The 258,301-nt window shown below is 44.2% G+C and overlaps 1 protein-coding gene and 2 long non-coding RNA genes across 4 annotated transcripts; 1 reads left to right on the top strand and 2 right to left on the bottom strand.

Annotated features, from left to right (window-relative positions):
- Window positions 1-50,592: 50,592 nt before the first annotated feature.
- On the bottom strand, window positions 50,593-179,580 carry TRAPPC8 (trafficking protein particle complex subunit 8). 2 transcript variants are annotated; one of them, XM_077492613.1, is made up of 30 exons: window positions 179,269-179,580; window positions 169,554-169,748; window positions 151,198-151,281; window positions 147,023-147,112; window positions 141,539-141,713; window positions 139,374-139,527; window positions 137,262-137,352; window positions 131,833-132,083; window positions 130,624-130,739; window positions 122,629-122,779; window positions 122,326-122,426; window positions 115,211-115,316; window positions 112,994-113,125; window positions 106,307-106,531; window positions 104,752-104,860; window positions 95,831-96,025; window positions 89,707-89,867; window positions 89,075-89,149; window positions 88,782-88,905; window positions 87,007-87,164; window positions 76,989-77,431; window positions 70,980-71,127; window positions 69,012-69,108; window positions 64,619-64,690; window positions 64,449-64,507; window positions 63,514-63,687; window positions 56,792-56,893; window positions 56,532-56,677; window positions 53,637-53,726; window positions 50,593-51,483 (listed from the first exon to the last, which is right to left on the bottom strand). In XM_077492613.1, the coding sequence occupies exons 1-30, from the start codon at window positions 179,423-179,425 to the stop codon at window positions 51,249-51,251; spliced, it is 4,416 nt and encodes a 1,471-aa protein (XP_077348739.1). In that variant the 5' UTR covers window positions 179,426-179,580; the 3' UTR covers window positions 50,593-51,248. The 2 variants fall into 2 exon arrangements, with proteins under 2 accessions (XP_077348739.1, XP_077348740.1); XM_077492614.1 differs by lacking the exon at window positions 151,198-151,281 and having other exon boundaries at window positions 179,269-179,579.
- LOC143997154 (uncharacterized) lies at window positions 128,794-130,599 on the bottom strand. Its single transcript, XR_013277651.1, has 2 exons — window positions 129,925-130,599; window positions 128,794-129,775 (listed from the first exon to the last, which is right to left on the bottom strand). It is a non-coding gene; the product is annotated as an uncharacterized LOC143997154 (long non-coding RNA).
- A 15,090-nt stretch (window positions 179,581-194,670) lies between the features above and the next one.
- LOC143997155 (uncharacterized) lies at window positions 194,671-242,275 on the top strand. The gene is made up of 2 exons (XR_013277652.1): window positions 194,671-194,797; window positions 241,387-242,275. It is a non-coding gene; the product is annotated as an uncharacterized LOC143997155 (long non-coding RNA).
- The last annotated feature ends 16,026 nt before the right edge of the window (window positions 242,276-258,301 follow it).

Below are 258,301 nucleotides of genomic sequence, written 5' to 3' on the forward strand. Positions count from 1 at the left end.
GGAACAACCTCCAACACTACTGCACCTTGTCCTGCATCCTTCCCAGCTGCCAGAAGAGTGACCCAATGGGCCGTGAAAGACAGGTAACGTCCCTGTCCATGCCTGCTGGACCATGAGTCAGCGGTAATATGCACCTTACCGCTGACCGCCCTGTCCAGCGAGGCAAGGACATTGCCTTCCACATGCCGGTAGAGAGCCAGAATCGCCTTCCGTGAGAAAAAGTGGCGTTTGGGGACCTGCCATTGAGGAACCGCACATTGTACAAACTCACGGAAGGGGGCCGAGTCTACCAACTGAAAAGGCAGCAGTTGAAGTGCTAGCAATTTAGCCAAGCTAGCATTCAACCGCTGGGCATGTGGATGGCTGGGAGTGAACTTCTTCCGCTGGTCCAGCAGCTGGGGCAGGGACATTTGCCTGCTATAATCGGACGTGGGTGTACCGCTAGCAGAGTTCCCGGAAGCACTTGGCTGTGACACACCTAATTCTACACCTTCATTCCTCTCAGAGCAGGTTTCAAAGAGGACTGAAGGTCTAGTGGGGTTGGAGATGCCAGCTGATGAGGAGCAAGGAGAGGTCCCGCTTTGTTCTTTGGTGTGGGTCTTTGAGGTACGCTTGCCAACGAGCTGCATGGCAGGTCAACATATGTCTGGTCAAGCATGTGGTGCCCAAGCGGCTGATGTTTTGGCCACGTGAGATACGCTTGAGACATATGTTGCAAATAGCAGCGGTGCGATCTGATGCACTCGTCTCAAAAAAGGCCCACACCAAAGAACTTTTAGAATAACGCGCAGAGGCAGCGCTCTGCACAGGCGGAGCTCTGCGGTGTGATTCAGTCGGTGTGCTGCCCCTAAGCTGGCCCCCGGAGGGCATCCTGCCTCGTTGGACATGTGCCTCCTCCTCCTCCTCCTCCTCCTCCTCCTCTCTCCTTCCAGGCACCCACGTGGAGTCAGTACCCTCATCATCCCCTCCCTCTTCATCGCTGTAGCAAACCTGGCAGTATGCTGCAGCTTGTGGAACATGACTGCCAGATTGCTGTCCTTCTTGAGCATCCCCTCTCTCTGCGCTCACGCTACTGCCTTCCTCTAGCTGAGTGTCATCATCAGAGCCCACAAAACACTGGGCATCCTCCTGGAGCATGTACCCAACACTGTGCTCAAAGAGTTCAGGAGACTCCTCAGGAGGACGTGGTGGGTCTAGGGAAGGAGTCACTGATGATGACATTGAGAGGAGGGAAGACGATGCGTTGGCAGCTGCTTTGCTACTACCCTGAGACTGGGTGAGAGAGGATGAGGAGGATGAAGAGGGCTTGGTCATCCACTCTACCAAGTCGTTGGCATGTTGCGGTTCAACATGTCCAGCTGCCGAAAAGAAGGACAAGCATGTCCCATGGCCACGTGCTGATGACAATGCACCGCGTCCACGACCAGCACTGTTGTCTCTAGACACAGAGCCTGCTTGCCCTCTTTTATCGGCTCGCGCCTGTCTGCCTCTCCTTGCTGGCCTTCCAGACATGGTAATGGCCTGAAGGGAGTTGGGTAAAACAGCAGTTGGTAGTGTATATTGTGCTGGAGGCACACAACACCCATTAACTCCTGCAGATGCCTTTATTATAGAACACCAGAGATAAAGGGGTATATACAGATGTATACTGTGCTGTGCTGGAGGCACACACAACTTCCAATAACTCCTGCAGATGGCAAGTGGGCTCAAATAGAGAACAGCTATGTAGGTGGATATAGCGGTATGTACTGGGTACAGAGCACGCAGACAGCACGCACTATCTCCTAACACTACTGACTGCAAGCTCTATTATTAAAGATAGATCACTAGCTATATAGGTGAGGTGAATATAGCGGTGTATACTGCGTTCAGGGCATGCAGACAATAACCAGAAAACACCAGAGATAAAGGGGTATATACAGATGTATACTGTGCTGTGCTGGAGGCACACACAACTTCCAATAACTCCTGCATATGGCAAGTGGGCTCAAATAGAGAACAGCTATGTAGGTGGATATAGCGGTATGTACTGGGTACAGAGCATGCAGACAGCACGCACTATCTCCTAACACCACTGACTGCAAGTTCTATTATAAAAGATAGATCACTAGCTATATAGGTGAGGTGAATATAGCGGTGTATACTGTGGTCAGGGCACGCAGACAATAACCACTACACAACAGCAAGATAGAAAATCGGCCGAAAACGATCGGTGTGTACTGTGTTGAAGGTACACAGAACACCCACTGCTTCAGACGCCAACACACTACACGAGGCCGCCGCGATGGCGGCCTTATATAGTGTGGGGCGTGCACTACACAGCCTGAGCTATGATTGGCCACAGGCATCCTGCCTGTGGCCAATCATGGCTCTCCTCGCTGCTGGCGCTGCGATTGGCCAAGCATGCGGGGTCACAGTGCATGCTTGGCCAATCATGAGCCAGCAATGCACTGCGCCATCGCAGTGCATTGTGGTCCGTGAGCGCCACACGAATTTGACGTGAACGGACCAAAATGTTCGGATTTCGCCGAACGGACGAACAGCCAATGTTCGAGTCGAACGTACGTTCGACTCGAACACGAAGCTCATCCCTACTGCTGAGCAACAGAGCCAGCAAGTGTCCAGGACATTCTGGTCCATTTTGTGCAACACATAAGGGACCCAGTATTATCTGGACAAAATCGTATATTTTGTTATATACAGTATACTGCTGAAGAGGTTACCAAAGATTTCTCAGAAGCCCACCTAGCCAGTTGCCCCTGTATCCTGTTCCCTCACAACTACTATGGTCACCCTCTTCTATCCTATGCTCTCTTACTCACATCTTCGATCTCTCCCTCTCTACTGACACCCTCCCCTCACCTCTTCATCATTCACAGATCACCCTCATTCTTAAAAAGCTCTCACTGGACCCCACCAACCTGAACAACTTAAGACCTATCTTCTTGATCCTATTTACAGTGGGGGCAGAAAGTATTCAGACCCCCTTACATTTTTCACTCTTTGTTATATTGCAGCCATTTGCTAAAATAATTTAAGTTCATTTTTTTCCTCATTAATGTACATACAGCAGCCCCTATTGACAGAAAAAAAAACAGAATTGTTGACATTTTTGCAGATTTATTAAAGAAAAACTGAAATATCACATGGTCCTAAATATTCAGACCATTTGCTCAGTATTTAGTAGAAGCACCCTTTTGATCTAATACAGCCATGAGTCTTTTTGGGAAATATGCAACAAGTTTTTCACACCTGGATTTGGGGATCCTCTGCCATTCCTCCTTGCAGATCCTCTCCAGTTCTGTCAGGTTGGATGGTAAACGTTGGTGAACATCCATTTTTAGGTCTCTCCAGAGATGCTCAATTGGGTTTAAGTCAGGGCTTTGGCTGGGCCATTCAAGAACAGTCACTGAGTTGTTGTGAAGCCACTCCTTTGTTATTTTAGCTGTGTGATTAGGGTCATTGTCTTGTTGGAAGGTAAACCTTCGGCCCAGTCTGAGGTTCTGAGCACTCTGAAGAAAGTTTTCATCCAGGATATCCCTGTACTTGGCCACATTCATCTTTCCCTTGATTGCAGCCAGTCATCCTGTCCCTGCAGCTGAAAAACACCCCCACAGCATGATGCTGCCACCACCATTGTTCACTGTTGGGACTGTGTTGGATAGGTGATGAGCAGTGCCTGGTTTTCTCCACACATTCTGTTTAGAATTAAGGCCAAAAAATTCTATCTTGGTCTCATCAGACCAGAGAATCGTATTTCTCACCATCTTGGAGTCCTTCAGGTGTTTTTTTAGCAAACTCTATGCAGGCTTTCATGTGTCTTGCACTGAGGAGAGGCTTCCGTCGGGCCACTCTGCCATAAAACCCTGACTGGTGGAGGGCTGCAGTGATGGTTGACTTTCTACAACTTTCTCCCATCTCCCGACTGCATCTCTGGAGCTCAGCCATGGTGATCTTTGGGTTCTTCTTTACCTCTCTCAGCAAGGCTCTTCTCCCTCGATAGCTCAGTTTGGCTGGATGGCCAGCTCTAGGAAGGGTTCTGGTCATACCAAACGTCTTCCATTTAAGGATTATGGAGGCCACTGTGCTCTTAGGAACCTTAAGTGCAGCAGAAATGTTTTTCTAACCTTGGCCAGATCTGTGCCTTGCCACAATTCTGTCTCTGAGCTCTTCAGGCAGTTCCTTTGACCTCATGATTCTCATTTGCTCTGACATGCACTGACTGTGAGCTGTAAGTTCTTATATAGACAGGTGTGTGGCTTTCCTAATCAAGTCCAATCAGTGTAATCAAACACAGCTGGACTCAAATTAAGATGTAGAACCATCTCAAGGATGATCAGAAGAAATGGACAGCACCTGAGTTAAATATGAGTGTCACAGCAAAGGGTCTGAATACTTAGGACCATGTGATATTTCAGTTTTCCTTTTTTATCCACTTGAGCCCGGACCATTTTGCAGCTAAAGGACCAGGCCCCTTTTTGCGATTCGGCACTTTGTCATTTTAACTGACAATTGTGTGGTCATGAGTCGTGGCTCTCAAACAAAATTGGCATCCTTTTTTTCCCACAAATAGAGTTTTCTATTGGTGGTATTTGATCACCTCTGCTGTTTTTATTTTTTGCGTTATAAACAAAAATAGAGCGACAATTTTGAAAAAAATTCAATATTTTTTACTTTTTGCTATAATAAATATTCCTCGGTTTAGGCTGATACGTATTCTTCTACATATTTTTAGTAAAAAAATCGCAATAAGCGTTTATTGATTGGTTTGTGCAAAAGCTATAGCGTCTACAAAATAGATGATAGTTTTATGGCATTTTTATTAATATTTATTTTTTTACTAGTGATGGCGGCGATCCTCAATTTTTATTGTGACTGCGACATTATGGCGGACACATCGGACAATTTTGACACATTTTTGGGACCATTGGCATTAATACAGCGATCAGTGCGATTAAAAATGCATTGATTACTGCAAAAATTTCACTGGCAGTGAAGGGGTTAACACCAGGGGTTAAGTGTGACCTAATGTGTGTTTCTTACTGTAGGGGGGTGTGGCTTGGCGTGTGACATCACTGATGACAGGGAACAGACGATCAGTGACAGGCTCACTAGGAAGCACGGGGAGAGGTTTGTTTACACTTACTTCTCCCCATTCTTCAGCTCTATGACCCGATCGCGGGACACCGGCGGCAATCGGGTCCACCTGTCCAGCGGGCACGGTATCAGAGCTCAGGATCGGGTCGTGAGCCCCCCGGCAGTGGCGCACGTGCGACCCGCGGCTGGGATCTTAAAGGGCAATGTACCTGTAGGTGCTTGTGCCTAGCCGTGCCATTCTGCCACGGTATATCAGCGTGAGGCGGTCCTTAAGTGGTTAATAAATCTGAAAAAATTTCAACAATTCTGTGTTTTTCTGTCAATATGGGGTGCTGTGTGTACATTAATGAGGAAAAAAATTAACTTAAATGATTTTAGCAAATGGCTGCAATATAACAAAGAGTGAAAAATTTAAGGGTGTCTGAATACTTTCCGTTCCCACTGTACCTCTAAAATTTTTAAGCACTTACTCTACAACTGTATAAGCTCCAACCTCACTGAAAACAACCCTCTTGACCCCTTACAGTCTGGCTTTCACTTGCAGCACTCCACAGATATCCCCTACTAAAACTCACTAATGATTTACTTACTGCTAAAATGGCCACTACTGCATACACATATTACCAGACCAGGTATCAGTAAATGGCAGACCGCGGTCTGGACAAAGCCAATGTCCCATCCGGACCACTACAGTACTGCCATTTAGGAGCCCAGAGCTGTCACTACTGCCAATGTCATTCTTTTCTTTTTCAAATGTTTTTATTGAGTTAAGCCGCGTACACACGGGTGGACTGTCTGGCCTACTTAGTCCGCCCGTCCACTTTTGAAATGAGCGGACTTTTCCCGCCCGGAGAAAAGTCCGCTCATTTCGAGCGGGTATCCAGGCAGGCGGGGCCCGCGACGGAGACGTCGCTGGCCCCGCCGCCTGGTATGGACTTAAAGGGGAACCCCAACGCCGAAAAAAATCGGCGTGGGGTTCCCCCCAAGTCCACAACAGACCCTTGTCCGAGCACGCTACCCGGTCGGCCAGGAAAGGGGGGCGAGCGAGCGCCCCCCCTCCTGAGCCTTACCAGGCCGCGTGCCCTCAACATGGGGGGGTGCACGGCCCCCCCACCCCAAAGCACCTTGTCCCCATGTTGATGAGGACAAGGGCCTCTTCCCGACAACCCTGGCCTTTGGTTGTCGGGGTCTGCGGGCGGGGGGGCTTATCGGAATCCAGGAGCCCCCTTTAATAAGGGGGCCCCCGGATACCGGCCCCCCACCCTATGTGAATGAGTATGGGGTACAATGTACCCCTACCCATTCACCTGTGAAAAAAAGTACAAAAAAAACACAACACAGGGTTAAAATATTTTATTGCACAGCTCCGGGGGTCTTCCGTCTTCGGGGGTCTTCTCGCCGGACTCCTCCGCTATCTTCTTGTAGCTCTTTTGCTAGCGGAGGAGTCCGGCTTTCTTCCTCGCCGCCGGCCTCTTCACCCGACTTCGGGGGTCTTGTCCCCCTCTTCGGTTCTTCTGCCGGGCCACCGCGCCTTCTTATAGCTCTTTTACAGGCGGTGTTCTTCTGTCTTCTGTCGCTGCCGTCGCCGCCGCCTTCCGTTCTTCTTCTTCTTCTTCTTCTTCTCCAGGAGATGTTGCCTCGACGATCTCTCCGGCCGGAATGCCAGGGACGCACTGCGCGGCCACTTATATAGGGACAATGGGGCGGTGTCACATGGCTTTATGTCACCCATGTGACATAAAGCCATGTGACACCGCCCCATTGTCCCTATATAAGTGGCAGCGGAGCGCGTCCCTGGCATTCCGGCCGGAGAGAGCGTACCCCATACTCATTCACATAGGGTGGGGGGCCGGTATCCGGGGGCCCCCTTATTAAAGGGGGCTCCCGGATTCCGATAAGCCCCGCGCCCGCAGACCCCGACAACCAACGGCCAGGGTTGTTGGGAAGAGGCCCTTGTCCTCATCAACATGGGGACATGGTGCTTTGGGGTGGGGGGGCCGCGCGGCCCCCCCTTCCCCAAGACACCCCCCCATGTTGAGGGCACGCGGCCTGGTACGGCTCAGGAGGGGGGGCGCTCGCTCGCCCCCCTTTCCTGGCCGGCCGGGTAGCGTGCTCGGACAAGGGTCTGTTGTGGACTTTGGGGGGGACCCCCACGCCGATTTTTTTCGGCGTTGGGGTTCCCCTTTAAGTCCATACCAGGCGGCGGGGTCAGCGACGTCTCCTTCGCGAGCCCTACCTGGAGACGCGCTCGAAATGAGCGGACTTTCCTCCGCGTGTGTGGGCGAGTCCGTTCATTTCAAAAGTAGGGCGGATAGTATGGCGGACTTAGTCCGCCGTATTAGTCCGCTCAAAAAGTGCCGTGTGTGGGCAAGTCTGTTCATTCGAAAGTATGACGGACTGTCCGTCGGATTGTCTGACGGACTAAGTTGGCCAGACAGTCCGCCACGTGTGTACGCGGCTTTAATTACAACAAGGGTTACAAAAAAAAAAAATATATAGTAACAAAAGTAACATAACACGGTATAATGTAGTGACAGGGTTTTCTCAGCACAATATAGCATAGTAACAAATAGTCCACAATAAAGAATAAAGTAGTATTCCCAAGTATCTAATATTCATAGTCATAAAGGGACTCGAACAAGAGTAAGTCTCTTAGAACTTGTATAATAAAGTACGTAATATAATTATTGTAAGATTTATAAATAGCGATATGGATAACGGCCACTTCTGGACTCCAAGACACCCCCTACAGGGATCTATCTGTGTCCTGGAGTACCTAGGCCAACATCCTAAAGGAAATTCAAACACAGTAGTTATCTTTTATGAAGGAAAATAAAGATCTATTCTTACTCCGCAGCTCAATTCAGATAAACAGACATGTGATATATTTGTCACTTTGCTATGAAATTATTTTGAAAGCCATCCAAAAAATATTAAAACGCACAGGAGTTCTTTCTTCTATATGATTAAAGAATCAGCATTATCTAAATTGTGGAAGTATAATTTTTGTACCATATACTCCAAGGTTCCCATAGTTGTTGTTCCTTAATATATAGGGATTTGTCATTAGGAAATAACAATTCGTAGGAGTGGTGGAGTTGGGTTAATTCTATAACTTCTGTCATAGTAGGAAGAGAGTCAGTTTTCCATTTTCTAGTTATGGATAGTCTCGCAGCTAAAAGTATATGTGTTACTACTTTACGATATTGTTTGGGAATCGTATGTAAATTCATATTCAGAATGGCTAGTTCTGGTGAAAGTTGAAGGACAATACCTGTTACAGAAGTGAGTAAATGGGAGATTGCCTGCCAGTAGTTATGTAAGCTTGGGCAGTACCACATAATATGAAATAGGGTCCCCAATTGGGTACAATTTCTCCAGCAATTAGGTGACGAGTTCCCCTTGAATTTTGCTAGGATATGTGGAGTCAGGTATTGTCTTTGAACAATTTTTTGTGCCAATTCCCATAGTGTAACACATGCAGTGGCCCTATATATGCTTCGTAGGGAAGCCATCCATTGTTTAATTGAAAAGTCTTGCCCCAAATCTTGTTCCCATTTAAGGAAGGAAGGTAGTTTGCTGGGTATGTTTTTTTCCCCTAGAATTGGGTATATTGTAGCTACTCCTTTCTGTGAGGTGGCATGGTTATTGAGGAAAGACCATATTTTAACCGGGATTGAAGCTCTGAGTTGTGGATTGTGTAGCAGACACTTTTCTATTTAAATATATGTAGATCGCTCAGAATTCAGAAGCTGTAATTCATTACTTAACTGAGAAAAAGACTTTAGTGAGCCCTGTTGGAAGAAGGAACCAAGTTTGATATCCCGACCAAAATTCCAGTCGTGTATTTGTATGCCAGGAATTAATGTTGGTATGATTGTTAGAGGAGGGTTTAACACCGTGATTGGAGTTTTATCCCATTTGTATGTGATGATTCTCTGCCAAGAGTGTAGCGTCGCTTTCACCGTTGGTGGGTATTGAGCTGTAATTGTGGACTTAATTTTCCTACTAAGTAACCAGAATTGCATATTAGGCTGTTGCGTGATGTCTTTCTCAATTTGTCCCCATAAAGTTTTAGGAGTAGGCAAGAACCATTCTTGCAATTGGGTCAAAAGAGTTGCGTCATAATAATCCTGTAGATCAGGTACGGTCGCACCACCTATATTTCTATGTTTAATTAGTATATGGTATGCGCAACGGGATTTTTTGCCATTCCATAGATACTTTCCCAAACTGCTTTGTAAGGATTTAAAGTAGTATTTAGGGATACATATTGGAAGGGACCTGAGTTGATATAATAATTTTGGTAAGGTCATCATTTTGAAAGCTGCCAGGCGACCAGCCCATGTAAATTCGAATTTACTAAGTGTCGTCAGATCTGTTTCAAAATGTTTCTTAACCACTTTCAGACCGGACCAATTTGCTGGTCAAAGACCAGACCACTTTTTGCGATTCGGCACTGCGTCGCTTTAACTGACAATTGCGCGGTCGTGCGACGTGGCTCCCAAACAAAATTGACGTCCTTTTTTTCCCACAAATAGAGCTTTCTTTTGGTGGTATTTGATCACCCCTGCGGTTTTTATTTTTTGCGCTATAAACCAAAATAGAGCGACAATTTTGAAAAAAAACGCATTATTTTTTACTTTTTGTTATAATAAATATCCCCCAAAAATATATAAAAAAACATTTTTTTCCCTCAGTTTAGGCCGATACGTATTCTTCTACATATTTTTGGTAAAAAAAAATCGCAATAAGCGATTATTGATTGGTTTGCGCAAAAGTTATAACGTTTACAAAATAGGGATAGTTTTATAGCATTTTTATTAATATTTTTTTATTATTATTTTTTTTACTAGTAATGGCGGCGATCAGCAATTTTTATTGTGACTGCGACATTGTGGGGGACCCATCGGACATTTTTGACACATTTTTGGGACCATTGTCATTTATACAGTAATCACTGCTATATAAATGCAGTGATTCCTGTGTAAATGACACTGGCAGTGAAGGGGTTAACCAGTGGGTGGCAGTGTAGGGGTTAAGTGTTCCTAGGGGTGTGTTACTAACTGTGGGGGGGTTGGGCTTTCATTTAGTGAACACTGATCTCTGCTCCAATCACATGGAGCAGAGATCAGCGTCACTAGTTGCTAGGCAGAATGGAGAAATTCTGTTTACAACGGCATTTCTTCATTTGGCAGCTCCGTGAGACGATCGCGGGTATGCCCGCGGCGATCAAGTCCGCGGGTCCCGCGACCGGACTCACGGGGGTCCCGACCAGTGCGGGAGCGCGACCGGACTCACGGGGGTCCCGACCAGCGGGGAAGCGCGCCGGCGGCGGCGCGCTCCCGATGGCAGGGCGGCAAATTTAAAGGGACGTACATGTACGCCTATTTGCCTGCCCGTGCCATTCTGTCGACGTACATTGGCATGCGCTGGTCGGCAAGTGGTTAAATGGTAAAAAGTTTGTTTTAAATAACTGTTTTGTTTTGTTAGTGAGAGTGATTCCTAAGTAAGAAATCCCCTCATCTTTCCAGTGGTAGGGGTATTTATTAGACAATAACTGCCTGGTTGTGTTATCTAATCCTAGGTCTAAAATATGGGACTTGGTTGCATTGATTTTATAATATGATGCTGCTCCAAATGTCGTTAGTATATTTTGGAGATTCGGGAGAGATGAAATAGGATCAGACACTATAAGCACTATGTCATCTGCGAACAGACTTATTTTATTATCTATTTGCCCAATTTTTATACCAGATAGTTTTGTGTCAGATCGTATACGTTCTGCTAGAGGTTCCATGGCTAAATTAAATATTAAAGGAGATAAGGGGCAACCTTGTCGTGTTCCATTCGAGATGCCAAAGGGCCTAGACATCATATCATTTGTGTATACTCTCGCTGAGGGGCCCTTATACAGTGCAAAAATTGCAGATAAAATATTTCCATGAAAGCCGAATTTTAAAAGCACTGACTGTAAATAGCCCCAATGGACCCTATCAAATGCCTTCTCTGCATCCAAAGAAAGGAGCAGAGAAGGCGTTTGATGTCTCTCAGTGAAGTGTATAATATCAATCAGACGTCTTGTTGCATCTGAAGATTGTCGACCTTTAGTAAATCCAGATTGATCTTTGTGAATGAGGTCTGGTATGTAGTTCATCAGTCGATTCGCTATTGCTTTGGCGTATATTTTGATGTCAATGTTCAATAATGAAATCGGTTTGAAATTTTGGGGAGCGTTGGGATCTTTGCCTGGTTTCGGCAGTGTTATGATCAAGGCCTGAAGCATCTCAGCCGGAAATTCTGATTTGGATGCCGCTTCGTTAAAAAGTGAGCATAAGTGGGGAGCCAGTATATCTCGAAGTAATTTATAGTATTCTCCTATCATTACGTCTGGGCCCGGAGATTTATTGTTGGGCAGGGAGTCTATAGTTCTAGCAATTTCTTCCACTGAAAATGGGATGTTAAGATCAGAGATTTGATCAGTAGTTAATGATGGGAGACTAATAGTATCTAAGAAATCACTTATTATCTTTGGGGTAGGTGTGGGAGTTTGAGAATCATGCCAATGTCATTCTTGTTCCCACAGAGCTGACAGTGGATGGCGGGACAGCTCTAGATGGAGAGTGGGGCTGCACAAGTTAACAAGCAGGTAATTGATTGCTAGGATTCAGGGCGGTCCTAGCAGCCAATCACCAGCTTGCAGCTCCCGCCCTCTGACCAAACCTGCTGTGCCTCCCGTCCTCCTTCCTGTCTGTGTAAGATAGGACAGGAGTGGGGATGATGTGAAGGGGGTTTAGGACATTAATGGGATTGCTGAAAAAACTGTAGGGAGGGAAGTTAAGGGAGGAGCTCCTGACAGTTAAGGAGGTGCTAATGATAGTTAAGGGGTGAGCTCCAGACAGTTAAGGGGGAACTCAGGACAGTTAAGGGGAGACTCCGGACAGTTAGGGTGGAACTCAGGACAATAAGGGGGGCTCAGGACAGTTAATGGGGAGCTTAGGACAGTAATGGGGGACTAATGACAGTAATGGGGGGGGCTCAGAACAGTAATGGAGGGGCTCAGGACAGTAATGGGGGAGCTTAGGACAATAATGAGGTGGATTGAAAACAGTAATAGTGGGGCTGAGGACAGTTATGGTGGGAACTTAGGAAAGTAATGGAAGGGACAGTTAAGGGGGGCTCAGAAAAGTTTAGGAGGAGCTCAGAACAGTAAAGGGAGGGGCTCAGAACAGTAAAGGGGGAGCTCAGGACAGTTAAGGGGGGGCTCAGGACAGTTAAGGGCGGGAGTTCAGGACAGAAATGGGAGGGACTGAGGACAAAAATGGTGGGACTCAGGACAGTTAAGGGGGTAGCTCAGGACAGTAATGGGGGGTCAGGACAGTAATGGTGGGGCTTAAGACAGTAAAGTGGGGCTCAGGACAGTAATGAGGGACTGAGGACAGTAAAGGGGGGCTTAGGACATTAATGGGGTCGCTAAGGACATTATTGGGGTGCCTGGGGACTGTAATGGAGAGGTTGAGGATAGTAATGTGGGGGGGGGGGGGGTTGAGGACAGTAATGGTGGGCTAAAGACAGTAAAGAGAGGGGGGGGCTGAGGACAATAATGTGAAGGGGGGAATTTTGATGTGAAGGGGAGTGACTGTGATGTCAAGTGAGGATTGAGGATGCTGATGTAAAAACAGGATTGTGATATGAGGCTTAATTCAGATCTGTGCATATGCATTTGCATGCGCACATCGAGGGTAGGGCAGCTCATTCAATTTAATGTGCTGCCCTACCCATGAGAAATGTAGGGAAAGAAGTCCCAACCCTTTCAGATAAGATGCATGGTGCTGTGGTTTGGTATGCACCAAAATGTGCTGTTGAAGCTGATATGCAGGTGTGCCATTAAGAATTAATGGCACCCCATGACTCTGCTAAAGAGCAGCACATTTCTCTGCGGGTTGAGAATGCATGCAATTTTGCACAGCGATGTGAACCTAGCCTTAGAAGAGAGGGGCTGTGATGTGAAGGATCCGAGTCATCGCACAAACATGCGATTTGGACTCCTGCTGGAAGACAATTTCACTAACTGGACCTTGGTGAATTTTATTTCAATACCCTTGTACTTGACCCTTCTGAAGCTTTTGATACTGTTGAGCACCCGACCCTCCTCAATAAACTCCACTCCCTTGGCCTCCAAGTTTCTGCTCCTCCTATCTATCACAGTGCTCCTTCAGTGTTACTTACAACTATGTCTCCTCCTCTCTGCTTCCTCTTTCTGTAGGTGTTTCCCCAAGCTCTGTTCTTGGACCCCTTCTCTTTTCTATCTACACATCTTCTTTTGGTCACTCCCCACTGCCTCACCTCAATCCTTCATTCTCCTCTTGCATTACTAACTTACTAACTGACATATCAACATGGATATTGTACCACTTCCTCAAACTATATCTATCTGAAACCAAGCTTGTAATATTTATTTATTTTATTATCTATTCTATATAAACACTTCATCAATGTCTTATCAATGCACTGCAGGACAGTGTGAAATAATTGTTTTACTACTTTTGGCATATGTAATGCTTATGTAATTTTTACATCCAAAATATTTTTTTACCTAGTAAAAGGTTTCCTCAATCAGGTTTGAAGATCGATAAGAATGTGTGCCTTAATAATACAGGAAAATTTTCCCTAAAAAACGTCAGACATTAAAATACCTGAAACATATATTGCTGAATAGGACCTTATTATTGCACTTGCTAATAACACTTTTCGCATTCCCTGTGCATCATGTATTGGGCCCTTTGTTTGATAGGTAAGACAGCTGTTGATTGCAGAAGCATTGTTATAAATAGTCAGAAGAGCGGCAACAACAACAAAGGACAATGTGAAATAATTGTTTTCCTACTTTTGGCAGATGTAATGCTTATGTAATTTTTACATCCAAAATTATTTAATTTTTTTACCTGGTAAAAGGTTTCCTCAATCGGGTTTGAAGATCGATAGGAATGTGTGCCTTAATAATACATGAAAATTTTCCCTAAAAAAACTCCAGGCATTAAAATACCTGAAACATATATTCCTGAATATGATCTTATTATTGCACCTGCTAATAACACCTTTTGCATGCCCTGTGCTTCATGTATTGGGCCCTTTGTGTGATAGTTAAGACAGCTGCTGATTACAATAGCGTTGCTATAAATAGTCAGAAGAGCGGCAACAACAAAGTATGAACGATCGTTTTAGAAGGACACAGTTTCAAAACATTCATATGTGGAAAGGGGAGACCTACAGATGCAGAGACGTGCCTACCTACTGGCTATTGTCCCTGGCTGGTGCATGTTCCCTAGATTTCTTCAACAACAATAACACTTCTTTTGACGGTCCATACAATGGGCATCACCTTGAGAATCAGATCTTTTGGAATCCTAAGTGCAATGCTCTGAAAGCACTTATCTGTATGTGTGTGTGTGTGTGTGTGTGTGTGTATATATATATATATACATATATATATATATATATATATTTGTTTGTACATATAGAAATATTGGTTGCATGATCTGGGCTATTGCATATAGTGTAACTTAAAATGCATGTTGTAGATGCTGCACATCCCCTAGATATGTATCATTATTTTTGTAGATAAAAGCGATAATTAAAACTATTAGGTGTTTCTTAGCTTTATTGGGTGCTGTATTATAAACATCCTCTGCACTCAGAAATGAAATGCTACTGAACTGCTTGCTGAGTCTAATTAAATATGATGCTTACCTTAAAGTAAATGTTCTCATATGATGCTCCTAGGAATGTGTCACAGGTGAGATGGAGCACAGGTTGAAGCAGCTGGTGAAAAGAGCTGTGCAGGGGGGTCCTATGGTATGCTGTGCAGAGTGGTCTTATGTAGGGAATTCTGAAACATGCTCACTGCTATCTGTGCATATGAGCAGATACATCAGGACTGGCTGCTCTGCTTCAAGCGATGAGAGGAGGATGCTTTGTGCCTGTGTCTCAGCGACTTGTTGCGCTCTCCTACACTGTTAATTCACCCATGCAGAAATCAGAAGGATAAGATATCAAAAAACAATAAAGGGATGTTTAATCAGAGTCATGTAAAGGAAGGGAAAGAATTTTCAGTTTGTGTTCCTTTATTTTACTCTCTGGTAAAGTGAAGCTTCCAACCTTTTCACTAAAACACAAATTGGCATGCATCCTTGCAATTATTATGTGGCTGGCAGTGGGAAACTAGGATATCTGGCACTGATGGCTACTCGTTTTTTTAAATGAAAATGTTGGAAATTAATAAAATGGTCCAAGCTCATATCTGCCACGGTAAAGATCTTCTTTAACATTCACACAAATACCCCCTCCCAACCCCCATCCCCAGTACAGACCCCTAAGTAGAGACTGACCCCCCCCATACAACACACCAGCACAGACCCCTCAGTACAGACTGACCCCCCCATACAACACACCAGCACAGACCCCTCAGTACAGACTGACCCCCCCCCCATACAACACACCAGCACAGACCCCTCAGTACAGACTGACCCCCCCCCCATACAACACACCAGCACAGACCCCTCAGTACAGACTGACCCCTCCATACAACAAACCAGCACAGACCCCTCAGTACAGACTGACCCCCCCCCCCCCCCCATACAACACACCAGCACAGACCCCTCAGTACAGACTGAGCCCCCCATACAACACACCAGCACAGACCCCTCAGTACAGACTGACCCCTCCATACAACACACCAGCACAGACCCCTCAGTACAGACTGACCCCCCCCCCCATACAACACACCAGCACAGACCCCTCAGTACAGACTGAGCCCCCCATACAACACACCAGCACAGACCCCTCAGTACAGACTGACCCCCCCCATACAACACACCAGCACAGACCCCTCAGTACAGACTGACCCCTCCATACAACACACCAGCACAGACCCCTCAGTACAGACTGACCCCCCCCCCCCATACAACACACCAGCACAGACCCCTCAGTACAGACTGACCCCTCCATACAACACACCAGCACAGACCCCTCAGTACAGACTGACCCCCCCCCATACAACACACCAGCACAGACCCCTCAGTACAGACTGACCCCCCATACAACACACCAGCACAGACCCCTCAGTACAGACTGACCCCTCCATACAACAAACCAGCACAGACCCCTCAGTACAGATACCTCTTCCCAGTACATACCCCCAGTACAAACATCCCTTCCCAGCACAGACTTCTCAGTATAAACACCCCTTCCCACCACAGACCTACCAGTAGAGCTGCGTGATTCTGGAGAAAATGAGAATCACTATTTTTTTTGCTTAGAATAAAGATCACGATTCTGACAAACTTTTTTATTTTAAAGATTTATAACCCCTGAACATTAGGTTATCAAACAAGTTGGCAATAAAATATGACATAATACTCTTTGCTTCAATCAAACAAGATGGCAATACAATAAGACATAATGCTCTTTGCTTTAATTAAATTTAAAGAAAAATAATGTAATGTGTAAAGAAATAAAACATTTACCATTACGTTATATTAGGGTCTTTATTTTTAGTACTCGCCGACACCAATTACTGATACCTACTGCAACTTTTTTGTTTACACTTCAGCTGTCAGCAGTGGGACAAAGCGCTGAAATGTTTTTTTTACAAATGAAAAAAAAAATGTTTTTTTTTTTTTTATTTCGCACTTTTTTCGATGTGAATGGTGTAAATATATGTAAAAATATAAATGAACTAAGCAAAAAAAGTTTTAATTATTAATAGTTTTTAAAATAGAAGTAAATAAAAAAAATCATCAGGAAAATAATAATTAAATGGAGAAGGAGAAGAAGGCGTTAATAAAGCTGATTAGAGTAACTTAAGGATTAAAAAGGGGTTAAACAGAGGAACAATTTAATAAAAACTAAAAGAAAAAAAATTACAGAAACCCCTTCCCAGTACAGACCCCTCCATACAGACACCTTAGTAGACTTCACACCAACTAACCTGAATATACCAGTCTCCTCTACATGATGTGCCTGTGACTATCTCCTCTAGTACAACAAGCTGGTTGGCAACACAGCTTAAGCTGGGCATGCACTGTGCAAATTTTGGGCAATTCCTGAGTAACTGAAATTCCCTTAGTGGGTGGCCCTGCAGGCTCTGCTCTGTCCAGCTTTTGTGGAGAAACCTGCTGGAAAATTTTAAACCAAACAGTGGTTGCATCAAATCAGCTGGCAACACCACAGGGAAAATTCATTCATCGGCAGGTCGATCGAAAAACCTATTAGTGTGTGGTCACCCTAAAGCCAATATGAACCAGCCAAACTTTGATCCATCCATGGGCACCCTGTGTATACACAAGTAATCAGCTTGTCGGGTTTCACTAATCATTGTGTTCTACCAGTAGGGAAGGCTCTTCACTGGCAGAATGCAACAGCACTGTGGGAGGGATTCCTCCATCAACACTTACTGTGTTGATGGAGGAATTGAGTAATTTTCTTATCTTCCACCCTTGGTGGAAGGAAAGAAAATTGCACAATCTATGGCCTACCTAACAGTGAGCAGAATAAGGGAAGCTCATTAGGCATTATGGGAGGTAAGCTTGTGGGCAAGGCCTACCGCCCTGCACGTAGTGACACCATTCCTTGTGTATGCACTCACTAATGTCTGGGACCGGGGGGGGGGGGGGGGGGGGGTCGCAGTCGCTTGCACATCAACATTAAGGCAGAATCCTGGCTTAGAAGTGAGCCGTACACCTTGCACAGCTGTGTGACAACATAGAGATCCCTTCTGTGAAACACTCTGTCCCATGTCACTGCACACCTTGTCTTCTGAATGTAGCATTTAGAGGGGGACATCTTAGAGCTTGTGAACTGCTCCACCAGTCCAGACTGTTTCTGCTATCTCATTCCCAGTGACAGAATGAGGTCCCACTGTGCATTAAGCGCAGACCTCATGCCTGCACGTAATTAACTCCTACAGCTCTCCCGTATCATGTGGCTAGGTCCATGGGGTCTCCATACTGCAGGTTCGATCCTGATTGCTTTTGGGGAACCGAACGTTGTGGAGGGAGCCTGAGCACTGACCTCCTCATTAGCATCAATCCTGCCTGGTACAACTCTCTGTCTTTGCTATTTCATTCCCATCAGTTTATGGTTACTCGTAGCAACTCCACACTTCCTGCAAACTCCTGTACTGAGTTAACCCTTTGTGATGGCCTTTAGTTCCTACCTCTTCACCCTCATATGTGCTTATAAACCCTTTTGGAATAACTTCAGACCAGTCATTAAACTGAGTGTGGTCTTCCAGCCCTTCTTACTTCTACAGTTCAGGCTTGGTCTCTTGACCCCTTCCCATGCAAACGGCTCTCTGAGCTGAGCCTTCCCCATATTTATTGACAGCACAGGGTGGAGGGCAGAGCCCAGAAAAATAATGCCTGGGAAAATGCAAAGACTAATTTAACCCCTTCCCACCTGGAAAACCTGGGCAACCGATCTAACTTAGAAACAGCACTTGTACTCACCTACTTACAAGCTTTTTTCAGATAAGCTCAGCTATGACAAAGGAAAAAAGTAATTAGAACAAACACTTCCTATTTTAACTATTCCATATGAGCCTGCTACAGGCATGGGGAGCAAATTAAAGCAATTCTTTTGCCTCCCGAAAACTATGAACAGAAGCACATATCTGAGGAACAGGAAACAGGATAGGAACGCATTGATGCTCTTCCTTTTAGGCCTCATGTACACTGTTGCTGATAAACGGACGTTCAGAGGCAGTTGGCTGCTTTTTTCAGGTGCCCCTAAACTCATCCTATGATATCTTATGTGTACATGTACACAGGTTCATTTAATGTCGTTTTTAGGCAGTTGCCTTTAGAGGCTTTTCTTTGAAGGCAAAAAGATGAGTTCAGACACCGAAGTTTCCAACATTTCAGACGCTAAACGTGGCTAAATGAGGTACTGGCGTTTAGTCACGTTTCGTTTACAGGCATTTTTCATTTTTGCCTATTTAAAAAAAAAAAATTTTCAAACACTTCTATATGCAAACGCGGCAAAAAACTGCTAAACATGCCATGTAAACGCGGCAAAACAGACGTGGGTTTTTATCTGTCAAGTTAAATCGTTCAGGAGAGGTTGTAAAAATGTCCTGTGTACATTAAACCATACAGACAACTTTTCAGGCAAAATATTTTGGAAAAGTTTTAGGAAACGTATGACCAGAGAGTATGAAGCCTGCATTTGGCATCACTTTTTTAGAAATTGTTACTTGCCTGGCTATCATGCTGTTTAAGACCCCTTTCACACTGAGGCGCTCGAAAACTACCCATAAAACATCAGGCGTTTTTGCGGTGCTTTTGTGGCGTTAGTGGTGTACTTTTTTTAAGGTAACGTGTCTCAAAAAAAACAAAACATTTTGCATGTGCTTTTGAAGAGCTTCCTATTCATTTCAATGGGGAGTCACTTTTTTAAGTGCTCCAAACATGCTCCAAAGATGCTACTTGCAGGACTTTTTTCACTGGCCCGCCAGCACACCACCCCAGTGTGAAAGCATCCATTGAAATTAATGGGAAGCAGTTTCCAGGAGCTTTTCATCTGCTATTTTTAGCGTGAAAGCGCCTCAGCGTGAAAGGGGTCTCAGTGGCATTGACACACCTGAACAAAATGCAGACCGGGAGTTCTGACTTCATGATGACTTTTTAATCTTCAGTAGTTGCAGGTCATTGATTCTGAAAGTGCTAAAGCCAGAGACCACAAGTCAGATAGTATTGTAACAGAATGGTTAATGGGCTGAATGATCACACAGGGCATAATTATAACTTGCAGTTTAATAAAAAGGCGCACAGTTAGAATCAATATTGCAAAACAAGATCAGAATGGTAAAGAGCATGTATACACTGCAGAATAATACAATACAGATTCAAAACTGAACAAACATGGAATTTTAAGACATGCTGGTAGGTTAATTGGCTTCTGTCCAAAATTGGCCCTAGCATATGAATGTGAGTTAGGGACCTTAGATTGTAAGCTCCTTGAGCATAGGGACTGATGTGAATGTACAATGTATATGTAAAGCGCTGCATAAAATTGACGGCGCTATATAAGTACCATAAATAAAAAATAATAATGGTTTTATCAGGGTAACATGGCTGAAGGGCATAGTCCTTTTAAGACTCTGTAACAACAGAGAGTCAACTAAAAATCACTACTTCAGTAAAACAGTTCAGAACACAAACAGCATCCTACTCAGTGAAGTCAAGAGTAGCTTAGGTAACAGGCTGGAGGGATCTAAAACCCAAGGAAAGAGAGCCACCCCACTGAAATTGCATTACTCTGATATAATTTGGAGATGAGCTACATACAGTAGTTGGGTCTTCTGGAGAAGCTGCATGCTGTTAGGCTCCTACCTAGCTGCCCGCACATTGGTTCTAATATTGGAGGGCCTATCATCTGGCTACAGATCCTTTGCCTATCTACTTCATCAGGTGTTTTCCTTATGAGCTGCTGAGAGCTGCTGAGAAAGGAAGCAGAGAAACAAATTTGTATCTGAGCATGGTGAGTAAATAGGTAACTTGCTATATTTTTCTTTAAAGTTACACTAAAGGTTCAGGTTTTTAAAAAACAAAAAACAAATATATCATACTTACCTCCACTGTGCAGCTCGTTTTGCACAGAGTGGCCCGAACCTGTTCTTCAGGGGTCCCTTGGCGGCTCTCTCGGCTCCTCCCTACATCAGATAACCCCCTGGAAGAAGCGCTCTCCCGGGGGGTTACCTTGCAGGAGTGCTCCTGAGACCAGCATTCAGCCCTGCCCCCCCTCCCACGCATGTGTCATTGGATTTGATTGACAGAAGCGAGAGCCAATGGCTGCGCTTCTATCAATCTATCCAATCAACAGCGAGAACCCCGGGCAGAGAGACAGCGCGTTCCCATGGGACAAGTTCGAGGGTTCAGGTAAGCTAAATGGGGGGGGGGGGGGGGCCTGGGGGGCCGGTCATTGACAGATGTTTTTTCACCTTAATGCATAGGATGCATCAAGGTGAAAAAACATGAACCTTTACAACCCCTTTAAGGAGGAACAGCAGTCTACTCACATAGTTTGTAATAAAATCATCTTTGCCATTCTGAAGCTTCCCTCCAACCACTTTGCATATTATTTTATATATACTGTGATTCTGTACTTCCCAAATCCATTTTAACTTTAGGCAGCTGAAGCTACTGCCTGTTCATTTCCTGGATTTACACAAACACACAGAGGCACACCTCCAGCTCTGCAGCTCTCATTGGCCCTCTTAGGATTGATCCCCACTCCCTTCCTGGCAAACTCTCACAGTGAGAGAGATAGCTGTGCATGATGTCATAAGCCTAGGCTACTGACCAGACAAGAAACAAGAAGTGGGCTGTATAAGGTATTTACTGGCAGAAAAAAATGTTTTACTATCTAAAGTTAAAACAACAAGGGCAGAAGATTTAATAGATGGAAAGATGAAAAAATGACTGAACCAGCAGCGGCAGCCTTGTATTCTTCTTGAGACAGGCTTCCTTCTTGTATAAGTAAGGGAATTGATTAACTCATAGTCATTGAAACGTCTGTTGTTTTACTAATTGGCTGCACACTGGTTGCTACTTTAAGTGAACTAAAAATGTTCCTTTAGTTAATCATTACGAATTATTCTTTTTTATTTTATTTTTTTATTTTATGTGTATATGTAGGTGTTTCTTGAAGTGTCTCTTATTTAAGCTAATGTAGCTTTCACTACGTCAAGAGCATTTGGTGTTTTATTTTTTGTGGCATGTGACTTTACATTATTCTATACCGTCATTGACAAGATGAGAAACACATTGAATCATGTCAGCTGCTTACCATAATACATGAAGACTCTATCTGTGAACAGAATGAGCAATGACTGTGTAATGCAGAAAAAAAGAGTGTGATCTCAGCATTCACTTCACATATTCAGTGGAACCTGATGTACGGAGGCTGACAACAGCATTAGTTCTATTATCTCTAATCAGCCAGTGCTGACGACCACATAACAAATGGGCATTCTATAGCACACTCGTTGATTTTCCATCTTTAGCTGCTGATCTTGAAATCATAGCTTTAAATGAAATGATAGCAATGTTTATATTGCTCCTAATGTACATATTAGATACAAAAAATATGTTTTGATGCCTGCTTCTCGTGTTTGTGTGGCGATAAAGATGTATCAATTTGGATAATGATCATTAGGGATGATTATCTCCATGAAAATTATGCAAAAATCAGAAGACTTTTACCAGTTTCACCAAATGTATTGGAGTGAATAGGGTAGAGAAAAATAAAGCTAAATTCAGAGTTAAAATGTTAGAAAAAAACTTGCCCCACTCCAAAAAACTCTTGTTAAAAGTGTAAGCGATGAAACTGCTACACAAAAAAACAAGACAAAGCTGCTCCCCAATAGTGTAGGAGATACCTATACCATAAACCAATAAAAGCGTGAGGGGCACTAAAATACAAACACTAATCATATACTGTGGAACAAATGAAAAAAAAGTGCAATATGCCATTCAGTCCAAATAGTGAAAAGTCCTTAGAAATAAAGTTCATAATAAATCTTCTATGTCATTAGATACCTACCTTCTTCAACATGAAATATTGTTGTAAACCATCACCATATATTGCTTATTCACCCGGTAGTGCCCAACTGGATGTACACTCATCAAATAGCCATGACCTCTTTAACTAAAAAGAAGGTCTGAAATTGCCTGGATTGGTAAGTCTCCTTCAGGATCTTCTTACACCTGTTCGGGGTCCTAAGCTACTCTCCTCTTTTCCACCATAATGTGTAATGAAAAAAGGGAACCAATACAGTGTAACACTGTTTATTTCTCACAAATACAAGACAAAGGCTGCTTACATTGTAAAGTTCCCTCCTCGGCACCAGGATAACTTCATGGATTGTTATAAGGTAGTGGTCTCCAACCTATGGCCCTCCAGTTGTTCAGGAACTACAATTCCTATCAAGCTTTAGAGCTGGCATGCGTTCCACTCGTCGATTAGTGAAAAACCTGTAAGGCAGGGACCCGGAAGTGACGTAACCCATAATCTAAACCTTGGCATACGTTTCGTCGTCTGACATCATCGAGAAGTGCCAAAATGTCAGACAACGAAATGTTTGACGAGGCGTAAATTACCGTTCATGTCACTTCCGGGTCCCTGCCTTCCAGTTTTTCATGAATCGGCCAGTGGAACGCACACCGGCTCTACAGCGGCAGCGTTCCCTTACAACAATCCATGCAAGTTATCCTAGTGCTGGGGAGGGCACTTTACAATGTAAGCAGCCTTTTACTTGTTTTGTATTTGTGGGAAATAAACAGTATTACACTATGGGGGTTATTTACGAAAGGTAAATACACTTTGCACTGCAAGTGCACTCGGGAGTTTAGTCGCTCTAAATCTAAGGGGTAGTTCTGAAATGAGTGGAAGCTCTGCTGATTTTATCATCCAATCATGTGAAAGCTAAAATTCTGTTTTTTATTTTCCTTGCATGCCCCCCTTAGGTCTACAGCGACTTTACTTCCAATTGCACTTTCAGTGCACTTTCAAGTGCACTTGCAGCGCAAAGTGGACTTTCCTTTATTAAATAAACCCCTATATCGGTTCCCTTTTTCATTACACCATATTATGGTGGAGAGGAGGAGAATTGCTTAGGTCCGCCAACAGGTCTAAGAAGATCTTGAAGGAGACCCATTAATACAGGCGATTTCAGACCTTCTTTTTAGTTAAAGAGGTCATGGCTATTTGATGAGCGTACATCCAGTTGGGCACTACCTGGTGAATAGATGGTGATGGTTTACAACAGTGTTTCATTTTGAAGAATGAAGGAATCCGATGACATAGAAGACTTATTATGAACTTTATTTTTAAGGACTTTTCATATTGTCACTATTTGGACTGAATTGCTATTGCACTTTATTTTTCAATTGTTCCACAGTGTATATATACTGTATATATACATACATACATATATATATATACAGACAGCGCCTTGAGGCGATTCAGTTCGCATTGTGCGCTATACAAGTATTTCATTCATTCATATGATTAGTGTTTGTATTTTAGCACCCCCTCACACTTTTATTCATTTATAAATTCAGGGTTGTAACTCTTCCTAAGGAATTGCTGTATAAGGCTTACCATAGATGCCTGAGGGCTGATCGAAAAAAAAAAAAAGGAAATAGGTTCCCCCATCCACACAATTGAGGAGGATGGAGGAATCCTCCCTGCTGTGCTATGGTATTCTGACAGCGGGGAGACTGAATTTTTAGCTTGTGTGTACCCCGCTTTAGGCTGCTGTAGAGATGCAAGGCTCTTCAACTCATTGTTGAAAGAAAATGGTTGAAGTCCAACCCTAAAGTGGCACACCAATGAAAACTCTTGCCACCAACAGCCAGTGTAGATAGAGACACTCAGAAGTCACGACTGCTATAAAAAGGCTAGTTTTTTAAAGTTTTTTTGAGAGGCAAAGCAGTTTAACTGATTACGCTTTGGGTTTACATACTTTAAGTGGAACCTCTTTTCTCCCAGTCTTGGATTACAAATGACCACAAAAACTCCTGCTGATGTTACATTCTAAACTTTTAATTTTCATCAGCCACCACAAAAAAATTAAACATACCTGTCACCATTACCAGTTCCTGCCACTCTCTAAAAGTGACATGCAATACTTGTGCAGCAAGACCTCAGCTGCCACGTTTAAAATGTTTGCAGCAGGGTAAATCTTGTGCTGTGCCCCAAAGTTTGTGGCCTTTTTGGTGCATTAGCACGGTAAAAGTGTCCCACAATTGGGCTAATTTACAAAAGGCAAACAGACTATTTACTTTCAAGGAAATTACCCGGGTACACGATACAGCGCTAGTCACATGTCTTCCTCAGGGGGATCTCAGGAAGACACGTGATTAGCCCTGTGTGTTGTCACATGTAGGGGAGGGGCCAGGATGGTGGAGGAGCTCGGATACATGCTTGTTTGTATAAGCTTCTGACACATACAAGTTTGGAAGTCGTTTGGAGAGGAATCCTATGCTTAATGCTTTTATAGTTTGGTGCGCTGGAAGCACCTAAAATGTGTGAGTACCCTGATGTTATGTTTTCTAAATACATTTTTAAACTAGCGATAATGCACTATCCAGCCTCTTGTTTTAAAATTGAGGACAACTTCTCTGGATTTTCCCATGGGATCCTGCTGAGCCAGTTTCACTTAGAGCCTAGGAGTGGTTCAACTGCTTATGTGGACCAAACTTAAGTGTGCACACTGTTGGAGGTGAGCACATTCACACGGGGGCACCTGTGTGAAGTCACCCTCTTCTGATCAGGATTATCATCACTAGGGTCACTTTTTGGACAGCAATACCCCAATTTGCACTTTTGTCTCTTTGGATTGATGAAAATTGGGAGAAAAAATCTCTCTCTTATTTTGGACACTTTATATTAAGGAATAATACTACATTTTTTTTTCACTGTGATTTTGCTTGTTACACACAGAAAATATATTATTTTTTTCATAGTTACATTTTTTAGCAATATTGGTTTTCAGTGTTTTGGCACTATCTATGCATTTGTAAGGTTCAGTATCACATAGCGCTAAATTTTTTTGTCTTTTGTAAGTAAGTATAATATGTTTGATTTTTTTTTTTTAATTACCGTATTTTCCAGAGTATAAGACGACCTTTTATACTGAAAAAAATCCCAGAAAAACAGGGGTCGTCTTATACGCCGGTATAAAAGTCCGCCCTATGGATGTCAGCCCACTGGATGTGCGGTAATACTGTATATAGCTTTGGCTACATACAGTATACCACGCTGAGCCAATCACAGTGAGTGATGTATTCTATTAATGAATACAAAGCCTGATCAGGAACAACCTTTGCCAATCTGAGCAGGCTACATACAGTATACCTATCAACAACAAAACAACCTTCAGTGCTAAAAAAGACAGTTATAGGGAATCAATTTTCCTGTCAAAATTGAGGGTAAACTTCATCTGGAAACCAGTACAGCTGTATACTTCTGGAGGAAAGTTCACATAAAGTCTGTACATATAATAGCGCTCAATGGGACCAGACGAGAATACATTAATGTTAAAAAATGTATTTAATATAATGCAATGTACAGAAACATTCATAACAGTCTGACGAATGAATGTGGAAACAATAAACAGTCAGATGCAATTAAAACTCATCACAGGAATGCAGCAAGGTAATGATAGCAATACCGACTTGTGTGATGAAAGCAAGGGGTTAACCTTGATGTGTAACCGTAGCTAATCCCAATGTGGAGGCAGGGGGCTTGATGGTGCAGTGCGCTGTAACCAATGAAGGCAAAGGAGTGTCGCTGGCGATAGAACAGACGCTAATCTGATGGCCAGACAGATATCCACTGTGATTCAGGAGACGAGACAAAAGCCTCCAGTGCTGCCACACCTTCTAGATGATACCACTCGGCGTCCTGGGTAACCCTTCATGCAGACGTCGAAGAGAACCAGCGGGTCCCAGAAGACCATCAGCTACCAAACAGGAACATGATCGGGCGGTGCGCACGCTTAGTCAGTTGCCATGGTGACCGTGACTGACATGTTTCGTGCACCTGCACTTTGTCAAAGACCATACATACAGTATACCGCCTGCTTGGATTGGCCTTGAGAGTCAGAGAGGCGCGGGCTGATGATGGTACAGCCTCTGCCACACCGAGCAGGCTTTGTATTCATTAATAGAATACATCGCTCACCGTGATTGGCTTAGCACTGTATACTGTAATGAGTGTCACCGTTTTCTGCCCTGTACTTGCCAATGGAGGCCAGTAGATTGTGGACTTCAATTCCCAAAAGTGGCTGCACCTAGAGGAGGGAGTGTCACCGTTTTCTGGGCAAACTGAGCCAGGAGAGAGGAGAGTGCAGACCTAGAGATGGGGTCTGAGCTCTCAGCCTGCTGGGAACAGAGCCATCAGGAGAGAAGCTAAAAGGATATGCTGCGGTGCCTGCTCACCTCTACCGTGAAGTCTTGCAGAGCTGCCTTCAGAGAGTGTGCTTGGATCGGAGCTACCAGACTGCATTCCTATGTGAGGAAGGGTAGTCTTATACAGCGAGTATAGCCCAAAACCCGGCAAATACAGTATCCTTTAGGATCACTTTTAATGAAAAAGTTAAAAAATCTATTATACATTGAGAATTTTTTTTTTTTTTTTTTTAATTCGTTTTTATTGAAAGAAAGGGAAAATAACATGCATTGCATAGTATGCAGGTATTAGAACATACTTATAACAGAATAACAAGTATCAAAACATACAAAGTTAGAACATGTAGATGTCATAGCATGTCTTAGGCACATCAGTGATCAGGCAGGTAGCTCCAAGACCATTAATTTGTTTCTGGGTTATACATTGAGAATTTGATGTTCCAGGTGTTGTCTGTGAAAAGTTGTACTATTCTGCAACACCACATACAAGCGAAATACATCAACAAAGCATGCGGTTCAAAGGATTGGCATTTAATTGTGTTGCCCTCAAAGGCACATTAAAAGGACCCTCTCCCCACTGTGTGGAATTAAAAAAAATATTGTTTTGCTTTGTTAAATGTCCACCATGACAGTGCCCAGCTCCCCCTTTTTTGGCATTCATTTGTCCTTCGAAAATTTACAGAATTGATCAGCAAGATATTCTCTATAGACTGCATGGAGATAAAGAAATAAAACTCTTGCTTGAGACTTTGTTGCAGTCAAAAAAAGTGATGACGGTAAATATAAAACAGTACATTTTATTGATACAAAAAAATATATAAAAACCAAGTATACAAACTAGTCTCTATACAAAAGGAATGCACACTCACTCAAATAGGCATATGAAATATCAATACATGTCAAGCAAGTTTTTTTGTAACAAGCCACAGAAAAGCTTCCAGTGTGTTTCGACTTCATTGAGATTTGCTGCTAAGTTTGAGGTTCTCAAATTTTAGACAGGATTCAATCACAGGAAGATTCCCTCATCCCTACTTTACTGTCGAGCATAAAGAATGTTTAGTGCAATTATATGAATTGGTGTTGCTAAGTAACGATTTTCATTCTCAGGTCACCTTCTACTCTACAATTGAAGAAACGGACAAATTAGTAAACTGTGCCATAAGAACTAATGCTATTGTGGTTCTGTTTTGTCTAAAAATCTCTAAAATGATTTAAGCAAATTTAAACTCTAAACTGGGTAACATTACATTGGCAAAGCACAATTTCCCAGCTTTTTTAATAAGATAAGTTTTTAATCTTTGTTTTTTCTGAAGATCATTCATGGCATTTTATGTTCATGAAAGCTGCATTAAGATGTTAATTCCCAACACCAGTTCCATGTCTATTTTTGAAAAACCAACTCTGTATACAGTCCATACCGTAAATCCTGCAGTCTTCTGCCAGGTCACAGGTATTCTTCCTCCCCTGTAGGTGGGCTGTCCTGAATAATGCAGAGAATAGTGCCATGTGACATCACTGGCGAATGCACTCTGACGGTCCGGCATACCTTGCCGGAACGTGAGAGCTTTGTGCCGGAACCGAGGGCTCCCATGCGCATGCGTGGGAGTGACGTCATCGGGCCTCCAGCCAATCACAAGCTCGCAAAGCCAGAAGAAGGCCTCTCAGTGGTGACTTTGCAGCGCTAGAGGGCTTCGTTCCAAGGTGAGTATTTCGTAATATGTTAGCATGCGATGCATACTAGCACATTATGCCATTGCCTTGCAGGTTTTTTTTTTTTGCTTTTTTTTTGTTCCTTTTTAATTAACATCCGTGGTTTACAACCACTTTAACCTCTTTCTGTCTTCCAACTGTTTAGAGACAATGCATGCAGACATTTTACACTCCAGTCACAAACAATAAGAATAACACAAATAAAAACCTTTGCTGTACACACTGCAATTGACGATCCGTTTAACCTCACTGGCCTATAAGTGTCTCACAACATCTACAGGCCCCAACATTGCTAGAAGAAGACAACTTCTACCCTCAAACTGCAATTATCTACTACACAGGATTGTAAAACACAATCTCTCACGTTAAGGAAGCACTCTACCTTTATGTATCATTATTAAATCAGAAAATGTATTTCAGTTATAGCTAACAGTGTTTCAGAGGGAGCTGATGAGTTAAGTTTTTTTCCCCTTTCAACCAGCGTTGCATTCTTTAAATGGTTGCTCTTAGTTGCATTTAACTGTTTAGCTAGATATACACTGCTATCTTGGGTATTTGGTATTGTACTCAGAGTTCACAATTTTTATGCTATTTTTGAGACTGTGCACTGTATGTTGATTCAACAGTTAATTTGAGCATGTGCTTACCAGCTTACAATAGAATAGTGCCACTAAAGAATTATGTCTCTTGTTTTTGTTATCCTATAGAGAATGTTTGAACCTAGAGTATCAGAGAGGTCAAGAGGCTTGCACGGTCAGGGCAACAACTGGGGACAAGCATCATCTAGTGGCCCCTACAGGGTAACGCTACATTAATGATCTCTGGCTTCCTAATGTATCGGCCCAAGTTTAAACTGAACATTGTGGTAATGTGTGGAAATGCTACTTTTCCCGTCCCACGAAGGACACTGTATGAAATGTAGTATGAAATGAAGATAACATTTATGTCTTTGATACTATACACAGTATCGTTTATCTATTGCACCCAATCCCAGTTCATTGGAGTAGCCTCTTTATGAGATCTGGAATGGAGTCTCATGTTGTCACCATTCTGATTGTTCTACAAGAGCTCTTTCTAATATGAGATAAGTAAAATCAGAGGGGGATAAATGACTAGGAAATGTGTGCAAAACCTACTGGAGAGAATAATTTTAAAAGGTGTGGAAACTAAGGACTATTCGAAGAAAGCTTATGATAAAAAAAAAAAAAAAAACTAGCAAAGATTTACCCCTCTACATCCAATGCTTGTTGGAGGAACTGTAGCGATCCTGGAATGCCACTACACACTTGGTGGACTTGTCCTAAATTAACACTTTTCTGCCCCACTCTCACCAGATTTCTCTACTATTTTGTCTCTATCACTGTCTCTTTATCTCCTCAAGTGGTCCTCTTAGGTTTAGACGTTGACTTCTGGCCAACTATCATATCCCACATCTTTATTGTCACACATCTAGCTATTGCTAGAAATTGGAAATCCCAAACCCTCCTCTATTCCGTAAGTGATCCTAATTCTAAAAAAATCACTGTCTGATGGAATATATGTATGCCAAGGCCCAATTCCCGCATTCCTATAAAAAATTTAATCTTTCGCTTGCCCATCCTAAATGCTCACCTCTGCCTTGATTTAGCTTATTATCAATGTGCGTTTAACAATTATTTTGATGATCTGAATAAGCTTATATTTTGTTCTCTATTGTACCTGTTTGTACTCACTATCTGACTGCTTAAATTCATGGAAAAATATGTTAACTCTCGATTATCAGAAATCTTGAATAAAACTCAGTGCACCACCAACATATACATTTTCATTCTTTGAAGTGTGTTGCAGTAGGCAGACATAAACACATGAAAAAAATGGGTCCTGCTGCATTTGTTATAGCACAGTACACAGCCTGCATTGTGATATACTGTAAGGCAGTTGCATTCCAGGGATGTGTTAGGTAGCATTCAAAAAAATTGCTCCTGAATGCACTGGCATACGCAAGATATGCACATTGTGCTGATGTATTGCAAAATGCAAAATTGTGACAGGGCCCTAAGTGGAAACCATTTGTAGTAGATTGAGAGATAAAAAAAAAAAGTATGTGCCAATCTTGACTTTTCCTTTAAAGGTTCAGCTAGGCCCTTCCCCTTCATTCCTCCTGAACCCCCAATTGGCCCTTCAGCCCCCGTTCACACGGATATGATTTGTCATGTGATTTAACAGTTCCAAATCTCATGGAAATTCTCACCCCATTGTCGGCAATGGAACCGTTTAAATTGCCACGACTCATGTTTAACAAAGGTTCCTGCACTGCTATTTGCCAAATCAATTGTGACTTCTGTTGTGTGAAGTCGCATATTGCACTGATGTGAACTGTAGCCGCACTGACCAACAGAAAAAATTGAGAGGTAAGCACAATGCTCACATTTAAGGAAATTTGAGGTTTGCATGTTATTGCAGTTACTACCTATATCTCTGGGTATACTGATTACTTTCATATGTGATTTTTACTGACAAACCTAATATGTAAATCTCATATAAGCTTTTTCATGTAAATGTAATTTTAAAAAAGTATACTGGTGGTCTTGTCATAATGGGTCCTTGTTTAGCCCCTTCCTCTTATGGGAGGACAATGCTCTGTTCCACTGTGCAAGTTAGGCTCCTACAGAGTGACACTCTCTCCCAATGGGGGAATTGAGTAGTCATGCTGATATACTGTACATTGCTCAGATATATTCAACTTTTGTCACCACAAGGGAACCCATAAACTGCAACAGTTTTTTGAGTATTAGCATGTAGGCAAAAGTGACTGCAAAAGGCTGCAAAAGATCAGCATCACTGAGATACAACAGTGGATAAAAATGGTAAACAATATTTTTATAGAAAAAAAGACAATTATTTATGGTACACACACACACTTATTTTCACTCAGTTAGAATTTATATATATTATAACCATGGCCAAAGTGCTATTAAATCCCAAAGATGTCCAAACTAAAATATACACCTACATGTGCTAAACCATCTTCTTAGTGATGGTATATCAACTCTAAGAGAACACAAAGCTATTTCCTGTAGGCTGCTTCCAGCCATTTACCATTTAGTGAAGTGAATACAGTTTACACTTCCATACATCACATATGTATAAAGCAGAAGTAATGTGTGTGTCTCTAAGGTCATAAGAATCATGAATGTTAGCATGATTTGAAAGCAAGGTCAATGTTCCACAGCTATAAATTATCTAATGTATATTATACAATCATTTTTATGAATGTCCCCTATACATACTGGATGTAGCAAAAGGTTTTCTTTCATATGTTCTTGTTATGTAGTTTGAAGGAAATATGGGTACAGTGGGGGTGGGAAATAATTATTTGATCCCCTGCAGACTTTATAAGTTTGCCCACTTACAAAGAAATGAAGGGTCTATCATTTTTATCATAGGTGTATTTTAAATGATAGAGACAGAATATCGACCAAAAATCCAGAAAAAAAACACGATACAAATGTTATAAATTGAGTTGCAGATCAGTGAGTAAAATAAATATTTAATCCCCAAGCACAGATGCAAGACATGTCTCGTAGTTAGTGACCAGGATTGCACACATCTCAGGAGGGATTTTGGTCCAGTCTTTTTTACAGATCTTTAACCACTTAAGCCCCGGACCAATTGTCAGCCTTAAGCCTCATACACACGATAGGACTTTGTACAAACTTTCCCTTGGATTTTTGTACAAAGGGCGTCGGCCCTGAACTTGTATTGCATACACACAGCAGGACTTTTTCAGCCAACTTTCACCAAATCACGTGGTTTTTCGGCTCTTTACCGCCACCTTTGGTCAACTTCTGTATTGTTGTCTGATCTTTTGCATTGGTTCTGAGCATGCCCGTTTGTACTTTGTACAAAAGTCCTATGGTTTTCTGTACACACGATCAGACTTTGCTCCATCTGACTTTTGTTGCCAGAAAGTTTGTCCGTTCGCACAGCCAACAAAAGTCAGATGAAAACCAAAAAAGTTTGTCCGATGGAGCGTACACACGGTCGGATGTTGCTCCAAAACAGCTAATTTGCATGTTTGTTGTCAAAAAGTCTGATCGTGTGTATGGGCCTTAAGGACCAGAGGTCTTTTTACAATTTCGCAATGCAATGTTGTACCCAAAGGAAATTTGCGTCCTTTTCTTCCCACAAATAGAGCTTTCTTTTGATGGTATTTTATTTATTTATTTTTTACGATATAAAAGGAAAAAGACTGAAAAAAAAAAAAAAAAAAAAAAGATATTTTCTAGTTTTTGTTATAAGAAAAATCGAATAAACTAAATTTTAGTCATACATTTAGGCCAAAATGTATTCAGCCACATGTCTTTAGTAAAAAAAAAATGTCAATAAGCATATATTTATTGGTTTGCGCAAAAGTTATAGCGTCTACAAACTAGAGTACATTTTCTGGAATTTACATAGACAGTCATAAATTAAAAGCTATCTAATTTCTTGAGGTGCTAAAATGGCAGGGCAGTACAACCCCCCCCCCCAAATTACCCCATTTTGGAAAGTAGACACCCCAAGGAAATTACTGAGGGGCATGTTGAGCCCATTGAATTATTATTTTTTTTTTGTCCCAAGTGATTGAATAATGACACACAAAAAAAAAAAGTTTACAAAAAGTTGTCACTAAATGATATATTGCTCACACATGCCATAGTTATATGTGGAATTACACCCCAAAATATATTCTGCTGCTTCTCCTGAGTACGGGGATACCACATATGTGGGACTTTTTGGGAGCCTAGCCGCGTATGGCATCCTGAAAACCAATCACTGCCTTTAGGATTTCTAATGCCCCGTACACACGAGCGGACTTTTCAACATCCAAAGTCCGAAGGACCGAGTCCGTCAGACTATCCGATCGTGTGTGGGCTGCAACGGACTTTAGCTTCGCTAAAGTCTGACGGACTTTAGAAATGAAGCATGCTTCAAATTTTCCCGACGGAACTCCGCCGGACCCGGTCCCCTTCGAAAAATCCGCTCGTGTGTATGCTACTCCGACGGACTAAAACTGACGCTAGGGCAGCTATTGGCTACTGGCTATGAACTTCCTTAGTCGAATCCAGTCGTACGTCATCACGTTCGACTCCGTCGGAGTTTGGTGTGATGGTGTGTGTCCAAGTCCGTTCGGTCGAAAAGTCCGCCAGAACTCCGCCAGAACTCCGTCGGAACTCCGGCGGAACTCCTTTGGAGGTCTGTCGGACATAAGTCCTCTCGTGTGTACGCGGCATAAGGGTGCAAATTTTTGATTTAACTCCTCACTACCTATCACAGTTTCGAAGGCCATAAAATGCCAAAATAGCACAAAACCCCCCCAAATAACCCCATTTTGGAAAGTAAACACCCCAAGCTATTTACTGAGAGGCATGAAAGAGTCCATGAAATATTTTACATTTTGCCACAAGTTGCAGGAATATTACAATTTTATTTATTTTTTGCACAAAGTTGTCACTAAATGATATATTGCTCAAACATGCTATGGGCATAAGTGAAATTACAACCCCAAAATAAATTCTGCTGCTTCTCCCGAGTACGGGGATACCACATGTGGGGGACTTTTTGGGAGCCTAACCATGTACAGGACCCCAAAAACCAAGCACTGCCTTCAGGATTTAAATATAAAACGCTACCAAAAAAAACTGTTAGCAATTGCAAGGATCAGGCCTGACTCTGCGAACGCTGCAGTTATGTGTTTAGTGTTTTGTAAGTGACAGTGATCGATCGATACTGCACTTGGGTGGGCTGGGCGGAGGGGCAAAACGCAGGTGCTAGCAGGTATCTGGGCTGATCCCGCCAACAATGCATTTTTTGGAACCCTAAACTGCTGGATACCACTACGGGAGGTGTATGCTTTGCGTGTGGGTGTTAGCCGTACTGGCACTAACCTAGTGCTGCCTGGGGCGACACAGACCCTGACCCTAAAACCTAATTGATATCACCCGCCGGGTGATCAGGGGGTTAAACCTTTATTGGGTAATAAATGGTGGGTGCCCTGATGCTATAAAAAGCAAACTAACTAACCAGAGTCACCCGTAACACTTATACGGTGATCACTGGTGAAAGGGTTAACTAGGGGCAATCAGGGGGTTCAAATCTTTATTAGGTAGTATATGGGGGTCCCTGCGCTATATAAAAACCTGACGGGGAACCTAAATAACTAACTGGCTAACCAGTGTCACCAGTGACACTTATACGGTGATCGCTGGTAAAAGGGTTAACTCTAGGGGCAATCAGGGGATCAAAATCTTTATTAGGTAGTATATGGGGGTACCTAACGCTATAAAAACCTGGCGGTGAACATAAAAAATAACTAGCTACCTAGCGGCACCAGTGACACTAATGCAGCGATCAGAAAAACGATTGCTTAGTGACACTGGCAAAAGGAGGTGAAAGGGTTACCTGGGGGCAATCAGGGGGTTAAAACCTTTATTAGGTAGTATATGGAGGTCCCGGACGCTATATAAAAACCTGACGGGGAACCTAAATAACTAACAGGCTATCCAGCATCACCACTGACACCTATATGGTGATCGCTGGTGAAAGGGTTAACTCTAGGGGCAATCAGGGGGTTAAAACATTTATTGGGTAGTATATGGGGGGTACCTAATGCTATAAAAACCTGGCGGTGAACATAAAAAATAACTAGCTACCTAGTGACACCAGTGATACTAATGCAGCGATCAGAAAAACGATCGCTTAGTGACACTGGCAAAAGGGATGAAAGGGTTAACTAGGGGCAATCAGGGAGTTAAAACCTTTATTAGGTAGTATATGGGGGTTCCGGACGCTATATAAAAACCTGACGGGGAACCTAAATAACTAAATGGCGATCCAGCGTCACTTATACGGTGATCGCTGGTGAAAGGGTTAACTCTAGGGGCAATCAGGGGGTTAAAACCTTTATTGGGTAGTATATGGGGGTACCTAGCGCTATAAAAACCTGGCGGTAAACCTAAAAAAATAACTAGCTACCTAGCGGCACCAGTGACACTAATGCAGCGATCAGAAAAACGATCGCTTAGTGACACTGGCAAAAGGGGGTGAAGGGGTTAACTCTAGGGGCAATCAGGGGGTTAAACCTTTACTGGGGGGGTAGGGGGCTACCCTTGACCTAACACTAACTGTCCTGACACTTTTTACTGTCACAACTGACACTAAATGCAGTGATCAGTAAATAAATGATCACTGCAATCAGTGACACTGTGACTGGGAGGGGGCGATCGGGGGGTAAATTGTGTGCCTATGTGTACCTACATGTCAGTGTAGTGATTGGTGCTCTTACTATGCGTTCTCCTCACAGTCCGGTCAAAAACACCGCCCCGAGGAGAATGACATCACTTCCTCCCTGCCTGTGTTTACACTACACAGGTGGGGGGAAGCTTCTCATTCGCCAGGAGCGATCGAGAGAGGATGGACAGAAACCAACGGCCATTCCCTCTTACCGGATCGCTCCTGAAGCTAAATGGACCACCGCAGCCAGTGGGAGGGGGTCCAAATGGACCCCCCACCCACTGGAAGGCAAGCACGTACATGTACGTGCTTGTGCCTGTCGGTGCCATTGTGCCGACGTACATTGCCATGCGGCGGTCCTTAAGTGGTTGTATAGTCATTTTTTTTACTTTTACCTACAGGTAAGCCTATAATAAGGCTTACCTGTAGGTAAAAAAAATATCTCCTAAACCTGTCCGGTTTAGGAGATATTCCCCTCGCAATGCGCCGCTGACTGCAGCGGCGCATGCGCACAGGGGATTCTCGGTTGAAAGTCCGGCAAACGCCAGACCCTGCCGGAAAAAAATCCGCAAAATTGAAGATATCGCGGCTCCGGCCACTCACAGCGCCGGAGCCGTGATTCCCCGGAAGACACGCCGAGGGAACATGTCAGCTCCCTCGGCGTGGATCGGGCCAGATGTTGGGGACTCGTTCTAAGGTAAGCATTTCATAATGAGCTAGTATGCGGTGCATACTAGCTCATTATGCTTTTTCCTTTGCAAGGCAAAAAAAATAAAAAAACACTTCAGTGGGTTTACTCCCGCTTTAAATCCTTAAGTTTTCTTGGCTGTCGCTTGGCAATTCAAATTTTCAGCTCCCTCCATACATTTTTGATAGGATTAAGGCCTGGGGACTGTCTAGGCCATTCAATGACCTTAGGGTTCTTGAGCCACTCCTTTGTTGCCTTGGCGGTATGTTTTGGGTCATTGTCATGCTGAAAGACGGGTTATGGATGAGTCTTTCAGTATGACAATGACCCAAAACATGCCAAGACAACAAAGGAGTGGCTGTGCATGATGCCATAAGCCTAGGTTTATTACTAGACAAGAAACGGGAAGTGGGCTGTGTGCTGAAGGTCTTAGGCATTATAGACCAAGAAATAGTGCCTGTAAATTGCTTCCCATGCCGCCCGAGTGCTTTTACATGGGGGCGGAGCGATTGCGGTACGTTAGAAAAAGTCCTGCAAGCAGTATATTTTGGGTGGTTTGGAAGCGCTGTATACAGCGCTCACAAAACGTCCCTGCCTAGTGCAATGAATGGCCAGCGCTTCCGAAGCGCCACAACATGGGCATTTTTAACCTCTTCTTTGGAGTTAAAAGTGCCCCGCTAGAGCAAGCAGAGCTTTCCCGCTAACGCACGGGCAGCCCCAGTGTGAAAGGAGTCTAAAGGGGGAATGTTTGACTGAAACATTCCATTCGTTTCTCACTCCGTGAATGAAAAGACTTTGCAGCTTGAACCTTAGGCTTCTTCCTCTGAGGAAAAATAGGATTTTTATAACAGCTTACCTCTAAAATCCTTTTCTTGGAGTACATCAGGGGACACAGAGCCACAGTGATTACTGTATGGGTTATATGGCACCTTCAAGTGATGGACACTGGCACACCCTAGACAGAAAGTTCAATTCCCCATATAACCCCTCCCCTTAGGCCTGATTCACACCTATGCATTTTTTAGTGCATTTTTAATTTTGTGGAAACACACTACAGTCCATTTAACATGTTTTCCTATGGTTGTAGTTCACATCTGTTTTTTCGTTCCATAGACTTCAATGGATCAAAAGCATATATCGAAAAATGCAAAATGCACCTGCAATATGCAAACTAGGTGTGAATCAGGCCTTACTGGGAGTACCTCAGTTTTGTAGCAAAGCAATACACGTGTAACCAACAAGGGGAGGGACCTCTGTGTCGCATGATGTACTTCAAGAAAATGATTTTACAGGTAAGCTGTTATAAAAATACTATTTTCTTGACTGCAGTACACTGCGCCCAAAGGCAATATCCTCATGCCTTCTTACATCCACATGATAAAATCTGGTGAATGTATGTACTGAAGACCAAGTTGTGGCCTTGCAGATTTGCTCAAGGCCAGTTTCATCTCTAACCCCATCTGCCGAAAGGCAAGGATTCTACCTATGACATACTTTTTAGGATGCCAACCCCGTATTCACACCAAACATAAGCCTTCCAGACTATATAATAAATGACTCTTGTAGCTGGCTTCCTTGCATTAATCAAAGTAGATATCACTGAGCCTGAAAGCCCACGATTCTTCAGAATGTGGGTTTCAACAGCCAAACCATTACATTTAGCATTTGTAAAGTAGGATGGAACACTGGTCCCTGCGATAGCAGGTCTGGAAGTGGTGGTAGGGGCCATTTCCACATGCCAAGATCTTTTGGGCCATGCTGGAGCCACAAGAACTATCGACTTCTTTGCCTGCTTGATCCTGCGAGGTAGCAGCAGAATAAGAGGGAATGCATAAATCAGTGAGATTGTTGAACCTGGACGCAAACAGATCTACGTCCGGGATCCCCCATCTTTGGCATATAGCCAGGAAGATGTCGGGTGAAGGGATCATTCCCCCCCGGGAACAACTGCTGGCAACTAAGTAGTCCGCTTGCCAGTTCTCTACTCCCGGAATGAAGATTGCCGAAATGCTCAGCACATGCTTTTCTGCCCAGGTTAGGATCTGGTTTACCTCTCCCTGGGCTGCCTGACTTCTGGTGCCCCACTGGTGATTGATATCAGCCACTACCGTGGCATTCTCGGATTGAATCCTTCCGCAACCTGAATATCCAGGCCCTTAGGGCTAGGTACGCTGCCCGGATCTCTGAGACGTTGATGGGCAAAGTTCTTTGGTTCTGGACCATTTCCCTTGGACCGACGTCTCTTACAGGACTGCTCCCCAACCTGAAAGGCTGGCATCTGTTGTTATCACCTTCCAGGTAACTTGTAAGGATTTACCTTCTGCAGATTCTTGAGTATCCTCCACGCACTTTTGGCAACAAACGCATCGGAAAATCTAGTGCTTGGATCTTCTTATTCCAAGCAGTCAGGATACGAATGAAACTGAGCATAGGCAACTGCTTTGAATGAAGCCAACATCTTCCCCAACAACCTCATACAAAGGTGGATAGAAGGAACCTTCTCTGCCCTGACCACCTGAACCAGCTCCTTTATGGTACTGATTTTTTCCTGGGGTAAGAACACCCACTTCTGGGCTGTATCTATAATCAGACCCAAGTACTCTAATCTTCTTACTGGTTTTAAAGAAGATTTCTCTAGGTTGAGGACCCAACCTATGTATTCCAGGTAGTTGACTGTGGTGACCATGCTTTGGTCCTGGCGGGCTACCAACCGCTGTATCAAGAGCAGGTCGTCTAGGTATGCTATTATCGTTATACCTTGAGTCCTTAATCTGGCCAGAGGAAGGGCCAGAAGTTTTGTAAACACCCGAGGTGCAGTAGCTAGACCGAAAGGCAAAGCTACAAACTGAAAATTAAGTTTTACTACTTCGAAACGCAGATATTTCTGGTGAGCAGGGAAATAGGTACATTTCCATTTCCATGCCAGAAGTTCTCCTCCTTGTAGGACGGAGACTACTGACCGGATTGATTCCATACAAAAAGAGCAAATTTTCAGGAACCGATTTAGATCTTTCAGATCTGGAATGGCCCTGACATCTCCATTTGGTTTGGGCGCCATGAAAATGTTTGAACAAAACCCCAACCCCTGCTCTTCCATGGGGACCATCATGATCACTTTTTTGTGACAAAAGTCAGTCTAACGCTAGAAAGTAAGACTTCTCTGGATCTTTGGGGACACTTGACCTGAGAAAATGAGATGGGAATTCTCGAAACTCTAATTTGTAACTTAGAGCTATTGTGGAGACCATCCATCTGTCCTTGAGAACTGCAGAAGTCTTCCACCCTCGAACGAGCAGGGGCGCCCCTTCATAGAGAGGCTTTAGCATTTTGTCTTGTGGGTTTCCTCCCCCAGGATTTCTTTTGTCCCTGGGGTTGACTCCAAGGTTTATCTCTTGAACCTGACAGTGAAGGCCATCGCGACTGCCTGGAGGCTAATGCCCCTGGCAATGGAGAAAGAGCCCATTTAACTAGGGACGTTTACTCCTTTTCTTAACTGAAAAAGGGTACTTTTCTCACTTGATATTTTTTGGATAGCTTTGAATAATAGAATCTCTGATTGTGTCAATTGAAAAACACAAAGCTGCTGTCAGATCAGCTAACTCCTGGGCCTGCTGTTCAGGGAAAACTTTGAGCACCTGTTCAAATGGTCTCCCAAGGATTGACATACCCCAATTGTCACCACTGCAGGTTGAGCCACTGAACCTGTCAAGGAAAAAATATCTTTTAACAGAAATTCCAATCTCTTATCAGTTGGATCTGTAAACATTTGCGCATTGTCAATCGGACAAGTCAAATTTTTATTCACAGAGGATAGAGCAACAATTGCTGGTACACTCCACATCTTAGTGAATTTTTCCTCCATAGGATAAAGAGTTGAAAACTTTTTAGGAGAGAAAAATGCTTATCTGGGTGATCCCACTCAGAATATATAAGCTTTTCCAGCAATGAATATACAGGAAAGGCTCACAAGGCTTTAGTGAACCCAACAAGAAGTGAGCTCTTCAACCGACTCGGTTAAGGGTAGCTTAAATGTGGAGCAGACTATTTCAGTAAGAGAATGCACCAGCAACTTCTCAGCATGTGAAGCTGAAGAAGGTCCTTCCCCACTTGATCCCTCAGAAGAAGAGTCAGTCTCTCCATGGTCCCCTGAGGGGTATTCATTTTCCCCTCCCACTGTTCCTCTGTTTTAGGATCCTGGGTGGTAGAAGGGGACCTAATGCACTTTCTTCCCCTCTGTGAAGATGCGATTAAAGTCGCTAACTTTTCCTCTAATCCACTGATAGTTGAGAAAAATCCTCCTCAGTTACATAGAGAGGGGCTGAAGTGTCAGAAGCAATTGCAGCCCCTGATGACCCCGATGGCTCACTCTGACCAACCTCCCTAGATCTTTCAGGGGGGATCCTTCGGGCCTTAGGGTGACCCTTTTGTGCCCTTACCTTTTGCGGTATTTGTACGATTCCCTCTGGTTATGGTGCTGAGCACAAACACAGAGGTACAGCCAAGAAAATGCACCTACCACTGAGCAATAGTCCAGCAATTGCCACTGCTATCAGCCTGATGCAAAGTAAATGTGTTCAGGGAATGCCTGTGTCAACCAACACTCACATGCAACCCATCTGCTCTGTGTCCTTTCTTTAGCTGTATGCACCTGAAAAAAAGGTGCACTTTATAGCTACACAGCCCACAGCTAAGCCCCGCCTTTTCTCCAACCACCCACCGCGCCCCCCTCCCTCCTCTTTTTCAAAAATACAGCTTTTCCACATGAGTGGGCTCCGATCCGCCGGATCGTATATGGAGGAGGGCTGGGAAGGAGAGCCGTCACATGGAGGACCGTTGTAATGGCGGCGGGAGCGGCACAGCACACCGCCGACTGAGCCACGCTCCCTTTGCCTCCTGGGGTGAAGCTGTCTAGGTGGGGGAACATTCCCAAAAGGAAAAAAAAAACATTCCCCTGTATTTTACCTGGGGCTTGGGCTTTAGGAAGCATGCAGATTGACACAGAGGTGATACTGACAAGCATGAAATCAGGTACATGCTCTTGATAGCCCCCAATTGGTGACTATAGGCATGATAACATTTACTTTAAAGGAGAAATACCTACAAGAATTAGAAAAATTCCTTAGGGATCCCCCTTACCTTATCCAGCTACAGGGTTCTGTGGTAACAGACCCAATCTTCACCTCTCAAGGTGGGCTCCGTTAAACCTTCAGAGACTGGGGCCCCCTTTTTATCGGGGGATCCACAGCCCTGGGCCTGTAAAAAGCACCCCCCCCCCCTCGTGAATATGGCTGAAAAAAACAAATACTGGATCCCGGGGTCCAGCTCTCTAAAAAGAGAAGCGTTACAGGTAAAACCTTGTTTCTTTGGACACGAAGCCTGGGTACCACTCAGTTTGAATGGTTCTGGTTGCATGGCTTGCCCCAGGAAGGAATATTTCAGCGGAGCTCAGCACAGCACATCTTTACTCGTGCCCAACACCTAAGACACTGGCAGAAAAACTGAGGCACTCCCAGTAAGGGGAGGGGTTATATGGGGAATTGAATTTCCTGTCTAGGGTGTGCCAGTGTCCAACACCTGAAGGTGCTATATAACCCATACAGCAATTACTGTGGCTCTGTGATGTACGATAAAGAGTGATTTTGCCACCAGTTGTTTCTTAGATAAATAGAACTCCAGAATCAATCAGAAGACACTCAAAGCCAATGCGAAACAGCTGCTTATTCAAGAGCTTCACAGTCCAGAACTTTAACCCAGGTGCCCACACTTGTGTACTGACATGAGAGCCACACGAGAGCAAAAACTAGAAGCTTTTAGCAGACTGCCACATTTGACCCATGCATTCTATAATAAAGGCATTGCTCAGCAGTGGAGATGTCTTTAAAGAACATGTAAGCAACTAATCATGGGTTGACAGGGTACAGTGACAGCCAGGATGGAGCATTTCCAGTTTTTTTGTAAATTTAGTCACAGAATAAATTAGATTTTGTGGCATGCCTTTGTCTATAACAACCAAGGCAGCACCCACCAATTTCACTAATTGGTAGAGAGGACCAATTAAAAAAGAAAACTTCTATTGTTTAGGTGTATTAGCTAGACAGAAAGCAGTCTTACAGGATTCCTTCTTTTAGGGGGGGGGGGCATAACATCTACATCTGATAATGGATATGCATAAGGGTTCTGGCTGAACCAGAGAAGTTCAGCATGTATGTGTTGAATTCGGCAGAGGGAGGGGGCACGAATAAGCCGTTAGTTATCACCATCTGAGATATGAGCATCTCCATAAGGCAATCCCTGTACACAAGTACCAAGTTTACTTATGTATAGTAGTTTGTTTGCATACGTAGAACTCCTCTTCTACCTAAGAGAGTTGTGAAGGCCAAACGAAACAAAGCTGTGGTTTAAGATCCAAATCTAATGCCCCCAAAGTCCGGATGTACTACAGTACTAAATGCAATAGCTGTAGCAGTGCTCTGGCCAGTAATGTGCCCACAAAAAATACTACAGAGAAAAAGCTGGAAAGAAACTCCAAGTCTGGAGAACACTAGATCCTATACCTGCATCTCGGTTGGTGCTGCTGTTTACCAACAACCTCAAACATGACACCCAAAAACAGCCTTACTAGTTCAGCAAGAGCAGATTTTAGTGCTAAAGTATTTACCTGTCCACTAGACGGTATTCACCTCAGGGAAAACCATGAGATTGTGGTCTTTTCACTCAGGACTGAAGGTTTTGGCTGCCCTAGCAGACAGTCACCTCTCCCTGTGAAGCTTGTCCAGAGCTTCTCTATCTGCAATAATTCTGCTTTCCACATATTTTGTTCCTCAATGCCAGTCAGAGACTGTCTAAAGTCGACATAAACCAAAAAAAATAAAGAAGCAACAGGTGGAATGTTGGCACCCCAACTTGACACAGGAAGGTTGGAGATATGCTAATCTATGCTTTGGGTGTCCATATTCCTGTGCATGCTCTACTTTTGAGGGCTACATCACTAAATCCCCATCATAAAAACTATCAATAAATTGTGTATTATTACATGCTGTTCATACTCACTCTGTCACTAAGAGATTCATTTTCTGTAATCTGCAAAAGAAAAACGTGGACAATCCTGTTGCTCTCTATCTCCACCTCCTGTTCATGTCCCCAACTCAGGGATTTTGCAGGTTTGGTGGCAACTTTGCACATGCTCAGTTTTCAGGGAGCTTTCATGCTGATCATTTCCTCCCTATCACATCTGAGCAGCCCATGTAACTTATAGAGTCACACATGTGGGTGTATACAGAGTGGTAAATGACAGCCCACTCCCTCCTACATGCCCATTAACTAGCTAAACACAATGTGGGAGGGATATTACATGTAGATTGATGGTGGCTTCACCTCCCTCTTACTCTAAGACACAGGCTGAAGGAGCATGACACAGCTTGTGAGAGGCAGAAATCTGCCCACAGCATGCTATTTACACAAAATAATAATAGATTTGATTTCAAATATATATTTGTATGACTATTTAAGAGTTTGATAGTACTTATTTATGTTTACTCTGTATTCCAAAGGCTGTTTTTTTTTAACATGTGACCAGCAGCAGAAGACTAGAAGCTTCTCCTGCTTATGTTTCCCTGCCGTCAGGCTTGGAAATAGCTGGGTCATGTGACAGCTGTATATCGATTAGGGAAAAGGTACTTAGACAATTTGTTTTTAATTCAAATAATTACAGTGCCATCCTCCATATACAAAAAAAGAAGGGATAATGTAAATGAAACAGTGTGTGTTTAGTATTACTTTATGTGCAGCTAGAAGAGGGGTGGAGGGAGAAAATGAAAATTGTTTGGGCAAAACCAGAGCTTAGACTGGCCCAAAATCTACATCATAAAAACTTTTCCCTTGTATATCCTGAGCTGAAAATAAAGAGTAGGGTTGCTCCATATGGCCAACATGCAAATTTAAAAATATAAAGCTAGGCCAGTAGCAAAGGAAGAATTTTAACTTCACAAAATGGCCAGTCAGCTACAGTTTCTTCTGTAGCAAATGCCACCTTATGTACTAATAAACAGAGGAAAAACCTCAAAAAAGCATAAGCCTGCTAGGTACTCCCAGTAAGTGTTCAGAGATGGGGACAGGAATACTGCCACAGCACTGGCTCAATAATCCCAGATATACTGGCCTAACCTGAGGGGTGCATGATCCTATACAAACTGGACACATACAGGTAGGCACTGCCAACTGCAGGAACATCACAGGAAGAATACCAGTATACTTAATAAACTGGTAAATCTGCATTCCTTGTCAGAAAAAAAACTTCCAAAAACCCAGGACTGGGCCAAAGAGAGAACACCAGTATACTTAAAGTGGAACTCCTTAATACCTAATGCTCCTTTAACGGCCCTCACCAGCATTTTCCGGGTGCCGAGCTGTGGCTGTCTTCATTGGTCAGCGCAGGATGACAACACTTAGTATCTGGATCTGTACCAGAAACTGAGCTGTTTAATACACATTCTAAAGTAGACTGCAAGCAGGCCCTTTATTTTACTGCAGAATTACATTGCATGTTTCTTCTGCTGTAAACAGCCATCCTGCTCATAGTTTTTAAACAGGAGACCTTAGGTTTCATTTAATAAACTGAGAAAACCAACCTGACTGGAGAGACTTCCAGGATTTTAGCATCAGGCCTGAATCTAACAGCAGCTGTTGATAGTGGAAAAATCATAGCTGAAGAAAACACCTTCACTCTCCCGATACTAGTGAAAAACTGAAGCACGCTGGTAGTTGGCAGGGCTGTCCTTTGCTGGCCTACAGTTTGTTTGTCATTGTCCATTTCTCCTGTATTTACCGTAAAATCCATTTGTCCATTGAGAGACACAGTAAATCAGATAATTGGAGTATACTACCACCTACAGGAGAACTGGATACTGGAAAACGAGAGGGAAAAAAAAACCCAAAAAAAACCCAAAAAAACTGTATGCCAGTATAAACCCTCCTCTGTCGAGTATTTTAGTTCTTGTGGTAGCAGTACTAAGGGTGGGTTAACAAAGAGAGGAGCAGGACCCATGTCCCTCAATGGAACCCAAGAAATTGATTTTGCACTACTTACAAATATACAATATTCTTTCTCATTCAATGAGGGATACAGGAATTAGGACATGGTCAGGATGTTTAACCGCTTCAGCCCCGGAAAATTTTACCCCCTTCCTGACGAGAGCACTTTTTGCGATTCGGCACTGCGTCACTTTAACTGACAATTGCGCGGTCATGTGGCATTGTACCCAAACAATATTGACATCCTTTTTTTTCCCACAAATAGAGCTTTCTTTTGGTGGTATTTAATCATCTCTACGGTTTTTATTATTTGTGCTATAAAAAAGAAAGAATTTAGAAAAAACACAATATTTTTTCACTTTTTGCTATAATATCCCCATATTTAAAAAAATAAAAATAAATTCTCAGTTTAGGCCGATATGTATTCTTCTACAAATTTTTGGCAATAAAAATCGCAATAAGCGTGTACTGACTGGTTTGCGCAAAAGTTATAGCGTCTACAAAGTAGGGGATAGATTTATAGTATTTTTATTAATTTTTTTTTTTATTAGTTAAGGCAATGATCTGCGACTTTTATCGTGACTGTAACATTATGGCGGACACATCCGACAATTTTGACACATTTTTGGGACCACTGGCATTAAGTGATCAGTGCTATAAAAATGCATGGATTACTGTAAAAATGTCCCTGACAGTGAAGGGGTTGACACTAGGGGGCTGTCAAGGGGTTGTGTTCCCTAGTGTGTGTTTCGGGGGGGGGGACTGACTGACTAGGGGAGATGACAGATCGTTGTTCATACTTTGTACGATCTGTCACTTCTCCCCTCAGAGAACTGGGATCTCCGTTTACACACAGAGATTCCGGTTCTCGCCGTGTTACGAGCGACCGCCGGGCACTCATTTACTCCAGGGGCAAGCTGCGGGCGCATGCCCCCTAGTGGCCCCCAGAAAGAGTGACGTAACATGATGGCAATTCGCCTGCCCGTGCCATTCTGCCGCAGTACAACTGCGGCGGCTGGTTGGCAAGTGGTTACAAGCAGTGGTGGGCAACGCAGGAGAAACACTACAGGTCTCACTAGGAAGATTGAGACCCCCCAGTAGCTACCAAAGAGGACCAATGCTTGAATCTGAATAAGGCAAGTCCCCCTGCTAGATAAGGAAACCTGACAAGATGACAGAGGGGAAAGCTGGGAGAATAAAACCTGATGCACCAGACTAGGATGAAAGGGGTCACTGCCAAAGATGAATAAATGACTAAAAACATGGAAGGTATACCAAACCTAAGTGAGAAGCTGAACAACCAAAACCCATCAAAAACAGTTGGGCAAATAAACTCCCAATGTTATCAACAGAACCAAACCATGGGGACAATCCTCAGGGAGGAACGGGTTTTAAAAGAACCTTACACACAGACAGGTTTACCCCTTAGAGCCAAGGAGATGAAACTCTGTGGTTAGGAAAATTGCCTAGCCAGACAACCAAGTTTGCTACATAAGCTATACCAGAGAGTTTATGGTATAGTACAAACTAATAGCTCACAAGGTTATGCAGTGATGTCCCAGCCCACTAGAAAATGGTTCAATTCCAGTCCGTGTGACAAAATAAAGAAGTTGCCAGAAAGAGACTGCTACAAGGGTGGGCAAAAATGAAAAAAAAACTAAGCCTCAGCTCTAGTCAGGTTTGATGGCGACTGCCAAAGGACGCAGAAATTGAAAAGAAAGCTAATCATCATAACACCCCTTAGCAGACCCTGGGGCCTCCAGAAAAAATGCTGGAACCCCTGCCTATCCCTTAACCACATCCATGGTTTTCAGAAGCTCCACTAGGCCCAACAAAGCCTCAACAGCCTTGGAGTAATGATCCAGAATCTTGCCCGGAATGTTTAGAATATCTGGACAAGACCAGGGAAGTTATCTTGTGGTCTTTCTCCAGGAGGCTGCCAGGGAGGGAGGAACAAACCTGTAGTGAAGAGGTCTCATAAAGTCCTCTGGACAAAGTACACTTTCATCATTGAGTGCTGTGGCAGGGGGATAGGGTGCTCTGCCTGCTGTCAATCCAGGGAAACATTGGGCTTCCAAACGAAGATTTCCACATGCTGCAAAGTATCTGAGGAGTGGCTAGGTGCACAGGTCACTTCTCTTGGTGCAGATACTACTGGTTGAGGAGAGCCAGGTTTCAAAGAAACAGAGGGAAGGGATTGAATTCCTGCCTACAAAAAAGGGAGCAAAAGGGTACATCAGGTGTAGGCTCTTTCAGGGATGACTTGAGCTGAAACATCTAACCCACTAGATATAGGTGATTGTCAATGCTGAAGCTTGGCGAGGCCTGACCCAGCCGTATCTTACAGGACATACAAAGCAATAAGGGCAACAAGTACTAAGATGTTGGTGGAACGCAATCCCTTAAAACATATAGAAACCTAAAACCAAATTTTGCTTATGGGACCAGTGATTAAATGCCAAATACGGTTATTGACAAATTTCTTAAAAAGTACAAAATGTATTCCATATTGAGGTTAAACCAGTCAAATAGACAATACATGTGTCATAATAAAATGTATAGAATGCAAATGTATTGACATGAATTTGATATATACAATATTGAAAAACTAATCAAATGGATGTACATTAGGCTGAAATCAAATGTGGAACACACCCACTTCTTTGTCAGAAATAGAAAAAAATATATATAATATATAGTAAGCCTATGTATGTACTGTATATACATACACACACACACAGTCAGGTCCATAAATATTGCGACATCTACACAATTCTAATCTTTTTGGCGCTATACACCATCACAATGGATTTGAAATGAAACAAACAAGATGTGCTTTAACTGCAGACTTTCAGCTTTAACTGAATTTCATTTACATCCAATACAGGTGAATGGTGTAGGAATTACAACAGTTTGTATATGTGCCTCACACATTTTAAGGGACCAAAAGTAATGGGACAATTGGCTGCTCAGCTGTTTTATGGCCAGGTGTGTGTTATTCCCTCATTATCCCATTTACAAGGAGCAGATAAAAGGTCCAGAGTTCATTTCAAGTGTGCTATTTGCATTTGGAATCTGTTGCTGTCAACTCTCAATATGAGATCCAAAGAGCTGTCACTATCAGTGAAGCAAGCCATCATTAGGCTGAAAAAACAAAACAAACCCATCAGAGAGATAGCAAAAACATTAGGTGTGGCCAAATTAATTGTTTGTAACTTCCTTAAAAAGAAAGAACGCATTGGTGAGCTCAGCAACACCAAAAGACCCGGAAGTCCACGGAAAACAACTGTGGTGGATGACCTAAGAATTCTTTCCCTGGTGAAGAAAACACCCTTCACAACAGTTGGCCAGATCAAGAACACTCTCCAGGAGGTAGGTGTGTGTGTGTGTGAGCCAAAGTCAGCAATCAAGAGAAGACTTCAACAGAGTGAATACAGAGGGTTTAACACAAGATGTAAACCATTGGTGAGCCTCAAAAACCCCTGTGCCCCTGTTGAAGACTTCTGTAGTCGAAACACGCCATGTTGCTCACTTTTGCCCCCCACGTTGCTTTTATGTTATTGTTCATTTGCAATCACTTTTTTATACAACGATCTTGCTTATTATTGTAAGATTCTTTTATGCCCAATAAACCAAGCCTGGTTGATTTGCACCATATGGAGCACCTTTTTCTTTACTTTACACCTGTTACTGCTAAACATCCACTCACCATCCTTTGGTGGACACGTCCTGGATTCATCTGGGTGTTAGCTGTCATTTTAAAAACCTTCCGGTCCTGCGATTTGGGATTGCTTATCAATCAACGCATCCAGCGCGATATCTCCATAAGGATTCTAAGCTCGTTTGACCCACTGCCGTACGGTAAGTGGGTCCACCATAGCTGGTAAGAGTAGTGCATCTCTTCCATCTTCTTGTCTTGAAGTGTCTATAGTTGTATCATTGGCCTACCAGGACCTGCACATCAACTACTCTATGCGGAAATGGAGTTCGGAACTGTCCCATTCCCTATACATGCACTCATTATATGGACTATGTCCCATACCTTAATGTGTTTCCCTTTTTCCAATTAATGTTCACATTTGTCTTATATTTTCACAACATTTCACTGTTGTACATTGATTGTTACATCACTATTGTTAGATTAATTCTTAATTAAATAATTTGTTCTCAATTATATGCGCACTAGTTCTAGCGCTACACTTATTTCTTCACATTACGTTTGAACTTTATTTGGGTATCAGCTGCTTGTATTTTATTATTATTGAGCATTTTGGGTTTAGCACAGTATCCCCCCCTTTCAGGAAAAGATGTTAGACAAGGATGGTTGTGTTTGGTGTAGAAAAATGTGCATATGTACCCTGACCATTTCTGCTGTACCACACTAGCAAACAAATGATCAATGGCAGGGAAAAGCTCCTCCATTCCCACCCCTGGCTTAGCCCACATTGCCACTCCAGTTCTTTACCCAATGAGAGTCATAGATAAAGAGAGGCCAAATGCATCAACCCTACCAATCCTCACAGCACTGAACCTCCTTGAGGTTTCAAACACTACAAATGAAATGACAGAAGTGCCGATGAAGTGGACTTAACTTGTTCTGCTACTAACCCCCACAATCCTCTTTAAACAGATCACCATTGTTTCTAAAACAACACATGCATTAGAAGAAATAAGACAACATTTTTAAAAATATTACATTTGTTTACTCACAGACTTGTTAAAACTTTGAATGTTTTATATACATTATTTTATAGTGTTAACATAATTAAGCAACAATATATATTATGGCCCTTGATAACAGCCTATTATATGCAAGAAAAGTCTTTGAACAGCAAATATGGCGTATGTTTTATTCTATTTACAATACATTTGTTATAAATATAATACATCATTTATGGAAAAGGAGACTTTAAATCATACTGATGTAATTAACTGAAATTTGAAAGTTATGTAAGGGAATAACTCAACTTGAAAGACAATGTAATGGAAGTGTAAAATAGTGCATTCAGTACTGAGATGAATTAAACTGTTAACAAATGCAATACAAACGTCCATTAGATTTAGCTTTTGTCTACACACAGAGTGTATTTAAATTTTAAAACACTCCCAAATAAAGTCTAGCTACATCTCGAGGGGAAAAAAGCTGTGAAACCAAAAGTGCAAATGACGTTACTATCTTACATGAAGGTGTGCAAGGACACTACACAGTTTGAAAGCAAAGATAATGCTTAAAGCACATGGTAACCAAATTAAACATTTTAATTTAGTACAACGAACCTTTTATTTCCTTGGAAATATTTAAAATGAGTTAACTGTACAAAGCAGGAAAGTGATGTATCAGTTCCAAGTGTCTTGCATAAAGGAATATTAGTCAACAGTCTTCATGAATTTCCTATGGGATCTCTGGTGTAGTAGATACTGTAAAGAATGGCTAGACCCGAGCCATGGGAAATCTAATGGTACACTTCCTCCAATCCTTAGTTGTAGATCACTCAGACATTATTGATGACAATCAGTGCTGGCATCGAGTTCTGTTGATTGGTTTCAAAGAGTGTGACTTGGTTGGCCAGCTTTGCAAACACTCTTGGAGTCCCGAGATTGTAGATTCCAGAGTGCACAAAACACGCTTTCAGTTGCAGACTGAACACTTCGTGGCTTTTCAGCAGAAGTTTGTACTGGGTTTGCCCCAACCAGGTGAAAGATCCATGGATTTCTAATGCTTCGGGACTGTAAATAAAGTTAAAAATAATTAATAAGACTCTTCGATTTTTTTTACAACGTAAACTATAGTAAATAAAGTTTTTTTTTGTAGTGTATTCTAGTAAATCAAAGACAACTAAAAACACAAGACCCTTTTAACCCCTTCCCAACCAGCAGCCGCAGTTGTACTACAGCAGGTTGGCCCCCTGGGGCAAATCAATGTAGCTGTATGCATGTTCGTCTTTTGACCACTAGGGGGTGCCGTGCGCTCTGCCAGAGCCACGCGCCCGTGGCATGGTGGCGGAGCCAAGCACGCGACCGCCGGGCACCCGCGATCTCTCCACACAGAGACAGAATGGAGATCTGTCAATGTAAACAGACAGATCTCCATGCTGTCAGGGGTGGGGAGAGCTCACCTTGACTGCCCCCTAGTGTTAACCCCTTCCCTGCCTGTGACATTTACACGGTAATCAGTGCATTTTTATAGCACTGATCACTGTATAAATGCCAATGGTGTATAGACGAAGCCACTGCTCTATGTATTTTATGGAGGCATAGCACGGGACTCAGAAGCTTGGGAGCACCAGTGTCCCCATTTCAATGACTTGGTGCTGCATGTGCACAATATGGTATAGGAGTCTGGCCCCATTACTAAACAGAACACTGCTGTTTGTGTCCCAGCTTACTCAGTTTCAGGCAGAGTTTCTGCATCTGCGTTCTCCATCAGGGAGAAGGAGATTCCTGACAATTTAAAACAAATTTACACTACAAGGCAGGGGAAAGGAATTAAAATTCACAGAGGTCTGGTCAGCAAACTTTTCTTCCAGCAGAGGTCCGAACATCATGTCATTACCCATGGCACCTTTTTCACATGTGCCAAACCGCATGTTGCTGCCGCACTATTTTGGAGGTAACGCAGCCCATTAAAATGGGCTGACCTACCCACGACATGTGCACCTAATGCACATGTACTGATCTGAACCCATTCTTACATCAGCATCCTCAGTGCACATCAGAGTCCTCTCCCTCTTGAAGAGTGTCCTCAGGTCCTCCTTTATATCACCCCCCCCTCCACAGTAATGTTCTCACACTTCCTTGACACATAGCGCAGCCCCCCCCCCCCCCCACCAGTACTGTCCTTTGCTCCTATTAACATTATAATGTAATGTCCACATCTCCCCCATACATGACAGTCCGCTCAGCCCCCTTACCCTGATGTCTTCAGCCCATCACATCACAGTCCTCAACAACTCCACCTTAATGTCCTCAGCGAGTCAGTACACACTTTCCTCCATTTCAGACTAGTGTCCTCACTCCCTGTAACTTTGCCCTCTCCCACTTACCTTGCACAGACTGAAGATCGGAGGGAGGTACGGCATGTCTCGCATGGAGGGCTGGTGTTGCAAGATGGTGATTGGTTGACAAGCCCGCCCTTCCTCTTAGCAGCCAATCACCTGCTTGTTAAGGTCCGGCAGCTCTGCCCTCCATCCAGAACTGTCCCGCCTCACGCTGTTGGCTCTGCGTGAGGATTACAGACGGCACGGCAGAGGAAAGAAAAGGCTGATAAATGGCTGTACCGCAGGAGGCCGCATTGGAAAGCGAGGCGGTCCGCCATTTAGTGATGCCGGCTATAAGGCAATGGTTCACCAGGAACTAAACCTAGGTGTTTTATAAATATGTATTTGACTTCTTTTTTTCTTCAGTTAAAATGCAAAACCTAATAATACATTTCTGTTTTTTTGTTCCCATATTTACAATAGAGAAAAAAATTGTTTGAATTAATGCCGTCACTCTTCTATAGGTTAATTACTGCAAAAAAAAAAGAAGAAGCAGCAGATTCTGCAAAGTGCTGTCCTGTGCAGATTTATCTCAAGCAATGTTATCTGCCCAGCTTAGTTCAGTCTTAACACAATACCTGTTCTAGGGAGACAACACTGCCACTTCTATAGATACAGTACAGTGACCGAGTGTTGTCATACTAGGACAGGAAGTGTGTTACTGGCAGCATCAGGTAGTGAATATAAATTAAAGCCTTAAAAAGAAAACTAATGCAGCCACCAGATATAAAGTATGGGCAAAGTGCAGAATATTAAATTTTTCTTCTTGAGTTTAGACACTTTAACACACAATTATTTTAACCCTTCCTGAAAAGGCATTAAATAAAACAGTGAAACACTTACCTTGTGGTTTTGTGTCGAAGATCAATTATTACATCAACTTCTGCCTGAGAGCTATTGGTGAGCACAAGTGTGACTGGAACTAAACAAAGACTGTAGAGACAAACCAAAAATCCAGATGAATAAAATGTCACAAAGGCTTTGTGGTAAATATAATCTGTACCAATTAAAAAGCATTACATGTCTTTATACAGTGTTTTCATATAGGCGATCAATAAATTAGTGATATAATGCATACATTATAAAGCTGGCGCTGGTAACTGATGTGGAACAAACACAGGTTGCATGTGTATGCTCTTTGATCACCCATATCTTCTGACTGTTTAAAGCGGAACTACGCATTTAAAATTAATAAAATATGAGCAGGTAGGCTTTTCTATTGTGGGAAACATTACACGGCTGTAAAAAATGCATTTACAACAATTTTGAATCAATGGCTCTGAATGCAGCTGCATTGTTTTTAGTTGGACACATTCACACAGGTCCATAAACATGCACTGAATTCAGATCCTTTACAAAGAATCCAAAAGTTTGCATCTGAGGACATGCGTATACATGTATGCCATTGAAAAAAAAAAACATAAGATAATTTTTATGCATTTTATTTGCTGATTATTACACAGGAACTTTTGTTCCTGATCAGTCAATTTTCACGGCAGTGTTACAGCTCTGTTAAACAGGCCTTAAAATAAAATCAAGGCTATACTTGCCTGCTCTGTGCAACAGTATTGTACAGAGCAGCCCTTAAACTCATTTTCTATCCCCCATCAGCGCTTTCTGCTCCTCCTTCCTGCAGATGTCCCCTCAGCAAGCCAGGTGCTCAGGGGGCACCCATACGGGTTTGTTCCCAAGCTGGGCTGAGTGCATCCATATATATGCGCGCGCGCACACACACACACACACACACACACACACACAAAGCACTGGTAAGCCATGCTGCCCCTACCGCCTCAATTGAGTTTGTCCTGTTTACCATTATCATTAAAAGTGAAAGTAAAATGACCTGGGAGTCCCCAAGGAATTGACTTTATTTGCAGGGATTTGCTCAGACTTCCTGTTTGGTTATGGGAAGAAGTAAAGGGAAATGTCCACAATGGGACACAGATGGCAAAAATACATCTGACAGGGGTTATAACCCTGCCTTAGTCTATCCAAAACTAATAAAAAAAATAAAAAAATTAAAAAAATTAAAAAAAAAGTCTTGCCTATACAGTTCTACTTTAAAGTGGATGTAAACCCTCACATATACCCAGTGAAGTGAACAGCATCAGATGATACACAGAGATTAAACAAATCCTCATACATAAGTTGTACATGTATATCTGCTGTCTTCAGCTTTATATACTGTTTAGAAAGTGCATGTCCTGTTAGAATTCTTTCTTCCTGATTCACCTGTGGGTGTGGATTCTTGCCACACATTGTGAGACAGCTGACTGGGGGAAGGTACACATCCCCACTCCACATAGGCAGAAACTTGCAGAGCTGTGCTGTGAATAGACCAGCTCTCTGCTAATCGACGTATAGTACCCACCCTGACACAAAATTCAGGCTGGTTTTATCATAGTTGGACAACTTGACAGAAGTTATGCTGATAACAGAAGGGGGGAGCAGGAGAAAGCCATGGAACTTAGGGCTTTGAAGAGAGATAAGGAAACACTGCAGATATATGTACCCAGCTCAAATTTCATGAATTGGGTTTACATGCACTTTAAGAATGGGGTGTGTAGATTAGGTAGGAAGGGATTTTTTTTTAATCTTCACCAATTCAAAACTTCTCATACATGTAAAAAAATGCATTTTTTTTTGCTTGAAAATTACTTAGAACTTTATTGCTTTGAGATTCCTGCATCCACATCACTTATCAGTCATTTTTTTTCCGTTCAACTGCTGGTTGCGTGATAAAAAAAAACAAAAAAACAAACTGTACGTGTATACCCTGCTTAAGAAACAGATTTTAGTAATAGCAAATCCCATGCTCTAAATACTAAGCAACTGTAATGCTATTGTTGTGGTCAGAATTGATGGCTTGTTTTCCTGCACAACTCAGACACTGGCACACGTGTCATATAATTAATGCTCTAGATCAGCAACCTCGACACTCTAGCTGTAGATAAACTACAAATCCCATCATGCCTCTGCCTCTCAGAGTAATGCCTGCGGTTGTCAAGGTCTTGCAATGCCTCATGGGACTTGCAGTTTCACCACAGCTGAAGGGCTGAGGTTGCCTACCTCTGCTCTAGATGAACAGATTTGTTTTGACCAATGAAACAAAGGTCTAAGTGTCTTTTGAGATAATCTGCAAAAGTATTTGCAGAAAACATTTACAGTCATTCTGAATGATTTAAGTCCATAGAATTATCCAAAAGCAGTAGGATCTAGGATCCCAGAGTTTGAATTACAATACTTGCCTACGCTGTTGCAGGCATGGACTCTGGGTAGAGGTCACTCAGTGTTTGTTAAATATTGGCATAACATATAAAATCGTGACACAAGCCATTGTATGATACTTTGTTTTAAAGTCAAAAATGTGCCTCAAAACTTCTAATATGCCAGAATTGTGAAAAAAGAAAAAAGGTAAATATTGCTTATTTGTATCTATGACAACTAGGGCATGCACTTTTTCTGTACAGAACGCCCTCTAGAAATGTATTTTCCTGTTAATGTGATTGCCTCATTGTGTTTACAATCATTTCTATATTTTTTTTTACCACATCAAAAAACACAACTGACCCACAACAGACTGGCATTAAGTGCTCCAGAGAATTTAATGGTCATGCATTTTTCTTGCATCTTTGGTAAGGCAAAAAGGGAAGAAAAACACATGAGTGTGAAACAGCTTTAGGTGGTAAGAATTTCAAACTGTGGTGCCTAGGAAAGCAAAACAATTCTTTCACATACCTTTTTTGGTGGAACGGATGATTAAAAGATTCGGGGTAATGGAGGCTTGTTTTTATTAGATTGGAAAGCTGCTCTGGTGATGGACGCACTGATGCAGGTGTATTCTCAGACTTGATAAATTTTAACAGTGCCATCTCCGGCTGTTCCTACATTAACAGTTAGAAAAGAACAAAGATGGTATGTATTTCAGCTATAAAGGCTCAAAACTCAAAAAGAAATTTGAGGAAACAATAAGACCTAAGAAAGCATGAAAGAATCACCTGTTTTTGAGGGAAAGACAATGCTTCAGTTCCAACAGCATGCAAAGTCACATGATGTTGACCTTCCAAAATTAATTGCTTGTTATCTTCAATAACATATGCCTGAAAGATGAAATGAAGGCAAAAGATGTCATTTTTGTTGCTATGACCACAGGCAGGGTACCCTAGGCCAGGGCTTCTTAAAGGGTCAGCACATAGTAAAGTGAAAACCTGGGAAATACAAAACTATGAATACATGTAATCTACAGTTGTGCTCATAAGTTTACATACCCTGGCAGAATTTATGATTTCTTGGCAATTTTTCAGAGAATATGAATGATAACACAAAAACATTTCTTTCACTCGTGGTTAGTGTTTGGCTGAAGCCATTTATTATTAAACTGTGTTTACTCTTTTTAAATCATAATGGCAACAGAAACTACCCAAAAGTTTACATACCCCAGTTCTTAATATTGTGTATTGCCCCCTTTAATATCAATAAAGGCATGAAGTTTTTTGTGGTATTTGTGGATGAGGCTCTTTATCTTCTCAGATGGTAATGCTGCCCATTCCTCTTGGCAAAAAGCCTCAAGTTCCTGTAAATTCTTGGGCTATCTTGTGTGAACTGCACATTTGACATCTCCCCACAGTGGCTCAATGATATTGAGGTCAGGAAACTGAGATGGCCACTCCAGAACCTTCACTTTATTCTGCTGTAGCCAATGACAGGTCAACTTGGCCTTGTGTTTTGGATCGTTGTCATGTTGGAATGTCCAAGTATGTCCCATGCGTAGCTTCCTGACTGATGAATGCAAATTTTCATCCAGTATTTTTTGATAACATACTGCATTCATCTTGCCATCAATTTTGACCAAATTTCCTGTGCCTTTGTAGCTCACACATCCCCAAAACATCAGCGATCCACCTCCGTGCCTTTCATCATAGGCCTTGGTGACTCCTCTCCAAATGTAGCGTTTATGGTTGTGGCCAAAAAGCGAAATTTTGGTCTCATCACTCCAAATCACTTTGTGCTGTTTGGCGTATTGTAAGCGGGATACTTTGTGGCATTATGCATAGTAATGACTTTTTGGCGACTCAACCATACAGCCCATCTTTCTTCAAGTGCCTCCTAATTGTGCATCTTGAAACAGCCACACCACATGTTTTCAGAGAGTCCTGCATTTCACCTGAAATTATTTGTGAGTTTTTCTTTGTATACAGAAAATTTTTCCTGGCAGTTGTGGCTGAAATGTTAGTTGGTCTACCTGACCGTGGTTTGATTTCAACAGAACCCCTCATTTTCCACTTCTTGATTAGAGTTTGAACACTGCTGATGCTCATTCTGAATTCCTTGGATATCTTTTTATATCCCTTTCCTGTTTTATACAGTTCAACTACCTTTTGCCGCAGATCCTTTGACAATTCTTTTGCTTTCCCCATGACTCAGAATCCAGAAACGTCAGTGCAGCACTGGATGAAAGATGCAAGGGTCTCTCAGGAATCCAGAAGCTCATTGACCTTTTATAGACACACACTAATTACAAGCAAACAAGTGAGGTAACAAGGATGGTTACCTTTAATAGCAATTCAAACCCCTTTGTGTCAACTTGTGTGCATGTTATCAGGCCAAAATCGCTGGGATATGTAAACTTTTTATCACGGTCATTTAGGTAGTTTCTGTTGCCATTATGATTTAACCACTTAAGGACCGCCTCATGCCGATATACATTGGCAGAATGGCGCCGGCGGCGCACTCACGACCCGGTCCTGAGCTCTGTGACCATGGCCCCGATCGGGTCACAGAGCTGAAGAATGGGGAGAGGTAAGTGTAAACAAACTTCTCCAGTTTTTGATCTCGCTGATCCCCGTTATTACTAGTAAAAAAAAAAAATGTATTAATAAAAATGCCATAAAACTATCCCCTATTTTGTAGACGCTATAACTTTTGCGCAAACCAAAAATATGTATAAGAATATGTATCGGCCTAAACTGAGGAAAAAAAAAAGTTTTTAATATATTTTTTGGGGATATTTATTATAGCAAAAAGTAAAAAATATTGCATTTTTTTCAAAATTGTCGCTCTATTTTTGTTTAGAGCGCAAAAAATAAAAACCGCAAAGGTGATCAAATACCACCAAAAGAAAGCTCTATTTGTGGGGGAAAAAAAAGAATGCCGATTTTGTTTGGGAGCCACATTGCACGACCGCGCAATTGGCAGTTAAAGCGATGCAGTGCCGAATCGCAAAAAGGGGCCTGGTCCTTTAGCTGGAAAATAGTCCGGGGCTTAAGTGGTTAAAAAAGAGTAAACACCATTGATTGATAATAAATGGCTTCAGCCAAACACTAACCATGAGTGAAAGAAAAGTTTTTGTTTTCATATTCTCTGAAAAAAATAAAAGAAAAAAAATCATAAATTCTGCCAGGGTATGTAAATTTATGAGCCCAACTGTAGATAGAGGTTGATTCAATGAAAAGTGTTCAAAGCAAGCAATCTAAGGATACAGAAAGCAAAGTTAAAGCGTTTGTCCTGTCCCGCTTCCGGACCAGTAGTATAACTGCGGCAGGATGGAATTGCTATATGTCAGCTCTTTAAGACGCTTTAGCAGGCGCGCGTCCCCAGAGCCTCAAACGCGTGAACGCTCCTGACAGAGCGAGAACCAGGATCTGTGTGTGTACACACACAAATCCCAGTTCTCTCAGGGGACAGGAGACAGATCGTGTGTTCATACCAAGTATGAACACTGATCGGTCTCCTCCCCTAGTCAGTCCCATCCCCCCACATTTAGAACACACCTAGGGAACACAGTTAACCCCTTGATCGCCCCCTAGTGTTAACCCCCTCCCCTGCCAATGACATTTATACAGTAATCACTGGCTATTTTTAGCTCTGATCGCTGTATAAATGTCACTGGTCCCAAAAAAAAAGTGTCAAAAGTGTCCAATCTGTCCGCCACAATGTCGCAGTCAGGATAAAAATGGCTGATCAACGCCATTACTAGTAAAAAATAAATTACATGCCATAAATCTATCCCCTATTTTGTAGACGCTATAACTTTTGCGCAAACCAATGAATATTTATTGCGATTAAATAAAATAAAAAAAACGCAGAGGTGATCAAATACCACCAAAAGAAAGCTCTATTCGTGGTAAAAAAAAAAAAGAAGGACATCAATTTTGTTTGGGTACAATGTCACATGACTGCGCAGTTGCCAGTTAAAGTGACACAGTGCTGTATCGCAAAAAACGGCCTGGTCAGGAAGGGGGTAAATTCTTTTGGGGCTGAAGTGGTTAAAGCATGTTATACAGCACAGTGCTTGCGCTATCTCATTTGGCCCCCTGTACCACCTAAAAAAAAAACCTGGCTGATCCTGCCTGGCTATGCCCCGCCCCAAAATCACAGCTGCTGGGCCCTGACACCGTGGTCAGTTTACGTGCCTCCGTCATCCGCAGCCCTGCTCTGTCTTCCTCTGTCCTCTCCCCTCCCTGCCTGTCTGCTCGTATCAGCGCCCGCCCCCTCCGCTCCAGCTGCTTTCATAATGATTATAAAACGCTCCCATCGCCTCTGTATTATAACAATAAGTGCCATGTCTGTGTTATATAAAAAACATTCTCCTCTGTACCGATATCACACCAGCAACCATGTTACGCCTTGGCTCTCTTTCTCTCCTCTCTTCCCCAGCTGATGTCAGCGGCAGTGCTTGGCAACATCCGCTGGAGCCGTCAGCCAGCAGAGGAGAGAGCCGAGGAATCACCTGATCGCCCGGAGCCGCTGTGTTATAGGTACAGATAAACATATTGTTTATATTGACACAGGGGCACTTGTTGTTATTTTAAAGAGGGGATGGGAGCTTTTTATAGAAGCTTTTTATAGAAGTGGGTTAACAACCACTTTAACCACTTGCCACCTAGACCAATTCTGACATTTCTCTCTTACATATAAAAATCATATTTTTTTTGCTAGAAAATTACATAGAACCCCCAAACATTATATACGCTTTTATAGTCAAGACCCTAGAGAATACAATGTCGGTCGCTGCAACTTGTTATCTTGCATGGTATTTGTAAACACCTTTTTTTGGAAAACAAAACAAAATGAAAAACAGTAAAGTTAGCCCAATTTTATTTACATATTGTGAAAGATGAAGTTACTCCGAGTAAATAGATACCAAACATGTCATGCTTCAAAATTGCACGCGCTTGTGGGATGGCGACAAACGCCTGTACTTAAAAATCCCCATAGGCATTTTTTCAGGTTAGATGTTTTGAGTTACAGAGGAGCTCTAGGGCTAGAATTATTGCTCTCGCTCCAACGTTCATGGCGATACCTCACATGTGTAGTCTGAACACTGTTTTCATATGTAGGAGGGACTTATGTATGCGTTCGCTTCTGCATGCGAGCACACAGGGACAGGGGCACTTTCAATATTTTTTATTCTATTGTTAATTTTACTTTTTTTAGTTTGACACTTTTAAAAAAAAATTTTTTGGATCACTTTTATTCCTTTTACAAAGAATGTAAACAATGGCATGAGAAGTACTCTTTACCGTGAGATATGGGGTTAATAAGATCCCACATCTCACCTTTAGGCTGGGAATCCTGAAATAATAACAATAATAAAAAAAAACTATCTAGAACCAAGTAGAATGCAGAGGTTGGGCGCGAAGTCATAACATCGTGCCTGGCCTCCGAACGATCATATAGACTCTGGCAACCATCTGGTCCACCGGAAATCTCTATGGTAAACATCCAGGGCCGGCTGATCCTGTTTCCGACTCATTGATGGCAGCGGTGAGTCGGTAGAAGCACTGGAGGACGGCCAGAGGGGCGTCCCCTCTTGCCACACGTAAGAACGATCATTCTTATGGTGTAGGGCATGGGTCTTCAAACTATGGCCCTCCAGTTGTTCAGGAACTACAATTCCAATCATGCCTAGTCATGTCTGTGAATGTCAGAGTTTTACAATGCCTCATGGGATGTGTAGTTTCACAACAGCTGGAGGGCCGTAGTTTGAGGATCCCTGGTGTAGGGCATCTCCAGATGAAAAAGACGATATCTGAATGATGCCTGTAGCTGCAGGCATAATTCAGATATCCTCGCTCAAAGTCAAGGAAATCATATGACGGCCAGCGGGTGGGAAGTGGTTAATATATAAATATTGATTTTCAATAGTGTGCGTGTGTCAAACAAGGCTTTTAAAGTTTAAAACTCCAGATGGAGTTGAACCAGAGTTTTATAAATTGGCAGAATAATTGTCTTAGTTCTGATGTAAATTCCCTTTATAGTGCATGCTGACTTTGGTAGCTGCAGCTTGACATTGCATGCTATTGCTCAGTTTTTCTTCTACTAGGACTCCAAGATTATTCTCCATCATGGAATCCCCTAGGGATTCTCCCCTAAAGAGTAACTTGCATTTATATTTTTACCCCACAAGTGCATTATCTTACATTTTTCAATGTTAATCTTAATTTGCCAAGTAGTAAGCCACTCCATTAATTTATTATGGTCATCTTGTAAAGCTTCTATATCCTGCTGTGTTATTGCCCTGCATATTTTTTGTGTCATCAGCAAACACTGGGATCAAGCTAGCCATCCTCTATATCATTTATTAATAAATTAAACAGAATTGGTCCCAGGACAGAGCCCTGGGGAACCCCACTAACCACTCTAGACCATTCTGATTATGTTATTTATCACAACCATTTGGACACGCCCCATTTTTCTTTCCAGGTACATACCCTATGGTCCATGCCTACAGACCTCAGCTTGTAGATTAAAGTGTTTGTTAAGGTTAAAAAAATAATTCTACAGTTCCCTCTGATATGAACATTAAGCTTTGCAATGCATGTCATTTATAAAAATATGCAGCATAATAGCTTACTTCAGAGCATCGTTCGGTGCTCAGCTGACTGTTCGCTGGTCCTCCTCTCCCGATGCGACAGCTTCAGGGGGAGGTGCTGAAAAACCCCTGCTGACATCAGCCGAGGAGAGGAGGGGAGGAGACCAGCGGGCAATCACGAGAGTGCTGAACTGTGCCCAGACGTAAACTATTATACCGCATATTTTTATAAATGAGATGCACTGCAGAGCCTAATGTTCTATATCAGAGGGAACTATAGAAAAAAAAACTTTTTTAGAGCAGAAGGGGAGGATTAGGGAGCTGATAGGCAGAGAGAGGAGGGAGGGGACAAAGGGAGACACAGAAACAGGAGAGCAGGCTGAAATCAGCCTTGAGCTCTTTTCACGCAATCGGTCCGACCCAATCGGACCCTCCATTCACCTCTATGGAGCGAACCGCAAAAATCAAATCAAAAGGGGATCCATCGCCTTCCACCTGGGTGGATCAGATTGGAGGGCCCATAGGGTAGAGTAAGTTGTGCAGAGTGCACACGGACCTATCATCCACCCGCTCCGCTCATTGTGGCCCGTGACCAGTTACCAGGTCGCTTAAGTGTCCCTCACGCTTCAAAAGGTTTGGCACCTCTGCTCTAAAGCATGATGATGGCCAATGTATAAAATGTTAATGTTTCATGTTTGCTCACTTAACGGCTACTTAATATTCCAGTATGAAAATTTTTAAGGTGACTAAACACACTAAAATTTATGAAGGATTGTTTATACTTACATTTATAAGTTAGACATTTTATACCACATTTACTGACTAAAGTTGTACTAATTGTGCATGCATTGACAAGATCAGACGTACTTCTAAATTTCTCAAGAAGCCCTCCATTTTGTTGCTTACCTTCCACAAAACAATTAAATGGAGATTCACTTCACTGCACTTTTGTATCAACCTGACTGCTTCATCAGGGGTTGATTTTGAAGGCCCACCTGTATTTGAATGCTGTTTTTTCTTATATTGCAACAGGCAACTATGGAAAAAGAAGTCTGCGCATGGGGTGGTCGAACTAATTATCTGCAAAAACACAATTTCAATCAAGGTTTACATTTTACATTTCTTCAAAGGAATCAAAAACAAGATATCAAAATAGTAAGAAAAGCAGGTTGTTCGATGTTATTGACACAGCTGAGAAGAGAGTAACTTGCATTTATTGTAACACTGGTACAAATGCTAGCAGTGGCCTTAATCTTAAAGCAACATTAGCTTCTGTATACCATTCCAGTGCTTAGTACTCTGTACTGGAGCTTGTGGCCCCAAAAAAACAAGGAGAATAGTAATTAATATAAGCAGCCAGAGCTGACAATGCTAGTGAGGTGATTACAATAGCGAAGTCACAGTGAGATAACCGAAAAGGTGATTTAACCTGCCAACATTCACCAAAACATTAGCTCTAGGTGAGCATGGGGTGAGGTGATTTAAAAGAAATCTAAAAAATCTGCTTTTCTGGCACAGTAAATAGGACTTCAAAGCAGCACTGGTAATGTAGTTATAGTTCTCCATGTGAGCCACAGAATTTCAGCCATCAGATGCCAGACAGACAAATAATTTTAGCTATTTACAGAAGAAATGTACAACATGGAGGGACCCCAAGAAAACTGAATTTTTTATTGATTTTGGAAAAACCCCTTTAAGGTGGTGCCATTCCTTTTTAAACACAGACGGGCCACTCTTTTTTGAAAACTGCTAATTATCCATTTTATAACAGAAAGATACTGCATAATATTTATACTGTATACAATACAGACAAAGCAAGGAGTACAATAACCCAACCATACCTGTTCACCTCCAAAGACAATGTCCCCAAACGTGTATCTGTCTAATGATTTCTCGTCATCTAAAGTGATTGTATAGAGGCAAAAAAAGTTGTTAACTTTTATAATTGGTCAAAAACAGAGCTAATTATTTGCATCAACTAAGAGTATCCAAGTAGATTTGTAATCTTTACCTGGGGAGGATAATTTGCATCGAACGGCTTTGAAGCACATTTTGGCCCTTTCTCTGCTGGTTACTTTAGTGTCTAAAAAGGAAATTAAAATATTAAATTACTTTAGTTCGCATACAAAAAGTCATAGGGTTCAGTTATGTAATCTTCAAATCCAATCTATATTTATTCCAATCAAACCCTTTAGTTTAATTAGCACTAAGTATATGCAAAGTAAACCTTTTCCTCCTGCACTCTGCTGCAAGCTAGAGATGAGATACAATTTACAGCTGACCTTCAGGCAGATAACAAAAAGGACACCACTTAATGCTGTTATGTAGGCCAGAAAAAAAAAATCTACAACTGTATTTTTCCTTTTAAGTACATTAATCTCTACATATTAATTATAATTATTTACTCTTCTCTCAAGAACCTTTCACAAACTTTCAGAACAATGAAGAGAGGACTAATGCTGGCCATACACTATATGAAAAATCGGCCGAACCCATTTTTGAAAAATGAACGTCATCGTGGCCGTGAGAGCAAACGATAAGGTCATCATGTAATGACCAATAAATAGTTCAGTGGATATAAATGAATAAATTTTTTTTTTTTTTTTTTACATATACCTAGTGCAAACAGTTCGGATGGCAAACACATTAACCTTTCAATTTATCGTTCGTTAGAAAATTTCCAAACTGTTTCTTCGGCTCAAAAACATTGCAGCGATTTTATGCCCATTAACTGGCCGAAAAATCGACCAAACTGGCAGAAAAACCGACCAAACTGGCCAAATGAATGAATTTCGGGCCAATCTTTTTGTATAGTGCATGGCCAGCATTAGGCCTCATGCACAAAGGATGCTTGTAAAAGTGTCTAAAGCTTTTACATGCTTTTAGGAGCTTTTACAGCGTCAAGCTCTGGGGAGTTAAATCCTTTCATTGGCCAGAATAAATAATTTATTTTACCCATTACAATAAATGAATGCTTAAGCACTTGTTTTTAGGCACGTTTAGCTGCTTTTAGTAGCGTCAATCGTATTTTTCTGCCCAAACTCTGCTGCTCCTGGACACACTGGAAGTGTTGTTTTTTTAGTTCTGCCTCTAAAAACTCCTGATACTAAATGCTAATAAAAGCCTATGTGTGCATGGACAAGTAGAAAAAAAAAAAAAAAAGTCAGATGCCCCCAGAAGCAGCTGTAAAAACATCCAGTGTGCATGAGGCCTTAGCATTAGGGATAAGCTCAGGATTGGTTTGAATTTGGGTTCTGAACAGAACCAGGAAGAAAGCTGTCACTCTTGTCCACTGCCACCTAACCTACTGAGGCCAGGGCATTGTGTACCCTGTGGCTGTGCTTACACAAAGAGGCAGGGTTGCTCTTGACATCACTGGCCTAATATGGCAACATGGCCATAGTAAGTCAATAGCAAACAACAATGTTTCATATGGCTCTCCCTTATCCCATACATCTATGTGAATAATGTGAATAGCGTATATATGTACACACAAATACACTGTGTGTGTATAAAATATATACATACACACACATTATATATATATATATATATATATATATAAAAACACTTCTATATACGTGATACCACAATCTCTACATCCGTGCATATAACATCAAACGTCCAATATTTTCAGTTTATAAAAAGTCTCAAATTCTTTATATATCCAAACAATGTCTTCCTCTACTCCGCGTGCAATGATATTATCAATCAACACCTGCATGCAAGTGGCTCCCACCACCTAGGCCTTTATGTGCACACCTCCCCTAATAATAGACCTAATAAAGAAGTAATTTGGTCTAAATTAGCTTTTCCCTCATGGCAAAGAGACATGACAAATATGGTGCCCGCTTTCTTCCTGGAATCTCTCTCAGGTAGGTCTTTTCCACACCCGGTGTCTGTCTTTTTAAGAGACCACTGGTCTCCATCTTTGCTGACAATATAGAAAAAAATTGGTTTAACACAAACTACAAAACAAGTATCCCAAAAGGGAAGACCTACTTGAGAGAGATTCCAGGAGGCAAGCGGGCATCATATCTGTGTACTCCATGGGTGAAAAGCTAATTTAGCCCTAATTACTTATGCGAGATGGCTAGTATTTGTGGAATGGCATAACTGCTGAGCTTGCCTGGGAGCTGCCTAATGTGCTGTACTTTGCGCAGGATACCCAAGTATGGGTTCTGTGTAATAACAAAGGAAGTTGTGTTTGAATCTTTCCTATATATCTCTGGGCTGCATATAAAGATTACACCCTTTTTCATGAAGTTGGCTTTACTGGTTGCTGACCACTCCAATTAGAAAGTAAGTAGTAGTAGTAAGCCTTGTGTGAGAGTGACTGGTGTCAACTTAGCTATCCTAAGATTTTTATCTATCACGGCTTGTGGGAATTCATTTTGACTGTTCATACTGGTCACTTCTTTTCTCGGTCTTAGGACAATTTATGGACACTTTTTTGTTTTGTCTGTTTATTACGTCACAGTCTTTCACTGCACAAAACGTATTGCTCATTTTACATTAGAAACATTGTCACAATTATTTTAAATGAACATTGAAAAAAAACCATGCGCTCCCGGGCGTCACCAGAAAAATTATGTATAAACAAAAACAGTGACTAAAGCTGCCACTCCCCGTAGTGTCACCACATACCAAAACATGTAAAAATAGAAATATGAGGTATATATATATATATATATATATATACACACACACACACACACACACACACACAGATGATCAATAGTGAAAATCAACACTATATATAAAACAAAATGTGCAAACATCTATAACTAGATGATAAACAAATTCAACTTCTGATGCATAAAAGTCCAAAATATAAGAAAAAATAAAGAAAAAAATTTGATAAATCCAATATCCAGTGTAAAGATGGTGGTGAATCAAAGAAAAAGTCTTTATCAATATATTGTGATCCAAACAGTGCTCAATCATGAAAATACACCACTGCGTGCAGTGGCCGCTCACCTTATAATCAATAGTAATGCACTTTCAACAGGCCAGTCATCAACTGGTGCAGATCATCTCATGGCAGATGGAATTCAACTCGCACATGGAATAAAAATAAGGTGCTCCATAATGTAGCAAGTTAAAAACAATTTTATTAAAACAATGTAGTCATTTACATGTAAAATCATGGAAGTATATGTAGAATATCATGATCGAATGGTCAGGCAGCAAAAGAATGTAGAGAATTCCAAACTTTTGGTCATGGCAGTAAACCAGAAGTAACGACACCCAGCTCCTCCCGACACATTGCGTCACCGACACGTGACTTTATCAAGGGTTCTGGATTCTACATATACTTCCACGATTTTACATGCGAGTGACTACATTGTTTTAATAAAATTGGTTTCAACTTACTGCACTATGGAGGACCTTATTTGAATTCCATCTGCCACGAGATGATCTGTACCAGTTGACGACTAGCCTATTGAAAGCGCATTACTAACGATTAGAAGGAAAGCAGCCACTGCACACAGTGGTGGATTGTCATGATTGAGCACAGCTTGAATCACAATATATCGATAGATACGTTTTCTTTGATTCATCACCATCTTTACACTGGATATTGGATTTATCAAGTTTTTCCTTAATTATTTTTCCCTATTTTTTGGACTTTAAGCATCAATATCATATATAAAAATAACACACACACACACACACACACACACACACACACATACATACATACATACATATATATATAGAGAGAGAGAGAGTATATATGTTGATTTTCACTATTGTCACAAGCATCACTTCATTATATTGTCATTTTTTTTGCTGCTTCAAACTACATAGATGACAGTAGATGCGCTGCACTGAGTGGCTGACACTAATTTACTTATGTGTTAGGTCCATTATGTGAAATGAGGACATAAAAGCATAGGTGGTGGGAACCACTTGCATGCAGGTATGGATTGATAATATCATTGAGCACGGAGTAGAGGAAGATACTGTTTGGATAAAGAATCTATGGGACTTTATGCACTGAAAGCATTGGACAATTGATGATAAATGCACAAATGTAGGGATTTGTGTACATATATTTTGTACAGTATTCACATACACGTATGGGATAAGAAAGCACCACATGATACATTGTAGATTGCTAGATCTGTTGGATGTGGTTACACACAACAATGTGAGCAGCACCCGTGTAGTTCAAATTGCAATTTAGTAAATCAGATCCCCCAGGAGGGGATCACTTATATCACACAGTGGTTTAGTATTTTGCAGGGTTTTCACTGTATTCAGAAATATTTAGAGTGGTAACGCAAACTTTCACTGGCCTTACATATTAGGTCAATGATAATAGTTCTATTACGGTTTAAAAATAATGTACATATAAGATTAGCAAAACAAAAATGAGACTGACAAGAAAAAACAACCTTTATCTGCAGTGGGATTTACAGACTTCTGCAGTTTCCAGTTCTTACTGCTGCTTGACACTTGAACTATATGAAATTCTTTCACACCCGCTTCACTCTAGAATGAAAACAATAATTAATCAAGTAAACCTAATCTGCTTGCTTTTTGATCCCCGAAAACCCATTCCATCACCCAACAACTGTACTTTTACTTTCTCCATCAGATCAGAGTTGTTACCTTTTGCATCACTTGACCCTCCCTCCTATATTGTAAGCTCTAACGGAAAGGGCTATCCGATTCCTCCAGCAGTGAATTGTATTGTAACTGTAGTCTCTGCCTTCATGTTGTAAAGCGCTGTGCACACTGTTAGCGCTATATAAATCCTGAATAATAAACCAATGGTAGAACATACCTCCACATCTACAGTAGCCAGGCAGAACTGCAAATTGGCTTTGTGAATACCTACTTTCCTAAAGTGGCTATTTAAATATGAAGCAGGCAAGTCTTCTTCTGCTCCCTTTGAGCCAAGGAACAGGCTGCTCCGAGGATTTGTGGTGGCGTGTGAAAAAATAGCCACAAATGGACTAAACCTGTGTAGTTTGCAATGGACACAGAGAGCGCAGCTCAGGATTAAGCCCGCTTGAGTGCCCCCATTGTAAGTGGCTTGCTATTGTAGCATGGGGGGGGGGGGGGGGGGGGGGGGGGGTAGTCTAGATTTCTGGTGGGGAACCCCAGAAGAGGAGGGTCATCAGGGCTGCTTTGTTCAAAACTGTTGCATAGAGATAGTAAGTATAATAGGTTTGTTATTTTTTTTTAAAAGTAGTTTTCATTGACACACACAGTGCAGCTCAAGCCTGCTCACTGGCTGTGGTTGACAGCAACAGGAGCCAAGGAGAGAGAGAGCCATTGCTCTCGGGCACAGTTCTGGATCAAGATCGGGCTCAAGTAAGCATTAGGGGGGACTGGGGGGAGCTTCCTCCAGAAGATTTCTTTCCTTTATGATTTGAAATTTTGGATCTCATTTAAGGCAAATACAATGCTCATTTTGCAAGTGAATTTTTCCCTTAGTGAACCATCAATTTACATATTATACATGATGGAATTATGAAATTCAGAATAGCTTAAGCTCATTTACTAAGCTAAACACCTGCTTTTTTTGTTATATTTAGCATAACTAAAAATAAAAAATAAATAGAAATGACTGCTTATATTTTATTTGATCTTTTCTGAAAACTCCAAAATGGAGGTTTTTCTCTGCTATGAGAGTTAATGTTTACCATGATTAACCCTGCCTGTAGTATTCTGGGAGAAATTACCAGTTGTAAACCTCATTTGTACACGGTCTGTCCTACAAGTATATCAACTTTTTTTCGGGGATGAGCACAGAGAGTATTCAAACACACTCTTTTGAATTATATCTAAAAGTAGTTTCTGCATTACATGCTAAAGAGTGGAAACTGAGTATGCCCCCCTCAGTGGTGACAGGTTTAGTTCCCCCTCATCAGAAATTGTTCAGAGTAGCTCTGGCTGAGGCCTTCAGAAAACACCTAAAAAGGTGAGAAATGTATTTTCTTTTAGGAAAGCTGTTTAAATCGGAATTCAAACATATAGGGATTTTGATTTGATAGCAAAAATAGAAATACACTTTAAAATACCAGTATGTTCTGGCACTATATGGTGTTTTCTCTAAAGACGAGTTGTTTTTGTTTGGTGCAAAACATGTAAAGAAAGTGATGTAATTTTATAAAACGGCTAGTAGCATCACCATTGAAAAAAAGGAAGCAAAAGAATTTTCCAATATCCAAAATGTAATGTTTAATACAACACTAAACATTCACATAGAATTGTAATTCCTCCTTCCCTCACCCCTCAAACATAAGGAGATTTTTCAGAATCTTGGAGTCATACAATCGTCACATTTGATTTACAAACTTGGAACAAATTGGCAATAAAATCAAAAAGTTGGACCAATGTGTATAGCTGCTTACCATGTGCATGTTCTCCACATCTACAAATACAAGCATATTTCCAGATTTGCTTTCTTCATCTTCCAGTGCATTACTCCTAGAGACAGACGCCCGCACATTCAGTGACTTACTGGTACATATAACTGCAGTATGCCTTAAGACACGATGTCTTAAAAAAAAAAAAAAAAAACATAATGAATTAAAACAATTTCTAAGACTTTTGAAACCTCCCCTATTAGCAACTATTAATACTAAATTGGTTTAACAAAATCAAATAAACTATTCCTGTGAACATTAAAAGTAAACTATGACCCCCTAACTACTGGGTATTACAGCATGCAGATACTGCCCCACACTGTATTCAATTCCGATGTAAGGCAAATGAAAAACTGGCTTCAGCTCAGATCCCAGCCCATCGGTCATGCACCTCCGACATGTTTGACTCATAACGAGCTTAATTGTAGAGGTCTACTATTGGCTTACTAATCAGAATCTAATTTTTGATCTTTTGCTTTCTGAACTCCTCATAAAAAATAGCAGTGCAGTTTCCTGGTATATGAGTGTACCTTGGCACTCAGTTCAGTTCCTCTTTAAGAACTGTATAACATACTTGTAATCCTATGGAAATCCAGTCTGCAAAAGTACCCTAGAAACTCAGTGTGCCAGCCTTAAAGTGGTTCAAAAGGGAGTTTTTTACCCTAATGCAATCTCTGTATTAAGGAAAGAAATCTTCTGGAGGAAGCTCCCCCAGTCCACCTTAATGCTTACTTGAGCCCGATCTTGATCCAGAACTGTGACCGAGAGCAATGGCTCTCTCTCTCTCTCCTTGGCTCCTGTTGCTGTCAACCACAGCCAGTGAGCAGGCTTGAGGCGCACTGTGTGTGTCAATGGACACTTTTTTTTTTTTAATAAACCTATTATACTTACTATCTCTGCAACGGTTTTGAACAAAGCAGCCCTGATGACCCTTCTCTTCTGGGGTTCCCCACCAGAAATCTAGACTACCCCCCCCATCAGGATTAAGCCTGCTTGAGTGCCCCCATTGCAAGTGGCTTGCTAGATTTCTGGTGGGGAACCCCAGAAGGGTCACCAGGGCTGCTTTGTTCAAAACCGTTGCATAGAGATAGGAAGTATAATAGGTTTGTTATTTTAAAAAGTTTAGGTTTATAATCACTTTTAGGCCCACTGCGGTAGATGTGCCATTGTTGAAGCCATCTCTAACACATGTGAAACATCTGAATTTTACAAAATTTTACAAAAGAAAACCCTGTCTGAGCTCCTGCCCAAATACGTTACCCCCACTTAGCTCTTCTGTTTCCCATGCATTACATTTTTGCTTCATCATAGCTTGTAAGACTACATTGATACTGTTCCTTTGCCATTTACATTTTGGTAGCATTTGTACCATGCATCTAAAGATAGTGTAACTTTGGAAGTAGACAGGAGCTGTCATTAAGCAAAGTCTGACTTCCATATTTTCTACCAGCACAGCTTTGCATTACATTGCTGCCTGCCCTCTATAACACCAAGTGACATGAATACACTCAGGCTGCTCATACTTCCGATGATGTACAGTACATAACAGCTGTGAAGGCTAAGTTCCACTCCAGTTTGCAAACCAATGAGGCTGATTTAGTAAAACACTCGAGCATACTCACTTTGCAAAGCTAATTTTTGCTTTGATTCACAAAGCAAAGTTTTATTTTGCCAAGTGAACATGCTCTATTTTTACCAAGTCTGCCCCATTGCATGGCCAGAAACATGAGCTGTGTGACTGTATTCTTAAAAAACAGAGGACTCCCTGTACTGTGGGCTTTAATAAGGTATAGCCATAATGCAAAGCTGTCCATGGAAGTGGTAAATGCCACAAGGCTGCTCTCCCCACTCCTAAATGACAACTTTGAAGAAATATGCTAATAGCTGGTGACCCAGACTCATTTTCCAGGTTGCTATGGCAAGTGAATGAGTGGAATTCACCCAATACGCTCACAACACAAGGAATAAAAACCTAATATATCGTCTACTGAGAAAAACATTAGTGGAATTAGTGGAACAGAGGGTTCAGGAGTTGTACAAAATAGCCCGCAAGCCTTTAACCACTTGCTTACTGGGCACTTAAACCTCCCTCCTGCCCAGACCAATTTTCAGCTTTCAGCGCTGATGCACTTTGAATGACAATTGCGCGGCCATACAACACTGTGTACCCAAATTAAATTTTTATCATTTTTTTTCCCACAAATAGAGCTTTCTATTGGTGGTATTTAATTACAGCTGGGAGTTTTATTTTTTGCTAAACAAAAAAAGATGCAAAAAAAAAAAATCATGTTTAATGGTTTGTTATAACATTTTGCAAACAGGTCATTTTTCTCCTTCATTGAAATGCGCTGATGAGGTGGGCACTGATAGGCACTGATAGGCACAGTTAAGGCGACACTAATAGGCACAGATAAGGCAGTACTGATGGGCACAGATAAGGCGGCACTGATGGGCACAGATAAGATGGGCATGGATGGGTGGCACTGATAGGTACCACTGATAGATGGGACTGATGGGCACTGATGGGTGGCACTGATGGGCACTGGTAGATGACACTGATGGGCACGGATATGTGGCACTGAGGTGCAGCACTGTTGAGGAAGATTGTGGGCACTGATAGGTGGCATTGTGGGTACTGATGTATGGCACTAGGGGCACTGATGGGTGGCACTTTTATTAATAACTGGCTGGTACTGGCAGGGGGCAGGTGGGCACTGATAATTTGGGCATGATCGGGACTGATGTCCCGATCACGGCCGCCAGTGATCGGGTTTTTTTTTCTGTCAGCGCGAGGAGGAAAAATAGCTGATTACCGGCTCTGTTTTGTCACATGATCAGCTGTCATTGGCTGACAGCTGATCACGTGGTAAGGGGTCGGGATCGACCCCTTGCTCGGATCCATGATCTCAGGGGGCGCGCAGGCCGCTCGTGCACGGGACGACGTCAATAGACGTGGTCCCGGCAAAGCAGGCCCGCGCTGTAGCCATCATTCGGCTATAGCGCGGATCTCTAGTGGTTAAACAGTGCACCTTTTTAGAAAAACAACTCAGGTAAAGCTAGCCACACACATGGGGCTGAGTGAGAGAAATCAATCGATTTCCTCATCCATGCTAATCTGGGCAAATTTAAAGTGGAAGTAAACTCCCCTATCGTTTTCAGCCAAGGAAGCTGCCATCTTTGCCTCTGTTTAATCTTCAACTGCTATGGTGCTGCACATATGATTCGTTATGACACCAGCCATTGGATGGTTTGATAGTTTGGCTGAGCGCACAGCCAATGTGCAGTTAGCATTCCCGGCATGCCTTTTTTTTTTTTTTTTAACTGTTTAAATCGATGGGTTTACTTCCACTCTAAAAGGATTCAGTCACTGTTCAGCTGACAATTTTCCACCCAGCATCTCTGATTTTATTCAACTTTTGTTTCGACAGGTGGTGCCAGCTGGGCCACCCATGGTTTGTTTTTTGACCGATTTGAGCAGCCTCTATTTAAAGTTGCATTATTTAATTCGAGTCATTCGCCATTTCCCAACCGGCACACGCCGATGTACGTTGGCAGAATGGCACGGCTGGGCTTACCGGTCCTTTTAAATTTGCCACCATGCCATCGCGTGCGCGCTGCCCGGGACCCCCGTGAGTCGGGTCACGGGCCTCACAGACTATCGCCGCGGGGATACCCGCGATCAACTCACGGGGAGATGCGAATGTAAACAAGAATCTCCCCGTTCTGCCTTGTGACAGTGTCACTGATCTCTGCTCCCTGTGATTGGGAGCAGAGATCAGTGAGGTGTCACACCTAGCCATGCCCCCCAGTTAGAATTACTCCCCAGGACACACTTAACCCCTACACTGCCACCTAATAGTTAACCCCTTCACTGCCAGTGTCATTTACACAGAAATCCATGCATTTGTATAGCACAGATTGCTGTATGACAATGGTCCCAAAAATGTGTCAAATGTCCAATGTGTCCGCCATGTCGCAGTCACGATAAAAATCATTGATCGCCGCCATTACTAGTAAAAAAAAAAAAAAAAATTTATAAAAATGCCATAAAATTATCCCCTATTTTTTAAACGCTATAACTTTTGCGCAAACCAATCAAACACGTATTGCGAATTTTACCAAAAATATGTAGAAGTACTTATCGGCCTAAACTGAGGAAAAAACATTTTTTTTAATATATTTTTGGGGCATATTATAGCAAAATGTAAAAAATAATGTGTTTTTTTTTTTTAAATTGTCGCTCTTTTTTTGTTTATAGCGCAAAAAAAAAAAACGCAGGGGTGACCTAATACCACCAAAAGAAAGCTCTATTTGTGGGTAAAAAAAGAGGACATTTTGTTTGGTAGCCACATCGCACGACCGCGCAATTGTCAGTTAAAGTGACGCAGTGCCAAATCGCAAAAAGTGCTCTGGTCGGGAAGGGGGTAAAATCTTCCGGGGCTGAAGCGGTTAAAAGGTAGGGAAGTTAAATGTATTTAGATTCCCTTTCAACCACTTCGCATCCAGGTAAATTCTGGAACGTCTGTAAAAATCATAATTTTTTTTTCTAGAAAATTACTCAAAACCCCCAAACGGTGGTCGTTGCAACTTTTTATGTCACATGACATTTGTGCTGCAATTTTTAAAACGCTTTTTTTGGGGAACAAAAATTGTTTCATGAATAAAAAACAAAGCATTAAAGTTAGCCTAATTCTTTTAGTATAATGTGAAAGATGATGTTATGCCAAGTAAATAGATACCTAATATATCATTCTTTAAAATTGCACACGTTAGTGGAATGGCACAAAACTTTGGTACTTAAAAACCTCCATAGGCGATGCTTTAAATTTTTTTTACAGGTTACCTCCAAAGCGCTTCACCTACTGGCTGCAATGTAAATATCTCCTATATATGCAATAGTGTATATTTACAATACCTATAGGTAATTCTTATTATAGGCTTACCTATAGGTAAATGTCAGCAGAGGAAGTTTGCTTCCTCTTTAGGCTTTGACATAAAAACCTGGAAGCTGATTCATTTTTATGCAGAGCTGCACCAGATTTTGCACATTCCAACTTTAGTAAATCAACCTCAATAGCTCTATGGAAAAAAAAAATACTTTTTTACATTTATTTCAGAGAAGTATTAAATGTAAAATGTCGAGATTTCAAAATGAATTAAGACACATGTACAGAAAATATGTGTATGCGGCAGACTTAAGGCTCCATTCACACCTGAGCGCACTGGAATTGGCAGCAAAACAACGGACGCATTTGGACGCATATTTCGTAATGGCACCCCAAATGCGGTGCAATTTTGCCCGATTGTCGAGCGAAAAAACACACTAATTGAAATGAAAAATGCACCTGGCTCTATGCCAAAAATTGGTACATGAGCTGCTTTGATGAGTTTTTGGAGCGATTGAATGAATTATGCTGTTCCAGAAACACAGCATAAAAACACACAAAAATGTAAAAAACAAAACAAAAACAAAAAAGAAAAAAAACTCTGGTGCAGCAGTTGACGCTGCAGTACACTTTAGGTGTGAATGAAGCCTAACCGTATGAGATAAAATAAAGTTAACATGTAACTACTTTACAAGTGTTAGGCTGGCCATAGATCAAGCAATTTTCAATCTTCAACCATGAGGTCAATACAATGATCACTGCTGGTGCCTATACAAAAAAAAAACCTGCCTGACAGGCTGGTTGTAGTAAAGTCAATAGATAGACTTCACTACAACCAACCTGCCCATAGATGGATCGAAAATCAGCCATGTCCTACTAAACCAGCCGAATTTCAATCTGTCAATGGCTGGCTTTTAAGCAGCAGCAGGATCTGAAAATAGCTTGAGGAGGTTTACAAAATAGATGCCCTGCGTATGGAGGACCTCACACAAGATGCATAAACGTGCATGCTGGCACCAATTCACTAATTGCAGCTAGTTTAGCCTTTTTTTAAGGAATCAAATGGGTAACACAATATGGCTGATTACTTAGGGAATCTGGAACCTACCGCATTTTTGATTGTTTTTCTGTGCTTTCATAGTAGAACAAGAAATTTATCTCATGAACTCCTTCTTGATCAGGTCCTCTTAACCACAGCGGGAGCTGTACTGATGCACCAGGAGCTAAAACAGAGTCTGTGAGTGGAATTTCTACAACCCCCGGCTGTTTCCCACTAGCAAAACCAAAGTCCACTGGATTAATAGAGGATGTCAACACAGAGCACCCAGAGGTAGAGTCTGTAACAACAGTTTTATAGGCACTGCAGTTCACTGAGGCTGCAGGACTTAGTGGTGTCAGTGCTTCTGTATTGCTTCCAAATGTAAAGAACTCAGGCCTCTTAGACACAACCCTGAGCCCTGTCAGTGGGCACTTGCTCACATTCACAAATTCCACATGCGCTTTTCTGATTTCTCCACACAGTAGTCCGGTAGGGAAATTGATAAAAAACACCTGTAGGGGGGGGGGAAAAAAATACCTGTAAATGCCAACATTAACAATTGCAATACCATTAAAGTAAATATTCCTCCTAAAGCATAACTTCAAGCAAAACTTTTTCCCCAGATGTGGATAGATTGGTGAGAGGTTAGAAGCACTGACAGGTTTTTATTGAGGTTTGCATTTCCATTAGGGAGATTCAACTTTCTCTATTTGCCCTCATCACCAATGCCTCTGGGAGTGAAAGCAAGAGAAAAGCCAAAACATTTTGAGCTGCCACCAGAACAGGAATACAGTGAGGGAAAAAAGTATTTGAGCCCCTGCTGATTTTGTACGTTTACTCACTGACAAAGAAACAATCTGGTCTATAATTTTAAATGGTAGGTTTATTTTAACAGTGAGAGACAAAAATAACAAAAATATCCAGAAAAACGCATTTCAAAAAAGAAATAAACCGATTTGCAATTTAATACGTGAAATAAGTATTTGCTCCCCTATCAATTAGCAAGATTTCTGGCTCCCAGGTGTATTCTATACAGGGCAATGAGCTGAGATTAGGAGCACTCTCTTAAAGGGAGTGCTTCTAATCTCAGCTTGTTACCTGTAGAAAAGACACCTGTTCACAGAAGCAATCATATTCAAATCTTACCACCATGGCCAAGGGCTGTCCATGGATGTCAGGGACAAGATTGCAGTAGACCTACACGAGGCTGGAATGGGCTACAAGACCATCGCCAAGCAGCTTGGCGAAAGGGTGACAACAGTTGGTGGATTATCGCAAATGGAAGAAACACAAAATATCTGTCAGTCTCTGTTGGTCTAGGGCTCCATGCATGAACTCACCTCTCGAAGTTTCAAGGATCACGAGAACGGTGAGGAATCAGCCCAGAATTACATCTTGCCAATGATCTCAAGGCAGCTGGGACCATAGTCACCAAGAAAACAATTGGTAACATACTACGCTGTGAAGGACTGAAATCCTGCAGTGCCCGCAAGGTCCCCCTGCTCAAGAAAGCACATGTACAGCCCGTCTGAAATTTGCGAATTAACATCTGAATGATTCAGAGGAGAACTGGGTGAAAGTGTTGTGGTCAGATGAGACCAAAATCTAGCTTTTTGGCATCAACTTAACTCGCCATGTTTGGAGGAGGAGGAATATGGCCTATGATCCCAAGACAAATACAGCTGACCACGCTCAGAAGTTGGACTGAGAAACGATGCATGGTGGCTGTAATAAACCACATGTACTCTCAAATGAACTGGATAGCAAATAAATTCAAATAAGATTGAAGAAGATTAAAAACAGCATCTAATTCATAAATGTATGGTTGCAATGTTACCACGCTGGCTGTGGGGCTGGGTCAGGCATTGATGGATCACTGTGTTGGACTGTGGAAATCCAGGGAAAGGTGCCGACCATAAACGCCGCAAAACAAAACAGACTCCAGAGTGTTGAAAGCCAGACCCGACGGCCAATGTGGGTGGTGTAACTGGAGCTGAAAGGGCAGGGCCTGAGAGGAAGTTATAACCAGTTAACCCATCAGTGCCCTTACCATTTAAAAAAGGATATAAGCTGTTGTGTACATTTTATATAAAATAATAATATTAAGAGAGAAAAAAAGTCTATCTATATATACATACACACAGTATCTCTATGACCCTCAGACAAAAACTAGAACTTTCTAGTTCCACCCAAGGGGCGTTCCCTTAGGTAACAACCCCACAGCCTGCATTGCAGCTTTGGTACGTCAACAAGCAGTATAACAGAGAAAAATAGGAGGGGCGGGTGCTGTGTCAGTCGTGAACTACAGAGAAAAGGATTTTACAGTGAGTACAAAAAATCCTATTTTTTTACGTTTACTGACTGACACAGCTCCTCTCAGACTATTGGGATGTCCCCAAGCAGTGCCAAAACAAGGGGTGGGAAAACAGCATAAAAAACTTCACCCACCATGGCAAGTGGGAACTAGTATAGAACTTTACCCACAAACAACAGTATGTGGCAAACCAAAAACTTTACCCACAAAAAACAGAGTGCTCCTCATCTGGGAATCACTACCTCCAAACCACCTGCAGAACTGCGGTAACAAATGCAACAGTGCATTTACTTTAGGTACTGTGTTTTTACCAAAAAAACTGGAAAAATGTAAAAGTGTAATTGCAATTATACGGCCGCCTGCAAAACTTTGCAGCCAAAACAGGCATCAGCCAATGCACTGACATCTACCTTGTAGAATTTTGTAAAGGTGTGAACAGACGACCAAGTCGCCGCTTTACACACTTGAGCGACAGACGCTTGATGTTGGAAGGCCCAAGATGTTCCGATTGCCTTTGTGGAGTGGGCTGTGACCGGAAAGGGGGGCACCTGCCCCTTCAAGGCATAGGCCTGTACTACAATCTGCCTGATCCACCTGGAAATGGTGGCCGAGACCGCCATGTCTTTTTTCAGACCAGCCACCGAAACAAACTGACTTTCAGAGTCTGACTTCCGAAAGGGAGCCGTAGCAGACAAATACACCCTCAGAGCCTGAACCCCATCCAGGGAATGAAGGGCCACCTCCTTCAGCAGAAAAGAAGGTTGAGGACGCAACATCACCTTATCCTTGTGGATAACCAGATAGGGCGACTTGCAAGACAAGGCCGCCAGTTCCGAAACCTTCCTGGCCGAAGTATGGCCACTAGAAAGACCACTTTCTGAGGGATCTCTCTGATATTTTCAAATGGCGGTTTTTGAAGCGCCGATAACACGAGGTTCAGATCCCACGGGGGTAACGGTGGACGTACCGACCGGAGGAACTACATGTCGGACCCCTTGAACAAAGGTGCTCATTAGAGATTGAGACGCCAGGCGTCGCTGAAAAAAAAAAAAAAAAAAAAAAAGACAACCAAAGCTGATATTTGTCCCTTAATGGTTATCCTTTCTCCTCACACATGGAGATGTAGGCCTTCCAGGTACGATGATATATCTTCCGAAAAGATGATTTCTGTGCTCTCAGCATAGTTGGAATCACCGAGTCCGAAAGCCCCTGGTTCCTCAACACCTGGCTCTCAATAGCCATGCCATTAAAACCAGCGAAGGTAAAGCAGGATGGAGAATTGGACCTTGAGACAGAAGGACCCCCCGTAATGGCAGTCGCCATGGGGCGTCTGCCACCAGGCGCACTAGGTCTGCGTAGCAAGGATGCTGGGGCCAATCTGGGGCAATCAGTATTACTGGGATCCCCTCGGCCTCCACTCTGCGGGGCAGACGTGGTAACGGTTTCAGGGGAGGAAAGGCATAGATCAGCCGGTACTGATCCCATGGAGCCACCAGCGCAGCTGACGCGGCTGCCCGAGGATCTCTTATCCTTGACACGAATCTCGGCACCTTCCGATTGAAATGGGAGGCCAGAAGATCCACGTCTGGTGTGCCCCATCGCAGGCACCTCCGGATGCAACGTCCACTCTCCTGGGTCCAGCATCTGGCATCTTAGGTAGTCCGCCTGCCAGTTCTCCACTCCCGGGATGCAAATGACCGACAGGGCAGGTACATGTCACTCTGCCCACTGAAGAATGTGAGCGACCTCCTGTGCGTCGGCCGAGCTTCTTGTTCCTCCTTGGTGATTGACGTATGCCACCGCCGTGGCGTTGTCTGACTGGATCCTGATCGGGCACAATGGAAGTCTTATCGACCATGTGGAGAGGCATAGCCTGATCTCTCTCAGCTCGAGCAGATTTATCGGCAACTTGGATTCCTCCACTGACCAGAGGCCCTGGGTCGATTGAACTCCCATTACTCCACCCCAGCTGGTTAGGCTGGCGTCCGTTGTGATCACTGTCCATTTCAGAGGTAGGAACGACTTCCCAGACTGAAGTGCCAGGGACCTCAGCCACCAGAGCAGGGAGTCTATGACTAACTGGCTCATCTGAATCTGTCGATCCAGGGACAATGGAGATTTGTCCCATTTTGTCAAAATCTCCTTCTGCAGGACTCTGGCGTGAAACTGGGCATACGGTACTGCCTCGAAGGATGCCACAATGAGTCCCAGGACTCGCATGCAGAAGTGTAGCGATGACCACCTGCGGTTTAACAGTTTTACCGCGGCTCTGAGCGTCTGCAGCTTGTCTGAAGGGAAAAACACTCTCGCTTCCATGGAGTCCAGCAGTAAGCCTAGGTACTCCAAACGCTGAGTCGGTACAATCACCAACTTTTTAAGGTTCAAAAGCCACCCAAATTCCTGCAGGGACTGCATGGTGAACGCCACATCCTCCTCTAACTCTGAGGCGGAAGATGCTCTCAGGAGGCGATCGTCTAGGTATCCTACAATCGCTATCCCGCGTTGCTGCAGCAACGCCAAAACAGGAGCCAATACCTTGGTAAAGACTCAGGGGGCTGATGCCAAACCAAAGGGGAGAGCCACAAACTGGTAGTGGGCTTCCCCAACTGCAAATCGCAGAAACCTCTGATGCCGAAGACATATGGATATGTGCAGGTACGCATCCTGGATGTCCAAAGACGTCAGGGAGTCCCCTTGATGAAGTGCAGAGACTACTGAGCGAACCGATTCCATTCTGAACCTCTGTACTTTCACAAAGTAATTGAGGGCTTTCAGGTCCAATATTGGACGTACCCCTTCCTTTTTGGGGACTACAAACAGGTTTGAGTAGAACCCATGGAAACATTCCAATTCCGGAACAGGTAATATCACCCTGCGACTCAGCAGGTCCCTTACCGCCCCCAATAGGGCCTCCTAGCGAACCGGGAGTACGGGTATGCTGGAGGGGAAGAATCTGTTTTGCGGCCAAGCGAGGAACTCTATCTTGTAGCCTGAGGAAATTAGATCGCAGACCCATTGGTCAGAGAGCCAAGAGGCCCACCGGGCTGCAAACTCCCGAAGGCGACCCCCACCCACGTTACGGGCGGGGGGCAAACCTTCATGCGGTAGCACTTTTGCTCGCAGGCTTGTTAGGCTTGCGGTTCCAGGAACGCTTTTGTCCTTGGTCGAACCCCCGGGCAGACGAAAAAGCCGTTTGTGAGCAGAGAATGATGGCCCTTCCCTACAGCGTGCCTCCTTTGCCTTCCTGGCCTGTGGGAGTAGTGTACGCTTACCACCTGTGGCATTTTAAATAATGTCATCTAATGAGGCTCCAAAGAGCCAGTCGCAAAGGAAGGGAAGATCCGTCAGGGCTTTTTTGGATGCCTGGTCAGCAGACCAGCATTTTAGCCAAATCAGGCGCCTCAGCACCACTGCTGACACTGAAGCCCTGAACAACAGGGAGAGTATCCAGGACCATGTCACAAATGTACTTCAGGTCTTGCACTAGTTGGTCTGCTAGTTCCACGCAGACAGGAGAAGCCTGTTTCTCTCCCAATTCGCAGTGCAAAAGTTTTGCCCACTTGGTTAGTGTCTGAGACACAAGTGCGGATGCCAGTACTGGTTGCATAGTTGACCGCACAACCGTAAACAAGGAACGAGCCACTGCCTTGGCCTAACTGTCCGTGGAGTCCTTAAAAGCAGGAGTCCCCTCTACCAGGATTGTGGTTACATTGTTTAAACTCAATATTGGGGGGTCCACGACCGGAGAAGCCGACCACTTTTTGGCTCTCCTCAAAGGGGTAACGCACCGCCATTTATTTGGGTACCAAAAAGGTCCGTTGTGGTCAACCCCATTCCTTGTAAATTAACTTTTCAAAATAAGTCAGATACGGGAACATCTTAGGTGAACGGGCTGGCTTACAGGACCTAAAAGGGACTGCTACATCAGCAGTTGGATCTGCTGGCTCCTGAATCTTCAGGGTATCACGCACAGCTGTGATAAGTGCTCCAACAAGCGCTTTGTCGTGCACAGACCCGGACAGGGACTCATCCTCGCTGTCCGATCGGTCCTGGTCAGCGTCATCTGAAAACACAGAACAGGGGCCACCAACCAGCCTCAGGAAGGCCGGAGTCTGCATCAGAGCTCTCCCTGGAGGACGGGGGGACGGGGACGGCAGAGGCCATTTCTTACGACCTTTGTGCCCATGCACCGCCTCCATCTTGGATACGAACAAACTCAGGACCGTCGACAAAGCATCCAGAGGCACTGCACTGTCTGCAGGCGAACCGGCTGCAATTGCCTGGATTTCGGGTGAAAAAAAAAACACCAGTTTCTGAAGCCATGCTGACCCTACCCTGTCTGCCACCTGTTGGGGACTTAGGACAGTGAAGGTCCCACCCTCCTAACTGCTGCTGGATGAGGGGCTCTTTCCCGCAGGACTAGACAGAAAGAACGGTAACACCCCCAAAATTGGGGTCAGAGGGCGCTGATCACCCCTGGTATGTTATAAACAAAAAAAGAAAATGGTGTCCCCAGAGCGGGGCTTTTTACCAGCAAAGTTTAACCTGTGTAATATAAATAACATTGAAATGTAGAAAAGTAGACTAATATTGTAAATGTTTATTAATAAAAAAAAGAGGATAAAATAGGTCACGCAGTGGTCAAAGACTGAGCTCCACTAAATAGGTAAAAATGTATGGTATTACATGTATAAACAGAAATACACATATACATAGAATAGGTCCCGCAGGACTCACCACCCTGACTGGTTCTGCGCTGTCCAGCTAGCAGTGCCTGTGTCATCTCCCAGATGCATAGAAGACCACACCGCTGTGCAGAGCTGCTCTGACTGGTGCTGAAACTGACCAAAAAAGTGTTCAGGCTTCAAGAAAATGGCCACCAAGCGTCCAGTATACAGGACATAATCACAGGGAAAATGGCCGCCGAACTACAGGAAAATGGGCAGAGAGCATGCTGCTCCTTGCCCCACCAAAGATGGCCGCCAAGCACTGTAAACCATGAGGGACAGTGAAAAAAACAGGCAGATAAATGGCGGTGAAACAGCGATACAGCGATCAACAGACACAGCCTCCAGACACCTCCAGGGAGAGACCTACACACATCCAGGGCACAGCCAGCCAGCGCAGTCCCAGCCGGCTGTTGATAGCAGATCACAGGATATTTAATCATGTGCAAAAAGCAAAGCTTCTACAAAAAATCCACGGACCGATGGGCCCACAGGGTTCCTAGGTCCTTCTTCACTAGGCAGAAAAAAACTGAAGCTGCAATGCAGGCTGTAGGGTTGTTACCTAAGGGACCACCCCTTGGACAGAACTAAAAAGTTCTAGTTTTTATATTACATCTTAACATGCTATGCCTAGTTCTCTCCTGAAGGTGGCGTAACAACCCAATGGTCTAAGAGAGGAGCTGCGTCAGTCAGTGAACGTATGAGAAAGATTTTAGGGCTAGTAAAAACCCGAATATGTCTACTGCCCATTAAGGGACACAGCTTTCTAGTACGAAACCTAGGCACATCCAAACCCAGGCTAACCATTCCAATAAAATAAAAAATGAAGCTATGTGCATTAATTTGCTGCTTGCATAATGTGTTGACTAAGAAAACATCTGCAGAGGCAGCTACATCGACATTGTAGACCTTCGAGAACATTTGTACAGAAGACCAGGTCACAGTTTAGAGATCTGTGACAGACGTTGTGACAAAAAAGGCTATGAAACACTCACTGCCCTAGTGGGTTGAACATTATTGGAAAAAGAGACACTCATTTCACAGTCCATAAGCCTGTATAGCAACATATCTATTCTGCTTAAAAGTAGTTGCTCTAGAACAGGGGTCTCAAACTGGCGGCCCTCCAGCTGTTGCAAAACTACAAGTCCCATCATGCCTCTGCTTGTGGGAGTCAGGCTTGTAACTGCCAGCCTTGCAATGCCTCATGGGACTTGTAGTTTCGCAACAGCTGGAGGGCCACCAGTTTGAGACCCCTGCTCTAGAAGCTGAAGAACCTCTTTTAGAACCACCTGGAATAACAAAAAGGAAATCAGTCTGTGTAAAAGAAGCAGCTGCAGAAAGATAAAACCCGACAGCATTTACCACGTCCAGTCAATGAAGAGAGATCTTGCATTCCATTCACTACATCCAGGTCTTTAATGCAGTCAAGTCAGTAGGACAGGTGATGCTGCTAAACTGACAATGCAATTCTGCCAAGTTATCCAGTGGAAAAGCAGCTGAAAATGCCCTCAAATACACAGATTAAGTAAAGGGCATAGCCTTCTAACACAACCATTGTTACAATGCTTGCTTATGAGAATTAGCATTACAGTTTACGATTTTGCACTATATTGTTTGTTTTAATTATCTGCACAGCAGCAGCAGCTATTTTATTCACTTTATGAATTTATGGTAATGTGTTGTGCATTTTTTGAAAATAATTTATTTGCGTATAAAGAGTGTGGATATAGGGAAAGTGGGATTATTACAATGCCAGTTTGGATATAGAATTATATCATAGAATGACCAATGTCTCAAAAGTTTTAAATATTTTACATAGAAAGATTTTTATAAATACAACAAAGCTTTATTGAAAAAACAATAAAATATTCTGTGTAATACCAGATATTTCTACAAAAGATACCAGAATACATAGATAAAAATTCAATCCATTCAGTTTAAGTTGTTGGTCAAGAGAATCCAGACATGTTTCGCCATAGTCATGGCTTCTTCAGGGGAATAAATTCTTTGACCCAAAAGAGAATGAATAGCAGCCCTGGCTCATCCACAAGCCCACAGTTGGAGGAGCCCTCCCACAAAGGGGAGAGGAGAATGGAACAGCCAAGCCTTAGGCCCCACCCATAGTGGCAATTACAGGTTGGTGTAAGAAATTAGTATTGGGAGCGCTGAAAGTATTGCAGCAGATTTGACTAGGACTATGGCGAAACATGTCAGGATTCTCTTGACCAGCAACTTAAACTGAATGGATTGAATTTTTATCTATGTATTCTGGTATCTTTTGTAGAAATATCTGGTATTACACTGAATATTTTATTGTTTTTTCAATAAAGCTTTGTTGTATTTATAAAAAATCTTTCTATGTATAATATTTAAAACTTTTGAGACATTGGTCATTCTATGATATAATTCTATATCCAAACTGGCACCGTAATAATCCCACTTTCCCTATATCCACACTCTTCATCTGTAATTAGGGATGAGGTGCCCCACCCATTAAACCTTCTCGCCAAAACGTTCCTTTCTAAACAATTTATTTGCGTAGTTTGCACAGTAGCAGATTGCACAGCAGTTAAATAATCGCATGCACAGCAAATAATTTGTTTGCACAGTAGCATTTTGCACAGCAGCTAAATAATTGCATGCACAGCAGCAATTTGCATTAGGATTCACCATTAGTATTGATATAATTATTGATTTATTGCACTTTATCTATGAGGTAGAATACATATCAAACAAGGATTTTCCATCTTTGTAGTGATATTTGGTATATAGTTTGTGTTGATCACCTTTTTTATATGCGGTTTACAATTTTCTTCCTGAAGTAAATCTTCAGAAAGCTTGATTACAAATGTTTTTGGAATGGAAATTTGAACATACTATACTTCCCTGTGAGTCCTCAGATGAAAGCACATTATTTTTTCATAACTGCAGAAAAATAACCTTAAAGTTCTTATTCAGTTACCATCTTTCACAGAGATTTATTATTGATTGCCGAGATGAATCAGCACTTCAGCATTACCTTAGTTTCTGTCACTTCTAAACTCACCTCCAATAAAGGCATTTGTGGGACTAATATTGGATCTAAGCGACGATCAGGCCCATACTGAATGGAGGTTTTCTCTTCCTTTGTACCATTCAATCGAGGGCCTTGAATCTCTAAGTCCTGTCGTCCTCTCACTGACATTCCATTAGAAATAAATTTTCCTAAAAAGATAATAAAACACAATGCCACACTTGATATACTGATATTCTACAGCCATATAAAATATCTTCTCTACCTCCTGTGGTCCTGCATAACATTAAATGTTAATATATAGTGAAAGTAGAACCCTACTTAAAGCGGAGTTCCATCCAAAAGTGGAACTTCCGCTCATTTGTCTTCTCTCCCCCTCCGGTACCACAATTGGCACCTTTCGGAGGGTTACAGGATACCTGTCCTTGACAGGTATCCTGTTTCCACTTCTGGGAATCCGGGCCACGGCCCGTGCCATCACCGTGGGGCTCCCTCCTCCTCCTCTCCCTGAGCATGTGGGAGAGAGGAGAAGGGCCTCGCGCATGTGCAGTAGGGTTCACAGCATGAAGCCGCAAAGCTACACTGCCGGGTACCCTTACCCACAAATGGCGGTGGCAGCACCCGACAGCTGATGGAAACATCAGCTGCGGTGACGACATCACCGGACTCCAAGACAGGTAAGGGTCCTATTGTTAAAAGCCAGCAGCTGTAGTATGTGTAGCTGTAATCACTGTGTTCTCCGCCAGGAGAACATAACAGCTCCGTAGGAGGGATTACCCTCAATCAAGCGATATTCTTTCCAGCCTGGTGGTTGCAGGAACAAAAAATCGCTCCATCTATGGCTGGCTTTAGTTTAGCCAATAACCTAATTTTTTTTAATGGTCCCCCAGCAGGAGTTCAAAACAACAAGGCAGTTCTGGCTGCAATACTCATTTGGTGCATTCCCCTACAGCTATTCAGCTTTGAGTGCAGGGTGTCATGGACATGATTTCTGAGGGGGCGTAGAGCACTCAACGCAATATGGAGTCATTAAGGCAGATTGGCTTTGTTGCTCGAGTATCCTCCATTGTGGTTACCGGTCTTGGATCATCCTTCATGGCAGTGCTTCGCCCCCATTTTGGAATTATTCGGTTATTATCCCTGATCTACTTACATTAGCAGATTTGGTAATTTCCATCTAGCTGTACACATACCATAGGAAGTGATCCCCCCCTTTCGGGAATATATAATTGAATATCCTTTCTGTTTGGATGCCTGCATACAAGGTTTAGTTCCCTGAAAGACAGTGAGATTCGTTCTCTCCTTTGCTTTCTTTGAAACCTTGATTGTGTCCTGAAGAAGCCCAACGGTGAAACGTGTTGACCCACAATGGCTCACTGAATACACCGTGTCATTATATATGATTTTTAACTTTATGAATTTTCTAGTCATGTATTGTATTAGTTTAATAAACATGTTATTTCTTTATACTTCACTATTGTTTCATATGCCTAAAAAGTCTGTCCTAGGGATAACCAGCTAGTATCCCTTTTTCTTTTGTGTTTCCCTTCAAATTTACGGATGTGGCTGAGTGTCTTGTTCTTTATTTTATAATTGTACAAGATAGTAGTGGGGTACTGGTACAAAGCGTCATTCAAATAATTTCCTTATGTGAAGAGATGATCACATTACACAAATTTGGCTAAAAGGCAAAAAAAAATAAAAAATCGAATCTGTGAAAGAATTTGCCAAGTTTAGGAATCACCAGTAACCACAAAACTAACATCCTAATTCTTACGACATAACAGATTAGGAAAAAATATGCTCACCAGCCGGTACACTGTTCAGAGGGTTGACACCATCCAAGTTCGCACTTTGTATGGTGCTCAGATTGTAAACAATCCCAAGAATATGCAGCTCCCCAGTTTGAAGAGGAAACAATTTTAGTCGAGCCTATGAAGGGAAACAATTCCAAGAAGTAAACAATTAAATATGTGGCCAATATTTATCATACAGTACATATTGCACATACTTTGCGTGGAATTCTGCCTTATCCATTGAATTCCTATTACATTTGTTTGCTATGCATGTTAAATTCACCAATCTATAACATTATACTCACAATTTTAGTTTCTTCGGTGTTGATTAAAAATTCACTTATCTCTTCTGTGCCAATGACATCACTGAAATGTTTTCCCTAAAATACAAAGATCATTACATTTGAGAATAAAGATTGACATAAACAACACCCACCAAAAAGCCACTGAATGCCAGTCATGCGAAAGTACGACTATCAATGTGGGCACAGCAACTACACTGGGGTAACACAATGACATTTATTTTTCAGTACAGCTGTGCTGATAAATTAATATTGCTACTGAGAGCTAGAAAATTGCTTCCAATGAGGCATTGGAAACTGAATGCTTTGGATCTTGGGCTTGAACCATTCAGGCCACCTGTGTTTTAGAAGTTGATCCCTGAATGCACAGAGCCCTAAACTCTAGTACTTCCTTCACAGTCTGCCTGCAGGAGGGCTGGACATTGCACCTGTCCCTCCCAGGCATACTAGAGCATCAGGTGGGACACATTGCAGCTGGAGGACCCTGTGTAAAAGGGGCTGAACAAAGCTGAAATTTTAATGTGTTCCTGCAAAAGTTTAAGCTACAAATGGCGCCTTGTCTAAAATTAATATTCCCAACAAAAAAATGACAATTATAACTCAGTGTAACTGAGAAAAAAACTAAAAAGTAATACCTTTGATAGCAGATCTTTGTCATTGCAGAGTGCCTCTTTTAGTTCCTCATTTTTATCATCACTAAAGTCTTTTGGCTGAAATTTCCACAGTAGAGATAAATCAGTCAATAAAAGGGGAACCTTCAGAGGGTTCTTGAAAGACACTTCCACAGTTATTGGCTCTGTTAGGACAGAAATGAGTATCATTAGATGTCACCTGAGAAGTGGAACTAAATATCAGATATTGTCACCACTACAGCTTAAATTTCCAAACCCAACAATACTTTTTAAACTATCGTGCATGCCTGGAAACATTTTATACTATGTATACATCATTTGTCTTTTTTCCTAAGGACATAACATATATACAAAGCTCTAAATGTAGTATTGGCACTAAAATATTAAAAAGTGTTACTAAACCCAGTAATATGAAAATAGTTAATCTGCGCCCCGCCCCCCCCCCCCCCCCCCAAATTTTGGCTGATCTGTATACCACAGTCAAATGATAAACTGCAGAGTTTGTCCAGAGCTGTGTGTTCAGGTAGGCAGAGATTTCCACTGCAGCCTGTATACACGCCCACATGTGTGATGTCAATATCATGTGACCTGGCTAGCTCTGAGAACAAGGAAATGTTCTCTCCAGCATAAAAGACACAACCGAACATGGACCAAGAATTGTTTGTAATTCAGCTGAACTTGAAGAGAATTCCATGAGAGATAAAAAACGCCCTTGCATGGAACTTCTCCAAAAGGCAGGAAAAGAAGAGGTCTCACTCATATACTGCTTTTAAAAACCAGCAAAATTCTCATGCCACTCTGCACTGATTGGAGGGCGGGGCGTTCCTTTAAAGAATAACTGCATGTTATGCCCGGCAGGCTGGGCTGCATCTAGAAATTACAGCTCTAGAAGTGTTGTTTAAAAGAAGTGCAGGAATCAAAACACAAACCTACATACACACCTAGATGGCTGCAGCATCAATCCAAGTTGCAGCAGTACCATCGGCTCTACACCGGGAACTGAGTGATCAGACTACCGATTGCTCAGTTATCGGTCTTCAGTGAGCAGGTAGCTGGTGACAGCCCTGCCAGATTGTGGAGGGGATGGGAGTGGCTGGCTCAAGCTCTCAGCGGCGCACTAAGATGCTGAGTAAGCTGGCAGTCAAGCATCTGGACACATCCCAACATTTTTGTTGTGACCTGTGCAAAGCCTGGACCAGCTCTGCTGAATCTGGGTCACAGGAGTGCAAAACTACGTGCACTCCTGTGACCCACAGAAGTATTACCAAAAGAGATTTGGCCAGACTTCTGCCAAAGCTGCATTTTTTTCCTAGAAAATTACTTACAACCCTCAAATTATATATATATATATATATATATATATATATATATATATATATATATATATATATATATATATATATATATATATATATATATATATATATATATATATATATATTTTTTTTTTTTTTTAAGCAGAGGCCCTGGAGAATAAAATAGTGGGTTTTGCCTTCCACTGCTCGTAAAAGTGATCACATGGGCAAATCGGATAATTGCTGTGTCAGTTGGTGAATTACAGAGATAAGGATTTTACGGCGAGCACAAAAAATCCAATTTTCTCTTATATTCACCAACTGACAAATCCTCCCTTTAGACCATTGGGACGTCCCCAAGAAGTGCCAAAACGAAGGGTCGGGAAAAACAGCATAAAACTTCATCCACTATGGCATGTGGGAACTAGTATACACTTTACCCCCAAAAAACGACAGTGTGTGGGAAACTAAACCTTTTTTACCCACAAAAAACCAGGGTGCTCCTCAACAGAGAGGCACTACCCTCAAACCGCACCAGAACTGCGGTAACAAATGCAACAGTGCATTTACTTAAAAAGGACTGAGTTTTACCCCCCTCAAAAAAAAAAAACAGGAAAAAAAAAGTAAGTGCAATTGCAATTATACGGCCGCCTGCAAAACTTTGCGTCCAAAACAGGCATCAGCCGATGCACCGACATCTACCTTGTATAATTTTGTAAAAGTGTGAACAGACGATCAAGACGCCGCTTTACACACTTGAGCGACAGACGATTGATGCCGGAAGGCACAAGCCGTTCCGGACTGCCCTCGTGGAGTGGGCCATGACCGGAAAGGGGGGCACTTGCCCCTCCAAGGCGTTGGCCTGTACTACAATCTGTCTGATCCACCTAGAAATGGTGGTCGACGAGACCGCCATGCCTTTATTCGGACCAGCCACCAAAACAAACAAGGAGTCTGACTTCCGAAAGGGAGCCGTTGCAGACAAATACACCCTCAGAGCCCGAACCACGTCCAGAGCATGAAGGGCCACCTCCTTAGGATGTGTCGGCTTAGGACACAGAGATGGTAACACGTCTTCATTGATGTGGAACACCAAAACCACCTTCAGCAGAAAAGGTTGCGGACGCAATACCACCTTATCCTTGGAGATAACCAGATAAGGTGACTTGCAAGACAAGGCCGCCAGTTCTGAAACCCTCCTGGCCAATGGAATGGCCACTAGAAAGACCACTTTCTGGGAAAGAGTCAACAGGGGAATCTCTCGATTTTCAAATGGCGGTTTTTGAAGCGCTGGTAACACCAGGTTCAGATCCCACAGGGGTAACCGTGGACGCACCGGAAGAACTACATGTTGGACCCCTTGAACAAAAGTGCACACTAGAGAGAGTGTGACGCCAGGGGTCGCTGAAAAAAAAAAAAAAAAAAAGACAGCCAATGCTGATATTTGTCATTTAATGGTGCTAAAAGCCAGTTTCTGGTCTACTCCTTGCTGTAGAAAAAGCAGGATCCTGGATATAGAAAAGGAGTGCGGACGCCCTCCTTTCTCCTCACACATGGAGATGTAGGCCTTCTAGGTACGATGATATATCTTCCGAGAAGAAGATTTCTGTGTTATCAGCATAGTTGGGATCACCAAGTCCGAAAGACCCTGGTTCCTCAACACCTGGCTCTCAATAGCCATGTCGTTAAAACCAGTGATGGTAAAGCAGGATGGGGAATCGGACCTTAAAGACAGAAGGTCTTCTCGTAACGGCAGTCACCAAGGGGTGTCTGCATATCAGGGACGCTGGGGCCAATCTGGGGCAATCAGTATTACTGGGATCCCCTCAGCCTCCACTCTGCGGAGCAGACGTGGTAACAGTTTCAGCGGAGGAAAGGCATAGATCAGCTGGTACTGATCCCACGGAGCCACCAGCGTGGCTGACGCGTTTGTCCAAGGATCTCTTGTCCTGGTCACGAATCTCGGCACCTTTCGATTGAGAAGGGAGGCCAGAAGATCCACGTCTGGTGTGTCCCATCACAGGCACAGTAGCCTGAACACCTCCGGGTTGAAATGTCCATTCTCCTGGGTCCAGCATCTGGCGATTTAGATAGTCCGCCTGCCAGTTCTCCACTCCCGGGAGTAAATGGCCGACAGGGCCGGTACATGTCGCTCTGCCCACTGAAGGATGTGAGCGACCTCCCATGCGGCGGCCGAGCTTCTTGTTCCTCCTTAGTGATTGACATAAGCCACCACCGTGGCGTTGTCTGACTCGATCCTGATCGGACGCCCTCAAAGTCTTATCGACCATGTGGAGAGGCATAGCCTGATCGCTCTAAGCTCGAGCAGATTGATCTGCAACTTGGATTCCTCCACCGACCAGAGGCCCTGGGTCGACTGAACTCCCATTACTCCACCCCAGCCAGTTAGGCGGGCGTCCGTTGTGATCACTGTCCATTTCAGAGGTAGGAACGACTTCCCGGACCGAAGTGCCAGCGATCTCAGCCACCAGATCAGGGAATCCCTGACTAACTGGCTCACCTGAATCTGCAGATCCAGGGACAACAGAGATTTGTCCCATTTTGTCAATCTCCTTCTGCAGGACTCTGGTGTGAAACTGGGCATACGGTACTGCCTCGAAGGAGGCCACCATGAGTCCCAGGACTCCCATGCAGAGGGAGCGACGACCACCTGCGGTTCATCAACAGTTTTACCGCGAGTCTGCAGCTTGTCTGAAGGAAGAAAAACCCTTGCTTCCATGGAGTCCGGCAGCGAGCAAGGAACGAGCCACTGCCTCTGCCTTCCTGTCCATGGGGTCCTTAAAAGCAGGAGTCCCCCCATTCGTGGTTACTTTGTTTAACCTGGATACTGGGGGGTCCATGAGCGGAGGAGCTGACCATTTTTTTAAGAAGGTTCTCCTTAAAGGGGTAGTGCACCGCCATGTATTTGGGGACCAAAAAGGTCCGTTGCGGTCAACCACATTCCTTGTAAATGAACTTATGACTTTGAAATAAGTCAGATACGGTAACATGTTAGGTGAACAGACTGGCTTACAGGACCCAAAAAAGGGACCGCTACATCAGCAGAGGGATCTGCTGGCTCCTGAATTTTCTGGGTATCACGCACAGCTGTGATAAGTGCTCCAACCAGCTCTTTGTCGAGCACGGACCCGGACTCACCCTCACTGTCTGATCGGTCCTGGTCAGCGTCATCTGAAATGACAGAGCAGGGGTCACCAGCCTCAGCAGGGCCCGAGTTTGCGTCAGAGCTCTCCCCGGAGGATGGGGGGGGGGCAGGGGCCACTTTTTACCAACTTGCGCCCACGCATCGCCTCCATCTTGGCAACGAACGAATTGAGGACTGCCGACAAAGCGTCCAAAGGCACTGCACAGTCTGAAATTGCCTGGATTTCGGGGGAAGAAACACCAGTTTCTGAAGCCATGCTGACCCTACGCTGTCTTCCACCTGATGGTGACTTAGGACGACGACGGTCCCACCCTCATAACTGCTGCTGGCTGATAGGCTCATTCCTGCAGGACTCACCACCCTGACTGGCTCTGCACTGTCCAGCTAGTAGTGTCTGTATCCCTTGTCAGCTCCCAGGTGCATAGGAGATAACACTGCGCTGTCCAGAGCTGCTGCAATTGGCACTGAAACTGACCAAAACTGTGTTCAGGCTTCAAGAAAATGGCAGCGGAGCGTCCAGTATAAAGGACATCAACACAGGGAAAATGGCAGCCGAGCTACAGGAAAGCATGCTGCTCCTTGCCCCACCAAAGATGGCTGCCAGACACAGTATACCATGAGGGACAGTGAAACAAAACAGGCAGATAAATGGCGGTAAACAGCGCTACATCGATCGACAGGTACAGCCTCCAGACACACCCAGGGAGAGATCCACACACATGCAGGGCACAGCCAGCCAGCGCAGTCCCCCCCCCCCCCCAGTTAAGAGCCCCTGCATATGACACACACACACCACTTAGCAGCCTCATGCAGCATCGACCTCCCAGGGAATGCCCAGCTGCTCAGCCCAGCTGAAGCAGGGAGAGCTGTACTTACCAGTCCTGCAGAGCTGGGAGACATTCCATCACACACCCACTCTCCGATCAGTATGGTGTGGCTCCTGGCCCGGCACACTGTGACACAGACATCAGTATCCCGGTCATGTGTGTGCCCTGGAGCATTAACGCTCACCGACCACCTCTAGAGCTGAGTCCTGTTGTGGCTGACCCAGCACAGAGCTCTGGCCTGCACACGCTTGCTGGCCAGGCTGGGGAGACTACAAGGATAAGGGTATCCAGCCTGTCACCCAGCCGGCTGTTGATAGGAAATCACAGGATCTTTAAACTTGCAGAAAAAACATGGACCGATGGGCCCGCAGGGTTCCTAGATCCTTCTCCTTCACTAGGCAAAATAAAACCGAGGCTGCAGTAGCAAACTGAGGGGTTGTTACCTAAGGGACCACCCCTTGGGCAGAACTAGAAAGTTCTAGTTTTATTATCACGTTAACATGTTATGCCTAGTCCTCTCCTGAAGGTGGCGTAACAACACAATGGTTTAAAAAGAGGAGCTGTGTCAGTCGGTGAATAAAAGAGAAATTAAAGCTAGCCACAAATAAAATTAAAAAAAAGCTATACAATTTTCTTTAGATTTGCCAACTGCAATATAGTGCAAGGGTCTACCCTGAGTGGATAACAACCAGATAGTTTAAATACGCTCTTACATTGCATAGTTGTGGGTATATCAAGAGTGTACAGAAAATAACTGATTGCAGCATACGTAGTAAACTTTACGGGGGGAAAAAAAAACGAACAAAAAAAAGCTTCATAATACACAAGTCTGAAGTTACCTTGTACAACAGCCAAAGGGAATTTGGAGTTATCTGAATTGCTACTTAAACAATACTGTGTTGGTTGGAAGTTAGGCGGGGGGACACCTCTATTGATAACAGCTACCACTTGTTCCTCTAGCTCCTTCCATTGCTGTGAGGACTCGCTGTCATACTCTTGGTCAAGACTCACATGAGTGGCAGCTTGTTTTTCACCTATGAACAATAGAAATATCAACCAAAAGCACAACAAATCTTAAACTACACCAGTTGTTATTATCATTTACATTTCAAGTCTCAACATGTTTGGGTCTTCGATGACCTACCACAGTGGTGTTTATAAACTGCTTCACTCAAATTGTAGGTATGTTCACTATGAATATCCAATCATGTGCAGATGAAATGAACAATAATTGTACTTATCACACGATTAGATGGTTGGGTAAATGAAGTGAATCTTATTTTCTTTATTAAATCAGCTTCATTAGGACATTGTGTTAATATGGAAAAGCATGCTCATATAAAAACACAAAATGTTATCACATTAAGCCTCTAAGTACAGTTCCTCATGCATTATTTTCAGGTATTCATATAGTGGCATCACTATACATAACGTACATTTATATAATTTCTTGCCCTCAAGGAGCTTAAAAGAGTAGGGGTGCTTTCTTTTTTTTTTTTGCACATACTTAGCTAGGTGGAAGCAGCATGAGTCCAATGCTGCAACTGTCCCCTGGAGCCTCTGCACTGAGAGCCAAGTGATCGAACATTGCCAAAGGCTCGGTTCTCACAGCTCCCAGAGTGAAGAGCTGCTGACTGTCAATCAGCAGCTCTCTGTTCTGCTCCTCCCCGCTCACTTGAAAGCTGAGCTGTGGCGGGGTGGGGAGCGGCCATCTCAGGCTCTCATTGCAGCTTGCTGAAAGGCTAAGATGGGCATCAGTCCAGGCACCTGGCAGATCAAGACTTTGTCGTGATGACATGGTGCCTGGACTTATTCCTGTGACAACCACAGAGAGCGGGCTTCAGTCCACTCTCTGCTGAGAAAGGGTCACAGGAGTGCAAAACCTAAAATTGCACTCCTGTGATCCATAGGAAAAGACCAGCCAAACGAGCATAGGCTGGACTTCTCCATTACTATCTAAAGTCTCTATCTCACATGTGCACACATACTAGGGTCAATTAACCTACCAGCATGTCTGCGGAGTGTAGGAGGATACCTACACAAGCGCGGGGAGAATATGTTAACTCCATGCAGACACTGTTCTGATCAGGATACAAACTGGGGACTCCAGTGCTGTAAGGCAATAGTGCTAACCCCTAAGCCCCTATTCTTTAAAAAAAAATATTCCTATTTATGCTTAAAAGACGTCCATAATGTTTAAGCCCATGAGTACAAATGTTATCTATCTGGAGGAAGTTTTCACACCCTTAGGAGCTCTCAATAGGTCATGTTGTGGGGGTTTCGAGCAAGGATAAGAGCAGTGGTCACTAAAAGGACATTACAATCCCCCAGAGCAAGTTGAAGAAATATAAAAAAAAAACAAAAACAAAAAAAAAACACTTGACTGTTGGGGGAACTCGACAACTACATTTGAGAAACCCTGCCCTAAGTAAAAAATGGCCGCCCTTATAAACTCTTTATGAATAAACTGTTAATATAAAGTGATAAATATGTGAGGGGGGAGAGAACAATCTTCCAATACACCATTCATTTTAACCAGCAATTCTACTGGAATAAATATCACAAGCAACAAGCAGAACTAGTTATACGTTCTGTTTTCTAAAAGAGTATCTCCACCTTTGTTGAGGAAAAAAAAAATCCATTCTAGATGATAAATGTATATCAAGGATTTTAACAAACTTTGTAGCAGATTCCTACCCATTTTTGTTTTTAGGAAAAAGCTGCATGTTCCAATATGTCCTTGGAAATTTAGTTTCTGATTGGGAATATCTGTGTTCAATCTAATCAGCTGATGTACTTGCAGTCTTCCAATGAGAAAAGTTGCACCTGTCTACATCCCTTTAGAAGTATATAACCCACATGAAGAATCTCAGCAAAAATCTAATTCCTATGGCAAAGGATGCATAAAATTTAACTTGCATCTTAGTGCAGACTACTGGAAAAATCAGTTACACAAGCAGGAATTGTCTACAGAAGGCTTCCAGATTGCCATGTTGCATTTAATTTTACAGAAAAGGCCATATGCTGCAGTATGTAGGAAAGATAATTTTAATAATATGAAAGTACAATATTGCTTGCGTACATACTGTATACGCTAATTTGTTTTTATTTGTACCATTTAAGCACCCCTCATTGCAAACAAGCTCTTTTGCCAGGATGGAGGTGGTCTGACAAGGACCTATTTATTAAAAATGACAAACGTTCAAATCTCAGTCTAGACAGAGGATGGTCTAATATGCCAGCTTGATCCAGTTATATCAGGTCAGCAATTAGAACATGTTATCAAAATGGCCTAATCAATGTACAGAGTTATTATGCAACAACCATCTACCTCGCCCCACAGATAAGAGACCAAAAATGTCCAGACTTTGCAACAGTCATGTGTATGAGGGCTGTCTGAGGTAGATTTAGCAGCAGAGTCAGAGATTTGAGAGCAGATTTTTAGAGACAGCCATGAAGTAAATTAGGGCTGCAACTAACGATTATTTTCATAATCGATTAGTTGGCCGATTATTGTTTCGATTAGTCGATTAATCTGTTAACATATAAAAAAAAAGTGGGTCAAATTGACGTTCACAGTGACAGGAAAATTTGGAAATAGAAAACTTTAGTCAAATTAATTTTCAGACAGTGTATGTGGTTTTCGTTCAGAAATGACATTCATTTTAAAAACAGAATGTTAAAAACAAGTGAAAATTTCAAACAAAATTCTTTCATTCAGCGAATGTACAAATGTTTTTCTCCTGAATATTCTCATCTGAAAATTGATCCGTGTGACCAGCATAAGGCTCGGTACACACCTATGCAGTTTGCTTTTGATCTGTTTCTGCAGTGCCTTTTGCTGTGCGTTTTGATTTTGTACACGTGATTTTACTGCAATTTGCATTTTTGCATTTTTTTTTGGACAGATTAAAAAACACAAATTGCTGCAAAAACACATTACATGCTTTTCTGCAGCTTCGCCATTGAAGTATACGGAACCAATAAAGAACCATTTTGCATTAAAAGTCCCTGACCCTTTCAGATGTGAACGTGTCCCATAGGAAACCACATACTGTATTTATCGGCGTATAACACACACTTTTTCCCCCTTAAAATCGGGGGAAAGTCGTGGGTGTGCGTTATACGCTGATCCCCACTGTCTGTGAGCTGAAAAGAGCCGAAAAAGACCGAGCGCCGCCGAAAAAGACCGAGCCGACTGCTCGGCTTCGCTCGCAGTCCAGCCTCCGTGCTGTTTCTGGAGTGAGCGCTGCCGAAAAAGACAGAGCCGACTGTACTGTGTACTCGGCTCGGCTCGCAGTCCCGCCCAGACTGGCATTAGACTGGGCGGGACTGCGAGCCGAGCCGAGTACACAGTACAGTCGGCTCGGTCTTTTTCGGCGGCGCTCGCACGGTCTGTCTTGGCGGAGGGAAATTTAAACGTGGGCAAGGCTGAAAATGGCGCTGTGCAAGCTGAAAATGACACTGGGCAAGCCTGTAAACCACGCTGGGAGAGGTGCAAATGATGCTGGGCAAGCTGCAAATGACAATGATCATTCTGCAATGATGGACAAGGCTGCAGATGCACACTGATAAGGCTGCATTGATGGGCATTTAAATGTAAGGTTTTTTTTCCCTTAAACTTCCCTCCTAAAACTTTTTTTCCTTAAAATGCCCTCCTAAACTTGGGGTGCGTGTTATACTCCGATAAATACGGTAAATGAAATGTAGTGTATTTCTGAAAAAAGCACCAATAAACATATAGATGTGAACCAGGCCCAAGACATTTAGTAACATAATGGGGTTAAAAAAAACAAAAATAAGGCCTTTATAGTAGAAAAACAGATGATCACTACTGTAAGGGGTTCATTTTTATTTTACTGTTGAACAGTGAGAGTAATATTTATAGTAGAGATTATTTGTTCTTTTTGTACTATAAAGGGCTCCTTTTAGTTTTTTTTTAACCCCATTAGGTTACTGGCCGATTAATCGATTATGAAAATAATGAATCGATCATTAAATTAATTGATTACTATCGATTAATCGATTGGTTGTTTCAGCCCTAAAGTAAATATGTCATGATAGAACATTCTAGGTTGCCATCACTGACCTCGCTTTCGAAAATTCGAATTGCTTGATTGTCATGCTAAAACTTTGGCTTTAACACTTTTTGTGCCATATAGACCCCTATCACATGGGCATGTCAGTGAAAAAAATTCATGGTTGAGGAGCGTTTTAAAATACACCTCAACTGCCGGTCAAAACCCAGCAATGCCTGCCAGCAGGGCCCATCCATATTGCTGTCGTTACGATTCTGTGCTTTGCAGTGGAGTAAAAAAGTAGGGCTATACTGCCTGCCAATGCCCCCCACAAAAGTCGCTGTGGCCAGTCTCCAACTGTGTCCAATGAATCCAATTGTGGTTCAATAAAGCAGGATTCCAGTTTGAAATCCCTCTTCAAACAGGCATTTTAGGGGGCAGCATATCCCCTCCCGATTGCCCGTTAAAGACTGGTCAGCTGTAGCTGACAATGCGATCCACCATGGATTGCGATTCACAGCTATGCCAATTTGAAAGGACCCCAATTCAGAACAAATGCGAAGAAACATTCTATCACATATGTATCTCATATTTCTCATCACAGGTGTACTATATTTTTTATTAAGGAAAACATCCACGCATATTGAACTGTTATAGTACGACTAGCCACTGCTTTTCATTTATGTTACTTGGGTAAAGGGAATGTGATCGTTTGTTAGACTTCACGCTGCATTTCTGCTTTGCTAGTTGCACTCTTAAAGTGTATAAAGGTGTCCATTTATGAAACTGTGAACAGCAGTGATCCCAAAAGATCACGGCTGATCTCAGCTCATAAACGGTTTATGAAATAGAGATGATTGGGGAGAACATGTTCTCCGCCAATGATCTCTGCACACAGAGAATGCGTCACTGTCTGACACAGAAACAGCCAGTTTATGAAGCTGCGATCTCAGCGCTTCACTAACGATCTGTGTCAGAATCCACACTCTCTTAGTCACCAGCTCAGAGCTGGTGAATCGGGAAGTGAAGAGAGAATCCTGGGAGAAGGAGGAAGATTACTAACTTCCTTTCAACCTCGATCAGACCCCCCCCCCCCCCAAGACAGTAACCATTTTCACTTGGCATATTTATGTGTGCGCGCACACACACACACACACACACACACACACACACACACACACACACACACACACACACACTCTATCTCACAAAAGTGAGTACACCTCTCACATTTTTGTAAATATTTTATTATATCTTTTGATGTGACAACACTGAAGAAATGACACTTTGCTACAATGTAAAGTAGTGAGTGTACAGCTTGTATAACAGTGTAAAGACCCTGGAATTCAGCTGCAGCACAGTGGCCAAGACCACACAGAGGTTTAACAGGACAGGTTCCACACAGTACAGGCCTCACCATGGTCGACCAAAGAAGTTGAGTGCACATGCTCAGCATCACATCCAGAGGATGTCTTTGGGAAATAGAGGTATGAGTGCTGCCAGCATTGCCGCAGAGATTAAAGGGGTAGGGGGTCAGCCTGTCAGTGCACAAACCATACGCTGCACACTGCATCGAATTGGTCTGCATGGCTGTCATCCCAGAAGGAAGCCTCTTCTAAAGATGATGCACAAGAAAGCCCGCAAACAGTTTGCCAACATGTACTGTAACATACTGAAGCAAAGCATTATGCCCTTCGTTAGAAGACTGGGCCGCAGGGCAGTATTCCAACATAACGATCACAAGCACACCTCCAAGAGGACCACTGCTTAGCTAAAGAAGCTGAGGGTAAAGGTGATGGACTGGCCAAGCATGTCTCCAGACCTAAACCCTATTGAGCATCTGTGGGGCATCCTCAAAGGGAAGGTGGAGGAGTGCAAGGTCTTTAACATCCACCAGCTCCATGGTGTCATCATGGAGAGTGGAAGAGGCCTCCAGTGGCAACCTATGCAGCTCAGGTGAACTCCATAATGGTGGCCAAACGAAATATTGATACTTTGGGCCGAAGTTGGACATTTCACTTAGGGATGTACTCACTGTTGTTGCCACCGGTTAGACATTAATGGCTGTGTGTTGAGTTATACTTTACATTGTAGTAAAGTGTAATTTCTTCAGTGTTGTCACGTGACAATATATAATAAGATATTTGCAAAAAAAAAAAAAGGGGTGTACTCATTTTTGTGAAATACTGTATATAATATATAGATATATATATATTTTTATGTAGGGGGACTATTTATTTTATTATGTAGGTGAACTATTTCTTTTTTTTTTAACATGAGGTGGGACATCTGTCATGTACTGAGCAGTGATAATTTATCACTGCTTAATAAAAAAAATGGACACCTCTGTTTCGGTGAATTTCTGGTACTGTAATCACGTTATGCCCAAGAGATTACAGTAACAGGGGGGCGTTCTCTTTGTAGATCACTTCACTTCATAAAAGGAGAAGCGATCTACACCGCTTCATAAGCTGATCTCCTCTATGAATGCCAGAGAATGGAGCAGTGGATATTTTCCACTGCCTCATAAAATGGACACCAAAGTGTTTTGCAGAAATTTATAAAATAACATTTACAATATACTGTATGTATGTATGTATATATATATATATATATATATATATATATATATATATATATATATATATATATATATATATATATATATATATATATATATATGCACAAAAGAAACAGGTCAACCTTTTGTTACTTTGTCTCTCCGTAAAGAATTCCAGTGATGTACATGGAGAAAAATATAACGCCTACGCACGTTATGCTTTTCATTATGCAATCTTCACAAAATGAATTACCAAATTACTGCATCCTTGACACACAAGTATTAGAACATGTAGCAGAATGAATGATGGACATATGGCTACATTGTGATGCTAATGGTGCAAAGGCATACATGAACATTTTTCACACAAGGTGGTATACCGTATGATTAGTTTCTACCTTCTGTAAAAAAAATTCTGACACTGTAGTAAACAAAGTAATAAAAATGAAGAATAAGAAAACCCAAAAAAAAAACAAAAAAACACATCATTACTTTATTTATTTATATATATATATATATATATATATATATATATATATATATAAAAAAGTCAGTAAGGCAAGCCATTAACCATTTTTTTCCCTTCAACCACAGAGATTGATGGGGGAATCCCCCCAGCTGTGCTATTGTATTCGGACAGCGAAAGGTTCCCCATCTAACAGAAAACACCTGACAGGCTGGTTGTACTGAAGTTGATTGGTGGATCGAGCATGGTACAACCAGCCTGCCTATACATGCTGAATCGGCAGACCGATGTATGGTTTTGACCACTGATCATGGTTGCAATGCTAAGCCAAAGTCCTCTGGGGACCTGTGAACCTGACCATGCACTATACAGTAAAAAGATCTCCCCAAATCTCAAGCTGTCATTGTTCCTTTGCTCTGTGGCTAGCCAGGTGTAAAGTCCAGGAAGGAACCTATTCCAGCTCCATGTAGATACTCCACTTTAAACAATGCACTGCACCATGATGTCAAAAAGCCAACAAGTTTATTGATGGTCAACACATACTGCACCCTTCTGACTTAGGCCTGCCCCTCTCCCCCTACGGTGGATGGATGCAGTATGTGCTTTGTAACAATAAACCTGTCGAATTCATGTGACATCATTGGTGTGCAGCCCATTGTTTGAAGCTGAATGCACTATACACAGTCAACGATAACGCACATCCCTTATATAAAAATTAAAGAAGTGTCCTATTACTGAAGTCATTATTTTGCATTTGTGTGCACCAATTTCTTAAAACTTTTGAGGCTCGTTTACTTTTCTTTTTTTTCCCCTCTTTTCTTTTTGTTATGTTGTGCATTTTTTTGTGAAAAACCCAATAAATATACCTTTAAAAAAATAAATAAAATTAAAGCATGCCCAATTCCAATCCTAAAGTCAATCTATGCATATATTCAACATGTACTATTTCCAGCAGCACTTTGTTTATGGGTAAGGGCGAGTCCATTCAATTCAAAAGTATGGCGGATAGTCCGGCGGACTTAGTACGCCATATTAGTCCGCTGAAAAAGTGCAGTGTGTGGGCAGTAGCTCGTTTGGAAAGTCCGGCGGACAGTCCGCCAGACTAAGTCCGCCGGATAGTCTGCTACGTGTGTACGCGGCATTAGAGAACCCTTTGTTTCTATATTTCCCAACTGTTTACAGCAGACATTTAAAACTCTTTCTAATGCTTTGCTTGAGCTTGCAATTGTAAGGGAATGTGACAGAATATATTCACATTAGAGACAAGCATCTTAAATGCGTTGATTTTCATCACTGTGCTACAAAAGACAAGGGTAATGCTTCCAATATGTCTATACAGCATATTGGAAGCATTTTAGGAGGACTTAATTTTGCTCTTCTTTGAATCAGGAAATGGTTAAAATGGCCATCTACAGTTACAAAAAAAGCCTGTCAATCACTTGATAAAATCAATCACAAACCTGAGTCAACACTTGACAAGCGCAAGCAAGTGCTAATACCACCTACACCTACTGTGTGCATGAACAAATAAAACGAATCTACTAAATTACTGATGCCATGCTTTCAATAGGTTAGATATTGACAAAGTAGGGGGTGCCTGTATACTGAGATATTTTTAAAGTACTGAATGATTTCATTGCCTTTTAATAGATTTGTCTCCACAGTGACTCATTGTCTTCCTCAAAGAGATGTCCTTCAGCATCAGTATATACTAACCTTCAGCAGGCCGCCTATCGTGACCAAAAAAAACACGCGTGTCAGAGCTATTGATATATGGCAGCGGGAGTTGGGGTAAAGGACTTTCAGGAGATTGTTGACATACATTCTGGAAAAAAAAAAAAAAAAAAAAAAAACACAAATCATACATCAGAAAAAGAAACCTACAAAAAAAATACTACAATACAAACATTTCTGGTAAAACACTTTCAAAGACATCAAGGCCTTATGCACACGGGATGTTTTTTTCAGCAGCTCCTAGGAGCGTCTGGATGTTCTTTTTCTTTTTGCCTCTAAACGCCCCGGACGTGTGTTCATGCACATAAAGGCTTTTAGAGGAGTTTACTGGCAGAGTCATTTAGAGGCAGAAAAACGCATGTTAACGCTAGGCACGTTTAGCACTTGAGAATGAACTAATTTCAGTGGCCAGAATAATTATGGGCAATGAAATCAACACCCAAGCACTTGACACCTGTAAATGCTCCTAACGCATTACACTTTTCCCAGTATCAGGCTGCTGCCAGGAGGAAAGACTTTTAGGAGCGTTTGAAAACATCCTGTTCGCACGAGGCCTTAAATAGACACTTTCAGCTTGCCCATGTAAGGCAAAACAGCATAACCTTAAAAATGGCAGAAATTATTTTATGAAGATAAGTCACAATCAACAGGTCTCTTGCACAATGCAGCTTGAAAAAGCTCAGTACAGCTTTTTTTTCTTCTACAGATCTAAAATGCAGCCCATCATTTGCAATGTGCGTGTACACACAGGCGCATAAACAAGCACTGCGTATTCTTGAGTAAAAAAATAAAAATAAAAAAAAATAGAAAGCATTCCAAGGCAGTATTTTAATCAAATACAAGAAAATGTGCGCATATGGACATAAATATTAATTAACTGTGCCTAGGTATGTATTGTGCACGTGAATGTGCAAATATGTTCATAAATATGTGCAAATACATGTAAAACAAATGCCTAAAATGACATCCAGAAATGCTGAACATCAGTACCGTGTGCAAGAAGACAGTTTTTTTTTTTTTTGCCCCTCAAACTTTCACTTCTGTTGCTGTATTTTTACAAGGAAATTATTTAAAAGGATAGCTAAAGCCAAAAACAAAAATGTAATATTTTGCAACTTACACATCCTTAAACGTGGTGGCTGCTTTGGTTTTCAATTTAAGTAAACTTTTTGCAAGTACAGAAAAATACCCGTTGACCTTGCCAGATATTGACTATGCTTGTAAATTCCTGTGCACTGAACTGATGTCCATACAAATTACTTGTGTTTCCAGCTATCTTCTGAGATCTAAAAAACACCTCATCTCTATGCAATGAAAAGTGAGAGTGGCTACAATAACATCATTCCAGCTGCATTGATAGAGTGCAGTGAGAGTGTTGTCCACTCAGAAAATAAGAAATGTTACTGGCAGGGTAACCAGGTAAATATAATTTAAAAAATCCTGAAAAACATAAAACGAATGCAGCCACCACATTAAAGGACTAATAAGCTACAATATATTACGATTTTGAAAAATAAAAAATAAAACTGGCATTTACCTTATACACATACAGATACTCCCGAAGAAAAGCCCCTTGTTGCAATGCGGGCTGCTTGCTATCATTAATCAAAATATGCCTGAAAGCAGAGACTGCATTGTCCAACTGGCGCAGTGTGACCGACTGACGACCAATGGTAAAGTTGATGTGGTCCTCCGCTAACGACCAACCTTTCCCTTTGTACACTTGCATTGCCTGACAATAACATCGCAGGGCGTGCTTTTTCTAAAGGAAAGCAGTAATGCCTATTTTACTCCAAACAGCAGAATATATACATATGCATGTAAAGAAACACAAATACAATTCCTTCATAGAACAAGAGGAAACCAAATAAGAACAAAAAGGTGCAAATAGAATAAGTCTGAAGCGTAAAAAAAAACGATGCTCCTCATTGCAATTGCTGTATTCCTTTTATATAAGGATTTTTTTTACATTTTCAATTGCAGTTTCCTTTAGGGTTAATTAAGGAAGCGTGCATATCTTATGTAATGTACACAAAGACTCCCCCAAGCTCTACCGCACAATTGTACAGTAATGAGCTGAATATCGGTGCTCGGGCTTGTTGTGTCCCATGAACATCAAAAAAGCAAGAAAAGCCAGCGATTGCTTCTTCTTACAATTCTTTATTAGGCACTAACAGCAGTGCTATATTAATAGTAACGGGTTTCAGCCAGAGCCTTCCTCATAGCATCTTGCATATCTTATACCTGATGGACCTGCTGTGGAAGTGAAAATTTGTAGTAGGCAGTGCTACTACAATGATCGTCACAATCTTCTGGGTCCTCTGCTGAACAGGCGGTCACTCGCTCGGCACTGCCGCATCTCGCAAAACACATCAAAAAATTAGTCAACAGAAGGAATTCTCTGATTGGAAGAGGTGCAAAAGAGCAGTGACTTTACGGTTTCCACCTTGTCCAATCAGACAATGTCTGTATTCATTGAAAAAAAATAAATACAAGATGCTTTGTCAATGGCGAGAAAGCAATTCTTTGTGGTCACAGATTCCAGAAGACTCTAGGCCCCACTAATACCTTATGTTTGTGTAAGATCAAAAAGGATTCTTTACAGCAGGGGTAGGAAACCTTTCCAAGGTTGAGATATAACTGGACAACGTAGAGGAAATGCAGTGTCCTTTAAAAAACAAAACTATCAAACACACACACACACCACCATCCCCACTACTGTAGTAGTGTCCTCTGCCCATCTGTCCCCCCTGTAATGTATCCTGCCCCCTTCATATTAACCCCCACTGTACTGTCCGCTGCCCCTCTGCGCCCCCATTTCAGTGTCGTCTGCCCCTCCACATAATTCCCCTCCTACTGTAGACTCCTCTACCCCCTTCCCCTAGACAAGTGTCCTCTGCCCCCATCACATCATCCTTCCTACCCCCACACTGTAGTGTCCTCAGCACCTTCGCCCCCCCCCCGCGGCCCAGTCTCACGAAGGAAGGGGATCACGCGCTGCTTCAGTATGGACAGTACATGTTGGCATTCATGGTTCCCTCACTGTAGCTCCCCATTGCCAGGAACACTCACGCAGCCTCAGACCATGACACTCCCACCACCATGCTTGACTGTAGGCAAGACACACTTGTCTTTGTACTCCTCACCTGGTTGCTGCCACACACGCTTGACACCATCTGAACCAAATAAGTTTATTTTGGTCTCATCAGACCACAGAACATGGTTTCAGTAATCCATGTCCTTAGTCTGCTTGTCTTCAGTAAAGTGTTTGCAGACTTTTTTGTGCATCACCTTTAGAAGAGGCTTCCTTCTGGGACCACAGCCACGCAAACCAATTTAATGCAGAGTGCAGTGTATGGTTTGAGCACTGACAGGCTGATCGCCCACCCCTTTAACCTCTGCAGCAATGCTGGCAGCACTCATATGTCTATTTCCCAAAGACTACCTCTGGATATGATGCTGAGCATGTGCACTCAACTTCTTTGGTCGATCATGGCGAGGCCTGTTCCAAGAGGAACCTGTTCTGTTAAACCGCTGTATGGTATTGGCCACCATGCTGCAGCTCAGATTCAGGGTCTTGGCAATCTTCTTATAGCCTAGGCCATCTTTATGTAGAGCAACATTTTTTTCAGCTGCTCGGAGAGTTCTTTGCCATGAGGTGCCATGTTGAACTTCCAGTGACCAGTAAGAGTGTGAGCGCGATAACACCAAATTTAACACACCTGCTCCCCATTCACACCTGAGACCTTGTAAAATAAATGAGTCACATGACATCGGGGAGGGAAAATGGCTAACTGGGCCCAATTTGGACATTTTCACTTAATGGTGTACTCACTTTTGTTGCCAGCGGTTTAGACATTAATGGCTGTGTGTTGAGTTATTTTGAGGGGACAGCAAATTTACACTGTTATTCAAGCTGTACACTCACTACTTTACATTGTAGCAAAGTGTCATTTCTTCAGTGTTGTCACAATGAAAGATAGAATAAAAATAAAAAAAGATATAATAAAATATTTACAAAAATGGGGTGTACTCACTTTTGTGAGATACTGTATACCCAGTGAAGTGAACAGCCTCAAATGATACACAGAGATGAAACAAATCCTCTTACATAAGTTTTACATATACATCTGCTATTATCTTTATATACCGTTTAGAAAGTGCATGGCCTTTTATAATTTTCTCTTCGCGATTCACCTGTGGGTGCAGATTCTTGCCATATACTGAGACAGACAATTGGGGGGGGGGGGCACACAAACTACCCCCCATAGAAAAGAGGAGGAGGAGGAAAAATTTACCAAGTAATTCTTCAACGAGCGACAGCTGGATTTATCAAAAAATGTATAATTCTTTGTTGAAAAAAATCCACAAACACCGAAAGCAAGTAAAACTCCACCACATACAGTAAAAATAGACAACGTTGTCTAAGGACAAGTTTGTGAGTTTCTTCTTGCTCTGTCACGAGAAACTCAAGTCACAAGTGAAACGCATGAGCATGATGCCATCACGCTCCCTGCAATGAGGGCACAGATCCCCTACTAGCAGACATCCCCCCCCCTCCGTATTCCCTGGGAGCTTTGAAAAGAGACAGGAGTACTATAGTTATATGCAGGTACCACGACGCTAAACATTAACGGTACTGGATGCCTATGAGACACATGGAGTAACGGATAGAATTTTTATGCTCTCCTCTGTGGTTCCCATCCTCCCGGGAATGGGTGGAATGTCGGTCTGACTGCCTTGATGCTGTAGATGAGGTGGATATTGGGAGACCGTGAGCTGTATTGATTCCTTTTTCCTGACTGGGAAGTGTATACACACACTCACCTACCCCCTAGAGATCCAATAACCTGCCCCATCTCTAACCGACAACCTGGACATTTACTGCATACCCTTCTACCTGGGGGAACCCTGAATACTCGTGTCGTATCCATCTATGCTTGATTTACACTTATAGGAAACCGTACTTCAATTTCATCATTCATTTTCAGTTTGCCCTACCAGGGGGTTAGATATTTGAAGTGCTCTTAAATATCGTATATCTAACTCAGTTGAGGAAAGGATAAATGCTCAAGGTGTGGTATCTTTGAGATATTGAGCAAACTGCTCTGAGATTACATCCGTCCATGTCCTCACTGGGAGTTTTTTATGAGGATGAGTGATTTATGATATTTGTGAGGAGTGTGTGTCTGCTTGTGGTGGCCATCTGTGTCCTTAGACAACATTGTCTATTTTTAATGTACGTGGTGGGTTTGCTATATACACATTTTTACTAGCTTTCAGTGTTTATGTGGATTTTTTTCAATAAGGAATTACCGTATTTATCAGAGTATAACACGCACCTTAATTTTAAGAGGGAAGTTTCGGGGAAAAAAACTTAAAATTATAAATAAAGAATTTTGAAGCAAAATAAGGGTCAGTGCCCAACAATGCAGCATTATCAGTGCCCATCTGCAGCCTCGCCATTGCCCATCATTGCAGCCTGATCAGTGCCCATCTGCAGCCTTGCCCATCATTGCAGCATGATCAGTGCGACATCTGCAGCCTTGCCCATCATTGCAGCACGATCAGTGCCCATCTGCAGCCTTGCCCATCATTGCAGCACGATCAGTGCCCATCTGCAGCCTTGTCCCTCTTTGCAACATGGTCAGTGGGCATCTGTGGCTTTGTTATAGCCGAAATAGACAGAGCCGAATCTCCTGTGTACTCGGCTCACAGTCCCGGCTCCTATGATGGACATAACAGAGGTCCAATGATGGGACGTCAATTCTAGGAGGCAGGAGACTGGGAGCGGAGCAGAGTACACAGGAGATTTGGCTCTGTCTATTTCGGCGGTGCTCGTGCCCTCCATCCCCTGAGGCAGCTTTTCTGCATATAACATGCACACGCGATTTTCCCCTGATTTTAAGGGGGAAAAAGCGTGCATTATAAGCCGATAAATATGGTATATATTTTTTGATAAACCGACTGTTCCTAGTTGAAGAATTACTAGGGAAATGTTTCCTCCTCCCCTCTTTTCTGTATACTTACCCCAATTCAGAGGAACACACCTCAAGTCTTTAATTTTTGAGGTGACGCTATGCAATGACTATATGAGGAATTGTTAAAATTCAGTTACCTTTTCCAATCGAGCTTGATTTAGGTGTAGCCGTAGTGTCACTTTATCTCTGTTGAGATATATGTGCCCAGCTCAAATTTCATGTATGGGGTTTACATCCACTTTAATCCTCCAAAACCAGTGTCTCTCTCCACAGGGTTTTTCCCCAAATCTCTCCTCAGTGCAGGAGATGTCTCAACCAGGAGGGCACTTACTTACATATCTTTTGGCCCTGCCTGGTTTTGCAACCATTTTGGTAACAGGTGTGCAACCTGGTCTACAAAGGCCCCATACACACTATTAGATTTTCTACAGGTTTTTTTGTTCAGGTCAAACCTTAATGTCGCATACACATGGTCGGACTTTCTGACGGGAAATGGTCGATGTGAGCTTGTTGTAGGAAAGTCTGACCCAGTGTATGCTCCATCGAACATTTGCTGTCGGAATTTTCGGCCACAAACGTTTGAGAGCAGGTTTTCAAATTTTCCAACAACTTCACTTGTTGTCGGAAAGTTCAATCGTGTGTACACAAGTCCGTCACACAAAAGCTCTGGCATGCTCGGAATCAAGCAGAAGGAGCCCCACTGGCTATTGAACTTCCTTTTTCTCAGCTCGTCGTACGTCACCACATTCTTTACTCTCTGAATTTTCAACCACATTTGTGTGACTGTGTGTATGAAAGACAAGTTTGAGCCAACATCCTTCAGAAAAAAATCCACGGTTTTGTCGTCAGATATTCCAATCACGTGTACGAGGCATTAAGAGTTTCAATTTGTATGCAATCAGGCAGGCCTTTTCACAACACTGTTTTGTTATGTATATTTTATATGTGAAGTGAACGCATTTTCTGTGTGTGCAGCAGCCAGGTGGGGGGGGGGGGGGGGGGGGGGTAGTTTTTTTGGTATAGCATTTAACACACATATATCACTACTTAGTGATTTAGGTTATTATTTGCGCTGATAGAAATTTGTTATATTCTTTGCACTACATGGTTTTGGTAAATTTGAAGACAAAAATCTGCAGAAAATCTAATAGTGTGTATGGGGTCTAATGGACATTCAGTGGGGTGATTACCCAGCGGCCTACTTGTTACATCTGGCTCCAATGTCATCCAAATGATAAAAATGCTGTCACAGCATCCACCTACTCAATGCAGGCAAGGGCTGTATTCCGCTATTTTCGTGGCTGATGATCCCACCACCTACGGGGTTTGGCTCCATAAAATTTTTATAATTTAGGAGAATTTGGTGTCTGCCAATCACAGAAAATAACAATTTCGCAATACTTGGTTTGCTTATATCTTCTCTGCAAGCTATTCCGCCGACCTAGCTCATTGAGCTCTTATTTGGATACTGTACTCTGGCCCAGGGGAGTGGGGGGGGGGGGACTCTGGCCTCTGTTTACCGTGCAGTTGTGATGCTGGAGGTTCTTCTGGTAGGCCCTGTCCCTTAACAATACCACCAACCTTCCATCCCACATCCCATTTTTTTTGCTCCCCCAGAATAGACCAACTCCAGCACTATATGGCAGCGACTATGGTAGAGATGGGAGGCCCTGCTCTCTTTTATGCACCCAATAGCATATCATCCATGACATTTGCATCTGTTGACACTTACTGGGGCAACCCCCCATTAGTTACTGATCTGCTACCATCTCAAATGAGTTGTGTATATATTATTCTACATTTTATGGTTCCTGTTTATGCTCTTTTTACATGCATATTTATGCCTATGCTGTAGACGCCGACCTTTTCGGCTCATATATTCTTTTACTTAACTTACCACAGAAAAGGTTTTGTTTTGTTCTGGATAGACACACAGACAAAAACAAAACACATTTATAATAAAGTGGATAGGGATTAGAAATGATCAAAATCTTTTCATGGCTGCTCATGCCTTCATGTCCTAAATAAAACTGTTCCCCTCTGTTTGCAATCATGCTGTCACAGGGACAGGAAGTGAGAAGAAATCTTGCAAACAGAGTCACAGACAGAAATACAAATCTCCAAAATTTTAACTGTTAATCCCTTTTTAAAAACTAAACATAAAAATGGTTTGACAAATTAAACAATGCTGCATATTTTCATTTTTTTTTTTCTGTAAAATCGGAAAATTGAGATGTACTCACCTGGCCTGCTTTACTAAAACGATGTCCTGCTAGTATCATATGGAAAGCAAACTTTCTCACCATAGGACTCTTCATGTTAATGAAGCAATGAGCAGCTTGTTCAAGAAGTAGTGCACTCCGCAAATCCGAGTCCTGTGGCCAAAAAAGTGTTACTGTTAACATGTTACTGCTATTGAAAAATACCAATCAACCGGAAACACACACACACACACACACACACACACACAAAAATAAGGATCTGCAATGTCTTTATGTTCATACGAAGGCCCCTTTCACACTTTTCGGATGAAATACGGACATACATGCATCCCTATGGGATTAGCGGGTGTCTGCAGATGAACATCCGATGACACCCGATATCATCTGTCCCCACTATGGTCCGATTCAGCAGACGGGAGGAAAATCCTATTTTTCTAACCGTCTGCAGAGTGGATTGGATGAACACGGACAGACGGTCCGTGTTCATCTGATCCGCCCCCATAGGGGAGAGCGGAGATCTGACAGGACGGTCCCTGCACAGTGTGCAGGGACCGACCTGTCATCCGCCGGCTCAGCGGGGATCAACGGAGTGATCCCTGCTGAGCAAGCGGATGTTCACGGGGCGGATCATCACGGATCCGTCCCACGTGAAAGGACCCTTAGGATAAGGAGAGAGCTTTTTCAAATACATTTTGTTACTTTTCTTCATTATTTAGTAGGCATAACTTTCATACATAATGCTACATTAACATAAACTAAACATTAAGACCACTTTTACACCTAGACTGCCCCGCGTTCACGGTAAAGCGCCGCTCATTTTAGCAGCGCTTAACCGGCACTGCAGAGGCGCTTTGCGGGTGGGAGAGGGGTGCTTTTAACATCAAAGAAGGGGTTAACAGCACACATGTTGCGGTGCTGCCAAAGCGCTTTTCAGGCACTTCACCTTCATTTCAATGGGCAGGGCGTTTTGGGAGCGGTGGATGCATTTGCTCTCAAACCGCCCCAAAGAGGCTGCCTGCGGGAGTTTTTTTTCCCCGTCCCGCAAGCGCATCACCCCAGTGTGAAAGCACTTGGGCTTGAGAGGCACTTTTCAGGCACTATTTTTAGAGCCAAACGCCTGAAAAGCGCCTCAGTGTGAAAAGAAGGTAAAGCTAAACTTCAACTTTCTTTTCATTAGAACTGAATGGACCGATGCGTGTTGGGTGGGCGTAGCCATGCATTTTCTGTGCGAGTTGCATGCATGAGTGCCCTCTTAGCAAGCGGCGGGGGGGGGGGGGGGGGTTCTGGGGGCTGCTCTCTACAAAGTCAATACACAGAGTAGGTAAGTATAACATGTTTGTTATAAAAAAAAAAAATTGGCTTTAGAATTACTTTAGTTTCCTGACATGTTCCACTTTCTGCTTGTTCCATAGTCACTGCAGAGAGGAATGAAGTGTGGGCGGTGATAACACAAATCCAATCCTCCCCCATTCCCCACCCACACGAAGGCCCAGAAACATCCACAGTAACCCTTAGGCCTGCCCACATCAACTCTGACAGCTGGTACAAGTGACTCCCATAGCCCACCCTGAAGCTACAGAGGCTCAGAGGATCATGGGACATGCAGTATCAGGACTGGCAAAGGAAGGAATCCAGAAGTCAGAGAACTTCAGCCAAGAGGAGGGACCACAGACACAGAAACCTGGGGTATACAGTTAAAGGAGGTATGTTACACACAAACTGACACTGGGGTTGTGATTCATTTACATGCACAATGCATCTGTTGTCTTGGGGAGGAAAAATGGAAATTCTTCTTTAAAGTGGAAGTAAACCCTCCTATCGTTTTTCAGCCATGGAAGCTGCCATTTTTGACCCTGTTTAATCTACAACTGCCATGGTGCTGCACATGTGATCAGTTATGACACCAGCCATTGGATGGTTTGACAGTTTGACAGAGCACAACCAACGTGCAGTTAGCATTCCCGGCATGCCAGGAATGTAACAAGTTTTTTGAAACTGTTAAATTGATGGGTTTACTTCCACTTAAAGAGATTGTAACGTTTTTTTGTTATTTAAATAATAAACAGGTTTATACTTACCTGCTCTGTACAATTGTATTACACAGAGTGGCCTCTTCTGGGCCCCCCCCTGCAAGTGATCTGGGCTCCCTCCTTTTCTGTGTCTGCCATCTAATAGAAAGCTGCCTGTTTTTTTCAGTTTATATCTACTTTAACAGAATTGAATAAAACATTTACATACCTCACTTGTAAGACGAATTAGGAGGGCAGCAGATTCTGAATACTTTCCTTGGCTTTTTAAAATTTCAGCACTTAGTAAGACACATCTTTCTGCCAGAACCATACTCCTAAAGTAAAAGGAAATATTTAATTTTAGTAATTCACAAAACAAGCTGTAAAAACTTGATTGACTAGATTTGTTTGTATTTCTGAAATGGAATATACAAAGCACAAGCAAATATTACAGACCCTTTTGCCATTGGGGCCACCAACTAAGACAGCAAAAAATCACTTATGACAATACAAATATGTGCAAGCTAGTAGTAGTTAGCCACGCACAACTTGCAGGGATGTTCCTATCGCCTGATGCCCGGGACATGCAGTTCCGGGTGCCAGGCAAGACTTTTTATTTTATTTTACATTTAGCCCTGCTGCAGGTGAACAAGGTTTAGAGTTGATGGTTGGCTCACCTGCAAAAGTGAGCCGAGCAGCTTTTACAAGCAGCAGGAGGGGACGTCCCCCCGGCTGATCATACAGGCGGAACTGGAAACAGGAAGAGGTGAGCATACCTCACCTCTGTTTTTTCCGGGGCGATTTTTAAAAATGGAACGCATTTGGTAAAACCGATCTTGGTGTAATTACCGTATTTATCGGCGTAAAACACACGCCGGCGTATAACTCGCACCCCAAGTTTAGGAGGGAATTTTAAGGAAAAAAAAAAAAAACACTTACATTTAAAGCGGGATTCCACCCTAAAGTGGAACCTCCACTGATCGGATCCCTCCCCCCCTCCGGTGTCACAACTGACACCTTTCAGGGGGGAGGGGGGTGGAGATAGCTGTCAAAGACAGGTATTTTCACCCACTTCCGGGCATAGACTCCCGTGGGAGTCTACGCTATTTCCTGCCCTGCCGCGCTGTCTGCTGGGACACACACGGGTCCCAGTGACAGCGCGGAGACTTCCTATTGCGCGGCTCGCGCATGCGCAGTAGGGAACCGGGAAGTGAAGCCGATTCGCTTCACTTCCTGATTCCCTCACCCAGAATGGTGACTACAGCAGCCGAGAGCCGAGCGATCGATCGGCCTCGGCATCGCTGGAACCCGGGACAGGTGAGTGTCCATTTATTAAAAGTCAGCAGCTGTAGTATTTATAGCTGCTGGCTTTTAATATTTTTTTTTTTTTGGTGGAATCCCTCTTTAAATGCCCATCAATGCCGCCTTATCAGTGTCCATCTGAAGCCTTGTCAGTGTCATTTGCAGCCTTGTCATGCAGCCTGTCCGTCATTGCAGTCTTGTGCATCGTTGTCAGCCTTTTTGTGATAATGTCAGCTTTTATTTTTAAAAATGGCGCTACTGAGATGTCCTGTGTATCTCGGCGGCGCCCGGTAGGTCTCGGCCACCTTCGGCCGAAAGCCGCCCAGAGCCCAAAAATCGCGGAGGATCTGCATATAACACCCGTGATTTTCCCCTGATTTTAAGGGGAAAAAAGTGCGTGTTATACGCCGATAAATATGGTAAATGCTTTTAAGGGCAGAAGAGGAATCTGGGGTCTTATTCTTATTGACCCCATCGCTCTCTATAAAAAGTACCTGTCACTGCCTATTGCTGTCACAAGGGATGTTTACATTCCTTGTAACAGCAATAAAAGTTATCAAAAAAAATAAAAAATTTAAATGACAGTGTAAACTTATGTGAGGTATCACCACGAAGGTCAGACCATGGGCATTAATTGCAGCAATAGACCACCTCTGTAAATCTAAAAAGTGGTAACCTGTAAGGGCTTTAAAGGGTTTCCAACAGACTGTAAAATTTAAGTTGTTTGTTGCCGTTGCGTGTGCAATTTCAAAGCGTGACATGTTTGGTGTCAATTTACTCTGTATAACATGTTTTATATTTTAGCAAAGAATTGGGTCATGTATTGTGTTTTTCTGCATTAAAACTCAAAAAAACTTATTTTTTCCCCAAAAAAGTTGCATTTGAAAAAACAAATGCTGTGTGACATAAAAAATTGCAACACCTACCAATTTATGTTCTAGGGCAGCCTTTCTCAACCTTTTCAACACAGAGGAACCCTTAAAATAGTTCTCCAGCCTCTGCTAAAAAATTGAAATCTACAACTTGAGATACATTAGTGTGATGGTCAGTGGAAAGAATGGTCCTTACACTTGTTGTCATTGGGAAGAATTACCTCCTTACAGATAACTAAAAAGATCAATGGTGTTGGTGGGAACTTATCCGAGAGGCAGAAATGGCCCAATGCTGAAGGAACCCCTAGCAACCTCTGGAGGAACCCTGGTTGAGAATCACTGTTCTAGGGCCTCCGATTTAAAAAAAATAAAATGTTTGGGGTTCTAAGAAATTTTCTAGCAAAAAATAAATCAAAGTTGAAGTCGCCGTAAAGAGCCAGGCATTCATAAAAGCACATTTGCCTAATAAAAATTTTTCCTGGATGTTAAAAATGAAGGGTTATTTTTTATTTTTTTTTAAATAGATTGTAATGAGGGACAAGTAGATTGGGACCCTGGTTTAGTCCCTTGGACAAGTCAATTTTTTTATTTTTATTTTTTTAATTCCACACCCCTGAACTTGGCTTGTCCAGTAATGGTGAAGATATCTGCTTCTAGTTCAAGCAATTTCCCTTGGATTTTGTGTATCAGAACATACCACAGCATTTATAGACACACAGGTAACTCAGTAACCCTTATGCGAACACCATATTAATGTTTTTATTCCCTTTTACTTTCCTGGCTCCCTCCAAAACTGAGGGCTAAGCAGCTTGTTCCCGAAAGAAGGCCCTCAGATTTCATGCTCCCTAGGACAACTGCCCTTACTGTCTGTCTCATTCACAATTTAGATCAAAGTTCTGAGTTGATTACACTCGATTGACAGTGAGAATTAAAATTGTTTTTCCCTCCTCAAACACTTGCTATTTACCTTAATCAATATGTTTGCCTTAGAAATGCTTTGAGGTGATTAAGGACTTTCCACATTCTAGATTGATCACTTACTCCCTCAAATTAGCTCTCCCGTGCTGTCTGTAATTCCCCTGCATAATCCTGACAAACTTTAGGTAAAGCACGTAAAGCCTACATGTGGCCTGTGCCAAGATTTTTACCTATATACATATCCAACCATCTGTAGGGTGGGGGATGAGATCTTGATTGTACCCTGCAAAAAATATTCTACTCCATAAGCATATACTTTTGCTCAAACTCTTATATTGTTGGTCACAAACCCTTCGTGCCCAACTAAATACCCAAGCACTACTCTGGTTGTTGCATATAAATATAGGGAAAAGCTGTGGGTTAAATCAAGGAGACTCTGTAAGGCCCCTTTCACATGGGGAGGACTCTTCCAGGAGTCCACCTGTTCCGTAGGGAATCTGTCCGTTGATCCCTGCCGAGCAAGCACATGGGCTCAACTTATGCAGAGAGGAGGGGGTAGATATAATTATATTCTTACAAGCTTGTATTTAAATATACAAATCAGGGAGTGAAGATATAATGCTATTTTTACAAGATTGTATTTAAATATACAAATCAATACATTTTTAAATAACCATATGGCCAGTGAAGGCTCAAAACACTCACCCATGGGCAATACCATTTTGTTCTAAAAGGGACTGGTATTTGTAATCAGCTTGTGACATTCCACAGACGTGACTTCACTGGCACACAAAGTATAAAGAACTCAAGCATTGCTCTCTTTCAATCCTATCCTATCCCAGAAGTAAAAAAAAATTCAGATACTAATTTACAAACTACAATACCCAGTAGGTTGTTAAGGGCCCTTTCACACCAGTGGACCGATCGGGTCTGCCTGTCCGTTTTTCAGATGGACCCGATCAGACCCCCTATTGTTCTCTATGGAGCGGCGGATGCCAGCGGTGCAATCCGGCCAACTAAAAACAGACAGATGGGGATATGTCTGCCACCCATCTGGCAGATTGGATGAAAATCTGCATAACGGAGCAGACACCCGCCTAACCAGCGGGAATCAGTGGAGAGATCCCCGCTGAGCAGGTGGATCCACTTGGATGGATTTCACCCCATGTGATTGGGGCCTAAGGTATTTACAATGGATAAAAAAAAAAGTCTACACGTCCCTGTTAAAACTTCAGATTTCGGTGATGTAGAAAGAAGAAGAACTTTTTCCATTTTAATGTGACCTATAAACTGTACAACTCAATTGAAAAACAAAATTGAAATCTTTTAGAGGGAGGGGAGTAAAACTAAAATAATATGGTTGCATACTTGTGCACACCCTCTTATAACGGGATGTAGCTGTGTTTAGAATTAAGCATACACATTCAAACTCATGTTAAATAGAAGTCAGTATGCACCTGCCATCATTTAATTAAAAGTGCCTCTAATTAACCCCAAATAAAAGTTCAGCAGTTCTAGTAGGTCTTTCCTGACATTTTCTTAGTTGAATCCTACAGCAAAAGCCATGGTCTGCAGAGAGCTTCCAAAGCATCAGAGGGGGTCAGGAGAAAGGTACAAAATAATTGGATATATCATGGAACACAGTGAAGACAGTCATCATCAACTGGAGAAAATATGGCACACATGAACAGTGACATTACCAAGAACTGGACGTCCCGACAAAATTTATGAAAAGACGAGAAGAAAACTGGTCAGGGATATTGCCAAGAGGCCGACAGCAACATTAACCACTTCAATACAGGGCACTTTCGCCCCCTTCCTTCCCAGCCCAATTTTCAGCTTTCATCGCTCTAGCGCTTTCAGTGACAATTGCGCGGTCATGCTACACTGTACCCAAATGAAATTTTTATCATTTTGTTCGCACAAATAGAGCTTTATTTTGGTGTTATTTATTCACGACTCCGTTTTTTATTTTTTGGGATATAAGTGCAAAAAAAGCGGAAATTTGGAAAAAAAAACTATTTTCTTTTTTCCATTTTAAAAGAAATCCAATAAAATCAAATTTTGGTTTGTGTGATCACGGACATATGTACGCAAATGATCATGTACATGTGTGTGCAGGTGATCACGTACATATGTGTGCAGATAATCATTGGGACATGTGATTTTAGTGGGACATATGTGGGGGACATGTTTTTATCATTTGGGGACATGTATGTTTTGGGGACATGTGTGGGGACTGTGTTTACACTGTGTTGTGTGTGGTGTGTTTACACTAGACTGATGATCAGTGAGTAAAAAGCTGTAAAAAACAGCTCATACTCACTGATCATTAGCCGGCTGCAGCGTTCTGCTCTCCTCTCCTCAGCGATGACTTCCATGTGAGGAGAGGAGAGCCGATTGCCTAGCACGCGATCCCGCTCCTTCTGAAGGACGTTCCTGAACGTCCTATCAGAAGTAGACGTATATATGCATTGGCCGGGTGGGAAGTGGTTAAAAGGGAAAATGTGTTCTGGTCTGATGAAACCAAGGTTGAACTTTTTGGCAATAATTCCAAAAGAAATGTTTGGTGCAAAAACAACAGTGCACGTCACCAAAAGAACACCACACCCACTGTGAAGCTTGATGGTGGCAGCATCATGCTTTGGGGCTGTTTTTCTTCAGCTGGAACAGGGGCCTTAGTCAGGGTAGAGGAAATTATGAACAGTTCAAAATACCAGTCAATATTGGCCCAAAACATTCAGGCTTCTGCTAGAAAGCTAAACATGAAGAGGAACTTAATTTTTCATCATGGCAACAACCCAAAGCATACATCCATATCAACAAAGGAATGGCTTCACCAGAAGAAGATTAAAGTTTTTAGATGGCCAAGCCAGAGCCCAGACCTGAATCCAATTTAAAATCTGTGGGGTGATCTGAAGAGGGCTGTTGCACAGGAGATGACCTCGCAATCTGGCAGATTTGTAAAGTTTTTGCAAATAAGTGCTGTAATAAAATCAAAAGGTGCTTCAACAAAGTATTCATTTAAGGGTGTGCACACTTAAGCAATCATATTATTTTATTTTTTTATTTTTACTTCCCTCCACCAAAAGGATTTCCGTTTGTTTGCATTGTAGTTATAGGTCACATTAAAGCTGGAAAAAGTTCTGTAATGATTTATCTTTGTCTCTTTCTCATTTTAAAGCGGAAGTAAAGCCATGAATTTAATAACTTTAAAAAAACTTTATATTGCCGGCACATGCCAGAAATGTAGCTGTCACATTGGTTGTGCTCTCAGCCAGAACTGTCAAACCATCCAATGGCTTGTGTCATAATTGATCACGTACAGCATCATGTCATTTAAGGATTAAACAGAGGCCAATAGGGCAGCTTCCTTGGCTGAATACAATAGGAGGGTTTACTTCCACTTAAAGAGGAGTTCCACCATGAAAAAATTACATAATCACAGAGCCTTTAATCCTATAAAGAAACATTTGGGGGAATTTTTTTTTTTTATATACTTACCAGAAAGGTCCTGTTGCTATGTAGTGCTCCTAATCTACCACTTCCTGGTCCGCGGTGCTCCTTGTCACTTCCTCCCTTGCCTGTGCTCCTGGGAAATTAGTAATTTCCCAGGAGTCTGTGGGCAGTACTGTGATCAAGAATCACATTATATCCTGACAGAAAATGACGCGATTTAAGGCGGTTGCCATAACAACAGGGTGGGGCCTTCCTCCATCACCGCCCATTATGCTAACTTTAGAAACAATCACCACTACGGCCACTGGAGAAACGTGCATGCGCAATATCGAGAGCATGCATCTCACCATCGCTACTCCCGGAAGAGGTATCGATTGGGCTTCACATGCCCGCAATCATCATGGCAACGGCCAGAAGAGGATTTAATAAGTGTGAGTATAAAATAACTATATTAGTAACATCCGCTAGAAAACATATAAAATCATTGATTATGATAATAATGCATGCTCGGATAGATGAAAAATAAAAATGTGGCCAGAACTCTGCTTTAACAGGAGTGTGTAGACTTTTTATAGCCACTGTATTTATGCTTGCCACATGATGTTCCATTTTACAATTTAGGAACCTGTACATTTTCTGTTAATACCTGAGAAACTAATTATGTGATATGTGGAAGCATTCTCTCAAAAAAGTAATGGTTTAAGTATTATTCCACACTTACTTAGGAGCACACAGTTTGCACATGTATTTATTTACACAAGGTCGTCTTACATGCCCAAAGTAATTTTCTTACTTGCATATATCTCTATATGTCTGTATTGCTGTGTCCATGTAATGAGCAGGGTATGGTCTGGGAGCACCAGGCTGTAGAAAAGCAGACACTGCAGCCATTTCCTGTAACACATGCACATGTGACAAGTTAAACACAATAGACAGCGGGGAAACAAAGCAGGAAATATGATTTGAATTATCTATAAGACAGGAAAAGAAAGAAAGAAAGAAAGAAAAAAAAAAAAAAAAACTTTCCATATTCTATTAATCTAAAAGAATTTATATAAAACTGATATTAAAATAGTCAGTACAGAACAGTACATACCAGAGCCCCAGCAGCATAAAGCATTGCCTGGTCACCTAGAAAGTCCTTTTTTGCAGTGTGATAGCAGCTGTATGCCAGATCATAATGCTGTACCAAAAAACAGAGATCAGCCATTTTCCTTATCTGAAGTTCAGGTGCCTCAGGTGGATATCTGAAACAAATACAAAACACTTCAATTAGGAGGATCGGGCCTTTCAAAATGTTTAGACATAGACCAGGTTACATGAAAGTGAAAACAATGCAGTGTAATAGGAGTGAAGTTATCATAACAGCATGTAATAAGTTCACTGCAAACCCCATTAAAAGATAACCTGGGTAAATGAGCAACTTGCTCATTAAAGCAGAGTTCCACCCAAAAGTGGAGTGGGTATCTGGTTTTGAGAGTGACTTCCTGTCTCACTTCCTCCATCTACTGGCCGCCTAGGCGGCTCTTCCTCTCCCCCCCTGCAATCTTCTGGGACTCATCACTGGTCCCAGAAGACTGCTTGGCCACTGACAGAGTGCAGCGCGACTTGTGTATACACAGTGCGTGCCCGGCTGTGAAGCTGCAAGCTGTCACAGCCGGGCGCCCAGACTTACAATACCAGCGCTGCAGAGAGGCAGGGGAGAGGAGCGAGGCATTGGGTGGCCACAACGCTGGACCGCGGGACAGGCGAGTGTCTGTTTAATAAAAGTCAGCAGTTACACTTTTTTTTTTAACTCACTTTTGCTTCTCCTTCCTCATTTGTACAAAACATAAAACAGTATCATAGCTGGTACAGGCCTTAAAGAGGTACTGAAGTCTGGAAGCTGCGCCCCAAAAAAATATAAAGGCAAACATAGGGCAAAGGACTAGTCACCAGTATCTGATTTCTCTCAATTACCGACTTACAGTGCCCCTTGTTCTGCATTGTGTCTATGTGGCGGTGGACATTTTGGTAAAGGCAGGGGTTTGCTTCCTCACGTCACCACCTCTAGAAACACAGAGAGCAGGACAATAGCAATGTCACCAAATCTCATGGGACTAGAAGTCATACAAAGCAGTTCCTTGGGTCTCACCATCCTTAGATCTCACACTCACACTGCCTTAACATAACAAATGTTCACTTTTTAGGTTCAGGTTAGATTTTAAATGGACACTATTCATGGAGATCATGATCTAACCAAAGAATCGCAAGAACAATGATAGCCCTACTCAGGTCCCTTGTCGGTGCTCCTGGCTCTTCTCTGCCGAGTGACCCCATAGACAGCAAGCTGCTTGCTATGGAGGCACTTATGTAGGCTCACTCCTGAGCAGCGCTCTGCATGTCCATTGACACAGTGTGGCTCACCCTGCCACCTCCTCCCTCCTTACTTGCTGTGATTGAAAGCAGCAGGAGCCAATGGCTCTCTCGCACAGTGCTGGATTACCATTGGGCTCAGGTAAGTATAAGGGGGGCTGGGGTAGGGGAGTTTTTTTTTACCTAAATGCATATAATGCATTCCAGTAAAAGACTTCTGCCTTTAGAACCACTTAAAGATTAATTCCAGACATGGTATATTTTTACATTGTTGCTTTGGACAGACTTATTTCACTGTAAAAGCTGCCCAGATCACTTTTCCGAAACAGCTGACTGCAGAAAACAGTACCAAGATCATGGCTGCAGCTGATCTTGTCGGTCAGCAAGTGGTTAAGAGATTTTATTTTCGTGGGCAGTGGGGCACAAGACACAACCCCGCTGCCTGTCTGAGTGACACCTCATTATTTTCAACTGTAGACAGGTACACAAGTGTTGCAGTGCACTGCTGTTCATTCTGAATGCCCCCCCCCCGATGCATACAGTTTAAGCAGTAAAAATAGATGCTGTAACGCCCCACAGAACATGGCTGTTTTTGAGCTGTCAAAAATAAAGCAGGTGTGTCAATCCATAATCGGAAAATGGAAAGAGTATGGCACAACTGCAAACCTACCAAGACATGGCCGTCCACCTAAACTGACAGGCCAGGCAAGGAGAGCATTAAATCAGAGAAGCAGCCAAGAGGCCCATGATAACTCTGGAGGAGCTTCAGAGATCCACAGCTCAGGTGGGAGGAATCTGTCCACAGGAAAACTATTAGTCGAGCAGTAGACAAATCTGGCCTTTATGGAAGCGTGGCAAGAAGAAAGCCATTGTTGAAAGAGGTCAGAGGTCCCATTTGCAGTTTGCGAGAAGCCATCTGGGGGGACACAGCAAACATGTTGTAGAAGGTGATCTGGTCAGATGAAAAGGAAAATTAAACTTTTTGGCCTAAAAGCAAAACGCTGTGTGGCAGAAAACGAACACTTCACGTTACCGTGAACACACCGTTCCCACCATGAAACATAGTGGTGGCAGCATCATGTTGTGGGGATGCTTTTCTTCAGCAGGGATAGGGAAGCCGGTCAGAGTTGATAAGAAGATGTATGGAGCCAAACACAGCGCAATCTTAGAAGAAAACATGTTAAGAGTCTGCAAAATACTTGAGACTGGGGGCGGAGGTTCACCTTCCAGCAGGACAATGACCCTAAACATACAGCCACAATGGAATGGTTTGCATTAAAGCATATTCATGTGTGTTGGCCCAGTCAAAGTCCAGGCCTAAATCCAATTGAGAAACTGTGGCAAGACTTGAAAATTGCTGTTTACAGATGCTCTCTATGCAATCTGACAGAGCTTAAGCTATTTTGCAAAGAATGGGCTAAAATGTCACTATAGATGTGCAAAGCTGGTAGAGACATACCCAAAATGACTTGCAGCTCTAATTGCAGGAAAAGGTGGGTCTACAAAGTATTGACCCAGGGGCCCCCCCCCCCGAGTACAAATGAACACTACACGTTTCAGATATTAGTGTGTGTAAACATTTTTGAAAACCATTAATCATTTTTCTTCCACTTTGCAATAATGCGCCATTTTGTGTTGGTCTACCACAAAAAATATATTTGTTTTAGGTTGTAACATGAGAAAATGTGGAAAATTTCAGGGGTATGAATACTTTTTCAAGGCACTGTAAGTAGCAGTAGCAAGGACTAGATCTACTTCTACTCAGTATTTCCCAAAAACTTCAGTAACAGAAGACACTATTGTTATATTTAACCACTTGCTTACTGGGCACTTAAACCCCCCTCAGTCCCAGACCAATTTTCAGCTTTCAGCGCTGATGCACTTTGAATGACAGTTGCGCAGGCATACAACACTGTACCCAAATGAAATTTTTATCATTTTTTTCCCACAAATAGAGCTTTCTTTTGGTGGTATTTAATTACAGCTGGGAGTTTTATTTTTTACTAAACAAACAAAAAAAGATGCAAAAAAAATAAATAAAAAAATCATGTTTAATAGTTTGTTATAAAATTTTGCAAACAGGTCAATTTTCTCCTTCATTGAAGTGCGCTGATGAGGCGGCACTGATAGGCTGCATTGGTGGGCACTGATAGGCATAGTTAAGGCGGCACTAATAGGCACAGATAAGGCGGCACTGATGGGCAAAGATGGGCACAGATAAGATGGCACGGATGGGTGGCACTAAGGGGCACTGATAGGTACCACTGATAGATGGGACTGATGGGCACTGATAGGTGGCACTGCTGGGCACTGATGGGCGGCACTGCTGGGCACGGATATGTGGCACTGGAGTGCAGCACCTTTGTTGAGGCAGATTGTGGGCACTGCTGGGTGGCACTGCTGGGTGGCACTGACAGGGGGGACACATTTTTTATTTATGTGGCAAAGCAGGGGGCAGGTGGGCACTGGCAGGGGGCAGGTGGGCACTGGCAGGGCTGGCCGTGATCGGGACTTATGTCCCGATCACGGCCGCCGGTGATCGGCTCTTTTTTTTTCTCCTCGCACTGTCAGCGCAAGGAGGAATAATAGCCGATTACCGGCTCCGTTATATCACATGATCAGCTGTCATTGGCTGACAGCTGATCACGTGATAAGGGGTCGGGATCGACCCCTTGCACGGATCTGTGATCAGGCGAGTCTCAGACTCGCCGATCACAGGGGGCGCGCAGGCCGCTCATGCACGGGACGATGTCAATAGACGTCGTCCTGGCAAAGGAGATCCGCGCTGTAGCCGTCATTCGGCTATAGCGCGGGTCTCAACTGGTTAATGTATTCTTACTGTATGTTTCACCACACTCCTTTTCAATAAAGCCTCAGAGACACTTCACACAGACAGTTTTATTGGAGGATAGGAAGATTTAGCTGCAAGCTGCACTGCACACAGGGCAACATGTAGGAAGGACAGAACAACCTATACATTTATTCCAACTGTGTATGCAGCCATTTTCCTGCAGTTCTGCTTTAGGCTCCTTTCACGTGGATGGACCGTCTATACGTTTTTCTTCCATCCATCAACGAACAACAATGCATTCCTATGGGCAGACGGATGACCATCCGTTAACCTGCACTTCCGATTTTATCCGTTTTTTTTATAACGTACAAGGCTACGTCCAGATCTGACAATGTCCGTCAACGTCCGATCAGTTCAGATCCATTTTGAAGAAATTTTTTTGTTTATCTGTGAACTCAACCTATGACCCAGGCAGTAGTTGGACAATAGGAAGTACATCCCCAGTACATGCCCAAGGAGTAACATGGCAAGAGTTGTCTCCCATGCGAAGCTTATAAACCTGGTGCATGAAAGGCTAGGCTTGTGGGACTCAGCCTGTCGGGGACCACAGTGACAGAGTAAGAACACAGCAACTATGGTATTAAATCTCTAAGCGTGGGACACCAAATTGGTCCACCATGACTCCCAAACAGCGTGATCAATGTGGTAAGTGTTGCCCAACCGCAGTTTGCTCTCTTGTCAGTGTTTTAATGTAATCATTAGATTATGGGTTGCTTGTACATTTTTGAATGAAGTTAGGGTTATGGTTGATGCAAAGATTCACATGCATTACTACAAACAGAAAACACATACAAAGCATAGTGCCACATGGTTTGGCTCTGCTGCAGCGAGAGTGAACAGTACATTACTCACATGTTTCCATAATCTAAATGTCAAAATCTTTACTCAAATTCTCTCTCAATGTGTGTTTACAGGATTTGAAATTAACAGAAGGTGGCGTTCTCTGAGAAACCATTTTCGCAGAGATCTGCATGTTGTGGCAGAGTATGCAAGCGGTTCCGGAGCTACCACAAAGAATAAGTCTGTCTATTTTGAAATGTCCTTCCTAAGGAAAAACATGGATGTTAGACCGTAAGTGATGTTTGGATGTTCCATCTAGAAAGTGAAAAAAGTAGGTCTCCATATAGTAAGGTTTTGTGAGCAAATGTTCCTCCTTTTTATTGTAGTACACCAAACGTCTCAGAGTGTGAAGAGAAGACTGACAATAATGAGACAGAAGCAGTGCAGGAAGGTGAGCAAGCCACACAAGAGGGAGAAGGCCAGTCCCAGTCTGTGGATGAGACAGCACGTCCAAGTTCTTTGCAAAGATCCGTACATGTAAGCATACTATTGATTACTATACTTTATCTGATGTACACCAAGGCATCATTGCATTTTTGGCATATTATTCTCTACAGGTTAGTAATGACAGGCCAACAACATCACGATCCTCATGGCGTGTTAAAAAGCCTGAAAATCCAGAGATGGACAAAGCCATGAAGTCCTTCATGGACAAGATGACCTCCTTTAAAAGAGTCAAATGCATCCTTCCCGAGGAAAATGTATCATACACTTTTAAAAGCACCAGCAGAGAGGCAGATGGAGATACATATGGGTATATTTAATTATATGGGGGATGTATTAGAGCTGCCGAGTCAGGAATGCTATTACCCACTATTAGCCAGTATGAAATCTCTCTCAGAGGTCATACTGTCAATATTCCTACGAGTCCCCATGTCTTCCTGCCAAGCCATATCTACTGCCCTATCCACAGACCCCTGTGAGTGCATACAGCTCAATGAACAATACCCAGAGGCATTCTTATGCTTCCTCTCCTGCTTATTCCGCACAGGGAACATATCCGCAGAGTGTAAACATTGGCTCAATTTCTGCTGATGCTTCTCCAGCTAATAGCCAAACCAGCTCTGATTTTTCTTCCCAAAATTCCACTTCCTATTCCTCATCCCCCACCTCTTTTTATCAGGATTTGTAACCTGGTTTTTATGTTAAACTACGAATTTTGTTAAATTTTGCATATTTTATTCTTTGTTCATACTTTGGCAAATAAAAAAACAGTTAAGTGTTAAAACATTTATTTTAAAAGGGTTATGCAGAATAATATGTGTCTTTTTATGCTATCAAAACACAATGAAATAACCAAATTAATCAATTTAAATTTGCACTGGTTTATATCTATATTGGTACTGTCATGGAACTTCTCCCGATGGAGACAGAAAGTAGTCAGCAAATTGTTCACGCATGGCAATATAGGATATCCCTGCACGTACTCTGCTGTACTGTATGGAGGGCAGGTGGAACTCTTCCTCAACTTGGATGCCCTCCTTCTCCTGGACAATATTATGCAGAATACAGCAGGCCTGAATTACTAACTAAGCATTCTCAAGACTGAGTAGCAAGGGTGTTTGGAAAACACGCCATTTACTGGACAATATGCCAAATGTACATTCAATGAGGCGCCTTGCGTAGCTCAGCCGATAATTAAAGATCCTCTTCTTGCCATCCAGATTACTTCTGGCATTCGGCCTAAGATATTGCAAAAGTGCAAAGGCCTCATCTGCAACAAGCATGAAAGGCAGTTCTGGTCCTTCAGTTCCAGGCAGAGGCTGATCGAATGGTATGTTGAATCGCCCTTCTCGCAGTCTTCGATCCATTACAGACTCACTGAACACTCTAGAATCAAAACTGCTGCCATATGCCGCAATGTCCACAGCAATACATTTATAATTCCTAACACAGATAGCCATGAGGACCAATGAAAAATATTTCTTGTAGTTATGAAATCTAGACCCGGAACATGGAGGCTTTTGGATACGGATATGCTTTCCATCAAGAGCTCTGATACAATTTAGAAAATTTGTTTGATTCCAAAATCCTTATGCTATTCTTTGCCACGTTTCCACCTGGTAATGGCATCACTGCTGGACACAGCTCTTCCCATATGGCCAAGCAAGTATCATGCATGATCTCCGAAATAGTTGAAATTCCCAGTAAAAAATAATGGTTTAAAGAGGTATAGGACTGGCCAGTTTCAGGAAACCTAGAAAAAAATTAAACATCTTTTTAAACATTCTACTGGATATAATATTTATTATCAATACATACTGTATACACACACACACACACACACACACACACACAGTGTAGACCAGGGGTAGACAACCTGACACTTGATAAATGATTTCTTACCTCAAGGTCAATAGGAGATGTTCATCTGCAGGTACACATCTTCTCATGTTGGTATGTCTCCGCTGCAGCTGTGGGTGCAGCTGATCCAGTAAGTAGTCAAATGTGGCCAAGGTAATCCTGGTGAAGTTGAAAAACTTAATGGGATACTGTCACAGTTGAGTGTAGTGCAAAACCTTCAGAAGGCCGCTTCATTAGCATAGGGTGGGTCCAAAATCTACGTCTCCTAGCCACAAACTTCTTTTTCTTGCTATCCATTCTCCTCATATAGGCAAATACGTCACGCTGTCCCAAAAATTGTTGGAATCCATTGCACAATGCAGATAGCACACACAAGGGCAAGGACAAAGGAAGGACACAGCAAGGACAAGTCACTCACTGAAAACTGCAATGGAGCATGGGAGGAGCAATCCTTTCTGGGTAATTTCCTTAAAGGCACAGAAACTGCTGTAAACTGATCAAAACGGATACAAAAACGGATGTAGACTTGTACATTAACGGATGAAAACTAATATTAACTAAACGGAAGATAGATGAAAATGGAGATTAACGGAACAGAAGACAGATGAAGCAACGGATAAGTACATTTTTAACGTGGCTAAACTGACGGTGCCTGTGTGAAAAGGGCCTTAAAATGCAAAAAAAATCCACAATAACAAAAACAACATTTGCAATAAATAGTACTATCTATTCTATACTTACAATAATCCTGAGGTATTCTTTAGCTCATTAATGCTTTTCTCTGGTACTTTACTACCACTGAACCATTTCTTTGTGGCAGAAAACAATGATCGACTCAGTCCCTTCCTGGATATTAACTGGAATATCAAAATGCAGAAACTGTCATTACAATTTCATATTACTTTATATTACTTCTGGTAAAGAAGCAAAAGAAAATGAAAAAAAAAACATGCAATCACAGTTCTAATAAAAGTATAATACTTTTTTTTAGGGTGACCTGTGTTTCACTGCAAACCAACAACCATTGTTTATTGTCTCAAAAACAGATTCCTATGTATAAGATTTAAAAGGAAAAAAGATTTTGAGATGTTAAGACTTCAAAAAGAAAGACTTTCCTGCACCAATGTAGATGTAGACATTTGCAATCAAAAACCATCTATGTTAGACTATCCTAAAGCCCCTAGATGGAGGACTTGCAGTTCCCAATCTCAAGTTAACCCGCATCTTATCTTTCTCATCTTCACCACTGAGTTTGCTCAGACTACCCAGATCCACATCATTGAGGGTAACACCCTTTCCCCATTTTTAAACCAAATTTTAGCTACCTTCAGATATTTTCTGCTATGACACGCTTCTCAGCCACAAGTCTCACCTCTCCCAACATAACTACCTGACAACTCTCTGGATCGTCTCTTGGCAACATTGGATTTAACCAAGTTGATACACCAACGTTGTATTATTTTCAGAATTCAACAGCCCTGAGATCCCAGTCGGTTAAGGGCCCAGATAATCCACACAAAAAAAAAAAGTTACCAAAGATGGTCAGCTAAACCTACGCATCTTCATATATTACATTGCACCTACTTGTTGGGCATCTAACTTTTCACAATTAGACCCTCTTATTGTGCCCTATGTCCCAAATGTCACTTTGAATCCAGGCCCTGCCACCTAATATCTCCCACTGGAGGACTGAAGTTAATATAGCTTTACCATTCAATTTGTTTACAAAACACAGGGGATGCCCTTCCAAATGTAAAAATTTGGGACAGATGAGATCTCCAGGGCTTCACTTGCAATTCACTACCAAACGTCCAGGGGATGGTATGCTTCAAACCAGGTCAAAAATGTAGCTTCCTAATACCTTCCAGGTGGTTCCAGTGTCAACCTAAAAGATTAATACTTGCAGAAAAACCCCATGCAAAATGGAACAGGAATCTTTAATAAGCTGACCTGATCGTTAAGCTGACGTACAGTCTTTTCTATATGAGGTATGAGTCCACGGAAGGTAAATTCCTGTATGAACTGCCTAATGCGATCATGATCAGTAAGAGTCAAACAACTGCCATGGGGAGTTCCTGTTGCTGTCTTCTTTGTTTCACTGACTGAAATCTGCATTCTTCCATTATCCAGTCCATCAAAGCTACCTCCAGCATCATTGATCTGGTCAAGTGGATGAGTCTTAAAATTGTTTGATAAACCCTCTGTAATGAAGGAAAAGACATCATATATAGCAAACAAATATAAATTATAGTGCATTAAGGGGCTTATGTAAGAAATTGCGAAAAAAATATGCAATTGCTGAAAACTGGGGAATGTTGTATATTACAAAAAGCAGATACTTCTATTTAAACTGAATAACTCAGGGAAATGACACATTTAGGAAAAAACATACAAATTCAGACCTTTATGTTTTTTTCAGATGCAATCTCTAACATGATGTTATATTAGGTGGCTTATATATTATTGTGTGACAACACATTTCCTACAAGAGGTTGATGTTGATGTTGCTCATCATATACTGCAGATTACATTACATACATCAGCATGTATGTTTTGTTTTCTCAATGTCTTCAACTTCATTGATTTAAGGTCATGTTATATGTTGTGGGGGGGCTTCTCGGAGGGCAGATCATTTAAATGTATGAAAAGAAACCATTGCCAATACATAAAGTCTTAGTTCCAATCGCAGGAAACCCTAGCCCTTCCTAGAGGAAATACACGCCCCATCCTTGGAAGATCTTCAAATCCCAGACAACCCGATTTTGAGTGTACAAATTGATGCACTCTATACATTTACATTAAGGTTAGATTACCAGCAGCATTTTTCCGCTATGAAATGCCTTGCATGGAGGCACCCCATTTACTTTGCATGAGACCTAAAGCAGTATTAAACCCAAAAGCAAACATTCATTATACTGCAGTTTACCAATTTGTTTTGTTGAAATAGCTGTATTCGTTTCCTTTTTTTTAGGATTTCTTTCTTCTATTTCCATCTGGTGATCCAGCCAGCAAGTCTGTAGCTTTTCAAAAGCACAAGCTCTGCAGCAGAATGTATCCCTTTACATGGATGAGAAAAACCAATTACAGTGAGGGAAGAAAGTATCTGATCGCATGTGGATTTTGTACGTTTGCCCACTGACAAAGAAATTATCAGTCTATAATTTTAAATGGTAGTTTGTTTTTTCAACAGTGAGAGGCAGAATAACAAAAATATCCAGAATTTTTTTTTTTTAAGTTCTAGATTGATTTGCATTTTAATGAGTGAAACAAGTATTTGACCCCTTCGCAAAATATGACTTAGTACTTGGTGGCAAAACCCTTGTTGGCAATCACAGAGGTCAGACATTTCTTGTACTTGGCCACCAGGTTTGCACACATCCCAGGAGGGATTTTGTCCCACTCCTCTTTGCAGATCCTCTCCAAGTCATTAAGGTTTCAAGGCTGACTTTTAGTTAACTCGAACCTTCAGCTCCCTCCACATATTTTCTATGGGATTAAGGTCTGGACACTGGCTAGGCCACTCCAGGACCTTGATGTGCTTTCTTGAGCCACTTCTATGGTGCCTTGGCCGTGTGTGTTTTGGGTCATTGTCATGCTGGAATACCCATCCATGACCCATTTTCAATGTCCTGGCTGAGGGAAGCCAGGATTTCACAGTAAATGGCCCTGTCCACCGTCCCTTTGATGCGGTGCAGTTGTCCTGTCCACTTAGCAGAAAAACACCCTCAAAGTATACTGTTTCCACCTCCATGTTCGACAGTGGGTATGGTGTTTTTGGGGTCATAGGCAGCATTCCTACTCCAAACACGACAAGTTGAGTTGATGCCAAAGAGCTAGATTTTGGTCTCATCTGGCCACAACACTTTCACCCAGCTCTCCTCTGAATCATTCAGATGTTCATTAGCAAGTTTTAGACAGGCCTGCACATGTGATTTCTTGAGCATGGAGACCTTGCAGGCGCTGCAAGATTTCAGTCCTTCACAGTGTAGTGTGTTACCAATTGTTTTCTTGGAGATTACTATGGTCCCAGCTGGCTTGAGATCTTTAACAAGATTCTCCCGTGTAGTTGTGGGCTGATTCCTCACCATTGTAATGATCATTGAAACTCCACAAGGTGAGATCTTGCATGGAGCCCCAGACCGATGGAGATTGACAGTTATTTTGTGTTTCTTCCATTTGCGAATAATTGCACCAACTGTTGTCACCCTCTCACCAACCTGCTCGGCGATGGACTTGTAGCACATCCCAGCCTTGTGTAGGTCCTATAATCTTGTCCCTGACATACTTGGGCAACTCTTTGATCTTGGCCATGGTAGAAAGAGTGTAATCCGATTGCTTCTGTGGATGCGTCTTTTATACAAGTAACAAACAGATTAGGAGCACTCCCTTTAAGAGAGCGCTCGTAATCTCAGCTAGTTACCTGTATAGAAGACACCTGGGAGCCATAAATCTTGCCAATTGATAGGGGATCAAATACTTATTTTACTCAAACTGCAAATCAATTTAGAACTTTTTTGAAATGCGTTTTTCTGGATATTTTTGTTGTTCTTCTGTCTCTCACTGTTAAAACAAACCTAACATTAAAATTATAGACTGATCATTTCTTTGTCAGTGGGCAAATGTACAAAATCAGAAGATAAAATACTTTTTTCGCCTCACTAACACTGGCAGGGGTGATTAAAATGTTTAGATCCTATTTGTTCATGCAAAACCTTTATCCCAAAAAGGAAAAAAAAAAACTGTTTGCTGTAGCCGACTATAAAGCGTGAACTGGAATTTGGCCTCAATTTGTTAGTGTATTTAAATCTGCTAATACATTTTACACTACACTGCCCCCAAGACTAATAATTGTGCTGTCTGCTGTGCCTTCTGTGCTCATTCATCCAGAGTTGTCTCTCTCAAATACAGGTGTGTTACTGGCCAGAACACCAGGTGAAAACAGAGGGAAAAAAGACAAAGAAAACTGATGTAGTCAACATGTCTAATCATTGGTAAGCTACGTTACATTTTTGATTTTGCTTTAACCACTTGCCTACAGGGCACTTCCCCTCTTCCTGTCCAGCCCGATTTTCAGGTTCCAGCACTGTCGCGTTTTGAATGAAAATGTCACGGTTATGCAACACTGTACCCAAACAAAAAATTGTATAATTTTTTTGGAGACAGATAGGGCTTTCGTTTGGTGACATCACCACTGAGGTTCTTATTTTTTGCTAAATAAACGAAAAAAGGCTAAAAATTAACAATTAAAAATGAACAATTATTTTTACCATTTGTCATAAATTGTGTAAAGAAGTAATTTTTCTCCTTCACTGATGTGCGCTGATGAGGCTGCACTGATAATCAGTGCCCTGATTACCAGTGTAGATGTCCCGTGTAGATTTATAAATGATAAAAATTACTGCGCCAAACAAAAAAGCTGCCGACACTTCAATTAGACAAACTGTATAAATAAACGTAAAAAGTGCAGCGCTGTATAGAAGTAAATGTGCAAACAAGTGAAGTGCAACACAATTGTGTCAGATGTACAAGAATATTGGTTTATACCTGCATAAATATAAATAATAAAGTGCAAATGTACCAACAAGTGGAAAAAAAAAAAATCACAATGTCCACCAATCTTGATTCAAAAGTGAAAACGCTTAGTAGATCCACAATAAGTCCATGTAAATAGATGTGACTAGATTGAGGACAGTTCCTAGATAAGAATATTATATATATATATATATATATATATATATATATATATATATATATATCTGCAGCCGTGAGGAAAAAAAACCATGAAAAGAATTCCCCATCCACTGTGCAGCCACCACCAAACAAGTAAATTGGGTACTCTTACGGAATTGTATGGACCCCCGGCCAGTGCAAGCAAAAAAAAAAAAAATGGAAAATTAGTTGCTTCACAGGAACCAGCATGAGGGATGAACAGCATCTAAACAGCATCTAAACTCCAAAAAGCATTAGGCTCCACGAGTCATGAAAAAAAAGAGAAGTTGTCACATAGCATAAAATCCTTAAGCTAGGGGTTTTTTGAGTAAAGTAGAACACATACATCAATATATATATGAATAAAGGCACTGTAAAACTATGTGATCACAAAGAGCTTGAAGAGAGCGCAATACCATGGAGCAAGCACAATACGACCCAATGCTTTTCGTCCACTACTCCAAATGACGTCTTAGGCAGCATTCACACCTGAGCGTAGCATTTTCAAGCGTTTTTTGTGGCGTTTTTTACCACGATTCGCGGCGAATTTGTGCAGGGCAAAAGGTCACCAATGTTAAAAGAAGAAAAACGCCAAAATCAGCCCGATTCGCGCGACAAAAAAGGGTCGGGAACTTGTTTGAGCTTCAGGCGTAGGGCTTCAGGCGACTTGGAGTGGAGATGTGAACCATCTCCATTGAGAATAATGGATTTTTTCCCCTCCAGCGTTTTGTAGCTTCAGTTGTCAAGCTACAAAACGCTCAGGTGTGAATGGGGTCTAAGTGGACAAACTGCGTCAGTTTGTATTGTGCTGGCTCCATGGTATTGCACTCTCTTCAAACTCTCTGTGATCACATAATTTTGCAGTGCCTATATTCATCTATATTGTTCTACTTTACTCAATAAAACCCTTGCTTAAGGTTTTTTAGCTATGTGGCGACTTCTCATTTTTTCATGACTGGTAGAGCCTAATGCTTTTTAGTTTTGAGACGGTGTTGCTGTTCAAAAGTGACTACTTTTCTTCATGTAATTGACCCCTTGCCACTGCCTGGGGGTCCATACGATTTGGTAAGCGTACCCAATTATCTTGTTTTGTAGTGGCCGCACAGTGGATGGGGAATTCTTTTCATGGTGGTTTTGCCAGTTATTGGCTCACCTCTCCTCGCGGGTTGTCAGCATAAGGAAAGGATTGTCAATTTAAACAGGATTTTCTGGTTCTCAGCTGTGATTGGACACAGTTGATCACATAGTAAAGAGCTGCTGTGATTGGCTTTTTACACACAGATATGTGATTAGTTGTACCTGAAGGATGCAGTGATCACAGATCACTGCTGATGCGCGCCGCAGAGGAAGCGCAGGCAGCGTGAGCACGTCATAAGATCACGGCAAAGTGAGACCGTGCCGTCGGTAGCCTTCATTCGACTAAAGCGTGAATCTGTTAATACCGCTTTAAAGAGCCTCAACACACAAAATGCACCTGTAATACTTCTGGGAAACAACACCAAAGTGCACATATACCATGCGGTAAAACATGAATTTTAATGTGCGGTAGCGCAAAAAGATTTAAATCCAGCCTAAGGTGCTTTGTTTTTTTATTTAAAGTATCACTCTAAGTTCTTTAAACTAGAGAAACATCACATTCAAAACAAAATATTTTTACATATTATTGCAACCTTTCACAGAGTGTTCCAATCCATCCACAGAAATGACATGGTCTGAATTCTTGCTTGGTAAAGCAGTACTGGAACTATCTTCATACGAATCCTAGGGGGAAAAAAAAAATATTTTTTAAAAATACGGTTTAATATGGAACAAAGAATCAAAATAATTTTGACCTTATTTAAAACTACATTCACACCTGTAAATTGGCCTGACAGCATTTACATGTGAGAACACCAGTGAGGAGATCCTGGCGTTTAGCTGCAGGATGTAACCCCATTGATTGGAGGCAATGGGAGTTTGCCAACTCCTGTAGCCAATTTTAGCCACTCACAAATAATTGCTATACAGCAATTACCTGCCAGTGATTGGTCGTGGACTCAGATTGTCTTCTGGGGTTCTCAAAGGTAACCATCAATAGCTCTGATTAGTGACAAGATGAAAAGAGCAAAGTTATCAATTAAGGGTAGACATACATAGGTCAGATGCAATGGCTGGGACAAGTAGGGCTTCTCCAGGGGTGCAATATTAAACTATCCATTCCATCAAACTGGATTCATGACCCCTGATCCTCCGTCTAGACAGTACTGACTGGCCCTGTGCTGATCACATGCACCCTACCAAATAAACACACCAAACTGAGCATGTGCAGAGTACCCCCAAAGTGGTGGGGGAACTATGGTTCCTCATAGCGAATGGTTGGTATGAGGCTCCATCGCTCACGCGCCAGTGGACTGAGCCGGGCTGGGTGTTCCGGTTGGGAAATGCTTATATAAAAAGGTGGGGGTTGAAGAGGACCCACTAGACAGCACCGGTGGTCGCCTCTCGCAGGTGTGCTGAGTAGGATCTCAAATTTTGGTATGCTTTATATATGCAGTGTATTGATCACCATTTATCCAGTTGCCTCCACTAGTCTTGTATCTAGCCATCGATGTGGGACTTTGGGTCTCCTTTTTTTTCCATGTAGGTCTGAATATATTGTGGGGGCCTCAAGTACTTTTATGGTGTTGACATTCCAAGTTTGTGTGGCCACTAGGAACTATGTTGCATTACCATTGAGTTTTGTGGATTGTTGATCCATGGCCCCTTATTGTGAAACAAATGCATAACCTTTTTTTAGGTGAGCTGTGAGCATATGATCTAAGTCTATCTTTACATCATTGTGGCGCTAGGACCTTGTGGTGATTATCCATGCATTGCTTTTATATATATCTACTTTAGGACATCAATGCGATCAACCAAGAACATTATCGGAGATTCTCCTTAATATTCCTGCTCTGCATGTGTTTTCTCAAGCCAGTTTGAGAGAAATGTGGAGTCTTGACTTTAGTATGCAAGTATAGCAGACCACTTTTGGTGTTGTAACTTAAATTAGGTTACAATTTTGCCTACCACCAGTACTATTTGGTAGCATTATTCGTTTTTAGATTGTGGTCCTCGCTTGTATGCATGTCCCCGCATCTGCGCTTAGTAACTATAACTAAGCCATCCTGTGTTGCGCCTACTCTCCTATTTAAGTACTCAAATTTTACAAGAAATACACATCCTCGATTCTGATTTTTACCAATGTGTGCTGTTATACTGATGTGTATATTACTGTATTTCTATCTAGTAATTATACTTTGGCTCCTGAAGAAGCGTTTATTCATGAAAAATCTGGTCCCCAATGCACTCCAAGTATTCTTCTGTGCCACAGTTCTACAATAGGGTCCACTGGGCCCACACCAAGGAACAATATATAAGCATGATGTTTTTGATATATTGGTTCTCTTACACTGTTCATACTAAAGAGTTTTTACTTGTCGTTTAGTGGAATAAAATTGCAATTTTAACATATATGGTGCGCCTACAAAGTCCATATTTCCTTCTAATTACGATAATTTTTGTTATGTGGTTTAGGACATGGCATAGTGTAATCTTTTGGAACACCTCAAGTACCACCCTGGGTTGGTGTACTGGTATTTAAATCAATTAATTAAGTCCAATAAGGTGCATGACATCTCCTGAGCTTATCTCTATTATTTACATCTGGCAATGTTATTGCTCTCCCAGAAGACAGCCTATATTTCTGGAACCCTAAGCATCTTCAACATTACTGTAGAGTCGGTGCAGCCGTGAAAACATACTTGGTATTGCATGGTGTTTTTCTGGATGTACTGGCTCCAGGGATCGGGTATTTGCTCATCTGTTCCTTTAAGAGATGTTCGCGAATTAATCTTTAGTAAGTAACATCCTTGAGTCCCATACCTTTGTATCATTTCTTCATATATTGTATCAGCCCTTAGGAAAAACAGATAATAGTAAAAACAAACTAAAAGACAGACATGACAAATTAAAGGTCCATTACAAAATATTTACCATTTCCCAAGAAAATATAACTTTTAGTGCTCCTATCCATGGGCTTTGGGCTTGTGTTGATGTCTTCAATTTGACATGAGTTTGATATGCTTCCACAAACATTCAGAATTCATTGACAGTTGTATTTGACCTTTTGAAATCTAACGTGCTGGGCTATACATATATACCGTACATATACACCATCATCAAATATAATGAAATCCACCAATGATACAGGCATAAAAAAACCATAAAAGTCCACACGTGCAATAATGCGTCAAGACACTAGTTCTAATGTGCTACTGTGATTTTCTGCCACCAAACACATAGCAGAAGGCTTACCGGAGGAAAATGACTTAAGATTATAGAGCAGTCCTATAGCGCTCTAAACAGTAGTGGCCAATACTCCTCCTGGCTTCTCGCTCTCAGCCACCAAAATTGCCAAACAAAAGTATCACTTTAACCATTTCAGTCCCGGAAGATTTTACCCCCTTCCTGACCAAAGCACTTTCTGCGATTCAGCACTGTGTCGCTTTAACTGACAATTGCACGGTCGTGCGATGTTGCAACCAAACACAATTAACATCCTTTTTTTTCCCCCACAAATAGAGCTTTCTTTTGGTGGTATTCGATGGCCTCTACGGTTTTTAATTTTTGCTCTATAAACAAAAAAAGCACCAATTAAAAAAAAAAAAAAAAGCTATATTTTTTACTTTTTGCTATATCTATCCCCAAAAATATATATAAAAAATATTTTTTTCCTCAGTTTAGGCCAATGTGTATTTTACATATTTTTGGTTAACTGCTTAAGGACCGCTTTCCTGTATATATACAGTACAGACCAAAAGTTTGGACACACCTTCTCATTCAAAGAGTTTTCTTTATTTTCAGGACTATGAAAATTGTAGAATCACACTGAAGGCATCACAACTATGAATTAACACATGTGGAATTATATACTTAACAAAAAAGTGTGAAACAACTGAAAATATGTCTTATATTCTAGGGTCTTCAAAGTAGCCATCTTTTGCTTTGATTACTGCTCAGCACACTCTTGGCATTCTGTTGATGAGCTTAACAGGTATATTATATGTTACTTGAAAAATACTGCCAATAATAATATAAATACATGTCTATAAGAGGTGTCTGAATGCACAGTATATTTTTGGAGCCCATCTATGCATGTAGAGGCATTTGAGTTATTTCAAGGTGGTTTTGTATTCCTATACTCTCGTATGGGAACACAAAACCCTTTTGACATAAAGCAAAGACCATTTACAAGGACCTTATATAGGTTAATCTGTATAAGACCGCTTTCACACTGAGGTAGTTTTCAGGTGTTTTAGAGATAGAAATAGCGACTGTAAAGCGCCTGAAAACTGCCTCCCATTCATTACAATGGGTACTTTCACACCTGGGAGGTGCGCATGCGGAACATTCATAAAAGTCCTGCAAGGAGCATCTTTGTATCAGTTTGGGAGCTCTGTATACAGCACTCCCAAAACATGCCCCTGCCCATTGCAATGAATGGGCAGCGCTTTGGAAGTGCTGCAAAACAGGAGTTTTTAATTCCTTCCTTGGGGTAAAAAGCTCCCCACTAGTGGCTGAAAAGCGATTTATCGCTAACGTGGCTGCGGCCCCAGTGTGAAAGGGGTTTAAGCCTCAATGGGGTTGAGTCTTAATAGAGAGTGCAAAAATCGGTTCATGGTGGCCAATCAGCATCTAACCTCAGCTTGTTAAATTAAGCTTTGACAAAAAAAAAAAAAAAAAAATCTGATTGGTTTCTATACATAGCTGTAACATCTTGCATTCTCCAGTTTTAGTAAATGAACTCCAATGTCTTCACACATCCAAAAATGCAAAAAGGTCATCAATCACTACTGAGAAGTTACATTTAAATGAACACAGATCTCTTTGTGAGTAATAGATTAATATCAACACAATTGCAACTTACCTTTTCTCATCATCACCACTGACATCATGCAGTAGAACATAATACTTCAGAGTGTTGGGGGTAAACCACTTAGGATAGTTATAGTCATTACTGTGTTGAATCCGATGTTGCTCTTGAGATAACTTGAGAAACTGCTCCACAGGTTCTGGTTCATGTGAAGAAACTACTAACATACCTGAATGGTTTGTTAAGTAAACACTTGAAGCTGAAATGTAATCTGCAGTCAAACGCTCCCCATAGACACATTCCTAAATCTTGTGGACAACCTTTCCAGAAGAGTTAAAGCTGTTATAGCTGCAAAGGGTAGGCCAACTCAATATTGAACCCAACGGACTAAGACGCCATTAAAGTTAATGTACGTGTAAAGCATGGGTGCCCAACCAGTGGCCCGCGGAGCCCTTTGATGTGGCCCGCGACCTCCTGCTCTGGGATGGCTGGTTGGCAAGCCCAGATCGCGGGTTTCTGACCCGGCACCCCAGAGGATAAGTGTTGTGAATTAAGCCGGCGGTAGAGGAAGCAAGTGGTTGCGTAGCAGAGCCACATAAGATGATGCTTCCTGTATAGCGCCACCTCCTGTCACAGGCGGAGTGATACCAAATGCACTCTGCCTGGAACAGCAACAGCTGGCGATACCCGAATTGAAGACGGTTATTAAAGATATGTTTAATACTATAATTACAGTGTATATATGGGCATATCTGTTCTGCAGTGGTTGCCGAGCTGCTTTCCAACTGCACTGAGCCATAGACCTCTGTTATTACCTACGGATTTGGTGCGCTTTCAGAAAGTGCACAACACCTGCAGGATATAATATAATTCTATGGCTAAGTGCAGCTAACCCACAGGAAAGCCAGAGGTGCACTGCTCTGGGTAGACCACAGCACATAAGTGTGAAAGCAGCCTTAGGCCCCTTCCACATGATTGGTCTGACCCTCCATTCTCCTCTATGAAGCAGCAAATGTAAACAGACTTGTGTGCGTTTACAACTGCATACCTTCAATCCGATCCGCTAAAGAAAAAAAACAGAAGGGGATCTGTCCCCTTCAATCTTGGCAGATCAGAGGGCCCATAGAGTAGAGTGGGCTGTGTCCATGTCCGCTCTGCATATGCAGAGTGTACACGGACCTGTCATCCACCCACTATGCTCATTGTGGCCCGCGACTTGTTACCAAGTCGCTTAAGTGGCCCTTGCTCTTCAAAAGATTGGGCACCCCTGGTGTAAAGGCAGGCATCCCAATACTTTTGGTAGTATAGTTAACAGGCGGTCCACGGTTTACTAACAAGATAGGGTCTGTAGGTTTGTTCTTAAGTTGAATCTGTAAGTCGGAACAAGTACATTTTTTAAGTGTAGCTCCAGCCCAAAAAAACGATTTTTAAGCTTTTTGGATAGCATAATAGTTTATACTAGCATAACAGATAGTTTAATACCCCTGTAATGTTTGTTTTGCTGTCTGTGCCCCTGTACAGAAGATTTCACCTCACTTTTTTTGGGTTGTTGTGGTAACAAGCCTTGGTGGTAAGGCTTCAGTGGAGACACCTTTTTCCCATAACTCTTACAGGAGTGAATTTTCCTTCCTAGGGATAGATTTCTTCTCACTTCCTGTTGTCTACCTCTGTTTTTAAGTCAGATGTTGGTAACTAGGGGACCGTTTGTATATCAAATCAGCACACAAAAGAAAAATTTGGCACAATCAGGCTTTTATTGCAGTGCACAAATACCGACAGTAATGCTGTGGTTCACAGCTATGCAGGTATGATGGAGCACCCATGCATTTTTGTGTTTCCAGTAGGTAATAAAGCCTTAACTTCCTATTGACTGACATTAGTTTCATTCAACATGATTTGAACAAATTTAGGTCCCGCTTGACAGAGGCTGAGGATCAGATCTCACAGCTGGAAGACACTGTTAGACATGATTCTACTGAGCTGCATGTTTTACAGATGCAAGTGAAAGACCGGCAGGAGAAAAATAAAATCGGTACTGAAAATAGATTATTTCGTAATATTCTAAGAGCCCTAGGACTGCCAGAAAGGGCGGAGGGCTCTAGGCGGGGCGAAATTTGCTAAAATCTTTTTAACCACCCAATTGTAGTCGAACTGGCGCACCATGTTCCCCTACTCCCTCAAGTTCCAGAGGCACCACCACACCTATTTCTCTTTTGGTTACTTAGCTACAGGGATTTTGATATGCTATTTGCTGCAACCACAAACAGGATCAAACTAATGAAAACATTAAAATCTCTCTTTTGCCTAACTATTCTCTGTAATCCAACAATGTAGATGCTCCTTTACAGAAGTCCGTAAATACCTCAGGGATAAGAGACTGAAGAACAGCCTACTGGACCGCAGCAAACTGGGGACCCAGGTTGGAGAAACTTTCCGCTTCTTTGACAATCAGGCAGCTGACTATCTGGCTTGATATTCGGTCATGTGTGGGATCTGGGGTTCCTCTACTTGGGGCTCTCATGTCCGTAATTATTGGTTCACTGCAAGTATTTGTACCCGTTTTTCTTATGTTTTCAGTTGGAATAGTTTGTGATATACCGCATTGATCAGCGTACAACATGCACTTTTTTCCCCTTAAAATCAGGGGAAAATAGTGGGTGCGTGTTATACGCCGATCCCCCGCCGATTGTGCAGTTTTCTGCGGCTTTCAGGTGCTCTCAGCGGCTTTCTGAAAATAGCCGAAAGCCTCAGAGAACGGCTGAGAGCTCCCGAGCGCCGCCGAGATACACAGGACATCCCCTCTGTATCTCGGCGGCACCATTTTTAAATGGCAAGCCTGCAACAAACACTGACAAGGCTGCAAATGACTGACAATGCTGCAATGCAAGGCTGCAAATTACACTGACAAGGCTGCAAATGACTGACAAGGCTGCAATGCAAGGCTGCAAATGACACGGACAAGGCTGCAAATGACTGACAAGGCTGCAATGCAAGGCTGCAAATGACACTGACAAGGCTGCAAATGACTGACAAGGCTGCAATGCAAGGCTGCAAATGACACTGACAAGGCTGCAAATGACTGACAAGGCTGCAATGCAAGGCTGCAAATGACTGACAAGGCTGCAATGAAAGGTTGCAATTGACACTGACAAGGCTGCATTGATGAGCATTAAATGTACGTTTTTTTTTCCTTAAACTTCCCTCCTAAACTTGGGGTGTGTGTTATACGCCGATAAATACGGCATATTTAATTTTGGAGAGTTTTCAAAGTGTCCAGTATGCATGAGGCCTTGAAGGTTTACATAGATTTTTTTTAAGTGGTAATGCCATTTTGTATATGCAATAACTCTATATATATCTATCTAGAGATAAATATATATTTAATGCGGTCATGTAGGCCCGTGGTTGGGTTTTTTCCCATCCTCAAGCCCTCCTAGTAATAAATTAAATGAACTGTGGCCATTTTACAATTCTTGTTTTGGGTCAAGGCCTCTATACAGTTGGGCTCTTGTTTTTCAGTCCGGCTGTATACAGGTAGGGTTAGCACATTTAGCACTAAGGATGTTTTTGTGTAGTTTGTTGTTTTTCTGTGTTGGCTCGTGCTCATTTTGCAGCCCTTAAGGGTTTATCCTCTATTGTTCAGTGGAGTCTGTCCCCGTTAGCTATCACTTCATGACTTCACAAAACCCCATGTATTGGAATATTCAAGGCTTTAACTCAAAGTTCAAATGGGCCTTAACGTTTCAATATGTGAAACTTTCTGCCCCACATTTTATTGTTGCAAGAGACATCTTATGGGTAGCAAAACTCTAGCTCTAAAAGCAAAAAACATGGGTGCAGAGTGCTTTCCACGCTACGTACTCCAGTTTGAAGGTTTCCACACTGACCCCTATGGCAAATGCCATAGTAGTTTTCAGCTTATGAAATCAGAGACACGTTTTAATTTATTTGTATATACCCACTTCCTTTTCAGACCTCCTCCTATACGCTGTTCTTAAGAAGGTTACCTGTACTGCCTAGCAAACGTATTGATCATGGTAGACTTTAATGCCAGCCTTTCTCCTGATCTAAACAGACCCTCTCCCACAAAACACAAGTAGCAATCTTTCAGCATAGGCTAATGCTGCTGACCTTGCAGAAAACCTCCCCCATATAGACTAGGCTTTACTCAGTCTCCCTCTCTTAGATTGTGGGGTGCATTTAAAGTAGAACTATAGGCAAAACATTTTTTTCAAATTTGGATAGAGCAAGGGATGGTTATATAGCCTGTCAGTTTTTTTTTTTTACATCCCTGTCCCATAGCCAAACAGGAAGCAAGGGGAAATCTCTGCAAATGAAGGGAATTCTTTGGAGACCCCAGGTCACCAGAACTAGTGTCCCCATTGGAAGATTTCCTTTATTATTTTTCTGGGGACAACTCAAAATATGGGATTTTTATTTACTTTTAATTATAATAGCAAACAGGAAAAATTGAGAGGGTGAATCTGCCTAACAGGGGCACAGACAGCAATAAAAACTGACAGGGGTTCTAATCCATCTCCAACGTATCTAAAACTAAAGAAGTGTTTTGCCTTTAGTTATACTTTAACCACTTCAATACCAGGCACTTATTTCCTGGCCATGACAATTTTCAGCTTTTAGTGCTGTCACATTTTGAATGACAATTGCAAGGTCATGCTACACTGTACCCAAATAATTATTTTATCATTTTGTTCCCACAAATAGATATTTCTTTTGGTGGTATTTGATCACTGCTAGGCTTTTATTTTTTGCGCAACAAATAAAAAAAAAAAAAAAAAAAAAAAAAGGAAAATTTTGAAAAAAAAAAAACAATAAAATTAGGTTGTTTCTGTTATAAAATGTTGTAAATAAGTACGTTTTCTCCTTCACTGATGGGCACTGATGAGGCTGCACTGATGGGCACTGATAGGTGGCATGAATGGGCACTGATGGGCATCACTGATAGAAAGACATCTGGCAAGCATTGGTAATGGGCACTGACTGACATATTGTGGGCACTGTCATCCCTGGTGGCATACCCGGTCATCCATCCGTTGTGTGACCATCCCTGGTGGTCCAGTGTGGACATCCATGGGGAGGGAATGCACCGATAACCAGCACAGAAATGTCATATGACGTCCAGTCAGGATAACTGAACCCCTGGCCGGCAGTTATTTTGCCATAGACTGGGCGGGAAGTGGTTAAGGCATTTACAAGGGGTCAGTACATTCCCTTAATAGCAGGTATTAGGTCTCAACAAGCCTCTGTTATACAGCACCTACAATAGGGGATGGATGCACAGGCTGCCACCTTCGCATCCTCCCCTACTACTATTAATTTTGACCTTCCTTAGTTTGTGAAAAGAGTTGCATTTACATCTGGCTGAGGTCACAAGATTATTGTCTATAAGTGAAGCCATTTCTTTCATTTTTGTGGTCAGCTTTAATTTTTCTAATATTTATACATCTGTGACACTGCACCCAGTTTATCACTTCCCATACATAAACTGCAAAAAATAAATCAGACTGAAAAGGATACAGGCTAAATAGTGGTTTAAGAATTCATGATCCGAGGCTGGCATGGACTGGAAAAAACTCTCTCGGTAGGACTCAAACCATGGCGTAGTTGCTGCAAATATAGAAATACCCACATAAAGACCCCACATTAAATGTCATAACACCTGAATAGATTGGGACATTAGTAGGGTGTGGACACAGACTAAAGCTGGGTATACACTGGTGGATTTCTGAACATTTGTACAAAAATTCTCAGTACATTTGACAGCCTGATGAATGTAATCTGAAATTACTTCAAAATGTCATTCACTTTTTACATCGGATTTAGTAGTGAATTGACATTACTGAACAAAAACCACATTCAGTTAGAAATTTGTTCATTTGAGAAAAAAATTCCCACCTTCAAATTTTCTTGTCATTTGACCCCACTAACAATTAGAAAATCAAACAAACATGCTTAAAAAAAAATCAAAACAAAAACCTACTAGTGTAGAACCAGCTTAAGTGGAATAAAAAAAAAAAAAAAAAAGACTAAATTGACCATATAAACAAACACAGCAAAAGGTGAAACATGTTGTTATGGTGCAAAAAACAAACAGGGAAATCTGTATTAACCAACATATGATCAAGTCACCATGGTTAGCAGTACTGGGTAAATAACAAACCTAATTTGGCAATTGCTTTACAAAACACCAAAAAAAATAAAAAAAAAATAAATAAAAGTTCAATAACAAGCAAATCAGATGGCAGTAATCATATAGTCATTTTTGTCTGTAGCAAACAGATCACTACATTCAGGCCTCATGCACACTTTAGGCCCGGTTCACACATGTATTGAAACTTCGGTTTCCCTGTGAAAAGAGAAAAATCAGTTCAGCGTTTCACGTCAGTTTTTGATCAGAATCAGGTCAGGACTGCATCAGTATCAGGTCAGGTTTACATCAGGATTTTATCCTGTTCAAAACGGAATGCATCTGCGAATCAGATGTGTTCCCATAGAAGATAATGTGCTTGCAATTCGCACTGCAATGTCCAGAAAATGCCATGCACACATAGCCTGTTATCAGCGTTTTTTGTCTGGAAAAAAAAACCCTGAGCATTAGTGGGTTTGAAGAAGTTTTTTGGCTGGAAAAACGCTCTAAAGCCTCATACACACGGTCAGACTTTGTACAAACTTTTCCGTGGACTTTTGTACAAAGGGCGTGGTCCACAAGTTTGTATTGCATACACACGGTCGGACCTTTTGACAACAAACACAAACGTAATGACGTCACAACATACTGACGCCGCTTCAAAAGAGGACGTTCAATGACTCCAGCGCCACCTTTGGTGAACTTCTGTATTGTAGTCTGATCTTTTGCATTGGTTCTGAGCATGCGTGTTTGTACCTTGTACAAAAGTCCGATGCTTTTGCGTACACACGGTCGGACTTTGCTCCATCGGACTTTTGTTGCCAGAAAGTTTGTCCGTTCGCACAGCCAACAAAAGTCCGATGAAAACAGAAAAAGTTTGTCCGTTGGAGCGTACACACAGTCGGATGTTGCTCCAAAACAGCTAATTTGCATGTTTGTTGTCAAAAAGTCCGACCGTGTGTACGGGCCTTAACTCTGGTCCGATGCTGCATCCACCTAGGCAAGTATGATTGGGGGGGGGGACCCATACTTCTCTTTGAAGCAGAAATTAATTAGGCGAAATTCTAATGAATGAAATGTCTCCAGTGAGGATAAATGCTCTGGTGACAACTGTCTATAACAGAGGTTCTCACTTTAAGATTTCCTCATCGGTCCAGTTGTCTCTACAAGACAGGGAGTGAAGGGGAAAATCTCCCTCAGAGGATACAGGCAGGAAAAATAATGGGACAGACGTGATACAAAACAGTTTTGTCTTTACATACATGTTAAATGGACATAGGGCGCACCTATTTGTAACCAAATAAAAATGATACATCCTCTCTCAAAGTGATGAAACAAAGAAAAGAAGAAGATTAGAGAAAAAAACAAAACAAAAAAACAACTGAATATGTGTGACTTTTCTCATTTGTTAATTTCTCCACATTTGTCTGCTCTACTCTACAAAGACACTTGATCAGACAAATATAAAAACAAAAAGACCTGCATTTATACAGCATACTAGTTGCGATTTGTCCAAGTCATAGGACTGTTATTTACTTAAAATAAAAAGGATAGAAGTCATTTTATGACCCAATGTCCACACTATACTATGCTCTGATGAACTAGCTATCTCAGGCCATTGAAAGAAATAACCTTAGGGCAAGCAGTGAACATGTACATAGAAAATGAGTTTCTGAGCATCTCTGGTTTGTCGTCATAGATCTCACAAGTTTATTTCAGAGATGTACATATTAAAAAGTACTCACCTGAACTAACACAAGGAAAAGCCTTTAGGTTCCACTACTATTGGCTTACTTAGGACCCCCTTTCACACTGAAGGTGTTTTAGCGCTAAAAATAACACCTGTAAAAGTGGCTGAAAACTGCCTCCCATGCCACCCGAGTGTGAAAGCCTGAGTGCTTACACACTGGGGCGGTGCGCTTGCAGGACGTTAGAAAAAGTCCTGCAAGCAGCATCTTTGGGGCGGTTTGGGAGCGCTGTATAACCCCCCCCCCCCCCCCCCCCATTGAAATGCATGGGCAGGGCCGAAACACGGGCGGTTTTAAACCTTTCTTCGGCCACTAGCAGTGGTTTAGCTCTAACGCAGCGTGGCTCTAGTGTGAAAAGGGGTCTTAAGGATAACTTCACCTTTTGGGAAACAATATTAAAAGCACTTATTTTTTCAGGAAAAAACTTTTATTATTTTTTCCCTAAAGGAGCCTGAAAAGTATTGCACTCGTGATCAGTGGATCAGGGGTGCAATGGCAGACTCCTGCAGAAAAGCCCTGCAGCTTTCAGTCAGTACCTCCAATACGAGCTGCAGGACTTGTTAATGAACTATGAGGCCACTCAACAGCGAACTCACAGTCCATTCAGAACTGCAAGCCCTCAGCCGCAATGGCGGAAGTTCCTCTTTAACCACTTCCCACCCACCGGCAGTCATATGACGTCCTTGACTTTGTGCGGGGATATCTGAATGATGCCTGTAGCTGCAGGCATCATTAATCATTCTAGAACTACTAATAAATTTTGTCTGAAATTCCGCTGTTTGTCTCACAAAGCCCCAGACGGCAAAATACACCACAATATTGGGGTCTCGCAACTAGGCCATAAAGATGTCAACTCTTCCCCCGCTGAACCCCACAGTTTGGAGACTGAAGAGGGGGAATAGGGGACTACGCATTATACTTTACAGAGCCTTTTGGAAGAGCCAAGCAATAAGCAAAGCCATCTTCATAGTGCATACTGTTTGGTTATAAAGATTTAACTATTGTTCCAAGTCTCAAGTCCTTTAATTATTTGCTTCTTTGCAAAAGAAAAAAAAAAACACAACACAAACAACACTGCAACTGTGGAATTTTCTTCTTGGACTGCTGAAATGAACTCTGAGATGAGAGCGTGAGCACCTGTCTGAGGACAGTATCCACTCAACTTTCTCTCCTGTGTACCTGGCAGGGAGGGTCCCAGAGAAAGCAGAAAGAACATGTGATGGGTGATCCCCAGACCTAGAGTCTGTTCCATTAAGTACAGGCTGATCCACCTGAATGGTGTCTCTGTGTTTCAGGCAAGTTTGTTGATTGAGAAGCTGTGGGAAGAGCCACACCTGATCCTTATGATGGGATACACTTTGACTAATTAAGATATGCAATTATATTAGTTACTACCATTGCCTAAGCACAATGTCACTTTAGCTCTATGAGCAGTATGTGTTTTCTATATCCATATGTTACATCCAATTTTACTGACATCACGGTCATGAGGCTATTTTTAAACCACCAAGACACATATACAGCTATAAAAAATATTAAACTAAAAAAACAAACAAACAAAAAAAAAAAAACGCAACAAAAAATTAGAAGCACATTTTCAGACTGCAAGGTTAGTAGAATTACATAAAATTTTCAGATCAAAGATAACCATCACCAGAAATTGTTGTTGACATTTGAATTGTTGACAATTAGGAAAATGCACAACTAGATCAGGGGGTAGCTAGATAGTCCTAATAAACGGTAAGGGGGAGAATAAGAGGACTGAAAATGGAGGATTAGGGAGGAGTCATTGTTTTCAGCTCTAGTTGTAATACTACCTGAATAATACTTGGACTTGTTGAGCTCCATCAATGTGTCTTTCCAATTATTGTACCAAGGGACACTAGCTTTAAGAGAGCGATCTGACAGAGAGAATACGGCATTATTTAACCAAATAAAATAAACATTACTTTAATCAAGGGGTGCAAATATGTCCTAAACATTTCAGAAGAATACACAGTAGATGTAATTTCACTGAGATAGTGTTTTATATCTATTGTCAATAGTTAATCTATTTTGGATAAAAAAAAAAAAAAAAAAAGAATACATCAAGGGTTAAAATCTTTAAAGCAGAGGTCAACTCACAAAATTAAAAGAGAAGCGTGGATTAAAAAAAATAAAAAACATTTATACTCACCTAGGTAGATGCAGCATTCTGTCCCCCTCCAGCTCTGCAGTGAGAACTGAGCAATCAAACACCACTGATCGCTCATTTCTCCCTCAGCTCTGAGGAGAGCAGTGACTATCTCTAGCTCTCTGCTCTTCCCCTCCAGCACTCACTGGAATGCTGGGTTGTGGAAGGGGTGAAAGTGGCAGGCTCAGGCTCTCAGCGGCAGAGGCTAAGCCGGATGTTGGTCCAGGCATCTGAGTGGATCCTGACCATAACCTGGAGTGATGTCAACCACCAGCAGGCTTTAGCCCACTGACAGCTGAGGGCTGGTGTCATGCATCACCAGCGCTACAGCAACGAGTTTTAAAACAAGGCCTGGATTCTTCGATTTGAATTTAGTATTGATATTACATCTACCAACAACAAAATGGAGTGCGCAAATGAAGCCAAGTTAGTGCCAGGGGAGTGGTGTAGCCTGCTGAAGTGGTTGTAAACCTAAGACATGAAAAGTGAACAAAGCATATCCTTCTATAGTGTGTACTTGCATCAATCCAGAGCAGTGTGTGTGTGTGTGTGTGTGTGTGTGTGTGTGTGTGTGTGTGTGTGTGTGTGTGTGTGTGTGTGTGTGTGTGTATGTGTGTCGGGGACAGGCAAGGCTCATGATTGGCAGCCTTAGCTGTGCAGGTTTCCCAATGAGAATGTGTAGAAAGTATGTCCATTCCCTCCACTCTGGTCTCAGATTACACTCAGCTCACCTCTCTGAACTGTGAAGTATGACATCAGATCCCCGCCCCATGTCTGGAAGCTCAGAAAAGCAGAGTAAATTTTGGATTTTTAAACAAACATAGGGAACTGATGGCTACAGATAAACAGGTACAACTTATGTAGGGGGATTTGTTTCATCTCTGTATCACCAGAGGCTAGTTACTTCACTGGCTCTTTTGAACAGGACAATTGTCAGGTTTTTTTTGTATTTTTTTTTACATCCTTGCCCATTCAGTTTATGCCCAGCGGACAGGGGCCAACCCATGATAGCTATACATAGACGGCCAGATATAAATCGTTTTTTTTTTCCTGGATATATTTGGAGGTAGGCAGATAAAAAACGCACACAAATCCGCTTACATAAGACTGCCCATAGAGCTGCATGGCTTCCCCTGAGAAACGGACAGGCAGACCTGATCAGAAAGCCCATTTAAAAGGGCCCTTAACCTGGTGAGAAAATGTCTATGTTGTGTATAGTGGAGAGTTTACTTCCATTTTAATGATCATTTAAAGTGAACCGTCAGCATGGCAAAAATATTAGACTGACATCACATGGTGCTTGCAGATATTTTAATTGCAGAGAAAGCAGTTCATGTACATCACAGGAAATCCAAAACTGGATGCATCCTGTATACAAATATTTTCAAATGTCAGATCTAAGGGAAAGCCCTGCCCCAAAATGTAAACAGCATGTGTAAAAGGTACACAGTAAAGCTGTAGTTCAATCAATGTATGGCAAGCTTAACCACTTCAGCCCCTGGAAAAATTTACCCCCTTCCTGACCAGAGCACTTTTTGCGATTTGGCACTGCGCCGCTTTAACTGACAATTGCGCGGTCGTACGACGTGGCTCCCAAATAAAAAAAAACATTATTTTTTACTTTTTGCTATAATAAATATCCTCCAAAAATATTTTAAAAAGAAAAATTTTTTGCTCTCAGTTTAGGCCTATACATATTCTTCTACATATTTTTTGGAAAAAAAAAATATATATCACAATAAGCGTTTATTGGTTTGCGCAAACGTTATAGCGTCTACAAAATATGGCATTTTTATTGAGAATTCTGTCTTTGTTTGTTTTGTTTACTAGTAATGGAGGCGATCAGCAATTTTTATCGTGACTGCGACATTATGGCGGACACATCGGAAACAATTTTGACACATTTTTGGGACCATTGGCATTAATACAGCGATCAATGCTTAAAAATGACATTGATTACTGTAAAAATGTCACTGGCAGTGAAGGGGTTAACCACTAGGTGGCACTGTAGGGGTTAAGTGTGTCCTAGGGACTGATTCTAACTGTGGGGGGAGGGGCTGATTACAGGGAGAGCTGATCAGTGACAGTGTCACTAGGCAGAACGAGGAGATGCTTGTTTACATCTCCCCGTTCTTCCTCACCGTGAGATGATCACGGGTATCTCCTCAGACACCGGGTCCGCGGGACCTATGGTCACGGAGCTCCCGGTGGGCACGCCTGCGAGAAAATTACTTGGAGCCCCCAAACATTATAAATTTTTTTAACACCCTAGAGAATAAAATGGCGGTCATTGCAATACTATTTGTCACACCGTATTTGCACAGCGGTCTTACAAGCAAACTTTATTTTTTTTTTAAATGCACTTTTTTGAAAAAAAAAATAAAAATAAGACTACAGTAATGCTAGGCCAATTTTTTTTATAGTGTGAAAGATAATGTTATGCTGAGTAAACTGATACCCAACATGTCACACCTCAAAAATCGCGCCCGCTCGTGGAATGGCGTCATACTTTTACCTTTAAAAATCTCCATAGGCGACGTTTAAAAAATTCGACAGGTTGCCTGTTTTGAGTCACAGAGGAGTTCTAGGGCGAGAATTACTGCTCTCGCTCTAACGGTCACAGCGATACCTCGCATGTGTGATTTGACCACCGTTTTCATATGCGGGCCCTACTCAAGTATGCGTTCACTTCTACGTGTGAGCTCGTCGGGACGGGGAAATTTAAAATTGTTATTTAATTTATTTTAAGGCTGGGTTCACACTGCTGCGGGGGGAGATCCGGATGTGATTCGCACCGCAAATCACATCCGATCTCCGTAGCGCTGCGAGTTCAGCCATACAGATAGTATGGCTGAACTCGCAGCGGTCCCGCAGCAAACTCGCACGGGACCCTTTTTTTCGTCCGCAACAGAATCGGATCGCATGGGCGTTCACACCATGCGATCCGATTCTTGTGCGAGTCGGCAGATCGCACTGCGATATGCGATCGGATCTGGGGGTGTCATTAACATATCATTGACACTCCCAGCCGTTCGCATAGGGCAGTGTGAACTGCCGGCGGGAGTCGTGCGATGCGGGAAAACGCCGCGGATTCGCGGCGTTCCCGCATCGCAGCGGTGTGAACCCGGCCTAACACTTAAAAAAAATAATAATAATTTGGGTCACTTTTATTCCTATTACAAGAAATGTAAACATCCCTTGTAGTAGAGAAAAGGCATGACAGGACCCCTTATATATGAGATCTTGGGTCAAAATGTCCTCAGATCTCATATTTGGGCTTAAATGCAATAAAAGAAAAAAAAAATAATAATAGTAAATTTGCCATTTGAAAAAAAACGACAAGAAAAAAAAGTTTCCCTTTAAAGACATGAGCGGAAGTGACATTTTGATGTCGCTTCCGCCCTGCTATGGCATGGAGACGGGTGGGGGCCATCTTAGCTCAGTCGTCTCCATACCCAGCCACAGATAGGACCCGATTGGCGCTGCTGCTGCCGACAGCTCCGGTAAGCGGCAGAGGGCGCGGGAGAGCAGCGGGCCCCCTCTCCCACCGCCGGTAACGGTGATCTCGTGGCGAATCCGCCACAAAGACCACCATTATCGTAAACAGGCCTGCCGACTCCAAAGATGGACACCTCGGTTTTGGCAGCAGCTGAGATATCCATCTTTAAACTGCCCACATATATGTACAGGAGCCGGTCGCCAAGTGGTTAAAGGGCAACGTAAAGGTACGTTAATCTGCCTGTACGGGCCCTTCTGCCGCAGTATATCTGCATGAGGCGGTTGGGAAGCGGTTACGAAAGGAGAAGCTCACTTTTCTGGCAGCCTTTGCGGCTACATGTTACACCCTGAATATGGGTGTAACATGTAGCCGCAAAGGCTGCCAGACCTTGTCGTCTTGCACACACAGAGCGCTGGGAATAAGTGATGCGGCTGGGTGGGCGGAGCCTCACACGTCTTTTCTTTTTAAACATTTTGACAGCTGGGGGCTGTCGATTTTTATTTTTTTTGGAATGCTGACATGTGGTTACTCATTCACAGCACTCTGAATGAAAAACTACAAGTCTTTGCAGCTGTCAGCTTGTAATTTTCATTGAACTGCCACGGCGCTGGGGACGTTCATTCATTTTTCCTGTCAGCATGTATTGGCTTCCTTGTTCAAGGTATGAGCAAGCAGATATGCCGACAGTTCTGCAGGAGATCTGCCGATCGCTGGTGCAATGCCTTACAAGCTCCTGCAACAAAAAATAAAAGCACATTTTTTTACCTGCAAAAAAAAGTGCATGTATCGTTTTTTGTGAAAAGGTGAACGTATCCTTTAAAACACACTATGGAGATGATTTACTAAAACTGGAGTGTGCAAAATCTGGTGCAACTCTGCATAGAAACCAATCAGCTTCCAGGTTTTGTCAAATCTTAGGCTAGGTTCACACCATAGCGATGCGGGAACGCCGCGAATCCGCTGCGTTTTCCCGCATCGCATGCCTCCCGTCGGCAGTTCATACTGCCCTATGCGGACTGCTGGGAGTGTCAATGAAATGTTAATGACACCCCCAGATCCGTCCGCATATTGCAGTGCGATCTGCACACTCGCACAGGAATCGGATCGCATGGTGTGAACACCCATGCGATCCGATTCTGCTGCGGACCAAAAAAAGGGTCCCGTGCGAGTTTGCGGCGGGTGCGATGTGAGTTCAGCCATACTATCTGTATGGCTGAACGCGCATCGCTAGAGAGATCGGATGTGATTTGCACTGCAGTGCGGTGCGAATCACATCCGGATCTCTCACCCGCAGTGGTGTGAACCGGACCTTAAGCTGAAGATTGGCTACCATGCATAGCTGCACCAGATCTTACACTCTGGATTGCTGCGATAACGCCAGATCTTCTGCTATGTCTAGATGTACAAATGTACACACAAATCAGTAACTCCCAGGATGCACAAAAGCTGCTTTATCTGCATACAAAGACACGTCCAAGCAGCCTGTTGTGTTATGGTCATCCTTTTACAGCACATCAGCATCCTACCATATTGACAGGTTCACCATTTCATTAGTTAGAAGGCAACTACACAAAAGAAATTTAAAAGTAGAAAACAAGTATGCAAAAGTAAATTCATAAAAACAAATATGCCACCGATCTTAAAACATAAAAAGGTATACTGGTAACCTTCAGCACTAATGTATACCAAAACCTATACATAACTCACCAAATCCAAACGGTAAGCAAAAAAAAAAACCACAAATATTAAAATTTCATGAAGCAAATTTAGTTGCGATTTACAACTAACTGGAAACAAACAAATATACATGCAAGAAATAAAAAGATAAAAAAATAATAATAATAAATTCCTGCCAGCTGTTAGAAATGGTGATTTTTGAATTCAGTCAGTATGTGCAAAATGTGTGTTCACGACATCTCTAGGATTTCTTATGGGACACTTCAAATAGTACACAGCTTTGTCATAACCATCATTGCATCACAGTCTTACTATATTACAAATCCTGTAACAGCAGATGTTTACTAAGAGCTTCTTAACCACTTCAATACCGGGCACGTTACCCTATTCCTACCCAGGCCAATTTTCAGCTTTTAGCTCTGTCACGCACTTTGAATGACAATTGCGTGGTCATGCAACACTAACAAAAATATAGCTTTCTTTTGGTGGTATTTGATCACCACCGGGTTTTTAATTTTTTGCTAAATAATCAAAAAAAAAAAAAACACCACGGAGAACACAAATTTTTCTTTGTTTCAGTTATAAAATTTGCCAAATAATCTTTTATATATTTAGGCCAAACTGTATTCTGCTAAGATTCCCTGGTGAAAATATCCCAAATCAGTGTATATTATTTAGTCGGTAGGAAAGTTACAGATTCCACAAAAAAAAAAAAAAAAAAAAAAAATTATAGATAGGTATTGAGATTATATATATAAAAAATTATATATTATATATATATATATATATATATATATATATATATATATATATATATATATATATCAGCGCTTGTTCAATAAATAATGATTAAATAATCGCTTAAGTGAAACGTGCAAAAATGGTGACAATCTAAAATAAAGTGGCATTCAAACGAAATCAATATTAACATGTAAATGTGCATTAAAAAATTAATTCATATGCGAGTCCATAAATGATAAATAAATGTCCATAGAAATATTTTAAAAAAATCCAACGGATAGGGCGACTTGATTGAATAAAAATAATATACTTGACCACATGGGACCAGTCACCTTTAATCACTACTAATAAGATGGGGGCTTACCAGGCAAGTCCACGCGTCCTGCGCTTATGCGATCGCAATTTAAAAACACATACAGGTTTTTTTTATCTGCTAGCAATTTTATTTTTCATTTTCAATGCAGTTTGTATTTTAAACGCTATCTGTACATTGGAGACTCGGTGGAGTCCTTTTTACAGCATCTGACTTTATGCAATAAAGAAAAAACATTTTTGGTGTTAAAAAACATTACACGATTTGGAGCACATTTTATTTTGCATGAGCCTTCACACTGGCAAATATTTGGAAGTTTGCGGTGACTGATCACCTGAGCTGCGGAGTCTGCAGAGAGGAGACATCCGCTTTTTCACATCTGATCATCTGGAGCTGGAATTTGTGACTTTATACGCGCTGACCAACCTCTCTTAAACAGGGGGTTGCTGATGATCTGGTAAGCCACCATCTTATTAGTGGTGATTAAAAGCGACGGGTTCCACGTGGTCAAGTATATTATTTTTATTCAATCAAGTCACACTATCTGTTGGATTTTTTTGATATTTCTATGTTTATTTATGATCTCACATATGAATTCATTTTTATAAATTTTATATTGCACATTTACATGTTAATATTGATTTCGTTTGAGTGCCACTTTATTTTGGTTTTGGATTGTCACCATTTTTGCACGTTTCACTTGTGCGATTATTTAATCATTATTTATTGAACAAGCGCTGCATTTTATTTTTTTTTCTTTGCATTTCTGTGCCCAGTATCTGGGTTATGGTGTTCAGCTGCTGTTAGTTGTTTAAGTTTAACTGAGTGCGGATAGTTACCTACTTACATAATTACACACACACATATACATTTATATATACATACATATATCTATATATATATCTATATATATCTATATATATATATATATCCTGATGTACAGTACTGACAGCTTATCTAATTTCTCGAGGCCTGAAAAGCCTGGACAATCAGCCAAATTACCCCTTTTTGGAAAGTAGACAGCTCAAGGTATTTAGTAAGAGGCATGGTGAGTAATTTGTTACAATTCTTTGGAAAATTAAGAAATGTCAAAACAAAATTCACAATTTGTTTACATACTGTCATCAGTGCAGTACAGCGTCATTATATAACTGGTGTGGTGGTGATCAGGGCCAGTGAGACTAGTGACAGATTGCGTGGCACATTCCAGTAGGATATCATATGATGTCCACCCGGAACGACAAAGGTCCCACCTAGCCATCCTGCATTACATCCCAACGCCTTTTGTGCATCCCCCCCTCCCTAAACACTTACCTTATACCTCCACCAATCCAGCGCCGTACCATCTGCAGTAGCTCTTCTCCCCTCTTCTTGCTTTCACAAACACGTCTAAATCAGTAGTAGCCATATTCTCCTGCTAATGTCAGTCAAATCTTGTGAACAGAGAGCAGGGGGTGTGGCTGAGCCATGCTGCGTTTGTCTATGGACGCACACAGTTTGCTGGCTGAGGGGGCACTCGTAAGAAAAATTAAAGCACAGTGCTGCTGGGGGACTCCAGAAGAGGAGGAAAGGGGCTCGAGCAATACCAGCAGGACTTCCGGTCTGACGTCACTTCCTGCATTGTGGGACGCATGCTGGATCCCAGGAAATATTGGACAGTGGTAGCGTGTACTATACAGTCAACTGGCTGGTTTATTGTGGTGCCAGTTTTACAGATATTATTAAATAGAGAAGTAGGTGATGATCTATGCCCTGGTTTGTGTCCTCTATGTTTCATGAGCCATAACAATATATTAAAAGGGTGACTGATGCCATCCAGTGAAGCTCTTGGGGTGGTTAGAGAATTTTGGAAGAGATCTGTAGTTTTGACCTTCCTTTGGAATAAGAGAGGTCAAATCACTTTGGTGAGCAGGAATTTGTTTTTATAGGAAACGGTGGCGAGTATGTTGTGAAGTACTGAATATTATACACACCATTTACCTTCAGAAGTGTGACACTTTGAATGGACACGATTGGAGTGATAATCATGGACACCTTGGGGTTGATTTACTAAAACTACAGGAGTACAAAAAATAAAATCACTTCCCAGATTACTGGCATCTTAAAAGGTGCCAGTTTTAAAAAAATAGAAAGTATTCAAAAAACGCAGATTGACGTTTTGAATACTTTCAAGTGCAGCGGACGGGTTTGGGGTCTTATAGATCCCTGATCCTGCCATAAAGAGTACCTGTCACCACCTATTACTGTCACAGGGGAGGTTTACATTCCTTGTGACAGCAATAACCGTGATTAAAAAAGAAAGTTGTAAAAAAATGTTTTTTAAAAGGTACAGAATATCGGCAGACAATATCAGCTATTGGTCTGAGAGGGCCCCGAAAAAACTATATCGGTCAGTCCCTACTGATTGGTTTCTATGGAGAGCTTCATCAAATCTTTCACTCTCCAGTTTCAGTAAATCAACCCATGTGTTTGCACTATAAAGCACTTTACTAAGCATAATAAGCACCATTATAATTTTGCAGTTGATTGGAATTCGATGCACTTATGTGGAGCACTGTTTGAATTGTTTTACGAAAGTCTGAGTGCTGGTCATATTCAAATGAATTTGGGGATAAGGTGTGTTGACATCACAGTAGACCTAGCAGGTAGATTGGGGGGCATCCATATTTTAGAATATATGATTTTAGGCTGTACTTTCTTATTTGGATTAAGAGTACATAAGATTCCATTGCACAACTGCACATTGATTTAGTTTGATTAAGAGTTTGGAGTTTTATTTGATTTTTGCAATAATTTTACAGCATATTAATAAAAAACCACACCTCCAGAACAAGTCTCTCTCTGACAAGTTGTGTCAGGTCAAAGTAATTTCCCTTTGCTCACTTTGCTGGGCACAACCTTTTCATCAGACAGCAACACAGACAGAGGTACCAACACTACTGTTTAATGAAAACCTACCCGCTGGTCTAATGGTCTTTCACATGGATGTCCAGCCCAGATCCACCTGTTGGACCTTCAAGCAGATCTGAACAGAACCTCTATTCAAGTTCATAGGCAAGCTGATGTAACCAAGTGTGTCTGTTTATATTCGATGACCAATGACCAAGTCTGTACTGGTCAGAAAAGAAAAGTCTGTTTTTTTTTTTCTGTATTTCTGGACTTAAATGAGAAGCATTTGAGGTAGTTGATGTAAATGGACAAACGTCTGTTTACATCTGCTTGTCTATGGACCTAACATGGGTCTGTTAAGTTGGGAAGAAGAAAACAAACACAGACGACACAAATGTAACATCCGTACTGTTCAGGTGATCGGACTGGACATGGACCACATGGAAGGGGCCTAATGATTACAAAGAATTACTTATCTGTTTGGTAATAGAAACCCTGAACAAGTTATCAGGAAATTGCTTCTTTATCTCCAGCTTTTCCTGCCCGTCAGCTCCTTCCTCCAAGAAACCCAATCTGTTGGCTCAGGTCATCAGCACCAGTCTAGTTTGCTCAATTGCTCCACCCAAGCTGCCATGAGCGTATCCAACTTTCAGTCAGTGGGGTTTTTTTCCCAGGCACCCCCCCCCCCCCCCCCTGCATGTATAGTGACAGCACTTGTCAAGAATAAGAGACTGGTGTCCATAGATGAGAACAGTGATGCAAAACTAAGGAGTGGTTCATTTTCTGCTGAGCAGTGTGGTCAAATAGTGCAGGGCAACCATGCTAGTTCAGCATCCACACCAGCTATCCAAACAGGACAAAGTACTACATGATCCGAAAAGAAAGGAATATGTCTAAGTGTGCCTCAGAGAGCAGTAATAGCTCACCAGAGTTTTACCTTTTAACAGACTTTAACCAGGTAAATGTTTGCAGGCTTGTGCACTGGGTGAAATTTATGACACTTTTACATTTCCCCACCCTCTAAATAGGGAGGGGGGGGGGGGGGGAAGAGCTTGAGGGGCCTAAATGTATGTAAACACGCCTAAACGTTTAGTGCTTGAGCATTCATTTCAATGGCCAGAATAAATATTCTGGCCAATGGAATGAACTCCCAAATGGTTGATGCGCCTAAATGCATTTGCAAAATAAGATAAACTTCGATAATCCGTTCCACAGCCACTGCTTGTCTATGCAGTAGCGCATGTGGCCAGAGGTGCGGGGGCGTCAGACACTTGGAGAGGCTCGGAGACGCTCAGGAACAGAGTATTTCCGAGTGTCTGAGCACCACCAGCGCCCCCACACTTCTGGCCACATGCGGTACGACACACCCAAGCGGCTTTAATCCTGCTCGTCTTGCGAGACAACGCTCGCAAAGCAAGTCAGGATTGTTTTTTTAATAGCTGATATTGCGAAACGCTCGTAAAACCACATTACTCACAATCCGAGGCACCAATGTATATACAATTGCGACATTCCTTTTCAATCTGCAGCTTGGTAATTTTCTGTAAATGCAATGCAATATGGGTACCTGGAGGTGTTCTGTACTCAAAGTTATTTCCCCGATTGTGTGATTGGCTGATTTTCCCAGAAGTCTACAGACTTTTGGTATCCCCTGCATCAAAAATGTCATTTTTGCTATGATATTTCCAGTACGAAATTACATCTAGAAGGATGCAGACCCAGCAGCTTTCCTCAGAGCCCTGCAGCCGATTCATAATTATGAAACCACTCCCATTAGACTCGCTTAGTACAGGGGCACAATCTGATTTCTTCAGAATAACAAAAGGTAGGCGGAATCTGCAACAAAGCTTGTTAAAATCCTCGCACTGCACATATATCACCCAGAGGGGAATGTTTTTTTTTTCTCAACAAAAAGTGGAGTTAGGCTTGAAGTTAGGTTTATTGCTGAAAATAATTGTGTTGTATATACAGCAGATCTATGATCAAAATGTAAAATCATATTAAAAATGCCACACTTCTATTAATCTGTGAACCTTCTTGAAGTTTGTAAACTCGCTTTGTGACATCCTTAGCACAGTTACATCCTTGAATTCATTAACACGTATTACTATGCCCTGTGGGTAGCACTGCTGACACACAAAAATTGCAATAAGCGTATATTGATTGGTTTGCGCAAAATTTATAGTGTCTACAAAATAGGGGATAGTTTAATGGCATTTTTATTTTTTTATTATTAGTAATGGCGGTGATCTGCGATTTTTATTGGTACTGTGACATTAAGGCAGACACATCGGACATTTTTGACACTATTTTGGGACCACTGTCATTTATACAGCGATCAGTGCTATAAAAATGCATTGATTACTGTGTAAATGACACTGGCAGTGAAGGGGTTAACCATTAGGGGGCAGTGAAGGGGTTTAGTGTGTCTTAGGGAGTGATTCTAACTGTGAGGGGGCTGGGACACAACAAACAGGACAGTGATCACTGCTCTCAATGACAGGGAGCAGCGATCTCTGTCTTGCCACTAGGCAGAATGGGGAAATGCTTAGTTTACAAAAGCAGCTTCCTGTTCTTCCTCTCAGTGACACGATCGTGGGCACCCGGCGAACAAGGAGTCCACAGGACCTGCAGTCACGGAGAACGAGGCAGGCCCAAGCGCACACACGCGACACCGCTTCTTAAAGGGGACCTACCTGTACGCCATTTTGCCTACCAGCACCATTCTGCCAATGTACATCAGTGTCCTCTGGTCGGCAAGTGGTTAAACAATGATCTGGTGTAGGTGTTGTTTACAATTATGTACAAATTACTGAAAATGCCAATTAACTGTGAGCTGTAATCAGATTTGACAGGGTTTCTCAGGAGCAAAAAAAATAAAAAAGTCTAGAAAGGCTCATTTATATACACATCTGACATCACTTGGGGCTGTACTAAGAAAAAATTGCCCCATTACCAAAGTATAATACAGTATTTGCATTAATTAGCACACCAAAAAAGAACACATTTTCATGCAGTGCTAACAACATTCCTACACCACAACAAAATGTAAGGGGTTATAACACAAAAGTAGGAGATTGTGTTTTTACATGCTTCCAAAACACATGAAAAAAGCAGGTCATAAAAAAAAAAATAATAATAATATGATCAAGGTTTTTCTTTTTGCATTTTTTATTTCTCTGTGCTAAAAAGGGCACAAAAGTGCTAAAACTCCAAGGGGCTGATCTACTAAAGGCAAACAGTCTGTGCACTGCCAGTTCAGTTGCACTAGATCTGGGAGGAAGCTCTGAAATGAGGGAAAAAGCTCTACTGATTTATACCATCCAATCATGTGCAAGCAAAAAGGCTGTTCTTTAATTTTCCTTGTGTGTTCCCCCTCAGATCTAGAGCAGCTGCACTTGTAGGGCACAGAGTATTTGCCTTTAGTAAATCGACCTCCATGTCTTAATTGGCCGTGCAGTTCAGAGAATGAAAGCAGTATTAAACCTAAAACCAAATAATTGAATATACAGAAGCGTATTTATTATTAGATATGCGGGCTGCATTAAAGTGATATAAAAGTCTCTATTAAGAAAACAAACATGTTATACTTACGTGCCCTGTGTAATGGTTTTGTACAGAGCAGCCCTGATCCTCCTCTTCTCAGGTCCCCTGCCATGCTCCTGGCTCCTCCCTCCTGCCAAGTACCCCCAGAGTAAGCAGCTTGCAATGGGGGCTCCTGATCTGTGGCGCTGCGTGTCCATTCACACACAAAGCCGCAGCTCAGTCCCACCTTCTCTCTCTCCTGATTGGCAGCAGCAGGAGCCAGCGGCTCAGCCAATGAGGAGGCAGAGCCCCCAGAGAACCGAGGCACTTGTGCACATCACGGGATCGAGATGGGGCTTAGATAAGTATTAAGGGGGCTTGGGGGGGGGGGGGGTGCTGCACCTTTTTTACCTTCATGTATTCTATTGAGCTTTTAAAACCACTTTAATCTTAGCTTTTTGGGGGGGGCTTTTTTCCCCCCCTCTCATTTCAGGACCCAGTAATACACCTCCAGTATTGGAGTGTCCACACTCTGGATCAGGGAGCAACAGAGACACCTTTGGACATCAGCATTGTCAGTTGGGATGGGGAGCGTTAAGATGTACTAGCAGCTAACTCTAGCTAATACTAATAAGCAGTTACTTTTATCCCAAAAGGCAAACTGTGGCTGTATTACATAAATAAAAGCTGATCATTGTCAGCATTCCTGTGGGTGGTAAATGGTTTGTCTCTCCTCTCAAACTGGTACATATGTGGCACAGGTTGTTCTGTTGAAAAACAGACTTACTAGCAGGATAACCAGGTAAAGATAAAAAAATAAATCTAGTTCAGCCATCACATCTAAGAATTGGTGAGCTGCAATATAATAAATGTTGGCTTTTGGGTTTAAAATTACTTTAACTAAGCGTCCAGCTTAGCAGAATGAAAGAGAAAAAGTCAAATGGTCTGCACCTAATTAAAGTGGCACTGCAAAGTGACGCCCATGCGAAAATGACATCACCACAGCCTGACCATTCAAGCGGCTGAAGATTTGAAACCCGCAAAGAAGAACGGGTTAACGTCGAAGTGCCGTTGACCAGAGAGCCATGACAGCCCAATACCAGACGACTCCACCTGTAAGCAACCTGCAGGGGGGCACTTTTTTAGTCTCTTAATGAGACTTTACTACCACTTTAACAATGGGAAAACTGTACTTTATACAGTTACAATAAGGATCAACCAATATCGTTTTTTCAGGGCCGATACAGATTTTTTGGCTGCCTTTCAGGCCGATATTCTATACATCTCCGCCACCTGCCACTTGCCACTATCACCTGCCATCCAGATGCAGTTTGTCACTACTTAAACTACTTCTAGCAGTCTCTCCCCCTGCAGGAGGTGAGAGGTGACCTATCGCTCTGCTTGCCTAAGGCTGCAGCCTTCATGGCCCTGCTGTAGGGGTGGCACAGCAGTGATGCGAGGCCGGCAGTGAGAGATGATGTCATCTCTCTGCTGCCCGCCGCACTGCTGACAGAGATTGTCAAAAACTGCAACGAGTGCTGCGCAGGGACAGGGGGAGGTCTGACCAAGGTCCTAGAAGATTTCGGGACTAGTCGCAGAGCACAGCACCCCTCGTGCATGCGCAGTGGGTGCCCAGCTGTGAAGCCTCAAGCTGTCCATAGTAGAGATCCTGATAGGGCTGCAACGATTAATCGTCATTGGTGTCCGTGGGGGGGGGGGGGGGGGGGGGGAATAGTGGAATAGTGCCCCGTCATTGGTGTCCGTGGGGGGGGGAATAGTGCCCCGTCATTGGTGTCCGTGGGGGGGGGGGGGGGGGGAATAGTGCCCCGTCATTGGTGTCCGTGGGGGGGGGGGGGGGGAATAGTGCCCCGTCATTGGTGTCCGTGGGGGGGGGGGGGAATAGTGCCCCGTCATTGGTGTCCGTGGGGGGGGGGGGGAATAGTGCCCCGTCATTGGTGTCCGTGGGAGGGGGGGAATAGTGCCCCGTCATTGGTGTCCGGGAGGGGGGGGGAATAGTGCCCCGTATTTGGTGTCCATGGGGGGGGGGGGGGGGAATAGTGCCCCGTCATTGGTGTCCATGGGGGGGGGGAATAGTGCCCCGTCATTGGTGTCCGTGGGGGGGGGGGGGGGAATAGTGCCCCGTCATTGGTGTCCGTGGGGGGGGGGAATAGTGCCCCGTCATTGGTGTCCGTGGGGGGGGGGGGGGGGGAATAGTGCCCCGTCATTGGTGTCCGTGGGGGGGGGGGGGGGGTTGGGGGAATAGTGCCCCGTCATTGGTGTCCGTGGGGGGGGGGGGGGGGGAATAGTGCCCCGTCATTGGTGTCCGTGGGGGGGGGGAATAGTGCCCCGTCATTGGTGTCCGTGGGGGGGGGGGGGGAATAGTGCCCCGTCATTGGTGTCCGTGGGGGGGGGGGGGGAATAGTGCCCCGTCATTGGTGTCCGTGGGGGGGGGGAATAGTGCCCCGTCATTGGTGTCCGTGGGGGGGGGGAATAGTGCCCCGTCATTGGTGTCCGTGGGGGGGGGGGGAATAGTGCCCCGTCATTGGTGTCCGTGGGGGGGGGGGGGGAATAGTGCCCCGTCATTGGTGTCCGTGGGGGGGGGGGGGAATAGTGCCCCGTCATTGGTGTCCGTGGGGGGGGAATAGTGCCCCGTCATTGGTGTCCGTGGGGGGGGGAATAGTGCCCGTCATTGGTGTCAGTGGGGGGGGGGAATAGTGCCCGTCATTGGTGTCAGTGGGGGGGGGGGGAATAGTGCCCCGTCATTGGTGTCAGTGGGGGGGAATAGTGCCCCGTCATTGGGGGGGAATAGTGCCCCGTCATTGGTGTCAGTGGGGGGGAATAGTGCCCCGTCATTGGTGTCAGTGGGGGGGAATAGTGCCCCGTCATTGGTGTCATTGGTGCCCCGTCAACGAAAAAATTGAACATTACGGTTTTTTGTGATTTTATCCGATTAATCGAAAAAATTATCGGCCGATTAATCGATTATGAAAATAATCGTTAGTTGCAGCCCTACATCCTGATGAACCTGGAGGGTTTATTTAAAAAAAACTTTACTGCTCTACATCCTGCAGACCTTTAATTCCAGCACAAGTGCTATTTTTCTTGTAACCTCAAAGTGCACCACTTTCAGGGATTCCACCATCATATAAAAAAGAGCAACTGAATAATGGGAACCCCATCCATATTATTACACAATGCAGAGTGTAAGAATAAGAATGTCTAGACAGGCACTTTGCTCAGTTACTAAATCTTATAAAGAACCTGCCTGCATTATAGTTCTATACAAAAGCACAGCACATTTTTGAACTTATGAAATGTAAAACGGAGTCCCAGCATCAAAAAGCAATGCAACTGAATACTAACATTCTACTAAAATATAATTTCTAAAAGAAGGTAAACAAGGTTGACGCCTTACAAAACTAAGGCCTCTCGAACACTGCCCACCCAAAGCATTCCATACAGCCATAGGGGGTGTTCACGTGCTGCAACTGCAACGTTTTGTGCTGCAGCACATTTAAAATGGTAGGTTGAGATGACAGGTGGCAACATCTCACCTATTTAAGTAAACAAAGCCACCCTGAAAACATCAAACACTTGGCTCCTGATTGCTGTACATTTGTCCCAATGAAAACGGACATTAAATTGTTTTTCAGAGAGTGAGCAAATATGAATTAAGCCTTTGACTGCTCATGGTAAACTTGCATGCCAACTACTGGAATTCACAGAAAAACAAAATATAGTGGTAAGTGAATGGTGCAAATTGCTTCAGTTAGACCCTGGACTTCACTGGGTCACCATGGTGTACAATAGATGAAACGTCAAAACATACAACGTCCACACACCAAGACGCGCAACATCCACACACCAAGACACACAACATACAGCCACCAAGACACACAACATACAGACACACAAGGATTTTATTAGTCAGTGAAAAGTAGTAGTGCTTGAAACTTTTTTTTTTTTTTTTTTTTTAACATGAAAAGGCAAAGATGATAGGGTTTCATCACAGGCTACTTTTATGCTTGTATAAACTAAATTGTATAATATATAAATGTCACCCATGTGATTTTCAGAATTAGGAACTTGTGTGGGAGCTGAAAGAAGAGTCACACTCAGCACAAAGATTAAGCCCAACTCAAGCCAAAATGCTATTTTTTGTTTTGGGTAGAGTGGAAAAGAGACCTTCAAAAAGGAGAGAGCTCTCCAATGGGAGCAGAGTTTAGTTAAGTCAGATTTATATTCTTTTATGGCGTGTCACCGCCACAGGCAGTGATAGGAAATATTTCCAACAAAAAAAAAAAGATACCGTATATACTCGAGTATAGGCCGACCCGAGTATAAGCCGAGGCCCCCAATTTACCCCCAAAAAACTGGGAAACCTATTGACTCGTGTATAAGCCGAGGGTGAGATATGCCTGTCCATCCCTGTGTGTGTGTCCATCCATCCATCCATCCCTGTGTGTGTCCATCCATCCATCCATCCCTGTGTGTGTGTGTGTCCATCCATCCATCCATCCATCCCTGTGTGTGTGTCCGTCCATCCATCCATCCATCCATCCCTGTGTGTGTGTCCATCCATGTGTGTGTGTGTGTGTGTGTGTGTGTGTGTGTGTGTGTGTGTGTGTGTGTGTGTGTGTGTGTGGCCTTGTGTGTCCAGCCTACCTGTGTCCCCAGCCTCCGTCCGGTCCCGAGCCTCCGTCCGGTCCCGTCCCGTCCCGAGCCGAGCCTCCGTCCGGTCCGGTCCCGTCCCGTCCCGAGACTCCGTCCGGTCCCGTCCCGAGCCGAGCCGAGCCTCCGTCCGGTCCCGTCCCAGGATCACCGCTCTTCGTCGGCGCCCATTTTCCTGTTCAAATGCCGCGCCTCCCTGTCTGTGATAGGCGGAACACAATTTCCCAGCAGTCTGTGTTCCGCCTATCACGGCCATCCTTTCATCCTCGTCCGTAGTACGAGGATGAGCGGATGTCCGTGATAGGCGGAACACAGGCTGCTGGGAAATTCAGTGTTCCGCCTATCACAGGCGAAGGCGGAGCCGGAGGCGCGGCTTTTGAATTAGAATAGAATGGCCGCTGTCTGTCTGCTCGACACGCTGATCGAGCAGGCAGACAGCGATGACTCGAGTATAAGCCGAGGGGGGCACTTTCAGCCTCAAAAAAGAGGCTGAAAATCTCGGCTTATACTCGAGTATATACGGTAAACAATAAAAGGGACATGCAAAATCTTCCCTATTGTGTGCAAATGGCAAAAAATTTTGGCTGAAGTCAAGATTTAAATGCTTTGAAAAAAGAACGGAGAAACTGCAAACAAAATACCTAGCATGGTACATATTAAATTGCCAATAGAGTTCAATGCTTACCACTGATATTAAGGTCATAATCGCCAGCAGTAATCACATTTGGTACCAAACTTTCAGCAGGTTGGCTGGATGAGACAACATCATTCAGAAGTTTGCGGATTCCTGCTTGTAAAGGTGCTTGAGTAACAATGTTGTTGACCGTAATTTTGAGGTTTTTTATGACATGAAGCTGATTGTTGGGATCCCGCATATGAACTGAAAAGAAAAAACAGCCCTTTAACATTTTACATGGCATTGAAAATTACAGGAGTAGAATCACGTTTACTATACAGTGGAAGTAATCCAAACCCATGGGGATAGCACAGAAGAAACGCTGGCTAATAAAAATAGCCTCCAATGGCAGGGGACTTTATATGTATATCAGACAAAGATTCTCCAGAGACACATGTAGAAAAAAAACTAAAAAGTTTATTTAACACGATAAATAATTTAGCTAATGAGGATATAAGTGATTAAAATAATGGCTTATACACAAGGTGGCCACACAGGAAATTGCTACTGAGAACCTTAAATATGGACGTTTCATTGTATATTCAATCCATAGGTGGCTGTGTGGGCCCTTCTCCGATGCCCCCCAGTGGCCTCCGACCCACCTGCAGCATTTGCGACTTCAGTGGATATAAAAAGTCTGCACACCCCTGTTAAAATGTCAGGTTTCTGTGGTGTAAATAAAACGAGAAAGAAATTATTTCAGAACTTTTTCCACTTTTAATGTGACTTATAAACTGAACAACTCAGTTGAAAAACAAACTGAAATCATTTAGGTGGAGGGAAGTAAAAAAATAAATAAATAATAATATGGTTGCATAAGTGTGCACACCCTTAAAATGATACTTTGTTGAAGCATCTTTTGATTGAATTACAGCACTCAGTCTTTTTTGGGGGGCGAGTCTATCAGCATGGCACATCTTGACTTGGCAAGATTTGCCCACTCTACTTTGCAAAAACACTCCAAATCTGTCAGATTGTGAGGGCATCTCCTGTGCACAGCCCTCTTCAGATCACCCCACAGATTTCCAATGGGATTCAGGTCTGGGCTCTGGCTGGGCCATACCAAAACTTTAATATTCTTCTGGTGAAGTGATTTCTTTGCCGATTTGGATGTATGCGGTCATTGTCATACTGACAGATGAAGTTCCTCTTTCTCGCAGAAGCCTGAACCTGAAGGTTTTGTGTCAATATTGACTGGTATTTGGAACTGTTCATAATGTCCTCTACCTTGACTAAGGCCCCTGTTCCAGCTGAACAAAAACATACCCGAAGCATGATGCCGCCACCACCATGATTTCCAATGGGTATGGTGTTCTTTTCGTAATGTGCAGTGTTGTTTTTGCAGCAAACATTTCTTTCATAATTATGTCCAAAAAGTTCAACCTTGGTTTCATCAGACCATAACAAATTTTCCCCCCATGCTTTTGGGACACTTCAGATGCGTTTTTGCAAAACTTAGCCAGGCTTGGATATTTTATTCATAAGAAAATGCTTCTGTCTTGCCACCCCATAGCCCAGCTGAAATTTGGGGTTAAATCAGAGGCACCTTAAAATGATAGCAGGTGTGTACAGACAGGTATGTACTGCATTTGAATGTGATTGCTTAATTCTGAACAAGGCTACATCCCCAGTTTTAAGAGGGTGTGCAAACTTATGCAACCACATTATTTTAGTCCCCCACCCCAAAAGATTTCAGTTCGTTGTTCAATTGAGTTGTACATTTTATAGGTCACATTAAAAGGTGGAAAAAGTTCTGAAACGATTTCTCTTTGTCTCATTTTCACATCACAGGAACCTGACATTTTAACAGGGGTGTGTAGACTTTTTATATCCACTGTACCTAGACACATGCTCGAGGCACAACAACCTTTTGCTTTTATATCCTTTTGGCTTATCCATTGAACGGCGGAATTTGTGGCCTGGTCAGTATTCACACAATGTATGCTCTTCTTACATGTTGGTTATATAGATATGTATTATATACCGTATTTTCCGGCGTATAAGACGACCTTTTACACTTAAAAAAACTGAGCAAAAAGGACGGGTCGTCTTATACGCCGGGTCAGCTGCTGGGATGCCTTCTAGATGTCCGGTAATACTGTATGTAGCTTCGGCTACATACAGTATATACCACTGAACCAATCCCAGTGAGCGATGTATTCAAATGAATACAGAGCCTGCTCGGATTGGAGCAGCAATCTCTGCCAATCCGAGCAGGCTACACACAGTAGCCTGCTCCAATTGGCTTTGAGAGTGAGGCGCGGGCTGATGATGTAACAGCCTCCGCCAATCCCAGCAGGCTTTGTATTCATTAATAGAATACATTGCTCGCCGTGATTGGCTCCAGCACCAGAAGGAAGAAGAAAATGGCTCCAGCAAGAACGAAGAAGAAGAGGGATATGAAGCGTCGGAAGCCTCGGAATCGGGGGTCGTCTTAAACGGTGAGTACGGGCAAAACATTTTAACTGTGCAGGTTTTTAGGGGGTCGTCTTATATGCCGGGTCGTCTTATAGGCCGGCAAATACGGTATTTATTGCTGTTTTTGTATGATAGAATACCTATATATGTACCTTTTGAGCATCCCTGAAAAAGATTGAAAAACCGTATTTTTGAAACGCGTTGGTTATCTCATCGTATATGCAATCCATGTTTAGCCACTTCCCGACCAGCGCACGACGATGTACGTCAACAGCATGGCACGGGCAGGCATATTGGCGTACATGTACGTCCAATATTCGTTGCCGCCGTGCCATCGGGAGCACGCCGCCGGCGGCGCGCTCCCGCGCTGGTCGGGACCCCCGTGAGTCCAGTCGCGGGACCCGCGGACTCGATCGCCGCGGGCATCCCCGCGATCGTCTCACGGAGCGGCGGAATGGAGGAAATGCTGTATAAACAACATTTTCTCATTCTACCTAGCAACTAGTGACGCTGATCTCTGCTCCATGTGATTGGAGCAGAGATCAGTGTACACTAAATGAAAGCCCAACCCCCCCACAGTTAGTAACACACCCCTAGGAACACTTAACCCCTACACTGCCACCCACTGGTTAACCCTTTCACTGCCAGTGTCATTTACACAGGAATCACTGCATTTATATAGCAGTGATTACTGTATAAATGACAATGGTCCCAAAAATGTGTCAAAAATGTCCGATGGGTCCCCGACAATGTCGCAGTCACAATAAAAATCGCAGATCGCCCCCATTACTAGTAAAAAAAAAAATAATAAAAAATTATTAATAAAAATGCTATAAAACTATCCCTATTTTGTAAACGCTATAACTTTTGCGCAAACCAATCAATAATCGCTTATTGCGATTTTTTTTACCAAAAATATGTAGAAGAATACGTATGGGCCTAAATTGAGGGAAAAAAATGTTTTTTTATATATTTTTGGGGGATATTTATTATAACAAAAAGTAAAAAATAATGCGTTTTTTTCAAAATTGTCCCTCTATTTTTGTTTATAGCGCAAAAAATAAAAACCGCAGGGGTAATCAAATACCACCGAAAGAAAGCTCTATTTGTGGGAAAAAAAGGACGTCAATTTTGTTTGGGAGCCACGTCGCACGACCGCGCAATTGTCAGTTAAAGCGACGCAGTGCCGAATCGCAAAAAGTGGTCTGGTCTTTGACCAGCAAATTGGTCCGGTCTGAAAGTGGTTAAATTGTTACTAAACCCACAACAGTAAAATCAGTCTGTATATGCAGCACAGCAGGCTTGTTATACTCTGAGGAACTTAAGGAGTTAATCCTCTGCATTGTGTAAAAAGGCTGTTTTATCCTGTATGCACAGATCCCTTCCCTCCTGCACGGTCCATCTTGGGAAGGCCAGCTAACAAAGGCAGGGTAGCCAACCTGCACATGCTCAGTTGTGTCTTTTATGCTGTAGTGTAGAGAATATTTCCTTGTTGAGCTGTACTAGCCAGGTCACGTGGGCGTGTATACAGGCTGGAGTGGACATCTCCTCCTACCTGAACTCTCAGCACTGGAGAAACTGTGCAGTTCATCACTGACCATGGTACACAGATCATCCAAAAAGGTATATAGTGGCAATAGTTTAATGTAAAAAGATGATTTATAAGCTGTGGGCACTGTGGGGGGTGCAGATAAACTATTTTCATATTACTAGGTTTAGTAACACTAAGGTTCTCGGTAGTAATTTTCTGCGCTGCCAACATGTGTATAAGCCATTCTTTTAATCACTTATATTATCATTAGACATTACATGTTTTATCTTGGTGTTTACTAAAAATTTGTTTTGGTTTTGTTTTGATACTGATGTCTGACGTGCCTATAACGTCCCCTTCTATTGGAGGGTATTTTTCTGTTCACATTGGGATGATGGCGCCCTCACAGCTCTCTACCATACTTCTGGCTCATAAAGAGAACAGAAAAATATCAGAATGTGAAAGGGAAAAATCAGGCTGATCAGGACAGACGTTTTCCTTTCCAAGGTGCCCTGAGAAGATGAAATGGAGAAATTTAACTGGGTACTAAATGTCAGAATCCTGCATCCTATTGTGTTACATCCAGTATATCCATTTGCACATAATAGAACGTCTCCAAGATTTGAGGCCGAAGTTCTACCTAAATGAAGCAGATAGTTAAAGAGTAGGTAATCTTGGTACCCCAGCTGTGGCGACACTACAACTCCCATCATGGATTTGCCTGTGGAAGTTTTCTGCAGGAAGCCTGTAGTGGGTTGACCCTGTTGAATCCCTCCCACAGCTCTGCTCTCTGCACAGGCTATTACCACACAGTCATGATGGCACTGCTACTTTTACAGACTAATATCTGGGTTTTCAAAAGAATTTGGTGCACAAAGTGGATTTATATCTTTTGTGGATATTGAGGAACTTATTTAAATTAAGCTTTTTGTGCCTAGAGTTTAGTTTTAAAGTGGTTGTAAACCCTCACATATACCCAGTCCGGTGACTGCCCTCAGGAGATACAGAGATTAAACAAATCCTTCTACATAAGTTGTACCCGTTTATCTACAGCCTTCTTTCCACTACATAAATTCAAAGTGCAGAATTCATACAGGGTTTCTCAGCCCTGAAAAGCAGGAAGCAGCTAAAGTTACATCAGTGAGGAGAGCTCTGAGAGCTGATTAGAGGGGGGAGACACACCCCCTGTACACAGCACACAGGAACAGAGCTAAGGCTCTCAATTATTGGCTGTGCCATCCTGTCATCATTGTTCTCATGCCGATAGAGGAAGGAGGAAGCGGGCAGAAATCACACTAAGAGCACTTTTCACAATGGGGCGGTGAGGCGTTAGCAGTAAAGCACTATTTTTAGCATCGCTTTACTGTTTTAGCCACGCTTTTCAGCCGCTATCAGGGCACTTTTAACCCCTGCTAACGGCCAAAAAAGGGTTAAAAGTGGCACTTTGCCGGGACGTCGTCAGCGCTGCCCATTGATTTCAAAGGGCAGGGGCACTTTAGGAGCAGTGTATACTCAAAGATGCTGCTTGCAGGACTTTTTTTTAGCATCCTGCCAGCACACCGCTCCAGTGTGAAAGCACTCAGGCTTTTACACTGGAGTGACAGGAGGTGGGCTTTACAGGCACTTTCCATGCGCTATGTTTAGCGCTATAGCGCCTGCAAAGCACCTCAGTGTGAAAGGAGCCTTTAGATCGGACAGCATGTGTGAAAGGGAACTAAACCCTCCTATCCCTTTCAGCCAAGAAAGCTGCCATCTTAGCCTCAGTTTGATCTAAAACTTCCATGATGCTGCACATGGTATCAGTTATGATGGTTAGACAATTTGATTGAGCGTACAAGAAAATGTGACAGTTCGTATTCCAGCATGTCAGGAATATAACTTTTTTTTTTTTTTTAACCGTTACACAGATGGGTTTAGTTTAGCTTTAAAATAGCAGAAAGGAACACAGGGGAGCAAAGTCATTCTTAACTGAAAGCTCTGATGTGTACCAATAAAGGCACATAGCAATCAAAGTACACTTTATACACAATGCAGCGACAGAAAACCTACAACACCTCATTGTGGAACTATAAGCAAATTCAAACATTACAGTCTGTGATTAGCATTAACAGAGCAATTATTGTACAGGAGTCCCATGTGTAACTTCTACTACCTGTTTATCCTGCTAGTACATCAATTATTTTTCATTTCCTTTCGTTTTTTTTATTTGCAGTAAAATAATGCAGCTTTGTCACCATGTGTATAGGGTAACTTATGGACATTTTTTTTTAAGGCCCCTTTCACACATGCGGATGATATGTCCGTATTTCATCCATCCGTTTGCGGATGAAATACGGACATACATTCATCCCTATGGGATAGCGGGTGTCTGCCGATTTCGTCCGCCTCCGCAACAGTCCGATTCTGCAGACGGAGGAAAATCCTATTTTTCTATCCGTCTGCAGAGCGGATCGGACGAACACGGACAGACCGTCCGTGCTCATCCGATCCCCATAGAGGAGAATGGAGATCTGACAGGGCGGTCCCTGCACAGTGTGCGGAGACCGCCCTGTCCGCAGCCAGCTCAGCGGGGACAACGGAGCGATCCCCGCTGAGCGAGCGGATCTTCACGGGGCGGATCATTACTGATCCGCCCCGTGTGAAAGAGGCCTTAATGGTCCTTAAAGATATCCTGTCAACAACAACATTCCAAACAGACATACCTAGAAAAGAAGAGTATTTATCTCTCCCGCTGCCAGAACACAGCTTCCTTCATGAGAAATCCCTGACTGAAGTCCAAATAGGAAACAGATAGTGTTGACCTTCTTGGTCTCCTGCAGCTCTCCATTGTTCCTCCCATCAACTTTCATACAGGGGAACATCTTCCCATAATGCCAGGAGATAACACTTAGGGCTGCAGGGGACAAGAACCACCATCTCTCCTGAAAGTGTCTGTTTCCCAATAGACTACAACCAGGGATATTTGTGGTGAGCAGAGCGCTGTTCTGGAGGCGCAGGCAGAGGGAGAGGCAATTCCCTTCTCTCCCAGGTATGCCTGTTGGGAATGTTTACTGTCAATGACAGGATCACTTTAAAGCAGAACTTAGCTAAGAGTCCCTAGGAGCACTTACCATAATGTGCAAGTATATAAAGGCGCATTTACACATTACGGCAAACTTACCTCTTAGCTTGCCCTCCTTCACAAAGTCTACGCTACCCATCTTCACCACTACAATGATCTCCCCTGCTTCATGCAGACCTACTGTACTTTTTCTTTGGCTAACGGGAGGCGGGCAGTGGACAATTTTTTTTTTTTTTTTTTTATTAAATGGCATAAGAGGGGTAAAGAAGCTTTTACTGCTCTGCAGAAACTATCAACTAGCACATTTCTTGGGGGTGAATTAGGGTCCACTTTAAAGTGTTTGTAAAGGTAAAGGGTCCTTTACCTTAATGCAGGGCTCAATAAATCCCAGGGGCCAAGGCAACAAGAAATTGCATCCTGGCACCTGGGCTGCTGCCCGAATGCTGCCACACACCTCATGCTGTATCCCAGGATCAGCATAGGGGGTGCCACCAAGTAGCAGGGAAGGAGGAGAGCAGAGACACTTTGTGCTCCTCTCCTCCTTGTTGTTACATATTTAGTCAGCTTACGGGTAGAACATGTAACATGTTCCTGAAGGTGGACTTATCCTTAAAAGCTTTCGCTGTCAGAATCATTATTTTGTTTTTTTGCACACATTTGAAAAATCATTTTAGGCCTGAAGATTACATAAAACCCCCAAAATATTATATATTTTCTGAAAAGACACCTTAGAGAAAAAAAAAAAAAAAAGTAGTGGTAGTTCCAATTTTTTATGTCACACAATATTACCGAAAAGGTAAAATTTCAGTAAAATACACATTAATCACTTAGCGATCGCCCACCATATATTTACTGTAACTCTGAGCCAGATCATGCACCTGGTATTTGATCTGCCAGTTTTGGGTCTGGGGCGCATGCCACTGGCAACCTACTCCCACTGTGGTCGGGGGCGGCTGAGTATCTGAATAGAAGAAAACAGCCCAGCTCGGGAGTGAGCCTGCATGAGTGCTTCTTATGGGGGGCACTTGACTGGGGACCCGAGAAGAGGAGGATCGTGGCTACTCTGTGCAAAACCTTTACACAGAGCAGGTAAATAGAAAACGTTTGTTATTTTAAAAATAAAAAAAGCAAAGGTTTACATTCTCTTTAAATAAGCAAAAAGTAACTGCAGTCAAAACTTTTAATCTGTGTCTCTAAGGTTAATCCTGCCACCATCACATGAATACCTCATTGAGGGCAAGACAGGCGTAGAACGACCTCATCCTTAGGAACAACTAAGAGAGGTCATTCTATACGATTGCCAATGACTGCCCATCTTTACATCTCACCCCAAAAGTGGTGGCGGTGCATTTACTCTGCATGCTTGTAAGCATCTGCACCTATGTTTACATGCATATATAAGAGAAAATACAGTCAAAATCAGATTGCAGAAGTAGACTGTTCTGGATTTGATTTACTTAGCTTGGAGGTGATTGTAGCCGTATTCGTGCGTTTGCAAAAAAGGGCACTTGAATTCCGTCCTTAATACTTATTTTATTTGCACTAACAACCAAATTTCAGGGCAAAATTTTGGGGTGTGCCCCCCTTCTTCAATGTCCAAGAGTACTGGTAGGACCTTAAAGAAGGGGGCACAACCTCCCCTCAAAGCTTGTGCTAAAAACGTAGATGTTTGTGAAATGAAAATAAGAAAGGGAATCATGGACCGTACTTCATTTTGGTTTATGTCGCTAAATACTTTGACCAAGGATGAGCTCCGGCGTGTTCACACACACACCACGTGCAGAGCCCGCCAGGAAGTCGGTGCAGCGCTGCGCTAATCACAGGCAGTGAGACATTGTCCCAATGTGCGGCTGCAGAGATCGGGAAATGTCTCACTGCCTGCGATTAGCGCTGTGCCGACTTCCTGGCGGGCTCTGCATGTGGAGTGTGCGAACACGCCTGAGCGCATCCTTAACTGTGACCCATAATGGAGCAGTGTGAACGAGCGCACAATATTTCTGTGTATGGATATTATGTACACAACAAATTGTGTGTCTGTGTGCATCAGCCCCAAGTGGCTCATTTACAAGTGTGGCTATACCACCGCCCTTCTGAAAAGCAATCCACAGTGATTGCATTTCAGAAGGAGTAGACTCCGCACCCTGAGAGTGCTGACCCACCTCACCAGTTGCAGGCTGCTTGTGGCACAGCCGTATTCACGTGAATAAGTTGTGGGCTGCAGCGGTATCACCTGCAGAAAGCAATGTCTTGTTTAATTTTTCCTGTGATGTGTGAAGACCCGAGCGACCTGGCTTTGATGGGGGCTCAATTGCCTATTATTACCGCCCAAGGCTGCCCGGGTGAATGAGCCCTAATTGTGATTGTGGCTGGACAGCTTGGTCCGTGGAAAGCATGGAGATCAATGCATAGGAAGGGCTGAGAAATACAAGGAATTCATATAGTGAATGCAGTCATTACAGGTAATCATCACCTACATTTCCCATCATTGGTCACTCCGACCTCTGACCTACCGACTGAGATCAGCCCCTGATTGTAGAACTAGGAACACACATAGGTGCCCCCCGTATTGAAAGATGGCATTCCTCCTCCACATCAGACACTGTGAGCCCCCTCCATGCAGATGACAGCCCCCCCTCCATGCAGATGACAGTCCTCTCCCCCCCTCCCCCCTCCATGCAGATGACAGCCCCCTCCCCCCATGACACAAGACTCACCCTCAGTGCTGAGCCTGCAGAAGGGCCGGACCAGCTCACAGAAGGATAAATGGTTCTTCCTGGCCAGTCTCTCGGCCTCGTCACTGCACAGGGCCGCCACCTGAGGGATGAACGAGTCCTGGAGGAACTCCTGTACGGAGAGGAGGCACTGCGCCATCCTGCACACACCAACACTCAACACCCGGGGCTTAGGGCCTCAGCATGGCCTCGGTGACCGGAGACAAGGGTCGCTGTGTACGGCCGGTGTACGGCGGCGCTTCCTCCTCCCTCACACGCTCCGCCCCGCTCCCGTCAGCCGGTTCCAGCCTGTCACGTGACTTCCGCGCCTGTCAGCACAGGAGGAGGCGCAGCGCTCCCGGGCGCCACCAGGCGTCCATCCCTGGTACTGCCTAGTGTCACAACAGTCACATGATTCTGTTTACCCTTCACATCAGAGACCCCCCTCCTCCACTCAAGAGTCACCCTTCACATCAGAGAGCCCCTCCTCCAAACAAGAGTCACCCTTCACATCAGAGAGCCCCTCCTCCACCGAAGAGTCACCCTTCACATCAGAGAGCCCCTTCTCCACCGAAGAGTCACCCTTCACTTCAGAGAACCCCTCCTACACCCATAAGTCACCCTTCACATCAGAGACCCACCTACTCAACTCAAGTGTCACCCTTCACATCAGAGAACCCATCCTGTACCCAAGAGTCACCCTTCACATCAGAGAGCCCCTCCTCCACCCAGGAGTCACCCTTCACATCAGAGAGCCCCCTCCTCCACTCAGGTGTCACCTTTCACATCTTAGAGCCCCTCCTCCACCCAAGAGTCACTCTTCACATCAGAGAGCCCCTCCTCCACCCAAGTGTCACCCTTCACATCAGAGAGCCCCTTCTCCACTCAAGTGTCACCCTTCACATCAGAGATTCCCCTCCTCCACCCAAGAGTCACCCTTAACATCAGAGACCCCCTCCTCCACCCAAGAGTCACCCTTTACATCAGAGAGCCCCTCCTCCACCCAAGAGTCACCCTTCACATCAGAGAGCCCCTCCTCCACCCAAGAGTCACCATTCACATCAGAGAGCCCCCTCCTCCACCCAAGAGTCACTCTTCACATCAGAGAGCCCCTCCTCTACCCAAGAGTCACCCTTCACATCAGAGAGCCCCTCCTCCACCCAAGAGTCACCCTTCACAACAGAGACCCCCCTCCTCCACCCAAGTGTCACCCTTCACATCAGAGACCCCCCTCCTCCACGCAAGTGTCACCCTTCACATCAGAGATCCCCCTCCTCCACCCAAGAGTCACCCTTCACATCAGAGAGCCCCTCCTCTACCCAAGAGTCACCCTTCACATCAGAAAGCCCCTCCTCTACCCAAGAGTCACCCTTCACATCAGAGAGCCCCTCCTCTACCCAAGAGTCACCCTTCACATCAGAGAGCCCCTCCTCTACCCAAGAGTCACCCTTCACATCAGAGAACCCCTCCTCCACCCAAGAGTCACCCTTCACATCAGAGAGCCCCTCCTCTACCCAAGAGTCACCCTTCACATCAGAGAACCCCTCCTCCACCCAAGAGTCACCCTTCACATCACAGAGCCCCTCCTCTACCCAAGAGTCACCCTTCACATCAGAGAGCCCCTCCTCTACCCAAGAGTCACCCTTCACATCAGAGAGCCCCTCCTCCACCCAAGAGTCACCCTTCACATCAGAGAGCCCCTCCTCTACCCAAGTGTCACCCTTCACATCAGAGAGCCCCTCCTCCACTCAAGTGTCACCCTTCACATCAGAGATTCCCCTCCTCCACCCAAGAGTCACCCTTAACATCAGAGACCCCCTCCTCCACCCAAGAGTCACCCTTTACATCAGAGAGCCCCTCCTCCACCCAAGAGTCACCCTTCACATCAGAGAGCCCCTCCTCCACCCAAGAGTCACCATTCACATCAGAGAGCCCCCTCCTCCACCCAAGAGTCACTCTTCACATCAGAGAGCCCCTCCTCTACCCAAGAGTCACCCTTCACATCAGAGAGCCCCTCCTCCACCCAAGAGTCACCCTTCACAACAGAGACCCCCCTCCTCCACCCAAGTGTCACCCTTCACATCAGAGACCCCCCTCCTCCACGCAAGTGTCACCCTTCACATCAGAGATCCCCCTCCTCCACCCAAGAGTCACCCTTCACATCAGAGAGCCCCTCCTCTACCCAAGAGTCACCCTTCACATCAGAAAGCCCCTCCTCTACCCAAGAGTCACCCTTCACATCAGAGAGCCCCTCCTCTACCCAAGAGTCACCCTTCACATCAGAGAGCCCCTCCTCTACCCAAGAGTCACCCTTCACATCAGAGAACCCCTCCTCCACCCAAGAGTCACCCTTCACATCAGAGAGCCCCTCCTCTACCCAAGAGTCACCCTTCACATCAGAGAGCCCCTCCTCCACCCAAGAGTCACCCTTCACATCAGAGAGCCCCTCCTCTACCCAAGAGTCACCCTTCACATCAGAGAACCCCTCCTCCACCCAAGAGTCACCCTTCACATCAGAGAGCCCCTCCTCTACCCAAGAGTCACCCTTCACATCAGAGAGCCCCTCCTCTACCCAAGAGTCACCCTTCACATCAGAGAACCCATCCTGTACCCAAGAGTCACCCTTCACATCAGAGAGCCCCTCCTCCACCCAGGAGTCACCCTTCACATCAGAGAGCCCCCTCCTCCACTCAGGTGTCACCTTTCACATCTTAGAGCCCCTCCTCCACCCAAGAGTCACTCTTCACATCAGAGAGCCCCTCCTCCACCCAAGTGTCACCCTTCACATCAGAGAGCCCCTTCTCCACTCAAGTGTCACCCTTCACATCAGAGATTCCCCTCCTCCACCCAAGAGTCACCCTTAACATCAGAGACCCCCTCCTCCACCCAAGAGTCACCCTTTACATCAGAGAGCCCCTCCTCCACCCAAGAGTCACCCTTCACATCAGAGAGCCCCTCCTCCACCCAAGAGTCACCATTCACATCAGAGAGCCCCCTCCTCCACCCAAGAGTCACTCTTCACATCAGAGAGCCCCTCCTCTACCCAAGAGTCACCCTTCACATCAGAGAGCCCCTCCTCCACCCAAGAGTCACCCTTCACAACAGAGACCCCCCTCCTCCACCCAAGTGTCACCCTTCACATCAGAGACCCCCCTCCTCCACGCAAGTGTCACCCTTCACATCAGAGATCCCCCTCCTCCACCCAAGAGTCACCCTTCACATCAGAGAGCCCCTCCTCTACCCAAGAGTCACCCTTCACATCAGAAAGCCCCTCCTCTACCCAAGAGTCACCCTTCACATCAGAGAGCCCCTCCTCTACCCAAGAGTCACCCTTCACATCAGAGAGCCCCTCCTCTACCCAAGAGTCACCCTTCACATCAGAGAACCCCTCCTCCACCCAAGAGTCACCCTTCACATCAGAGAGCCCCTCCTCTACCCAAGAGTCACCCTTCACATCAGAGAACCCCTCCTCCACCCAAGAGTCACCCTTCACATCACAGAGCCCCTCCTCTACCCAAGAGTCACCCTTCACATCAGAGAGCCCCTCCTCTACCCAAGAGTCACCCTTCACATCAGAGAGCCCCTCCTCCACCCAAGAGTCACCCTTCACATCAGAGAGCCCCTCCTCTACCCAAGTGTCACCCTTCACATCAGAGAGCCCCTCCTCCACTCAAGTGTCACCCTTCACATCAGAGATTCCCCTCCTCCACCCAAGAGTCACCCTTAACATCAGAGACCCCCTCCTCCACCCAAGAGTCACCCTTTACATCAGAGAGCCCCTCCTCCACCCAAGAGTCACCCTTCACAACAGAGACCCCCCTCCTCCACCCAAGTGTCACCCTTCACATCAGAGACCCCCCTCCTCCACGCAAGTGTCACCCTTCACATCAGAGATCCCCCTCCTCCACCCAAGAGTCACCCTTCACATCAGAGAGCCCCTCCTCTACCCAAGAGTCACCCTTCACATCAGAAAGCCCCTCCTCTACCCAAGAGTCACCCTTCACATCAGAGAGCCCCTCCTCTACCCAAGAGTCACCCTTCACATCAGAGAGCCCCTCCTCTACCCAAGAGTCACCCTTCACATCAGAGAACCCCTCCTCCACCCAAGAGTCACCCTTCACATCAGAGAGCCCCTCCTCTACCCAAGAGTCACCCTTCACATCAGAGAACCCCTCCTCCACCCAAGAGTCACCCTTCACATCACAGAGCCCCTCCTCTACCCAAGAGTCACCCTTCACATCAGAGAGCCCCTCCTCTACCCAAGAGTCACCCTTCACATCAGAGAGCCCCTCCTCCACCCAAGAGTCACCCTTCACATCAGAGAGCCCCTCCTCTACCCAAGTGTCACCCTTCACATCAGAGAGCCCCTCCTCCACTCAAGTGTCACCCTTCACATCAGAGATTCCCCTCCTCCACCCAAGAGTCACCCTTAACATCAGAGACCCCCTCCTCCACCCAAGAGTCACCCTTTACATCAGAGAGCCCCTCCTCCACCCAAGAGTCACCCTTCACATCAGAGAGCCCCTCCTCCACCCAAGAGTCACCATTCACATCAGAGAGCCCCCTCCTCCACCCAAGAGTCACTCTTCACATCAGAGAGCCCCTCCTCTACCCAAGAGTCACCCTTCACATCAGAGAGCCCCTCCTCCACCCAAGAGTCACCCTTCACAACAGAGACCCCCCTCCTCCACCCAAGTGTCACCCTTCACATCAGAGACCCCCCTCCTCCACGCAAGTGTCACCCTTCACATCAGAGATCCCCCTCCTCCACCCAAGAGTCACCCTTCACATCAGAGAGCCCCTCCTCTACCCAAGAGTCACCCTTCACATCAGAAAGCCCCTCCTCTACCCAAGAGTCACCCTTCACATCAGAGAGCCCCTCCTCTACCCAAGAGTCACCCTTCACATCAGAGAGCCCCTCCTCTACCCAAGAGTCACCCTTCACATCAGAGAACCCCTCCTCCACCCAAGAGTCACCCTTCACATCAGAGAGCCCCTCCTCTACCCAAGAGTCACCCTTCACATCAGAGAGCCCCTCCTCCACCCAAGAGTCACCCTTCACATCAGAGAGCCCCTCCTCTACCCAAGAGTCACCCTTCACATCAGAGAACCCCTCCTCCACCCAAGAGTCACCCTTCACATCAGAGAGCCCCTCCTCTACCCAAGAGTCACCCTTCACATCAGAGAGCCCCTCCTCTACCCAAGAGTCACCCTTCACATCAGAGAACCCATCCTGTACCCAAGAGTCACCCTTCACATCAGAGAGCCCCTCCTCCACCCAGGAGTCACCCTTCACATCAGAGAGCCCCCTCCTCCACTCAGGTGTCACCTTTCACATCTTAGAGCCCCTCCTCCACCCAAGAGTCACTCTTCACATCAGAGAGCCCCTCCTCCACCCAAGTGTCACCCTTCACATCAGAGAGCCCCTTCTCCACTCAAGTGTCACCCTTCACATCAGAGATTCCCCTCCTCCACCCAAGAGTCACCCTTAACATCAGAGACCCCCTCCTCCACCCAAGAGTCACCCTTTACATCAGAGAGCCCCTCCTCCACCCAAGAGTCACCCTTCACATCAGAGAGCCCCTCCTCCACCCAAGAGTCACCATTCACATCAGAGAGCCCCCTCCTCCACCCAAGAGTCACTCTTCACATCAGAGAGCCCCTCCTCTACCCAAGAGTCACCCTTCACATCAGAGAGCCCCTCCTCCACCCAAGAGTCACCCTTCACAACAGAGACCCCCCTCCTCCACCCAAGTGTCACCCTTCACATCAGAGACCCCCCTCCTCCACGCAAGTGTCACCCTTCACATCAGAGATCCCCCTCCTCCACCCAAGAGTCACCCTTCACATCAGAGAGCCCCTCCTCTACCCAAGAGTCACCCTTCACATCAGAAAGCCCCTCCTCTACCCAAGAGTCACCCTTCACATCAGAGAGCCCCTCCTCTACCCAAGAGTCACCCTTCACATCAGAGAGCCCCTCCTCTACCCAAGAGTCACCCTTCACATCAGAGAACCCCTCCTCCACCCAAGAGTCACCCTTCACATCAGAGAGCCCCTCCTCTACCCAAGAGTCACCCTTCACATCAGAGAACCCCTCCTCCACCCAAGAGTCACCCTTCACATCACAGAGCCCCTCCTCTACCCAAGAGTCACCCTTCACATCAGAGAGCCCCTCCTCTACCCAAGAGTCACCCTTCACATCAGAGAGCCCCTCCTCCACCCAAGAGTCACCCTTCACATCAGAGAGCCCCTCCTCTACCCAAGTGTCACCCTTCACATCAGAGAGCCCCTCCTCCACTCAAGTGTCACCCTTCACATCAGAGATTCCCCTCCTCCACCCAAGAGTCACCCTTAACATCAGAGACCCCCTCCTCCACCCAAGAGTCACCCTTTACATCAGAGAGCCCCTCCTCCACCCAAGAGTCACCCTTCACATCAGAGAGCCCCTCCTCCACCCAAGAGTCACCATTCACATCAGAGAGCCCCCTCCTCCACCCAAGAGTCACTCTTCACATCAGAGAGCCCCTCCTCTACCCAAGAGTCACCCTTCACATCAGAGAGCCCCTCCTCCACCCAAGAGTCACCCTTCACAACAGAGACCCCCCTCCTCCACCCAAGTGTCACCCTTCACATCAGAGACCCCCCTCCTCCACGCAAGTGTCACCCTTCACATCAGAGATCCCCCTCCTCCACCCAAGAGTCACCCTTCACATCAGAGAGCCCCTCCTCTACCCAAGAGTCACCCTTCACATCAGAAAGCCCCTCCTCTACCCAAGAGTCACCCTTCACATCAGAGAGCCCCTCCTCTACCCAAGAGTCACCCTTCACATCAGAGAGCCCCTCCTCTACCCAAGAGTCACCCTTCACATCAGAGAACCCCTCCTCCACCCAAGAGTCACCCTTCACATCAGAGAGCCCCTCCTCTACCCAAGAGTCACCCTTCACATCAGAGAGCCCCTCCTCCACCCAAGAGTCACCCTTCACATCAGAGAGCCCCTCCTCTACCCAAGAGTCACCCTTCACATCAGAGAACCCCTCCTCCACCCAAGAGTCACCCTTCACATCAGAGAGCCCCTCCTCTACCCAAGAGTCACCCTTCACATCAGAGAGCCCCTCCTCTACCCAAGAGTCACCCTTCACATCAGAGAGCCCCTCCTCCACCCAAGAGTCACCCTTCACATCAGAGAGCCCCTCCTCTACCCAAGTGTCACCCTTCACATCAGAGAGCCCCTCCTCCACTCAAGTGTCACCCTTCACATCAGAGATTCCCCTCCTCCACCCAAGAGTCACCCTTAACATCAGAGACTCCCTCCTCCACCCAAGAGTCACCCTTCACATCAGAGAGCCCCTCCTCCACCCAAGAGTCACCATTCACATCAGAGAGCCCCCTCCTCCACCCAAGAGTCACCCTTCACATCAGAGAGCCCCTCCTCCACCCAAGAGTCACCCTTCACAACAGAGACCCCCCTCCTCCACCCAAGTGTCACCCTTCACATCAGAGACCCCCCTCCTCCACCCAAGTGTCACCCTTCACATCAGAGATCCCCCTCCTCCACCCAAGAGTCACCCTTCACATCAGAGAGCCCCTCCTCTACCCAAGAGTCACCCTTCACATCAGAGAGCCCCTCCTCTACCCAAGAGTCACCCTTCACATCAGAGAGCCCCTCCTCTACCCAAAAGTCACCCTTCACATCAGAGAGCCCCTCCTCTACCCAATAGTCACCCTTCACATCAGAGAACCCCTCCTCCACCCAAGAGTCACCCTTCACATCAGAGAGCCCCTCCTCTACCCAAGAGTCACCCTTCACATCAGAGAGCCCCTCCTCTACCCAAGAGTCACCCTTCACATCAGAGAACCCCTCCTCCACCCAAGAGTCACCCTTCACATCAGAAAGCCCCTCCTCCACTCAAGTGTCACCCTTCACATCAGAGAGCCCCTCCTCCACTCAAGAGTCACCCTTCACATTAGAGAGCCCCTCCTCCACCCAAGAGTCACCCTTCACATCAGAGAGCCCCTCCTCCACCCAAGAGTCACCCTTCACATCAGAGAGCCCCCACCTCCACCCAAGAGTCCCCCTTCACATCATAGAGCCCCCACCTCCACCCAAGAGTCACCCTTCACATCATAGAGCCCCTCCTCCACCCAAGTGTCACCCTTCACATCAGAGATCCCCCTCCTCCACCCAAGAGTCACCCTTCACATCAGACAGCCCCTCCTCTACCCAAGAGTCACCCTTCACATCAGAGAGCCCCTCCTCTACCCAAGAGTCACCCTTCACATCAGAGAGCCCCTCCTCTACCCAAAAGTCACCCTTCACATCAGAGAGCCCCTCCTCTACCCAATAGTCACCCTTCACATCAGAGAACCCCTCCTCCACCCAAGAGTCACCCTTCACATCAGAGAGCCCCTCCTCTACCCAAGAGTCACCCTTCACATCAGAGAGCCCCTCCTCTACCCAAGAGTCACCCTTCACATCAGAGAGCCCCTCCTCTACCCAAGAGTCACCCTTCACATCAGAGAACCCCTCCTCCACCCAAGAGTCACCCTTCACATCAGAAAGCCCCTCCTCCACTCAAGTGTCACCCTTCACATCAGAGAGCCCCTCCTCCACTCAAGAGTCACCCTTCACATTAGAGAGCCCCTCCTCCACCCAAGAGTCACCCTTCACATCAGAGAGCCCCTCCTCCACCCAAGAGTCACCCTTCACATCAGAGAGCCCCCACCTCCACCCAAGAGTCCCCCTTCACATCATAGAGCCCCCACCTCCACCCAAGAGTCACCCTTCACATTATAGAGCCCCTCCTCCACTCAAGTGTCACCCTTCACATCAGAGATCCCCCTCCTCCACCCAAGAGTCACCCTTCACATCAGAGAGCCCCTCCTCCACCCAAGAGTCACCCTTCACATCAGAGAGCCCCTCCTCCACCCAAGAGTCACCCTTTCACATCAGAGAGCCCCTCCTCCACCCAAGAGTCACCTTTCACATCAGAGAGTCCCCACCTCCACCCAAGAGTCACCCTTCACATCAGAGAGCCCCCATCTCCAACCAAGAATCCCCCCTCACATCAGAGACCCCCCTCCTCCACCCAAGAGTCACCCTTCACAGTCACCCTTCACATCAGAGAACACCCTCCTCAACCCAAGAGTCACCCTTCACATCAGAGAGCCCCTCCTCTACCCAAGAGTCACCCTTCACATCAGAGAGCCCCTCCTCTACCCAAGAGTCACCCTTCACATCAGAAAGCCCCTCCTCTACCCAAGAGTCACCCTTCACATCAGAGAGCCCCTCCTCTACCCAAGAGTCACCCTTCACATCAGAGAGCCCCTCCTCTACCCAAGAGTCACCCTTCACATCAGAGAACCCCTCCTCCACCCAAGAGTCACCCTTCACATCAGAGAGCCCCTCCTCTACCCAAGAGTCACCCTTCACATCAGAGAGCCCCTCCTCTACCCAAGAGTCACCCTTCACATCAGAGAACCCCTCCTCCACCCAAGAGTCACCCTTCACATCAGAAAGCCCCTCCTCCACTCAAGTGTCACCCTTCACATCAGAGAGCCCCTCCTCCACTCAAGAGTCACCCTTCACATTAGAGAGCCCCTCCTCCACCCAAGAGTCACCCTTCACATCAGAGAGCCCCTCCTCCACCCAAGAGTCACCCTTCACATCAGAGAGCCCCCACCTCCACCCAAGAGTCCCCCTTCACATCATAGAGCCCCCACCTCCACCCAAGAGTCACCCTTCACATCAGGGCTCGAGTGCTGCGGGAACGCATGGGAACGGCGTTCCCGTACTATTTCCACAGCGGGAACGCCGTTCCCATTAGCTGTCTGAGCCGGGCTGAGGCTATGCAGCGCGTAGTCCGCGCCGCTCCTCAGCCGCCGAGTGACTGGTTGCTAGGCAGGGGCCGCTCCGCATCTAGCAACCGGTCACATGACTTCGGCCGTGCACGTGGGCACGCACTGGCGCGAGACCGTCAGTCAGTGTGACACACGCTGCGCGCCGGACTGTCCTCCCGCTCCCCTCTACCCAGTGCCTCCTGTTGCCACAGCCGCTGCACTTTTCAAGTTTACTTCTTCTCCCCCCAGAACAGAAGGGAAGAGAATAAATACCAGGAGGTCAGTCACTAGTGTGTAAGTTGCATTCTGCAATACCCTGCCAAATTGCCAATACTCATCCATACTCTGCAATACCCTGCCAATACTCATCCATACTCTGCAATACCCTGCCAATACTCATCCATACTCTGCAATACCCTGCCAATACTCATCAATACTCTGCAATACCCTGCCAATACTCATCAATACTCTGCAATACCCTGCCAATACTCATCAATACTCTGCAATACCCTATCAGTATCAATACTCTGCAATACCCTGCCAATACTCTGCAATACCCTATCAATACTCTGCACTACCCTATCAATACTCTGCAATACCCCGCCAATACTCTGCAATACTCTGCAATACCCCGCCAATACTCTGCAATACATACCCCGCCAATACTCATCAATACTCTGCAATACCCTGCCAATACTCATCAATACTCTGCAATACCCTGCCAATACTCATCAATACTCTGCAATACCCTGCCAATACTCATCAATACTCTGCAATACCCTATCAGTATCAATACTCTGCAATACCCTGCCAATACTCTGCAATACCCTATCAATACTCTGCACTACCCTATCAATACTCTGCACTACCCTATCAATACTCTGCAATACCCCGCCAATACTCTGCAATACCCTGCCAATACTCTGCAATACATACCCTGCCAATACTCTGCAATACCCTGCCAATACTCTGCAGTACCCTATCAATACTCTGCAATACTCTGTCAATACTCTGCAATACCCTGCCAATACTCTGCAATAACCTGCCAATACATACCCTGCCAATACTCTGCAATACTCTGCCAATACTCTTCAATACTCTGCCAATACTCTTCAATATCCTGCCAATACTCTGCAATACATACCCTGCCAATACTCTGCAACACCCTGCCAATACTCTGCAATACCCTATCAATACTCTGCAATACTGTGCCAATACTCTGCAATACTCTGCAATACCCTGCCAATACTCTGCCAATAAATACCCTGCCAATACTCTGCAATACCCTGTCAATACTCTGCCAATACTCTGCAATACATACCCTGCCAATACTCTGCAATACCCTGCCAATACTCTTCAATACTCTGCCAATACTCTTCAATACCCTGACAATATTCTGCAATACCCTGCCAATACTCTGCAATACCCCATCAATACTCTGCAATACTGTGCCAATACTCTGCAATACCCTGCCAATACTCTGCCAATACACACCCTGCAATACCCTATCAATACTCTGCAATACCCTGCCAATACTCTGCCAATAAATACTCTGCAATACCCTGTCAATACTCTGCAATACTCTGCCAATACTCTGCAATACATACCCTATCAATACTCTGCAATACCCTGCCAATACTCTGCAATAAATACCCTATCAATACTCTGCAATACCCTGCCAATACTCTGCAATAAATACCCTATCAATACTCTGCAATACCCTGCCAATAGTCTGCAATACCCTGCCAATACTATGCAATACCCTATCAATACTCTACAATACACACCCTATCAATACTCTGCAATACATACCCTGCCAATACTCTGCAATACCCTGCCAATACATACCCTGCCAATACTCTACAATACTCTGCCAATACTCTACAATACATACCCTGCCAATACTCTGCAATAACCTATCAATACTCTGCAATACCCTGCCAATACTCTGCAATACCCTATCAATACTCTGCAATACCCTGCCAATACTCTGCAATACCCTATCAATACTCTACAATACATACCCTATCAATACTCTGCAATACCCTGCCAATACTCTGCAATACCCTGCCAATACTCTGCAATACCCTATCAATACTCTACAATACATACCCTATTAATACTCTGCAATACCCTGCCAATACTCTGCAATACCCTATCAATACTCTGCAATACCCTGCCAATACATACCCTGCCGATGCTCTGCAATACTCTGCCAATACTCTTCAATACATACCCTGCCAATACTCTGCAATACCCTATCAATACTCTGCAATATCCTGCTAATACTCTTCAATACTCTGCCAATACTTATTCCTGTTTGTGGGATATTTTCTAATGGGCTGTGTAACAGAATTTGGAACAGGGTGTATTTGTGGTAGAAATTCCCTGCGAGGGAAAGATCATCACCCATTGTGTTGATTGTTTTGTTTGACGCGTTATTTTGTTTTTGTAAACTGGCACTTTACAATAAATGTTTTACTGTATTTTCTGTGAAGTATATATGCATATGAGCGTACCTTTTTTTTTTTTTTTTTTTTTGTGGTGGGGGAATGGATCTTGGGTGGGAGTTCCCACACTTTTTTTCCCAGGACTTGACCCCTGCTTCACATCATAGAGCCCCTCCTCCACTCAAGTGTCACCCTTCACATCAGAGATCCCCCTCCTCCACCCAAGAGTCACCCTTCACATCAGAGTTTGAAATCTGTTTCTCTACATATCCCTCTTGTCTAATTTGTTTCTCCATGAAGCACACTTCGCTCATCTCATGATTCCACTCTATTATTGTTGGAGCTACTTCCTTTCTCCATTTCCGTGCTATTACGGTTTTAGCTACTGTAGTTATTTGGTACAAAAATTCCATCTCTTTGTTTTAATTTTTCAGATGTATGGGAGAATAATACTGTCTTTATATCAAGATTTATTCTTATACCTGTCAACTCCTGATATAATTTTATTATCTTACCCCAAAATATTTTTATCTTCCAACAACTGTACCAAATATGCTCTAAAGTACCCTTTTCCTTCTTACACCTCCAACATAATTCAGAGTTCCGTTTATTTATTTTATTCATAACCACTGAGCTCCTATACCATCTTAATAGAATTTTATAATTTTTTTCTAGATATTTAATAGCTAAGGGTGTTTTATATATTCCTTCAAATACCTCTTCCCATTCTCTCTAGTAGGGATGAGCTCCGGTGTGTTCACACAGCCCACATGCAGAGCCCACCAGGAAGTCAGCACTGCACTGTGCTAATCACAGGCAGTGAGACATTTCCCGATGAGTGGCTGCACAGATGGGGAAATATCTCACTGCCTGTGATTAGCACAGCGCAGTGCCCACTTCCTGCCAGGCTCTGCACATGGGCTGTGTGAACACGCTGGAGCTCATCTCTAACAAGAGCAAAGTTGCAGTGGTGAGTGTACAGCAAGAGCCCTGCAAGTCTACAGCATGAAAATTCAGTCACAGTGACCCCTGTGGTGGGATGACTATTGTACAACATAACTGAACCAGAACTTGCAACAGACTTGCAGAATATTTGCAAAGAAAGTTGATCTGGAGTCATGCAATGCAGACTTGCTGTAATTGTGTAACAAACTTGTGAAGCTTAGCAAGCCATTTTCAAGCTTGCCGCAAAACTGCTTGCTGTCTGTAATATTTATCTTTCAAAGTGCTCCCCAGTGCTAAACCTTTCATCCAATTTGTAAATTTCAAAAGCCAGAAAAAAGTAATAGTATTGGTTTAAAAAAAAAAACGCTTGTCACTGTCTGCATTTTTTGGTGCAGGAGTCTGTAAAGCATTGCACCAGTGTTCAGCACATCGCTGGTGCCATGTAGGTCTCCTGTAGACCTGTCAGTGTATCTTTTTGCTCTTACCTTAATTAGGAAGCCAATACATTCTGACAGGAAGGATCAATGAACTTCCACAGTGCTCGCTGCGCTGTGGTAGTTCATTGAAAACTACACGGCGACAGGATGCCGGGGCTGGTAGTTCGTTCGCACACAGAGCTGTGTGAATGAATGATGCAGCCATATGTGGGCAAAGCTTTGATCTTTTCAAAAAGTGACAGCTAGTATGGGGAACTTCTCCCAGTATTACTGCCACAGGAGGTGGGGGGGGATGGGGGTAGCAGCCGGCAGTGGCTGCAGCAGTGGGAACATGTTACATGTTCTACTCTAAAATTGATGTACTTATTCTTTAAAGTGATTGTAAAGTCTTTTTTTTTTTTAATAACAAACATGTTATACTTACCTCCTCTGTGCAGTGGTTTTGCACAGGGCAGCACAGATCTTCCTTTTCTGGGGTGCCTCTTTGTTGCTCCTGGCCACTCCCTCCTGCCGAGTGCTTCTGCTGTGGGGGGACCCAAGCCAAGCCGCAGCTCTGTGTGTCCATTCAGACATGAAGCTGTGGCCCGGCCTGCCCACTCTGTCTCCTCATTGGCTCACTGACTTTGACTGCCAATGGTGCTGCTGTGTCTCAGCCTATCAGGAGGGAGAGTCCCGGATGGCCCAGGGACTCATGGACAATGCTGGGTAGAGAGGGGGCTCAGGTAAGTATTAGGGGGGCTGCTACACACAGAAGGCTTTTTATCTTAATGCATAGAATGCACTAAGATAAAAAAAAACCTTCTGCCTTTACAACTCCTTTAACATTTTTTTGTATAATTCTCACTTAAGGGGGGTGTGGCAGGGTGTGTGTCCTATGTCGACATACCTTTACTAATAGGTGTTCCTCCTTCTCGTCTCAAAAAGTTGGGAGGTATGTATTTAGGGCTCATTCACATTAGCAGTATGATATAAGGAGCCATCCTATCATGTGAGGTCCATTGTGTACAGGAGGTGCCATGCCTTTTTACATCACAAAGCACTGTTTGGCTTTTCTTTTTTTTTTACTTTATTTAAATGTCACTCACAAATTACGTTATTCCTTCCTATGTGACCGACGGTGGTGTGAGATGGTGTGTTTTCTATGTGCCCCAGTGGTGAACTTGTGCTGATCTATATAGAATAAAGGAAGCCACCCCACATGGTATGAACAGAGGAAGAAGGGTATAGTGGGGGGGGGGGGGGGGCAGAGTGAGTGGGGGTGGAGGGTCACCCACAAGAACAGGTGGGGAGCAGAAATCTGAGGGTGACATGACTTCTGGGTTGGGGGCCTGAGATCTGACTAGTCAGAGATTGGAAGATCAAACAAGTTCTGACCAGTATGGAGATGTATACACAATACATGGAGGTATTGTGCAGCTGTCCATAGAGTCATGTAAAACTTTTATTTAGATTCTTATTAGTACATCCATGGTAGGCAGAAAGAACCTCTGTCACCTTGAGCCAGCATCTCTCCTATGCACACACACCCTTCCCTCACTTTACTCCACACAGCCTATTGCTCCTGCCAGCACTCAAGATGGCTCTCCAGGAAATCAACAACACGCCCCCTGATCACATGGCACTCGGGACACACAACTCTGGTCACATGGGAAGGTGCATTTCCTGCTATATGCTTCGTTTCAACGAAGGAGAGAGGGGGGAGTTTTCAGAGCATACAGGAAGTTGGTACGTTGAAAAATATCGTCCTTTCCGGTGTTTGAATGGAGAGTTTTGTGTGGAATGGAGTGGAGGGGCCACGGTACTGCCAGAGACTGAGGAAGGCTGCATGCCCTTGAGGGACTACAAGCAGCAGCCAGGCAGAGGTGTGCTGGAACTATTAGTTCCCCATGGATGACAGGTTGTGCCTAGGTCCTCTCTCAGGTTCAGGGCACACATTGGCTTCTTGTAACTGGTGTCAAGCCATCAGACAGTTATAATCAGTGGTCAAGACATCAGACAAGTTTTTTTAGGTGGATATTCAACAGAGAAAAACTAGATAGCACAAAATGTAATGTAGCACTAACCCTCGAAGGAGCTGCTGGTTTTATTTGGGCTTACTGTTACCTCACCGGCTCGCCTTTCCGTCTTAGGGGGGCCCTGTTGGTAAGTAGCCCAAATTAAGATGAATCTGACACTTAGTCCTTTTTTTAAGATTTATTTAAACTTATTAAACAGCTCCACAGACTGGATCCAGCAATCACTGGATAGGCCCCTCTCACTTGACCTAGCAGCCGATGAGATGTTCAACAAAATCTCTGCCACAGACTTGTCAATTGAACTTAGAAATCTTAAGGGTTTTAGAAGAACTACCATGCAGTACCAGATTCTTTCAGCTGACCCGGCGATACTGTATGGGTATTGACCCGGGTTGTGTCCTCCAACTGAGTTTCCAGGCTCCTCCAGAGACACCAGCCTTGCGCTCGGTCCTCCACCGGAAAAGTCCTCCCCTGGATGCTCCAGTTTTCTTGGCTTCTCCCCGCAGGAGACAGCACAGGACCACCCCTGGATCAGCAGGCCCCAAGACATTTCTGGGCCTACACTCTCAGTTGCAGAGCCTTGGGCCAGCTGGCCCCGAGGCACAGGATCATGCGACACAGGCCCCAGGCCAGAACATAATGGTGTCGATACCTTAAATGCCCTCTCCCAGAATGCACAGCAGGGAAACCACTCCCACTGAGCTACATCCGAGCAAAAGGTGGTATTCAATACATCCAGCCTGCTGCATTCCCACACTTACCGACGGTGACAGCGACACCTACGGTCAAGTGGGAACCAGTGCAACCCAGCTGGATTGGTACAGAAACCAGAATTTTGGAGAGAATTAATCTGAGCCAAACTACAGCTTCAGACAACTAAAGTTGAAAAAATAGTAGCTTCTGCCCATCAGGAGCAGGGCGCTACAATAATATAATGATATTGGCTACACAGTGACATTTTTGTAATATTTCAAAATGAGTCAAAAACAAAATCTCCCATTGGACCAATATGTTTTTCAATGCAGATGTGTCGTACACATCCCCCTCTATGATATCTTACAATGCGGAATGATTTTACTGTGGAAGTTTAACTGCTTGCCGCCCGCACACCCTCAAATGATGGCAGGCGGTGCAGCTCTTGTCCTGGCCGGCGTGGGTGCTTTTGTGCGCTGTGTTGCTAGGACACTGCGCAACCCCAATCTGTGTATCCGCCGCTCTTTAACCATGTGATCGACTGTGCCCAATTACAGCCGGTCACATGTAAACACGGAGATGCCGGTAATCGTCTCTCCTCACCTCACACTGACAGAGTTTGAGGAGAGGAGAGCCGTTCAGCAGCATCTCCTCATGGGGGGGACAGCTAGGGAAGTAATCAGGGCACTGATCAACAGTGACCTGATTATAATATAGAAATAAAGTGTAAAAATACAGTGCCCACCAATACCAGTGGCAGCAATTAGTGCCCACAAGTGCCACAAATCAGTGCTCATTAGCCATGCCAGTTAGTGCTTCAATCAATGCCCATCACTACTGTCCAGCGTCCACCAGTGCCCATCTATACCGCCTAGCTGTGCCCGCCAGAGCCCATAAGTAGGCATATTAGTGCCTCCTCGCCAGTTCAACCCATCAGTGCCGCCTCATCAGTGCACATCAATGAAGGTGAAAAATTACTTGGTCTTTCTTTTTTTGTAAGAAAAAAAAAACAGCAGTGTAGGGCTGCAACTAACGATTATTTTCATAATCGATTAATCGGCCGATTATTTTTTCGATTAATCGGATAAAATCACAAAAAAAACGTAATGTTCAATTTTTTCAGTTTATTTAAAAGTAATAATGAAAAAACTGGGACACCAATGATGGGGCACTATTCCTCCCAGGGACACCAATGACGGGGTGCTATCCCTACCATGGACACCAATGACGGGACGCTATTCCTACCATGGACACCATGGATGGGGCGCTATATTCCTACCACAGACACCAATGACGGGGCGCTATTCCTCCCACTGACACCAATGACGGGGCGCTATTCCTCCCACTGACACCAATGACGGGGCGCTATTCCTCCCACTGACACCAATGACGGGGCGCTATTCCTCCCACTGACACCAATGACGGGGCGCTATTCCTCCCACTGACACCAATGACGGGGCACTATTCCCCCCACTGACACCAATGTCGGGGCGCTATTCCCCCCCACTGACACCAGTGACGGGGCGCTATTCCCCCCCACTGACACCAATGACGGGGCGCTATTCCCCCCACTGACACCAATGACGGGGCGCTATTCCCCCCACTGACACCAATGACGGGGCGCTATTCCCCCCACTGACACCAATGACGGGGCGCTATTCCCCCCACTGACACCAATGACGGGGCGCTATTCCCCCCACTGACACCAATGACGGGGCGCTATTCCCCCCCCACTGACACCAATGACGGGGCGCTATTCCCCCCCCACTGACACCAATGACGGGGCGCTATTCCCCCCCCACTGACACCAATGACGGGGCGCTATTCCCCCCCCACTGACACCAATGACGGGGCGCTATTCCCCCCCCACTGACACCAATGACGGGGCGCTATTCCCCCCCCACTGACACCAGTGACGGGGCGCTATTCCCCCCCCACTGACACCAGTGACGGGGCGCTATTCCCCCCTACTGACACCAATAACGGGGCACTATTCCCCCCCCCCCACTGACACCAATGACGGGGCACTATTCCCCCCCCCACTGACACCAATAACGGGGCACTATTCCCCCCCCCCCACTGACACCAATAACGGGGCACTATTTCTCCCCCCCCCCCACTGACACCAATGATGGAGCACTATTCCCCCCCCCACTGACACCAATGATGGGGCACTATCCCCCCCCCCCCCCACTGACACCAATGATGAGGCATTATTCCTCCCACATTGGTGTTTCTGGGGTGGGGGATAATAGAGCCACATTGGTGTTTCAGCTGGGGGGGGGGAAATAGTGCCACATTGGTGTTTCAGCCGGGGGGGGGGGATAGTGCCCCATCATTGGTGTCCCCGTGTGTGTGTGTGTGTGCGCGCGCGCGCGCTGGGTACAACTTTTAGCCGATAGCTGCTACCTTTTTTCACACTCTGTGTGCAGCTCGGCTGTGTCCTCCTCACAGATTCTCGCCCTCTCTGTTCCCTCGCGGCAGCAGCGGGCGGGGCTGAGATCTGTGTGAATGTCACGTGACATCAGCGAGGAGGAGAGGTGCGCCACGGACGTGCAGCGGCGAGTGCATGCCTGGTCACAGAGAGCGCTGCCGAGGACGGATGACATAGGAGGAGAGGATTTGTTTCCGTTTTTTTTTCAACTAACAGACAGGCGGAAGGTGCGGACCAACTAATCGATAATGAAAATCGTTGACAACGATTTTCGTTATCGATTATTATCGATAATATCGATTAATCGTTGCAGCCCTACAGCAGTGATTAAAGACCACCAAAAGAAAGCTCTATTTGTGTGAGGAAAATTATAAAAAATTTGTCTGGGTACAGTGTAGCATGACTGTGCAATTGTCAATCAAAGTGCGACAGTGCTGAAAGCTGAGAAATGACTTGGGCGAGGGCTTGTTCGTGCCTGGTAGGCAAGTGGTTAAAGATACAGAGCCCCAAATATGAACCCATTGGTTACACAGTGACTTTTTTGTAATACTTCAAAATGGACCAATACGTTTGAAATGCAGATTTGTCATGTACACCCCCTTCTATGATATTTTACAATACGGTATGATTTTACTGTGGAAACTTAAAGAGACAGAGCCCCAAATATCAACCTATGGTTTATAAAAGCAACACTTTTCAAAAGTTATAATTATATAAAAAAAAATTGGAGCAACCTATTTACATTTACACCCATTCATGCATAAGTCTAATAGTTTTATGGCCCCCCCCTAAGCAGAGTGTGGATTGTTTAGGGATGATGTGGCTGATGAGGCCTAAAACCTTGGCACCCGACTCCAAAAATAGACTGTCTGGGGAAAAAAACCTGGATGGGTGGCAACCCTACGGGTATATAATCTTGGGCATTACATTTTAGTTGATTAAATCTACTATAGATTTAGTTGACTAAGACTAAAATAATTCAGATAACTAAAATATGACTAAAACTAAATGGCATTTTAGTCAAAGCTAAAACTAAATCAAATGTTGTGGTCAAAATTAACACTGGTATTACCGTATATACTCGAGTATAAGCCGAGATTTTCAGCCTCTTTTTTGAGGCTGAAAGTGCCCCCTCGGCTTATACTCGAGTCACCGCTGTCTGACTGCTCGATCAGCGTATCGAGCAGACAGACGGCGGACATTAAAATTCAAAAGCCGCGCCTCCTTCTCCGCCTCCGCCTGTGATAGGCGGAACACTGAATTTCCCAGCAGTCAGTGTTCCGCCTATCACGGACATCCGCTCATTCTCATACTACGGACGAGTATGAGAGGATGTCCGTGATAGGCGGAACACAGGCTGCTGGGAAATTGAGTGTTCCGCCTATCACAGGCGGAGGCGCGGCTTTTGAATTGTAGAATGGCCGCCGAGAAGAGCGGCGATCCTGGAGCGGCGATCCATCGGCACGGCACGGGACGGAGGAGGCACGGGACGGAGGAGGCTCGGGACGACGGCGGCTCGGGACGGAGGCTTGGGACACAGGTAGGCTGGACACACACACAAGGCTGCACGGACACACACACACACACACACACACACACACACACACACACACACACACACACACACACACACACACACACACACACACACACACACACACACACACACACGGATGGATGGATGGATACACACACACACACACACAGGGATGGATGGATGGATGAATACACACACACACACACACACACACACAGGGATGGATGGATGGATACACACACAGGGATGGATGGATGGATACACACACAGGGATGGATGGATGGATGAATACACACACACACACACACACAGGGATGGATGGATACACACACAGGGATGGATGGACGGACACACACACAGGGATGGATGGATGGATGGACACACACACAGGGATGGATGGACGGACACACACACAGGGATGGACGGACACACAGGGATGGACAGCCATGTCTCACCCTCGGCTTATACACGAGTCAATAAGTTTTCCAGTTTTTTGGGGGTAAATTGGGGGCCTCGGCTTATATTCGGGTCGGCCTATACTCGAGTATATACGGTGTGGTAGTTCGGAATCTCTAATCCTGGGACCGGGTTTTGGGAACAGCCAGAAGTCTGGCTGGATGATTGCACAGGTGGGTCTTGGGCTTAAAACAAAGCCAACACCATGGTTCTGGGCTCCACCCTCCCGAGGAGTCCAGGCGTGTAAGGGAGAAGAAGTGTGCATGTCTGCACAGGTCGGTCTGTCAGAGCAGACAGAGGGACCAAGCTTGTGGACTGAAAGAGAAGCTGTTAAAGAGTGCTGAGGTACTGGGTGTACAGGAACTCTGTTAAAGAGCCAAGAGGGCTGCAGCAGAAGTCTGAGCAGCAGTGCTGCTAAAGAGAGCCAGGTGGCTTGGTATTTTTGGTTCTACATACATTACTGCTGTGGAAAGCTGAAACCCCTGTGTGGGCAACTATTTTGTTATCTGACTTTTCTTTCTTTAATAAAAGTGGGCCTACGAGCCCTTAAACGACATCTGGTGTGGATCCAGCTCACTGGTAAGCTCTACCTTTAAGCTAAAATAACCCCCAAATATTACAAGTGGTGTTCGAATGCGGGCAGAAGACGGTGGAATCCGGGTCCTTGCTCTACAGTAAGTTCAAGTCAGGAACTATTGGCTGTGTGTGGAAGTGCAGCCAGGCAAAAGGCATTGCGTGTTGCAGGTGGTGTACCTGTGAATGAAAAGTCAAATTTTTTTTTTCTCTTGCTATGAACTGTGTTTGTGTGTATGAGACAGCACAATCAGTGTGTGCAATGTGCAGGTGAGGAAAGCTTGCATGAAGAGAAAAGCAACTTGCTTTAAAAGAGACACTTTCATTTTCCTGGACGGTGTAAAGTTGTTCTGGAGTCTCTAAGTATGGGGCGGTCAAAGCTCTTAAAAGAAGCCAGGTTTGCTGAAATGAGAGACAGAGCTCTGTGGTTGGAGGGGATGTTACCGCCCGAACGAGCCCCATACATACCTGATCAGAGTTTATCAAGGAGAAAAAGGGCTGGGGTTGTCCCTAGCAACCCTAGTGCAATGAGTGCACAGGTGACTGCTGTTATGGAGAGTCCACCAGCATTTGAATCTGCAGTGGATTGGTGCAAGCGGCATTTAGCAGCACTGAACCAAGCTACAGAGGAAAGGAAGCCAACCCTCAGTGCAAGGGGAAAGCCGCTGGATGTCCATAACTGGAAGAGGGCTGTTGTTGCCCCTGGCAAAGCTGCTGCAGTTAAAACAACAGCTATTGTGAAAGATGTGAATGTGTCACAGCATGAGATGGGATCCAGCAGAGAGAAGCCCATGCTATATGCAAGGAGAGAGGCTGATCAAAGGCTGAGGATGAGAGTGGTTGCCCATAGCAACGCAGAGGAAGCCAGTCGGGCTGTCTCTGTACCATGGGCTATGTCTAATAAGGATCGTGGAAAGTGGCTTAAGGAGGAGCCAATTTATCATGTTGGAGAGAGCCAGCAAAGTTCTGCTGGGAGAGTGCGGTCTCCCATGGCAACCGGAGTGAAATTTATGCCTGAAAGGAGCTGCAGTAGAGGTTTGGTTCAGCGTCCCCACAAAGAGGCCTGTGCATTCCGGCCAGCTGGGAATCACCAGGAGAGAATCGCTTTGGAAAAAAATCGTCCAGTACCATGCCTGGAATGTGGCCAGCTGGGGCATGGCAGGTTTTCTTGCCCTAGGTTGTGGAATACGGCTGAAGATAATGTTGCTGAGAGAGTTTTGTCTGTAGGACCAGATTCCGGTGAAAATATGTTTGCAGTCACCCCTAGCAACAAGAAGTTTCCTGTTGTGCCTGCAGGGGGTGCTAAACAGTGGGAGATGCCTGCTGTAGTTTCATCCCATGGCCACCAGGAGGAATTGGCCAGTAAAAGTGCAGCAGAGGACTGGTGCATAAGACAACGTACTCAAATGAAGATGGTGACACCAACTACTGCGGTGGGTAAGACTGTCTTTAATGAAATGATGGCTGGAACTGCTGATTTCATGTATAAAAGGACTGGTTACGAGACTGTCCATGATGATGTGAGAGTGACCCCAGTTAGTGGGGCCACTGAATGTGCACTTGAGAATGACTTTTCCCTATATAGTGGGAATGCAAGGGTTAAAATCCAAATAGAACCTGTGTTGATGACTAAAAGTGTTGTGTCTAGTGACTATCAGGCTCAAGTTGACCATGGGCTAGGACAGCCTACAAATGCGAAAAATGCTATAAGTGTTACTGTTAATGAAAAGTTTAATGCTGTTGGGAAAACTTTTGCTCTGAAAGAACCTGGGGTTATCAAAAATGGGCCGTTGCCTGTAGCAACTGGTGGTAAGACAGCACAGTTGTCCACAGGAATCTCCAGGGAACTTCATGTGTTGGAGTCAGAGGTTGCCCTGGACAACTGCGATGTCACTCTGGTGGGACAGAATGGAACTGTACCGTGTAATGGTAATGTGTTAGTGCAAGCTGCTAGTACTAAAAATGTGCAGGTAAATGGTAGATTAACACAACCTGTGGAAAATGCAAAGGTGTGTGAGGCTTATGAAATGCAAGCTGAGAAAGGTGGTGAATATGGTGTATTGCAACCTGTGCTACCACAGTCTGACATGATTTACAATGATTGGTGTAATGAGTCTGCAACTAAGCCAGTCTGTTCTTATGTGTCTCCTTGGGCAGATGGATCGGTGCTGAGGAGTACCGCAGAAGGGAGCGCACATACAACAGATTGGGATAGTTGGAGAAAAAATCTTATCTCCCTGATAGATGAGGCTTTTATGCACAAAGATAAGGTGGACACGGTTTCTGCTGGGCCAGCAGGAGGGGCTGCAGAACAGCTTGTACCTGAGGGCGCGATGGCTGCTGCAGGGGTTAACCCTGGTGAGCAGGATGAACCAAATAAGGGCACAGCAGAGGCATTGTCCGTGACCCACAAAACTGAGGTTGGCATGGAGTGTCAACGTGACGTTGTCACTAGTAATGTTCTGGAGCAGTTCACTGATGCTGGGCCTGAGAAGTTGTGTATAAGTCCAGCACCTGGCAGCGCTCTGGTGGAGCACCAGGCTGTGTTTACCTCCAGCCGGGAGGAGGTTCCGTTAAACGTTGCAACTTTTCAAGTCTCAGCAAGTGAGTCTCTCTGCATCCCCAGTGTCATGAAAATCCCCAGGAAGGACTTAGGTCTGGAGTCAAGGGCCTGGTTATTCACCAAAGCATTAAAAGAGATGCTTGAACTTTGGGATGTACAACCAATCTATACTAGTGTGTCTCCTCCACAGTCTGATGGTCCGGTACTGCGGAGTACCACTAGGTGGAGCACTTTATGGCAGGCTGTACAGAGCAAAGCAATACAGGACAGGAATGATTTATTCCTAAATTTGCTACTTTTGTTAAAAGTTGCCGCTACGTATGCTGCTAGATTAGCTCCAGAAGAAATATTTGAGACAGATATTGGAGAAGTTGAAAATAAGCCTAAAATGTCTGTGGTTACACCTCCTAACAGCCAGATGGGAAGCATTTCTGCTGCTATGGTCCAGTGTGGTGCTGGTCAGTTGTTGGTGAAGGGCGTGTATACTGCACCAGTAGAAAAACCACATGAGGTGGAAGGGCCATGTGTGGACCTGAAAGCAGCAGAGATCCTGACCAGGGCTCAAACAAAGGTGGTTAAAGAGACTGGGGTCCCCAGTCCAATGGTTGGTTTAGGTGACAAACCTAATAAGGTCCCCGGGACAGGGGAATGGGCAAGGAGCGTGATAAAAATTGTATGTGGATCAGACCAGAGCTTGCCTGTTCCGGTGGATAAAAATACAGATGGCATCAGAACGGGTCAAGTGGTAGGACAGCTGCCTGCAGAGTGGGTGAACCCAGGAGAGGTGGCGTCCTGTGAGGTTCCTGTGGGTGATGGCGGCCCTCCAGTATGTGTGCCCTCTGCAGACTCTGCCCTAGCAAATTTTGAAAAAAAAGGCATTGGTGACATGTGCAACATTGAGAGGTCTAATGTTGGTTTGAATATGTCTGTCAATGATGAACCAAATAATGTGTTAATGGTACATGATAATGTGGTGTCCAAAGGTACAGGTAAACCTGGTAATCAGTTAGTGACTGCTGCGTCAGGTACCAGAAATAAGAGGTGGGTTTCCGTTCTAAACACTATAGAAATGGGCCCCCTACAGTCTCAGAACAGTACTGCTGAGAGAGTTTTGGGGAAACCTGGGAAACTGAAGCGTGGAGGCAGAAGGGTTGGTAGAAAGACCAACGGGAACCCATTTAGATTTCAGGAGAGGAAGTGCTTATGGAAATTCACTCGGAAGAAAAGTTGGGAAGGTCGCATCAAAGCTCATAGCAGAGTGACAGTAAGGCTTAGAGGGAGACCCCAAAGGAGGCATTGGGTGGAGTTCCCCGTTAGGAGAAGCGAGGTTGGACAGGAGGGTACTTCTGTAAATGGTATCTGGCACAGAGGTGCCAAAAGTAACTTGGGTGTTCCGCCCTCTGGGTCGAAAACAAAGGGGGGGGATATGTGGTAGTTCGGAATCTCCAATCCTGGGACCGGGTTTTGGGAACAGCCAGAAGTCTGGCTGGATGATTGCACAGGTGGGTCTTGGGCTTAAAACAAAGCCAACACCATGGTTCTGGGCTCCACCCTCCCGAGGAGTCCAGGCGTGTAAGGGAGAAGAAGTGTGCATGTCTGCACAGGTCGGTCTGTCAGAGCAGACAGAGGGACCAAGCTTGTGGACTGAAAGAGAAGCTGTTAAAGAGTGCTGAGGTACTGGGTGTACAGGAACTCTGTTAAAGAGCCAAGAGGGCTGCAGCAGAAGTCTGAGCAGCAGTGCTGCTAAAGAGAGCCAGGTGGCTTGGTATTTTTGGTTCTACATACATTACTGCTGTGGAAAGCTGAAACCCCTGTGTGGGCAACTATTTTGTTATCTGACTTTTCTTTCTTTAATAAAAGTGGGCCTACGAGCCCTTAAACGACATCTGGTGTGGATCCAGCTCACTGGTAAGCTCTACCTTTAAGCTAAAATAACCCCCAAATATTACAACGGTAAATGTAAAAAATATATAAATAAATAAAAAGGCAAGAAAAAGACAGGGTACAGAAAATTTTTTGTAGCGTGTAACCAGTAGGTTGGTATTTGGGGCTCTGTAGCTTTAAATTTACACAGTAAAATGGTACCATATTGTAAGATATCATAGAGGGGATGTGTATTGTAAACGTATTGATCCAATGGGAAATTTTGTCTTTAACCCATTTAGTAGAGCAAACATGTCAGTTTGTAGCCAATGGGTTCATATTTGAGGCTCTGCATCTTTCAATTTCCACAGTAAAATCATACTATATTGTAAGAGGGGGATGTGTATGACACATCTGCATTGTAAACGTATTGGTCCAATGGGAGATTTTGTTTTTATTTAATTTTTTCCATAAAGGTTTTTATTTGAAGTCAAAAGAAGCATGTAGACAAATCGCAACATACGTCACAATAAAACATTAAACATGCAGGATTTGAACAGGCATAAAAAGGGACACATCTTGCATATACAGCAGGCATACAGTAACCAGGAGTAAACCAGGAACACAAATTATTGCAGGGGCTCTTTTTCACTCCCTCCCCCTAGTGTTAGATGATTGACCAAGGAGAGGAGATAGATGAGGGGTTTGGTCCAGGTCGAAACAGCAGGGACTATGTATCCTAAAGTGTAAATACATGGGACCTCATAGTGTTGTGAATGACAGAGTCAGCCAACATGGAGACGGCCGAACAAGGGTAAGAGAGCTAAAAGAAGAGAGTAAGGAAAGAGGGTAGGGACAGAAAAAGGGGGAGTAGAGCGGGAAAGCAGGCCAGGCAAGGAGGAGGGGGTAGGGGGCATAGGGTAGAAAGGGGAAAGGAAGGTGCCAGGGAGAAGGGCTTGGGGAAGGGAAGGGACAAACGGGTATCCCGGTTCACACCCATCAGTGGGCCCAACCATGTGCATGGCCAGTGATTTCTAATAGTCCTTTTTAGACAGGGACGTATGGTGTAGCAGAAATTGGGAAGGGTTATAATCTAGAGTAAATGTAGTGACGTGAAGGATGAGATCACAAACCACGCTCCAAAAGGGTTGGAGACGCTCACAATCCCACCATATATGGAGCATGGTGCCTTCTTGTTCCGCACATCTCTAGCAAGTGTTGGGGATGGTAGGTGAAAATTTGTGGAGCCGTGAGGGTGTTCTGTACCACCTAGTGACGATCTTATATCCATTTTCTTGAATGCCCATGTTTGTTTTTTTTTTTGTTTTTGTTTTTTGCCATCTCAGTAAGTTACATTGTACTGACGGACTCTAATCAGCTTGATGCTCAGAATCCCTCTTATCCAACTTAACATCATTGTGGCAATCATTCTTTTTCTTTCTTTTTTCTTTTCTTTTCTTTTATTCTTTCGTTACTTAGTCCAAATTTTATTACATATCAAAAAACAAAACAAGAAATAAAGATAAAAATAACATCTCATTGAATGCTATTACATTTATATTTGAGATACCTTATCTTATTTACTAGGCTATTTTTATTTATTTATTTTATCCCTTCCCCCCATCCCTCTTCTCCCTGATCTGTTGGCCCTCCCTGAATCCATTACATTTTATTCTGTTAATGCTTGTGTATAATTTTTCGTCTTTTTAAATATTCTCCACTTTTCCCACATTACCCAATATCTTTTCATTTTGTTTTCCTCCATTTTACTTAGATATTCCATATTATTGATGTATTCCATTCTTTGTATCCATTCTCTAATGGGGTTTTTTTTAGCCAATTTTTAGGTATTATGGCTTTTGCCGCGTTGAGCAAAACAGGAACTAGCGTATTTTTTATTCTTTTTTTAAACTGATTACTAGTTTTTTCTTCTGCCCCTAGGAACAGACACTCCCCGGGACCTAGAGGTATTCTTTCCCCTGTTATTATGTCTATATAATCTATTATATTACGCCAGTATTGTTTTATCTCCGGGCATTCCCACCAAAAATGAAATGTTGTTCCGGGTAATTTGCATTCTCTCCAACATTGTATAGGTTTGGAGGGATCTATTCTGTGTAATTTATCTGGTGTTAAATGCCATCTCATCAGACATTTATAATTAGCCTCTATTGATCTTGTGTCTGATACATAACTGTGCACAGAATTAATCATCTGGGTCTCATCTACTTTGAAGCCCAAATCTTGTTCCCATTTAACTATAGATGGTATGGTGCCTTGGCCCTCTATTTCAGAGAGAAAATCGTATACCTGTGAAACACTGTTTTACTACTGTTTTCCCCGTACATAGTTTTTCAATTGGTGTTAACATATTTTCGTTTCTTATTGGTTTTGGGATAGAGTTAATAAAATGTTGAATCTGTAGGTATTCCCAATCCCTTAAAGTTTGCCAACTATGCTTCTTAATTAAATCTTGTTTTGACATTAGTTTGCCGTCCCGCGTGATATCTTTTATTTGTAAATCCTTCATTTGTTTCCCTAATTGTGTGCCATTTCCTGGAGTGAAAAAAATCGTACCCTCTAAAGGGATTAGTGGTGAATTATATACCCATTTATTTTTCCTATGTATTACATCCCATTTTTTAAGTGTTAAAGTAATTTCGTGTACCCTACTACTAACTATTCTAAATTTTGGTGGAATCCATATATTTTTTTGTAATTGTGAACCATTAAGTATCTCCTCCATTTTTACCCATTTCTTTTTAGTGCTTGGATTTGTCCATTCCACCAATCTCGCTAAAGTAATTGCAAAATAATATCTATATGTGTCTGGTAGTGCCATTCCCCCCCTATTTTTTTTTCTAGTTAGTATAATATATTTTATCCTAGGTTTTTTATTTTGCCATATAAATTTTAGAAATAAAGTTTTTATTATTTTAAAGAAACTATTTGGGATATTTATCGGAAGCATTTGAATTTTATATGTAATTTTTGGTAAAACCACCATCTTCAACATGTTATTGAATGCCCACGTTTAGGGAGCATTTGTGGGCAAATTCATACACGGTATCCCAGTCCTCTGCGTTGAGAGGTACTTGTAAGTCTCTGTCCCAAGAGGATTGAGAGGGAGGCGGAGTAGGGGTCGTTGCTTCTGATAAATGGGCGTACAAAAAGGAAATCTTTGTGCAGTTTTACGGTAACATAGAGATTCAAAGGGAGTGAGCTGCCTAGTCCAACTGGTTTGGTGGGAGTGGGAGGAAAGAAAATGATGAATTTGCCTAAACGTACAGGAATGAACGGGAATGAGTCGGTCTTGGAAGTGCTTACTAGGTTTTCAAAGGAGTGAGGGGATCCCTTTGAGAAAAAGTGGTCCTTGAATGGCCACTTATGGATCAAGAAAACTGGAAATACCCGGTAGAAAGGCTGGGTTGCCTCTTAGCGAAGTCAAGGGTCCTTGGATCGAAGCAGATAACTCAGATCTTGTTGCTCTACCAAAAGATAAAAGATGTGTTGAGATTGTTTGTGGCCAGTTCGTAGGGGGAAGCCAGGGAAGTAGGTGTAATATGCCCAGTCTGACCGTTTTTTCTAAGGACACCCAGGTCTTTCTAGTGGTATGTATGTTCCAGTCTGCGATCCTAGGAAGGTGGCACGCCAGGTAATACTTATGTAGGTCTGGTAGACCAATGCCCCAAATTTTTTTTTGTAGTTTGAGGTGGGGAATTTCTCCATATAAAGACGGAGCATGCCTTCCGGTAGGTCGAGAAGAACGCTTGGGGGAGATGTATTGGGATAGTTTGCATTAGATAAAGTAATTGTGGTAGGATGATCATTTTAATGTGTGCAGAGCGACCAAACCATGATACATTCAGACCCATCCAATCTTTAAAGTGGTTTTGGACCTTGGTTAGGGCTGTGTAAAAGTTAAACGAGTAAAGGTCAGGCAGTCTAATGTCCTGGTATGTGATTGCCTCCTTCTCCCACCAAAAAGGAAAGGCTTCTTGGCAGTGAAGCACTTCCTGAGGAGGGAGAGTGATGTTCAGGGCATGTGACTTTGTGTGGTTAATTTTTAGATTTGATAGGTTGCCAAAGAATTCAAGGTCTTTGAGCAAGTTGGGCAGGGAGGTACGGAGCAATTTCAGGGACAGTAAGATGTCATCCACGAAAGCTGTAACTTTGAATTCCCTTTCTCCTATCGTCAGTCCCAAATGTCAGAATTAGCTCTTCTGTTGAGGGGGCGGTCAAGGGTCAGAATGTAAATTAAAGGGGAGAGGGGGGCTGTCAGGAAATGTTCCATCCGCTGATAATATCTGTCTCTTGGCGTGCAGTACTGAGGTCCACCAGCAGGTGTCTCCTGTCAGTTTTGAGCTGTCAGGAGAGCTTTTCCCTGCTGATGCTATATCATCTTTGGGCCGCAGTACTGGCGTCCACCAGCGGATGGATCCTGGCAGTATGGAGCAGGCAGCACCTCCTGCAATCAGGTGTCACTTGAGGCCAATCACAGGCCTATAAATAGCTGGCAAGCAGTCATATGTTTGCCTCGGTATTGTTCCTTGTGCCCTGACCTGCTGCTTGCGATCCTGAACCTGTGACCCGTGGCTCTGATCCTGTTTCCCTGTCCTGGTCCCAACCCTGTCCCACCTGTTACCATTATTCCTGTCCTGAAGTCTGATCCATCCATCCTCTCCCTGTCCTGTGTTCCTTACCCCATTTGCTGATCTCCCCATGTATGACCTTGGCCTGGCTTGTGACTCTGATTCTGGACTGCCCTTGTTTATTTGCTGATCCTCTGTGTATGACCCTGGCCTGCCTATCGTTTACGGTACTTGCATTTCCCATTTATTGTACATATCTGTCTGTTGTTGTTTGGGGGTCTTTGTTGGTTGGTTTATTGCACTGTGTGGTTGTATTCATATTATTCACTTTCTTTAATAAATCATATTTCACTTATACACGTTTGGGTTTCCTCTGTTGCAGTCCACACAGTTCTGGTCTTATCTGATACGTGACAGAATACCGAGGCCATCCCTGACCAGAAGTGGCTACACAGAGGAACCATCTTGGTTCAGGTTGCTTACTGAAATTAGTTTAGAGGTAATCCGTTATTATGCTTTGTTGGCGTCTGAGAGTGGTGACTATCTCCGCCAGACACTGAAAGGGTGGACCAGTGATCAGCTGTTGGAAACCATTCGTTTAGCTCACTCCTGGGTTGATCAGGGCTGTATGTTGTTTGGGGATGTTCAGCCGTTAATTAAAATCTGCACAGAGCTGGCCCTGCCCTGCATCCCAGAGGGCCAGGATGATTTTTCTCCCCCCTTCAGTATTAATCAAGTCGCATCACTGGTATGGCTTCTGGAAGATGATTCCCCTTACTTTTTTGAGCATTACACAGCCTGTTCCCAACAGATGATAATAGAATGTGTTGATTCCGTACAATCCCTTGTTAGACAGGCAGTCTGTAACCCGCAGTTTGTACAACCACTACTTTTAGCATGGTCTGGTATTTTGCAATCGGCCACAGCCAGCCCACAACTAACCCTCTCTGCTACCAAACACCTGCCTGCCCAAGAGTCTCTTCCTCCATCACCTATGGCAACCTCAGTTTCAGCCCAATATACTCTACTTCCCACCAAATATCAATACCCTGTTTCTTCCTGCTGCACATATCCTGCCTTTAATCCAACGGCCTCTTTACTACGGCCCACTATCCCTCAAGAACTTCCCCCAGCCACTGTTACCTTTTCCCTGCCATATTCCAACCCTTCTCTCCAGTCTGCTTCATCCCCTACCTATAGATCTGCAGCTACCTACAGGCCTTCAGTAGCTAAATCTAAAAAGAGACGGAAGTTCTTTCCTACCCATTTGATCCTGCCAGTAACGCAACCTGCCTCCGCACCAACCAACCTGCTCCAGTCTGCCTGCATGCCAGCCGAACCTGATCACCCTCCTGATTCTGCCAATCATCTGCCTGCTATCCAGCCTGATGCCTTCCAGTCTGATGTCCCGGCCTGCCAGTCTGATGCCTTCCAGTCTGATGTCCCGGCCTGCCAGTCTGATGCCTTCCAGTCTGATGTCCCGGCCTGCCAGTCTGATGCCTTCCAGTCTGATGTCCCGGCCTGCCAGTCTGATGCCTTCCAGTCTGATGTCCCGGCCTGCCAGTCTGATGCCTTCCAGTCTGATGTCCCGGCCTGCCAGTCTGATGCCTTCCAGTCTGATGTCCCGGCCTGCCAGTCTGATGCCTTCCAGTCTGATGTCCCGGCCTGCCAGTCTGATGCCTTCCAGTCTGATGTCCCGGCCTGCCAGTCTGATGCCTTCCAGCCTGCCGTCCCGGTGCCTGCCCTGCAGCCTCCCGGTCTGATGTGCCTGCCTCCCGGCCTGAGGTGTTCCTGCCCGCTGTCCAGCCTGAAGTGCCGGTGCCTGCTGTCCAGCCTGAAGTGCCGGTGCCTGCTGTCCAGCCTGAAGTGCCGGTGCCTGCTGTCCAGCCTGAAGTGCCGGTGCCTGCTGTCCAGCCTGAAGTGCCGGTGCCTGCTGTCCAGCCTGAAGTGCCGGTGCCTGCTGTCCAGCCTGAAGTGCCGGTGCCTGCTGTCCAGCCTGAAGTGCCGGTGCCTGCTGTCCAGCCTGAAGTGCCGGTGCCTGCTGTCCAGCCTGAAGTGCCGGTGCCTGCTGTCCAGCCTGAGGTGCCGGTGCCTGCTGTCCAGCCTGAAGTGCCGGTGCCTGCTGTCCAGCCTGAAGTGCCGGTGCCTGCTGTCCAGCCTGAAGTGCCGGTGCCCGCTGTCCAGCCTGAAGTGCCGGTGCCCGCTGTCCAGCCTGCGGTGCCCATTTCACCAGCTTGAAGTGCCTGTGCCCTCTGCCCAGCTTGATGTACCCGCTGCCTCGCTTGATGTGCCTGCTGCTAAACCTGTTATGACTCTGCCTGTTGCCCAGCTTGATGCCATGGACTTGTCCCAGCAGCAGCTAGTTGGAGCGTCCGGAGGCCGCTCCTTTGAGGGGGGGTACTGTCAGGAAATGTTCCATCCGCTGATATCTGTCTCTTGGCGTGCAGTACTGAGGTCCACCAGCAGGTGTCTCCTGTCAGTTTTGAGCTGTCAGGAGAGCTTTTCCCTGCTGATGCTATATCATCTTTGGGCCGCAGTACTGGCGTCCACCAGCGGATGGATCCTGGCAGTATGGAGCAGGCAGCACCTCCTGCAATCAGGTGTCACTTGAGGCCAATCACAGGCCTATAAATAGCTGGCAAGCAGTCATATGTTTGCCTTGGTATTGTTCCTTGTGCCCTGACCTGCTGCTTGCGATCCTGAACCTGTGACCCGTGGCTCTGATCCTGTTTCCCTGTCCTGGTCCCAACCCTGTCCCACCTGTTACCATTATTCCTGTCCTGAAGTCTGATCCATCCATCCTCTCCCTGTCCTGTGTTCCTTACCCCATTTGCTGATCTCCCCGTGTATGACCTTGGCCTGGCTTGTGACTCTGATTCTGGACTGCCCTTGTTTATTTGCTGATCCTCTGTGTATGACCCTGGCCTGCCTATCGTTTACGGTACTTGCATTTCCCATTTATTGTACATATCTGTCTGTTGTTGTTTGGGGGTCTTTGTTGGTTGGTTTATTGCACTGTGTGGTTGTATTCATATTATTCACTTTCTTTAATAAATCATATTTCACTTATACACGTTTGGGTTTCCTCTGTTGCAGTCCACACAGTTCTGGTCTTATCTGATACGTGACAGGGGCATCCCTGGAGTGTACCATTGCTGATGGAGAAGGCACTTGACAGGTGGCCGTTTACTCTTACATTTGCAGAAGGACTCAAATATAAGGCCATTGTGTGCGAGAGCATACAGGGTGCAAAGCCAATAGCCAGGAGTGTTTCATGTATGTAGTCCCAGGCCACTCTGTCAAGAAAGGGAAAGGAAAAATCCTTGGGATTTAGAAGATGTGAGCCAATGGTGGAGATTCAAAGTGCGGATGGTGTTGTCCATTGCTTCTCTTTCTGGACCCACCTGGTTCAAGGAAATGAGCTTGGGGATGAAGGGAAGCAGTCTATTGGCCAGGATTTTTGTGTAGATTTTAATATCAACGTTCAGTAGAGATATGGGCCTATAGCTCAAGGATTGTGCAGGGTCTATGCCCTCTTTCTGGATGACTGTTATATGGGAGAGTTTGGTTTTAACCCATTTAGTGCAAAAATGTCAGTTTGTAGCCAATGGGTAAGTATTTGGATGTCTATATCTTTAACCACTTGCCGACCGCCGCCCGACGATATACGTCGACAGAATGGCACGGGCAGGCATATGGGCGTATATATACGTCCCTGCCTTCCCGCGGGTGGGGGGCCCGATCGGGCCCCCCCCCCCCGGTGCCTGCGGCGGTCGGTATTCGTTCGGGAGCGATCCGGGATGATGGCCATTCATTCATGGCCACCCCCTCGCGATCGCTCCCGACGAATGTAAATGCTCCGTGACATCACTTCCTCTCCTGTAATGTAAACACAGGAGAGGAAGTGATGTAATCTCTCCTCCGTGTCGGTATTTTTCGTTCCGGCACCGAGGAGTGAGGATCGGTGAGTTGCACCAACACGACACTACACAGTAGAACATGCCAGGCACACTCACACCCCCCCTTCACCCCCCCAATTACCCCTGCCCCCCCAGTCACAGTGACACCAATTGCATTTTTTTTTGCATTGGTGTCATTTGTGACTGTAATAACTGTTAGGGCAGTTAGGGTTAGCCCCCTTTAGTTCTAATGTACCCCCCTAACCCCCCCAATAAAGGTTTAACCCCGTGATCACCCCCCGTCGCCAGTGTCACTAAGGCTGGGTTCACATTGCAGCGGTTTATGAGAACTAATGTGATTCGCACCGCACTGCAGTGCAAATCACATCCGATCTCTGTGCGATTCGAGTTCAGCCATACAGATAGTATGGCTGAATTTGCGCCGCACCCGCCGCAAATTCGCACGGGACCCTTTTTTTGGTCCGCAGCAGAATCGGATCGCATGGGTGTTCACACCATGCGATCCGAGTTTGCAGATCGCACTGCGATATGCGAACCGATCTGGGGGTGTCATTAACATTTCACTGACACTCCCAGCAGTTCGCATAGGGCAGTGTGAACTGCCGCCGGGAGGCATGTGATGCGGGAATCCACCGCGGATTCGTGGCGTTCCCGCATCGCTCCAGTGTGAACCCAGCCCAATAAGCGATCATTTTTCTGATCGCTGTATTAGTGTCACAGGTGACGCTAGTTAGGCAGGTAGGTATTTAGGTTCGCCGCAGCTTTTTATAGCGCCAGGGACCCCCATATACTACCGCATAAAGCCCCCTGATTGCCCCCTAGTTAACCCTTTCACCAGTGATCACCATATAACTGTTACAGGTGACGCTGGTTGGTTAGTTATTTTTTTATAGTTTCAGGGCACCCGCCATTTATTACCTAGCCTCACTAGTGTACCCCTAAATTTAGGGGTGTCTACTTTCCAAAATGGGGTCATTTGGGGGGGGTTTGTGCCATCTTGGCATTTTATGGCCTTCAAAACTGTAACGCCCTTAGAAAGCCTGAAGGCGGTGCTTGATTTTCGGGGCCCCGTACGCGGCTAGGCTCCCAAAAAGTCCCACATATGTGGTATCCCCGTACTCAGGAGAAGCAGCAGAATTTATTTTGGGGTGTCATTTCACATATGCCCATGGCATGCGTGAGCAATATATCATTTAGTGACAACTTTGTGAAAAAATTAAATAAAAAAAAAAAGTTTGTAATTTACCCGCAACTTGTGGCAAAATATAAAATATTCCATGGACTCAACATGCCTCTCAGAAAATAGCTTGGGGTGTCTACTTTCTAAAATGGGGTCATTTGTGGGGGTTTTGTGCCATCTTGGCATTTTATGGCCTTCAAAACTGTAATAGGTAGTGAGGAGTGAAGTCAAATATTTACGCCCTTAGAAAACCTGAAGGCGGTTCTTGGCTTTCGGGGCCCCGTACACGGCTAGGTCATTTGTGGGGGTTTTTTGCCATCTTGGCATTTTATGGCCTTCAAAACTGTAATAGGTAGTGAGAAGTGAAATCAAAAATTTACGCCCTTAGAAAGCCTGAAGGCGGTGCTTGGTTTTCGGGGCCCCGTACGCGGCTAGACTCCCAAAAAGTCCCACATATGTGGTATCCCCGTACTCAGGAGAAGCAGCAGAATTTATTTTGGGGTGTCATTTCACATATGCCCATAGCATGTGTGAGCAATATATCATTTAGTGACAACTTTGTGTAAAAAAAAAAAAAATATTTTTTTTTTGTCATTATTCAATCGCTTGAGGCAAAAAAATAAAATATTCAATGGGCTCAACATGCCACTTATCAATTTCCTTAGGGGGTCTACTTTCCAAAATGGGGTCATTTGGGGGGGTTTTGTACTGCCCTGCCATTTTAGCACCTCAAGAAATTAGTAAACTAAAAGCTGCGTAAATTCCAGAAAATGTACCTTAGTTTGTAGATGTGACAACTTTTGCGCAAACGAATATATATACAGTTATTGACTTTTTTTTTACCAAAGACATGTGGCTGAATACATTTTGGCCTAAATGTATGACTAAAATTGAGTTTATTGGATTTTTCTAATAACAAAAAGTAGAAAATATCATATTTTTTTCAAAATTTGCGGTCTTTTTAAGTTTATATCGCAAAAAATAAAAATCGCAGAGGCAATCAAATACCATCAACAGAAAGCTCTATTTGTTGGAAGAAAAGGACGCAAATTTTGTTTGGGTACAACATTGCATGACCGCGCAATTACCAGTTAAAGCAGCGCAGTGCCAAATTGTAAAAAGACCTCTCTGGTCATTGACCAGCAAAATGGTCCGGTCTGAAAGTGGTTAAATTTCCACAGTAAAATCATACCGTATTGTAAGAGATTACAGAGGGGGGTGTGTATGACACATCTGCATTGTAAACGTATTGGTCCAATGGGAGATTTTGTTTCTGATCCATTTAGTAGTGCAAAAATGTCAGTTTGCAACCAAGGGGTTGGTATTTGGGGCTCTCTATCTTTAAATTCCTACAGTAAAATCATACTATATTGTAAGATATCATAGAGGGGGTTGTATGTGTGACAACTCTGTGTAATCATTATTTTAGATATTACATTATGTTATATATTGCATTATGTTGAATATCTAGCCAAAAAAACTTGTCTGATAGCATGACCACTGATTTAGAACTGTCTAATGGCTTGACTCCAGTCTTCTTGTACATAGGAGGACTGATTGGAAACACAGAGCTCCCATTGTATGATTTCTGACCTCAGTCTCTTCTTATTGAAATGTATAGAGTGTGAGAGAGTCAGGTGTTTGTTTCTGGCTGTGTCCCTATTGGAGAGGTTTGTCCTCGCTTCCTGTGCTGGTGACCCCCGCTCTGACATTGTGGATCTTCCAGGGACAGAAGTGAGGGGTAATCTCCCCAATGGGGCCCTGAGAAGCACTACTACCCCCTTACCCGTATAGAAAACATAAAGACCATCTGTTCACATGGCAGGGAAAAGCCCAGACACAGCCAGGATTTCACAGGTTATCTTGCAATGTTTTTCCTTCCCATAAATCCATTTCTCTTCCCTTGTGATGTGACGGTTAACTTGCTGGAAGATGCAAATTTTCTTGTGAATGGATCTCTCTATAGATCTTCTCTCCGGGGGGGCTCAGAGTGATGGTCACATTGATGTTGGGGCAGGTCAGAGGGGAGACCCCCCACCTTGGACACAATCTATAGAATGTCATACTGGGGAAAGTTTAGAGCGGAGACAACCAACAGCATGTTTGTGGGGTAGGGGGACTGGGATGTGAACCAGAGACCCCAGTGCTGCAAGGCTGATGTGCTAACCACTGAGCCACTCTTCTGCCATTACTACTCTAGGAAGAGTTGGTTCCCAACCATGGCCCCCTTGCACGCCATGGTCCTCTCTTATGAGGTTTAACTTTTTTCTCTGTGCTGGCCCAGCTCCTCCACCCCTACATAATCTTTTGTGTAGCTGTGGGGGAACGAGTGAAGGGGAATGCTACAGAGCAGTGGTTCTCAGCTGCCAAACCCTGACCTCCCTCCCTTCAGACCACGCTTTCTAAAATTTTCATCCCAAATTTCAGCCAATCAGGATCCTAAGAGCAGTGCAGAGCCACACGCCTCCCATCCCCTGCAGGGTTTTCTGCCAGCATGGTATCAGAGTGGGGGATGTTGTTTGATTCTCCTAGATCCTTCCCTCCCTCACCACTCACTGGTAGTTATTAGGGCTCATTCAGATGGACATTGAGACCTGTCCTGTGTGCTGAGCCACTGTCATCTGCATCCACCTCTCAGCTGCGCGACAAACAACCTATAAAAGTGGATGAATATGAAGCAGCTGCACAGACAGTCGCCTGTCTAATGTGACATGCATGCAGGAGAGAGTGCACAGATCTGAACACAGACCGCTCCTCCATGCATGTCACATTTTGACAGGTGACTATGTCTGTGCAGGAGCTGCATCTGCATTCACTTCTATAGGCTGCGTGCATGCAACTCTGAGGTGGATGCAGATGGCAGTGGCTCAGCACACAGGGCGGGTCTCAACAACCATCAGAATGAGAGCTGAAGGTGCACCTTCTACTAACAAATAAAAGAAAAGGGAAAACCTTACCATCTGAATGATGGCTGCTATGGTCTGACGACAGTGCTGGTCCTTCTGAGGGTGGGGAATGGCTATAACCAAACTGTTAAATGTTCTTTGCTTTATTAAGAAATATGTAGTGATTACATGTACATCATGGGATTCGTAAATTGTCACACACTTCCAGGCTGGCTGTACTGCTTGACCCAAGGTGCTGTCCCCTGTCCTAAGGTAAGGGCCACCACTGACACTAATGATTTTGGGGAGCATTCTCACCTGCGCCCATTGGCTCCCGCTGCTGTCAGTCACATCCAGTGAGGAGGGAATCGGGGGGGTTAGGACGAGCCGCACTCTGTGTGTCAATGAACACACAGAGCGTGGCTTGGGTGTGACCCCACATAAGTATCCCCATGGCAGGCAGCTTGCTTTTGGGGCATTCGGTGTGTGGAAGGAGCCAGGAGTGTCGGCGGGGGACCCAAGGAGAGGAGGATCGAGACTGCTCCATGCAAAACCATTACACAGAGTATGTATGTATGTATAACACGCTTGTTTATTTTAACCACTTGCCTACTGCCCAGGCCAATTTTCAGCTTTTAGCGCTGTCACACTTTGAATGACAATTGCGTGATCGTACTATACTGTATCCATATGAAATTTTTATCATTCTTCTACACAAATGGAGCTTTCTTTCGGCGGTATTTAATCACTGCTGGGTTTTTGTTTTTTGCTAAATAAACAGAAAAAAAGAGCAAAAACTTTGAACAAAACCTTTTCATAATTTGTTATAAAACTTTGCCAACAGGTAATTTTATCCTCCATTGATCTGCGCTGATGGACACTGATGAGATAGCACTGGTAGGCAGCACTGATAAATGACACTGATGAGGGGGCACTGGTGGGCTCCGACTGGCAGCATTGTTGGGACTGCCCTGATAATCAGTGCCCTGTTATCAGTGTAGAAGTCCCTTTTCACACAAGCCAGTTATCGGCTCTCCTCACACTGTCAGCTTGAGGAAAGGAATGCCTATAATGGGCTTGTGTTTACGTTGTGATTGAACACAGCTGATCATATGGTAAAGGGCCTCTGTGATAGTCCTAAGGACACAGCGATCACAGGATCACATCATTTGGCAATAGCGTGGTCGTGAAAAGGTTAAAGAAAAATAAAGGCATGGGTTTACAATCACTTTAAAGCGGTAGTAAAGCCGCTGACTTTATTTTTATTTTTTCTACATCTGTTAGCCCTTGTACACACGGTCGGACATTCCGACTGTGTGTGGGCTCCATCGGACTGTTTCCGTCGGAATATCTGGCCGACAATGTTTTAGAGCTGGGCTATAAAACTTTCCGACAACATGATCCGATCGTACTTTGTCCGATAGTGTGTAGAGAATTCCGATCGGACAAAGTGCCACGCATGCTCAGATCTAATTCCTAGACCAAAGCTATTGGCTACTAGCCTGAACGTAGTCCCGTCGTAACGAAATAACGTCATCACGTTACGTTACGTATGATCGGATTTTCCGACAACTTTGTCCAACCATGTGTATGCAACACCAGTTTTTGACAAAATCCGACGGATTTTGTTGTCGGAATGTCCGACCGTGTGTACAAGGGCTTAGGGAAAAGGCATAATGAGCTAGTATGCACTACTGAGATCGGAAATAGTCACAGTGCCTGTGATTGGCTCTTCGCACTGTCAGCTTCATAGGGGCTCTGGCACATCGACTTCTGAAAACACCCAGCCACATGCCCCGACTCATACTAAGAATGAGCACGGCACTTAGGATATGTGGCTAAAGAAGATAGATATATTAACAGCATAAAAAACATAACACGCTCAAACTTTGGGGACCACAGATGGATATACTTGGAGGGCCACAGATGTGTGTGTGTGTGTGTGTGTGTGTATATATATAATATATTGCAAATTCCAAGTGGGGGCCACATCAAACCGTAAACGCGGGCCGCAAATGGCCTGTGGGCCGGACTTTGGACATGCCTGGTCTATTGGGCCTAGCTGAAACCCTAGTACCGACTTTAGCCAAAAGAACACTGATCAGTTTCCTGCTTTTCTATGCCAGGAAAAATATTGCTATGCAGTGGAAGAAACCCTCTCTCTTTCTCACTCCTGTGATGGACTGTGGACTATTAGAATTGTAGTGTATATAGAGCAGTGTAAGCTGCTTGTTATAAGCAAACAGAAGTGAGGGAGAAAAGGAGAGGTGTGGAAGCTCTCAAAGGACAGCAAACACAGAAATTATTCCATTAAAAAAATAAACTACAGAGACTTTAAGTAGTGGATGTGTATGGGTTGTTTAAAAAAAAATATTTACTGTAGTGTCGTGGGAAAAAAAATCCGGTCTCCTCCTTCCCTTATAGCTGACCAATCACGCTCCTTTTTTGGAAGATGGTAAAGAAGTGACACTTAAAGTGGTTGTAAACCCTTACAACCAACTTTGACCTACAGGTAAGCCTAGATTAACGGTTATACGGTTTAGGAGATATTTACCTGAAGACAGCCACCGCTGTCTACGGCGCATGTGCCCTAGACAGCGGCGTGCAGGCGCACTGGGGCAGGCCGCAGATCACGGCGATATGCCGCGAGTGTTGGCTCCCATGCGCGGGAGTGACGTCATCGCGGCTCCGGCAAATCACCGCACCGGAGCAGCGAGACCCGGAAGTCGCTTCGGGATACATGGCAGCGGCGAAGAGGAGGAAGGAGGAGGACCGCTTCGGGGGGCTTCGTTCTCAGGTAAGTTATTCATAATGAGCTAGTATGCTATGCATACTAGCTCATTATGCATTTGCCTTACAGGGTGTGCTTTTTATTTATTTATTTATTTATTTTTTATTTGCCTTTACTTCCTCTTTAACTCTGGTATAAAAAAAAATTCCAATTCAAGTATGTGTTTCTAACCCACAAAAGGTGCTTTTCTTTCTCGTACATCACGGGACACAGAGTCTCAGTAATTACTGATGGGTTATATAGGATATCATTAGGTGATTGGACACTGGCACACCCTAGACAGGAAGTTCAACCCCCTATATAACCCCTCCCCTTACTGGGAGTACCTCAGTTTTTCGCCAGTGTCTTAGGTGTTGGTCATGAGTAAAGATGTGCTGTGCTGAGCTCTGCTGGAATATCCTTACTTGGGCAAGCCATGCAATCGGATCCATTCAAGGTGTCTTTTCCAGGCCGAACTGGATGGTACCTGGTCCTTGTGTCTGAAGAAACAAGGTTTTACCTGTAACTCTTTTTAGAGAACTGAACCCCACGATCCAGTATTTGTTTTTTTTCAGCCATATTCCTGGCGGGGTGCTTTACAGGCCCAGAGCTGCGGATCCCCCTATATAAAGAGGGCCCCAGTCCCTGAAGGTTTTTTTCTAAACGGAGCCCACAGTGAGAGGTGAAGATTGGGTCTGTTACACAGAACCCTGCAGCTGGGTAAGATAAGGGAGACTCCTTAAGAATTTTTCTAATTCTACTAGGTTTCTCTTTTAAGTAAATGTATGCCATGCCTAAAGTCGCCACTGGGGGCTGTCAAGAGCATGTACCTTTTTCATGCCTGTTCTGTCTTGTCACAGTGTCCATGCTGTACGCCAAGCCATGCTCCAGGTAGGATCTGGGAAGGGGCCGTTTTTCTCACAGGGATTCTCCCCCCACGGCTTAGGTTAAGGCACAAGGAAGCGATAGTATACCGCACCGCCAGCCAACGTAACGCTTCCCATCCACCAGCCCTCCTCTCTCCTCTGCCCAGCCTTTCCTCCATGCTTGTTCCGAAGGGATCAGAGCCCTCGGCTCACGAAGGAAAGCGCTCCTTTTTGAAAAAGACGAGGGTGGGCGGAGGAGGGGGGTGGAACATTAGTGCAACGTCGGCATGATTAGATGCCCACAACGAGGGCTACACAAGCTATAAATTGCACTCTTTTTCAGGTGCACACAGCTTATGGAAGGACGCAGAACAGACGGGAAAATGTGAATGTGGGGGACACAGGCATTCCCAGGCAACATTTACTGAGGCACCAGACTGAGCCTTGGTAGCAGCGGCAGTTGCTGAACTACATTGCTCAGCAGTCAGTGCATTCTGGTAGTGCCTCTGCCTTTGTTGTTTGGCACTATGTGCAGAAGAGGTACAAATACCCCAAAAAATAGGGGCTTTAAAGGATCTTCCTCAGGCTCTGAGGACCTCCCCACTGAAAGACCTGGGGAGGCTGACCAGGGTGAGCCAAAGGGGGCAGGGGCTGCTACTTCTGCATTTCAGCCCCTGTATACATTACTCACAAGATTTTTTCCTCAACCTTAAATGGCTTAGAGGATAGACTAGTGGCCTTAATCGCATCTTCACTCAGTGGAAGAAAACGCAGTAGGTCCCCATCTACCACCCAGGACCCTCAAACAGAGGAACTCTTGTAAAAAGGAGAGGAATCCCCCTCAGAGGATAGGGATGAGAATGATGACTCTTCGTCTGAGGAATCAAGTGGAGAAGGGCCCTCTTCAGCTTCTCAGGATGAGAAGTTGCTGGTGCAAATTCTTGCTGGATTGGTCCGCTGCACATTTAAGTTACCCGTAACTGAGTCAGTTGAAGAACCCTCGTCTTGTTTGGGTTCACTGAAGCCTCCTCAAGCTGCACATGCCTTTCCTGTTCATGGTTTACTGGAAAAGCTTATTTATTCTGAGTGGGATCACCCAGATGAAAAAAAAATCCTCCTAAAAAGTTTTCAACATTTTATCCCATGGAGGAAAAATGTACAAAGATGTAGGGTATACCGGCAATTGACGCTGCCATATCCTCCGTGAATAAAAGTCTGACTTGTCCTGTTGACAAGACTCAGATGCTTAGGGATCCAACTGATAAGAAATTGGAATTCCTGTTAAGTGTTTTCTCCTTGGCAGGTTCAGTAGCTCAACCTGCAGTGGCAGCAATCAGAGTTTGTCAATTCTTGAGAGATCATGTTAAACAGGTGCTCAAAATTATACCTGAACAGCAGGCCTGGGGGATGGCCAACCTACAAGCGGCTTTGTGTTTTGCTGTTGACGCAATCAGAGGTTCTATCCTCCAGACCTCTCGCCTTACACTTGGGTTGGTGCATATGCATAGAATCTTATGGTTGAAAAATTGGTCAGTCGAATCGCCATTTAAGAAGCTCCTGGCTGGGTTTCCCTTTCGTGGTGCTAGGCTGTTCGGGGAGGATTTGAACAATTATATCCAAAAGATCTCTAGTGGGAAAAGCACCCTTTTGCCAGTTAAGAAAAGGAGTAAACGTCCCTCTTTTAAACAGGCTCTTTCCCCAGTGCCAGGAGCATCAGCCTCCAGGCAGCCGCGACAGCATCTTCCGCAGGCTCAAGAATTAAATCTCAGAGTCAACCCCAGGGACAAAAGAAGTCCTGGGGGAGAAAGTCTACAAGACAGAGCGCTAAAGCCTCTTTATGAAGGGGTGCCCCCGCTCGTTCGAGTGGGGGGAAGAGTGCTACAGTTCTCAAGGGTCTGGCAGGAGGATTTTCAGGACAGATGGGTGGTCTCCACAATAACTCTAGGTTACAAACTAGAGTTCTGAGAATTCCCCTCTCCTCATTTCCTCAGATCAAATGTTCCCAAAGACCCAGAGAAAAAGAAGCCTCTCTTTCTAGTGGTGGAGCGACTTTTGTCGCAAAAAGTTATCGTGGTAGTTCCCACACAAGAGCAGGGATCGCGGTTTTAATCAAACCTTTTCACGGTACCAAAACCAAATGGAGATGTCAGACCCATTCTACATCTCAAAGATCTAAATGGTTCCTAAAAGTACTGTCTTTTTGCATGGAGTCAATCTGCTCGGTAGTCTCCATTCTACAAGGAGGAGAACTTCTGCCGTTGATAGACATCAAGGATGCGTACCTGCATGTATCTATTTTCCCTGCTCATCAAAAATATCTACATTCGAAGTAGAAAAACGCCACTTTCAGTTTGTAGCTCTGCCTTTTGGGCTAGCTACTGCACCTTGGGTGTTTACAAAGATCTTGGCTCCTCCTCTGGCCAGATTAAGATCCCAGGGTATAACGCTTATAGCGCACCTAGACGACCTGCTCTTGATAGACCAGTCGGTAGCCCGCTTGGACCAAAACTTGGTCAGCACAGTCAACTACCTGGAATACCTAGGTTGGGTCCTCAACTTAGAGAAATCTTGTTTAAAACCAGTAAAAAGACTAGAGTATTTGGGTCTGGTCATAGATACAGCCCAGAAAAGAGTATTTTTTACCCCAGGCAAACATCAGTGCCATAAAAGAACTGATTCAGGTAGTCATGGCAAAGAACGGTCCTTCTAATCGCCTTTGTATGAGGTTGCTGGGGAAGATTGTGGCTTCATTCGAAGCAGTGACCTATGCTCCGTTTCATTCAAGACTGCTGCAAAACAGTATTCTGTCTGCCTGGAACAAAACGGTCCAGGCGTTAGATCTTCCGATGCGTCTGTCTCCTACAGTGCATCAGAGCCTCATTTGGTGGTTGATACCCGAGAGTCTGCGAAAAGGGAAATCCTTTTTACCAGTTACCTGGAGAGTGGTAATAACAGATGGCAGTCTTTCGGCTTGGGGAGCAGTTCTAGAACAGTCGACTGTCCAAGGCAGATGGTCCAAGACCGAGAGGAACCTTACCCATCAACATTCTGGAGATCCGTGCGGCGTATCTAGCCCTAAAGGCCTGGACGCTCAGGTTACAGGGTTGCCCTGTCAGGATCCAGTCTGACAATGCTATAGCAGTGGCTTATATCAATCACCAATGAAGCACCAGGAGTCATGCAGCTCAAAGAAAAGTAAATCTGGGCAGAAAAGCATGTGCCGTGCATATCGTCAGTCTTTGTTCCGGGGGTAGAGAACTGGCAGGCGGACTACTTAAGTCGCCGGCAGTTATTCCCAAGGGAATGGTCTCTTCACCCCGACATCTTCTTGGCCATATGCCAAAGATGGGGGGGTTCCAGATGTAGATCTCTTTGGGTCCAGGTTCAACAACAAGATCAATAACTTTGTGCCAAGAACAAGGGATCCTCTTGCATGCGGGACAGATGCATTGGTGACTCTGTAGCATCGGTTCTCTCTGATTTATGCATTCTCTCCTATTCTGCTACTGCCATAACTTCTTTGCAGGATCAGGCAGGAGAAGAAGTTAGTACTTCTGGTGGCCCCAGCATGGCCAAGAAGAGCTTGGTATGCAGAAATAGTAAAAATGGGGGTAGGTTCCCCATGGATGCTACCATCACATCCAGACATGCTATCCCAGGGACCAGTGTTCCATTCTGCCTTACAAAAGCTAAATTTAACAGTTTGGCTATTGAAACCCACGTTCTGAAGAGTCGTGGGCTTTCAGGTCCTGTGATTTCTACCTTGATTAATGCAAGGAAGCCAGCTTCCAGAGTAATTTATTAGAGTTTGGAAAGCATATGTCTCCTGGTGTGAATCCAGGGGTTTGCATCCCAGAAAGTATTCATAGGTAGAATCCTTGACTTTCTGCAAATCGGGTTAGAGATGAAGCTGGCCTTGAGTACCATCAAGGGCCAGGTCTCGGCCTTGTTAGTATTGTTTCAACGTCCACTTGCTTTGCATTCTTTGGTGCAACGCTTTATACAGGGGGTAACGCGCCTTAATCCTCCGGTTAAGGCCCCCCTAAACCCCTGGGACTTGAATTTCGTTCTGTCAGCTTTACAGAAACAGCCTTTTGAACCGTTACACCAAATTCCCTTGGTCCTGTTGACGAGGAAGAAAATTTTTCTGGTAGCCATTTCTTCTGCTAGAAGAGTTTCAGAATTAGCAGCTCTTTCCTGTAAAGAGCCATATTTAATCATGGATAGAGTGGTATTGCTTCCTCGTCCTAGCTTTCCACCAAAGGTGGTTTCAGGTTTTCATCTAAACCAAGATATTGTTCTGTCTTCCTTTTTTCCAGATCCCTGTTCTACGGAAGAAAGGTCACTACATTCTTTGGATGTAGTGAGTGTGGTCAAAGCCTATCTGGAAGCGACTGCTCAGATTCTCAAAATGGATGTTTTGTTTGTCTTGCCAGAAGGTCCTAATAGAGGACAGGCAGCTTCGAAATCTACCATTGCTAAATGGATTTGACAAGTTATTGTTCAAGCTTTTAGTTTGAAGTGGAAAGTTCCGCCCTTTCAAATCAAAACACACTCCACAAGAGCTATTAGTGCTTCATGGGCAGTGCATCACCAGGCCTCCATGGCTCAAATCTGCAAGGCCGCAACCTGGTCTTCAGTCCATACATTCACCAGATTTTGTCAGGTGGATGTGAGAAGGCATGAGGATATCGCCTTTGGGCGCAATGTGCTGCAGGCAGCGGTAAAGGGTCCTCAGGTCTGTTTACACCCTACTTTGTTGTTGTCCCCCTCCCCTCAGATAGCATTACTCTGGGACATCCTGTCAGTAATTACTGAGACTCCGTGTCCTGTGATGTACGAGAAAAAATAGGATTTTTATAACCGCTTACCTGAAAATTCTTTTCTTTTGAGGTACATCACGAGACACTGAGGTCCCTCCCCTCTTCTAATATACTTAAATTGCTTTGGTACAAAACCTGAGGTACTCCCAGTAAGGGGAGGGGTTATATAGGGGGTTGAAATTCCTGTCTAGGGTGTGCCAGTGTCCAATCACCTAGTGATACCCTACCTAACCCATCAGTAATTACCGAGACTCTGTGTCCCGTGATGTACCTCAAAAGAAAAGTATTTTACAGGTAAGCTGATATAAAAATCCTATTTCTCTTATATTCACCGACCGACACAGCTCCTCTCTGTAACAAAATGGGTTGTTAGCCCTATCACTAGGAGATATTAGGCAAAGTTGTAATACAACACTTCAGAACTCTTAGTTCCACCCAGGGGGCAGTCCCTTAGGCTACAATCCCCCACACTCTGCACCAACAGCCTCAGTTTTATTTTGCCTAGTGAAGGAGATAGACCTAAGAACCCTGCAGGCCCACAGGCCTGTGTTGTTTTGATGCAGAAGCTTGGCTTTTTGCGCAAGATGAATGATCCTGTGATCTTCTATCAACAGCCGGCTGGGACACAGGCTGGTTCACTTATCCTTGTAGTCTCCCCAGTTGGCCATCGAGCATGTGCAGGTCGCAGCTATGGCTCGCCAAGCCACGACATACCTCAGCTCCAGAGGTGGTCATGAGCTTTTATGCTCCGGGGCATACATATGACCGGGCTACTGATGTCTGCGTCACAGTATGCCGGGCCAGTAACCTTCCCTGTACTGATCAGGAGTTGGCTACAATGGAATGTCTCCCAGCTCTTCAGGACTGGTAAGTACAGCTCTCCCTGTCTCGGCAGGGTTGAGCAGCTGGGCATTCCCTGGGAGGTCGATTTGGGGGCCCCCTTTCTTGTCTCCCATGTCCCTATCTCCCCTCCTTCCCCCCTCACGGGGGGGGGGGGGCTGTGCATGGGTACTGAGCAGTGTGTGTGTGCCCCTGGGCTCTCACCTGGGTTCTGGCTGACTAGGGGTGCCTGGATCCTGAGTGCTAAACTCCTGGGAGGTGCTTGTGAGGTTTACCTGTGTGTCGATGTAGCGCTGTGTCTCTGCCACATATTTATTTCTGTCTCTCATATCGCTGGCTGGTGGCCATTTTCAGTGTGGGCAAAGGACAGCATGCTTCTGGGCTTCAAGCAGCCATTTTCCTAGTGATTCCCTATTCAGGACACTGGTGGCCATTTTCTTGAGGCCGGACCACGTTTTTATGCTCTAGTAACCCCTCAGTCAGCAGCAGCAAGGAGGGTGGGACTGTCACTGTCCTAAGTACCCTTCCGGTGGCAGACAGGGTAGGGTCAGCATGGCTTCAGAAACTGGTGTTTCTTCCCCCGAAATCCAGGCAATTGCAACCGGGATACCTGCGGAGGGCGCAGTCCCCATGGACACCCTGACGGTGGTCCTCAATTTGTTCGTTGCCAAGATGGAGGCGGTGCATGGGAAGAAAGGTGCTAAAAAGCAGCCCCTGCCCCCCCCCCTCCTCTGGGGAGAGCTCTGATGCAGACTCGGGTCCTGCTGAAGCCGGTGACCCCTGCTCTGTCTTGTCAGATGACGCTGACCAGGACCGTTCGGACAGTGAGGATGAGTCCCCATCCGGGTCCGTGCGCAACAAAGCGCTTGTTGGAGCACTTATCACAGCTGTGCATGATATCCTGAAGATTCAGGAGCCAGCGGATCCCTCTGCTGATGTACCTAAGGTATTTCCGTATCTGACTTATTTTGACAAGTTCATTTACAAGGAATGGGGTCGCCCGCAACGGACCTTTTTGGTCCCCAAATACATGGCAGTGCATTACCCCTTTGAGGAAAGCCTTCTCAAGAGATGATCGGCTCCTCCGGTCGTGGACCCCCCAGTATCCAGGTTAAATAAAGTAACCATGATCCCAGTTGTGGGGACTCCTGCATTCAAGGATCCCATGGACAGGAAGGCCGAGGCGGTGGCTCGTTCCTTGTTTACGGTTGTGGGGTCAGCCATGCGACCTGTACTGCCATCCACACTTGTGTCGCAGACACTGACTGAGTGGGCAAAACTTTTGCACCACGAATTGGGAGAGCAACAGGCTTCCCCTGTCTACGTGGAACTAGCAGACCAACTAGTGCAAGGCCTTAAGTACGTCTGTGACACGGCCCTGGATACTCTCCCCCTGTTATCCAGGGCTTCAGTGTCAGCTGAGGTGCCTAAGTTGGCTAAAATACTGGTCGGCTGACCAGGCATCCTAAAAAGCCCTGACAAATCTTCCTTTCCTTGGCAACCGGCTCTTTGGAGCCTCGCTAGATGACATTATGAAAAAATGCCACAGGTGGTAAGAGTACCATGCTCCCACAGGCCAGGAAAGCTAAGGAGCCACGTAGTAGGCAAGGGCCCTCTTTTTCTGCTCACAAATGTCTTTTTCGTCCGACAGGAGCTTCGACAAAACGTCCCCAGCCCGTCAGGACGCCCACAGACAGTCAAAAACGTCCCTAATAAGCCTGCGAAAAGAAGTGCTACCACATGAAGGTTTGCCCCACCCAGGTCTCGGGTGGGGGGGTCTCCTTCGGGAGTTTGCAGCCCAGTGGTCCTCCCGATTATCCGACCAATGGGTCTGCGATCTGATTTCCACAGGCTACAAGATAGAGTTTCTCTCTTGGCCGCCAAACAGATTCTTCCCCTCCAGCATACCCTTATCCCTGGTTCGCCGGGAGGCCCTGTTGGGGGCGGTAAGGGATTTGCTGAATCGCGGGGTGATTGTACCGGTTCCGGACTCAGAACGCTTCCAGGGATTCTACTCAAATCTGTTTGTGGTTCCCAAGAAGGAAGGGGTACGTCCAATCTTGGAGTTAAAAGCCCTCAATCACTTTGTAAGAGTGCAGAGGTTCAGAATGTAATCAGTTCGCTCAGTCTTAGACATCCAGGATGCGTACCTGCACATACCCATATGCCTTCGCCATCAAAAGTTTCTGCGTTTTGCAGTCGGGGAAGCCCATTACCAATGTTTGGCTCTTCCATTTGGTCTGGCATCAGCCCCCCGAGTCTTTACCAAGGTACTGGCTCCAGTTTTGGCGTTGCTGCGACAACGTGGGATCACGATCATGGGATACCTAGACGATCTCCTGAGAATTAGAGGAGGATTAGAGGAGGATGTGGCGATCACCATGCAGACCCTGCAAGAATTTGGGTTGCTGTTGAACCTAAAGAACTCAGTGCTTGTGCCAACCCAGAATCTGGAGTACCTAGGTTTGCTGTTGAACTCCAGGGAAGCAAGAGTTTTTCTCCCTTCAGACAAATTGCAGACACTCAGATCCGCGGTAAAACTGCTGATGAACCGCAAGTGGTCGTACTGGGACTCATGGTAGCCTCCTTCGAGGCAGTACCTGACGCCCAGTTCCACCCCAGAGTTCTGCAGAAGGAGATCTTGTCAAAATGGGACAAATCTCAGTTGTCCCTAGATCGACAGATCCAGGTAGTCAGGGACTCACTGATCTGGTGGTTGAGGTCCCCGGTGATTCAGGCTGGAAAATCGTTCCTTCCTCTGAAATGGATGGTGATCACAACGGACGCCAGTCTATCTGGCTGGGGTGGAGTGATGGGGGTTCAGTCAACTCAGGGCCTCTGGTCAACGGAAGAATCCCAGTTGCTGATCAATCTGCTCGAAGTGAGAGTGATCAGGCTGTGTCTCCACACATGGTTGATGGGACTTCAGGGGCATCCGATCAGGAAACAGTCAGGCAATGCCACGGCGGTGGCATACGTAAATCACCAAGGGGGAACAAGAAGCTCAGCCGCTGCACGGGAGGTTGCTCACATACTTCGGTGGGCAGAACGACACGTACTGGCCCTGTCGGCCATTTACATCCCAGGAGTGGAGAACTGGCAGGCGGACTAATTGAGTCGACAGATGCTGGACCCAGGAGAATGGTCATTGCATTCGGAGATGTTCAGGCTGCTGTGCCTGAAGTGGGGCACACCAGATGTGGATCTACTGGCCTCCCATCTCAATCGGAAGGTGCCAAGATTGGTGTCCAGGATAAGAGATCCGTGGGCAGATGCATCAGATGCCCTGGTGGCTCCGTGGGATCAGTACCAGCTGATCTACGCCTTTCCTCCACTGAAACTGTTGCCACGTCTGCTTTGCAGAGTGGAAGCCGAGGGGATCCCGTTAATACTGGTTGCCCCCGATTGGCCTCAGCATCCTTGGTACGCAGACCTGGTGCATCTGGTGGCCAATGCTCCCTGGCGACAGCCGTTGCGAGTGGACCTCCTATCTCAAGGTCCAATTCTACATCCTGCTTTACCATCGCTGGCTTTAACGGCATGGCTATTGAGAGCCAGGTGTTGAGGAACCGGGTCTGTCAGACTCGGTGATTCCAACTATGTTGAGGGCACGGAAATCTTCTTCTCGGAAGATATACCATTGTACCTGGAAGGCCTACATCTCCATGTGTGAGGAGAAAGAATGGCATCTGTGGTCCTTTGCCATGTCCAGGATCCTGCTGTTTCTCCAGCTAGGAGTTGACCAGAGATGGGCATTAAGCACCATCAAAGAACAAATTTTAGCCTTAGCTGTCTTTTTTCAACGACCCCTGGCATCGCACTCCTTAGTCCAGGGGTACCACACGTCCCTCCGGTGCGTCCACCGTTACCCCCCCGGGATTGGAACCTGGTGTTGTCGGCACTTCAAAGACCACCGTTTGAAAATATCAGGGAGATTCCCTTGTTGACTCTTTCCCAGAAAGTGGTATTCCTAGTGGCCATCACATTGGCCAGGAGGTTTTCAGAACTGGCGGCCTTGTCCTGCAAGTCGCCCTATCTGGTTATCCACAGGGATAAGGTGGTGTTGCGTCCGCAACCATCCTTTCTACCGAAAGTGGTCTCGACTTTTCATATGAATGAGGACATTGTATTACCTTCTCTGTGTCATAAGCCGAAGCACCCTAAGGGGGTGGACCTTCACACTCTAGATGTGGTTCGGGCTCTGAAGGTGTATTTGTCTGCCACGGCTCCCTTTCGGAAGTCGGACTCGCTGTTTGTTTCGGTGGCTGGTCCAAAGAAAGGCATGGCGGTCTCGTCGGTCACCATTTCCAGGTGGATCAGACAGATTGTAGTACAAGCCTACACCTTGAAGGGACAGGTGCCCCCCTTTCCGGTCACGGCCCACTCCACAAGGGCAATAGGAACATCTTGGGCTTTCCAACACCAAGCGTCTGTCGCTCAGGTATGTAAAGCGACAACCTGGTCGTCTGTCCATACGTTTACCAAGTTCTACAAGGTAGACGTCAGTGCATCGGCTGATGCCTGTTTTGGCCGCATAGTTTTGCAGGCGGCCATGTAGTTGCAATTGAGGATGCAATCCATGTTTTTTCCTGTTTTTGTCGATAAAAACGCAGTACTGTTACGTTAATGCACTGTTTGCATTACTTCCACATTCGCTGTGGTCTTGGGGATCACTCCTGTTGAGGGTACCCTGTTGTGCGTGGTGGTTTTTTCACGCACTGCTGTTTTTTTGTGTGGGTATAGTTTCACTAGTTCCCACTTGCCATGGTGGATGAAGTTTTATGCTGTTTTTTCCCATTTTGTTACAGAGAGGAGCTGTGTCGGTCGGTTAATATAAGAGAAAATATAATTTTTTTATACTCACCGTAAAATCCTTTTCTCTGTAATTCACCGACCAACACAGCACCCGCCCCTCCTTTTTCTGTTTACGTTATAATGCTTGTTTACGTACTGTGGCTGCTGGTGCAGAGTGTGGGGGATTGTAGCCTAAGGGAAAAGGATTTTACAGTGAGTACAAAAAATCCTATTTTTTTACTGATCTCAGACTCCTCCAAATCTCCATTTATTTATTTTTTCCGTGATCTAACTTTTTGAAAGGGGTTTTGGGCTATGCAGTGTACATAAAGCAGTGCACATGACTGCAACTAACATGCACTACTCGTTCCAAAACAGACGTCTGGGGGGGAGGAGAGGTGTGGGAGCTCATGGAGGATGTTACAAGGAAGCAGACAAACACAGTAAGAGAAATAATTTAATGAAAAATAGATTACAGGACCATTGACTAGTAGATGTGTATGTATTTTTACTGACAAATAAGTGTCACAAAAAAAATCTGGTCTCCTCCTCCTAAATTACACTCCTTCTTTGTAAGATGATGAAGAAGTGACACTAAACTCTGTTTTAAAAAAATATATATTCAATTCAAATATGTGTTCTTAACACAAAAAAGTACTTTTTATTGAACTCCGATTACTCCAAATCTCCATTTATTTTAATTGTGGGCTGTGGCTGTTGGGTCATGGCTTTTGGGCTGTGAGCTGTGAGCTTTGGGTTGTGGGATTTGGGATTTGTAGTGTGCAAAGAGCAGTGCACATGACTGCCAATAACATGCACTTCTTGTATTAAAAGCACAGCAGTGAGGGTGAAAAGGAGAGGTGTGGTGGGGGGGGGGGGGGGGGATCTCTTGATGCATGTTACAAGGAGGCAGAAAACACAGTAAGAAATTATTTCATGAAAAATGGCTTACAGAGACATTAACTAGTGGATGTGTATGGATTTTATCTGGGGAAAAAATAAAATGGTTTAGTCTAAAATAAAATAAAAAATCCGGCCACCACCTCCTCCTCCCCTTATAGCCCGACCAATCCCCTCCTTTCTTTGGATGTTTAAAAAAAATAAAAAATAAAATACAATTTTTATCTATTTTTTGAAACAAGACCAAAAGCCATAGTATCTTATCATACAAATATCTTAATAAAAATTTAAAATAATAATATATACACACAGTATATCTTTCCTGTCTGTTATTCTTAGAGTGGATTAGATATTTTGTTCCCTAACCATATAGCTGGTTACTTATATTTACCACTGCATAGAGATATTCAAAAATAAATTGTCCTTTTTTTAAACTTTACATATTACGTAAATTATACACCAAACTTTTATCTTGAGCTTTTATCCAATTCATCAAAACAATAATTGGCTAGCTAATCAATTATGAAAATAATTGTTAGTTGTAGCCCTACACTCCAGACCTTGGTCTGTTCTGATTATTGGCTCAGGTGACTTTGTCACATCTGGGCAGCTACCCTACACCTGCTACCAATAGTTGAGTTTGTGAGTACCTAAGGCCCTGCCCTGTACCCTAAGCTTTGTTGCCTTTTCACTCTACTTTGCCTACATGTCTGATTCTAGACACGGTGCCAGTCCTGCTATACTGGGTCCCTGCCCAGTTCCCACTCCACTAACGATGTTGGCGCTGCCTGCCGCACACATTCTGATGTGGCTAACACTGGCATCCTGGACTTTTTTTTCCTTTTATTTCTAGAGTCCTAGATGGCAGGTTTTAGCCTAACTCCGTTGGGTGTAGCCACCTCCTCTTCTCATTTCAGGGACCATTTCACTTTAGCCATGCGGAGGTTTAAGGGTTTAATAACACAGATGGTTGCCGACCTTGACCACAGAGGCCAAAAGGGTGCTCCCATGCCCTCTTCTGCAGAATCTCTATCTGATCTTCTTGAGCTGCCGAGACTTTGGTTGATGCCGAGTCTCTCCAGTCCTTGACAGATGAACCTGCCTCTGAGGAGTTGCATTCTACTGCCCTTATACTCAAACTGCATGAAACCACTGTAATGCCGCGTACACACAATCGGAATTCTCGACGGAAAAAGCTTTGATGGTTTTCCCGACGGAATTCCGACGGAATTCGGCTCAAGCTGTCTTGCCTACACACAGTCACATCAAATTCTGATCATTTATAACGCGGAGACGTACAACACGTATGACGTGACTAGGATGTTCAATAGCCAGTAGCCAATAGCTTCTGTCTCGTAGTTGAATCTGAGCAATGCGTGAATTTCGGCGTGTTGGAATTGCATACACACGATCGGAATTACCGATAGAATTTTTTCTGTCTGGAAAATTGAGAACATGCTATCAATTTTTGGCTGGTGGAAATTTGGACAGCTAAATTTCGATGGAGCATACACACGGTCGCATTTTCCGATGAAAAACTTTCATCGGTCTTTTTCTGGACGGAATTCCGATCGTGTGTACGCGGCATAAGGGTTCACTTCCGTCAGGATCCACTCGCTCTCCTATCCAACCTGTGGGCTTACACAGGAACATATCTGAGCCACAAACTTAAAGAGGGATTCCGCCCAAAAAAAAAAATATTAAAAGCCAGCAGCTATAAATACTACAGCTGCTGACTTTTAATAAATGGACACTCACCTGTCCCGGGTTCCAGCGATGCCGGCAGCCGAGGCCGATCGACCGCTCGGGCCTCGGCCGCTGCCGCCGCCATTCGGGGTGAGGGAATCAGGAAGTAAAGCGAATCGGCTTCACTTCCCCGTTCCCTACTGCGCATGCGCGAGCCGCGCCGCGCAATAGGAAATCTCCGCGCTGTCACTGGGACCCGTGTGTGTCCCAGCAGACAGCGCGGCAGGGCAGGAAATGGCGTAGACTCCCGTGGGAGTCTATGCCCGGAAGTGGGTGAAAATACCTGTCTTTGACAGGTATCTCCACCCCCCTCACCCCTGAAAGGTGTCAATTGTGACACCGGAGGGGGGGGGGGGGGGTTCTGATCAGCGGAGGTTCCACTTTAGGGTGGAATCCCGCTTTAAGTAATTTCAGATCTATTCAAAGCTTTATTTCCGGTATACAAACTTATATGTGAAAGCAATTGGGCAGGTATAATATGGCCCTTTAACCAGTAAAAATAATACATGTTGACAAAAGGCTTATACATTCTAACATATTCATATGTCATTATAATCTTCTACAACATTAGTGATTGTAACTTTTCTGTGAGAAGTTTTGCCATTATCTCTTATAAGCTAGTTGCATTCCCACAATACTATGTCCAGTTTAATTATCTTATTTACATTGTTCAAGGACACAAGCGGAACAGAGAGAGGCTGGGAAACAGACAGAGACAGAGCAAAACAGAGAAACTTAAAGGGTAACTCTACCAGGGACTAAAGAACAAACATAGAAGTATAAAGGGTAACTCTATTAACCACTTCTGTTTATATTGATTCCGCATACACCACTGTAAAACTGTCGTCTCTAGCTGTGCTGTTGTCAGTCTAGGGTCCCTTTGAGCTCCTACGACCGCCAAGACCTTCCAAGTGCATCTGCTGTTCTTTATAGAAGCTAGAACCATCCTAATAAGATGTTTTTATCTTGAAAGCTTTTATCTTTTAGAGGGGGGCTTTGTTAAAAAATGGTCTCCTCTCTGTGTATCTGCCGGAGTTCCATCTTCAAGCATCAACTATCCCATTTGCATATGTACCAGTCTTTAGGGACCACACCAATAAGCGACTTGAACGCTTGAACTCTTGATCTCTTGAACCCTGTTCTCTGTGGCAGAGCCTGTTTTATCCATAATATTGATTTATCAATTCTTGACTATCTGGCCTTAAGCCTAGTATACATGGGCCGAATGTCAGCCAGCAACGGCTGGTTCAATAGAAACCAGCCGACATTCAGCCTGTGTGTATGGCAGCCTGTCCAGTGTTCTGGTAGGGAGGCCGTCACCCTGTCAGAACACAATAGCTCATGGGAGATTGCTGCACTAACATCTCATAGTTAGTGCAGCGGCTCTGACCTGAGCTGCCAGGTTGTTGTTTTTTTGGGTTGAGTGAAAAAAAACTAGCTATGTGTATGAGGCTTAAGCCCCTTTCACACTTGTGCGACTTGTCCTGCAACTTGGGATTGTGAAGTCGCATGACAAGTCGTTCCCCCATGATTTCCAATGATAACCCTTCATCCCTGTTCTACTTTGGTCTGGCTTTCATGCGAGTTGAGGTTCATATACCTCAAGTTTACACAGGCATTCCTTGAATTCGAAAAATAAAAAGTGTACTCCGCGCAAAACCTAATTTAAATGGTGAATAAAACAAATTATATATGCTGAAAAAAAGCTGCACCCCCTAATTAAAGAGAAAATAAACCCTGGTGGGTTTTACTTCCTCTTTATTTCCCTGCAAAAGGTAAAGCATAATGGGCTACTATGCGTCGCATAGTAGCCCATTATGTGTCACTTTCCTGACACCGAAGCCTGCGCTGTCGCCGTTGTCCCCACGAGCAGGGAGCTTCCATCTTCGCCCCTCTTCCTTCTGGGGCTGCGAACTCCAGCTCGGTGACTGGCCGGAGTCGCATGACGTCACTCCTGCGCCTGCGTGCGGGAGCTGCTAGTAACAGCATGGCCCATATTAGAAACGGGCTAAAGGGGACATGTGCCGATGATATCGCTGCATGCGCCATAGTCCTCGCCACTCTTCATTATAGTAAATATCTCCTAAACCGTGGAGATTTAGGAGATATTTCAAGAACCTACAAGTGAAAGTGGTTGTACAGGGTGCACAACCACTTTAAGTAGTTGTACTACTCAAGGAACTAATAAAATAAAGTGTAGAGGATGCTCTAGAACAGGGGTCTCACACTGGCGGCCCTCCAGCTGTTGCGGAACTACAAGTCCCATGAGACATTGCAAGGCTGACAGTTACAAGCATGACTCCCACAGGCTGAGGCATGATGGGACTTGTAATTCCGCAACAGCTGGAGGGCCACCAGTTTGAGACCCCTGCTCTAGAACAATTAATGATTAGCTGAGCAAAAACTTGAATGGGTAGATGAACTTAAACAGCTAGCATTTGAATAAACAAATAAAGTGCAATGTGCCATAAATAATGAAATATACACAGGTGATAAAGACAATATATGGACCAAAAAAGCTTGTAGAAAGAAGAGTCCCAAAATCACAAAGGAATCCTGAAAAATCTCCTGTGTTTGAATTCTTCCAAGAAAGATAATAGTGAATATTCCTTCACCGACTGATTAAAATACACCCAATGTGCTTATATATATATATATATATATATATATATATATATATATATATATATATATAAAATGTATTCTGCTTACCAGAAAATGGTGACCCCTTTAATTAAAAAGCGAGTCAGAAAAAACTTTAGCAAAATAATGCTTGCTACAATGGTGAAGGCTGTGGATATAAGGAACCCCTCCTCCGCAGAGATCATAGATGAGATATGTAAAAAGATAATAGGAACCAATAGCGTAATCTTGTTTATTTAAAAAATTATAAGAATACAAATGGCTACTTACATGGAGAAGTGCCTTAGCCGAGCACTGGGGCTGCAAGCGTGTCTGGTATCGGAAGGTACCTAGTGGCTTGCCCTCGTAGCTAGCGTGCATTCCACCGTCCTGCCTGGAACAACCAAAGGGACCAGAAGTGCATGAAGTAATGTGACCAAGTACCGCCTCAACGTACGTTTCGTTATTACGTCATCAATTTTTAAATAAACAGGAAGTTATTAAATTGGTTGGAGGTGTGAGAGTCTTCCCTGAAGAGATGAGTATTCAGGGATCGCCTAAAGGCAGCCAGAGTTCCCGGACAGGTTGAGGTAGAGAGTCCTTATGGGAGAGGATCTGGAGAAGTCCTGGAAATGAGCATGAGAAGAGGAGACAAGGGAGCTAGAGAACAGGGGGTCTTGAGAACAGCAGAGAGGATAGTTTGGGTGATATTTTGAGAAATTACTGGTGTTGTAGCTCGGGGCAGAGTTGTGAATGGTTTTGTATGTTGTAGTTAGTGTTTTTAATTTAATTTGCTGGAGGATCGGAAGCCAGTGTAGGGATTGGCGGAGAGGGGTAGCAGACACTAAGTGGTTGGTTGGTAAGGTGGGTGAGTCTGGCAGCAGGATTCATGATAAACTGAAGAGGGGATAGCCTATGGAGAGGTAGGCCTATGAGAAGGAAGTTGCAATACTTAAGATGAGAGATAACAAGGGAATGATTGAGTAGCTTGGTGGTTTCATTAGTTAAAAAGGGGCACATTTTAGAGATGTTATGGAGGTGAAGTCTACAAGCTTTTGATAGCAATTGGATTTGGGGACAAATTGACAGGTCAGTGTCATTATTACACCTAGTACTCTGGCGTGAGGGGAGGGATTGATGGTTGCATTATTGATTTTGATGTAAATCTCTGCAATACATACACATCGCCTCATGTTTTATCGCTTTAAAAAAAAGTACAAAATCATATCTGTTGATCTGCCAGAAATCCAGTGAGTACCTAACTTCCTATAGACCTTTAAAATGTGCATTTATTCTTTATTATTTCTTTATGCACTTGTGTTTTCATCTATTGGATCTCTTATTGTATCTGGTAGGCATGTGCAAGGGCAGTAATTTTAGGGGCGCTCTGAATGTGTAAAATATTTAGAACATGTCAGTACTCAACATCAACAATATAAAATGACATCAATAATAAATATTCCAATCGTGATCTCATCACCATAGAAAAAATATATAAATAACTCCAAGGACTAGTTTAATATTCAAAGAAAGTCCCAATAAAAGTATCTTTGCGAATTCCTTAATGAAAATACTCAAATGACCCAAGTGCAAATGAAAAGAATATAAACTGTGGTATAACAGCAGATCCAAAGGGCTTGCGACTCCCTCCACCGAAAAAGCAGCACCACACCACTCGTGAAGATAACAAGTCCAAACTGCTTACCGGATTTGTTTGACCACTTTAATTTAAAAAGTAATTCAAACAACGCCTGTACAGGTAAATGCCTGCTCATATAGATGCTGGTGGAAATAACACAGGATAAAACGTCCCCCTTCACAGACTCAGGCGGTATGTATATATGTGCAAGGGCAGACCGACCGGCCATGGAAGGGGGCATGCCAGCGCCGCCTGCTGGAACCTAGTAAATAAAAGAAAGGTTTGGTGTCACCAGTGACACACCTCCATCCCTAATAGTACAATAAAAACATAGGTATTGCCTTTTGAGCCTTTATATGAGGTATGCAAAATTGGCCGATGCAATTGACAAATATAAATACAATAAAAACATTTATTTCAGAAATGATTATATGCTTCGGAAGGGAGCTGAGGGAATGGAGCCAACCAAAAAATATACATATATTATAGGTGACACCTGAACGGACCTCCAAGGCCACTCATTTCTACCCATGCCATGTCCGCCTTCCCATTATTCCTTGGTCGGGTTTTTTGGTTGGCTCCATTCCCTCAGCTCCCTTCCCAAGTATATATTGCTGCCATCCTCTGTGAACATGGCCACAGGCACCTAGGCCTTGCCAATTGGTGACCATGGGGTCTTTTCTTTCTCTGTAAAGGCCCCCCTTACCATTTGTCCATTATTTATTCATCTGTTACATTACCTTTTTGGTCATTCATTTTCAGATATATCCTACATGCATCCACCACTGAAGAGCGAGTCACATCTCGAGAAACGCATCGGGTGTATTAGATGTTATGTATACTCATGTATTTCATATGTAATGCAATCTTTTAACATGTGAAAAATTGTATTGCTTTGCCTTTGTTTATGCTACTATTTTATGTGTGATCATTTCTGCTGTAGCGGCCATAACCCTTTGCAGGGCGGCCTTAACTTTTTGAGCTTACCTGTTACCTCCGCTTGGCTTGTTCTTCCACGTCTAGGGGTTCCCAGGGTTGATACCCAACAACTTTGGATGCTGACACCAATAAAGTCCTTTTAAAAGGTTTTATTTTGCAGGGGTAACATCCAACAACACAGTCTCGTATAGGAACAGAGCGCAAGGGTGAAGAACTCAGGCATCTTGAACTGCAGACATAACAAAGTCTCTAGTACCACCCAGAGAGCAGCCACTCGCAGCTGGGTGCCTCAAGGCTGAACAAATCTCTAGCCAGAGATTATGGCAGTCAGCACTTTGATTCAGAACTTGTAAAATCTGGGTGGACGTGTGTTGTACTGCCCAGGGCTGCTAGGCCAGAAAAGCCTGAGGCCTATCTCGGGGGCATATGGCTGCTAGACTGTCTGAGGCCTATCCAGAACCAGGAGAGCAGCGTAGGGTTGGGACTGGTGGCCTGCAGTCCAATCAGAAGTAGCGCTTCAGCCAGATGGGGAACCAGCTGTGGTTGGAGGTAGAAGGGGAAGCTGTCATCACTAAGGGACCATTCACCTTGTTACCGGAGACCACTGAATAATCTAAAGTCAGTATCTGAGCAATCTTCTCATCAGCCAGGGACAATGAAGATGTTGGAAAGCTTCAGTGGGTGCCAAGCCAGGGACCTACTGGGCCAGCAGGGGTGATGCTTAAAGAGTATCTGTGAGTACCAAGCCAGGAACCCAGCAGGGAAGCGGGGGTGATGCTCGAGACTGATACTGAGTGCTAACAGTGAAAGAACTCAGGGGATACATTGGCTATTGGATCTGAAGTCTAATGAAAGAATGGGAGTTCATTGAGTGAAGATCCACAGTGAGTGAGTTGCGGAGTAAACAGAGAACTGTTTGTGTTGTCAATAGTTGACTATACTACCGTTAGTAACTACTACAAGACTGTTGCCTTAGGAGACAGTGGTCCTACCTATACAGAAGTGGTGTCCGGCTGGAGGCCTGCAACTGTATAGCTGTTTTTCTATAGAAGTGTCGTAGTCTGCTAATTATCATTGCCTCTGCTTAAGGGTGTCCTGACCCTAATCCTCTCTCCCCCAGTTCTGTTCAAGAGACAATAAATCTCTTTGCATTTTTAAAAGTGTCTTGCACCCACCATTTCATCTTGCATTACACCCACCATGCCTTTCAACCCACTCTACACAGAAGGATGTCAGCCGTCCCTAACTCTGGAGTTCACCACTAGATCTTTGGAGGTCTCGGACCTTGCTACATAAATGTATGAAACAAAATGTTCCCTGTAAAGAAGACATTTAATGTTCTCCTCTTCCTGCACCAGTAATCTCTGCTGTAGTAAAGAGAAACTGCCCGCTTAATAATAATCAGAATCTGACACCATCAGACACAATCTGGTGGAGCTCTGCATAGAAACCAATCAGCTGCTACGTTTTATTATCAAAGCTTAATTGAACCATCTGACGTTAGGAGCTAATTGGTTACTATGCACAGCTGCACCAGAGTGCACCAGTTTTAGTAATTCTCCTCCAACATGTCCTGTAGTGTCTTAGGGACCAGTGGGAGACCTGAAAGTAGGGAGGTGATTTCTCAACACTCAATAAATTTAGATGATAGCCAGAAGCCTAGTATTTTCAAGAGGTGGTCAGCAAAGGGAGGTCATTTATTTTTCATTACGTTTTCTTTTAAATTACTGCAAAAACTGTTTTCCATCCTCTGTCCTTGTTATATTTTTTGCTGGATGTAAGCCTTTGTCCCCTATTCCAGGCCCATACATGCAGCCTGGCTTCCGATAAAGCATTGCATACCTGACTCAGACTAAGAGGAGGAAAGGCTTTCCAGATGAGACCACGCAGGAGCGATGAGAAGCAGAGAACATCGTACAAAGAGGCATCGGGGTCACCACAGTGCCCACAAACTTCCAGGACCTTATCCAGTCCAAAGCAGAGGAGCACAACATTGTTTTTATGCCACTGATCGCAAAGAGGCATTGTGGTTTGCACGTATAGAGGCATTGCGTATGTCCAGGGATAGAAAATGGGGGCGCCCACGTTTCTGCAGAGTCTTTTAGACATAGCCTTCCTATCAGGTGGTGTGAGGACTACTGGTGATATACTTTGTGTTTTAACATTTCAGGCTATCCATGAAGAGCTTTAGTTTAATTTATGGAATCTACTATACTGGGATTAGCTGATGTTTACCATCACCCTGTGTCGATCCTGGAGCATAGGCACTTACTTTGTGATTTTTTTTTTTTTTGCCTTAACTAGTGTAGGCCTTCCCTGTTGCTCGGTTTTGGGCTTTCATGCTGTACCCTCCTGGGCGGTCTTTTTGCCCATCTCCATCCATGGCTCATTTATGCCTTATCCATGCCACATCAGTTCTCATCCATGCCACTACAGTGCCCATCAGTGCCACTACAGTCTCACAAAAGTGTAATAGGTAGTTAAGTTAGATTTGACATTTTTTGCCCCTAGAACACCTGAGGGTGCTCCCTGCATGTTGGGCCTCTTTATGTGACCAGGCTGTGAAAAAGTCTCACATGTGGTATCGTTATATTCAAGAGGAGTAGCAGAATGTATTTTGGGGTGTCATTTTTGCTATGTACATGCTATGTGTTAGAAATATTGTATAAATGGAAAACTTGTGTGTAAAACTGTGTAAAAGTTGTCCATTGTCCTGGTGTTCAGGGCCTTCAAAAGTGCAAGAGGTAGTCAAGAAATGTATGTGTAATTTATGCTCCTCGAACGCCTGGGGGTGCTACTAGCATGTGGGACCTCTGTATGTGGCCAGGCTGTGTAAAAGTCTCACATGTGGTATCGCCATACTCGGGAGGAGTAGTAGAATGTGTTTTGGGGTATAATTTGTCGTATGTATATGCTGTGTGTAGGAAATAACCTGTTAATATGACAATTTTGTGAAAAGAAAAACAAATCTTAATTTTTGCAATGATTTCTGGGGGAAAAATTACAACTTCAAAAAACTCACCATGCCTCTTACTTAAAGCGGGGTTCCACCCTAAAGTGGAACTTCTGCTGATAGGAACCCTCCCCCCCTCCGGTGTCACAATTGGCACCTTACAGGGGGGAGGGAGGTGGAGATACCTGTCAAAGACAGGTATTTACACCCACTTTTGGGCATAGACTCCCGTGGGAGTCTGTCATTTCCTGTCCTGCCGCGCTGTCTGCTGGGACACACACGGGTCCCAGTGACAGCGCAGAGATTTCCTATTGCGCGGCGCGGCTCGCGCATGCGCAGTAGGGAACCGGGAAGTGAAGCCGATTCGCTTCACTTCCTTATTCCCTCACCTAGAATGGTGACGGCAGCAGCCGAGAGCCAAGCGATCGATCGGCCTCGGCTGCCGGCATCGCTGGAACCCGGGACAGGTGAGTGTCCATTTATTAAAAGTCAGCAGCTGTAGTATTTATAGCTGCTGGCTTTTAATATATTTTTTTTAGGTGGAATCCCTCTTTAATACTTTGGAATGTCTACTTTCCAAAAAGGGTTCATTTGGGGGGTATTTGTACTTTTCTGGCTTGGTAAGGCCTCAAGAAATTAGTCAGTGCATCAATAGGTCAATTTTCAATGATTTTTGCACCATAGATTGTAGACTAGAACTTTCACAAAGACCAAATAATATACACGGATACATTTTGGCCAAAATTTATAAGAAAAATGACTAATTTGCAAAATTATATAACAGAAACGAAGAAAAATGCATTTTTGTTACAAAATTTTCGGTCTTTTTTTCATTCATATCGCAAAAAATAAAAAACCCAGAGGTGATCAAATACCACCAAAATAAAGCTCTATTTGTGGGAAAAAAAGGACAAACATTTCATATGGGTACAGCGCTGCATGACTGAGTAAGGGCCGGTTCACACTGCTGCGATGCCGGAACCCTGCAAATCCACTGCGGGTTCTCACATCGCATGTTTCCCGGCAGCGGTTCACATTGCCCTATGCAAACTGCTGGGGGTGTCAATTAAAAGTTAATGACACCCGCAAATCAGTTCGCATATCACAGTGCGATCTGCAAACTCAGACAGGAATCAGATCACATGGGTGGATTCTGCCGCGGACACAAAGAAGGGTCCTGTGCGAGTTTGATGCATACTCAACCATATGATCTTTATGACTGAAATCACATCGAGCGTTTCGCAATTTGAGCTATAATTTTTTTTTTTTAATCCTGACTCGGTTTGTGAGCATTGTCTCACAAAACGAGCAGGATTCAAACCTCATCCCCCCCCCCCCAACCTCTAGCCACATGCGGTACTGCATACCATAGAAGTCACTGTGGAACAAATTATCTGAGTTTCCATTGACTTCTATGGGGAAACTCACTTTGATATATGAATGCTTTGGACAAGCATTCTTCTGGAACTAATTATGCTCGTAATCCAAGGTTCCGCTGTATGTTTTACTGTAGTTTCTCCTACTAATACCAGAGGTACCAGTGACACCTACTGGCAGAAGGGAGAAGTCACAGCTTCCTTGGGTTTAGGGAAAAATCAAATGATGAAGTAGACTGTAAATCAGCTAGGTTGTCTACCATCCATCAGAACTAAATTTGATAAGATGTGGTGGCTGTATTAGTTTTATTTTTTTAGGATTCTTTTCCTCTGTTTTCACTTAGTGATTTGGCCAGTAATGCCTGGTAGACAGATTTTTGATTTTATTTAACCCAGTTGGCTGAACTAAAAAAAACTCAGAGATTGCTGTGCAAGTACATGTAATGTTAGTGCTGCGATTGCCCCTGCTGGTTGCCAGCGCTTATCGGATGCCAGTCGGATACTGGTTTTCCAGCATGCTGATTCGACAGAAGCTGGCTGTGAGACCGGCTTCTATAGAACAGATAGCTGTACACATTGGCGAATGTCAGACCGTTCCTGCTGAACTGTCCAATTTGGGCCGCTTTTTGGCCCATGCGTACAAGGCTTAACGCACACCTCCTGTATTAGAGTGCCTACACTTTGGATGAAGGAGCACAGGGTCACCATTAGACAGAGCATTGTTGATGTGGGGGGAGGGGGAGCGCTAGAAGGATTAGCAGCTTTAGATGCACTAACAGACTGAAGCCAAACTCCAGCTAACACTGTGTATGCAATTACAACAATAGTTTTTTTTCTTTCCTTTTTGTGATAAAGGTTTTACATAAATGAAAGCTGATCATTGTAAGCACCTGTCAGTAGTAATTGGTTCATATTATCCTCTAACTGCTACAGTACATCTGCAGGACAACCTGTCCTGTTGAAAAACAACAGATTTTCTGTCTGGATCACCAGGTAAAAATAAAGGAAGGGAAGCCTAAAACGAAAACTAATGCAGCCTTCCCATCTTAGAATTGGTAAGCTGCAATAATAAATGCTTACTTTTGGCTTCAATGCAGCAGTAAACCGCTAGTAAAAAAAAAAAAAAAAACCCTGCAAGACAATGACATAATGTGCTAGTATGCATCGTATACTAGCACATTATGAAATACTTACCTTAGAATGAAGCCCCTCCAGCAGCATCCGGTCACTGCTGGGAGGGCTGACATGTTCCTCGGCCTTCAGTTCTGGCTATAAGCTCTGAAGATCCGACACGGTATGCCAGACTTTCAGAGCGCATGCGCCACTGATGTCAGCGGCTGCATGCAGGGTGAACATCTCCTAAATGGTGCACATGTAGGAGGTATTCCCTTTTACCTACAGGTAAGCCATATTATACGCTGACCGGTAGGTAAAAATAACAAAACGGGGTTTACAAACTGCTTTAATTCCCATGTTTAGGCCTTTGTTTCATCTGAGTTTGACAATCCTGTTCTAGGGCAAATCATTTGGTTCTGAAAATGATGCTGCTGCTGTATATTGGGACAGGTCAGGAATGTACCTATGCAGACAAGCTACTTAAATGTCTTCTTTAAATGAATTGTATTGTGTGTAGACCCTCAGGCATTGTGTACACGGACAGCTTGAGGCTTACAATATGTTGTGGTGCAAAATTCCAACATTTTACTTGCCTGGCAGCCACAGGTGAAGCACACATTCAGCCACCGAAATGGATGGCTGCAGGGCCAGGACAAGGGGTGGGCAGGAGGAGCAGCTGCCCCAGGCATGGCAGAGCAAGGGGGCAGAGAATGAACATAGGGGGTGCAGTTCTGCATCCGTGCCCTGGGCGCTTGATGGATCTGTCCCAGGACTGGATGGCCGTATGCAACTGTACTCATTCATACGCTGAAGCCTTCACACAGTGGCATAAACTGGCATGTGCGCCTATTACATCATTCTTGCATATGTATATTTTAATTGATATTTTTAGAGTGGAGGATTAGAACACCTATCTGATTTTATTGCTATCTGTGCCCCTGTTACCCTAGCTTCACACCTATGCATTTTTTAGTGTGTTTTGCAGTTTGCAGAAATACACTACAGTCCATTTAACATAGTTTCCTATTGTACACGTTCACATCTATGAGTTGCAGCAGCCGGTGTGTTTTTGTAAAGGGTTAGGGATTGTTTTCCTGTGTTTTGCGTGTAATAGACTTTAATGGAGTCGCACCAATAACGCAAGTGTTGTGTATGTGATGCTACTGCTGTCTTCTTCCTCCTGTCTTCTCCCTCCGGTGGTTTCTTCTTCCTTCGCTGTCTTCTCCCTCTGGCAGTTTCTTCTCTGTCCGCTGTCTTCTCCCTCTGGCAGTTTCTTCTCTGTCCGCTGTCTTCTCCCTCTGGCGGTTTCTTCTTCCTTCACTGTCTTCTCCCTCCAGTGCTTTCTTCTCTGTCCTCTGTCTTCTCCCTCCAGTGCTTTCTTCTCTGTCCTCTGTCTTCTCCCTCCAGCGGTTTCTTATTCCTTCACTGTCTTTTCCCGCCAGTGGTTTCTTCTCCCTCCTCTGTCTTCATCCTCTGCCACTGCTTACAATAAAAAACGGTCCTCTGATGCTGGCTCCCTCCGTTGTCAGGTCCACTGTCTGCCAGTTCTTATATAGCCATGGGGCGTAGCCATCCGGTGATATCACCCGGAGAACATGCCCCTTGTGATGTCACATTATATCACTTTTTCTTTTGGCTATGGGACAGAAAGTGAGAAAATCTCCCCAGTGGGACACAGATGTTAAAAAAAATAAATAAAAGAAATCTAAGCGGGAAGTCATACACCAGTTGATTTTCGAACGAACACTTCTAAACATTCTTATGAAAATTTGTACGTTTTCAGTACATTTGATGACTTGATGAATGCCGAAAGTACTTCAAAATCTCTTGCTTTGAACGTTTGACTTTGATATCAATGGACTTTCCCAAACAAAAACTACATACGCTATTGAAAATGTTCCATTTTGCTTCTTTGAATTTTCATGACACTGCTCATGAAAGAAAACGTTGATTTAACCCCACTAATGATTAGAAAATCTAAGACATGTTCTTAAAGTGAAACTTTAAGAAAATGCAACTTTCAGAATCTGAAGTCCTGCTAGATCACTTCAGGCTGGCCCCTTTTGCAGGTATAGCTATGTAAAACTTATTTTTTTAAGTGTCTATACTGTTTAAAATCCAGAAAATACACCCTGTCTGCACATGCTCAGTTGCTTCCCATCTGTGGGCACTGCCAAGTTTGTAGAAGCCGATCTGCTCACAGTCTTAATGTGGAATTAAACCCACCTATCCTTTACGGCCAAGGAAGCTGCTTCTGTTTGATCTGCAACTGCCAAGGTACTGCACATGTGATCAGTTATGACACCAGCCAACCACCAGATGGTTTGACAGTTTGGTTAAGGACACAAGCAAATGTGACAGTTACATTCCTGGAATGCCGGGTTTGCTAACTGTTTTTTGAAACTGTTAACCACTTGCCGACCGCCGCACGACGATGTACGTCGACAGAATGGCACGGGCAGGTATAAGGGCTTACATGTACGTCCTTGCCTGCCCGCCGGTCGGGGGCCCGATCGGGCCCCCGCCCGGTGCCTGCGGCGGTCGGTATTCGTTCGGGAGCCACCCCCTCACGATCGCTCACGACGAATGAAAATGTCCCGTGACATCATTTCCTCTCCTGTAATGTAAACACAGGAGAGGAAGTGATGTATTCTCTCCTCCGTGTCGGTATTTTTCGTTCCGGCACCGAGGAGAGAGCATCGGTGAGTTGCACCAACACACCACACATACAGTAGAACATGCCAGGCACACTCACACCCCCCCTTTACCCCCCGATCACCCCCCAATTACCCCTGCCCCCCCAGTCACACCAATTGCTTTTTTTTTTTGCATTGGTGTCATTTGTGACTGTAATAACTGTTAGGGCAGTTAGGGTTAGCCCCCTTTAGTTCTAATGTGCCCCCCTAACCCCCCCAATAAAGGTTTAACCCCGTGATCACCCCCCGTCGCCAGTGTCACTAAGGCTGGGTTCACATTGCAGCGGTTTATGAGAACGAATGTGATTCGCACCGCACTGCAGTGCAAATCACATCCGATCTCTGTGCGATTCGAGTTCAGCCATACAGATAGTATGGCTGAATTCGTGTCGCACCCGCCGCAAATTCGCACGGGACCCTTTTTTTGGCCCGCAGCAGAATCGGATCGCATGGGTGTTCACACCATGCGATCCGAGTTTGCAGATCGCACTGCGATATGCGAACTGATCTGGGGGTGTCATTAACATTTCACTGACACTCCCAGCAGTTCGCATAGGGCAGTGTGAACTGCCGCCGGGAGGCATGCGATGCGGGAACCCGCCGCGGATTCAGGGCGTTCCCGCATCGCTCCAGTGTGAACCCAGCCTAATAAGCGATAGTTTTTCTGATCGCTGTATTAGTGTCACAGGTGACGCTAGTTAGGCAGGTAGGTATTTAGGTTCGCCGCAGCTTTTTATAGCGCCAGGGACCCCCATATACTACCGCATAAAGCCCCCTGATTGCCCCCTAGTTAACCCTTTCACCAGTGATCACCATATAACTGTTACAGGTGACGCTGGTTGGTTAGTTATTTTTTTATAGTTTCAGGGCACCCGCCATTTATTACCTAGTCTCACTAGTGTACCCCTAAATTTAGGGGTGTCTACTTTCCAAAATGGGGTCATTTGGGGGGGGGGTTTGTGCCATCTTGGCATTTTATGGCCTTCAAAACTGTAACGCCCTTAGAAAGCCTGAAGGCGGTGCTTGGCTTTCGGGGCCCCGTACGCGGCTAGGCTCCCAAAAAGTCCCACATGTGGTATCCCCGTACTCAGGAGAAGCAGCAGAATTTATTTTGGGGTGTCATTTCACATATGCCCATGGCATGCGTGAGCAATATATCATTTAGTGACAACTTTGTGAAAAAAAAAAAAAAAGTTTGTAATTTTCCCGCAACTTGTGGCAAAATATAAAATATTCCATGGACTCAACATGCCTCTCAGCAAATAGCTTGGGGTGTATACTTTCTAAAATGGGGTCATTTTGTGTGGGTTTTGTGCCATCTTGGCATTTTATGGCCTTCAAAACTGTAATAGGTAGTGAGAAGTGAAATCAAAAATTTACGCCCTTAGAAAGCCTGAAGGCGGTGCTTGGTTTTCGGGGCCCCGTACGCGGCTAGGCTCCCAAAAAGTCCCACATATGTGGTATCCCCGTACTCAGGAGAAGCAGCAGAATTTATTTTGGGGTGTCATTTCACATATGCCCATAGCATGTGTGAGCAATATATCATTTAGTGACAACTTTGTGTAAAAAAAAAAAAAAAAAAAAATTTTTTTTTGTCATTATTCAATCGCTTGAGGCAAAAAAATAAAATATTCAATGGGCTCAACATGCCACTTATCAATTTCCTTAGGGGGTCTACTTTCCAAAATGGGGTCATTTGGGGGGGGGTTTGTACTGCCCTGCCATTTTAGCACCTCAAGAAATGAGATCGGCAGTCGTAAACTAAAAGCTGCGTAAATTCCAGAAAACGTACCTTAGTTTGTAGATGTGACAACTTTTGCGCAAACCAATAAATATACAATTATTGACTTTTTTTTTTTACCAAAGACATGCGGCTGAATACATTTTGGCCTAAATGTATGACTAAAATTGAGTTTATTGGATTTTTCTAATAACAAAAAGTAGAAAATATCTTTTTTTTTCAAAATTTGCGGTCTTTTTACGTTTATATCGCAAAAAATAAAAATCGCAGAGGCAATCAAATACCATCAAAAGAAAGCTCTATTTGTGGGAAGAAAAGGACGCAAATTTTGTTTGGGTACAACATTGCATGACCGCGCAATTACCAGTTAAAGCAGCGCAGTGCCAAATTGTAAAAAGACCTCTGGTCATTTACCAGCAAAATGGTCCGGTCTGAAGGTGGTTAAATGGATGAGTTTAGTTATGCTTAATGATTTACTGCTATTCAGGGGCTCTGGATTTCAGCAAAATGGTATCTTCCAGCAAGAAGGAACAGAAACAATTCTGGAGGCAATTTACAGCACACACTCATTTTGGTAGCATAATTATTAATGTGGAATGTATGTTCCTTGATAAAGATCATTATCTTTTATCAAGTTGTTATGGGTAAAATTCCACTTTAAATCTAAAAAGCTTTGAACAATATTCTACAAGCATATAGCCAGCTTTAGGCTGCATTCACACATGAATCGGTGAGATTTTGCCCCGATTTCAAATTGCTGCAAAACGCTTGACGCGTTTATGATGCTATTTCTTCTAATGGAACCATAGGTGTGCACCCCAAAGCTCAGACACACACCTTTCTCTACATCCTCAGTTGTACTGGGCAGTGAATGAATGGGAAGTGCTCTGTGCTGAGTGGCTTCCTGTTCAATCACAAACTGAAGCATAGTAAACACAGTTTACTATGATTAGCTTATGACTGAACACAGTGAGTGAGTGTGTTCATTTGGAAAGGAAGGGGCTGGTGAATGACATATTGATTAGCTCTTTACCCCACTCTCCATCCTGAAACACCCCCTGGATGCTGGAGAGGATGGAAGCCAGCAGCACTGCAGTGGGGGGGCACAACACAGAAAGAAGGACAGTAGGGAGAATCGGCACCACATAGAGTGATTAGGGTGTGCCTGGGCACACCCCCTGTGCATGCCTGTGAATGCTGTGATTATTGCACTACAATCGCAACGCTTGTTGCTCAAAAAGGGGCATGAGCTTGTTTTGGGTGACAGTGCCGCAAGTTGCGATTTACTGCTTGACAATCGTGAAAAAATCATGGCACATTTGGGGCATTGCAGCCGCTTGAAATTGGGGCAGAATCGCAGATCGCAATCATGTGTAAATGCAGCCTTACTCTTTTCAAAATGAAAAAAAAAAACATGTTTTGAATTCAGTTGCACCTTACAGTTTTGTAGCCTTGATGATAATACAATTGGGGTAGTGGGGAGGGCTGTTTTTACCATTAGGCACCCTTGCCCTGGTGCTTAGGGCTAGAGTTGGCAACGCTAGCCTTAAATTTTGTCATTTCTATTGATTTTACAGTGACACCTTTTTTTTTTTTTTTTGTATCCTACTTTTTGTCCTGTACAGTCCGATATTAATTTCCATGGGCTGCCCAACCTGCGAGAAACACGGAAAAGAAGTGCCTTCCAATGTGCTGAACAATGTGCGAGAAACCCTGAAAAGAAGCATTTTGTACATTAGCAAGATGTGTGGGGGGGGGTGCAATTAAGACTCATTCATGCACCTGCAGAAGGCCTGCACATTTTGGTGCATTATGGGAAGGCTCGCAGTTTTGTGCATGTTCCTGCAACACACAAGTGTGAACGTAGGCTAAGGCCGCGTACACACGCGCGGACTGTTCGCCCAACCTTGTTCGGCAAACAGTTTGTCAAACAGTCCGCTCAAAATTTGCATGAGCGGACTTGCCCACACACGAGCGGACTGTTTGACGAACAAGGTTGGGCAAACAGTTCGCTCAACTTTTGAAATGAACGGACTCGCCCACGTAAGGCGGAGGCAAATCCGCCCATTTCGAGCGCGTGTACAGGTAGGCGGGGCCCGCGAAGGAGACGTCGCGGGCTCCGCCGCCTGGAATGGGCTTAAAGGGGAACCCCAACGCCGAAAAAAATCGGCGTGGGGGTTCCCCCCAAGTCCACACCAGACCCTTGTCCGAGCACGCTACCCGGCCGGCCAGGAAAGGGGGGCGAGCGAGCGCGCCCCCCCCTCCTGAGCCGTACCAGGCCGCGTGCCCTCAACATGGGGGGGTGCCTTGGGGAAGGGGGGGGCCGCGCGGCCCCCCCACCCCAAAGCACCTTGTCCCCATGTTGATGAGGACAAGGGCCTCTTCCCGACAACCCTGGCCGTTGGTTGTCGGGGTCTGCGGGCGGGGGGCTTATCGGAATCCGGGAGCCCCCTTTAAGAAGGGGGCCCCCGGATACCGGCCCCCCACCCTATGTGAATGAGTATGGGGTACAATGTACCCCTACCCATTCACCTGTGAAATAAAGTACAAATAAAAACACAACACAGGGGGAAAAAATATTTTATTGCACAGCCGGGGGTCTTCCGTCTTCGGGGGTCTTCTCGCCGGACTCCTCCGCTATGTGTGTGTAGCTCTTTTGCCAGCGGAGGAGTCCGGCTTTCTTCCTCCCCGCCGCCGGCCTCTTCTCCCGACTTCGGGGGTCTTGTCCCCCTCTTCGGTTCTTCTGCCGGGCCACCGCGCCTGGTCCGGTGGCCCGGTCTTCTGTCGCCGTCTTCCGTTCTTCTGTCGCCGCCTTCGGTTCTTCTGCCGGGCCACCGCGCCTTCTTGTAGCTCTTTTACAGGCGGTGGCCCGGTCTTCTGTCGCCGTCGCCGCCTTCCGTTCGTGTTCTTCTTCTTGTTCTTCTTGTTCTTCTCCAGGCGATGTTGACACGTCGCTCCCTCCGGCCGGAATGCCAGAGCCGCCCTGCGCTGTGACTTATATAGTGACAATGGGGCGGGGTCACATGGTATATGTCACATGGGTTGATGTCACATGGTGACCCCGCCCCCTTACGATGTCATAGTCCCCATGTGACATCAACCCATGTGACCAACCCATGTGACATATACCATGTGACCCCGCCCCATTGTCACTATATAAGTGACCGCACAGCGCGTCCCCGGCATTCCGGCCGGAGAGCTCGTCGAGTCAACATCGCCTGGAGAAGAACAAGAAGAAGAACAAGAACGGAAGGCGGCGACGGCGACAGAAGACCGGGCCACCGCCTGTAAAAGAGCTACAAGAAGGCGCGGTGGCCCGGCAGAAGAACCGAAGGCGGCGACAGAAGAACGGAAGACGGCGACAGAAGACCGGGCCACCGGACCAGGCGCGGTGGCCCGGCAGAAGAACCGAAGAGGGGGACAAGACCCCCGAAGTCGGGAGAAGAGGCCGGCGGCGGGGAGGAAGAAAGCCGGACTCCTCCGCTGGCAAAAGAGCTACACACACATAGCGGAGGAGTCCGGCGAGAAGACCCCCGAAGACGGAAGACCCCCGGCTGTGCAATAAAATATTTTTTCCCCCTGTGTTGTGTTTTTATTTGTACTTTATTTCACAGGTGAATGGGTAGGGGTACATTGTACCCCATACTCATTCACATAGGGTGGGGGGCCGGTATCCGGGGGCCCCCTTCTTAAAGGGGGCTCCCGGATTCCGATAAGCCCCCCGCCCGCAGACCCCGACAACCAACGGCCAGGGTTGTCGGGAAGAGGCCCTTGTCCTCATCAACATGGGGACAAGGTGCTTTGGGGTGGGGGGGCCGCGCGGCCCCCCCTTCCCCAAGGCACCCCCCATGTTGAGGGCACGCGGCCTGGTACGGCTCAGGAGGGGGGGGCGCGCTCGCTCGCCCCCCTTTCCTGGCCGGCCGGGTAGCGTGCTCGGACAAGGGTCTGGTGTGGACTTGGGGGGAACCCCCACGCCGATTTTTTTCGGCGTTGGGGTTCCCCTTTAAGCCCATTCCAGGCGGCGGAGCCCGCGACGTCTCCTTCGCGGGCCCCGCCTACCTGTACACGCGCTCGAAATGGGCGGACTTTCCGAGCGGGAACAGTCCGCTCATTTCGAAAGTACAGCGGACAAGCCCACACACGGGCGGACTGTTCGCTCAAACACAGTTTCAGCGGACAGTTTTTCGGAATTTCCGAAAGACTTTGTCCGTCCAACTGTCCGCTGAAACTGTCCGCTGAAAGCCCACACACGAGCGGACTGTCCGCCCAAACACTGTTCAGCGGACAAGGTTGGGCGAACAGTCCGCCCGTGTGTACGCGGCCTTATGCCTAGTACAGTGATGGCGAACCTTGGCACTCCAGATGTTTTGGAACTACATTTCCCATAATGCTGATGCACTCTGCGGTGTAGTGGAGCATCATGGGAAATGTAGTTCCAAAACATCTGGGGTGCCAAGGTTCGCCATCACTGGCCTAGTACATGAGATGAAAAAATTGGTAAAAAAATACGGCTTTCAGAGCGATCATACGATAATCTGATCATTAGTGCACAACTTTTGAGAGCCGATCACGATAGTTCATCCGAAATTATCCAAAGGGACAAGCATGGAAATTTTTACTCATACAATAACAGAATGAACTTTTCATTTAATCAGTACAGTATTCAGCCGTAAAAAATTGAGTGACCAAGACCGTGCATGCTCGGAAATGAAAGAATACATTACAATACAATTAATTACATCATCGCGGGAAGCTGAGTTTTGTCTTGTAAGAATTTCTGTAAATCTAGTAACCTATCAGTTATCGATATGAGACTAGCATGCCAAAACGAAAAACAAAAAACAATGATCATTCGTCCGATATTCTTATGCTGTGTTCCAGGCTTAAGAAGGCTTTCCATGTAGGAAGTTCAGGAAGCGTAGAGCTCTCTCTGCGTTCCCTGGTATGGTGGCGTGTACAGTAAAAGAGTAGTCCTGTATATGAAGCACAGTGCAAGCTTCCTCCAAAACCACATTCTCTCAGTAGCCTTTCACTAAAATAGCCATGACAAAAGGGCCTTAGCTTGTACAAAGGGCCTCATTATTTAGGTGGCCCCAGGCAACATTACATATGATAACACTGCCTCCTTTTGTCTCCATATGAATCTAAAGCGGGTGGAACCTGCAAATTATTTTGAGTGTCTGATTTAAGAAATCAACTAATTTACACTGTAGCAGCCCCTCCCAGCTCGGGAACTAATGCAACAATGGGCTTGATTTACTACAACTGGAGAGTGAAAAGCCTGGTGCAGCTGTACATAGTAACAGTTTGTTCACTTAAGCTTTCATAATAAAACCTGGAAGCTGATTGGTTTCTATGCAGAGCTGCACCACATTTTGCACTCTCCGATTTAGTAAATCAGCCCCAATGTTTCTTAAAGTGATTGTAAGGGTAATTGAATTATTTTTTTTAAAATAACAAACATGTCATGCCTACACTGTGCAGCTCGTTTTGCACAGAGTGGCCCCGAATCTCCTCTTCTGGGGTCCCCCAGCATCTCTTGGGGCTCCTCCCCGCGTCAGATAACCCCCTGGGAGAAGCACCCTCCCGGGAGGGTTACCTTGCGGGCACTCTCCTGGGTCCAGCATTCTGCATCCATAGAGGCCGAATGCAGGACTCAGCCCTGTCGCCCCCCCCCCCCCCCCCCCCCCCGGCGCTCGCGTCATTGGATTTGATTGACAGCAGCAGGAGCCGAAGGCTGCGCTGCTATCAATCTATCCAATCAAGAGCCGGGAGCCTGTAGAGAGAGACTGCGTGTCCCCGCCGACTGAATGAAGGAGTTCAGGTAAGTAAGGTAAGTAAAAGGGGGGGGGGGGGGGGTGACTGCCAGGTGTTTTTTCACCTTAATGCATAAGATGCATTAAGGTGAAAAAGCAAGAACCTTTACAACCCCTTTAATGATATGGAGAAATGTCATTAGCTCTGTTCTTATGCTGGCCATACACTATATGGAAAATCGTCCGAAATTCAGTCATGTAGACTGTTCGTTCGTTTATGGGCTAGTTAATGGGCACAAAATCGATAACTGTTGGGATGTTTTTGAGCCGAAAAAATGAATGACAGGTTTGGCAATTTTATGCCGAACGAACGATAAATTGAAAGGTTAATGTGTTTCCCGTCCGAACTGTCAGCACTAGGTATATGTAAAAAAAACAAACAAAAAATGTATTAATTTATGTCCACTGAACGATTTATCGGTCATTACATGATGGCGCTATCGTTTGCGCTCATGGCCGAATGTTCGTTTTTCGAAAATGGGTTCAGCCGATTTTTCGTATAGTGTATGGCCAGCATTAGATGCTATGGGATAGCATAAGTTTAGTTTACACATCTTGCCAACTGTGATACATATATACACGTTACGGTTTGCAAGTGATTTACCAGGGTTAGGATTGCTAGTTTGCTACCTGTCCAGGATTCACCCAGACAGTCAGGGTTTTGAATTTTGTGTCCGAGTTTGTCTGCCTGAAACATGGAGACATTATTCAGACCAGGCTGTGGCTCCTCAAGTAACTAAAATAGCCGCACACAAATCTGTTCTTGTCCAGAAGCTGCAGGCAGCTGTTGGGTGGTAGGTTTAGCATCTCTGGGAGGCTGGGCATTGATGCCAGCAAAAGAATTTTGGCCACACCCACTGTTTGCCACCGCACGCCATGCGCGATGCATTACTACTTTCCTTGGGACACCTAGAGGTGTCTCAGGTCTTTTATAATCCTATTGTGTATACTACAAAAATCTGCCCTGTGCTGCTGGGTTTGGGTTTGGCTTGAAGAAAAAGTGTCAACCCTAAATGTGGTTATGGCTAAAGCTCTCAGCCATAACCCCTGTCTTTTCATCTGGCGGCTGGCTTTCTCATAAAAGTGGTCTGAGCGGCTCATTAGCTGTGGGAGGGGACATCCGTTTTCACCGGCGCGCCTGAGAAAAGATCTTATGCGGCTGGCCAGTCACAGAGGTAAACAGAGACCAGATTGTCTCTGATCACCTTTATGGCCTTGGAGGACCAGAGCGATGCCATGACATAAATTCCGGTCTAGGATTGAAGTAAACTACAATAAAACCTTGGTTTGAGAGCGTTTTGCATGACAAGCAACATTTTTAAATAAATGTTGCCTTGATCTACAAGCAATGTCTTGATATACAAGCAGTGTTATGTCACAACTGAGTATAAAAGAGGAAAGAGGCGCCTCTAAGTGTAGCAATATGGTTACATTTAATGAAGGTACAACATTTAGCAACTCACATGGTTGATGAATAAAACAGGTACATACATCTAAATATGCAGGCATCCAGGGTGAAGCTGTGCGGACCATCCTCCACAACGCCATCGATGTCATCCCTTCCTCTCTGTGCTCCATCAGCACTTCAAGCCTTGCTTTCACGGGTAGTCTTCCCAGTCATGATTGCAGACTGGCAGCAGTGAAAGCCGGCGGTGCAGAGGACAGTCTATGTGGACAACGTTACCCCGGATGCTTGTATACTTAGATGTGCCTGTTTTATTCAATCGTGTGAGTTGCTAAATGTTGTACCTTCATTAAATGTAACCATATATTGCTACACATAGAGGCGCCTCTCTTCTCTTTTATAATCTGTAGCTCCTGCTGGATTTTTCCTCTAATCCCCTTGTGGATGGACATTTTATGATTACGTAACCTATCACATTGCTATAATCTGTTTATATGGACTATAAACTGAAAGCCCTTTGAATAAATGGTTGTGGAACGAATCATCTGAGTTTCCATTATTTCTTATAGGAAAATTTGCTTTGATATACGAGTGCTTTGGATTACAAGCATGTTCCTGGAACACATTATGCTTGCAATTCAAGGTTTTACTGTATGTGTGTATGTATGTATGTATGTGTATACATATATATATATATATATATATATATTTTTTTTATTTTTTTAAGCAAAAGATTAAAATGTTTGCTTTTAAAGCGTTTGTAAACCTAGTTACACCACTTGTACCTACAAGTAAGCTTTAATAAGGCTTACCTGTAGGTACTGTAAATATCTCCTAAACCTGTACGATTTAGGAGATATTTAACATATATGCTTGTGCTGACGTCATCGGCGCATGCGCTGTGAAGAAACTGACCTCTGTGCAGTTTCTTCACTAGCAAGTACCGTGACTGGCGGCTCCTGCTCGCGTGCGCGGGAGTGATGTCACGCGATTCCGGGAAGTCACAAAGCCGGAGTCCGTGGCCCCCAGAAGGAAGAGGGCGAAGATGGATGTGGGCTTTGATTGCAGGTAAGTGGCACATAATGGGCTAGTATGCAATGCATGAGGTGCCATGTTGAACTTCCAGTGACCAGTATGAGAGAGTGAGAGCGATAACACCAAATTTAACCCACCTGAGATCTTGTAACACTGACGAGTCACCGGGGAGGGAAAATGGATAATTGAGCCCAATTTGGACATTTTTACTTAGCAGTGTACTCACTTTTGTTGCCAGTAGTTTAGACATGAATGGCTGTGTGTTGAGTTATTTTGAGGGGGACAGCAAATTGACATTGTTATACAAGCTGTACACTCACTACTTTACATTGTAGCAAAGTGTCCTTTCTTCAGTGTTAACACATGAAAAGATAGAAGAAAATATTTACAAAGATATGGGGTGTACTCACTGTTGTGAGAAGATACTGTATATCTAGGAGTATGGGGGCACCCATGGGTCTTGTGGTGGAGATACATCTAAAGAGGAGTGTTTGTATTGTCAATATTTGAATGACCCATAATCTTCCTCAGAATGTAGTGAGCTCCATGTAAATGTGAACAATGAGAAGGTTGTGTGA

The sequence above is a fragment of the Lithobates pipiens genome, unplaced genomic scaffold, assembly GCF_037356315.1.
Source record: "Lithobates pipiens isolate NorthernLeopardFrog02 unplaced genomic scaffold, aLitPip1_a1.2 Scaffold_19, whole genome shotgun sequence".
NCBI classification, from domain to species: domain Eukaryota; kingdom Metazoa; phylum Chordata; class Amphibia; order Anura; family Ranidae; genus Lithobates; species Lithobates pipiens.

Coding starts and splice junctions, on each gene's coding strand:
- TRAPPC8 (XM_077492613.1), bottom strand. CDS start 179,425: ATGGCGCAGTGCCTCCTCTCCGTACAGGAGTTCCTCCAGGACTCGTTC. Junction 141,714..147,022: donor CTTAAACCACTATTTAGCCT/GTATCCTTTTCA, acceptor CAAACCATTCAG/GTATGTTAGTAGTTTCTTCA. Junction 132,084..137,261: donor ATTGGAACACTCTGTGAAAG/GTTGCAATAATA, acceptor CCTTCATTACAG/AGGGTTTATCAAACAATTTT.